The sequence below is a fragment of the Nycticebus coucang genome, chromosome 7 (genome assembly GCF_027406575.1).
Source record: "Nycticebus coucang isolate mNycCou1 chromosome 7, mNycCou1.pri, whole genome shotgun sequence".
In the NCBI taxonomy this organism is placed as follows: Eukaryota; Metazoa; Chordata; class Mammalia; order Primates; family Lorisidae; genus Nycticebus; species Nycticebus coucang.
In genome coordinates, this window is record NC_069786.1 from 61,427,280 (window position 1) to 61,715,637 (window position 288,358).

Here is a 288,358-nt window from a genome sequence, read left to right on the forward strand (position 1 = left end):
ATAACAAATACAATCCATAGGATTATGGAATATATATATTATGGAATATAATCCTATGGATTATATTTTAAATAAAAGAAACATACATCAGTGATTTGATAGTGTCACTTCTGAGGAGGGAAAAGGGACAGGAAAGTGAAATGTATGGAATGTTCAGAATCTGATCTGTGTATCTTTTGAGCCTTCTATAAGAGTCCTACAATTAAGTTCTGACAATTAAATTTGTGAACTTGCCACTATGTGCCTATGTTGGCAGCATTGTACAAACAACTTGGTAAGGTTTCATAACCTTGTTGATACATCAGTGTCTGACAGTTGTGTTTGTGTTGATGTGTGGCAGTGTTTTGCTAAGTGGCATTCATTATTGTTGTTGCATGTTTTTATATGCCATTGTGAGAACGTTAGAGCCCGAATTAAAGCAATGAACAAACATGTTTAAATTTCCTATTACACTTGGCAAGAATGGAAGTGAAATTAGGAATATATTATTTCAAGTTTATGGCAATAATACCATGAAGAAAATGGCAGTGTGCAAATGAATTAAATGTTTTTCTGAAGGGAGAGAAAATGTCACTGATGAAGAGAAGTCAGGGTGGCCAGTAAAGAGAACTGATGAAAACACTGCAGGGTGGCACCTGTGGCTCAGTGGGTAGGGTGCCAGTCCCATATACCTAGGGTGGTGGGCTCGAACCCGGCCCTAGCCAAACTGCAACAAAAAATAGATGGGCATTGTGGCGGGTAGTCCCAGCTATTTGGGAGGCTGAGGCAAGAGAATTGCCTAAGCCCAGGAGTTGGAGGTTGCTGTGAGCTATGATGCCACAGCACTCTACCGAGGGTAGAGGTTGACAAAGTGAGACTCTGTCTCTAAAAAAAAAAAAAAGAAAGAAAGAAAAAGAAAACAGTGCAAAAAATTGTTGAATTGTGTGTAAAAATCATCAGCTGATTGTGAGAAGCATCCCAGACCAAGTATACATTGGTAAAGAAATAGGAAAATCTTAACTGAAAATCTTGGCCCACAGCCATGGCTCTTGCATCACAACAATGCACCAGCTCAGATGGGACTGTCTGTGAGGGTGTTTTTAGCTAGTAAACAAATAACTGTATTGGAACACTGTCTCTACTCACCTTATCTGGCCTCAAGTGACTTTTTCCTTTACCCAAAAATAAAGGAAATAGTGAAAGGAAGACATTTTAATGACATTTAGGAACTCAAGGGTAATACGATGACTGCTTTGATGGTCATTCCAGAACAATAGTACCAAAGTAGTTCTGAAGGTTAGACTAGGTAATGGCATCAGTGGATAGGTTCCCAAGGGGAGTACTTTGAAGATAACCATGGTGATATTCAGTAATAACGTATGCAGCACTTTTTCTAGGATGAGTTCTCGAACTTAACTGTCAGACCTCATATTTGCATATGAGGTATTAGTGCAGTGTTGGCGTAATATTTAGAAGGTAAATTTAAGATATTAAAGTAAATTAAAGATGGAATCCCATAACCATACAATTTATCCTTATTATTCTTAAGTTGTTTTCTTTTTAAGTTGAGGCGAAAATGGATCTGACCTGTACTTTTAAGCTGAGTCTATTCTGAGATCCCTCTTCTTCCAGAGGCCTTATTCCAGCTGATACTCAATGTCCACGCTCTCTCTGTCTTCAGTCACCTAGATAACCTTCTACCGCTGTGCTTGCATTTATGTTCAACAAACATGAATTAATTTACATTATGTTGTCTGTACCTTTACACTTCTACAGTCTATTTTAGGTCGAATTCCTGGTGAATACTGAGACTAACCCACTTTTACTCAGTGCCTAATGTGCTATAAATTATAAAAAGAAACAAATTATTTTCTTCTGATAAAAGATAATGAAATACTTTTACATCTGTTAGATTTTTTTTTTCCATTAAAACATCTTGAAAAGTTGAGAAAGGTAGATGTTTTTCACATTTTTCAAGTGGAAAATTAGAACAGACATATGAAAATTACATGGTGGTAAAAATTGGCTCAAAAAAGAGGATAATTGCCAGTTTAAAATCTGCTCACTAGACAATATGATTTTCTATTAAAGGCTCAAATATTCCAGATATAATAACTGTCAAAATATTCTTTATTAGGTGTGCTTGAAATCAGTAACATTAAAATATTTTTAACCTTTATGATCAAAGAGCAACAGAGTAAAACAGACTCATAGATTACTTTCTATCTGCAGCCATATATCTATTAATTAGAATTTTGTGAAGATATCTTGGTCCACTATTCCTTCACCCAGACAACTGCTATTTATTCTTAAAGACTCCTTCAGGATAATGAACTTAATAGGATCCTGCTCCTCCCAAGTGCAAAGTATCAACTTAACTGATTACCTTTAATACTACTATATACAGTGATGGAAGTGAAAATAATTCATCCATTCAAATGATTGCATATTGTTAGGTGCTTGCACATGCCCATTATTTACCACAGTGTTTCATTAGGAAAAGACAGGTGTGAAGCAGATAAGGCCAGGTCCTGGGAAATGCACGTCTCTGCTTCTCTCAGGAGCGATCACTGGATAATCTGTTTACCCATATGCACTATACTTTCCACTCTAGGGCCTTGTGACTAAGCAACAGGTCTTTTTTTTTTCCTATACAAACTTAGTTAATGTGACACTGTCAGACTGTCAGATCATCTAAGCTAATGGTAAAAATACATGGTTGTTTTTTTCTGTGAGTCCATAGCATCTATTGCTCATTATAAGCAAACATTTTAAAAAATTCACTTGTGCAATCTCCCCTTCCAACTTCTAAAATTTGATGTATGCAAAATAACCTACTGTGTTCAAACATAACATAATTAGGTCAATACGAGAAGAATTAAAATTTAATTTAATACGCTATATTATTTTTTGAAAGTATTCAATTGCATTAGATTTGCAGTTTGTGTTATATTTTATTCTTTGTTTAGCATTATTTACTATTAAACCAATAAAATAGGAGAACATGTTTAGACCATGTATCTTCTAACTCTAGAGGGTATAACATTTTAAAAAGCTTTACTTGCTTTTTCCATGGCAACTCAAAGGTGACCAGCTGCTTCATGATGAAGCTGGATGTCTCTTTATGGCAACCACTGCTGCCAGAAACTCATTGAAAAGAATGATGAATGCAAACTTTGTACCTTCTATGAGAAATATATGCTGCTGATTCTCTGGGTGAAGAACAGAAGGGTTATGTGGTCCAAATTAGTGGTGGGAACAACAAACAAGGTTTCCCCAGGAAGCAGGATGTCTTGAGCTATGGCCATGTCCACCTGCAACTGAGTAAGGGGCATTCCTGTTATAGATGAAGGAGAACTGGCGAAAGGAAATGTAAGTCTGTTAGTGGTTGCACTGTGGATGCCAATCTGAGCGCTCTCAACTTGGTTATGGTATCTCATCATGTGGGGCCCAAAAGAGCTGGCAGAATCTAGAGACTTGTCAGTCTGTCTAAAGAAGATGATGCTAGAAAGTCCTTAAACAAAGGTAAGAAAGGACCAAAGGAAACAAAGGGCCAAAGCTCAAGATTCAGGGTCCTATAACTCTGTGTGTCTTGCAACATAAACTCTGGGGTATTGCTCTAAAGAAACAGAGTACAAAGAAAAATAAGGGAGAGGCTGCCAAATTTGCTCAACTTTTGGCCAAGAGAATGAAGGAAGCCAGAGAAAAGTGCCAGGAACAGCTTGCCAAGACTGTCCACTCTGAAGAGCTTCCACTTGTAAGTCTGAATCCAGTCAAAAATAAGATATTTTTAAGTAACAAATAAATGAGATCATATCTAAAAAAATAGAAAAATTAAAAAAAATCTTTGTTAGATGCATTTTCATTTAGTTTATCAAATTTTAAAGGCAAATGTAATGAAAAAACTCACAGTTTGTAAATTCACTTTATTAGAGGAGAAAATACATTAAATGAATTCTTATTTAATGAGATTAATTATAATGCAGGAAATACCACATTACTTTATATTCTACCACTGTACTTCATGTAGATTTCGATGCCACATCTCGCTGAAGTGGCAAGAAATCCAAACTATTATTTGCAGGATTATTGCTCTCCCCGCCACTGCCAGAAGCCAAGTTTCCAAAGTCTTACCTAACTATATTAGTCTTCTATCCAAACAACTTCTCCGTTTTTCATTGATGAGTCTGCCTTGTTCTTTCATTTCTCTGGTACTTTGGTACATAACATGCTATGATTTACTGTAAGTTGGAAACTGGTGACTTCCATCCACTTAGGAACATCAGGTATTATCTCAGTAAGATAATACTATCTCTCCAGAGAGTTTCTAGAGAACAGGGTTTCTGCTACTCAAGATTCCACAAACCTACTTCCTTTCCCATTATTCGGAATAATTTTCTGTATTGGGGCACCCTTTCCTGCCTCCTACCACTTCTCTGGGGTAAACAACATCTTCTCTCTCTCCAATCCTGTCTATTTGAAATAGACGTTGAGTGCTTGCTGTAGCAGCATGTACACTAAAATTGGAACAAGATAGAGAAGCTTAGTATGGCCCCTGCTCCAGGATGACATGCAAATTTGTGAAACATTCCATATTTTACAGCCATAAAAAAAGTGGCAATAGAGTATCTTTTTGGACAACTTGGAGTGAACTGGAAACCATTCTTATAAGTGAAACATCTCAAGAATGGAGGGAAAAACACATGTCCTCAGTTCCATATTGGAACTGTTCCATCACCACTGAAGGGCACACATGGAAATGCATTTCAGTGAAAGTTGAGCTGAGAGGAGGGCCGATGGGTAAATTCACAGCTATTGGGTAGAGTGCACACCGTCAGGGTGAAGGGCACACTTAAAAGATTTTGACTCAATCTGTACAAAAACAAAGTATATAAATAAAACATGTGTACCCCCTAAAATTCTTAAATAAAAAAAGTAGGAAAAAAAAAGGAAATAGAGTTCAAGAGTTCATTAACCAGTAGTTAAAATCTGTGGTAACTTGAAAACTACATCCCTTTCATCATAGGCATGGATACCTGTATCTTCACACCCTCATGCGAATGTGGGGGGATTATCTGTCTTCCGTTCTGCCAATACACCAAAGAATAGAAAAAAATAGTATTTTCCGAATAAAGTAGATTTTCATATTGAAAGAACAAAAATATAAATTTTGTCATAATATTGAGGAGAGAAATATAAACAACATAATTTTGAGACTGGATAAGAGAGTAAGAGAGAAGGAGGAAGAAAGATGACTCTTGGCTTTTTGACTTGGGGAGAAAGTGGTTCTTTATGCCTTTCCTGAATAAGTTGTTAGGCCGGGTTTGTGTCTTCAAAACTGAGGCATTTAATTTAGGACTTTATGTGTTTTAGGTGCTTGTGGGATAGTCAAGTAGAAATGTCCAATGACATTTAGACCAATATGGTCTAAAAGAGATCTAAAAGAGATCTCAGAAGAACTTGCATCAGAAAAGATAAAACCGCTTCTATTCCTGGCCTCCTCCACACTATATTCTATTTCCTCCAGTTTCTGCCCCCAAATTGTTCTTTATATGGTTGTACTTTCTTCTCACATTATTTCTTCAATGAATACTACAATTATGGCATAAATACCTTGGATTATAAGGAAGTCCCAGGATAAAAAAGAAAACAAGAAAAAGAAGGAAGGAGGGAAGAAGGAAGCCAGGAAGGAAAGGGAGGAAAAGGAGACAAAGGAAAACGTTTGCTCACCCTACCAGTGGTACAGTCACACTCTGTTTAGTCTTTTGCCTTCAGGAATGATTTATAATATATGACTCCCAAATCTCTTTCCAGAGTCAATTTTTATCTTCTGATTATCCGTAAAGAGTCTTCAAATTATACACGTCTATCATTCAGGCTGAGCAGCATTTCTGAAACTGAACTAGTTAGTTTGCTTGACAGATAATTGAAACATAACCCTGTCTTATTCTTTATAATAAATGTATTCTCATCGTTCAGATACAGTTTTATTCACTTCGTCTATCAACCATATTGGTTACTCACTGAGCCATAATTGTCCATTGCTTATTTCTGTCTTTGTTCCTTTCTTTATACTATTGCCTTTGCCCAGCCTGAACTCTGTTTTCATGGAGCAGATCAACTTTGACATCCTCCATCTCCTCTATTACCTAGAACCAATACTTTCTGAACAATGATATGTCTTAAAGCTAATGAAATTTTTTCACCATGAATTTCGCATGAACTACCTTCATTGATTTATTATCTATATTTTAATGTTTTGGGTGTTATCTTAACAATATACTTGTCAAGGTAAGACTCCAAACAAGTGGGACCTTGTTATGTGCCTGTTTATGTTAACACTGCTAGATCAAAATTTTTTCATTCATTAAAGTCTTGATACTGTGAAATGAACTAACGCATCATTTTTTCTTCAAGTCAATTCTTCCATCAAATCCCTTTCTCTAAGAAACTCAGTATAACCACTGATATTCCCATTTCAAATTAACCAGCTATGTGATCTTGGTCAAGTTTCTTGACCTCTCGAAGCCTTCATTTCTGTATCTTTAAGATGAAGACAACACTAATACTGAACTCATAGAGTTGTGAAGATTAAATTAAAAAAAAAATAATCCACTTAGTACCAACCATTGTGTCCAATAGATATTAGTAATTACCATTTTATGCTCATATTTTTATTTTAATTACAGCATCAAAATTACAAAACAATGGAAAACTCTGAGACTTTTTTCCCCTCTTTGAAAAAAAATGCTTCATATCTGATCAATTGTTGGTCACACTAATTTTCTGATCAGCAGCATACTAATGTCACTACCAAAATGAGGTCATTGTGATCTTGCACTAGAGACACTGTGATCATTTTCTGAGCCAAAATGATTCTCCACTTTTGCCAAGCATGCTTCTTAGGGAGCCATTTTCAACATTCCGTTCTTCTAAACAAATCTTTAAGAAGCTCCAGTCTTCTGCTTGACTTATGAGTCGATTTCAAATTCCTGAGACTAGTATTCATAACTTTCCACAAAAATACTCACCACCTAATTCTAATGAACCAACTACCAAAAGTCATTTTGGGGGCAAAAGAGGAATTCTGAACCCAGACTGGTTATCAAATGAAAATAAAGAATTATTTTTATTTTGCTATGAGTAATAATGGCATTATACTATTCTCTCTGCTTTTGAACTTTAAATTTTCTTTTTCTTTCTTTCTTTTTTTTGTGACAGAGTCTCATATGTAACCCTCAGTAGAGTGCAGTGGTGTCACAGCTCTCAGCAATCTCAAACTCTTGGGTTCAAGCCATTCTCTTGCCTCAGCCTCCCAAGTAGCTGGGACTACAGGATCCTGCCAGAATGCCTGGCTATTTTTGTTTGTTTGTTTGTTTGTTTGTTTGTTTAGCAGGCCCAAGTCGGGTTCAAACCTACCAGCCAGTGCATGTGGCCGGCGCCCTAACCACTGAGTATGGGCACTGAGCCAAAACTTAAAATTTTTGTAATACAATAAGTAATAAAAGATTAAAAATTACATAATCCATTGTATATGACTCCTATTTTCCATAATCCTAAAAGATATTTTCCCCTACTCTAAAGCTAGTCACATTCTTCTATTGCTCTTTTGTACCCTATATTGTGTGTAGACATATATTACAACTGTTAAGATCTTAGATCATCTAGTGAATTATAAATTTCAAGAAAATTTAAGTGTTTTACTTATCCTTGTAATCCCTAAATTTTATAATGCAATCTTTTGTACATAGCAGTTTTATGATAAATGATTATGGCAATGAATGGAACAAAGCTGTAAAATAAATTATAACCAAACATCTGCAGCAGAAAGGATTGTTTGATAACAAAAGAAGTAATGCATTTTATAATTCTATAGCATTTCTAACCTGAAATCAAATTAAGCAACTGGGAAAAATTGCTAAAATTAAGAGCCACTACCAGCAAGAGTACTCCCGCCAAAAATTTTTAATCACTATATACTCAGATGAATGATTATAATAAGGAGCCTACAGAGTTTATGAATAATGATTCTCCAGTTTTTCCCAATGTAAAGGTAGCAATGGCACAATTGCTAAGTGAGTAGAAATCCTATAGGGAAATATTAATTGTATTATAATGTTTCAAGCCTCGAGAACAGAAAGATTTAATGGTAATGTTAAACATATGAAGTTTGGTTTGGTGGACAGAACTATAATTTATCATAGAACTATTTAATTGTATGAACAAATCCAAACAATTCTTTTCCATCTCCTGATGACTAACACTAAATAACTTTTAAAATCTTTTAGAGGACAACTACATATTTATTTTTCTTCAATAGGTTATCTCTAGCAACATAAGCTTTGGAGTATTTAAAAAAACAAACAAACTCTATCTGCCAAAAAAAAATAGTACCTTTACTTCCCTTGCCAAATGCTTTCCTAGTTAAAGACATAATCTGCTTTAAATTGGCAGTGTGCAGTCTTCTGGATAAATCTTTCCCTCTACCACCCAGCAGGACAGGTGGCTCTGGCTTTGGTCTTCATTGCTCTGTGTCACCACACACCTGGACCCAATTGTTCAACCACATGAGGAGCAGGTGGGATGAGGGTGGGCTGCCATGCAGGAAATAAATCAATTTAGCACAGTGGTTTGTTCCTGTACCAGGCACTCTCATTGAGTGGGTGGGCAGGAGTGGGTGATGGGAGACTCAGGAGGGAGCCAAATGGAAGGACAAATAATGCAAACATAGACTTTAGATTCTAACATAATTCCTGGCATTAAGTTGGTAGTGGCAGCCTGCTTACACAGTAGTTAAATGCTGGTTAACACCAAGACAGGTGCTCTGCACTGACCGGACAATTGTAAGCACTTGGATAAATATTAGTTGTTGATTTATTCTGTTTTAAGAGTGTCAGTTTCCAAGCCTTCAGGTAGATTCTACTAATTTACTCCGTCTATCCCCCTATTTATTTATTTGTTCAGTTTTAAAAATACAGTAGAGGAAGTAGCAGTCATTTTTAAAAGATGATTGTACCGCTTGATCTGAGAACGTGTATAAACATAAATAAACATGTTTGGTCTGATTAGCTGAATTTCTTAGGGGTGGAAGCTATCAGGTAACAATCATGTCATTTATCTTTGCTATCTGATTATTATCACAGATCAAAGAGATGTGCTCAGTGTGCTTTATGTGAAAAAAATCATATGAAATCACCATATAAGGGAACATTGAGACAGGGATCTTCACCTTCAAACTCCAAGGAATAATCTGTAGCAGTAATTTTGATGTTTAGAAAATAGTGAAGCATGAGTTATTCATTTTAACAACAATGACCTTACACAGAATGATTTCTGTGAAGTGTATTAATGGAGGCATCTAGAAAACAATTTTAAAGGAAATCATATGGGTATATTGACATCTGTGGGTTGTAAGTAACAGCACTTCAAATAAAAAATACTCAAAACACTGGGGCAATAAGAGTTTCATGAAACTAAAAAATCATAGAAGCTGGAGATGTTTTGTGTCCACCTGAGTTCAAGTCCTCAAATGATAGCATGTAGAATCTATTTCTTTAATTTCTGACTCAGTTTTCTTCCATACCTCTTTCCTTGTTAGAAAGGCCATCTACACATTTTATGCTGCAAGTCCTGGCTTACATCAACAAGATTCAAGAATAGTCAGACTGAATACATTTTCTTATTAAATGCTTCAGCAACAATCTCAGGAAAATTTCTGATGGCCTCTGATTGGGTCAAGAGACTAATCACATGAGCCAGGACAATGTGAGGCTCCAAATGACCAAATCTGGGTCACATATCCATCTTTAGAGAAGGGAATAATGTCATCACCCAAATCAGGTACAGTGAGAGCACAAGGAGAGTTACCTGTGGGAAACTGGGGAGCCCTTACTAAAAGCGAGAATGGTCTCTGGACAGTTCAACTACCAAAACCCCATTTTTTAAATTAAATTTTTAATTTTAAGAGAATTATGGATCCTTGTGAGCTTTTAGGTGTTAAACATTTACCTCAGATTTTAAAAACATCACGTTAATTCAATCCAAACTTCCTAACATCCGCTCTCAAAATATGTTGTTTTTAATGTTATTAAATGAATGTTTCAGAGCATGGAAAGAGCCTATACTAGTCTGGAGTTTTATGACAGATAGAACCAACAGGATGGATAGATAGATAGATAGCAATATAGATAAAAAATATTGCAATAAAAACTAGGTTTTATAATTATGGAGGCTGAAAAATCCCAAAATCTCCAGTAAGCAAGCTAGAAACTCAGTAGAACCAATGAAAAAGTTTCAGTCAGTCTTATCTAAGGATGGGAGAAGCTCAATGTCCCAGCTGAGAGCCAGGAGAGTTAGGGGAAGAAAAAAGGCTTACTCAGACTTTTATTCTATTCAGGACTTCAATGAGTTGTATAAGCCCTACCTACTTGGGGAAGGGCAATCTGCTTTACTAAGCTTACAAATTCAAATGTTAGTCTCATCCAGATAGAGCCTCACAGATATAGCTAGAAATTGTATTTAACCAAATATCTGGGCACCCAAGGGCCCAGTCAAGTGAATACTTTAAATTCACTATCACAAAGTTCTAGGTTCTAGTCCTAGTTTTCCTACTAAAAAACTACGGAAATAACTTAAGTTCTCATATTTAAATGCAGTAATTTTTCTGACCTTACCTATCTCTTAGGATTGTTGGCTATCTTAATGAAAAAACAATATGGTTTTTGAAGAGGAAACTACTATTAAAATATCATTTTATAGCATGTCCTTTCAAATTTTATTTCTGAAACATATTTTATTTAAATATGTATATTTTTTTCCCACCATATTATTTCTACCTCTTATGTACACATTAAAAACCTGGGTTTAACATCTAATGTTGTAATTCATCCTCCTATACTTTTAAGAAAATGAAGATTTGGCTTTCCTGTACTCCGCTCACAGACACTTCCAATGGCTCTTTATTGCTTATTTTTTAGTCTTCTAGAAGTAACCTACAATTTCATTTTTTGAAAGCTCTTGAGATAAGCCAATAATTCTATTGATAGCAAGATGGCTACTAAATGTCTGAACAAATTTTATGCAACAACTCTCATTCAGCAACCTTAGGAATAATATCCCTACACATACAGTGACCATGTAAATGTGGGAACATTGATTTGTTTACAGAACAAAACATAGTCAAATAGTGCATTGAACAAGCAGGACTCACAGTGTATAATCCCCCAAACAACTGTTTTTTTATCTCTACTATTATTAGAGAGATACTCAATGGAAGAATTTGCTTCCCCTGCTCATAACTCAAAACTCAGTCATTCCTGATAATTTTTCTGGTCACTTTCAGGTAATATAAAGTCTTATAGGCTCATTTTGTCATAAGTATGTTCTCAGTTCTGTAGCTGTATATGTAAATAGACCCATCTAGACAATAAAACTCTGAAGATTTAAATTTAAAAATGTCCTTGCCTCTTGTGGAAATAGGACATAGACTTCCTCTCCTTAAAGTTTTACCTTTCCTCCTCCATCACCTCCCTCTTGATTTCTAACCTTGGAAGATTAAAGGTGGAAAGATATAGAAAATAGAAAAGAGGAAGTTCTTACTCTAGGGTAAAGTCATAAGATGGCTTTGTCATCTTAGGAATTACCAAATACTTAGAGGTGGTTCTTTCTCACATTAGTGAGGCTTTTGTGGGAATATCTGAGAATATTTGACTTCCCCTCCCTGGATAAGGAGCAATCATTTTTCTTCTGGAAAAGTTCTCCTGGTTTCCTTGTGATCTACTTCATGCAGATTATTTTTTTACATCTCATTGCCTTTCTTTTGGACGATTGAAAGTTTAAATCTGGTTCCAATCTGACTCTAACACATAAAAATTATTGAATATCTTCACCTAACAATCATTAGTGGATTTTTAGGTTTGGGCTCCAATATTAGTGAAGAAGATACCTCTCTTTTGTCTTGTAAGAGCAGTATTTTAGATTTCCCTGTGCCCTACAATTACTTAAATGCTAGAGACTTGTATCAGGATTCATGATTAATTGCACTGAAGACCTTACCACTACACTTGAGGTGAGAATGAGGATCCCTCCTTCATTGTATGTTGGTGAAAAACCAGGTTGGGACTGGTAGAAGTCTCAAAAACAAAAATGAACACAAAAATAAAAGAAAAAATGTAAAAATCCTCTTCATAAATCCCCTCTACTCCCCACATACAAAAGTTTGTGTCTTGGAAGAGATATAGAAGTGTTGACAGTCACACTTCGTTCAAATATGGATGACTAGAACCTTCATTGGAATACAGAATTACATTTTTGATTCTTGCTATGTTGGTTGGCATTTCCAGTTTGAACATTCGGATTCACCTACCCTATTTAATTCACACTCATTTCATCTCTCTGAAATTTTGTTGTGTGCTATTGCAACTGTATAAAATCTTAGGGAATAATAATTTTTTTTTTCTTTTTTGAGACGGTCTCAAGCTGCTGCCCGGGGTAAAATGCCATGGTGTCATATCTCACAGAAACCTCAAACTCTTGGGCTCAAGTGATCCTTTTGCCTCAGCTTTTCCATTTTTAGTAGAAACGGGGATCTCGCTCTTGCTCAGGCTGGTCTTAAACTTGTGAGCTCAAGCAATCCACCCACCTCAGTCTTCAAGAGTGGTAGGATTACAAGCATGAGCCACTGCGCCAGGCCTGAATAATTAACTTCTAACATGTTCAATATCTACAGAATTTTCTACCAACAAAACTGATCAGGAACTCCAATGATTTTGTCCTTGTTGTGCACCTGTGTTTGAATGATGTTCTTATAGATTAATTGGACTATCATTGTTTATATCTTCACTGACAAGAAGCATGATATAAATGATGACAACTATTTATAATTCAGTCCATTTTTTTTGTTTGTTTTTAAATTTCAGATTAATCTGAGGGCACAAATAATTAAGTTACACTAGTTGCATTTGTTAAGTAATGTTCAAGTTGCAGTTGAACGCTTTGTCCAGGGGGTGTGCTGGTGTTGTATACATTTACACTGTGCCCATTAGGTAAGAGATTACCAAGGCCCCTCCTCTTCCCTTCTCCCCTACTCTTTCCTCTTCTCCCCACTTGAATTTAATTCTCTCTTGTGTAGTTGTTTACCTATTGGTTTCATATTAGTATTGCATACATTAGATGCTTGCTTTTCCATTCTTGTGATACTTTACAAAGAGAGTTCACTGTTTTTTATCTAAAATTGAGTGACATGAACAATTTCTCTGTCTTAATTAGAAATTTGGTCTGCAAATTCTCAAACTAAGAACTCTCTTTTAGTAGTAATTTTAAGAGCAAATGAAAATAAATGAAGCCTCTTGTATTTCTTCAATTATTTCTTAAATTGTGCATGAGAGCCTTAAGCAACAAATGGACAACTTGGTGAGCAAGAAATAGCCATAATTATAAACCAGAGTTTACACCTCCTAAAGTACCACCCCACCAACCCCTATACTGTGAGATAACTAAACCACATAATCATTGAAATTCTTGTTTAACCCTAGTAATCTAGACAGAAAATATCTGATAGAAAAGAAATTTTATTTTGATTAAAATGAGTTATTGGCATGGAGAAAGATTAATGGTTCAGGTTGTAGACAAACTCAGTATACATGTTTACATTTATATAAAAAACTAAATAAATGATAGTTAAAATATCAAAAGAAATAGGAACATAGAGAGAAATGCTTAAATAACCACTGGAAACTTCAGCCCTACAATTCTTTGTGTCACTGCACAATAAATATCAAACTCTCTGTTGATGAAGAAAACATTGAAAGACCCCATTCTGGAGATCATAAACTTGAAAGAAATAAATGACAAGGCAAAGTTGTCTAACATGGATCTTTCATAGGTTGACAGCATTGCAGCATTGCATTTAGGTAACCTGTAATGTCTGTGATATAATCTTTACACTATTTTCAACATGAAACTTTACTGCAGGAAAGATTGAAGGCATTTGCCTAAAGGTTTAATTCACAGGGTATGTCCTAAGTATTAGCAAAAGCAAAGCCCATGGCTGATAGGAGCAAATAGTACAATGAGATTACTATTTAATAAGCCAAATTTATAATTAAATGCAGGAATTGCAAGTGCTAGAACTAAAACTGCTTTTTGAGAGCCATCACATATCTAATGTTTTCCCTTAGCACTGGCAAATAAAAAGGTTCTTTTAAAATATAGTGCCATTACATTTATGGGTTTTATGCAGAGTAGGATTGATCACATTAATATTCAAAATCATTTGGAAAGAAAAGATGTTTGTTAAGCCAGCCTCAGCCTGTGATTTATGTATTTTCACACAGGGGCTTTAGCTGGCTACGAAAAGGACTGCGGTTTTCTTCTGCCTGCCAAGAAGCACACATTTTAGAAATAGTGACGTAATAATCAGTCAGAATTATATTTGACTTCTAGTGACAGAACACCCCCCTATAACTGGCTTAAGCAAAACTAGAGTTGATTGGCTCAAAGAATTGTAAAGTTCTGAGAGTAGTGTAGCTTTAGATAAGCCTGTACCCAAGGAATCAAATACAATCATCTGGACCCCATCTCTTTCCAGCCTGCTCCCTTCCTTTTCTCACTGTTAGCTTTATTCACAGACATACTCTCTTGTGCCAAGGTGGTCCCCAGGAGCTCCTTATAGTTCTAGTTCAGTTGAAAAGAAAGTATACTTTTCTTTAAGCAGTTCAAAGCTTTATTTTTTGTTTGTTTGTTTTGAGATGGAGTCTCACTTTGTTGCCCTTGGTAGAGTACCATGGCATCACAGCAACCTCCCAAACTCTTGGGCTTAAGCAATTCTCTTGCCTCAGCCTCCCAAGTAGCTGGGACTATAGGGGCCTGCCACAACACCCAGCTATTTTTAGAGACTAGGTCTCGCTCTGTATTAGACTGGTCTCGAACTCGTGAGCTCAGGCAATACACCCGCCTTGGACTCCTAGAGTGCTAGGATTACAGGAGTGAACCACTACGCCTGGCTGCAAAGATTTGATATTCTGATCCATTGGCTCTGACTGGGCCTTTTATGTAATCTTGACCCAGACTTGGTAACTAGAAGAATACAGGGTCTTAACCAAGTCTAAGTTACACAACTGTGCCAGAAGCTGAAGGCAGTTTCAGTGTCAGCTGAGCTACAAGAACTGAGAGTTTGAGTTAGAAAGTTCTCTAGAGAGAATTTGAGGTGCAGGCATAAGAGCATATGTACAAGGTTGTAAATACATCAAGTGTCTATTATAGATTTTTATTCTCACTGGACAATCCCAGAAGAGGATAGTGAAATGAAAGGAGGTTGTCTTATGGTGACATCTACTAAAATGACATTCCCTGGAAATGGTTCCTTATAGTATTATGTCATGTAGGGAATATATTAGCTGAACACCCAAATAAGAAGTGGACAGCCCCTGGCCCTGGCCCGGATTCAGATACAATCTTAGCAAAGTCTCTATCACGATAATTCTCGCCCTTAGCCAATGTCTTCCCATGTCTTGGTATATTTCTAATTAAAAACAACGTTAAAAACTTAGCTACATGGAGAACTTAATAATTTAAGGGTGTTTTTCCATTTATTATTTCATCATCTGAAAAATTCCCCAGGTGTTTTCCATTTCATTATCTAAACTAAACTTGCTTTGAATAAATTTCAACATGATTCAGAGAGAGTCAAACAGAATAGCTTCTAAAATGTTTTAGTTTGAGATTTATTCTGCCTGATCACCATAAGTCTTTGTTTTTTCTGATTCAGACACAGTTTTATTAAACCTGACCTTCCTAAATTTAGATTTTTATAACCAAGGACAGAGGTTTATATTTAATTCTATTAACCATCCTGAACTGTGATTTATTTATTTATTTATTTATTTTGGATCAGATTTGGCTCATTTTTCTTGGCACATTGAAGTATTTTGAGTTTTAATTTGTTGTGAACTAAACTGCACTCCCCAGTTCTAAGTTAAGGGTGGTTAGAGTGAATTGGGAAAAGACACAAGAAGACAATCCTTTCAATTCTTGACATTTGGGTACAGCGTGGGGGAAGAAAGGGAACAAAGATATTAAATTTGGGTAAGAAGAAAAGAAGATTAAGGGTACTCTATGTGCTTGTCCTGTGAGTACTCTTCATCATATTGCCAAAGATAACAAAAGGAGTGATAAATCCACTCTTTAACCCTTGTCTACTGCAAGGGTTAAGGCTCCGCTCCTACTACTCCTCAGAAACAAATTTCCCTGGGATTACCAATGTCCTAAAATTACTAAATACAAGGATATATTCCTGTCTTTATGTTACTTGACTCCTTGACTCTTTTCTGTAGGCAATTCTATTCCCCCGAGGGCTTTGATGACACCATTCACCTTAATGAAATTCTCCTATTTCTGTTATCTTTTGCTTTTAGTCTCTCATCATTCAAGTTAGAAACCGAGAATCAGCCTAAGTATATCCCTCATATCTGTTCTTTCCTCAACACGTTCAATCCGATTTTAGCAACTTTATAAGATGTAATTTGCACACCATACAATTCACTCATTTAAAGTGTATAATGTAATGTTTTTTAATATATTTACAGAATTGTGTGACTATCACCACAAACAATTGTAGAACATTTTTATCATCCAACAAACCTATATTCATTAGAAGTTATTTTTCATTTCCCCCCAACTTTCCACACCAATATCCCAGCCACAGGCAACTGCTAAGCTATTGATTTACATATTCTGGTTGTTGCATAAAAATGGAATTATAGATGTGGTGGTTTTTCGTGACTGGCAGAGTAATTTCAATGTTCATCCATAATGTAGCATGTATCAGTATTTCATTCATTTTAATTGTCAAATGATATTTTGCATAGATATACCAGATTTCATTTATCCTTCATGAACTGATGGGCATTTGAGTTGTTCCTACTTTTTGGCTCCATGAATAATTGTGCTTTTGTCATTCATGTGCAAGTTTTTGTGTGAAGGCATGTTTTTATTTCTCTTGGGCATATACCTGAGAGAATTTCTGGGTCATCTGATTTCTCTAAAGCTAACTTTTTGAGATAATGCCAAATTTTTTTGCAATATGGTTAGACCATTTTTATAAGCAATGCTCCAATTTCTCCACATCATCACTAATAATTGCCATTTTTATCTTTTAAATTTTTGTAATTATAGTCGTATTAGTGGGTGTGAAGTTGTATTTTGTGATCTTGGTTTGCATTTTCTCTGATGATTAATGATGTGGATATTCTTGCTTTATAGCTATTTGTGTATTTTCTTTGGAGAAATGTCTATTCAAATCCTTTGTCCATTTTAAAATTGGAATATTTATTGTTGAATTATAAAATTTCCTTGAATATTTTGTATATAATTCCCTTATTAGCTATATGATCTGCAAATATTTTCTTTCATTCTGTGAGTTGTCTTTTTTATGATGTATTTTGAAGGATAAAAGTTTTTGATTTTGGACGATTCTACTTGGTTTATTTATTTGTTTTTTTGTCATTTATACTTTTCATATTATAGCTAAGAAGTCATTTCTAGCACAAGGCAATGAATAATTATTTCTGTTTTTCTCCAAATCTTTTATAATTTTAGCTCTTAAATTTAGGTCATAATCCACCTTCAGTTAATTCTTTGTATGATGTAAGAAAGGGGTTAAGCTTTATTTTTCTTATATGTAGATATCCAATAGACCCAGTATCATTTGTTAAAAAAAACAAAACAATGAATTTTCTTGGCATCCTTCTCTTAACTTATTTTAAATACTGTATGTCAAATGTTTTTTAACATCTCTCTTAGCCAGTTGTAGTCCATTCCGACTGCTATAACAGAATACTATAGACTGGATGGCCTATAAACAACAGAAATTCATTTCTCATTGTTCTAAAGACTAGAAATCCAAGATCAAGGCACCAGCAGCTTCTGTGTCTGGTGAGGACCCACATCTGAATTCATAGACAGCAACCTTATTGCTGTAACCTCACATGGCAGAAGGGGTATATAAATACCCCGAGGTATTTTTTATAAGGGCACTAATCCCATTCATGAGGGCTTCACCCACATGACCAAATTGCTTACCAGGGGCCCACCTACTACCATTCCTTCAGGGTTAGGATTCAACATACGTATATTGGGGTGACACAAACCTTCACTGTTTAACTAACCTACAATTCTTACAATTTTGTGACCTCTGCCTTACTGTATGTAGGACCTTATTATTTGTCACTGGGATTGGAGGATGTGTGTGTGTGTGTGTGTGTATGTGTGTACCTGTGTGTGTAAAGAAACAGTATGTGTGTTTGTATGTAAGTGTGTATGCTGTATGAAGTATGGGTATTTGTGTATGACCCCATCCATATATGTCCCTTTGTTTTCTGTGTGGTGCCTAAAATTCCTTTTGCAGGAAAAGAAGTATTTTTCAATGGAGATTTGAATGTTTTAAAGGAATATAATCTAAAGAGCAATTCCTTACTTCCTCACAAAATATGAGACTGAATTCTTAGAAACCATGCTTTGCTTTGTTCTTTAAGAAGTAAGTAATGATAGAAAAAGGACGCAGGAACTGAAATGGGGAAAGTTAACTCATTAAAGGGAGAGAGAGAGAAAGAAGCTGAGACATGAAAATGAAATTATCCAAAACAAGGTATAGTAAGGATATGGCAAACTTTTATTTCCTTGTATTTGGGGGGAGGGGGGAGGGTCAAGCATTAGACAGTCATTTAAAAAGGAAACCAGTAAACAAATTTGTTAGTAAAATCAGAAGGATTGATTGGGACTATTTAGGATATAGTCTTACTGGAAGTTGTATAGAAATTAACAGATCATGAATCCCAATTATACTTAAAGATGTATTTATTTCTCCGGCCAGAGGTAATCAACACACTAGTCCAGGTACTCTATGTTTACTGTTACTTAATCTTCTCAACCTTACAAGGAATTTACAGATGAGTGCCATAGAGGCATTAATTGATCATAAGATGCTGAGTAAAGTGCCCAAGTTCACAGACTAGTAAATATTTTAACTAAGATTTAAATCGAGGATTTTCTTGCTTCCTTTTCTACATTGTTTCCTAGCCCAAGCACACACCAAAGTATTATTTTATTATTTAAATGTTATAATCAGGGCAAAATAAGATATTGTTTGGAGGAGAAAAACTATGTGGGCTGAGATTATAAAAAACATGATCAGAAAGGGGTGGTCCTTAACCCTCAGCAGAAAATGAAGAAAGAAGGCCGAGATGTTTTACCATGATGAACAGCCGGGCATAAGGTAATAGTGTAACAGATCCCTCAGTCTGGCCTCATAAGAGATTGCTTTCTTCCTTTATCTCTTTAGGACAAATGTTCTTGCCTGATTTAATAGAAATGGTATTTTCTCTGCAAATACCTTTGAGCCATACTCTGAGATGCGGAGATATTTTGTGCTGGAACCAGCTCTGTCAACATGCCTGAATAAGCAGAATTATTCCTTTAAGCTATCTGAAATGGAGCTGAGTTACCAATAAGCAAATCATAACACACAAGAATGGAAAAGACAAACATTTATTCCATCCAACTAGTGCTTACATTAATCTGATTAATTAAAGCATGAATGAAAACTATTTACTTGTGCATGTTGTGAAAGGGTAGCATTAAATTAGCTCTCACCCTGGGAGACACTGTGATTGTTGGCTCTCATTTTGCTTTTAGCCTCATTGCCTTCTCGTTTTTCCCACTAGTTGAAGATGGGTCAGTGAAGAGGGTTTTGCTTGATTTGTGGGTGACTAGATTCAAACAAAAGCAGGGGTTTATAATGCAATTAATCAGGAACTTCGTCATCAGATAAGGTCATATACATGCCCACAGACCATTACCCAAAGGGTGACATTCCAAATGTCATACTTTACCTTTTGTGAGGACCTGGGTGGGGTGGTAGTTCCCACTTGAATTTATCTAATGACGTTTCCTCTGAAAATTTTTATCAGCACTGGTTTTATTTCCAATATCCTATCTTTGCGCTTATTAGGGATTTGATAATTTATTAAATTTACCAGTGGAGATAAATTACTTTTATTAAATCAAGTATTTAAAAGAATGACTCAAGCTTCTTTAAAATATATAAAAATTTTATGTATCTGACAAAAAAATGCTCATAAAGTTGCCTTTTGCTCGGGGTCTTATGCTTTAGTTATGGCTTTGACCTTGCACTGTCTGTCTGAAATGACCATATTAAATATGTTAGTGAGACTTAATATGTTCCTCCACTTTCATAAATGGGACTCAAATTTCTTCAAAGGACCACAAAGTATTGATGGCTTTATAAAATTGAAATCAACTAAAAATAAAATTTACCTTGTAAATAATTGATTATGACATTGAGTGCTTTAAAACTGAAAATATTTGACTGTAGAAATTTCTTGGTAAGAAAGGCAATATGCAGGGTCATAAGTTTAAATATAATGTCAAATTCGATTTAAATAAAAATCAAGTTTATTTAAAATTTAGACAGGACAGCAAGAGAAAGGGAAGCTTATTTTGTAATTCAAAATATAGTTATAGGCTTGGCGCCCATAGTGCAGTGCTAGGGCACTAGCCACATACACCGAGGCTGGAGGGTTTGAACCCAGTCTGGGCCAGCTAAACAACAATGGCAACTGCAACAACAACAACAAAAAATAGCCAGGTGTTGTAGTTCCAGCTGCTTGGTAGGCTGAGGCAAGAGAATCACTTAAGCCCAAGAGTTTGAGGTTGCTGTGAGCTGTGACACCACAGCACTCTACTGAGAGCAATACAGTGAGACTCTGTCTCAAAAAAAAAAATACACATACACATATGCATATAATATATGTTATAGCATTTTTTCCAATTCGGTCGGTATTTGACCAAATGATAAATTTATAAAACATATGCTCTCATGGGGTGGACAACAACAACCCCAAAACATGTTCGTGGTGGAAAGTCATATAAGTATATTAGTTATTTATATTTCTTCACGTGAGAAGCCTTTCTTGATCACCTTCCAACCTGGGGAGTTTTGCTAGTTCTGTTATCTGCCATACTTGCTGGTATCATGAACTATATCCCACTCAGGGGTAATCTTGGTTTCATCTTCTTTCGCATCTTTTAGAAGGTGAAGTGGAGGCTTTGCCTTCCCTGTCTTTGTGCCTCTAGCAACTAGTGTAGGGCTGCTAATAAATGGTTATCATATTGAATGGGTCTGCACACTGGTCTGCATAAGCTCACAGATTTGAGATTGCCTTTATTTAAAAAGACAGAATGGGTTAGAAATGTTTGCTCCTTTCTGTTTAAGTCTAACACCTAGAGGTACAAACTATTAAAGGTGGAGGACAGCCCGGAAGCTATTTCCGTGAAGAAAGCGTTTCTCTGCTCCTTTGCTTCTGCCCACAGTGTTAATGACATTTCGTTCAGCACCCACACTCTCAATTTCATTCCAGCTGGGACAATTCTGTTTAGCAGTCTGCTCTTTGCCTTCCCAGAGACAGAGTAAAAGGAGGAGGGGCTACAATGACAGAATTAACTGAATAATAATATTACGGAGTGATGGCATCTTACTTCAATGCCAAGGGAGAAAAGACAAACAAGCACAAAATGTCTCTCCGATTGCTAGCAAGCACTGCCTGCTGATAATTTCAGAATAACCCTGTAGTAGTTTATTGTTTCAGAAATATCTTGGCAAACACGTTCTTATGTGATGGATCCTTATGGCAGCCTTGCGAGTTTAGGTGAGGGAGGGAGCTATAATACTGGACTCACAGTAAGGAGGAAAGGGGGGTGAATCTGTTTTAGACAGTTGGTGAAGTCTTCATGGGGACTGGGATTTATAAGATTATTAGCTTGCTATGCAGGTCATATTGGAAAACAATGAAGTTTTCGATAGAGATAGCCATGTGAAGAATGAAGCAGAGGCATGAATGTATATGTTGTGATTGGGAAGATTCAACAATACAGAAGCTTGTGGTGCATGCTGAAGGGGAGATGGAGGTAAACTTGCAAAGATAAAGCCAGAAGGAGTCATACCTTAAAAAGATATGCTTGTCAACACAGGGACTTCGATTTTGTTCTCGGGCAGTGGTGAGTTACTGAATTGTTTTTTTGTTTTGTTTTGTTTTTGTTTTTGTTTTTGAGACAGAGTCTCCAGCTGTCCCCTTGGGTAGAGTGCTGTGGCATCACAGCTCACAGCAACCTCAAACTCTCTTGGGCTTAAGTGATCCTCTTGCTTCAGCCTCCCAAGTAGCTGGGACTACAGGCACCTGCCACAAGGCCCGGCTATTTTTTGGTTGTAGTTGTCAGTGTTGTTTGGCGGGCCCAGGATGGATTCAAATCCACCAGCTCCATTGTTCCAGTTCCAGCTCTGGCGGGCACCCTAGCCACTTGAGCCACAGGCGCCGAGCCGAGTTACTGAATTGTTTTAAAGCACGTGACAGCTATGATTAGTTCTGTGCTTAGTAAAAATTAATTCAGAAGCCACAGTTGCTCATGATTCAGACAGAAGCATGCAATTTTTTTCAGCTTCAAAATATATGCTGTTCACACTGGAGATCTAATTTCAAGAGAAATCAGATCCTACCCGAGGTGAAGTGCAATTCCCAACCTGCTATTTGTTATCTAACTCCCTTCCCCTCTCAAGAAATCTTTTCTGGATGAAAGTAAGAGGGGACTTGTGGGATGAGTGGGATCATCTCAGATACACGTTAAATCATGTGAAAAATTCATCATTTACAACCGTAAACCCATTATCATTATTAAGAAATTAAATGTGATACTCTTTATATTTAAAACACCGTGTCTGATCCAACAGCAATAATGGCAGATGCAGGAAGGCAGAAAAAGAGTAATGAGAGCACTAGGTAAGTAGTCAGGAGAGACCTGGGCTTCCTGGTGTGCGGCAGCAAACCTGTGCTTTGCTGCTGTAACCACAACTGCCATTGAATTTGCCCCAAAAGCAAAACTCCCACTCTTATATTTTAAGCCTTCTGTGCTGGTACTCGGTTCTAAACTTATAAGGCTGGATGACTCCTAACTAAGAAGTGTTAAAAATACTGATTGTAGCCTAGGGATATTTTTTAAAAATGTGTGGGTAAAGAATTTTTCTTCTTTAAAAATTCAAAGGTGGAAAACATTTTATGCTTATTTCAAAACTTATACACAAATTCAGGAGCCGTGGGGATTAGTCTTCTATAGTTATTTTTAATTGTGTTGTTTCCCTTATTAATTGACAGACACTGTTTTATTAGGTTCCACATCACTAATTATATTCCACTTTGAAACTGGGAAGTGCAGCTGAGGGTTTGAGGAGGCGGTTACCTTCTAAACCCTTTGATCCTTTCAGGGGTAGGTGAGGTAGTGAGTCCCTGCCTTTATAACTAAAGAAACTTCATATGCTAATGGTTCTGATAGTATGTTGCATAGAAAGCTAACATTAGATAGGTTTCAAAAAATAAAAATTAAATAAAGAGTTCTGTACTCCAATAATTATGGCAAATTCTTCTTATAAAAAGCTCTCTGATAAAGCTTCATGATGCACATTAGTGCTTTAAATATCTTGAGAAATGTTTCAGTAACAAAATAAATCTGCTTAACGTTGCATCGGTGGCTCTATTCTGCCTCCTCTTCTCATGCGCCACAATGTGGACACGAGTGTCCACCAACCCCAAACATGAGGTGGCGGACAATACCCAGGAGGGAGCAGAACAGCAGAACGGTTCCCAGGTTTTTTGTCCCATTTGAGCCAGGACATGTTTCAGTTTCCTTTGCTGTGATGTCTTAGCTCATACATTGTTATACTCAACTTTCCTAAGGTATTTTGACCATAGAACCTACCGTAACCATTGTAATGGAAAATCTATTAACATCTTAAAAACTACACTTCTAAGAAATATACTTTAGGCAACACTGCACATACCAAAGAATTCTTTAATTTTGATTTTTTAGTCAACAATGCATGCTCTGAGGCACGACTTGCTCCATAATTTCCCTCACTAGTCTCTGTCTCCCGACTCACACTACAGTTAATTGCCACGCTAGGACCCAGATTCCATCTAGTTAGTGACTCTTCAGAATCCTTCACTGGTTTGCTTGGACCTGGCCAGGATACAAAGGATGAAAGAGATTGTCAAAAATTACATGAGGCGCGTGGGGGACCAGCTCTGCAGGAGGAGAACATCACTTTTGTTTTAACATCGTATTGGTTGTAAGTCAGTCATATGGTTCTATTAACCGCCAAGGAATTGGGAAATGTAGTTTAGGAAGCAAGAAGGTGTATGTTAAAGAAGAAAATAAAATGGTTTGGTGAACACAAGAGAATTATCTCTGCTATCCTAGAGACTGAAAAATGTCAGAGATTCACATCTTTAATTCAACACTTTCTAATTGTGCTCTCTCTTTGCAAATACATGACTACTTCCATACAGAGCAAGGCAGAGCAATGAGATCACTCCTATAATTTTCATGAGGAATTATCCACCCTTTCCATTGTGAGGGTTGCTTCATGCCCCGTCATTCTAGGGTTTTCTTTGAGTTTAGTTTTTTCATTTGCCATGCTGAAATTTTCTCATATGGCCATTGTCTTTGTACCTTGTTGCAGTGCAATAAATCCAATAAGGGTGGGGGCTGCTTCTGATAATTAAGACTTCAGCTTGGCCTTCCATGTTCAGCCTTCGTATTTCCTATAGGTGGGCAGCAGGGTTCTCTGTTCAATGCAGCGCCCCCAGATTCCAATCACCCGCACTGTCTGCACTCTATAACTCAGCCCAGGGAGCACCTCCTAAAGTTCTCTGTTGGGCTGAATTAAGAACAGGAAGGAAAGTGGTGCCTATGGCTCAAAGGAGTGGGGCGCTGGCCCCATGTACCGGGGGTGGTGGGTTCAAACTCAGCCCTGGCCAGAGACTGCAAAAAAAAAAAAATAATAAGAAGAACAGGAAGGATTGTCATTCTCTATCTCATGTTTTCTACCCTACAGAGAGGTGGAAATTTTCAGAAAGTAAAATGAGGAATTTGTCAAATGCAATTTTTTGATCAAAGCTTTTTTGCTGATAATCACTATTATTAGCAATAGTGATGATGATAAGCCTGAGAAAATTAAACACTATAAAATGGATATCATAAGAATCATTAAAAAGGGTTTAGAGTTTATGATCAACCCTCCACCTGTTGGGGGGATTTTTATGGAAGCCTAGTGACCACATTTTGGCATAGGGCTCAGAAAATGTCAATTTGTCTGACTGGTTCTTTGTCATGCTGGACTCAGTTATTAACTCCAGGATAAAGGCACATCTCTTGATTAGCAATGTCAAGACATCCTTCTGTTACTCTCAATGGGGACCCATCATCCAGAATTAGTGTATTTCTGGTATCAGTAACAGAATACTGTGAGGCTTGGGGCAAGTATAAGAACTCCTCTTTGCTTAGTGGATCATGGAATTACTCTTTCCTTAGAGAGTCATTTGGAAAGGGAAGGGCCCCTGGCAGTGTTCTAGGGGTCCTGTGATTCTCTTTTCACTACTTTGCCCTCTTCTTCCACATTAGGAGAAGAGGGTGTTAATTAATATCTTGACATTAATCTCTTGACAACTTATCTTCCTAATCACTCTAGCTCCTCCTGTTTCTTTTCCTGTGTTAATCCTTCCATACATTGCAAACACATCAGCTGCTCTGAAATGCCACAGCAAACGGAGATATGTTTAAGGATCATCCTTCCCTTCGTCTTCCATCTTACCCTTTTGAGTCACATAATTGGTGAATAACTGGAGTTGAAAACAAAAAGCACATAAATTCTAAATGTCACTGGAATAATTTCCTCAGAGTTTGTATCTCCTGGATCTCAAGTAGAGCTCAAATAGAACTTGAGCATTGAGAACAGCAGTCTCAGTTCAAATTCAAGATATATTTTACTAGCTGAGGAAACAAGATATATTTTACTAGCTTTATTTTCCTCACCTCTAAGAAAGAAAAAATTAAAACCTACTGCTTCCTAATCCTGTTGGGAATTCAATGATATTGTTGATGCCAAGTGCTTATCACACTGCTTGGCACATCAGAAGTGTTCAATAAATGTTATCTATTGCTAACATTATTTGTAACACTTCTCCTATCAAAGAATTATAGAAAATAATCTGTATTTCACACTTTGTTTATGGAAATCAGTTTTTCAAGTGTAATTTTTACTTATCCTTTGTTTCTCCATCAATCTTTTATAACATCCTATTAAATATCAATAATTCATACTCATTGGAACTATTGGGATAAGCTATCCTTTTCATCGGTATTGGCAATTTTTTAACATGACATAAAAATATCTGCCTCTTCTAGATTAAAGGTCTTTGATGCTATAATGATAATGTTGCATGAAAAACATTAGATATGGAGTTCAACTTTTTGACATTGTCCTGATCAGTGATTTAAAAGAATTTAGTATATTTTAAGGTGACTAAAACTGTAGAAATAAAATTGTCCTCTTAAAATGTCTGTTCATTTGCATAGAGAGATATTCTACATAGAGGGAAAGAATGCAAGGAAATACAAACAAATATTAGTAATAAACCACATTCTTAGTCTTCCTTTATTTCCTGAATCAGAAGGATGATAAAGAGATTGGTTGAAAATTAAGTCATGATCAATGTCTGAGACTTAATGGAGGTGAAATAATGCTTACTTGCTTTATCCCTAAAAAATAAAATAATCATGAAATTCAAGCTGCCAAAACAAATTTATAGATTTTATGATTAAAACATTGCCAGAGACATACATCAGTGAGAAATTATGCATCATTGATTTGTTGCTGCTAAAGCAAATGAATGCCTAAGTCAGGTTAATTTCAGAAAAAGTCCTACAATTGTTTCAAAGCACATTATAAATTGTAGGTGAGAATAAACAGTTTTTCATAAAACAAAATGACCATAATTACCTTAAAATCTATTTACCCTAGTAAACAGTACTAACATGAAAAGAGTTGATTGTAATATTTCACTAAAATTTTATTAGAACACCATTAAAAACAACTCAAGTGCTCTAATTTTAACATTGACACACTTAATCCGACATACTTACTGGATACTCACCACATGTCCAGATTTTTGCTTACATATGAGTTTTATTTTGAGGGAGATGAAGAGCCAGTGGAAATTTCTGAGACCCAAATATGACAAGGTTTAATAGGGTTACTTGGTTGCTGTGCCACATAACCTAATGGTTCTCAAACTGGGATATTATATCCCAAGGAGCATAAGATGGCATGCCTAGTGATACAAAAAATGCCAGGATAAGTTAGGGACATCTTCCTAAAAGGTAAAATGTACCCTCAAGATTATGAATAAAATAATTACTATGTTAATAAAAATTTTATACGTTACATAAATTATTGTAAAATTCCCATAATTTTAAATATAAAGTGAAGCTTCCATGACATTTAATGTTTGTGACTTCTCAGGACTTAATCTTATGAGTTCAAAGTTCTTGGCCTTCAAGAGTGAATTGATGAAAAATTTGGGGGAAAATTGTCATAATTTATATGCCCTGATGCCCTGAGGGTTTATAACAGTGTCTTTATGCTAGTGCAAAAGCTTATGAGATGAGATAGTCTAGTGTACACATTAAGTTGTCTTAATTATTTATTTATGCAGTATTAGTAGAATTTATCAAGTAGGAAATGAAATATTATATAAAGGAGTCAAAGAAAATGTGGCTTGTAATTGTATTTTTATTAAATAATTTCATCACACTACTACCCTTTCTGGTTGACATGTATATACACACTTCTTGGGTATTAAAAATATTATTTAACTATTTATATATTACATGTTATTACTTAGTATGTCTTACGTAGGTCTTCTGTAAGTCAAATTTAAATCAAATCTTACAAAGCCAATATTTTAGGCCAGTTTGAGACCTAGAACACTCCTTGAGTTTTGGAATTGGTTTTCAGCACCATGGACAGCATTACTGTCATGGGGAATGGAAGACTTGACTATCAAAAATTTCAGTAAGATATGGGAGTTAGATGGTATCTCAAGGTAGTTTTGATTTGCATTTCTCTGATGATTAAAGATGATGAGCGTTTTTTTCTTATGTCTGCAATCCATGCACCTTGAGATGCCATCTAACTCCAGTAAGATTAGCCCATATCACAAAATCCCAAGACCAGAGATGTTGGCATGGATGTGGAGAAAAGGGAACACTTCTACACTGCTGGTGGGAATGCAAATTAATACATTCCTTTTGGAAAGATGTTTGGATAACACTTAGAGATCTAAAAATAGATCTACCATTCAATCCTATAATTCCTCTACTAGGTATATACTCAGAAGACCAAAAATCACATTATAACAAAGATATTTGTACCAGAATGTTTATTGCAGCCCAATTCACAATTGCTAAGTCATGGAAAAAGCCCAAGTGCCCATCAATCCACGAATGGATAAATAAATTGTGGTATATGTACACCCTGGAATATTATGCAGCTCTAAAGAAAGATGGAGACTTTACCTTTTTCATGTTTACATGGATGGAGCTGGAACATATTCTTCTTAGTAAAGTATCTCAAGCATGGAAGAAAAGGTATCCAATGTACTCAGCCCTACTATGAAACTAATTTATGGCTTTCATAGGAAAGCTAAAACACAGTTATAACCTAAGAATATGGGGAAGGGGGAGGTGGGGAGGTTGGGCAGAGGGAGGGTGATTGGTGGGATTACACCTGCGGTGCATCTTACAAGGGTACATGTGAAACTTAGTGAATGCAGAATATGATTGTCTTGACACAATAACTAAGAAAATGCCAGGAATGCTATGTTAACCAGTGTGATGAAAATGTGTCGAACTGTTTATAAAACCAGTGCCCCATGATCGTATTACTGTACACAGCTATGACCTAATACTAATAAAAATAATAAATAAAAAAAATTTTCAGTAAGAATTTAAGTTCGCATACCTGCCTCCAAATTTAAATAGTATTATAAAAACATAAGAGAAAAATTTGTCTATTTAGCACTTCAAAATTGAAAAAGTAAGTCTGGGCTTCAAACTGGCCATAAAAAATTATCAAACAAATATACAGAGGGTGTCAAAAAATGTACATACATTTTAAGAAAGAAAAAACTATTGAAATGGTAATACTCAAGTCACATTTGACTTCTGTAATTACAAAAGATATGAAATACAATTTACATGGTAACGTGTTATTGATGTGTATTAAGTATTACAATTTTAATACAGTTTTTTCCTTTCTTAAAATGTGTATACATTTTTTGCTGCCTTCTGTATATTGAGAACATCATATGCTCAGTAAAACTTTGGGCTTATCAATAGTGCTATTTACTGAATGGATTCTTTTAACAATTTAATTTATCTATTTTTCTCTTATTCTCCTAATAATATATACTTACACTACAGCATAATTATCAAATTTTATATGACATGTAAGTTGGCATCTGTATTTTTGAAATGGTTTATATAGCTTGAATTGACTATAGATCTTCAAGTATGTCATTTATCATTTTATCATCATTCATTAATGCCCTATAGCATTCCCCCAAACAGCAACAATAACAACAGTGTTGTATGTTAACTTCTCAAGTAATAAAAGTTAGCACTTTTCCACAGAGAAGCATCCATTAACAATAAGCTGGACATCTAAAATTATTTTGTGGGAGGTACTTATTACTTTTTCAGATTGTATAAGAAAAATAAATCATAAGGAAAGAACAATTTAAATAATATAATTACAACTTTTAAAATTTATGTAATAATGGTTCTTAGATGTTTAACTTATAATTAATTAAGGTGGTTAACTTGAAATACAGTGGAATTATGTGCTGTACACCCTTTAGTCATACTTGCTAAATGCTGCATTACCAAAGGAACTTGAATTAAAATGGTTCCACTTATGGCCAGGAGGTGGAGCTGTCATGTCAGAAGCGGCCTTGAATTTATTTATTTATTTATTCCATTTAGCATGCTGTTTTCTAACAGACCGTGGGCACCATCGAGTGAGTGTCAGAACAGAAAGCTAAGGCAGAAGCAGACAGGATGCTGCGGTCATCCTTTCTTGTTTTTGTTTTTCTTTAATGAGGACAGAACATATTGTGAGATTTTATTTTCTCCTTCAGCAAATGTTCTGAAGAATTGCGTTGGAGACTGTTACATTCAACACCGCATGGATTCTGTGCTATGATTTACAATTCTCTTTATTTCAGGTAAGCCAGCATGATTCTACCTTTGATCAAGGAGGGAATTGTTGTCTATGTTAATTGTGACGTTTAAAACGGGATATGTGCTTTGAAAGCTCGGGTTCGGATCTAAAAGATTGGAAAGCTCTAATTTTATCTGTTGTGCATTTAAAAATCTTCCTAGGCCAAAACGAGCTCTGACTATGACACGGTGTATTTTAATATTGCTTTGGCTTTCCAGCTATTAGAGTCCATCTGTGGCTATATTTGTTTACCTTTTAAAAGTAAAGCTTTCCAAGTGAAGGATGGTTCTTGCTCTCTCAAGGGAAATATTGCTCCTTAATGCGGTGAGCAAATTGTGGAGATGTAATGAAGCAGATTAACATGGCAGTAGCTCTGCCAAAAGCCAGGGCTGAACCTTCTGATAGCAGCCTCAGAGGCTCGCCAACATGCTAAGCCCGAAGGCCTTTTGAACAATTTCTTCTGTCTATGGTGATATAAATTCTTTATACTTATGTTTGTACCTTTTAGAATAATATGTAAGTCATTTCTCATACATGAATTAGATGGATGTAATGTGTTTAACAGACTTAAAATGATAGTATAGAACCTCCCCCACCCCCAGGAAGAACGTGAGGAGTTACCTGAAAAAAAAAATTAATTGCTGTGAAATGGAGTTTTTTTTTTTTTTTTTAGGTGTTATTGGGTTTGTGATAATAGCACTACAGCCATTTAAAATAGTTGATGTTATAGAAGGTGCTCACATTTTCAATTATTTTAGGTCATGTGATATTAGCTCTTGCTAAAGAGTGGAATGACTCAGTAGGTGGAAATTGCATGCAACAGCCTACCTCCCCTCTCTGCTGCTTCTCCTGGTTTCCACTAAACCCTCCTTTTATTTTTATCAGAGTAATAGGAATAAAGAAATATGCAAATGCTGTGTATAAAAGACAATGATGTTTGTTTAGATAAATTTGAATAAGTTTTAAAAATATTCAAAAATGATTTTTGCAAGGTTGTTTTTAAATACCTCACTCCCTTCTCTTGTGGGAAGGAAGAGCTGTGTGTGTGTGTGGGTGTGGGTGTGTGTGATGGTGACGTGAGAGGTGGCAGGTGTAGGGGTGTATCCAGATGGTTCTATCTCAGTCATTGTTTTCCTATAAAGAGTTGTGCCATGTCACAGGTCATGAACGCTATGGGGAATGATTTTATTAGATCTTTTGGACAAACTGAGAAAAAAATCTGTTCTTTCAACATGTAGAATAAATAAAGAGTTTTCAGTTCCACATGGTTCTGTATACATGGGGATTTTTAGAACCACAGATTTTATTTAGCATTTATCTATTTTATCATTTAAACAAAAGCAAATGTGGTTGAGAGATAAAGAGGCTTTCCTTAGAATAATATACGAAGTTAGAATCAGGCAAGGCTAGAACACTGATTGACAGTTTCCAGTGTCTTCCTACCAATAACACAATAACACGTTACCTCTCGTGCGAACATATCCAGATGGCTTATGCCAGATGTGTTGATATTAACTTGTGCACATGTGTGTGGGTGTGTCTGGGTAAATTCTGTAAAATAAAGTTTCTTTCAGGGTATAGGTTGCTCAATGGCATATTATATGCTGTGCTCGATTTTCACAGGATTCTTGCCAGAGCAACAAAAAAATTCAATTAATAACTATGGAGACTCTCTGTTTCTTGGAATGCTGTTTTCACTATTAGATAAGGTATACTTTTTTACCCTATCCCATAAATTACGTGGATGGTCACGTGCCAGCACACAACTCTAATAAACTCTACTCCTCCTACCTAATAAACAGACGCACATAGGAATTACTCTGTTAATTAATCTCGTGCCCCGGTTTTCCCTCCTTTTCTTTTTTCCTTACTAGGCACAGGCTACACCCTACTTCTTTAATATTTTGAGAAAATAAAGGGATTGAATGAGTCACTTTTAAACATGACAGTTACAGAGTACCACGTATCTACCAGAAAACGTCCATGGTAGAAATTGAGAAATAAGTAGTCATGGAGGTGACCTCGAAGACTTGAACATGGAAATATACATGTCACATCACTAGCACAGCTCAAAATATTGTAAACACCAATATCACGAATGAAACAAGGGGAGAAAGCAAGTGTAACAGAATATGATAACCAGTCTTGTTCCAGGCACTGAGTTACATTTTGGGATTCAGCATAAAACAATTGTAATTTACATCCCTGGAGAGCTCAAGGCTCAAAGAAAAATATTTTAGGAAGATGTGACAGTTAAGTTAGATCTGTATGAGTATATGGATAAAAATAAATAAAAACAGAAAGACGATTATTCTGGGAAGAGAGATGAGGCGAGCAAACATAAGGAAATGGAGAACTATCGGGCATCCTATGGAAGAACTCTAAAGAACATAAATAATACGGCTGAGTGAAACCTTTGCTGTTGTTGTTGCTGTTGTTTTACCACTGGGGCAGCAAAAAGAGAGATAATGAATGTTAGTCATTTGATGTACTGATACGTAGTCACATATAGAGATGTTATGTAAAGAGCCAAAATTTTTCTGTCCATAATCAGATTAGAAGTTAAGGCTGAATATATGATATTCCGATCCATATGGTTTGCATGAAATTGTGGGCAAGCATTAGATCACTGGTAAATAAACATTAGGAGGAAATAAGAGTGGAGTGAGGATGACTGAGGGCATAATTTTAAGATTAAGGGAGTAAAAGGAATCTGGAAAGATTCATTAAATGATTGTGGAAAAATAATTGGAGAAGTTGAGGGAATAACAACATCCCAGGAGCCAAAGCAGGTAAATTGAATATCGAAGCAGAGATCAGCAAGCGTATAAAACCCATAAAGGGGCTTTTTAGTAAGAGAATAGGATATAGCTGATGAATTTTATTATTATTATTGGGTCATAAATAAATTTTTTTAAAAAGAGGTCCCCTGGCGAGACAGGGACTCTGACAGAAGAGTAAATGAGAATAGAGAAATCTGAGGAATATATTTAAGTTCTAAGAAGTTTGCCAGATAAGAGAGAGAATATTTTCTAGCTTGAGGAAGAAAGGACTATTAAAATAAATTTGGGCGGCGCCTGTGGCTCAGTGGGTAGGGCGCCGGCCCCATATACCAAGTGTGGTGGGTTCAAACAAGGCCCCGGCGAAACTGCAACAAAAAATAGCCGGGCCTTGTGGTGGGTGCCTGTAGTCACAGCTACTCAGGAGGCTGAGGCAAGAGAATCACCTGAGCCCAGGAATTGGAGGTTGCTGTGAGCTGTGATGCCACAGCACTCTACTGAGGGGACAAAGTAAGACTCTGTCTCAAAAAATAATAAAAAAATAAAATAAATTTGATTGTAGTTAGGGTTAGAGAAACCTAAGCCTATCTGTAGATCAAAGATATGAAGTGAGTAGAGACAGACTGAGACAAGAAGAAACAAAAAATGTATGACAATCCTAGAAGAGAAAGGAGAAAGAAGGTTCGAGAATGTTATTTCTTTGAGACAGGAAGAAATGGTGTGTGGTGATACAGAGAAAAGCTGGTGAAACTCACTTTGGGTGGCCTGTTCTTGGAAATCAAATCCTTGTCTGTAAGATAAAATATCCCTTCTATTTAAATCAGTTGGTTCCTCTGAAAAGGTATTTGTGGCATATGGACTTTCTGGAAGAAATAATTAATCCTCAGTAGCAAAACACTTTCCTGTAGAACACATTTAGTCACATTCTTCCTTGAATTACAGACTAATAACACTGTTTCACGTTAAGCTTATTGTATATACTTCAGTTATTTATTTCTTACTCAGAATGACCTCTTTAAAAACTTGTACTAGATTAGACCAACACACATCTATTATATATACCTAGTTTGATTACTAAGAGTTGGTTTGCCAGCTTCTAAGTACCTTCCTTCTTGAACTCCCTCCGTTTCATTAACTTTCACTAGGATTTTCCAAGAGAGAAAAAAAAAGTTGATGTAATAAGGTGACGCCTGTGGCTCACAGGAGTGGGGTGTTGGCCCCATATGCCAGAGGTGGTGGGTTCAAACCCAGCCCCAGCCAAAAACTGCAAAAAAAAAAGTTGATACAATCCAAGTTTCCTTCCCTCAAGGAAACTGCCCTTCTTTATGAGGCTTCCCACCATAATTTTTTCCTCCCCCTCCCTTTCTATTGCCAGTCTCAGAATTTCCTTGCATCTTTCCTGGAGCCAAAATCTTCTAGGCACTGTCTTACACTCACTTGTCATGAAATGGCAGTGGGAAGCCTTGAAGAAGGCATAGGTGTCGATGAATTTTATACACATTCTGACAGTGATAATGAATGCGATTAGTACTAGTCCTTATTGAAATATTATTTCTATATAGGAAAAGATAACCTACATCAAGAACATAGCATGCTATCCTGTCAAAAATGAAAAATAAAATGTTTGCTAATCTCTTGTAATATTCATATGTTAGTGTCATCTCTCTTTTATGAAATTTGGGTTTAATAAAATCAGAGGTGAGTGGAAGAAGTGGAAATGTGCTGTGCAAAATCAAGCATGTAAATTTCTTCCAGTAATATTCAATTACACTTTTCAATCAGGACCTTTATTTGAAGGTATAATTACTAACCATATTAATACTACAGAAAAATTTCTATCATGTAATATTTTTGTGTACTTGTGAAAAGTTTTAGAGAAATGGTTTAATAATCAAAAGTACTTAAATATATCTTATCTATCAGAATGTGTAAAAATATTCTCAAGGGTAAGACCATAATAATTCGAGTTAATTTTTTTTAACTTTCTCTTTTACCATAAAGAAACGATCACAATATGCTTCTGAAGTGAGCATGTCTTAGTGGTATTAGCAAATAAAAATGTCTTTATGTGATTGTGTAATCATTCCCGGCTACCCCTTGTGTCAGGCGCTATGTGTGGGAGAGTGAGAAAATAATAACAAAATTCTTCCTAAACATGTATGAAGGATAATGGATTTGTCACAATAAAAGAGAGGGAATGTGTGATAAGATTAGAATGAGAGAAAACTGACATTATCTCCTTTCAGTAAATAATTGACTTTAAGAAGTGAAATAGCTAAGGCTTGAAATAAGCCAGTCGGGGGCAATGGTGGTGATATTCCTTTTCAGCCCAGCATGACCAACTAGGAACTTTGCTCCTTTTCTGTTTCTCCCCTGGAGTGAACAATGAAGGGAGCTCAACAACTGTCAGGCAGCTAGGATCCGCCACAGGAGTGCTTAGACCTTTCCTGCTGTCTCTTTCATCAATGGTCCTGGAAGTCAGGAACCCAGTTATATAGACAGGGTGCTCACAAAATGTATCATCTAAGTCAGTGTGTGCTTGTTCATAATTTCTTTAGAACAACAGATGTGAATCAGGATTGTCCTAGGCAAACCTAGATGCATAGTTGCCCAGTTTCAAAGGATAAAAAGAGATGAAAGTCAGAAGAAGACTCTGCCATGTTCTGCATTTAAGCAGTCTACCCAAATAGTCAATTATTTTGGTGCTTCGGTGTTATAAGGTTAAAACGTATGGCTGGGTGTGGTGGCTCACGCTTGTAATCCTAGCACTCTGGGAGGCTGAGCAGGTGGATTGCCTGAGCTCACAGGATGGAGACCAGCCTTAGCCACAGTGAAACCTTGTCTCTAAAAATAGCCAGGCATTGTATTGGGCGCCTGTAATCCCAGCTAATCGGGAGATTGAGGCACGAGAATTCCTCGAGCCCAAGAGTTGGAGGTTGCTGTGAGCTATGATGCCACGGTCTACCAAGGGTGACAAAGTGAGACTCTATCTCCAAAAAAAAGTAAAATGGCCCACCAGTTAGATAAAGAGCATTCAGATAAACTGCTTCAATTATTGGCCTTGATAAATCCAGTGACTGAAATCTCTAATGACACTTCCTGAACCTTTAGTTATGTCACCAGGAATTTTGAGCCTGACTTCCTAGGAAAGTCAATTGTATGGAGAAAAACAAAACTGTCGGTAAATTATATGCTATTGTTGCCAACCTGGACTCATAGCATCATAAATCTATTCAAATATAAAACCAAAATGGGATTAAATATGGATTCAAATTATTTCCACATGTAGGTGTACATCCTCTAAGGAGTTCACATGAATGTGTAATTCTTTGAATACAGGAAATTAGCTCCAAGAATGCAGGCACTTTCTCCAGCATGACACCTAACACAATGCTTGGTAATTTCAGTAGGCATGTTGATGGCCTTTCAACAGACTATCATCTACGTTTCTTAAATTCCCCTCCTCCAATGGTCATGTTCTTTACCCATCCTTAGACACTCCCTCCCGAAATTTTATCTTAGAGTTCGTTATGGTCAGTCTCTGTGATCTGCCTATAATCTCTACCTTACGACTCTGGCTCCACTTTTCTAGCTCATTTCATCTAGAAACCCTTCTCAAACAATTCTTTAACCCAATCATGATTCTAAATCAGTGATTTTATTACACTTTGAGGGCCACTCACTTAATCTCCTCTTTCTTTTCATTAAACAAATCCCATGATCATAAGTCATAATCACTTCTATATACATACAGATTTAACAAACCTCCCCCTCTCTTAATGTTTTTTTTTTTTGTTTAGTTTTATTTTGGTTTGGTAACTGTCTGGCTAAATTCTTATCCTGGTTATATCCAACTCCATACCTGCACCCATATAGCTGGACACAAGCACAGGATGTCTTTTGTTATATCTGAGAATCATGCCACAGTTCCCTAGACCATTCACGCTTCTAGCTTCCTGGACACAGATACCACACCCTTTCTTCTTTCTGTAAACCACCAATACCTCCTACCTGATCTTCACTCTTGGTTGACAACTTTGTTTCAATTTGGAAGCAGAAGATTTTTTCATAGACTTCCATCACTACATGCACCTCCCCACCAAGTTCTGCACCCACATGACCTGACCTTCCACCTGTTACCTTAAATCAACCATCCCTGCCTCTGTCTAAAATAATCCCTGCCTCTGTGCACTACATTCTTTCCTACACAAGGGTAACGCTGCCTGATCTTCTCGTCTTCTACATCATTAATTTTACCTCTTTATTGACAGATAAACATTTTATTATTGCTCCTATATTTAAAATTTTTATTTCCTTCATCAACCACTTCTTCATTTCTTTTCTCTTTTTTTGCAAAAATACATTTCAAAAGTGTTTGCTGGATTCTCAGTATCTATTTATCTCCTTCCATGCTCTTTTATATCCACCTTAGTCAGGTTTTCACTCTGTCATTTTACCAAATCAGCTCTTGATAAGGATCTGATGACCACCGTATTGCCAAATCTGGTGGTTCATCTTCAGTTTTCACCTCACATGACCACCCAGCGGTGTTGGACGGTGTGCACTTGGTATGCTGCCTTCCCTTGGGTTTGGGGAAGGCACACGATGTTGGCTCTTCTCCTCCCTTGTTGGTCGCTGCTTCACAGTCACTTTTCTCTTTTGTTCCCTATCTACATCTACTTTCTTGTGATCCCACTGAGCCACCAGTGGGATGGTTTGAACCTCTAGTAGGTATCTTAAAGCTAGCATCCCTAAACTAACTTTCTGATCTTGCCTCACCCCAGCCAGCGTGTTCCCACTCCAGCCTTCCCCATTTTACTTGCTAGGGAGGAACTCCAGTCTGAAAACCCTGGTGTCAGCTAGGATGATTCTCTTTCTTTTATATCCCACATCCAGTCTCTTAGGAATTCCTCTTGATTTCAGCTTCAGAGCATGTCCGGAATCTTTGTCATGCCACCTTTGTGCTGCCCCCTTGCTCAGACCACCATCAAGTCTCTTCTGAATTTCTGCCTTAAATTTTTTAACTAGACTTCATTCTTCTATTACTTGCCTCAAAATCTATTCTTAGTACACATTGTTGCTCAAAATCTTGTAAGTAATGCCAAAGTTTCTCAAACAAAAGCCACCTCAAAATTGCCATTAAGATACTATCTAATCTGGTCTCCATCCCATTACATAGTGTTTCTTTGAACTAATCTCCTATTTTTTCTTCTTATGCACTTTAACTAATTTCTCAAATATTCCAGAAACACTTCAATCTTTTAGACTCTTTCCTCTGCCTAGAAGGTTTTTCCTCAGGTATTTGCATGACTTAACTCCCTCAGCTGCTTCAAATCTGTGCTCAAATGTCATTTCTAAATAATGCCTTCTCTGACTATCCTATTTAATACTTTAGTCTCTTTCCTTTAACCCTACTGCTCTGATTTCCCATTGTCTGCGGCTCTTTTTTTTTGTTTTGTTATTATTTGCTTTGTTCTTTCCTTTCATTTCCTTCCTTTTTTGTTCCTTCCCCTCTTAGAATCTTATCACTCCGTAGCATACTGTAAGCTTTCCATTTCCCTGGCTGGTACTGTAAGCTCTAAACGGGCAGAGATTACTATCTGTATGACGTACTGATGTTTTGCAGGTGCTTAGAATGATTCCTACTGTAAAGACAGACTAAAAAATGTTTGTTAAATAACTGAATGAATTTTGGACACTTAAATTTATTCCTTTTAGCCTGCCATGCTTTCTGTTTACTGTACTGATTCACAAATGCCCAATTGGCCTGATATTTTAAACAGTACTTATGCCAATAGAAATGAAATGCATATTAATGTTATATAAACGAGCTTAACAGGAAGGCAACCGTATCATTAATACTAACTGACGATCCACCCCTGGTTTATACAATATTTAATGTTAATACATTTCTTATATGATTTTGCTTTCTCATTATTCTTTACTTTCTTGTCCACGTTAAGCTCCTCAAAGTCAGGAACTTGGGCATCAGACTTGTCTCCCACACCCAGTGTCTGGAAAAGAAGTTGGTTTAGTCATAGGATGAGCATACACTTAAAATTTAATATTGTACCAGCATATGCTAAATGTCCTGAACTTTCTCTTGTGGGGTGCCTTAATTCTTACAACTACCCTATGGATAGAAATATCAGTCTCATTTCTATAGATGTGAGAAAGCTGATATTTCATCCAAGACTCCATTCTTTATCAGTCATTGTAGGATCCTCACTGTCTAATCTCCAGTGACCTTCTCACAGAAAGTTAATTCTACTCCCTTGTTTAGTTATGAATAGGAGTAATGCTGACAAGGCCAAGTTTCTTAGAAATGTTTTGTTTTTGTTCTCATTTGGAAGTAAACCTTTTGCTTTGTGAATGAGATGCAATGAATGTTATTTTGTTGCTCAATCCTATGGTGAAATTGACCTCATCTTTTTGTGACTTCAATTCCTTAACTATAATAAAATTATTTACTACCTTAGTTTAAATAAACCACTATATGACTTACTGAAATCCTTTCAATAGTTTGCCTTAATACATCTGCCTATAATAGCTTTCAAATTAGGTGTTTGTTTGAGTTGACTATCTAGTGATTTTTAATGGATGTAGTATATGTAAAATTTTCATAGGAAACTTAATAATTACAATTTATAATTTGAGAAGAAGGTCTTGTCCTCTCTCTTTCTATTTTTCTTTCTCTCTCTCATACACATGCACACATACACATGCACAGAATCTCTATTTCCAAATCTTGTTCATAAGGAATTGCCTTACTCCATAAATAATTTTTATAACCAATAACAAAATTAATAAATAGTAGTCTTACACATTCTCACTCTCACATAATATATGAAGGTCAGAAAATTAAGTTCATGAACTCATCCTAACAAAAGTGCGACATACCTCATTGCTGAGTATCACTACAGTCACTTTCAAAGTACTCCCCTGGGAAGCTAGGCACTGTTTCCAGGGTCTAGTCCAACTTTCAAAGCACTTTTTTAGAATGAGTTCACAGACTTAATTGTCAAACCTCATCATACATAGTCTACCTCTTTCCATCATTATTATCTCTCTCCAAAAATACAACTTACAAAATATAATGACTGGCTTCCATAGGAGGGAGTGAAATATAGATTGCAATACTCTTTTAATATTGTACTGGTAAAGACTATGTATTTCTCTGGTATTTCAAACCTTTAATTGCAGACTTGTATGAGACCATGCCATACTCAGCCAAAAAATTGGATCTCATCTTCTTCATCATTTTCTCCTGAGATGCTTGTTTCTCAAATTCCTGACCTTTTTTCTTTGACTCAATTGACTCAAACAAAATACTCTGTTCATTATTAAAGACAATAAAGAGTGATATGATTTAATAAATCTATGTAAGACATTTTATAATTCAAACCATTCTAAAACATGTGAGTGTATTTTGACTAAATCTCAGGAAATAGTATCTTACTTTCTTTTTTTTTTTGGAGTTCTTTTGGGCCAGGCCTGGGTTTGAACCCGCTACCTGCTACCTCCAGGTATATGAGGCCAATGCCCTACTTGTTGAGCCACAGCGGCCACCCAATATATTATCTTATTTTTAATGACAATGTTTCTAGTAAACAGAGAGAAATGATGTTTCAGGACCCAGTGTTCTTTACAACTAACGAGCACTCAGGAAAATGCAAGCAAAACCAAACCAAAACAAAATAAATGTATTGACTGGGTAAAGGCAGCTTATAGACAGGACAAGCATCTGGAATATTCTAATATATAGGCAGAAAGAAGTAATGTAACATTAGTGATGTGGCCTGGGGAAGGGATGGCAGAAAGCAAACAAAAGAAATTGCAACAACTAAAGCAATAATAACAGGAAAAAGTCAAAGTGGTGCTCTTACAAGAACAGCATGACATTACTTTGTTGCAGAAATTTGGAGCAAAGGGCTGCATGTGTTGATATGCTGGGTCTCTCCCTGCCCTGTAAAGATTCCTGTTACCTGTTAGGGTACAAAGCTCTTTCTTCCTTGAGCGGGGTTAGGGGATTTATTCCCAGGATCCCTCCCTACCAGAATGCAATGGTTGAACATACAGGTCACAGCTCCTGTGATGTGTGGCCCTCCTTCCTCCAGATTCCAGTAATTACTTTCTCCTGCTTCCCGCTGCCTGCTGCTGCTAGCCCTGCGGTGTTCCCTGCTTTGTTGGTTTTCCTTAAGCTGAACACACTATTGTGAATAGTTTTTTTGTTTGTTTTACTCGCATCAGTTAAATTCTCCTTTTTGGTGGTGTGGTCTGTTTTCTGCCAAGACTCTGTCATTTATGGAATATTTGCTACAATACAGGCACTATTGAAACAAGTCCCATTGAATCTGATTATTTGATCCTCACAATGACTCTGTTAACTTGGGACTGTTATGACAACATATAAAATTTGAGGGTAATGAAGCATATACAGAATTTTGAGACTTGATGACCACATAGCTAAAAGCTATCTAAGACAAAATAAAATCCAGGGAGTCTTGACTCTAGATCGGAGCTTAGATGTGGTAGCAAATTAATTAATTTTTTTAAAAGATAATCTCATCTTTTTAAAACATTTGTACAGTAGCCTTTCATTTTTTACACCTGTTATGCCATGAATTCATAGGGAAGAGGTTCCAGCATCTCGGGATCTTTTCCATCTGTTTTCACAAAGTGTGCCTCTCCGGGTGGAGCAGGCTGGCATTTCAGGTGAACCCAGGCACCTTTCTCTTCAGCTTCTTTCTTTTTCTGAACATTTTCCTTTATGTGTTTTAGGAAGCTATCTCTGCTCTTAGAGTGCTTACTATGCTCAGTATGCACATTAATCCTCTTAGCAAGAATCTTGCCCTTGGTTGTTTACATCCATGTTAACAGCATGCTGGGTAACACTGCAGACTCTTCTAGTCCTGCCATGGTACCACTAGTAGGGCATGCCTTTTTGAACAGTGCCCATTCCCTTGAAGTCTATAATATCATCTTTCTTGTAGATTCACATGTATGTGGCCAAAGGAACAACTCCATATTTTCTAAAAAGCCTAGAGAACATATATCGGAGACCTCTCCTCTTTCCCTCTGTGTTCATCATTTTGGTCAATTACCGGAAGATAGCAGCTTTGTCTGAAAGGACAGCTCACCTTGTTTGATATCTACATAAATCTCACAGACGAAATCTTAAGTACAGAAAAAAGAGAGAGAGAGAGGTAGAAGCAAGTCAGGAAAATGTAGCTCACAGGTAATAAGCCTAGACACAGATCTAAATTTGGAAATAGACTATACACAGATTCTGCATATCTGAACGCTTCAAGAGACAATATTATCTTCATTTTAGAAAAAAATGGAAAGGAGAGGGGCAGGATTTTGTTCAACATATAAAGAAAAGCTTTTAGTAACATAAATGTATTATACATTTAACTAAAATTTTCTAATAATTCATTGAAGTAAAATCAGAAAATGCGTTTTCAATTATCTCCCTAATCTTTTTAATGAATTTTTTAATGCTTAAAAAAGCATCATTCTTTACTGAGAATTTCTTGCTGATTTTTACGTAGGGGTGTGACGCATATACATCAATGTTCGTTGGTATTTTATGTACAGAAACTGGAAAAGGTGTCTTCTATTTGCCTTTTCTAACATTTACATTCAAAACCCTCTTCCTGCCTGTATATCAGATTGTCTAATCTTTCTTCCGTGAAGTTTGAATCTGCCTAATACTTACTAGATTAACTTGTGATAATATCCCTGGGCAGCCACTTCTGGCCTAGTAGCAGTCAGCAAACTCTGGTCTTTTACAAGATCTTTTGTTTCGAATGGCTGGGAAATAAGGAAGGATATTTTATGAATATGTTAAAATGATATTAAATTTGAAGTTTAGTACCTATAAATAAAATTTTAATGGAACATAGCTATGCTTATTTTTGTACACATTTTCCATGGCTATTTTCATCCTATACGGTGAGAATGGTGTAGTTGCGAGAGAGAACATATGGCCCACAAAGCCTAAAACATCTACTAAACGGCCCCACTAGAAATCACTGTGGACTCGGGACTACATAGTCACCTTACACTACAGGTGTGAAGTGTTTCACAGTACTTAAACTTCTGGATGAATGATCTTAACTAATGAAATGTGTAAGAATATCTACATTGTAGATACAGCTCTCATTTTTTCAATGGATTCTTTTAGCTGTTCTAGGTACATAATTTTGTCTGTAAATAATTATGGTAATTATGTCCATTCTTTTCCAGTACTTCCAAGCAATATTATTTGCTTATTGCTAATCAATGTATTTCTCCTAATTACACTGACATATTTTCCAATAGTGAAAATGTTTAGCTCTTTTCTAACTTTGACATAAATATTTATAGAGTTTTCTAACTAAAATATATTTACATTAATTTCTTTAGTGACATAATGTATTGATATCAATTTGATATGAGACATATACACTTTATCATGATTTCTCTTTTACATACAATGTGAATTCATCAAATCAGGGTAACTGGGGTATTCATTACCTCAGGCATTTATCACTTCTTTGCATTAGGAGCATTCCATTTCCACTCTTTCAGATATTTTAAAGGGTACCCTAACTTGCTGTCAATTATAGTCACATTGTTTTGCTATGAAATATTGTTCATTCTATCTAACTATATTTTTGCACCCATTAATAATCTCTGCTTAATATCGCACTCCTTGTTAACCTTCCCATTCTCTGGTAACCATTGTTCTATGCTCTGTCTGCATGAGATAAATTGTTTTTAGTATTTAGTTCCCACATACATGAGAGAACATGTGAGATTTGTCTTTCCGTGCTTGGCTTGTTGTACTTAATGTTCTCCAGTTCCATCCATATTGTTGCAAATGGCAGAATTTCATTCTTTTTTATAACATTTCATTGTGTATATTTAGCACAATTTCTTTATTCATTCATTAGCTGATGGACACTTAGGTTGAGTCTAAATCTTGGCTATTGTGAAGTTTATTGCAATAAACATGGGACACAGTTTTTTTTTTTTTTGATATACTGTCTTCTCCTCCTTTGGATATATACCCAGGAGTGGGTTGCTGTGTCATACGGCAGTTTTACGTTTAATTTTCTGAGGAAATGCCATACTGTTCTCCATAATGAGTGCACTAATTTACATTCCCACCAACACTGTACAACAAGCATTCCCCTTTCTCCACATCTTTTCCAGCATTTGTTATTGCCTGTCTTTTTGATAAAAGCCACTTAACTAGAATAAGACAATACTTCACTGTAGTTTTGATTTCCAGTTCTCTGATGACTAATGATTTTGAGCATATTTTCACATGCCTGTTGGCCACTTGTTTGTCTTCCTTTAAAAAATGTCTATTCAGTTCATTTGCCCATTTTTTAATTGGATTTTTTGTGTTTTTTCCTATTGAATTGTTGGAGCTCCTTATAAATTATAGTTGTTAGCCCTTTGTCAAATGGTTAGTTGGCAAATGATTTTTCCCATCCTGTGGATTTTCTATTTCTTTTGTTGATTGTTTCCTTTTGCTGTGCAGAAATTTTTTTAGCTTGATATGATCTCATTTGTCCAAATTTGCATTGCTTCCCTGTGCTTTTACTCAAGCAATTACTGCCCAGAGACCAGACCAAAGTCCTAAAGCTTTTCCCAATGTTTCTTTTAATAGTTTCATAGTTCAGGTCTTAGATTTAAGTCTTTAATGATTAAAGTTTGAATTTATTTTTGTATAGTATGTGAGATAAGGGTCTAGTTTTATTCTTCTGCCTGTGAATATCCAGTTTTTCCATTTATTGGAGAGACTATTCTTTCCTCACTGGATGTTGCTGGCAGTTTTGTCAAAGATAAGTTCTCTATGGATGTGTGGGTTGATTTCTGTGTTCTCTAGTCTGTTCCATTGGCCCATAAGTATGTTTTTATGCTAGTACCATGCTATTTTGGTTGTAATATCCCTGTAGTATGTGTATAATTTGAAGTCAGGCAATGTGATTCTTCCAGTTTTGTTCTTTTTGTTCAGGATGGTTTTGGCTATCCTATTTTGTGGTTCCATATAAATTTTAGAATTATTTCTTTTCTATTTCTGTGGAAATATCATTGGTATTTTGATGGAAATTGCATTGGATCTGTAGACTACTTTGAATCATATGGATACTTTACATTGATATTCCAATCCATGAGCATGGAATATATTTCCATGTTTTTTGTGTCCTCTTCAATTTCTCATATCAATGTTTTCTGGTTTTCATTACAGAGATTTTTCAATTCTATGGTTAAAATCATTCCCAGGTATTTGATTTTATTTGTAGCTATTGTAATGGGACTACTTTCTTAGTTTCTTTTTCAGATTGTTCACTGTTGTCATATAGAAATGCTACTGATTTTTGTATTTTGATTTTGTATCCTGTGACCTTACTGAATTTATCTGTTCTAATAGTTTGTGTGTGTTTGTGTGTGTATGTGTGTGTGTGTGTGTAGTCTTTAGGTTTCTCTAGCTATATGATCATATCTTCTGCAAAGAAGGATTATTTGACTTCTTGCTTTCCAATTTTTATGCATTTTATTTCTGTCTCTGGTCTGACTGTTTTAACTAGAACTACCAGTACTATGTTGAATAATCAGTGGTGAAAGTGGGCGTCCTTGTCTTCTCCAGGTTTTAGAGGAAAGGTTTTCAGTTTCGTCCCCATTGAATATGATACTACTGTCTATCATGTATGACTTTTGTCATGCCTGGGTAAGTTTCTACCGTACCAAAGTTTTTGAGAGTTTTTATTATGAAGGTATATTGAATTTCATCAACTGATTTTTCCATATCAATTGAAACGATCATTTGGTTTGCTGAGATGTTTCACCATCCTTGTATCCTTGGAATAAATCCTGCTTGATCATGAAGAATAATCTTTTCAATGCGTTGTGCACTTATGTTTGCTAGTATTTTGTCAAGGATTTTTGCATCTATGATCATTAGAAATATTAGCGTATAGAATCTTTCTTTCTTTCTTTCTTTTGTTGTTGTGTCTTTGTCTTCTTTGGGTATCAGGAAGATACAGGCCTCATAGAATGGGTTAGGAGTTCAAATTTTTGGAATAGTTTAAGTAGGACTGTTATCATCCTTCTTTGAATGTATGTTAGAATGTAGCAGTGAAACCATCGGGTCCTGAGTTTTTCTTTGATGGGAGATAATTATTATTGCTTGTCTCTTATTACTTGTTAGTTTATCAATTTTAGTTTTCTTTCTGGATCAATCTTGGTAATGTGTTATGTATCTAGAAGTTTATCCATTTATTCTAGGCTTTCCAATGTTTTGGCATATAGTTGGTCATAGTAGTTTCTACTGATTCTTTAGATTTCTGCAGTGTTAGCTTCCTTGTTCGTCTCTGATTTTACGTGAGTCTTCTGTCTTTTTTCTTAGTCTGGCTAAAGGTGTGTCTTTGTTTATCCCTTTCAAATTCCCACTTCTTATTTAATTGAATATTTATATTTTTGTTTCAAGTGCATTTATTTCTGTCCTGAAATCAATTATTTACTCTTTTTTACTAACTTTGGGTTTAGTTTGCTCTTGTTTTCTAGTTCTTTGAAATGTATCATTAGGTTGTTTATTTGAAGCTTTTCTACTTTTTTGATGGAGGCAGTTGCTGCTATAAACTTCCCTCTTATTATTGCTTTTTCTGTATCCCATATGTTGTATTTTCACTTTTATTTGTTTGAGAGATTAAAAAATGTCTTAATTATTCTCTTCATTGACTCACTGGTCATTCAGGAGGATATTTTTACATTTTTGTATATATTCTGGTATTTCTCTTACTACTAACACCTAGATTTCTTCCATTGGAGTCAGTAAAAACACTTGCTATGATTTCAATTTTTTTTTAATTTTTTAAGACTTGTTTTGTGACCTAACATATGGTCTTTCCTTGAGCATGATCCATGAGCTGAGTGGAAGAGAATGTATTCTACAACTGTTGGATGAAATAGACTATAAATTTCTATCAGGTCCATTTGGTCCATACTGCAGATTAAGTCTACTGTTTCTTTGTTGGTTTTCTGTCAGGATGATCTGTTCAGTGCTTAAAGTAGTGCGTTGACATCTCTATAAATTGTTGTTTTGGAGTTTGTCTCTTTCTTTAGCCCTGACAAATTTACTTTATATATCTGGGTGCTCTAGTGTTAAGTGCATATATATTTAGAATTGTTATATCCTCTTGCTGAGTTGACTCCTTGTCATTTCGTAGTAACCTTCTTTGTCTCTTTTAATGTTTTTTTCTTACTGTCTATTGCATTTTATCTGATAGAAGTATAACTATTCATGTTCTTTTTGAGTATCCATTTGCACAAAATATCCTTTTCCTTCTCTTTGTGTGTCTTTATAGATGAAATGTGTTTCTTCCAGACAATGTATATTTAGCTCTAGTTTTTTCATTCAACTCTACGTCTTTTGTTTGGAGAGTTAGTTCATTCACATTCAATTTTATCATTGATAGATAAGGACTGACTACTGCCATATTCTTCTTTGATTTCTGGTTGTCTTGTCATCTTCTCATTCTTTCTTACTTTCTCCTGTCTCCCTTCATCAAAAGTGATTTTCTCTGATAGTGTTTTTTAATTTCTTGTTTATTTTTTTTGTGTGTATGTGTTTCTGTGTAGGTTTTTTTGATATGAGGCTTGCAAGAAACATTTTAAAACCAATTACTTTTAACATGTGACAAACAAATAAGCAAAGAGAAATCTAAAGAAATTCTACCCTGTAACCTATCCCCATCTCACTTTTTAACTTTTACTTGTTTCCATTCATATTTTTATACTATCTATCTCCAATAAGTTGTAATTGTTTCTGATAGGGTTGATTTTAGTCTTCCTATTCAAGATGCAAGTGGTTTATATACTGCAATTACAACAATGGAATGTTCTGTATTTGTGTACTTACTTTTAACTATTAGTTCTATGCCTTCAGATGATTGCTTATTCATTAGTGTCCTTTTCTTTCAGAGTAAAGAACTATTTTCAGTATTTCTTGTAAGATAGGTCTGGTGTTGATGAAATCCCTTAGTTTTGGTTTATCTGGGAAAGACTTTATCTCTCTTTCACGTTTGAAGGATACTTTTTCAGGAAATAATATTATAGGGTAAAAGTTTTTACCTTCAGCACTTTGAATATGTCATGCTACTTTCTCCTAACCTATAAAGTTTCCACTGAGATGTTATTTGCCAGGTGTATCAGAGCTCTTTTGTATGATTTCTTATTCCTTTCTTCCCATAGGACCTTTTTTTATCCATGACCCTTGGGAGCCTGATTATCAAATGCCTTGAGGTATTTTGGTTACATTTGCTTAGTGTTCTGTGACTTTCTGGTACTGAAGGTTGATACCTTTCTCTAAGTTTGGAAAATTCTCTGTTATTATTTCTTTGAATAAATTTCCTACCTTAATCTCTTTTTCCACCTCCTCTTTAAGGCCAATAACTCTAGATATGTCCCTTTGAAGCTATTTCTAGATCCTGTAGGTGTACTTTCTTTTTTTTGTTTTGTTTTGTTTTGTTTTGTTTTCCTTTTTCTTTTCTGAATGTGCTTTTCAAATAACCTGTCTTCAAGCTCAATAATTCTTTCTTTTGCATGGTCATTTCTGCTATTGAGAGATTCTGATTCATTTCTCAGTTTGTGGGTTGAATTCTTCAGCTCCAGAATTTCTGTGTATTTCTTTTACTATTTCAATTTCTTTGTTAAATTTCCCTGATAGGTTTCTAAGTTTTTTCTTTGTGTTGTCTTGCAGTTCATTGAGCTATTTTAAGAAAGCTATTTTGAATTCTCTGTCTGAGAGGGCACATATCTTCATCATTGGTGCTGGGATTAGACACTTATTTATTTATTTATTTGTAAGGTCATGTCCTCCTGCTTGTTCTTGATGCTTGTGGATGTTTGTTGACATCAAGGCATTTAAGAGTTAGGTATTTATTTAACCTTACCATCTGGGATTGTTTGAACTTGTTCTTGAGAAAGAATTCTATATACCTTAAAGAATTGAGTTTTGTGAGTTTAGACAATCTTTGGTAACTACAGCTGTATGAGCAATGGGGGTACCCAACCCCAATAATGCTATTATTCTTGCAGACTCATGGTGGTACCACATTTATGGACTTTCTCCTATCAGAAAATACAGGGTAAGATACAGGAGATTTCCTTGGTTACCAAGGAATTTCTTTGAATAATTTTTTTATTTTCTATGCTTTGAGCCAGTTTACAAAACGTGAAAATAAATTGCTTCTAGATAATTTTAATATTTTTCTAAAAGATTTTAATAATACTTATAAATAATCTTATTGCTATTTTAAAGTAGTTTTACACATATTTTCAATTCATTCCCTGGTTATTCAATTCATTCCCATATTTTCTACTTCTTGCCTTATTTAAACAACTTTATTATCATTGACATATCCATTTCATAGAGAATTCCAGAGATTTTAATGTAGCTAATAATTTTATTTTTTTTACTTTTTTTATTGTTTGGGATCCATTGAGGCAACAAATAATTATGTTACACTGATAGCATTTGTTAGATAAAGTCCCTCTTACAATTGTGTCCTACCCCCAAGATGTGTGACATACACCAATAATTTTATTTTGTTTGTATACTTGATCTCTCAAAGACCAAGAAAAAAGAATGCATGCTTTCTATACCTGTGTTGGACTTCTAATAGTTTTGCATAATAATACATTACTACTAATTTTATAAATTTATGACTAATATATATTTGGTGGAAAATTTGCCTTTATAAGTATAAAATTACTTTACCTGTCCATTAAAGTTGTTTTTGCTTTGAGATATATTTTGTCTCAAAATAACACTGCAAAACTTACATTTTTGTTTGTATTTTCCTGATATATTTTTGCTCATTTTTTATTTTTAATTTTGGCAATTTGTTCCATCCTTCTTTTAGAAAAACAGCATCTGTTCGACTTTCTCTTTGTGATCTAATTTGGTACTTTTTGTTAGTTATTATGAATCAACTAATTCATAATTTATTATCCTAAAGGTTAGGTACATTTTGTTTTTCTTCTGATAACTTATATTGTGGTTTCTTTTAATTCTTCTAATTTTTTCTGATTTTCTTATTTGGGTATTGCAATTACAGTTTTTTCCTTCAATTTTTTTCTGCTATTTTGTCTAGTTATTTATTTATAATGCACATATTGCCTGTTCTAATCTATTGTTTTAAAGGAATTATCAACATCATAAATGAAACAACATTTATTAACTACCCTGACATGAGATAAGAAATACTATTTTTTTCTTTCCCAGTTTTAAAAATGTATACATGATTGAGTATTCATAGGGGTTTTTTGAAATATTCTTCATAAGTATGTTATTTTATAACTTTGTTGACAATAATGATTTCAATTGGGCTCTATGGTTTAACATCAAATCGTGAAAGTTCTTTTATATTACAATTTTCTACATTATTTCTATCATCTTCCGTAGAGCTAAAGTGTAATCACCACTCAGAATCACCACTTCAGGCAGCACATGCTGATGATATATTTTATCAGCTGTTGCTATGTGAAAATGTTTCTCTACTGCACTCATATACGAATAAATATTTCAGTTGATACACAAATGTTTTTCTCTAAAATATCTTGTTCTTTTGTTGTCCTACGTCTAATACGGGGAAGACCAGATAAAGGAAGGTTTTGCTTATTTGTTTGCTCTCTTTAGAAACTAATTATTCTTCCCCTCCAGAAATTTGATGGATTTTTAAAATTTTTATTTTATCCTTTAGCCTCTGTAGCTCAAGAGGGAATGCATATGTTTGGGGTTATTTTCATTGCTATCCATGTCATTCAAAGATACTGTTTGATTTATGGACTCTTTGATTAAAGAATTTGTTTCTTGTCTGAAATTAGAAATTACTGCAACTATCATGTTTGCTTCAGTTTCTCCTTTTCAATTTACTATTTCTAAGGATAGCATTCTCTGGGCTTTTGCACCATATAGGTTCTTACATTATTCATAATCATTCTCATCTCATTATTTTGTTACTTGGGGATCTTGGGAAGCTTCCTGAGTTTGTTGAAATATTCTACATATTATTTTCAGAACTGCTGGTTACTGTTTGATTGTACGTATAAAGTTAACTATTTTTAAACTATTTTTAAAGTGTCCTTGTATTCTCCCATTGGATTCCGTTGCTATCAGCTTTCCTCCCGTAATAAAAGTGTACTCTTTAATCTCCATCAGAATATATTCCAATATTAAAATGTCTTTGCTTGTTGCTGTAGTTCTGTTTCATGGGAAGGTATCTTCTGTGATGATTAAGAACACTCTCCTTATTTTGAATGATGGTATCTTTTCATTTGGTGATTCTTTTCCTGCTTTACTAATCCTTACAGAAGGTATTCTATTCTGTCTAACATCAGTTTTTTTGTGCAGATCTCACTTCCCTAGGTTCCAGCAATGGGACATGTTTTCCTCTTTAGCTTTTCTCCAATCATGGGATACACTTTTCATTCCCATCTATCAGATATGTGAGTGCTAAATTAAATGTCTGTTACCCAGCGACTGTTTTGCCCAAAAGTAAATGCCTTAAAATGCTGAGTGTACTCATAAATGAAGATGTATAACAGAAGTATTTGACTTTAGTTAATATATATTTTTATTTACTTAATAGAAAATAATTTCTATGTTTATTACCTCTTGGATCAAATAAATTCTCTTTCATTTTTACAAACAAATCTCATAGCTTTTTCTTTCTTTTCTCTTTTGAGTTAAGCCAGTAGAAAGAATTTTTAAGAGAATTACTGACAATTTATTGTCAGTAAAAAGAATATTGGATGGGGGGTCAGACAAATGGTTTGGACACTAATACCTCTAGATTTGTCCCTCAGTATTGGTGGGGGATGTGTTCCAGGGTCCCCCAATGATTAAAAGACTAAGTCCGTAGTGTAAAATGGCATAGGTTTTGCATATAACCTATGCTTATTCTCTGTGTACTGGCAATCATCAGTACATACTCATCATACTTATCATATAGTATGTTTTAGAGAATAATGACAAGAAAAAAATTGTACATGTTTGGTACAGATGCACAATTTTCATTGTTTTGATCTGAGTTTAGTTGAATCCACAGATACAGAACCTATGGATGCAGAGAGCCAACCGTGCTCTTAATTTCTATAATCCCAAATTTTATTTTCCCCTTAAAAGGAAAGAAATGGAAAATAGTCTCTTTACAATGCAATCCAGCTATTTATTTCTTCCAGTTCATGTTCACAGATCTATTGCTAGACCAATCCACATTTTTATTAAAGAACTACAGATCAAATCAACAAGGAAGGGCAAAGTTGTTTGGTTATTTAGAAGGCAAGAAATTGCTCAGTACTCCAGTTCTGAATTAAAAGTGGAAAGAGAAGTTACATACTAGGTAATTATTGTGCTGTTCAGTGGTTTAACCATGGCTTTGCTCTATTAACTTTCTCTGTCCTATTTATTTTCTGTCATTTGAGGAAATAAAATAAGGTGAACTATCTCACATGGAGTAAACCAGTGAGGTGAGATTGATTTGGGGAATCCTCCACGTGGACCTTTGTTGCAGCAAATTATCCCTCACACAAGATGTTCCCGTGGTTTATGTACTCTCAGACTTGCCTGAGCATCCCATCGTCTTAGTCACTCTACATCACTGTGCACCATGTCGAATGTTCTTTAAGTGTTTAAGAATGAGAAAAGGGATATTGCAGTCATACTAAAATGTTGACATAATAAATTGTATTGTTTATTATGCCCCTGGGTATTGCTTAATATGTACAATGAATATTGCTTTTGAGTGCTTTGGCTATCTCTCCATTGAAATGATCTCTATTTTTTCAAAAACTGGTAATTACAGAAAAATGCCTCAAATGAGAAAAAAGTTTCGATACAAACCAGTGTTTTATCCCAATACCTACTCTGCCTGGGAAAAGTGAAATAATGCACATTATGGCTGTAATAAGGTCGTGGTGTTCCGCTTCTGTGTTTGCATATTTCTTATCCATCCTAATAAGCAGTGAGCCTTACTTAACATCCTTTTCTACTTTATTCCTTAATTTAATGTTTTTTTTTTAAATTTTTAAATATTAATGCCTTTCCCCCCCCCATTACTCACCTGTTTGGTGAAGCTATAATTTGACTTTCCTTTAAATTAAAATTCCAATCATTTTTTTATTTTGCTTGACTATTTGAAGTAACAATATTTTTTCTTTATGCTATTTTCATGCTCAGCCAGAAGAACAAAATTTTAATAAAGGAAAAGGTTATTTAAAAACTGTGCTTTTTTTTACCATAACATTTTCTCTTTTATATTTCATTTTAGTTAATGAACTTCCTTAAGATAATTTTACTTTTTGTTATTAATAAAAGACTCTGTGGTCTAATCAACTTGGAAATATTCACCTACTTTTTAAAAACAGACACATTTTTTATTACCAAAAGCTAGGTTTATTAGTTATTCAAACTTCACCCTAATTTTTCTTTTGTGAAGTCATCAGAAGTATTCATTCTCCAGCATCACCACCACCCCCTTTGTCATTCAATTTCAAGCTGACTTGGGTTTCTTCCTGCAAAAGATTCCACAGTGGCATCCTTGATTTTAGATTTCTTATTGCTCTAATATTTTAGAGCACAATAGTTTTTCTTCAATACAACTTTCATTGTGTTTTTCTCCATAAATTTGAGATGACTTCACAGGCAATTTGACTTAAAAGTAGATGATTAGTGAGGGCTGGGAAAGCTAAAGAAGGTTTATGTTTCCTCCGTATCAAGTTCCTCACAAAAGAATCTTGGAGTCATCTCAGCTTCTGCAACTGTTTCTCCTTCGACACACAGTCAAATTTCAAATTTTACTGGAAGACTTTCAGAAATATTCAGATCAACTTCAACTTATCCATATCGTTTCTGCCTGGATTTAGAAATTCAGTGTTTTTTGCCTGGTCAGTTACAATAGGCTTTTATCTTAACTCTTGTTTTAAAGGGCTTCACACTCCAGACCTTCTCCATATTATCAGAGTAATAGATACAAAGTCAATCTGATTGTGCTGATCTTCTGAATAATGCTCCTCAAGGACTCCCTGTGCCTTTAGTATAAATCAATATTGTTTAGCTTGCTTAAGAGGCCACTCCCTTCAGGGATCTTATGCTCCAGCATAAGATTATTCTAAATATAAAGCCTAGGGAAGAGAAAGCAGTGATCAAAATTGGACATAATATTAATAGACCTAAAATATAATTTTGAATTAGAAATAAGACAAGGATAACCATGCTTGTCATTACTATTTGACATAGTACTAGAAGCCCTAATTAGAGCCATTAGTTAAGAAAAAAGAAATAAAAGGCATTAAAAATAGAAAAAAAACCCCAATAAAATTGGCTCTCTTTGCAAATGACATGATCTTATTTATAGAAAACTTTGACGACTCTACCAAAAAAGTGTTACCACTAATAACGAATTCAAAAGAGTTGTAGGATTCAAAATCAACATACAAAATTTAATAGTGTTCCTAAATACTAAGAACAAAGTATTTGAAAAAGAAGTTGGGGGAAAATGCTACTTTTAATAACACCAAAAAAAAAAATACTTACAAATAAACTAAAACAAGGAGGGGAAAGATGTGTATGCCAACAACTATTAAACAACCAAACACTGATTAAAGAAATTAAAGAAGGCACATAAATAGGAAAATATTCTATGTCAATGAAGGGAAGACTTAATATTCTTAAAATTTCTGGACTGTTACTGAAGAATAGAAATTTAAGCATAAGTCTCGGCACCTGTTACTCAGGGGTTAGCTCTTGACCCCAGCCTAGCCTTTTTATTTAAAGAGAAAGTCCCCTCAAACAAGTTTCTCTTCATATGCTTACTTTTTCTTTTGAGACAGAGTCTTATTATGTTGCCCTCAGTAGAGTGCTATGGCATCACAACTCACAGCAACCTCAAACTCCTGGGCTTAAACGATTCTCTTGTCTCAACCTTCCAAGTAGCTGGGACTACAGGCACCTGCCACAACGCCCAGCTATTTTTTTTTTTATTGTTGCAGTTGTTATTGTTGTTTAGCAGATCTGGGCCGGGTTCGAACCTGCCTGCCTTGGTGTATGTGGCAGGTGTCCTAACCACTGAGCAATGGGCGCTGAGACTTATGCTTAATTTCTTATTCTTCAATAACTCATTCTTTTCTGCCTTCGAGCAAGTATGACTCTTTTATACACTGAAAAAATGTGTTCTTTGGTTCTATTTTGCTCCTTTTTTCTTCCCTTAAAATAAATTTCATAAACAAGTTTGTTCACCTAAATCCTTCATTTCTTTATAAACCACTTGATGCATATTTAGTATTACCCTTATAACTAAAATGGTAATTCTAAATATATATAAAATCAACATTTTCCTATTACTATTGTAGAATATTTAATAGGTTTTGGAATACACTTTTCTTCTTAAGTTTTTGCTTTCCTTCTTAAAAGCTTCAGCAAGTGACCATTCTTCCTTTTTTTTTTAGGACAGAGTCTCACTATGTTGCCCTGGGTAGAGTGCTGTGGCGTCACAGCTCACAGCAACCTCCAACTCTTGGGCTTAAGCAATTTTCTTGCCTCAGCCTCCCAAGTAGCTGGGACTATAGGTGCCTGCCACAATGTCCGGCTATTTTTTGTTGCAGTTGTCAATGTTGTTTAGCTGCCCCAGGCCGGGTTCGAACCTGCCAGCCTTGGTGCATGTGGCTGGTGCTGTAACCACTGTGCTACAGGCACCAAGCTGACTTTCTGCATTTTATTTGATACCTTCTGAACTTGGGCCATGACCATCCCTTGTTAACTATGTCTGCAACTTAAAGCAAGAACCTCTGCTACAGTACAACTTATTTTCTCATCTGCTATTATCTCAACCTGCCCTGTTTTCTCTCTTAGGTCAGAACAGGGGGTTGTGCTTGGGGTTGGGCCTTCACTCCTGATTCTTCTTTCCACTTAGAATGTTTTTTCACTCTCAGTCAGCCTTGAGCCCAATCTAAGTACCATCACTTGCAAAAAACCATTGTATATCACTTTAGCCCTCAATACCTTTAACTTTTTATAACCAGAGTGCAACATAGAATAGATCCTTTTGGGAGGAGGAATAGTGTAAGTGCATGAATTGCAGTCTGGTCCCTGTCACTTATTTGCTGTGGTTAATGACATATTCCTAAGAACTCAGTTTCTTCACCCAAAAGCTAAAGATATTTATGCGTCCCTGATCTACTTTTTAAAGTTGTTGTTAAGCGATATATAAAATAAGGTGTCTAAAAACATTTTGTACAATTAAAAAAAACTATTCAAGGCAGTCATTGTTATAAATAAATGACAGACTGCCTTATTGTCTTATCTTACTTTAGCACATCATTGTCTTATATTGTTACTGGACTTGGTGTTGTTATTTAAATTTCTGTGTGTTTATTTCGACTACCTGGTTAGGTTTTGAATTCTTTGGGAGTAGAGAATATAGCAGGTATAATGATCAATGACCCAGAAGGAGTCAACTCCTAATTATTTAAGAGTGAATTCTCTTTGTGGTATAATTGGGCTTGCACTTCCCATTATAGTATGAATTCATCAGAGAAGCTTACAATATTCTTCCAGGCCACATGGAGATAGAAATTTGAAGATGTCTCAGAGGAACACTGTGTCAGCTGAAAGTGGGTCAGCTAGAGAGTGAAAAAAGATGATTGGCCTGTCTCAGACTATCCAGGCCTGGTTTGGTGTAGCCACACAGCCTTATATCAAATAGGAAGTAAAAGACAGGTAGTGGAACTTGGGCACATGTCATTTTCCTTAATTGAAATACAATTTCTGTGAAGATGTAGACATTTTTAGTATGCATTAGTTTGAATGTTAACAAATGAGTCCCCCTTTTTGGTGACTACCCCAGTTTAAGATACAGAATATTTCTATCATCCCACAGCCCTTTCCCTATCAATCCTTCCTACCTGAGAGACAAGCAGTGGTCTAATTTCTATCACTATACCTTAGTTTTACCTGCTTAAAACTTTACCTGAATGGAATCATAAAATACATCCCTTTTTCTCTTAGCTTCTTTCACTCCACATAGTATTTTAACATTTAACCACTTTGTTGATATGTAAGTAGATCCTAACTCTTGGTGTTCTTCTATATAAGAAGAATTGTTATAATTGTTTTCATTCACCTGTTGATGAACATTTGAGTTGTTTTTGGTTTTAGCTACTATAAAAAGGCTGCAATGAACATTTTTGTGTAGGTCTCTGTGTGGATGTATATTTTCATTACTCTGGAGACAGATTTAATAAAAGGCAAAGTCCAAAGGTATGCTTTTTTCAAGACAAATATTTTAAATATAATACAGACAGGTTGAAATTAAAAGACTAGCAAAAGATATAGCATGCAAACATTAAGCAAAAGAAAGATGATATGGCTATGTTAATATCAAGGTCAAGTTGATTTCAAGACAAAGGATACCACACAGAAAAATGATGATGTCATAGGAATAAAGGGGCCAGTTTGTAACAAGACCCAACAATATTAAAAGCGTATGACACAATAGAGTTTCAAAATTCAAAAAGAAAAAAATGGCAGAACCAACGTGAGTAGGCAAATCTACAATTACTGTTTAAAGTTTTTAATAATATTCTTTCAGTAGTTGATAAAGGAAGAAGACCAATATTAGTGAAGATTTGGAAAACTTTGATGACATTTTCAGTTATCAAACATGTATCTAATTGATACTTACAGATTCTTATACTCAGTAACTGCTGCATATACATTCTTGTTCAAGAGTCCATGGTACTTGAAAAGAATAATAATCTAAGTTATAAAATAAGTGTCAGTCGTTTCAAAGAGTATTTGACTACAGTGGAATTAAATTAAAAAATTTAATAATAAGGTAACTAGAAAAAACTCATCTGGGGAAAGTTAAACAGCATGCTTATAAATAATCAGTCCATTGTTCAAAGAGTAAATCACAAGGAAAATGAGAAAATGGGCTATGCTGAATGATAATTAGAATATGTATGTTCATGCCTTTAACCATTTTGTTGTCTCAGGAACTGATTAAGCAAATAAACATTTCATTCTTTTGAGTGGAAATGAGGAAGGGATGTGCAGAAAAGCAGACAAGAGTCTGAGAATTATAGGAATTATTCCCACCACCAGCCAATGTTTTCACTTTACTATTATTGAAATGAAGTCATTGGACCTTGGTTAAACCAATAGATAAATGTCCTTTCCATATACCAATAAACAGAATGGTAACTTAACATTTTGGCAATTTTTCCCTTTCAAGTCCCATATATTGATATCCATGATGCTTTCATTTTATCCAATGAAATACTAGTGGAGATAGTCTGGATAGTGTTACTATTGATAACGATTATAATTAAATAATAAGTTGGATGGGGATTAAAGAGTCAAATAGGCACCCCAAAGAAAGTTGTGAAAACTCTGTTATGAGATACAAGACAAAACCATCTGTCTCTGATTTTAGTTTGGTCCTTAATGAATATAAGAAGCCTGACTAAAAGATCTCTTCAGAGGCCCCCTTCCAAATGCAAAACCCATTATTTTAATTAGCACTGGTTATGGTGCCAACACAAAAAACTTGCTCAAGATCATGAAGAAGAGTAGACATCTAATTCTAAATATAATTATCTCTTCTAATTTGTAAATATTTTTACTTGGAAAAAAATATTTTCCTTATAAAAAAAGTCTGTCTCTCTCATTTTATGAGAGACCAAAAGAAAATTCAGTTTGCAATTTATGATCATGATTTGAACTTTTCAAAAAACGTGTGAGTCATTTCTTGCCCTTTGAGAATTTTCAAATGACAAGGTTTTGCTTTTATAGATTGGTCTTTTAATTATTCCAATGTATTTTGTTTGGTTGGGAATGAAACCGACAAATGGAAAATGTCATTTATGAGCGTGAATCTGGTAGGGAATGTATAGAAAGCAATGGTCACTTTACTGGGGGAGTTGGTATGTTTTTCTGAGCCTTTTGCCCTTTGCTCTCCTCCAGACTGCCCTTCTTTATGCTTTAATTTGCAGATGAAACTGGTGCAGCAAGTGGTGGAGGGAGAAATCACATAAATACAGCATATGTGGGCTCCTGCGTCTGTGCACATGGAGAAAGATGCTGTTCAAAATCCAATCATCTTATGATTTCTAACGATCCCTTTAAATTCATGTACAGGGAGTTATGTAGGGACATTATAAAATACAGGATACAATACAATTCCTTTTTGCTTAAAGTCCTGTTTTTTTATTCATTCCTACAGGCAAAACTTGATATTTAATTATATTAAGAAAACGAATAAAATATATTAGTAATGTTTTATTGTTTTGCAATTCAAAAACGATTTATTATTATTAATAATCCAAGTCAACTCCAACAGCAACATTTAGATTTAACAAGGAAACAAATTGCTTTGTTCGAAAGAGGGGAGAAAAGTTAAAACAAAACAAAACAAAAATCAAACAATCAAAAAAGGGGGAAAAGCTCCCAATGGTGAAAAGGTTGAATGAACTGAGGAGCAGAGTATCTCCTTCTCTTGTTGTCTCTTTAATGTATTAGAAGTGATTAGAAGTGAAAAAATACACTAGGGAATTTAACTGTCAACATAGTGAATAGAAATAAACATTGTCATGATACTTTTTACACATGAAAACAAAGTTTCATAGCAATACTTATTTTGTAGCTATGCCATTTTTTTTTTTAATTTGGGGATTCCTTGAGGGTACAAGAAACCAGGTTACACTGATTGCATTTGTTAGATAAAGTCCCTCTTACAATCGTGTCTTGCCCCCCAAACGCTATACCTTGTGGCTATTATCTGTTCTAAAAAAAAAAAAGAAAAGAAAACGTAGCACAGTTAAAAAGAATATCCCTTTTCTAATCTTTTTAGATTTCAATAAATATTTTCAGGCACAAAGGATAGGCAACATTTTGCCTTGCCTAATTTTCTGATGTTGAGCCATTTCTAGTTGCTAAATTTGGCTGCTGTTCTCTCCATATCCGTAAAGCTGTTCTTGAGTCCACCCCGCAGGCAGCCGCCCAGGTTTGGATTTTTCCGGGCAGCCCAGGCCTGGCTATCTCGCTTTCCACATCCTCCTTCTGTGCTCAGGGAAGGGCACTGACTGGCAGTAAGATTTCCTTCATTTCTGGTGTGATTGTTGCTTCTTGGGGTCTGGCTTGGGTACTGATCTTGACATTTATGTCACAGGTGTCACTGGTGAAACTGCTGGGAAACCAGATGGCAGCCCTAACTGAAGTTGGCAGCATCTGCTGTTGTCCTCGCTGCCACTGCTACCTGCTCTGCTCTCTTCTTCCTCTTGTTGTGCTAACGCCTTGTGTTGTCATTTTTTCCCTCAGTGCTATTTGCTTTCCTGCAGGCCTTTCCGAATGTGAATACCATTCTGCAACTCTTGCTGCATTCTCTTCTTGGAACCCTCTCCTGTAGGAAGGCTCTTGACTTGGCTAACTTCCTCTGTTCCTTCGGGGCTTTGCTGAAATCTCATTCCTCAGCAAGACTCTCCATGACCATTCTATTTAAAGTTGCAAGGCATCTTTTTCCTATCCTACCCTGATATTTTTTTCTCTGCATTATTTAATTTCGTGGCAATTAGCACCACCTGTCATAGTCTATATTTGCCTTACTTGCACATTACCTATATCCCTTTGTTAGGTTACATGGAATATAAGCTCTACAAAGGCCGGATTTTGTTTGTTTTCGTCTGCTCTGTTCGTTAACGTATCCCACACATCTGGAAAAATATGAGCCCTTAGCAGGCATTTAAGATTTTTTGTTAAGTAATTAACTGGAATAAATTATCAGCAAATGGTGAAAAATTGGTGTTCAGGTTTTGTGATTTGTGCTTAGTACAATGCTACGTGTAAGAGCTTGAAAGACATAGGGGAAAAAAAGAGTAAGTCTCTCTTACAAGTACAGGATATTTTACTTCAGTTATCTTCTTCAATCCTCACAATAAACCAGATACTTTGCTCAAAGAACCAGAGCTATAAAGTAGCAGAGTAAGGATGCAAACTATTAATAGTTTTGTCTGGCTCCAAAGTTATTGCCTTTTCCCAAATACATGGTCCTAGTAAATAGTAATAAGGAAATGAGATTCCTTTGAAATAAACGATGCTGCATAAATAAGATGTAGCTACAATCTGAGTGGCACAAACACAAAAAATACTTGGCTAAAAGAAAAAAGGAGAGAACAAAAAATAAAACCTAAACCTGTAAATTAGCTTCCTAAAAACCATTATCAACAACTCAAAAAAATAATTCCAAGTCCCCCATTATTCTCTCAGTACCCCACGAAGACCCCACATTATGCAAGAAGCATTGGAAAGTGGAAAGACCTCAGTGTGCCAGCGGGTTCACACAGCTAAGTGGCACCAATCACTGATTGGGAACAATCATGTTCTGTGACCATCTTCTGGCTGTTGAGTTTTCTCCAATCTGGGGTTTATATAAATTTTCCTAAAAATGTATTTAATTCTTGGCTGGAAGTGGTGGCTCATGCCTGTAATCCTAGCACTCTGGGTGGCCAAAACAGTTGGATTGCTTGATCTCAGGATTTTGAGCCCAGCCTGAGCTAAAATGAGATCCCATCTCTACTAAAAATAGAAAAACTAGCTGGGCACTGTGGTGGGTGCCTGTAGTCCTAGCTACTTGAGAACCTGAGGCAAGAGGGTTGTTCAAGCCCAAGAGTTTGAGGTTGCTGTGTGTTATGATGATACCATGGCACTCTACCCAGGGTGACAGAGTGAGACTCTGTCTCCAAAAAATAATTGATTTAATTCTTTCTTCACTTTTCTTATTCAGTAAAAGATAAATTTGATGCTCTGTATTTTTTTTTTTTTTTTAAGACAGAGTCTCACTTTTTCGCCCAGGGTAGAGTGCTGTAGTGTCACAGCTCACAGCAACCTCCAACTCCTGGGCTTAGGCGATTCTCTTGCCTCCGCCCTCTGGGAAGCTGGGACTACAGGCACCCGCCACAGTGCCTGGCTATTTTTTGTTGCAGTTTGGCTGGGGTTGGGTTCAAACCTGCCATCCTCAGTATATGGGGCCTGTCTCCTACCCACTGGGCCACAGGCGCCGCCCAATGCTCTGTATTTTTTAAGGCAATCATAGAATCTGGAGTATGGAAATATTTTAGGAATTATGCACACTAATTATATAAATTATTTGTCCAGACAACTACAGTATCTGCTTACTGCATATTTTAAGATATTCATTTTGTTTTGTGACAAATCTCATAATTTGAACTCTATTACTTAAAAAATAGACTGAGAAACAGTATGATTTTAGAGTTCATTTGAGCAAATACCAATTCTTGGATCAGACAGGTCTACTCAGGAAGTGGTTCAGGGGCTCCAAAAGAGAACTCAAAGGAAAAACTTTTATAAGGCTAACATGGAAATAAAGCAAAGAAATATTTAATTGGATGCAGTTAGACAGTTGCCTTATTTGCTCTATCCTGCTGGAAAGTCCCTAGTTACGTAACTGTGTTAGGTGATGACTTCTAATTGGTTAACCTTACATTTGACTTTTTTCTTTAATATATAGGCATTTTTAAGAAATACCTTAAGTTAAGGTTTGCTTCTGTTTGCAAATCAAGCAAGGTTAAAGTTAATTGTAAGTCCTATCTGGCTTTTTTCAGGGATTCTTCAGGCCTTATCTCTGTATTAATTTTCTTTAAAATATTGAATCAAAATTTCCTTCCAATATGATCTGTATCAGTCTTAGATCTGCCCTCGAGAATCACAAGAGCTTGTGGTACATCTGAGCTTTCTTCAACCCGGCTACTTATTCAATGCTTTTCTCTTTGAAAATCTTCTATTATTTATTTTACTGAGTATCTATTTTGTGCAAGGTACTGTTTTGCTTTATGCACATCAAGAGTTACAATGAGGAGTACATCATACCCTTACCTCAAAGCAATTTCTTAAGAAAAAATAATGTATGAAAAACAAGTGCTGTTAAGCTTGAAAAAAATGAAAGGAATCCAGCTGGAGGGATGTAAAATTATGCATGGAATATGTTGCATGTGAGATTTAAGCTGCTGTCTCTTTAGATTGAATTGGTTACCTACTGAATTTCAGGTATGAGAACAGCATAAACAATGGCTTGGGAGAAGAAATATAGATTATAGTAAAAGTTTGGAAAACTGTGAGCAAATTATTTTGTCTGTGTTATAAAGTAGACACTGGTAGGAGAGAAGACTGGGAAGGAAAGTTAGAGTGCTCTTTAAATGCTTAGGAGAGGAATTTGTACTTTATATGGATTGTAAGAGAGAATGGATGAGAATTCCTGGGTGAGGATAACAAATGCATGGTAATATTCTCATTAAAACTGACCTAAAAGGAGCTTTTGGAATGAATTAAAGCAAATAAAATTGTGCACGAAGAAGGCTTAAGAAGGTGTACTAAGCTACTACTTTAAGTGTAATGGAAATTTAGTAAATGAAGGAGAGATTTTTTAAAGAAAATTTTTCAGACTGATTGGCCCTGAAGATTGATATGACTGGAAAAGGCAAATGAGAGAATGTTGAACTTGCTGGACTGGTGGGTGAGATAAGATGTAGAGGAGAAGCTAACATAAGATTTTTTGTGCGTGTGCGTGTGTGCGTGGGTGTGCACGCGCATGCATGCGAGTGTGCATAATGGCTGTGTGATGGAGAGGAGGAGCAGGGGAGAGACCAGTCTGACTTCAGGTTAAGGGCCATCTATGAGGGCAGATGAGCTGTGTTCAAAATATGGAGATTCTAAAACACATACCGTCACTCATATGGGGTGTCCAGGAAGTTGTCTATTTTAAACTGCACACAGAACTTAATGGACACCTGTACAGTTGTGTACACTCATCTCCATGGTACATTCTAAACCCCCCAGTGGGTGCCTGAAACCAGGATACTACCAAACCCTGTATATGCTGGTTCTTAATATACGGATTGAACATTCAAAATCCCAAAATTCAAAATCTGTAAATGCCCCCAAATTGGAAATCTTCTAAGCAAAATGATGCTCTTAGGATCATTTTGGATTTTGGATTTTCAGATGGGAGATACTCAACCTGTACATACAAACCCATGATAAAGTTTGATTTATAACTTAGGCATAGCAATTAACAACAACAATAATAAAATAGAACAATTGTGCAATATGTCAGCTTCACTGCGCTTGCTCTTTGGGGTCATTATGAAGTAAAATAATGGTTACTTGAACACAGGTGCTGTGATACTTTGACAGTTGATGTGATAATCAAGATAGTTACTAAGTGACTAATGGAGGCAATAGCCATGATACAAGGAGTGTGGATACACTGGACCCAGGGGTGATTTATGTCCTGGTCTGCAGGGAGTGGAATAGCATGAAATTTCATCAAGCTACTCAGAATGACACACAATTAAAATGTATGAATTGTTTATTTCTGGAATTTTCCATTTAATATTTTAGAGTCTGGTTGACCATAGGTAACTGAAACAACAGTGAGCAAAACTGTGGCTATGGGAGGACTACGATATAAGTAAAACACACAAAAATAAGAACCCTAGGATATTAATTTGAGATGTAAACAATATAGGAGGGAAAAAGAGTACACTTGGTGAAAATAACAAGAAAGTCGCTGAATGAATATATGATTGAAGCTGCTAATCCATCAGTGATTTACTGGATGTTTTATCTCAGGCGAGGTACTATGCTGGACATTGTGAAAATCGCAGATAAAGATGGAATAAGATAAGGAAGAGGAGATAATGAGGGACATAAGGTTTTATATAAAGAACTTCAATACAATCTAGAAATGACAAACACCACTAAGATACCTTGCATAAAAGAAGAAACCAGCATGTATTAAGTGTCCATCAGGTGCCTGCCTCAGTGCTTAGCATTTTCTGATCAATTTAGCTCATAAAACTCAAAATGAGCCTTCATTTCTTACTGATGAGAAAACTGAGGCTTCAAGAGTTTAAGTCTTATTCAAGGTCGCTGAATCCCTAAACAACAGAATCAGGTTTTGATTCAAAGCCCACAATCCTTGCAGTGTACTCCATCACTTACTATGTGTCCCTAGGAATCAGAAGGGGGAGATTAGCTTTTGGCCCAGGAGATGAGAAGAGAAAATGGTATGTGAATTTAAAAATTTTGATAAGTTAATTTTGGATTAATTGGCTGGGACAGAGAATACATTTCATTTCATTTCATTTCATTGCAAAACCAAGCAAAGGTACAAAAGTAAGAAAATAGACTGAGAGGAGTGAATAGTTTGCCTTTGCTTGAACATGACCTCAGAGGTGTAAGATGCAGAGGAAAGGTTAGATCAGAGGACATGTATTTGTAATTTTATTTAGACTTTGATATTAAAGTTTTTAGACTGATTATCACAACTAAAGTAGAGGTTTTTTCACATGCCATGCTAGTATTTGTATATAAAATGGGTGGGTGAGAAACGGACCATTCTTTTACAGTTAATTGGTAATAAAGTCCTGAACCTGGATGTTGGTAATGGAAAGAGAAGGAGACAGCTGTGAGTAATTTCAGAAGCACAGCTGATAGAACTTTATGAAGAGCAGTGCAAAAAGGAGGGAGACAGATGATGCTGATCTGTGAACCTGCAGGCCGGAGATGGTACCTTTAAAAGAAACAGAGAAGAGAAGTTGGCTTAGTGGGAGGTTCTACACCCACATCTACCATGTACTCAAAGTAGTATAGAGGCCTGGATCACGAAAGGCTTCACTACAATCATTTATGTATACGTACTCAATCCCTACTCTATGCCCGGGACTGTCCTGAGCACTGCAGATATACAAGTAACAAGGAAAGAGAAATCCAAACATTCTTGTTCCCATTTGTGTAGTGGACATCATGTTGATCTGCCCAAACCAGACCACCTGGGTCTCTTATTGTTTCTGTGTGACCCTCCCTTAGCAGTTGAGTATTTCTGCTTCTGAAAATCTGTACATCTCTGTCTTTCCTTAGGGGAGTAGTCCCCTTGGCACCAGGTTTCATGAAAGACAGTTTTTCAATGGAGGATCGGGGGACATTAGCGTTTCATCAGGAGTGCACGACTAGATCCCTCAAATGTGCAGTTTGCAGTAGGGTTCTCACTTCTATGAGAATCTAACGTTCCCAGCGATCTAACAGGAAGCAGAGCTCAGGCAATGATGTGAGCAATGGGGAGCAGCTGTAAGTACAGATGAACCTCCCCTTGCATGCCTGCTGTTCACCTCCAGCTGGGTGGGCAGGAGGAAGGGGTTGGGGGGATGGGGGGTTGGGGACTGCAGCTTTAGAGGACTGTCTTAGGTTACTTGAGTCATCGTATCCACTTCAGCACAAAATCTGCAATTATCTTGCATCTTAATAGAATCTGGCTGCTCTATTGGAATTAATGGAAGGAAATCAAATAGTAAAGCAGGGAGACTAATTTAGAAATTATTACCAGGGTTGGCTTCATGGGAAGTCATGTGGGGAATCAGCAAAAAGGGGCCCTACACATGGAGTCTAATGCTCTGCTGTCACCATCTTGATATTTTTTTTTAACAATTTATCTTTGAGCTTGGATTTTGTAACTTAAGTCCATGAGACTACAGTTCATGTTCTGGGTGCTTGGCATTTGGAACTTCTTAGCTGAGGGTGCAGAAGTCAAGGACTACACATTCAAGTGTCATCAGTTGAGTCAACGAATAAGTCCTTTATAAATGTGTTAGCTAATTCTCTGTGCCTGGGACCAGCACGCTCCCGTTGGGGAATATGAAGATATTGAGGAGATAATTTCTGCTTTCCAATAGAGGTCAAGACAGCCCTATAATAGCAAAGGCAAGGTTATAAGGAGAAACTAAGCTATTCCCAGGGAGTCACCCGTTGTCTAATAGGAGAGGGCCTATGCAGTTCTACAAATATCTTAGTTATAGATAAGGATCCAGTGATGTTTTTAAAAAAAATCAGACATATTTCTCAACTTGTGTTTCAATGGCACATTTATCACTCTGAGGGAAAAATGAAGCAATGAAGTATAGTCAGGATTTGAAATTAAACACATGTGAATTGAAGCTCTGGCTCACTATGGCAATGCAAGTTACCCGCCATCCATAAACTCTAATCTCCTACACATTTGGAAAGTGACAATACTACTACTTCCTTCACAAATTTCACACATGTGGCGAGGTTTAAATGAGATAATAAATTAAGAACCTAGTAGCATGATGTTTGCCAGAATTCAGGTTTTGTTGATAAGATGTGAGGAGACAATCCCCTGGTCTCTTACGCTCTCATTCTCTCTTCCTCTGTGTCTCTGACATACACATGCACGCAGAAGCAAATTGTGTATCTAGGGTACTTTGGAATGTGGCTATTTTTTGAGCATTGTTTTTAATTTCAAAGACCTTCTCCTCCTTACTTTGTCTGCTTGTTCCGACATGGAGAAGATGCTCAGACATTCAGATCTACTATCCCACTGAGGAATTTAGAGGCTGATTTTTTTCTTACATATGGAAGAAGATGGATGAGGGCTGAAGGGAAAAAATTTAGGTAGAAGTCTTTGAAAAAAGAGATGGTATGAGGAAATGTGAATTGTAAATATATATGTATATAAAACAAATTGAAGGGCTTTACCCTCATGGAGGGAACTATACCATAGAAAATTTTCTTTCTTACGTGGTCATTAAAATCAGAAGTGGAATTCTGTGATCCCAACATAATCAATCCATTGAAAATAAACTAATATGTGATGTAATCAGATTGGAAGGCTTTCTAACTGATAAGCCATTTAAAGAAGGTTGAAATAATTTACAGAAATTTATTAATACTGTGGTCCCCAACCCTCAGGTCATAGACCAGTCCATGCCTTATTAGGAACTGGGCCACACAGCAGGAGATGCACAGTGGGCGAGTGAGCTAAGCTTCATCTGTATTAATAGCTGCTCTCTATCACTTACATCGCTGCTTGAGCTCCGCCCCCTGTCACATCCCGTCCCCCAGCTGCCACCCTGTCTATGGAAAAAATTTTCTTCCATGAAACCAGTTCTTGCTGCCAAAAAGGTAGGGACCACTGTACTAACACACATATAATACATCTGAAGATTTTAAAAGTTTGTAGAAATGTATCTTCAGTCTACCTGCAATAAAATAAAAATGTTTCTATAAAGACATAGGTATAACTTATTTTAGTTATCTCATTCCCTCCCACCCCCAAGGAAAGTTAGATACAAAGTCATTATCTATATACTGAATTATATTTCCTAGAGATCATGATAAAATTGGTGTGCATTTCTGTTAAAGAAAAACAAAATGTGTCTTGAAAGACAACAGTCATTTAAAGGAATGCCTATACTTTTAAAAAGAATATTCATCCAGCAGTTTGAGTAAGATAAAGATGGAACCAGAGCTGGATGTGGACAATGCACAAGCTTCTTCAAGGAGCCTAAGTTGGCAGTGAATGTACACTTGAAGTCTACATAATAGGGTGGCCTGGATCAATGAGTCTGTGAAGATGAATCTGACAAAGATGGAGCAGTTGTGCTCAGGGTCTGCCTATTGGTCAGTTAGACAATAGGCAGAGCATGTTTGTCATGCTATTCCCTGACCCCATTTCCTTAAAGGAAGTGAAATTCAAGCTAAACTAGTACAGTACTACTCCAGAACTTCAAAATGCTATATATAAGTAGGTTTTCAAAGGGTGGGTTTGACTAAATAATTTCTGTGAATAAACTATGAAAAGGAAAATTTGGGGGCAATTTTGAATTCATCTAGGGGTTCAGGGTGTGTTTTGATGCAAACTGTGATGGAAATGGCTATGGCCCTGTTAGTCATAGACAAGGTCAAGAAACTGCAATGGCTCGCTCCTTTGGTGCTCCATCTTTGAATAAATGGAAGAAACCTTTCAGCTTGAGTAGTGCAGCTTCATAGAAACCCATTCCAACACTGAAAATTACTGCAACTCCTGAGGCTACCTTGGGGTGGTGTGAAAAAATCTGATGTGGCCAATAGGAGTGATGAGACAGAGAGTTGAGGTCAATATACTGAAATTTTCCATCAAAGACTTGGAGACAGAGAGAGATTTTTATTTTGAAAAGCTAAGAAGCATTGAATTGATTTTCCAGGAGAACAAGGAGAAAAAATGACCATGTTTCTCAGAGGCCTGTAGACATTCTCTATGCCTTAAGTCAGATATATATACCTGATGAGGGATGACCACAGGAAGTACAAGAATATTAACAGCCTGGACCAGCAGAGCAACATCCAAATTCTTCACACAAGTTGTGTGTTTAACTGTAGAATACTAATATTTATTATTCTTAGAGGACTCACTGGTTTCTTTGTATAAGCAAAAAGTACCTCTTTTGAAAATGGACTTTGCAGAGGCTCACTCCTTTTCCAATAAGTTTAAGTTTGGAGGTTTTTCTTGTAGCACAGCAGTATTAACTTCTAGTTGGTTCACCTGGGGAACAAAGAGGCTGCCATGGGACTCATTGTGTGGATGTGGGTCACACTGATCACAGGAGAAGCCTTCATGTAATACGCTGAGGTGCTGATCTGAGTGGAGCAACATAAAGACTGTATTTTAAGCTAAAGTGAAATTTTGGCAGAGAACATTGTAATAAATGCCTCAAGATTATGGAAAATATGGTTCCATATTTCAAAATATAAAATGTAACATGACAGAAGATTTTATGCATTTGACATTGTGTCTGGGAAGGGAGGGCCAAACCTCAGAACCTTTGATATCTGCTGTCACAGGCCTGCTTGGATCCTTACAGGCCCAGGCTTTGACCCAAAAGGAGCATTTTAAAGGTTGCCCTGTAAAGCTATGTGGTGTCTGTTGGGGGTCCAGGGGTCCCAGTTCCTCAAACCCAGTTGGCCTGGTTCTATCAACTGAGGCACAGACAGATTGATAGCAAAAATGTGTAGAAATCTAAAGTAAAACTGGGGCAGCACAGGCAGTGTGAATAGAAAGTAAAAGTAACTTTGCACAGGCTTTAGTATAACAAAGAAATTTTATTTAAGAACACAGAGAAAGCTTAGAGCACTTCCGCAAAGAGTTGGAAGTGGGCCCCTCTCACGAGTGAGAAGAGAGAGAGAACGACGGAGACACAAAGGCAGCATAGCGGTATAAGCATTCTCTTTCTCTCCATTTGAAATTGTTAGTACCTCTGTCATGGGTCTTTCTGTGCCTCTGGGCACCTTGACCTTTTTATTGGTCCTTGATTATTGTCTTTTTTTATTGGTCATTGATTGGTCATTTTATTGGTCATTATCATCCTTTTCTATTGGTCATTGATTTTCTAGGTTACCTCATATCCACATTATTTTCCCCTTTTTGTCTAGAATGCTGAATGCTGGTCACAATTTTCCCATGATATTTCTATGGCCAGTCCAGACTTCCTTATTAAGCAGACCAGTCTGTGCTCTTGCCCCCCTTCAAGCCTCTTTCTCTGTCCCTTCTCAGTGTCATCGACCAATTACATCCCTGCTAAAAAGCAAGAGGCATTGTTGCCTGGATGAATAGAGGGTATGGTTGAGCTCTGAGGGGTTTACTTTGAAAAGCTGCGTTTTCCCTGAGCATTTCTCTGCTGATTTTTTTAATTTTTATCAAACTTTGTATGTATTGTGTTTTTAAAGAAATGAGGGGTATCCAGTTTTTTAATCTAACAAATGCTTTTATGGATTGGCCAACATAGGGATTTAAATTGGGGTTGTGTCCCATTTTATTCTTTTCTACTCCCCTTGCCCACTGGGACTCCTCTTTGGTTCCTTAAAGTTTGCTGCTTATAGTTGGGAGCACAGCCAGCAGGTGATCATCTTGCAACTAATTTCCTTCCTTCCTTCCTTCCTTCCTTCCTTCCTTCCTTCCTTCCTTCCTTCCTTCCTTCCTTCCTTCCTTCCTTCCTTCCTTTCTTCCTTCCTTCCTTCCTTCCAAGACTCCTCTTTGTGAACCTCTGGCAAAAAGGAGTGATCAGGGAAGGCCATCCTTACCTTGGGATCTGCAAAGCTAGGATGTTTTGGGGTATTTGCTCTCCAGAGCTGTCCAGTTATTTGAATACTTTGCCAGTGCACTAAACTCTCTGAAGACAAAATTCATTACTGTGTTACTAAATGTTAATTTTCTTTTGAGGAAAATAAAGTGCCATGTCTGAATTAATTTTTAATATTTTAAATATTCATTCCTTAACTTACCCTCATTTGCTCTGCCCAGAGCCTATTGAGTCCTTTTGTTTGGCAAAATGTGTATCGCCCACTACCAGGTTTGTTCAGCCCCTGATGTATTTATTTATTTCTGGTGACAGTTTGTCCCCAAATGGGTGTAGAAAGCAAGTATTTTATGATAAAATTGTTTTGTAGTGCATGTTTTGTGCGGGCTTCAGAAGAAACCCAGATTCACTGATTTACAACAGCAAAAATACAAATAACTAGCCATTGTTCAAATTATAATGGTCCTATTTCTTTTTGTGAATTTTTAGACTTGTGTTACTTTAAAATTCCATTTTGTTGAGAACCTTTTTTCCCACCTGATGTTTCTTGACAAGGTTTTACTTTCAACAATTTACATTAAATAGTTTCTAAATAAGATTCAGTATTTGGAGAGAGAGAGAAAAGAATATTGCTTAATGTATCTAATATGAACATAAAGTATGAAAAATAAGTTTGTGTCTTATTAGAACTAAACCTAGCATTTAAGGAAAAAAATGAGATTTTCTTACCAGTACATGCTGAACTTGAGTTTTTCATAATCCACTGTGCTGGGCTCCAAATCTACTGCAGGAAAACATGTAAGTCTGGTTGTTCAGAACTTTCTCCCTTTATGGAAATTGTTAGATGAAGAAAGAAACTAGTAGATTCAGGCTAAAGACAAAGGATATATAAAAACACAGTGAGTAATAATAAAAAAGTGCATGAGAAAATATACTCCAGCTGAGAAATTCAGAAAATCCAAAAAATAAATCCTCTAATAATATTTAGCAAATCTTTTCTTGGTTTATATTTTTGAACATTACCCTGACTAATGAACACCAAAAATTATAATTGCGATAAAAAATTTTAAAGGATCACTTTCAGGAAAAGACATTCCATAGTCTTTCTCAGCCTTCTTAACTCTTGAATACAGAATTCTCTTAAGTTTTTTAGCACTGATCCAAAACCGTTAATTATAAACTATAAGAAGATTATGTCCCCATCTAGGAGATTTAATAAGCCAATCATTTTCTTAGAATGCATTTATCTTTCAAGCAATTAAATGTGGATCTTTGTAGAGAAAAATTGGAGTCCTATTCTACAAATGTCATCAGAACTTAAATACTCAATTCTTAATATTTTTTTTTCTTTTTGGACTACTTCAAATAATATTTGTTTGCCTTTCCCATTACTCATGGATCTTCCAAACATTGTGTCTGGTCTTAAAAGTTGTCACACAAAATTGTCTGTCTGAAAAGTAAACTAAATGAAATTTAAAATCTTCAAATAATTTATGTCATATTTAGTTCTCATAAGATATCAGCATGATGTTAACAAGGTTCACAGCTAGTGGAATAAAAATATAAAGTATACAATTCCTGAAAATCTCATCCCAAGAAATTAGAAGCAAAAGACAATAATTTCTTTTTCAAATCTACACTACACAAAAGTTTTTTGAGATGGAAAAAATATTCATATGTTGCTCATTTGATATCTTGGACTTTTTGGTAAAACATTTTGTGTTCACTCTTAAATATTTTGAGACATGGTCAGTGGCTAGAATCAACGAGAAAGATAGAAGTGACCCTAAAACTAATGAATGTCAAAGAATCTGCACATATCTTGATGTGTTCCTGATAGTGAATGATTCTGAAAAATGTTTGAAGCATTGCATAATTTTTAGAAACATGGAATTTGCAGCCATTTGAGTTAATTTGAGTTAAATCATATTCCTCTCAGTTGTAAGAACTTAAGCATGTTGCAAATTATTTAGCCTCTGGTTGCCTCAGTTTCCTCATTTAAAAATTTTTTTTAAATTGACAAATAACAATTCTATATATTGATGGGGCACGTAGGGACTATACATAAGATATATAGTGATCCGACCTGGGAAATTAGCATATTCTTTACCTCAAACATGTATCATTTTTTTGTGTTGAAAACAACATTCAATATCCTCCTTCTAGCTATTCGAAACTATATATTATTGTTAACTATATTCTCCCTACAATGGTATAGAACACTAGAACTTACTTAGGCTGTCTGGCTTAATTGTGTATCCTTTAACAAATCTCTCCCTATTCTTCCCTTCTTCCTACCCTTCCCAGCCTCTAATATCCTATGTTCTTTTAAATTCTTCTTCATGTTTTAAATGGGGATGACCACAGTATCTATTACATCAGGTTGTTATAAGGATTAAATGGTCTTATAGCTCTTAAAATAGTGCTTAACAAAAAGTAGATATTGTGTTATTATTACAGTTAATCTCCCCCAAATATGATTTTTGGTAAAAACCTTGTACATTTTTATTTTGTGAATTAAAATAATTTGTATAACAAGTTGGTCTGTTGCTGAACACATTTGTAAAGTGAGATTGGAATATTCATTAGATAATTGAAGCTGATGCTCACCATAGAAATTTGTGAAGCATTTGTGTGCTTGATTACAATAGGACAGCTTCCTTTGGGGCAAGTAATCTTCCAAATATCTTGCCTGGTTGGTATACATGGAAGTTGTTATACATGGAAGACATACCATATGTATATATTTGCAATGTTACTTTTCAAATATTGAGGCAGTGCAAACATAACTAGTATGTGACTAGAATATGTACTTGTTTGTTTTTGCTATCCCCCATTAATTCCCCTCTTATTCACTTGTAGTTTCAAGCTCTGCATTGGGGGAATGCTTCTGTCCCACAACTATGAGCCTGTTCATAGATTTCAAGTGAGGTTTCTTCTTTCTTCCAAGGGTGGGGCATGAGGTATAAGGGAGGCCATCAAGGAGCAGCCTTGACCAGAACGCTGATTACTTTGGGATCACTGCACCTGGAGCCAGTGAGATGCAATGAGACTTTTCCTGGTTCTTCGATCCCATTAAACTTAGGTATAGAAGGTTGAGAGGCTAGAGATGTTATAGCATCTCACTACAACAAGGAGAGAATCTTTAGAAAAGTTGTCGCTATAGAAGTCAGAGCCAAAGGATAAAGCATAACAATGCGCTGGCAACATCAGTTATGCTTCTGAATCATTACCCTGCCTTAAACTCGCCCCTAGACAGCCTAGACAGTAAAGCATGAATCAATGCACTCTCTTCTTTCTTCCTCTTTTCCTTTTATCATTTAGAGTCATTTTTCTTTCTCTTGCAACCAAAAATAGATACCTGCTAGAGCTGTGGTTCCCAACCCTGGGGGTTACCGACACTCCATGGCCTGTTAGGAACTGGGCTGCAGAGCTGCACAGCAGGAGGTGAGCAGCAGGCAGGCAAGGAAAGCTGCTCCCCACCAGTTCACCACTGTCTGAGCTCCACCTCCTGTCTGATCAGTGGCAGCATTCCATTCTCCTACCATGAACCTTACTGTAAACTGCACAGCCAAGGATCTAGGTTGTGAGCTCTTTATGGGAATCTAATGCCTGATGATCTGAGGTGGAACTGCAGTGGTGATGGTAGGTAGCAGAGAGGTTTGACTCACAGAGACCATAATAAATCAGTTCCTTGCAAACTCATATCAAAACCACTCCCTTCTCTCGACAACCCCCTGGGTTATGGAAAAATTTTCTTCCATAAAACTGGTTCCTGTTGACTAAAAGGCTGGGAACCACTGTGCTAGAGTGACTAAAATATTCTTTCTGTCTATTTCTTCTCCTTGCCATTTCCAACAAATGAATTTTTAAATGAAAATGATGAAGCTAGAAAATATAAACAATGCTGTATATGGATGTAATAGTTAGAACTGTTTCTGATTATGATTGGTGCAAGTGCCTTATTTTTATTTTATCCTAATTTAGGTTTTAGTTGCATGAACAGGTGTCTGTTTTTATGACTAATGATCACAGATTTTTGATGTCATACTTTGAGTTTGAATCCTGCCTGGATGATTTTAGGAGTCTTTCCCTAATCTCAGTATACTTTCTCTCCTCAGTTTTCGAAATAAAGATAACAAAAGCATTTATCTTATCGAGTTGTGGGGAGAATGAAACAGTATAGTGCATGCAGACATCTTAGTCCAGTAACTAGCACTTAGTAAGTCCTCAAATCCTAAGGCAAATAGTGGCTGAAAGACTTGTATTTAGGGTCTCCCTGGCTATCGGTTCTATTTTTCTCATTGCTTTTCAGTGACTTCAGTCAGAGATAAAATTGGTCTCTCATTGGGTCAATTTTACTTTTTCTAGAAAAAGTTGACTTGTGTGACATGAGTCATCTCCTTATTGAATTAGCAAAGAACTTTATTGGATTTCAGATACTCTAGACCTGAGGCTGTATGCAAGACTCTTATTAATATAATTGCTATTTTTTTTTTTTTTTTTTGTAGAGACAGAGTCTCAGTAGAGTGCCATGGCGTCACATGGCGCACAGCAACCTCCAGCTCTTGGGCTTATGTGATTCTCTTGCCTCAGCCTCCCGAGCAGCTGGGACTACAGGCGCCCGCCACAACACCCGGCTATTTTTCTGTTGCAGTTTGGCCAGGGCTGGGTTTGAACCCACCACCCTCAGCATATGGGGCCAGCGCCCTACTCACTGAGCCACAGGCGCCGCCCTATAATTGCTATTTTATAGGAGTTCTTATTTTTGATCTTCTTCTATTTACAGTCCTGTGGTGCTTAATGATGCATTCTGAGAAATGTGTCCTTGGGCAATTAATCGCGTGGGAACATCATCGAGTGTGGCTACAGAAACCTAGGTGGTACAGCCTGCTACACTCCTAGACTATAGATAAGGTGTAAACTATTCTTCCTAGGTCACGAACCTGTATGACATGTTGTTGTCCTGAATACTGCAAACACAGGAAACCTACGGTAAAAATACAGTATTATAATTTTTCAGGACCCCGGTCACATATGGAGTCCTTCATTGACTGAAAAAGACATTATGCATCAGTGCATTTTCATTTTACTTGCAATTTGAATTATTTACATTGAGTGAATGACTTTCTGGCTTAGTAAATAAAGAATTTAAGGGAAACATCATTGGTTAACACAATTAATACGTGAAATCAGTAAAGTTTTAACGGTCAGTTCCAAGAAAAGCCTGTCAAAAATGAAAACTCCATTGCTGGAAGCTTTGCGCTGCTTCAGACGCCTGTCTCTGGGTGTACGTTGGGAAGGTGTTTCTGCTCACAGCTTCTCCGCCCTCTAGTGGTAGTTACAAAAACGTCACTTTGTAGTCCCTGTACAGGAAATGCCGGTTCTTACTTCAGTTACCAGAATCCTTTTACAGGAAGTTAGGTGTGGTCTTTGAAGAAGAATTAAAAAAATTTTTTTTTTTTTTTTTTTTTTTAAAGCATGATGGAATTTTAACTGCAGTCTTCTTGATGCCAGCTTATCAATCCCAAACTCTGGGTGTAAAAGATTCTGCAGGGGTAATGTTCTGATATTCTTATTATGCTTATTCTCTGTGATGCTTCTCTACCTTTACAGTAGAATCCTTGGGGAAATCTGCAGGGGGACCACTTTCATTTTGAAGCTGCTGGCTGCATGTTTTAGCATGTCTCTTCTATTAGAGCATCCAGGCACGGCAGTTTCCTCCCCCCAGTGTGCAAGGACTATGTCCACGCCTATGCCTTTCGCTTGCCATGAGGGTCTCTGGGGACGGGTGAAAAAATGGGGGATGTTTTGGAGGTCCTGTGATACTGGGAGGGTAGTCTGCTAGCTGGAGGCTGAAAGGTCCTGGTCTACTTCAAAAAACAATTTTTAATGAAGCTGTACAATAGATGTGCTGTCTTAGATCTCCCTCTGTTTTATCTGGTATATGCTGCAGAAACGAACTGCATAGCAACACATTTTACTCTTAGAAAATGCATTTCATATATTTAACTGGCAACTCTCATGCCTATGGTGTGGGAGTTAAATGGATTCTTTTAACAAGAAAAGAAAAAGAAGAAAAAAATAGATTAAGCGATTTTGTACAGATGGCATCCAGTAGTCAAAATTTTGGTTGTATTGTTTCAAATAGCATAGAAACTCCTGCCACCGGTTTAGATGGATTTTAAATGATTGAGTGCTCTGTTGAGTTATCTACTTTAGTTTGGTAAAATATGGTTTGAGTACCAGTAAAGCTCCATTATTTTTGTTACTGCAAAAACCTATATAATAAGAGTTTGCTTAAAAGATCAACTATCTCAAGCCCAAATTCTGAAATGGACACTCAGACTGCTATGCCAGATTTTTGTGAAATGGGTACATTTTCAGAAAGTGGGCTATCTCCACAGTGTTTCCTAAGGTACTGCAAATGTGTTAGTTTCAGAAGCAATTACACTATGTAGCAGCAGGTTGCTATGCCAGGGGGTCCAAGTTACAGACCTCTGACGTGGATGACTTCCTGCCCGGTTTGGCAGGAGCTGAGTCCCTTCCTGTGCAGCTTCCAAGCAGTAGCAAACACAGACAGGCATATTGTGCTCCTTCCTTTCCCCAGCTTTCAAGCAGTACCTATCTATGTTCCCACAGGCTGGCATTTTAGGATTTCAGAGCGCTTTATCAGGTGTATTGCTTTTGAATAAACTAGTAAAGTGAGCCAAAAGGTATGTGGGAAAAAATGGAGACATCCATGCAAGAGCCCCACACAGCCAAGCTTCTACAAATTGTGTGATGTTTCATCTCTTGTTTTGGATCTCTGGTATTTTTTTAGAAAGATGCTGAGAAAGATGGCTGCCAAAATATTCATAGAAGTGAAACAGCAAGCATAAACCAGTATCCTCCATCTCTGAGCTCTGAATTATATATCTTCCCCCAACTACCATGATTACTAAAACATTTTGGGAGTGGGAGATTAGATTACCTCATAGACACCTACTGAATGTGAAAGACAGAGCTCCATGCAAGCAAATGAATGCATGGATGAGATTTCCTGAATGCCACACTCAGCTTCCTTTGTGAAATAATATAGCTCTCTTGGTTTATGTCCTTTAGCTCAGTGCTCAGTGTCTCATAATTGCCACTTTTGTCCTAATGGTCATTGCTTTTTCTCCCCCTCTCTTTCTGTAGAACTTTCTTATGCAAAGAGCTAAACAGTGATTAAAAGATCAGGATGAAAAGATGGCACAGTCAGTGCTGGTACCGCCAGGACCTGACAGCTTCCGGTTCTTTACCAGGGAATCCCTTGCTGCTATTGAACAACGCATTGCAGAAGAGAAAGCTCAGAGACCCAAACAGGAGCGCAAGGATGAGGACGATGAAAATGGCCCGAAGCCAAATAGTGACTTGGAAGCAGGAAAGTCTCTTCCATTTATTTATGGAGACATTCCTCCAGGGATGGTATCAGTGCCCCTGGAGGACCTGGACCCCTATTATATCAATAAGAAAGTGAGTTCTTAGTCAAGTTGCCTTTCGTTCTGCCGTTTACTAATTGAATTGGTTCTGGCTAGTCCCAGGGGTGATGGTGAAGAATGTGTGCCTCCTCCCTCTGTGCAAAGTATCAGTAGAAAGGCTGAGTGGGCCTGACTATGCAACCGACCAATGATCCTTTTGGAAGCACAAATTTGAACCTGCATTTTTGGGACAGGGAGAGAACTGATGAGGCATCCTCCAGTGTGGGGATTGAGAAGGGCAAAAGCCTATTCAGCTTTTTGAATACAAATTTTTAAATAAATGCAAATTGACCCTGATTGTCTTACAATGCTGAGAATTCAAAAGTGTTAACTAGGAGTGTATTTTTATTTTGTTATAGATATAATATATATATATTTGCAAGAGCAGCATGTAAATTACTCTTTACAGTCTCTAGCTTTTTATAAGGGAATTTGATCTTCAGCAGGTTTTATTAAGCCTTCATAACATAGATTTTCTCCTTTCCATTGCTCTCCAAAGAAGATATAATAGCAGGTGACCTGTATGTCACCCCAAAAAGAGTTTGAGCCAAGAACACACTTGGAAAGCCCTAAAGTTCTCATGAGAAAAATCATTTAGCTGAAAATGTAATCAAAGCCTCCTTTTTATGTTTCATGTGAATTATAAATCCCATCTAAAAATACATACATTAGCATTTGATAAGGACGCTAAGATTTCCTGTGACCTTGACCACACATTTTCTTTATACTCTCCTTTAAATCCACATGTGAGTTACCAAATTTAAGAAAGTTTATAGTGCTCAGAAAGAAAAAGCATCTATCATCATGTCATGTATTGATAATTTTTTATAGGGCAATATTTCTAAGTAACGGTCTCACTTTTCTCTTAAAATGTCTTCAATGTATATTCTAAATTCTGTTTTATGTGTTTTGTTTTCTCTTTCAGACATTTATAGTATTGAATAAAGGGAAAGCAATCTCTCGATTCAGTGCCACCCCTGCCCTGTACATTTTAACTCCCTTCAACCCTATTAGAAAAATAGCTATTAAGATTTTGGTACATTCATATCCTTTTAAAAATAGTCAATATGATTTTCTTCTTTGACTAAATTATTGATCTGTGCATTTTTCAAAATATACGGTTGGCGATGTTCTGTGCTTTCTTTTTCTTTCCTTTTGTTCAACAGTCAGCATATCATAAAATGGGATTGTAGGTAAGTGAACCAGTTTTCCCCATTTTCTAAGTATTTCTCCTCTACCTGACTCAGTATTTCTTTCTCCTGTTACCCTCGGCTCCCCTCTGAATTACAAGTTACATTCAAGGCTTTTTCATAGAGTTCGATGCTATTAGCAGGCTCTCTTTTTATAAATCTTTAAATTTTACAATGTTATATAATGGAGTAAACGCCATGAGCTAATTTTCTTTTCTGCTTCTACATTTGGCACATAAACATACATATTCTGAATTGTGCTTCTATATATTTTGGTTTGAATTTTACCATTCTCTGCTTTTGAAACCTTTGTGTTAATAAAGGCTTACAATTGTGTCTGTGTCTGTACTAGCCTTTCAAATATTTTTCCAAATTTCTTTCCCAGCAGCTTTCCTGTTGACTTTCTATTTTTTGTTTTTTCTTGTCCCTTGTTAAGTTTTATTTAAGTTACAGCTCTTGCTACAATTCTATCTCCAGAGGCTCAATATCTGTCTATCCATGTGCACCCTCATTTAATTCTTTATTCTCTCCTTATTGAAGTGTCTGCTTTCCAGAAAGGGAAGTGTTAACATCTTGGTAGTAGATAGCAATTTGAGTTACTCTTTGAAGTTAAATAGAATAGCTGGGAATGACAGGTTTTATTGCAGGCCAGAAACTATGTTTTGGCTGACAGCCAATCCTGGGAATGCCAAGGAAGGAAAGGCTTAGAAGACTGAGGCTGGGCTGGGCAGGGGCACTTACAGGAAGGACACAGAAGTCTTGGGATAAGGAGTGATATGCATTGGGAACTAGAGGTAAGACAAAGGAAACTGAAATTTAAACAAAGCCTCAGATAGGACAGAATGTTTGCCTTCTTTAAGAAGAGCCATTGCTTGGAATTCCGTTGCATGGTCAGCCTAGGGCTTGGTTTTAAGGCTTGCAGTATAAAAGCTTACCACCTATAGCAGGCCCAGAAAATATTTGAATTGGGTGGAGTAGGAATTAGATGTGGTAGGGAATTCAGGAAATGGGATAAGCTGGTGCAGGGTATTCGTCTTACTTCTAGATGAAGATGTAAAGCATGTCCCCAGGCTTTCCTGGCAATATGCCAAGGGATGTCCTTAGAAGCATGGCATGGCATAAATCTCCTCTTACCTCTAGTGTTAACCCTCCCTGCAAGGTTTGTATATATGTGTGTGTGTGTGTGTGTGTGTGTGTGTGTGTGTGTGTATGTATATACATAAAAGGTTGATATATATATCAACCTATATATATACATATATATGTATATATTTATATATCTCAACCTATTTTTATTTGATATTAATGTCTTAATATTTAATAATTTTTTATGCATTTACCTTAAGTAATACTCTTTCCTTTACCTCCATTTTTTTTTTTCCTTTACCTCCATTTTTTAAAAAAGAGAATTTAGTTGCATGGAGAAAAAAAATTGTCTCTGAGTTACCATCAGAAAGAATACTAAAGTGGTAATTTATATTTGGTCTCCTGAGTTATAAATTATAATCTACTACTATGTTTCAAGTATTTATAATTTGTGCACTGACTAAATCCTTCCATAAAATGTTTATTATATTTTCAGCTAATTACATAAACATAGTTTATAAAATTATAGAAAAAATTCAGATGTATGCTTTGTTCATAGTAGATACTGGGAGAATTTGTATTGAATAAATAAGTAAGTGATAAATAAGAGTTAGAAAATCAGATACAAAACAAGTGAAAAAAGAATGGATCAGAAATATTTATTTCTGCATCTCAATGAGATGAAATGGAGAAAACTCAATATTTGGAAAACTAGAATATTTTTTATTTAAAACTTTGTGAGAATATCGTGTATTTCTTTGAAAATCTCATAATGCTATTGTTCCCTCACAAAAAATCCTGGGAGATTATGAATCTCAACTTAAGACCCATGGAAAAAAGACTCCTAGTGGTAGACAGAAAGGGCAGTTTTAGAAATTCTGATCAGAGAATCTGAGCATTGAAGACATTGTTTATGCTGGGAGCCTCTTAGACATCCAGATATTACTTGAACTTGGGGGCTTTTTTCAGCTTCCCAAAAGAAAGAACTCACTCTCCAAAGGCCAAAGTTGCTAGGAGACCTATGCAAATTGATATGTGAAGCCAATGCCAAGTTGAACTATTTAGGCCAACCAGGTAAATCTATTATGTCATGCCAAGTTGAACTATTGGCTCTCCTAGAAGCTTACAAGGCTTACAACCACAATTTATTGCAGTGTAGAAAATTAGATTTTTTAAAATCTCTTATTTCTCAAATTAAAATATATTTCAGATGTCTCTTCATGGAGTAGAGCTATAAGAAAAGAAAAGGCAGATAGGCTGATATTCCAAGACAGATAAATCTTTCAGTTTTTGATGAGGCTGGCACAATTGATCACTGATCCTAGGAGACTTGGATGCATGTAATCCTGTGATTTGTAATCGATTTACATAATGATTAATGCAAAACCTAAACTGAAATCCTGATTTTTTGACTTTAAGTGTAATGTCATTTACTGTAATGCTTAGAGATGGCATGGTAAGTTTAGGCACAATTGGGAGGTCATTGTGTATTTATTTTCTTTAATTTATGAACAGAAAAAGGCCATTCACAATTAAGAAACAGGTGTTTTAAAACTGGACTTATACCTCTATTTCTGTTCTCTTTCTTAGGAGCAGTGTATCAAATTAGATTGTTTTTTGATTTTGGCAATATCAGAAGTTATGCTTATGATATTTTTACCTGGGCATATATTGAAAGCTGAAAATTCTTTAAAGGTGCCCTTATCATGTTTGATATTTAAATAAAACATGATTGTATTTTTTGGATAGGAAATAAGTTAAAAATAATCCACGTTCCTAAATTCCCTACCAGAATTTTAAATGTGTTTCATCTCGGGTTTTATTACTTAAACTTAATATATCCATACCCTTCCTCTTTATTTTCCATTTGTTTTCATTCATTTGCAAATTCTTACTGAGTGCTTACCAAGCGGCAGATATTCTTATAAGCATTGAGGTGCAACATTGAACAAAACAATGTCTCTGCTCTCAGGTAGTTACATTCATGCATGTGTGTGTTAAGGAGGAGAAAGGCATTAAACAAATAAATCATATGGAAGTATAGTGATAAAAGCTACTAAGAAAAATAAATTAGTGTAAAGAAGAAGAGTAACAAGGTGTCTTTTGGATGCTGTGGCCAGGGAAGTCCTCTCTGAAAAGAATCCATTTGAGCAGAGATCTGAAGGAAGTGAGTGAGTGAGACACAGAAATCTAGGGGAAGTCAGTTGGGGGGCAACAGCAAGTATGAAGGTGCAGTCTGAAGGTGGAAGTGCCCCTCGTATGTTTAAGAATCAGCCACGGAAGAGTGGGAAAGGCAGGGATCAGGGGAGATGAGGTCAATGAGAGTGGAAGTTGGAAAGTTGCAGGTGAGTTATAGTGAGGGCACCAGATTTACTCTGAATGAGGTGAGGAGAGATAATGGGTGGGTTTTCGGCAGAAGAATGTCATGACCTGACTCACATTTTAAAAAGATCACTCTGGTTGCTTTGTGGAGAATAGACCCTAAGTGGGGAAAGAATGGTGGCAAGGAGGTAGCCTGAGGCCAACTGTCAGGCAGGCCCAAGACAACTGCAGCTTGCACTATGGTGGAAACAAGGAGGGCTGTGAAATGTCATCAAATTTCAAAGCATTCTGTGGGTAGGATTTGCTGAGCAATTGGATGTGGGGCATAAGGGAATGAGAGGTACCATGATGACTGCATGTGCTTTCAGTCTGGTCAAGAGCTTGGGAGAACTGGAGTGGAGCAACTTTGATGGGTAAAATCAAGAGCCTGGCTGTGAACATGTTCTGTTTGAGAAGCCTATTGGACATCCAGTGGAGGAGTTGAGGAGTTGGCTGTGCAAATCTGTACTTCGGGACAGTGTTGGGCTAGAGGTGTCCAACTTTGGGAGGTGTCAGCAGATGGTATTTAAAGTCATGGCACTGGATTAGGCTGCCAAAGAGCTGAGACACTCCAAAGTCCACAATGAATGCTGAGCCCCCTGCCATTCACAAAGGGTAGGAAAATGAAAAACATAGGTTTTGGTATCAGAAAGCTTAATTGAAACCTCTGAAATTTACTTTCTAGCTATGTGACCTTGAATCTTAGTTTCTCCATCTGTCACATTGTATTCATAGTTTAGACACACATAATATTAAAATGTGTGATAAATACCTGGTACCAGGACCCATGACTAGTACTTTATAGATACTTGTTAAAAGTACCTATGACAGCTGTTCTTGGTAGTAGCCACAATTCCAGCAAAAACTGTTGCAAGCAAAAAGACATTCCTCATATTTCGTAAGGAAGTGAATAAAGAATTCTGTACACACCACTACTCTGTTCTGGCTTGACGTTGCAAACAGAAGGTTTATATAGCACCGGAGTTTGGGGCAGTAGGTAATCCAAACATAATGTGGTCAGTCTCAACCGGCTCATTGTCCAGATGAGTTGAGGTCCAGAGGTCTTTAGTCCCTTTTAAAGCTATGTGTTATATTAGTGGCAGATGAGATCTAAAACTGCACACTGGATCTTCTGATCAGTTTAGTGTTCTTTGCATTTTCCATTAGAGAAGAAAACAGTGGGGTTTTTGACATACTCTCACTCTGTTGCCCCAGGCTAGAGGGCTGTGGCATCATAGCTCACAGCAACCTGAGATCCCTGGGATCAAGTGATCCTCTTGCCTCACCCTCCTGATTAGCTGGGACTACATGAAGAAAATAGATTTTTAGACTTTCAGATATAATGCACTGGGGCATCATCCATGTCCCTGTATCATGTACTTCAAATATTCTTTTCAGGGCTCCAACTTACTAATTCATTAAATAAGAAATAGATTTCTTAGCTTATCCCAAATTTATATGCTATCCATATACAAATTTAAAAATCATGCTTTTCCATGGAAAGAGCGCCACAGGCCTAAAGGAGGTAACCCAGCTTAACAATCTCACTTTGTTCTGCTTTCGGTGTTCAGGAATTATCACTTAGTTGTCTACTGGCAAATGGAGTATTTTTGGCATTAAAATTAAATAATTTAAAAGTTAATACTACATAATGTGACATTTACCCAATATTTCTGCTGGCTCTGAAATTTGTACTGATGTGTAGAGAGACCTATCCTACTCTGTTTTGAATGCTCCAATTTTATATTACAACACCTTAAACATAAATCTATCTTCTACTACCGGTTTATATATCAGTTAAAAATTCTTTGGCAGTTTCTCTGAGTATTACGTCATTACAAAATCCCTGAACAGGGAAAAACAAATAACCTACTACTGGTAATAAAAAACTGATTATTATCTTCATGGATAATGATTATATATTATTATCCACATTTATGTCAGAGAACTGAGGTTTAAATAATTAAACAACTTGCTGAAGCCCTTGTGGTCGGCCAAGGGTGTATCTGACCCATGTTTCATTCATTCATTAAAGCTCATGCTGCTTTATCCTAAATCCATGGACACAAGGGCAGGCATGTCAGTGCTTTAGCGATCCAGGTTTCACATAAAGGGCTACTTAAACCATTTCCTTTTCTTTTTCCTTTTTTTAATTTGTTTGTTTGGAGACAGAGTCTCACCCCTAGTCTCCTGGGGTAGAGTGCTGTGGTGTCACAGCTCACAGCAACCTCAAACTTTTGGGCTTAAGCGATTCTCTTGCCTCAGCCTCCCAAGTAGCTGGGACTACAGGCCCCCGCCACAATGCTGGGCTATTTTTTTGGTTGCAGTTGTCATTGTTGTTTGGCAGGCCTGGACCCAGCTCGAGCCCTCCAGCTTTGGTGTATGTGGCTGGCACCCTACTCACTGAGCTATGGGCATTGAGCCAATTTAAACCATTTTCAATATAAACTTGAAGACATTTTTCCACAGCATATATAGACACAGGAAATATTTCACATTTGCCAACTGGCAAGTTAGTGGCAATCAATAGGTTAATCTATTTTTATTAATTTGTACCTGGTATAACAAAATTAATGGATTTTAATAGATCAAAAGATCATGTTGCCCCTGATACTATATAAAGTTGGGTTTATTTTATATAAAAAAACTCTTGAGGAAGTGTTGTTCCAGAATACGTTGTTCTTTTGGAAAATGTATTTTAATTTATGTTTTGGTATATATATTTAGAAAACAATATAGGATGCATGCATCTTGCTAGTATTTTAGCCCCTTGAGATCTGCCTTGATGTGGAGTTTTGTACTTTTTCAATGGATGGCATCACCAAAGCAAAATTAGTACCTAATTATATTTTTTCATATTTGAGTATTTCTTAGATTATCTGAAACCCTAGCATTTTAGTCACTCACAAAAATGCAGGAATTTAAAAACTGTGGGACTGATGAAATAAATGAATAATTATTAATAAAGTAAATGGATTTTGAAACTTTTTATTTAGCGATAACTATTTTATACCCCAAGCATGAAAACCTGATTTTAGTTATCCACTATTTTGTCTTAAGAATGAAATGGTTTTAATTGTTCTTAAGTGTCTGTCGGAATTTTAACTTAACTGTATATTTTATTTTTTTTGTATACTTTATTTTTAAAATAATAGTCATACAACGTGGAAAACACCCATTTTTGAGCATAATGCTTTGTGACTTAGTAGAAAGCTATCATCATTTCTATTTTTAGTTAATTTTGAAAAAATACTTTTATATATGATTACATTCTATAATTATAATGAATGAATATTTTTTAAGTGTCATAAAACCATGGCTGAATTCATTATATGGCTTCTATCTCACATGGCTATTAATTTCCCCCTTATATTTATCTTATGCTTTAACCTTCCAAAAAATTATGTATATTATGTAAATTATGTATAACCTTCCATAATATATATGTAAAACAAATTTCATTCTGTATTTTGTTCGAAATCACTGAACATATTATCCAAAATTATTAAAAGGAAAGATATAATTACATTTAGTAATAAACTAAATTGTAAAATTGACTTAATTCAATAGTCAACTGATAGTATGTGAAATAGTAGATATAATGGTAAATAATATCCCATGAAGAATGGTATACCCTTATGAAGTTCATAGACTGGTAGAAAAGACCTATATTAAAATTTATCACTGGAAGTATAGTGTAAGGTGCTCCTGAACTCATAGACCTAAAACATTCAATGTGTATATTAAAGGAAAAGTATGAGCTGGCTACAAAGGCCAAGGAGAAGAACTGGCTTTTACAAAACCTTGACTTAAGGAAGAGTACACAAAACACATATGGCATTCAATGACCTAAAATAATCACAATATTATCAGGATGGGGATAATGCAATGAGGAGAAAAATGGGATGAAAATGGAGATGTAGACAGGGATCAGATCCACAATTTTGACTATCTGTTCAGATGTTTGATCATTACTCTGAGGGAAGTAAAACAGTAGCAAACTAATTCTAATTACATTTACAAAGGTCATTTTGGTGCAGTGTGCAGAATGGATTGAAAGGAGTCAAACAGGAATTCAGAAAGACTAGTCAAGAGGAAACTACAATAAGCTGGATGGGCAATTAGACTTGATGTTAGTCTTGAAGGACACTTGGACCATGCAGTGATATGGTGATGGAAAAGGGTGGACTGAGTGCAGACATAGCAGGCAGAATTGACAATATTTGGTGACAAATTTGAATGTGAAGGCTTAGGGAGAGAGAGAAATTGAAGATTCCTCCTAGGACCCTGGCGAGATCAGGGAGCATTTTACAAGGTATAGAGCTGTTGAAGGAGCAATATTTAGCAGAAGGAGTAGAAGGTAGGATGAAGAGATATTTAGCTGCATTTTAGAACTAATTTTTTAAAAATAATTCTGAAGTGTCAATAAGATGTAAATGCAGATATCTTACAAACAAGTGTGTGTGTGTGGAATTCAGAACAGAGGGCTCACCTGAGCGACATATTTGGCATTGGTGGTACATAGCAGGTGGTGCTTCTTGAACTATGTTTGTTGATGACCTCTACTAGGAGGAGGAGAGCAGATGAAGGGAAGATGGTTTAGATATCCATGGTTTTCTCCTCAAAAAGTGAAATGCAACATTTCAAAGGATGCAGAGAAATTGGTGCCCCAAGACATGTAGAAGCTAGGGAATTGGGACATCATTAAAGCAAAGGGAAGAGAACTTAACGCAAAAGGGAGGAATTGGCTCTGCGCCCATTGCTCAGTAGTTAGGGTGCTGGCCACATACACTGAGGCTGGCGGGTTCAAACCCCGCCTGGGCCTACTAAACAATAATGACAACTGCAACAATAAAAAATAGCTGTGTGGTGTGGTGGGTGCCTATGAGTCCCAGCTACTTGGGAGGCTGAGGCAAGAGAATGACGTAAGCCTAAGAGTTTGAGGTTGCTGTGAGCTGTGATGCCACAGCACTCTACTGAGGGTAACATAGTAAGACTCTGTCTCCAAAAAAAAAAAGGAATTGTCTTTGTTGAATGCTGCTCAGAAAGCAAATCAAATGAGAATTGAAATTGTTCTTTTGTTTTCATGACCAACGGTGAAGATGTTTTTCATTTTTAGAAAGAAAAGCTTGTATGCTGAGGATATGATAGAGGCAAAGAAAGATAAACAACTCTTCAAGAGGTTTGGTTGTGAAAGAAGAAAAGCAGGGCTGTAAGTAGTCAAAGAGGTTGTGAGTTACCAGAGAGAATTGTCCACCCCCACCGCATACCGCAAGATTGGAGAGACTGAAGCAAGTTTGTATTGACAGGAGGAGGCCATTGAAGATGACAGAAGGAAGAGGCAGGGGATTGCAGAGTATTGTGGAAGGGTGGACAGTGTCCCCAGTACAGGTGGAGGGATTGAAAACTTTCCTACTGGGATAGGCGGGAGGAAAGGTGCCGAGAGGTTTGTCGCTCTGGGGCTGGGGAGTGGAGATGCCCTTGTATTATGTTACTTCTTTTCTCTGTGAAGCGGAAAATGAGGTCATCAGCTTGAAATGGAGAGGGAAGGAAGACCAAAGTTGGAGGTTAAAGGAAAGTGGAGAATATTTGAAATTGTGTTTGCAGGGATCAAGAGGGTGAGTAAGGTGGAAAAATACAGGACTGTGTGGAGGGACATTGAGGGTGGTGACCACAATTTACAGGGGTGCCAATCTGCCAAGGGGTGTTCTTTCCCAGTCGGGCCTAAGCCAGTAGGCACAGAGGATCATTTGGTTTTATACCAATAACTAATATAATGTGCTGTAACTAGTAGCATGTCATCTTTAATTTTAACTTATTTTTCGTTTGTTTTTAGTAATAAAGGAAAAACCTTGTGTTTCTTCTTTGAACCGGTGTTTTTCCTGTGTTCTGTAGATTGTAGTGCCCCCACGTGGCTGATCCATATCATTTACTTATACCTGTTTTCATGTCGATGTATTTGAACAAGCTGAGAATTAAGCATGAGCCTTATGGTACTGCTGCTAAAAATAAAAAAATCAATGTTTGCTTTGACTGAAACCAGTCTTAGATGCAAAAAACCTTCCTTTGTAGATCAACACAATATTGGTTACTCGCTGTCCTGTTGTACTGCTCTTGAAATTGTGTTTATATTTTGTTATGTGTAAGTAGTGAGATGACTCACAATAAAAAATAAAGAGTAAGAAAGATTCTGAATAGTATTTATTCCATTACTAGGATTTTGATAATTGTGTATAAATTTGCTGCTTTACATAATTGCAACGGAATCTTTTTTTATATTTTTATATTTTTATAATTTTTATTTTATTTTTTATATAATTTTATTTTGTTATTGTCTTTTATACATAGATCATAAATACATTTATGCCCATTCCAGTTTGTTGATTATTTGTACAAATTGGAGTGCTTACATCAGCAATTGAATCTTTATTTTGATTTTTTTTTTTTTTTTTTGAGACAGGGTCTCACTTTGTTTCCCAGCCTGGAGTGCAGTGGTGTGATCACAGCTGACTGCAACCTCTAACTCCTGGGCTCATGCAGTCCTCTTGATTCAGCCTCCCAAGGAGCTGAGACTATAGGCATGCACCACAACACTCAACTAACTTTTCATTTTTTATGTCAAGACGAGGTCTTGCTTTTTGTCCAGTCTGATCTCAAACTCCTGATCTCAAGTGATCCCCCTACCTTGGCCCCTCACAGTCCTAGGATTATAGGCATGGGACTGTGCCTGGCCTGAATCTTTACTGTGTTTTTTATTAACTATGAAAGAAAATCATCTCAATTGACTACTGAATATTTTCTTAAATAGGTATTACTTACTATTTATTCGATGTAAAGGAAAGGGAAAGGCATTGTCTATACCAACATAGGCAAAGTGGTAAAGGATCAAATAGACTAGATATTTGTTATAAGCAGTAATCTCTATGATTAGGGAGTAAGGAACAAGATTTATCAAACATCTATATGTACCAGGCCAATTAAATTGTGGAAAATGTAACGTATTTTAACTAATTTGATCCTCATATCAATCTTGTAAAATTGCTATTTTTTCTTGCTTTGATAGCCAAGTCAACTGAGATTCAAAGAAGGTGCCCTCAGTTATAAATCAAAAAAATGCCAATGCAAACACCTGCATCTTCCCTCACAATTCAAATCTTATGAGCAATTACAGTACATTATATAGCGTATGTAGAAAGGACCTTCTTGGAAGACATTTTGAAGTCATAATGCTTTTAATTAATTGTTTAAGTTCTCCTGTTGAATTTTATCCGGGATTTGCATACATGCTGAACTTGCCATTCTGTTGTTCAGTTGAGTCTGTCATTAAGAAAACTTACATTCATAAATTATTCACCAATGAACTTATTTCTTTGCATTTTATCCTTTTAATCACTAAAAGTACCTAAATAGCCTGAAAATAGTTGACGGTTTTCTGGTTAAGCATGATTCAGATATGGGAATGTTGTTAAGTTACAGAAATGAAAAAAAGTCAATGTTAAAGTACTAAGTAGCATAAAATAATAATAAGCATGAAACTTTTGAGCTTCATGGTGGTGACCCCCTGGTAGTGTGTGATAGTGAGATTTCTCCATTGAACTTTGTCTTCCTTGACGATATTCTACTTTATTCAATGTGCTCATTATGTGCACTATTCTCACCAACTGTGTATTTATGACCATGAGTAACCCTCCAGACTGGACAAAGAATGTGGAGTAAGTAGACAATTTAGAAATATCTCTCAATATTGACATACTTTTATGTTTCAAATTGTCCTTTGTATATGTCTTCAGACCCCATCACTTCCTTTAATACATCATGCTAGCTACTCTAAACCAAACACTGATTCAAGTTTATTTTAACCCCTAATTTTCTCCAGAACTAAACTTGCAGTGGCTCATTCAGTTGCTCAAATTAATGGTTTGACTGCCAGCATTTTAGCCCTTGATTTTCCTTGTGAATCTTATACTCAAGTAATCACCAGTGGTTTACTAATATCTGCTGATAAAAATTGTGTCCCGTTTGTGTGTTCGTTTTCTATTGGCTATCACAGTTCTGTGTTTTATTAGTACATATTTCATGGCTCTTGATGGTGCATTCTTTATGAAACATTGATGCTTCATTCATTTTGGGATGGATGCCTATTTGTTTAAATCAGGTTGAAAGCCAATGTGTTTCAGATAATATCATCATATAGGTAAGCATCACCGCATTTTGCTGTGTATAATGTGTTCCTGTGTGTAATGCATACCCATGTTTTTGGCCCAAACTTTCAGAAAATAAATCTTTTGTTTTAATTTTTCAATGCAAATGTTTATGTGTTTATACTAGGTCCTTTTTTGGTAATATGACATAAATTTAGTATTTATTTTTTAGCATATTATGGTACAAGAAATTTTGTGTAACAAATAATTACAAAATACAAGAACAGATACAGTGTACTAGAAATTTAATGCACTGGTAGCAAATTTATGATATTTATGCATCATACATGTAGAAGGCCAAGAGCTCTTCGTCACTGTGAATGTCAGATGTATCATCTTCGATTTCTAAATTTCTGATTTCTTTTGAAGTGTACTTTCCTCACACCTGTAAATTTCATAGTCCCCAGTTCCATCTATAGCATTGCTGATGACACATTTTTACAATGTCACAACCACTACCTTCCTGACTGCATTCCATGATCTTAGGATCCAATCACAAGTCTGGATGATGTATGCTTTCTTAATTCTGCCTGTAAGTGTTAAATCATTACCAGGTGGCTGATCCACGGCATGCATCTTTCTTCATTAGGGCCTGAAAGGGCTTGTTTACTAACACATTGAAAGGTTGCAGTTGGTTGGTTAGTCCACCGGGTATCACAGCCAGTAGAGTTTTCAAGTTTGTTGCAATTGTTTTTGACATTTTCCAAGGGATTTTTCATTAATTGTTAATAAAAATATCAGCTAGATTGCTAGCTCTTCCCTAAAGGGGATGGACAGAAATACGTTGCTCTTCATTTGTCAAAAATGCTTTTGTTGCGAGTTCATCACAAATGCAACAAAACTAATTATCATATTACAGGATATTAGTCTGCATATGGATATCATTATTGCTTTCTAGTGTTATACTTGTAATGCATAAGCATAAATAAAAGAATGAAAGCATTTACATAGATACAGAATTAGTATTAATCATGTATAATGTGCATCCTTATTTTTCCCTCAAAAATTGGTGCAAAAAAGTACTCATTATATACAGCAGAAGATGGTGTTTGTATCCTTTAAATTAATTAATGTGGAAAGTCCAATATTCATTTATTTACAGTCAGTAAGAATCTCTTTCGGAATGTAATGCTTCTTTTTGCCTTAAGCTCCACCTAAGCTCTATAACATAGGAAGACCAATATGGAGGCCTCTAGTTTTTGTTTATTGTTTAAATCACCTTTAAGATTTGTACATGTAAATTACCCACTAGATTTTTAATGTGAACTTGGGTATTTTCTCTCAGGTACACCTTTACAGGAATTTATACTTTTGAATCACTTATTAAAATACTTGCAAGGGGCTTTTGTTTAGAAGATTTCACATTTCTTCGGGATCCATGGAATTGGCTGGATTTCACAGTCATTACATTTGCGTAAGTATCTTAATACATTTTCTGTCCTGAAAGAGCAAATCATTGGTGGGAGCCTATACTGTACTTCTCCATGGTGGCATCCCCTGAAAAAGCAAGCATTTTTCTTATTTAGCATGTAAGTTTAGCATATTTTTCTTCCAATCAAATCATTCAGTTTGGAGAAATTAGGAATTATTATTATAAATTACACAGCTTTGTTTTCAACTAGCACTGTAAAGTATTACAATGAAGTTTCTCAAATCATAGGGATTATGATTGATGGCAATGCCATTTTTCTCTTGATTGGGAAATTGGATGGCAACACTCACTGAAGTTGAAAAGGTCTTGTTGAAAGACCAACATAGACTTAGATTTCGCTAAATTCTGAATAACTCTGATTTAATTCTACAGGTATGTAACAGAATTTGTAAACCTAGGCAATGTTTCAGCTCTTCGAACTTTCAGAGTCTTGAGAGCTTTGAAAACTATTTCTGTAATTCCAGGTAAGAAGAAAGTGGTATAAGGTGGTAGGCCCCTTATATCTCCAACTGTTTCTTGTGTTCTGTCATTGTGTTTGTGTGTGAACTCCCTATTACAGATATGTGACAGAGTTTGTGGACCTGGGCAATGTCTCAGCGTTGAGAACATTCAGAGTTCTCCGAGCATTGAAAACTATTTCAGTCATTCCAGGTGAGAGCTAGGTTAAACACCGAGGCTGACTTTAGCTGCATTGGTGCTATAATCACAGCTTTTGTGCAGAAGCCTTGTTGCTTGACGCATATTGCAAATAAATATGTAAAAAAGCAAGAATTGGTACATCATATTTTGGATGGATTTGATTCTTTGCTTTTTACCACTTGCTTTCTTTAAAACTAATCTAAATCAGCCTTTGAGTTTAACAAGTTTTGCATGAGGCATTTGCAGTAACAGGCTACATGGTTTGCATCCTGTAACATCAAGCTTTTCGCATAGAAGCCAAATTATGAAACATTCAGATTAATGCAAATTTGACCATTTAGGCCTAAAATTGGCAATCTTTTAAACAGAAGTCAAATAAAATGAAACAGTAAGGGATAGCATGAGTGCTGCATGAGGCTCAGTTTTCAGATGTCTTCCTTTTTTAACCCATATATACAATTGCAGATTCACAAATATATAACCTCGTAATCCAGTGACTCCTAGATTTCTGACTACTCTATCCATGCAGACTTTTCTAAAACCAATAAGGGGTTAGGGAGTAAGACATCTGCAAAGAAAGGCAAAATATTTACACAAGGTTGATGTTTAAGCATGAATAACAAATCATTTCTTTTGCTCTAAGGAGTGTTTGGAAATACACATTTGGTCCGTTTCCATTCACAGTTTTCTAATGAACATACAAGTTCTGCTTTCATTCATTTTCACCAGCAAGCAGGCTTTTCATGAAAATGTTATTCAACCACAACCATTAAACTAATAGTGTTGGCATTCTGCATGACACGTTTATTTTCCAGGACAAGCTCATGATATTTTTGCGGGTAAAGAAGCTGTCAAATAGTATGTTTAAATTTCTCCTTCTCATTTTATCTGTAGGCCTGAAGACCATTGTGGGGGCCCTCATCCAGTCGGTGAAGAAGCTCTCTGACGTCATGATCCTGACTGTGTTCTGTCTGAGCGTGTTTGCGCTGATAGGACTGCAGCTGTTCATGGGCAACCTGAGGAATAAATGTCTGCAGTGGCCCCCAGATAATTCTTCCTTTGAAATAAATATCACTTCCTTCTTTAATAACTCATTGGATGGGAACGGTACCATGTTCAATAGGACAATGACCATATTTAACTGGGATGAATATATTGAAGATAAAAGTAAGATATGTTCTTTTAATAAACCATTAAATCATTTAGTTCTTTAAATATTAAAAACTGTATGTGGTGAAAATTGTCTCAATTTTGATGTGAACCAAATGATCTAGACTAACTTAAGATGACTCAATGCATGTAATGAAGAAATTAAACGATACCTTACTCCTTTGTTTCTTCTGTTAATTGTATGATAAAAGTTACCATTTGAAAATATATTATCTTTTCCAAAACTAGAGTGGAAAGTAATTCCATATGCTGTATAAACAAAAATATTCGTTTGGTAGGCATTGATCAGTCACTTACAAACATTTTAATAAATAAATCAATGGTTTGAACTGTTGAGTATATTCTGCTGAAACGTGTTAAGATGGGGGAAAGATAATTTGGCCCTTTTTGGTTCACTCAGAATATGTACTGAATACTTATAATGTATCTGCAAATAGAGATGAAGGTGAAATTAACATGAAATCAGAACTCATAAGAATGTTAAGCAACCTCAATTCACTCATTCACTGATATTCCAACCTGTATGTCTGGTTTCAGTCAGTTGTTTATCAATATAGTTTGATTTTATTTTAGGCACAGGCATTAGAATAAGCTTATTGATGTCATATAATAAACCTCACCCTGATTTCCTATCATTGAACCCAGCTCCACTGTCATATGTGTTATGTAAGTGGAATATATATGTTTATATGCAAATATATAAATATGTATATGTGTGTATGTTTCCTGAGATCATCTTTGCAATATATTAAAGTTATATGTAAATTATATCCTGAAAATAAAAACCAGGTATACTTAGACTCTAGCATACATCGCCAAAGAAACAAGTTTATCTTGTTCATTTGAAAGGGAGAAATCAAGCGAAAGCCCCAAACAAAATAGTTATTTACAATGTCATGAGAGGGAACAAACACTTAAGCCTACTTCTCACAGGAAATAAAGTTAGAATTGTCAGGAAAAAATGTGTGAATCTATTCTGAGTCCAGGCAAAAAGTATTTGCAAAGTAAACTTTTATTTGCATGGAAACATTAGGAAACAACAAGGCTTCCCTCTCTCTCACTTTTATGCCAAGCAAGCAACCTTACTTCACAGCTCTTTCTTGAAGTATCCCAAGCAATTTGAGTTGATATTTGCAATAAATACTGTTTTGAGAATGCGGTAATAGTTGCTCCTTCTGAAAATTTTCTTTTAAGAGTAGAATTTCTAAACATCTATGTAATCAGAACTGTTATGTTTTGGTATTTATTTGATATTATTTAATTCTTTTCGTTTAATGATGTATATCATTATTTTATCCATTTCATTATGAATATCTGTAAGCTTTGCTACCTGAACACACTGGCTGAAATGTTTCATAGGATTTTTAATGATTCTTTCTATTCCTTGCTCTTTAAATAGGTCACTTTTATTTTTTGGAAGGACAAAATGATGCTCTGCTTTGTGGCAACAGCTCCGATGCCGGGTGAGTAATGCTTCCTTCTGAGTTTCAGGGGTACTTCTCCAGCAGCCTCAATATCCTGCTACCTCTCACCCTCCCAGTCCATGCTCACTGTTCATTCAAAGCCCTCCATAAATTCCCCTCATACTGACTCTTAGAATAGCTGGGGTGTGGATTCTCACCTCCTTCACACACTCAATATGCAGTAATTATTTTCCCATAATAGGTCACATCTAATCCTCCAAATTAGCTCAATGGAAAGTAGAGAGAAAAGTGGCTCATATGTTAGAAGATTAAGTTAAGGAGTTAAGGATTTCTGTAAGGAGTACGTGAATTAATCAATGTATATTTATTAAAGCACTCAATAAATTGATTTTAATTATTATGGACATCATACAAATATTCATTATTAGGAAGCATTGCACATGGAGCATACACTTCATAAGCATACACTTTTACAAGTGTGATATTTTAGATATACTAATGTGATCTCCATGGCTTAACATGTGAAGTCGCCAGAGACAATGTCAGTGTCTGAGACATGGTAAATACACGTGTTTGGTAAATTTCAGCAAAGTGAGAAGGAGCATAGACCGGAGGGTCTGCATATATTCAAACTGTGACCCCGTCATATAAAGCTACTTCTCCTTCCCTCAGTCTGTTCATATGACAAAAGGGTATAATACATATACTAGTAGGGTTTCTGTAAGGAGTACGTGAATTAATCAATGTATATTTATTAAAGCACTCAATAAATTGATTTTAATTATTATGGACATCATACAAATATTCATTATTAGGAAGCATTGCACATGGAGCTAACACCTAGGAAAATTCAGAGAAATAGTTATATTTCCTTAATTGTCAAGGTTTTAGAATCATAGGCAAAAATCTAAAACTCTTTCTATGGAAGATGATATTGTAGACACTAGTAACTAATACCTGTAGCAAAATTCCCAACAACCACATTTGAATTTGATTCTTCCCTTTAACCTAATTACAGCCAGTGTCCTGAAGGCTACATCTGTGTAAAGGCCGGTAGAAACCCCAACTATGGCTACACCAGCTTTGACACCTTTAGCTGGGCCTTTTTGTCCTTATTTCGTCTCATGACTCAAGACTTCTGGGAAAACCTCTACCAACTGGTGAGAATAGATTAAATGATTTTTTAGGAATGCATAAAAATGCTGAGATCAAGAGAACTGTTATAGAATACTTTATAACTTCTAGTATGAATTTGTGACTTTCTATGTAAAATGTATTAAAATATCTCTTCCAATTTGCAGACGCTACGTGCTGCTGGGAAAACATACATGATATTTTTTGTGCTGGTCATTTTCTTGGGCTCATTCTACCTAATAAATCTGATCCTGGCTGTGGTGGCCATGGCTTATGAGGAGCAGAACCAGGCAACACTAGAAGAGGCTGAACAGAAAGAAGCTGAATTTCAGCAGATGCTTGAACAGTTAAAAAAGCAACAAGAAGAAGCTCAGGTATAGTTGGCAAGCAGAGGACCCTTTTGGTTTTCTTTTTCTCAATTCTCTGATGGAAACATTGAGGTCAGTGGCATGGTAGTTGACAGAATCACGTCACGTGTTTGGTAAGTGTTGGAACGCTGTCAGGATATTAGAGGATTATTACTTTATTTTGGTGATCATTATCAATGCTAATGACATCAAAACATGAAAAATAATAATTGCTTTAATAACTTATTTTTCTCCCTCATGACTTCTTGAGGAAATTAACTATTAGTACCCTCATTTGCTCACATTCACAAAGCAGGCAGACCTACATGCCCTCAACTGAAGTATTTTCTTAGAGGAAGAGGAATTCAGTTATAGCTGGTTCTTCATGAGAAGTGGGAAAGGTCAGAAAGCCAGAGTTGAACTAAGAAGCTTATTTCACAGAGTCTGGAAAGGCAGAGATCTATTCAATATTTTAAATGCAGGCTTCTGGGGCTCATAAGGAAATCATTAGTGTATAGATGTTCTAAAACACACATTCTCTGCCTCCTACCCTATAAAACCTTTATTTTTTATTTTATTTTATTTTTTTAATGTGTGGGTACCTAAAGCCTTTAATTTGGACTTGAAGAGCCTTCAAAATAAAGCAAGAATTATATTTGCTTGATTTAATGGCATTATCTAATCCAATTGCCTATGCCTATTTTTGTCCTTTGCTGGAGGAGGGATATTGAATACAATTTCCTTTTATCACTAAGTAGTCTTAAATATATAAAAAAAAGCTAGACAAATAAAATACACTGAGGTAAGTAAAAGCAACAACATTGATCACTGTATTTTTTCAAAACTATACTATTACAATTTATAAACTTATAAACTTATACAGATGCCATGATCTAGGATTTCCTAATATATAATCTGTAATATGTCCTTGTTGTACCTTTCTTTCTTTCTTTTTTTTTTTTTTTTTTTGAGACAGAGTCTCACTATGTCACCCTGGGTAGAGTGCTGTGGTGTCACAGCTCACAGCAACCTCAAACTCTTGGACTTAAGCGATTCTCTTGCCTCAGCCTCCCAAGTTGCTCAGCCTCCCAAGTTGCGCCCATCACAACGCCCGCCTGTTTTTTGGTTGCAGTTGTCATGTTGTTTGGCAGCCCCGGGCTGGATTCGAACCTGCCAGCTCCAGTGTTTGTGGCTGGCACGCTAGCCGCTGAGCTATAGGCACCAACCCTGTTGTACATTTCATAGAGAAATACTCATTTTACATCAAAGAGAAAAGAAGTTCATTAAAATAAAATATTTGACTAAATTAAATGCATTAATTCAAACTAGCACTAAAATTCATTGTGAAATGGGAGTGTGATGGAAGGCAAATACCTATTTAAACAAAAAACTTTAATTCTTGAATTTTTTTCTTCCTAAGATATTACTCAAATCATAGAAAAAATTGTTATGATCTCTGAGTGTCCTATTCATATTATTAGATGATTAGAAAGCATAGTGCGAGGTCAGACCTTGAAGCTTTTCATCCACGTCACATGGACACGTGTATCTTCCCCATGCCTGTTGGTCTTTATTCTTTGATTGGTCTGATAACAATGTACTATTTTCTAAAATATTTTTGACAGAATGGAGAATCGTTTTTCAAGATTATCTTCATAATATCAAAGGTAAATTGAGCAATAACACAGACGATTTTTGAGGGAGACATGTAACTACCACTTACTTTGTGCCCTTCCAGGCAGCAGCCGCAGCAGCCTCTGCGGAATCCAGAGACTTCAGCGGTGCAGGTGGAATCGGAGTGTTCTCAGAGAGTTCTTCAGTAGCATCGAAATTGAGCTCCAAGAGTGAAAAAGAGCTGAAAAACAGAAAAAAGAAAAAGAAACAGAAAGAACAGTCTGGTGAGGAAGAGAAGGATGAGAAAGTCAGAAAATCGGAGTCTGAAGACAGCATACGGAGAAAAGGCTTCCGCTTTTCCTTAGAGGGAAGCAGGCTGACGTATGAAAAGAGATTTTCTTCTCCACACCAGGTAACAATATTAGGCTACATGAAATGTGCTTCCGTAAGAGTTTTTCTTAAGAATAAGCCCGAATTTGATGGATTTAAAACCGCCTTTTACATGCATGGCACAGAGCTTTCAGAGTGGCAACGATCATCCAGGGCCTTGGCCACTGCTTCAGGATTTGTGGGTTTTACAACTTTTTGGAATCCTAGAAAGGAAATTTTAGATCTCACTGGACTTTGGAAGATTTGTGGTTTTGAGGTTTTCTTAAAGACTCAAGCATCTTGGGGAAATTTTCCCCGTGAGGCATTGCCAGCAGATGGTTCCCATTGCTTCTTAGCTACTGTACATAAATCCAGGGAGCTGTGGGTTTTCTGAGGGCAGATTCTCGGAAGTAGACTGGGGTCTCTTTCAGACCATCTGTGCAATTGTTCCCATCCCCATGCAAATTACACATGCCCTTGTTTCAAAGGAGACTGAAGCATTTTTTCCTAAAAATGTAGCTGAAATTCGTAAGTAAACATGCCCTGAAGATTTATGACACTAAATAAACAGTGGTGTTCAGTCAAATTTAATTATACCTGTCTCATGTTAAACATGGCACTTGCATTCAAAAAATACCCTCGTTTATATACTGCAGAAAAAGTTCACTGGATGCCTCTGGCTTAAGTACCCATATAAGTTGCCAAACTTTAAAATTTAGGATCCTTAATTATCTTTGAATTTACCAAGCGAATTCCCAGGAATATGCCTCTCCTACTCCCTCAGAAGGCAGTTTTACCGGGAGTGAAACCTTAATATCTACATAGTAACAATAACAACGACAACATAGGTGGCAATGGCCATGGCTATTATTTACACATTGCATTGCTACTTGCAATATTAATTCACTTTAGCCTTTCACTAAAATCCTAGGTAAGTGATAATTTCATTATAATTTCCACTGTTTAGATGTGAAGAGGAGAGAGCTGTATTTTTTTTTCTAGTGCCTCTTCTATTCGTGGCATTCTTTTTACACTATCATAATTAATGCTAGCAGCTCTGCTGAGTAGTATTATTTTCACTATAGTTTTGGCTCAGTGACATTGAATAATTGCCCAAGGTCATAAAGTTCTTTAGGGCTGAAATGGTATACAAATTTGGCCTATCACTGAAACCCTTGAACTTTCTACTTTAGTAAGCTGCTTATAAAGAATGCCTTTTACAACAATGAAAAATTTTATAATATGATTTCATGTAAAAAATATATGTCCCTAGGATTACACATCTGCTTTGGAGCTTCTGTAGTATAGTCTCATGTAACTTTATGTTCAATATGCACATATTTTTGTAGGTCAGCCTAATTCATTCCTAGTTCAAAGGACATGAGAATAAATTGAAGCTGAATTAAAAATTAAAATAGAATATTTTTAACAAAACATCAACATTTGGTCATTTGCTCTCATTTTGTGTCTTAGTCATGACTCTACCAGTAGAAACATTCATCTCTTAAAAATAAAAATTATGTTTACGGGATTGGTCATCTTAAAAGGGAAGGAAGAAAGGGAAGGAGGGAAAAAGAAATGATAGGATTAGTTGGTATTTTTGGTACCTTTTTGCTGAATTTGTCTAAGATTTTGCCTAATTTTTTTGCTTAAATTTAAAACTTTGCATCAACAAGTACCAGAGATTCTCTTTAAGTTGCTTTATTTCAAACCCAATAGATCAAATTCTAGGTAAATTCTAAAGTCTGAAAAGATTAGGTTCTGTCCCTGTTTTCCAGTTGTCAATTTAACTCATGGATATAATAACCTTTTTCAATAGTCTCTTCTTCACACCTCTACAAATATTTGTTTCCTAGCTAGTTAAGCATTATAAGTGATCACTGATTTGTAAGACATGGAATCTCTGGCTCAAACTGATATTTGTTTCCTAATCAGTCTCTCTATAAACATAAAGACTTTTCTTTTTCCTGGTAAAGAAATAGTCCAAAAGTGGGTAAGAGGCTAGAAAGGGAGAAAGGAAGAGAAAGAGGAGAAGAAAGAGAGAAAGGGAGGAGAGGGAAAAGGGGGTGGGGAGGAGAGAAACCCTGAAGTCACATTGACTCCACTTTAAAAGCCCTGAAAGTAATGCTAAAAATGTCAAATCAGATAGAGGTTAACCTGGGTTACAGGGTGGAGGGTGCATAGTTTCTGTTAGATTATTCAAGAACTGAAGTCCTCCAAATATTACGAACAATTGTCTTGTGAACAATTGTTCACACGATGGAACGGAGATTGGATTGGCAACCATTTCTGCATTTATGTTGCAAAAATGTATAATGTAATCCTGTACTCCAAGAATCTAATTGCCTCAGTAGAATAGGATGAAATATGAAATATTTCTTACACTCCAACTTAATTCGTTACACTGGGACAGGGTAGAGAAGAAAGTCAAGAATGCAATTTCTAAGTTTTAAGACAATTGAATAATTTTTGAAACCTTCTTAAGTTATTATTTTCCTTCCTATTTGTGATAAACCAGGACTTTTGGCTTTTAGAAATTCATCTGGGGGCGGCACCTGTGGCTCAAAGGAGTAGGGCGCTGGCCCCATATGAACCCAGGTGGCGGGTTCAAACCCAGCCCTGGCAGAAAACTGCAAAAAGAAAGAAAGAAATTAATCTGGTAGGGAGGATTTTTTTCTTACCAGCCATCTTGAATTTCTGGCACAGCATTTGCTTACTATGCGTTCATGTGATTAATGTAAGCAGTAGAAGTTGATGCTAACAGATGGGGCACAATCATTTTCATATAGTGGTCACATATAAACTATACTCTTGTATGGCTTAACTCACCTTTGAACCTTGACAAACATATGCAATTTTATAACATTTCTTTCTAACCCCTCCATGGCTCTAGTTGAATGAAGTACTTATAGTTAAAGTAGTAACTCCTATTAAAAATGATACATAAAATAATTTGGCAAACATTTCCTCTTAGTAAATGTAGAATGTAAATGTCTTAACACAATACCTAAGAAAATGTCAGGAAGGCTATGTTAACCAGTGTGACGAAAATGTGTCAAACGGTCTATAAAACCAGTGTATGGTGCCCCGTGATCACATGAATGTACACAGCTATGATTTAATAAAAAACAAAAACAAACAAAAAAACCCATTTCCTGTCTGCCATTCACTTTGCACTGAGATAAGCAATAAGTCACCAGTCCTGTAAATCCTTAACTATTATGTTCTCATAGCTAATTCAAGAGAAAAAAGAAACATGAAAAGAGTTATGTTTTATGGACATTATTGAGAAGAAATAAACCTTCAGCTGAACAGAAAATTAAAAATGTATTTGTTGGTCAGAGATATACAGATTATATAAGATGAGGGTTGGTTGCTGTGACTCATGCCCGTGATCTCAATATTCTGAGAGGCCAAGGTAGGAGGATTGCTTGAGGCCAGAAGTTTGAGATAAGCCTAACCAAGAGTGATATTTTCATCTCTACAAAAATAGAAAAATTAGCCAGCTGTTGTGGCATGTGCTTATAATTCCAGCTACTCAGGAGGCTGAGGTAGGAGGATCACTTGAGGCCAGGAGTTTGAGACTAGCCTAAACAACATGTTGAGACACCTTTCTCTACAGAAAATTCATAATGAAAAAAATCTGTGTACATATAATATAATAATTTTAGTTGATTTTAAATTCTTTGGAAAGAAAAATTCAAACTAATAATATTCAGTGATGAAATATTGATATTCTTTCCATTAATAATCATAAAAATGCAACTCAAGCTCACTTAAATCAAAAAAGAGAATCCATTATATCATGTAAATAATATCTGTGAGTAGCTTATGGCAGGGATGAATGCAGCAGCTCAAAATATGTTATCATGACCAGGTCTTTCTCCTTATTTCAAGTCCAGATTCCTTCCATATGGTGGTGAGATGCTCACTGTAGCCCCAAACTTATTATCAGTATTTTCAGAAGCCCCAACTGAGAAAGCAGTTTCTTGGGAGGCCAATTTGGGAGGATCCCTTGAGCTCAGAAGTTCAAGACTAGCCTGAACAGAAGTGAGACCCCATCTCTACTAAAAATAAGAAATGTTATCCAGTTGTTGTGGCAGGCACCTGTCGTGTTAGCTACATAGGAGGCTGTGGCAGGAGGGCCACTTCAGCCCAGGAGGTTGAGGTTATCATGAGCCAGGCTGACACCATGGCACTCCAACCTGAGTGACAGAGTGTGACTCTTATCTGAAAAGAGAGAGAGAGAGAATTCTCTAAAATTGTAAAGGACCATGAAAGATTCATGCCCCCCCCCCTTTAAGTTATTTTCTATGCTAAAAACATGAAATACACTAATTGTCCAGGCCTGGGACTTTGTCTCATGGATGGATCCAGGAATTGGCATGAGTATCTCCCAAATTACCTGGTCTGAGAATTGGGGCACATTTCTCAAAAAAAAAAAAAAATTAGAATACTGTCAACAGAAAAAGAAATGGGTATTGTACATGGGAAAAAAATATGCGCTAGAGTGAGATAATAAAAGTAAACTAGTAACATATAGAAGATGATTCAGTCTTCTCAGTGCTGCTATGGTTAAGAAACAAGGTAGGGTGGCACCTGTGGCTCAGTGAGTAGGGCAACGGCCCCATATACTGTGGGTGGCAGGTTCAAACAGCCCCAGCTGAACTGCAACCAAAAAATAGCCAGGCGTTGTGCTGGCGCCTGTAGTCCCAGCTGCTCCGGAGGCTGAGGCAGGAGAATCGTGAGAGCCCAAGAGCTGGAGGTTGCTGTGAGTCCTGTGATGTCATGACACTCTACCGAGGGTGGTAAAGTGAGACTTTGTCTCTATAAAAAAAAAAAAAAAGAAACAAGGTAAACCGCGTGTTGGCAGAGCCTAGGTCACCACCTGGAAAACTGTAAATGAGTGTGATCGGATTCTTCATGGAAACCAGGTTTCTGTGAATACAGTGCTCTTCAGATTTCCTGATACAAAAAAGTGAAAATCAAGAAATAAATGATACAGTTATTTCAGCTTGATTTATTTAATTTATTCATGAAGAACACTATAAAATATGCAAAGGAAGGAAAGAAGCTGCTCCTTGTACTATAATTAAACAGACCTACTAATAAGATTAATTTTATTTTCCTCTGTGGTGAGACTTCATCAGAGCATGGTTACTAGTGAGGTCTCTTGGCAATACTTTTGGCTTCAAAGGACATAAATGTAGATGTGTGTTTGTTCCCCCATTGGATTGTTAAGAGAAATTAGCTTCTAGAGAAGGATCCAGCAAAAATTTCAGTTCCAAGAGCCAGAAACAGGACAAAACAATGTACAATGTTAAGTCATGGGTCGAACAGAAGAAAATAAGAGAGAAGGTAATGAACAATGAGGAGGTGGGGAATGAAAAGCAAAACAAAAGAGGTCAACCAAAATGCCACCAGCGATCACCTCGGGAGCCCTTGGTTCCACCTGTCCAGCGACTTTCCCTTAACTAAGTCAACAGCTATGAGAACCAGGAGTCAGGTCATGTTTCCCGTAATGCCGTCTATTCATGCTATTCACTGGTTTGTTTGTTTTTCTTTTTTCTTGTTATCCATAGTCTTTACTGAGCATCCGTGGCTCCCTTTTCTCACCAAGACGCAACAGTAGGGCCAGCCTTTTCAGCTTCAGGGGCCGAACAAAGGATATTGGCTCGGAGAATGACTTTGCAGATGATGAGCACAGCACCTTTGAGGACAATGACAGTCGAAGAGACTCTCTGTTTGTGCCGCACAGGCACGGAGAACGGCGCCACAGCAACGTCAGCCAGGCCAGCCGAGCCTCCCGGGTGCTTCCCATTCTGCCCATGAACGGGAAGATGCACAGTGCCGTGGACTGCAACGGCGTGGTCTCCCTGGTCGGGGGCCCTTCGGCCCTCACCTCACCTGCTGGACAGCTCTTGCCAGAGGTAAGGCCAACTAAAACCTCAGCTGATGGAAGGGAAGCTGTGGCTAGTGCAGGCTTTTCGATTTACACATTCCAGAATTTTGCCGAGTCTGTTGTTCCAAGGCCTGAAGTTGATTCAATCAAGGGATAACTTATCTTGTCAAGTTGTTCAATCTAGACTTTTCTACTAGTTAATTAAAAACCTAGAGTTTTTAGAAGTATTCCTTCATCATTATGTCTACAGCGTGAAACTTGCCAAAAAGCAAAGCAACAATTTTTCAATCATAATACTTAATTAACATAATTAAATTAAATGCAAGAACATCAGTGTTCACAAATAAATATGCATCTTAAGGATTTTGTTATTCATTTAAAAGAAGAATGAAATATTTCTAGTGGTAAGAGTTACTCTTACTAAATATCTCTAAATGCTATAGTGACCATCGTCTATGTTTTCAGGTCAGAGTGCTGTGTAATATTTTAAGCCTCCACTCAAATGATCCTGACTCCTGTATCTCAGACAGTCTCTGATACAGAGTCATATGTTGTAATTTTTAGAGTAGATTTTAATTTTTATATTAGTGTCAGAAATTCTTCTTGTAAAAAAAGTGGCCCCCAAATGAAGCATATGGAAAAGGATTGCAAATACTGGACATCTACAGAGATACATTACTGACATTTATTTCATAAAATATAAGACTATTTTAATATCAGTATTAAGTAAAATTTCATTTGTTAGTATAAAAATATTCCAGCAATGTCATTTGATTGTATTTTATAGTTTTCTGAATTATAATAAAATCTCTTTTTATAGTTTTCTGTTTATGTAACTTCATTTTTTATAGTTGGCCAAGCCTTTTAGGCCACGTTAAAATGGCACGGAGTTATTTTTCAGTCACCTGGTAGAGCAGCTTCTTACCTTGGACTATGAAACTAGCCATTGACCTTTTTCACTTTTTTTTCCCCACACATTTCTGCCAGACACATGTTCAAGTATTGTAGAGTTAGAGTAGAACTTTCTAGTGAAGGAACCAGGAAGAATGAAAAGGAATGCCAACTTTTCTTAAAAAAAAATAGTCATGGCTAGTTAAGTTCCAGAACCTGTCCAGAACACTTACACATGTTTTAATTCATTTAACCCTCACAACAATCCTTTATGATAGATTCTAATATTATCCCCATTTTACAGAGGAGGAAACTGAGGCCTGTTTTGGGTGAAGCTAATATTTGACCCCAGGTATGCTGGCTACTGAACTTATGGTCTATCCATATTAAAATATTTCTGTTCATTGAATTATTTTGAACTTTCTTAAATGGAGAAGAAGAAATGGTTAAGGGAACAAACATACATTAAACTGTAGTTTCTCAGAATGCTTACATCAGAATTTCTTGGGATGCTTCTTAACACTGAAGATTTCTGTGCCTATCCAGACGTAATCCGTCTGAAATGCTGGGGGAATGTTCTTCTTTTAGCAAGCATCCCACGTAATTCTTATACATGATCAAGTATGTCAGTCATTGATGTTCATAAATGTTAATTAAGCAAACAAAAAACAAATTCACAATTACTTTGGACAAAGAACACCGGTCTGTCAGAAACTATTTAATATTTCAGTAGTTATCTGAATCTCCCGTCCTATCAGGAAGGACGGGATAAACCTCTGAAGGCAAAGTTGGGACCAGTTTAAAGCAAAGACTAAAGTGATTCCCCATCTCCATTCTTCAGTCTTACCATAGGTGCTTTGAAGCAGGACATTACACTGTAGTAAAGATGAGTTGAAGGTGCAGATAAAAAGTAGGCGCTTAGAGACTGCAGAGGGGAGATGAAAATAGAAAATAAACAGTGATGGGGAAATGACACCTCCAAAGTGCACAGTTTCTGTATTTTACACATAAGTTCAATTGAGGCAATTTAACTTAAGAAAGAATTTCCTCAGTAATATCATTAGCAGTTTTGGAATCTATCATTAGAAATTAGACAGATCTAGAATTGTACATAACGGTTCTGTATAGAGCAGAGAGGACTAGATGACCTTTACAGAACCTTATCTTTTTCTTAAAACATTGCCCCTTTCTGACAAAAGGAAATACTTTAAATTTTTAGAGACACACTTTGACTTAAAGAGTTTTATTTTCAGAGATGGGATCTTGCTTTCCTCATTAATTTTATTTCTTTTTACCTTAAAATTAATTTTAGAGTGACTTATATGTGTATTTATCACTATTAGTGACAGTCATGTAGATTGAATGGAAAGTTTGATTTTGATTGCCAATGCATTAAAAGTATTCAGATTAAGAAAGAAAGTAATATTATGAATAGTAGTTCCCATCACAAGAGGTCAAAACAGATGAACAGCACTCAGATGGCCCTTTCAGAAATAAGCAAAATTCTAAGAGCTGAAAATGACTTATCATTAGACCTGCATCTGAAATACTCCAGTTTTACACCTTTTTCCTGTAATAACGTTTGATTTCCTGAAGTAGAAATACTGTTTGATTTCCTGAAGTAGAAATACGTATCTGTCTATGTTGAAGTCCTGGTGAGTTTATTTGGAAATAGGTGAGTACCAAATCATAGTATTATTGCCAAAAAATCAAAGTCCCTGAAATTGGTGTTCTCTCCTTAGAGTTTCAATGTCAATTATGGATCATTTAATGGATACATTTGTTTTACAAGTGTAAGAAAAAGTTATATATTAGTTCAAAATTTTAGTTTTATTGTTAGGGGTGATGGGAAATCTTATCTGTCCCTAATGAAGAAAAGCATTTTACAATTGGAATTCACATTTTAGGAGAACTATTACTGATGCATATTAAGGAAACTTTAAATGTTTTTGTATTTTAAACCACATAAATATATATCTATAAAGATCTAATAACTTGAGAGTAAATTGAGAAATATGTTTCATTCTGAAGTCCTTGGTAGGACTAGTTGAAATGCTAAAAGATTATCTACCCAATTTCAACAGTAGACATGGTCCCTCTAACCCAAAACTCCAGGATGGAGGAATAGGAAAGCCCATCTAGGAAGACCCAGGCATCCTCAAAAGCTTGGAATTTGGTGGGCTTTCAAATGCTCCCAAGAATGATAATTCAGGCAATGTCTTTTTTTTTTTTTTAAGAGACAGGATCTTTTTTGTTGCCCAGGCTGGAGTACAGTGGCCTGATCATACCCCATTGTAACTTCTGGCTAAAGTGATCCTTCCACCTCAGCCTTTCTCTCCAGTAGCTGGGATTGCAGGTGCATGCCACCATGCCTGCTTAATTTTTTTAAATTACTTTTTTTGCAAAAAAGGGTTCTCACTGTGTTGCCCAGGCTGCATCAAGCTCTTGGCCTTAAGCAATCCTCCTGCCTGGGCCTCCAAAGTGCTGGGACTATCAGAACAAACCCCACCACTTCCAGATTAGTTCCAGCAATATCTTAGTAAGTTGTTTATATCTGAGAAAACATAGTGAACATATAGTTAAGTAACACTTGTTATAGGAATGCTTTAAGTTTTGTTGCCCTCAAAAATACTGGTTATTAATAGACAATCTAATATATACCCTCACAAGAGAAAAACGCAAATCAATTCAGGGTGGGGACAGGGGAATGAGGGAGCAGGGATGGGAGGTAATGGTGTATGGCTCACCTCTTGGGGGCGAGACACAATTAAAAGAGGTACTTTACCTAACAAATGCAATCCGTGCAACCTACTTCTTTGTACCCTCAATGAACCTGAAACAATTAAAAAAAGAAAAAGAAAAAAAACCCCAGAATATTGGTTATTTCATTTAAAATGTTATTTTCAGGGCACCACTACTGAAACAGAAATAAGAAAGAGACGGTCCAGTTCTTATCATGTTTCCATGGATTTGCTAGAGGATCCTACATCAAGACAAAGAGCAATAAGTATGGCCAGTATTTTGACCAACACCATGGAAGGTATGTCATAGGGCTGGCACCAGAGCCACTGGGGGGTGCTTTAGTAATGATAGAAGGAAGGAAAAAAACCTCCAGTAATTCCAAGAAAAAACTTCCCAACTTGATAACATGTATAACATCATTATGTATTTTATTCAGTAAAAGCAAAATCCATGTACAATCTGTAGATTCTGCCTAGAATTTTTACATTTAGCCTACAGGAAACTGCTGGAATTTAAGGTATATTTCAGATGCTTTCATAGATTACATTCTATACATTAAAATTTTTGTGTGTGGTGTTAAAAAGAGCTTATATGATGACAATGTTAATGGGTTTGGATTGTATTAACTACTTGAGACGGTTATAAAATTCTATAATTTAACCAGAAATATAAACGAAAAATGTAAGTTAGGATATGATTTAGCATTAACCTCACTGAAGCAAAATGTTCAAAATTTTATAGTCCTAACCTTTGCCTTTTCCCGACCAGATTATGACATTATATCAGATTTCTCTTTAGCTGCAGCTCCTACTGCATAGGGAACATAATGTTTAGAAGTCTGGATCTCGTAAATCCAAAATGAAGACTTTGGGGACTGCTTAATCTGTAATCAATTTCTAGGTCTGCCACTTGTTAAACGTGTTAAGTTGTTGTGACTTGGAATGTATTTTCTCATGAGTAAAATGTGGATAAGGATGCTTAGAGATAAGGTTGTCAGGATTAAATAAAGTATCATAGATAAAGCACCTGTGTACTTGGTAAGCATGAGACAGTCAATAAATATTATCATTTTTAGTAGTTTCATTATTATTTTTTTTAATTCACATGCTTTTGCCTTTCCGCACTGTAAGTGGATTCGAACAACTAGCAACTTCAACTACTTGGGAAAAAAGTTTCATGTAACATGTATTTTATCCCCTCCCTCGACCTCTGATTCTATTCTCTCCCCGCTCTCTCTTTACAACCCATTCTTCCTGGGTGTGTGAGAATGTGTGTGTGTAGGTATGTCAAAGGAGAAGGAGAAAGGAGAATGAAAATGAGAGAGAAAGGCTGCACACATGCATTTCTCGATGATTATAGTTTCTCTTGAGATTGGGTAGATAACTAGAAAAGTTCTTTTCTTGCACGAATGCAAAGATCCCATAATATTAATATCAATGCTAAACGTCGAAAAGTCGCAGTCAAAAAGAATTCACAGGGCAGATGACCATATACATCCCAGTCAAATCAGTATTCCAAGACCCGATCTTCATGAAATGTCCAAATGCAGTATCAGAAATATTTTCACTGATTTCAATGGAATATTAAACTCTAGTACGTTCTTCCCCAACCTTGCCTGCGTTAGCTTGCACCCCTTCTCCCCCCCCCGGCTGCCAGTAGCTTGCTCCTCCCTGTCCCTCCAGGTAAATCTTTTGAAGATTCTATGGTCTTCAGCTCCTTGCCATAGCAAAACCACTGAGAGGAAGCTGCCAGTGGTTCTGCTACCGATGTCAGCAGCATGCCTGCTCCCCAAAGCAGGAAGTAGAGAAGGAGACAGGGTAAGTCTAAATCCACGGTCACGCTTTGCACTTCTGATAGAATTAAGTTTGAGCTAACATAAGAAATTACTTTAAAAAATATCAAACTGCCATGAGGTTGGACTTGTCCACTAAATGTGATTTGGAGTTCAAAATGAATGCCCCACCTCTTCCGCAGTGGAAATACATCTCATTGAGATGCTTAGGATGAAAAAGATGCCCTAGATATAAATATAATTTAGAAAGCAGCAGATGGGGAATGTTTCCGTTTTAATATCTGTAGAGCTTTGGACTATGTATTTTTGTGAGAGACAATGGCTAAGTTTTGATTCTATTTTTCACCAGTTATGCATAATGAAAAGGTGATGTTTCTCTACTCAATTTTATCTAAACACTTAGGGTTACACTGGTCGAGAGTGGTTATGAGCAATAATAGCACATACGTGCATATCCAGCTGATTCTAATATAGTCCTTTAGTTCCTCATGATGGTACAAAGATTTCCTGGTTGACATAATGTATCTGGGAATTCTTTCTTCAAAGTTTGATTGTGGTTTAGTTCACCTTCTCTTTTCACGAACCAGGTTTGTTGATCCTGTTGGCAATTTTTGTTTTTCTTCTTTTTAACTACAGCCAAATCTCCATTGTCCAGAGTACTAAATGCTTCATGTTTAATGAGTAATAATAGGGGAGCAAACATGGATTGCTTGCATTCAAATATCGTTTAGAAAGGTTTCCTGGCCACATCTTTGTGAAGGATGGGGGGAGGATCTGAGAGATCAAGGTGAGCCAGCCAATGATACATGGTTACCTGCAAATGATTCTCAGTGTGGAAAACCCACAGAGGAATAATGGAGAGGTGGCTGTGGTTCTCTCCTGAGTGCTTTGCTTTGTTTCAAAGTGTGAGATTCTCTCTCTCTTTTTGCAATGAATAATTGAATAATTTTACTTTAGATCTTAAACGAATTTGCTCTGGTTTTTCCTAGTGTCAAGACGAGCGACACCTGCTGAATTTCCCCCCTTCAACTTTTCTACGATTTATTTTTTTCTGTGCTTGCTTCTCTCTACTAGATGACAGCTAGCACTAAGAGAAAAACAAAGTTTTCTGACTGTGTACAGGCAAAGTGAGATACTGTAGCTTCTCTTCCGCTATTTACTGCAAAAATGATATCTTCTTTTTATCTTCATTGTAAATATGAGGCTATGGGGGAGTTTAAAAATAGCTACAGAATAACTAGTGTGTGAAAATGATATTTTTATCTGACTTTCAACTCAAATACGTTTTATTGTTTACAAAATTACACACAAGAGGACATAAACTGTGCAGCTGAAAAATTTCCATGTCCAGGGGCAGCTCTGGAGTCCTGTGGCTCAAAGGAGTAGGGCGCCAGCCCCATATGCCGGAGGTAGTGGGTTCAAACCCAGCCCCGGCCAAAAACTGCAAAAAAAAAAAATTTCCATGTCCAAAGAGACAATTGAAGACCCTGCCTTTTGTGAAATTTTGTTTAAGAAAATAAGCAGTGAAATACCTTAGGGAAATGTAAACTTTATATCATTAACTGAGACAGATGTGGAGGGATGTTCCAGTTGCCACATGGTATTAGAGTGATTGACTTGAGTCAATTATGCTATGGATGAAAAAAGGACTCTTCCCTCTATTTCAGTGCTAAGATGTTGTTGTTACAGGTTTGGCGGAGTAGCTAAAAAAGTGTGCAGCAATGACATTGGCACAAAGCAACAAATTCTGCATCTTCTCCCCATTCATGAGTTAACTGAGAGATCATCTTGCCAAAGAAAAATAGTAGATAATTTTCCACTTCCTAATTACCGAAAATACTTTGCCAGTAATTACCAAATACCACTCCACTATTTGGGGTATCACCTTAACGATCTGTGCATTTCTGTCTTCTCTCTCCTATTATTTAGTTGCAATTCTTCTTAAAATCTTTGTACCATTTGCTGAAATAAATGTATTTTAATATGACATTTCCTGTCTTCAGTTTGGTGTGATAGTTACAGATTTTAGCACATTAAAATAAATGCATACCATCAAATTTTATGAATTCTATGTATTTTCCTCCTAAAATCCTGTTGTATTTTAACCTTAGTTGATGAGTCTCATTTGGTGAAATGTTGATTTAGGTTAAGAGGAGCACCAGTTTCTTAGGTTGAGGATTTCCTCTTGTGCTCTCTAGTGAAATTGAGAAATAGAGAGAGATGGAACTTTGTTGAGTTTAATAACAAACGTATAATCTAATGTAACTTATTTGACATTTTTAACTTAGACTGGTGATAACAACAAATTATCTCATAAGAAGACTCCTCAAAATATATCTAATCCAAGAAAGCGAGATTCAGTTGTGCCTAATTAAGCATTTTAGGACATCTCCTGAGAAGTCTTTGACAACACTTGTCTCTTGCTGTATCTAGAACGTGGATGAGCTTTAAGTGTCCTTAATGCAAGTTTTGCCCATCAGTTTCTGGTGGCCTGGAAGATACTTACCAGACAGTTAAATATTGCAGATAGAATATTGGAAACTAGCTCAGCTAAAATAAATTTGGTAAGCAAACTAGCTTCTCTGTGCCTACCCTTTCTGTGATAGCAAGCCCATTAAAAGTTTTCTCTGCTCCACCATGCAATTTAAAAATTAATTTTAATTTAGACCAAAGAGTACTTAATAGAAAGTAAGCAGTTTTCATGAGAATGTAACTTTTTTTCTTCCAGAACTTGAAGAATCCAGACAGAAATGCCCACCCTGCTGGTATAAATTTGCTAACATGTGTTTGATCTGGGACTGTTGTAAACCATGGTTAAAGGTGAAACACCTGGTCAACCTGGTTGTGATGGACCCCTTTGTGGACCTGGCCATCACCATCTGCATCGTCCTAAATACACTCTTCATGGCCATGGAGCATTATCCCATGACGGAGCAGTTCAGTAACGTGTTGTCTGTTGGAAACCTGGTAAGGCTCGCTGAGGGCTTCTATCCCCATTCAAAGGGTTCATGACTGCTTTTTTGAATTTCACATATCACTCTCAAGTTAAATATAAACTAGTTGGCCATGTATACCTAGATAGCGAAAGCTTAGCATCCTTTTTTTAATATTAAAAATATATTGCTACTATTAAGCATTGTACAGAAGACTCATATTTGGTGTAAAATTTGATTTAGAATTAAATCTAAATTTCTCATTTATTAGAAAGACGATTACGAATTATGAAGAAGATTGGTCTATGATAACAAAGTCCCGATATATTTCTTAGGTATTTAGAATAGATTCTTTAGAATATGTCTACAATTACCAGAGTATAAAATATTCCAAGTCAGATAATTTTGAAATATCATTTGAAAATACCTAAAGATGGAATATTTGGGGGAGGAAACCTCATGTGGGTGATTATTATTATTGTGTGTTTTTCCTGTATAGTTTTAGGAATTAGTAAATGATGAGCTTATTTTCATATAAATTATATATTAACGTTCACCGGACACATGATGAAGTAATAGAAATGAAAGCAGAGTGGTCTTATGAAAAATGAATACAACCGTAAAACAAAGATATACTAAAACCAACATAAAATGCTTATAAATTTCTCTTGCACTTCCCAGCTGAAAAGTTATATAAATAGCTTGTATATCTATTAAAAATAATCTATTCTAATGTACTCATATAACCTGCAATATTTTAAGCTTTGAAGTAGCTGCTATATTTTTTGTTATATTTTAAATAGGTCATAACCAAATCAAATGATAAAGTTAACATAGATTGATTACTTATTTTGTATCAGGTACTGGACTAAATGGTTTGTATGAAATCTCTTTCTCTAGGTTCCCAAATAATCCAATCCTTAGGTAGAAAATGTCATTATCTATATTTCACAATCAAGGAAAATGTATCCATGAGAAATTGACAGAGCAATAGAAGGTCTGAAACCGATCTAAGAGTCTATTGTAAGCTGTGGTCAAAAATCACAGAAATTTATAATAAAAAAGAACAATAATGTTGCCTACTCCAAATTTTCACCTATCTAAGAATCTCTAACATTATTTCTCAAAAATGGGCAAGTGAAGCAAGAAAGCTTTGTGGAGGTGGATGCAAGTTAAATGAACTTCAGCAAAATTGAAAGTAGTTAGTTACCTCAAGTAACTAAAGCCTATTTGGAACTAGCTCTAGTTTCTAACCTGTTTAGATTCCAGTTCTTTTTTTTGCAATTTTTGGCCAGTGCTGGGTTTGAACCTGCCACCTGGAGTATATGGGGCCAGCACCCTACTCCTTTGAGCCACAGATGCCACCCTGGATTCCAGTTCTTAATCAATGTCACTGGGAATCACCTTCTTACCCTACTTCTTCCTATCATGTTTCCTTTATCGCTAGCTGGATATTCTCCTATTGCTGGCAAGATTCTGCCGACTGTTATTCTGCCAGTGTGGCTCCCTGAACAGAAAGAATGTGCTTCCCACATAATAGGTCCAAGATTTAAATACTATTGATGTGGTTGGAATTACATGACCAGTGCTAAGTTAGTCAGTCACTGTAGTTCTAGGGTTAAAATGGGAATCATACTTTGTGACTGGAGTCAGAGTAAATGAGTGGAACTATGAAGAAAAAATAGGACGCCATTACCAGAAGAAAGAAGAGTAAACACTGGAAATATGTAAACAATAGGATGATAGTTCAGATTGCTATTTGTTTTATGTTAAGAAAGGTAAGATTTGTATTTGAGATGAATCATAGAATAAATGAAAATATCTAGGCAAGACACATATTCTTCTAAAATGCATGTGGAAGGTTCTTCTGGATAAGCTACATGTTAGGTCATCAAACAAAACCTCAGTAAACTTAAAGAGATTAAACTCACACAAATTATTTTTCTGATAAGAATAAAATGAAATTAGAAATTAATAACAGAAGCAAATGAAGAAAATTTACAAATGTGTGAAAATTAAACAACTTATAATTTAACCTCCCCTCTTAAGAAACTAGAAGAAGAATAAAATAGACCCAAAATTAGCAGAAAAAAAATAACCAAAAAGATAGAATACAATAGAGAAAGTTAATTAACCCCAAAATTGGTTCTTTTAAAAGATCAACACAACTGACAAATCTTTAGATAGACTAAGCAAGAACAAAAGAGAGCAGATTCAGATTACTAAAATCAGGCATGAAGATTACTAAAATCACCATAGGTCTCACAAGAATTAAGAGGAGGATAATTAATACCATACACAATTATATACCAACAAATTAGATAAAATTAGAAAAAAAATTAGAATGTAATAAATAACTGAAAGAAGACTCAAGAAGAAATAGAAAATTTGAATAGAAATATTACATGTAAAAATTGAATTAGTAATGAAAACTTTCCCAGAAAACTTTCCACAAAGCAAATCCTGAGCCCATGTAGTTCCACTGGTAAATTTTACCAAATGTTTAATGGAGAGTTAGTATTAATCATTAACAAACTGTTACAAAAAATAGAATAAAAGGAATATGTCCAAACTCATTTCATGAAGCCAGAATTAGAGTAACATCAAAACCATTCAAAAACATTACAAGGATACAAAACAATAGACCACCCATGTTGCATACAAACATAGATTTTAAAAAATCCTACACAAAATAGTAGCAAACCAAGTCACATAACATACCTGGATTGTTGGATTATATACCCTGAAAAAGCAGAATTTATCTCAAAAATGCAAGGTTGAGACAACACAGAACATTTTTTAATATACCATATTAATTTAAAAACTGTACATAATAATCTCAACAGTTACAGAAATTACATTTGAAAAATACTATATGTTTTACTACAAAGATAAAGTAAGCAAGATAATTTGGTACTGCCATAAGGATAGCTATATAGATCAATAAAATAGAATTGGAAGTTCAATAGCAAACCTCTACGTTTATGTTCAATTGATTTTCAACAGGAACACCAGGACAATTCAGATGAGGAAAAGTCTTTTCAACAAATGGTGCTTATATTAGTGACTATCCACATGCAAAGCAATGTAACTGAGCTCTTATCTATCAATATGTATGAAAATTAACTTAAGATAGAGCATAGGCCTAAATGGAAGAGCTACAACTATATACTATTAGAAAGAAATTTTGGAATAAACCTTTATAACCCAGGATTAAGCAATTATTTCTTTGACATAACACCAGAAACACAAACAAAAGAAGGAAAATAGATTCACTGAACTTCATCAAAATTAAAAATGTTTGTGCTGCAAACAATTCCATCAAATGAACAGACAGAATAGAAGACATTTGTAAACCACATATCTGATAATGATTTGTATCCAGTATATGTAAAGGATTCTTACAACTTAACAACAAGAGATTGATAACTCACATTAAAAATGATCAAAGGATTTGAATTAGGTATTTTGACAAAGAAGATGAAAGAAGTACATAAAAGATGGTCAACATGCCTGGTTCTTAGAGGAAAGGCAAATCAAAATTACAGTGTGATTCATATCTTCTGGGATACCTATAATTAGAAAGACAAACAACAACAATTTTTGGTAAGGATGTGGAGAAATTAGAATGCTTATTCTTTGCTACTGGGAATATAAAATGATGTAGCCACCTCAGATAACAATTTAACAATAAAATGTGAGGGATAAAGTTAGCTTATGACACTGCAGTTTTACTAATTTCTTAAGGTATAATATGTACCTAAGAGAATTGAGAATGTTTCCACATAAATGTTCACAGCAGATTATTCACAATACTAAAAATCAAGCAATCCAATGTCTATCAAATGATAAATGGATAAACAAAGCATAGTAAATCCATATAGTAAAATATTATTTATCCATGAGAAAGGATGACGTACTGCTTCATGCTACAACATGGGTAAACCTTGAAAAATCATGCTAAGCAAATCTTCTGTGGCTTCAGTCACAAAAGATTGCATATTGTTCCATTTATAGAAAATGTTCTGAGTAGGCAAGTACATAGAGACAGAAAGTGGATTAGTTATTGCCAGGCAGTGAGGATTAGAGTAAATGGGGATGACTGCTAACGGGTATGAAGTTTCTTTTTGAAGTGATAAAAAAGCTGTAAAATTAAATACACATAGAGGTGATAGCTGTATAACCTTGTGACTATACTACTGAATTATATACTAACTATAATAATATTTCATGGTATGAATGTATCACAACTTTTTCATCCAATCACTAACTGATGGACATTCAACTTGGTTCTAGATTCTTTGCTCCCATGATGTAGTGAATGTTCTTGTATACAGAGGGTGCCAAAAGAGGGTATACACATTAAAAGAAAGGAAAAACTGTAATAAATTTACAAGTACTCAAGTCACATTTGACTTCTGCAATTACAAAAGGTCCTCAAAATTACTTATATTCATTTTTTGGTAATTGTATATAGTGATTATTACAATTTTAATGCAGCGTTTTCAATTCTTAAAGGAAAAAAATGTATACTTTTTTTTTTAATGCTCTGTATATCACCTTTCACAAATTGCATTAAGTTTTGTTTTTTTTTTTTTAAGACAGAGTCTTACTTCATTGCCCTCAGTAGAGTGCTGTGGCACCATAGCTCACAGTAACCTCAAACTTTTGGGCTCAAGAGATCCTCTTGCCTCAGCGTCCTGAGTAGCAGGGACAACAGACACCCACCACAAGGCCCAGCTATTTGTTTTTAGAGATGGGGTCTCACTCTTGCTCAGTCTGGCTTTGAACTTCTGAGCTTAAGTGATCCACCCATCTCATCCTTCTAGATCAGGTGCTAGGATTATAGGCATGACCCAGCGCACCCAGCCTGCATTAATTTTTGTAGGTTAGGTTCCCAGGATTGAACATACCAATGCCACCTAAAAAAATATGTGATATATGAAGAAACATGAAAATGTTTCCTGACTATCTCATAGTCAGGAGATAAATGCAGTCAATATAAATAGATCTAGAGATGACCACATTGTTAGAATAAACAAAAAAGACTTTGGAGGAGCTATTATAAATATGTTGAATAATTTTAAGGAAAAATTGTCACAAGGAATAAACAATATGAGAAGAAAAATAAGGAGACAACAACCAAAGCAAACATGTAATCTACACAGTGGGAAAGCATATTTGCATATTTTGAATCAGACAAAAGCTTGATAACTAGGATCTATGGAGAACTCAAAGTAATCCACATGAAAAAAACCAACAATCCCATATATTAATGGGCAAAAGACATGAATAGAACCTTTTCTAAAGATGACAGATGAATGACTAGCAAACATATGAAAAAATGCCCACCGTCCCTAATTATTAGAGAAATGCAAATAAAAACCACCCTGAGATATCATCTAACCCCAGTGAGAATGGCTCACATCACAAAATCTCAAAACTGCAGATGTTGGTGTGGATATGGAGAGAAAGGAATATACCTAACAAAAGAGGTGAAAGATTTTTTCAATAGAACTGTGAAACTCTAATTGCAGAAGACACTAACAAATGGAAGAATGTACCATGCTTTTGTCTGGGAAGAATCAACATTGTCAAAATGCCTATTCTATCCAAAGCAATCTACAGATTCAATGCAATCCCTATTAAAATACCAGTATCATATTTCAAAGAACTCAAAAATAGTACGTTGTATTGTATGGAACCTGAAAAAACTCTGTATAGCTGACGCTGTTCTTAGTAATAAAAACAATGTTGGGGGTATCACCATACCCAACTTCAGGCTATATTACAAGTCCATTGTAATTAAAACAGGATGGTATTGGCACAAAAATAAAGACATAGACATATGGAATAGAATAGAAAACCAAGAGATGAAACCAGTCTCCACTTGCCATCTGATTTTTGATAAACAAAACAAAAACACATTGGGGAAAAGAATCCCTGTTCAACAAATGGTGCTGGGAGAACAGGATAAGCACATGTAAAAGACTGAAACTCGACCCACACCTTTCACCCCTTACTAAAATTGACACAAAATGGATAAGAGACTAAATCTAAGACATCAAACGATAAAAATGTTAGAACAAAGTGTAGGAAAACTCTTGATGATGTTGGACTGGAGAAAGATTTTATGACTTTAGTGGCCATTGCAGCAACAACAACAAAAAAATTAACAAATGGAACTTAATTAAGCTGAAAAGCTTCTGCACAGCTAAGGACACAACAAGTAAAGCAAAAGGACAACCTTCAGAATGAGAAAAGATATTTTCAGGGTATCAGTCTGACAAAGGTTGGATAACTACAATCTACAAAGAACTCAAATTAATCAACAGAAAAAGAGTAAACAATCCCATGTACCTCTGGACAAGAAATATGAACAGAACCTTCCCTGACCAAGACAGACGGATGGCTAACAAACATTTGAAAAAGTGCTCATTGTCCCTGATCATCAGAGAAATGCAAATCAAAACTACCCTGAGATATCCCCTAACCCCAGTGAGAATAGCCCACATCACAAAGTCTCAAAGCTACAGATGCTGGTGTGGATGTGGAGAGAAAGGAACACTTTTACACTGCTGGTGGGACTGCAAACTAATATAACCTTTTTGGAAGGAAGTATGGAGAATCCTTGAAGAACTCAAATTAGACATCCCATTCCATCCTTTAATCCCATTACTAGGCATCACCTAAGAAAAAATCATTTTATCTTAAGGACATTTGCACTGGATTGTTTATCACAGCTCAATTTACAGTCACCAAAATGTGGAAACAACATAAAAGCCCACCAACCCAGGAATGGATTACTCAGCTGTGGTATTATACATACCATGGAATACTCTTCAGTCATTAAAAAGATGGAGACTTTACATCTTTTGTATTACCTGGATGGAGGTGGAACACATTCTTTTTACTAAAGCATCACAAGAATGGAGAAGCAAGAATCCAAAGTACTTAATTCTAATATGAAGGCAGTAGATGATGTAATATAAGGCATGGGGTAAGGGAATGAGGGATCAGGGAGAGGGGAGGGGGGAGGAGGATGAGGGTTACAATGTATGACATACCTCTTGGAAATGGGATACAGTTGTAAGAGGGACTTTACCTAACAACCACCATCAGTGTAACCTAATTCTTTATACCCTCAATGAATCCTAGAGAATACAAAAAAAAAAAAAAAAAATTTACAAAATACAATGGAGCAGAACCTCCATTGTTGACCACCTCCCTACATTGACCACCTCCTTAAGTTGGCCTAATTTTCATAGACTGGACATGCACCACATGTATGAATCAGTACAGTAGACCTAGGTCCTTATATTGACCACTTCCACGACTGGTTTGTTATAGTTCCTTGGGTAGTCAACTTACAGAGGTTCTACTGTATTCTCTATAAGTCAACCATTTCTTTGTTAAAAAGAAAAAAAAAAAAGAACAAAAAATCCAAAATGAAAAACTTATTGGACAAGTTTAAAAAAAATTGCAGATGTCAGAAAAAAATTGTTAGACTTGAAGAAAATTCATAGAAATTACCCAATTCAAATACCAGAGAACAAATTGAAAAGAAAAATGAGTGTACTGTGGAATAATATCAAGTAAATGTAATACATTATGAAAGAACCTAAAAGAGAAAAGAGTGAGAATACAACAAAACAAATATTTGAAGAAATAAAGGCCAAAAATTTCCTGAAGTTGGTAAAAATATTAACTTACAGACCTTGATCTTACCTTATAAAATGTTAATGAATATCAACATAGACAGATGGATGCATTTTAGTCATGCTGCTGAAAACTAACAAACAAAAACTTTGGAAGCAACCAGAAGAAACATACTGATTGATGTATGGGACTAACAAGACCTTATTGGAAACACTTCAGGCCAGAAGAAAGTGGCATGATAAAAGAAAGAAAGAAAGGCCCATTATTCTACAGACAGTGAAACTACCCATCAAAAGCTACTGTGAAATAAAGAATTTTAAGATAAACAAAGACCTAGAGAAGTTATTGTCACCAGAACTATGCTATGAGAAATGCTAGAAGTTCTTTAGGCTGAATGGAAAAAAATATCACATGGAATTTTAGGTCTAGGAATGATGGTCACTAGAACTAAATAAATGTGAGTACATACAAAACACTGTTATTTATTTTTCCTTAATTTCTTTAAAAGATCCTCGATTGTTTAAAGCAATGGTTTACAACATATGTAAGTGTAAAATATTTAAAAGGATAAGAACATTTTATATGAATGTGGCATTTATATAAAGTGGCACAATGGATATGGAGCAGTGTACAGTGAAGCGGAGGCAGAGCGGCTCCAGAAGCTCCTCTCCACTTTCCCACAGAAAAACCCTGACTGGCCGCAGAGGGCAAGCCACACACATGCCCTCACGCCCGGGAAGTCACTATCATACGACAAAGGCTTTGCCGCATTTCATTGTCCTCCCTGTGTACTTTCCATTTGCCTTCCTGGTTTTACTGTAGAGGTCTAAGAAGAAAGAGACATTAACTGGACAAAATTGCAAGTTGGGGGGGAGAGACAAGATGGCAGACTGAAGCCAGCTTTCCACAGAGGCTCCCATCCAGAAGGAGAGTTAAGGGACAGGAATTTAGTAAGTATCCTGGTGGATTTGAGCTGCACCAAGAGAGAAGGTTGAAGAACACACATCAACACCGCTGAGGCAAGCTGTGATCACAAGGACGCAAACAAAAGCAAAACGGCTCACTTCTGGATATTCTGAAGCCACACCCCCGTCTCTCTGGGCAACCAGAGGAGGCCACCAGTGAGCAAAGGATTTGCCGAGGCTGCTCACAAACCCGGGAAGCTTCCAGAGCAGGGCCGACTCAGAGAGGTAATCGGACACAAACCTCCAGCAGCAAAGACGTTTGAACTCAGAACAGCCCGTCTTCTGTAGGCGATTTTAGCAGAAACAGAGACAGAACCCCACAAAGTTGTCTGTTCTGTTAGCAACATCAATCAGGGACGGGGCTAAGCCTGAGTGAACACCTCCCTCCCACCACCTGCATCAAGCACTCAAAGATGTCAGGCCCCATCTCCTCCTGCTAGATAGCGGCAGACTGCAGGGGCCTGGCAGACTTCCTTGCAATTCAGGCAGGTGCAAACCCCTGGAGCATCTGTTCACTACAGGCAACTGGGTTAGCCATCTGCAGAGATACCAGTGACTGGGTCCGACGGAGGGGCAAAGTGGGGAAGGAGACATCAACCTTCCCAGACTGATCTATTTGCTAGGTGGCTCCTCCTGACTCCACGCAGCACTGTTGTAAGCCATATCAGAGGAGTCACCAGACCCCTCTGATCCAGTTCCCAGAGACCTCTTGAACTCTCCCACTCGAGACAGGTGCCGATTGAGACAATCGATTTGGACCTTTTGAACTGAACTAATAGACTGAGGACTTTTCAGGCGGTGCCCTGGGTATGCGGTTGTAGGAAGGTTTGATTTTCCTTTTCCTTTTCAAATTGGTGCCAGAGGTGGGCGGGCGGGGTGACTTAATTGCTGGTTTTTCCACACAGCTGAGACTTCAAGCCAGAGTAAATGTTACAATAGGATCGAACAGAAACCAGCTGAAAACAAGACAGAACCACTTCTCCCCACCACATAAGACAGGGCCCCAGTTTCTCAGGCCACAACACTGTACGGGCCCTCGATAAAGCCCCAAGGGAAAAATCAAAGGGAGTAAAATAACCATGGGGCGGAATCAGCGGAAAAACTCTGGTAACATGAATAACCAGAATAGATCAACCCCCCCAAGAAAAGATATGGCAGATGTAATTGAAGATCCCATTCATAAACAACTGGCTGAGATGTCAGAAATCGAATTCAGAATTTGGATTGCAGACAAGATTAATAAAATGGAATTAGGAATTTGCGGAGAAATTCAAAAGTTGTCTCAAGAATTTAAAGACAAAACCACCAAAGACTTAGACACACTGAAGCAAGAATTTACAGCCCTCAAAGATATGAAAAATACAGTAGAATCCCTCAGCAAAAGAATGGAGCAAGCAGAAGAAAGGATTTCTGACATTGAAGATAAAGTCTTCAAATGCTCCCAATCTCTCAAAGAGGAAGAGAAATGGAGAGAAAAAAGGGATCATTCACTCAAAGAACTCTGGGATAATTAGAAGAAAATCAATATATGAATAATTGGGATTTCTCAGAACAATTAAGTGGCCTCGATGGGCACAGAGGCCCTTCTGCATGAAATTATGAAAGAAAATTTTCCAGACATGCCTAGAGAATCTGAAATTCAGATAGCAGACAGCTTCAGAACCCCAGCACGACTCAACCCCAATAAGTCATCCCCCAGGCATATCATAATTAGCTTCACTAAAGTTAATATGAAGGAGAAGATTCTCAAAGCAGCCCGGTGAAAGAAAACCATTATGTACAAAGGAAAGAATATTAGAATAACTGCAGATCTCTCTGCTGAAACTTTTCAAGCCAGAGGAGGGTGGTCATCAACTTTTAATCTCCTAAAGCAAAATAACTTTCAACCCAGGATCTTGTATCTAGCTAAACTGAGTTTCATTTATGATGGAGAAATTAAATACTTGAATGACATTCATACATTGAAAAAATTTGCCATAAGTAAACCAGCTCTTCAGGATATTCTCAGACCTATCCTCCACAATGACCAACCCAATCCTATACCACAAAAGTAAACTCACTCAGAAACTTCGGATCAAACTCCAACTTCCACACTGGTGAAAGGATTAAAAATGTCCACTGGACCTTTGAAAAACTCGATACCCAAAATTCCACCAGACTTATCAATACTCTCCATTAATGTGAATGGCTTAAACTGTCCTCCAAAGAGGCATAGGTTAGCTGACTGGATACAAAAACTCAAGCCAGATATTTGTTGCATACAAGAGTCACATCTTAACTTAAAAGACAAATACAGACTCAGGGTGAAAGGATGGTCATCCATATTTCAGGCAAATGGTAATCAGAAAAAAGCAGGTGTTACAATTTTATTTGCAGATACAGTAGGCTTTAAACCATCAAAAGTAAGGAAGGACAAGAATGGTCACTTCATATTTGTTAAGGGTAATACTCAATATGATGAGATCTCAATTATTAATATCTATGCACCCAACCAGAATGCACCTCAATTTATAAGAGAAACTCTAACAGACATGAGTAACTTGATTTCCTCCAGCTCCATAATCGTCGGAGATTTCAACACTCCTTTGGCAGTATTGGATCGATCCTCCAGCAAGAAGCTGAGCAAAGAAATCTTAGATTTAAACCTAACCATCCAATATTTAGATTTAGCAGACATCTACAGAACATTTCATCCCAACAAAACTGAATACACATACTTCTCATCAGCCCATGGAACTTACTCCAAAACTGACCACATTTTAGGTCACAAGTCTAACCTCAGTAAATTTAAAGGAATAGAAATTATTCCTTGCATCTTCTTGGACCATCATGGAATAAAACTTGAATTGAGTAACAACAGGAATCTGCATACTCATACAAAAACATGGAAGTTAAATAACCTTATGCTGAATGATAGCTGGGTCAGAGATGAGATTAAGAAAGAAATCGCCAATTTTTTTGGAACAAAACGACAATGAAGACACAAACTATTAGAACCTCTGGGACACCGCAAAGGCAATTCTAAGAGGGAAATTTATAGCACCGCAAGCTTTCCTCAAGAGAACAGAAAGAGAGGAAGTTAACAACTTAATGGGACATCTCAAGCAACTGGAAAAGGAAGAACATTCCAACCTCAAACCCACTAGAAGAAAAGAAATAACCAAAATTAGAGCAGAATTAAATGAAATTGAAAACAAAAGAATAATACAACAGATCAATAAATCAAAAAGCTGGTTTTTTGAAAAGGTCAATAAAATAGATAAACCTCTGGCCAACCTAATCAGAAAAAAAAGAGTAAAATCCCTAATATCATCAATCAGAAACTACAAAGAAGAAATAACAACAGACTCGTCAGAAATCCAAAAAATCCTTAATGAATACTACAAGAAACTTTATTCTCAGAAATATGAAAATCTGAAGGAAATTGACCAATACTTGGAAGCGTGCCACCTTCCAAGACTTAGCCAGAATCAAGTGGAAATGTTGAACAGACCCATATCAAGTTCAGAAATAGCATCAACTATACAAAACCTCCCTAAAAAGAAAAGCCCAGGACCAGATGGTTTCATGTCAGAATTCTATCAAACCTTTAAAGAGGAATTAGTACCTATATTACTCAACCTGTTCCAAAAGGTAGAAAAAGAAGGAAGACTACCCAACATGTTCTATGAAGCAAACATCACCCTGATCCCCAAACCAGGAAAAGACCCAACAAGAAAAGAAAATTACAGACCAATATCACTAATGAATATAGATGCAAAAATATTCAACAAGATCCAGCATCCCTTTATGATCAGAACACTCAAGAAAATTGGTCTAGAAGGGACTTTTCTTAAACTGATAGAGGCCATCTACAGCAAACCCACAGCCAATATCACATTGAATGGAGTTAAATTGGAATCATTTCCACTCAGATCAGGAACCAGACAAGGCTGTCCATTGTCTCCATTGCTTTTCAACATTGTAATGGAAGTTTTAGCCACTGCAATTAGGGAAGAAAAGGCGATCAGGGGTATCCATATAGGGTCAGAAGAGATCAAACTTTCGCTCTTCGCAGATGATATGATTGTGTATCTGGAAAACACTAGGGACTCTACTACAAAACTCCTAGAAGTGATCAAGGAATACAGCAGCGTCTCAGGTTACAAAATCAACATCCATAAATCCGTAGCCTTTATATACACCAACAACAGGCAAGTTGAAAAAGCAGTTAAGGGCTCTATCCCATTCACAGTAGTGCCAAAGAAGATGAAATATTTTCGGATTTACCTAACAAAAGACGTGAAAGATCTCTATAAAGAGAACTATGAAACTCTAAGAAAAGAAATAGCTGAAAATGTTAACAAATGGAAAAACATACCATGCTCATGGCTGGGAAGAATCAACATTATTAAAATGTCCATACTACCCAAAGCAATATATAATTTCAACGCACTCCCTATTAAAGCTCCGTTGTCATATTTTAAAGATCTTGAAAAAAACAATACTTCATTTTATGTGGAATCAGAAAAAACCTCGAATAGCCAAGACATTACTCAGAAATAACAACAAAACAGGAGGAATCACACTACCAGACCTCAGACTTTACTACAAATCGATAGTGATCAAAACAACATGGTATTGGCACAAAAACAGAGAAGTAGATATCTGGAACAGAATAGAGAACCAAGAGATGAATCCAGCTACTTACCGTTATTTGATCTTTGACAAGCCAATTAAAAACATTCAGTAGGCCTGGCTTATTGTACCCTCAATGAATCCCCAACAATAAAAAAACAAAACAAAACAAAAAAAACATTCAGTGGGGAAAAACATTCTCTATTTAACAAATGGTGCTGGGTGAACTGGCTGGCAACCTGTAGAAGACTGAAATTGGACCCACACCTTTCACCATTAACTAAGATAGACTCTCATTGGATTAAAGATTTAAACTTAGGACATGAAACTATAAAAATACTAGAGAAGAGTGCAGGGAAAACCCTTGAAGAAATTGGTCTGGGTGAGTATTTTGTGAGGAGGACCCCCCCGGGCAATTGAAGCAGCTTCAAAAATACACCACTGGGACTTGATCAAACTAAAAAGCTTCTGCACAGCCAAGAACACAGTAAGTAAAGCAAGCAAACAGCCCTCAGAATGAGAGAAGATATTTGCAGGGTATATCTCTGACAAAGGTTTAATAACCAGAATCCACAGAGAACTCAAACGCATCAGCAAGAAAAAAACAAGGGATCCCATCACAGGCTGGGCAAGGGATTTGAAGAGAAACTTCTCTGAAGAAGACAGGTGCACGGCCTTCAGACATATGAAAAAATGCTCATCATCTTTAATCATCAGAGAAATGCAAATCAAAACTACTTTGAGATATCATCTAACTCCAGGGAGACTAGCCTATATCACAAAATCTCAAGACCAGAGATGTTGGCGTGGATGTGGAGAAAAGGGAACACTTCTGCACTGCTGGTGGGAATGCAAATTAATACATTCCTTTTGGAAAGAGATATGGAGAACACTCAGAGATCTAAAAATAGATCTGCCATTCAATCCTGTAATTCCTCTGCTGGGCATATACCCAGAAGACCAAAAATCACAACATAACAAAGATATTTGTACCAGAATGTTTATTGCAGCCCAATTCATAATTGCTAAGTCATGGAAAAAGCCCAAGTGCCCATCGATCCACTAATGGAGTAATAAATTGTGGTATATGTACACCATGGAATATTATGCAGCCTTAAAGAAAGATGGAGACTTAACCTCTTTCATGTTTACGTGGATGGATACTTTGCTACTTCTTAGTAAAGTATCTCAAGAATGGAAGAAAAAGTACCCAATGTACTCAGCCCTACTATGAAACTAATTTGGGGCTCTCACATGAAAGCTATAAGCCAGTTACAACCTAACAATAGGGGGAAGTGGGAAAGGGAGGGGAAGGAGGGGGATTGGTGGGATCATACCTGTGGTGCATCTTACAGGGGTATTTGTGAAACTTGGTAAATGTAGAATGTAAATGTTTTGGCAGAGTAACTGAGATAATGCCAGGAAGGCTATGTTAACCATTGTGATGAAAATGCGTCAAATGGTCTATGAAGTGAGTGTATGATGCCCCATGATCATATCAATGTATACAGTTATGATTTAATAAAAAAAATATTAAAAAAATAAATAAAGTGGCATAATGTTGAAATTTATGTAGAAATTAGAGGGGTGCATCTCATAAACATAGAAATAAAAAATCATTAGCAAATATTATTAATAAAATCCAGCAATAGAAATAAAGGTACATCTTGAGTGAGCAGGGTTTATCTCAGAAAAGCAAGATTCATTTTATATTTGAAAAGGGTTCAATTAATTTACTATCCTAACTGTAAAGGAATAAAGGAGATTAAAGCACATAAGATCATTTCAACAATCGCAAAAAAGCACTTGACAAACCTCAGCAGTGATTTACGATAAAAACTCTAAGCTAGGACTAGTTTCTCACATTGATTAAGGACATCTAAGAAATAACTTTCTCACATTGATTAAGGACATCTAAGAAAACCTACAGCTAATATCTTACTTAACAGTGAAATATTGAAATACTGATTGCTAACCTGTAGAAGACTGAAACTGGACCCACACATTTCACCATTAACTAAGATAGACTCTCACTGGATTAAAGATTTAAACTTAAGACATGCGACTATAAAAATACTAGAAGAGAGTGCAGGGAAAACCCTTGAAGAAATTGGTCTGGGTGAGTATTTTATGAAGAGGACCCCCCAGGCAATTGAAGCAGCTTCAAAAATACAGTACTGGGACCTGATCAAACTAAAAAGCTTCTGCACAGCCAAGAACACAGTAAGTAAAGCAAGCAGACAGCCCTCAGAATGGGAGAAGATATTTGCAGGTTATGTCTCCAACAAAGTTTTAATAACCAGAATCCACAGAGAACTCAAACGTATAAGCAAGAGAAGAACAAGTGATCCCATTGCAGGCTGGGCAAGGGACTTGAAGAGAAACTTCTCTGAAGAAGACAGGTGTACGGCCTACAGACATATGAAAAAATGCTCATCATCTTTAGTCATCAGAGAAATGCAAATCAAAACTACCTTGAGATAACATCCAATTCACAATTGCTAAGTCATGGAAAAAGCCCAAGTGCCCATCGATCCATGAATGGATTAATAAATTGTGGTATATGTACACCATGGAATATTATGCAGCCTTAAAGAAAGATGGAGACTTTACCTCTTTCATGTTTACATGGATGGAGCTGGAACATATTCTTCTTAGTAAAGTATCTCAAGAATGGAAGAAAAAGTATCCAATGTACTCAGCCCTACTATGAAACTAATTTATGGCTTTCATATGAAAGCTATAACCCAGTTATAACCTAAGAATTTGGGGAATGGGGAGAGGGAGGGGAGGGAGGGGGAAGGATGGGCGGAGGGAAGGTGATAGGTGGGATTACACCAGCGATGCATCTTACAAAGGTACATGTGAAACTTAGTAAATGTAGAATGTAACTGTCTTAACACAATAACTAAGAAAATGCCAGGAAGGCTATATTAACCAGTGTGATGTAAATGTGTCAAACTGTTTATAAAACCAATGTATGGTGCCCCATGATCGCGTTAATGTACACAGCTATGATTTAAAATTAATAAAAAAAAGAAAAGAAAAAAGAAATACTGATTTCTTAAACCTAAAAAAAATTGAATCTTTGTCCCTAAAAATTAACAAAATTTTTTTTTTTTTGCCATTTCCGTTCAATTTGCCACTGGATGTTTTATCAAGTGTAATAGAGATAATAACAAAAATAAAATGCATAAAAGTTAAAATGTGATAAAAATGTCTATTTTACCAACATTCATACAAGTTCTGACAATTAAATTTTGTGAACTCATTCTAGAAAAAGTGCTACGTACTTCATGCTGAAAAAACAGTATGGTCATCTTCGAGGTACTCCCCTGGGAAGCTATGCACTAACACCAGTGGCTAGTGTACTCTCTAAAGCAATTTTGGCCCTCTTTTTCTGGAATGGCCATCAGAACTGTTGTTGTATGTCACACAAAAAGAGGCAGCAACAATAATGAACACCATTCAGCAAGACACCACTACACCAACAGGAACACTGCTATGAGACATGGATAATACCAAGGTTATAAAACGTTACTGAGTTGTCTGCACAGTGACGACAGTGTAAGCATATGGTGGCCAGTTCACACACTTCATTGGCAGACCTCACACGATGTCTGTGCATAGCTTCCCAGGGGGAATACTTGAAATGTGGTCATGATATTCAGCAATAAGGTGTGTAGCACTTCTTCTAGGATGAGTTCATGAACTTAATTGTGAGAACTTTTGTATTTCTAGAAAATTCTAGTATATCTGCAAAACAAATATTAGAACTAAACAATGAATTTATATATTTTATTTACCGTAATATCAAATCTTTAGAATTCAACATTTAATTTTTACTTTTTGGGAATAAATTAAATTGCTCAACGATTATTCATGCTGCAAAAGTATTCACTCATGTAATGAACTCCCTTTCTCACTTAGGTTTTCACTGGGATCTTCACAGCAGAAATGTTTCTCAAGATAATTGCCATGGATCCATATTATTACTTTCAAGAAGGCTGGAATATTTTTGATGGTTTTATTGTGAGCCTCAGTTTAATGGAACTTGGTTTGGCAAACGTGGAAGGATTGTCAGTTCTTCGATCATTCCGGCTGGTAAATTAACTGGGAGTGTCCATAACATTTAATTTTATAATTAATTAGTCATCATTCTTATCTAATCACAATTATATGATTTCTCATAATTATATTATTATTAGAATTCATTTCTAAAACAACTGGATTTCCCTATCACCAATTGGTAGTTTCTTCATCATCATATCTTTAATGGATAGATTCAGTTCATTCAAATGAACAGTCAACATTTCTCTCCTTAGTGTTTGAATAGCAGAGATATGGAGAGAGAAGAATAAGGAATCCTGGATGACTCAAATTACAACTAAACAACACCACAGTCAAGTATCACTTATCTAGAGTTTGCAAAACTATTTATTAGGCTTCCTTGGGACTTGGATGGACCCCCTTTCTACTGGGCACTCTGGAATTGTAGAATTACTCACTGTCCAGCCTGTCCCCTTAAGAGTCAAGACTTGGAACAGGGGAGAGTGTATGAGTGAGGAAAATAAGTAACAGAGCTCCCCATACATTTCCTTCAGCCAAATCAGAAAGTCACCAGCTTTGCTCTTTGAAAGAGTTGCTGGTATCATATTTTGTTAATTTTAAAGAAAATGCCATTCATTTGATCATTATATTTCATGAATTTTTGAATTTTAAAATTAAGAGACAAAATATTACTTAATACATTTCCACTGAAAGTTTGGTATGTTTAAATATGCTATTACCTGAGTTGATTCTAACTTTCTGTGATTTATTTTCAAATGGTAGAAGTTGTACATAGTTACCAAAGACAGATTCCTGTAGGTGATTTATATTAGTGGTGATTTGTCTGATAACTGTGGAGGATTTCCTTGCCACTTCCAAAGTTCACACTGGAGTGGAGAGCCTTAGAATTATAGCTTCTCTCCCTGGTCCTCAAGGATATTTATGGATCTAATTTGAAGCTAGACGTATACAAAAAAAGAAACACAAAAATTAGAAACGATAAAATAAGTAATGTGTGTAGCTACTTTAAAATAATATTCAGTAAACCTTTGTGATAAGGTGATATTCAATTTAGGGAAATAGGAAGCACAATATCATTACTATCTTGCTTAGTATGTCAGGCTATTTTGCATAAATGATTTTGTGGGACTAAATTAAACATTTTGGTGCATGTATTTGTTCCTTTGGGTCACTTTGATGCCATTAAATGTCACGCTCTCAGCCTGACATTTATTGAAGCATCAGAAATAAAATGCTGCTGCTATTTAACTGTAAATGATACTTTAGTGTGCTCCGTTAGCTAATCCGAGCAACATGTCAAACACAGTGCAGAGAGTCATTTACATACTATTAGTTAAGTCACTGAAGACACAAAGTTTGAAAAGGATTTTGCTTCAAGACCAAGTATTTTTTTACTATCATAGGTCTTTAAAATATAGCCTAATGTTACAGCAAGCTAAAGATATAGCTAGATTAAAACAATCTAAAGACTGAAAGAAATTAGCTCATTTTTTGCTTATACTGTACTTTATGTAATTTAAGTGTATTGTTTTTACCTGTTCATTTCAGCATACTATTTTAAGTACACTGAAAAACATCCACTTTGGGATTTTAAATAATGAGAGCCTCTACTTCTCTGAAACAATGTCTGCTAATTAGCCACTATTCATCTTAGATATCTTAGTTCCTTAAAGAAAAACAAAGACATATTATATGTGCTTAAGTAGAATTCTGGAAACTTTGGTGTACTTTATTATTTAAATGCCAGTTAAAGACCTGTATAATAATTATTTCATTTACTCTGTGAGCCATTTCAAAATTAAAAAAAATACCCCATGGCATCAAGTAACTGCTACATTTGCTAGAAAATCGTTTGACACATAAGTAATTCATCACTCCGCCACTGAGAGTTACATTATAGATTTTCCCTATACATAAAATGACTGATTCTTCACAAATGCAGGCGATTAACTGCCTTCTTGCTTTTGTTTCCAGCTCCGAGTTTTCAAGTTGGCAAAATCTTGGCCAACTCTGAATATGTTAATAAAGATCATCGGCAATTCTGTGGGGGCTTTGGGTAATCTCACGCTGGTGTTGGCCATCATTGTCTTTATTTTTGCCGTGGTCGGCATGCAGCTCTTTGGTAAGAGCTACAAAGAATGTGTCTGCAAGATCTCCAGTGACTGTGAGCTCCCGCGCTGGCACATGCACGACTTCTTCCACTCCTTCCTGATTGTGTTCCGCGTGCTGTGTGGAGAGTGGATAGAGACCATGTGGGACTGCATGGAGGTCGCTGGCCAAACCATGTGCCTTACTGTCTTCATGATGGTCATGGTCATTGGAAACCTAGTGGTAGGTAGTAAAAACATTCTCCTCACTTTCAGCAAAAGATAATGTAACTGTAAAAAACGATGTTTATGTTCAGCTGAAGAATGTGTTGTATGTTTTCTTTTTATGTCCCAAGGTGGTTTCCTATTCTCTATTATTACTAACTTCAAGAGCCAGATGTCATTTAGACTATTGAAATCCACACGAAATGTTAAAATACCTTATGAACTGAAATTGTTCTTTCTCATTATCCCTTTTTCTTTTCCATGGAGAGTAACGTTTCTGGCTTTTATTTTTCAGTTCTTATAGTAAAGTATGGGAAGTGTTACCAAGCATAGTCACTCATTCTATTTATAGGAACTAACAGTAGTATCAGTTGAAAATGTTTCAAGTTTGAATTTACTATAATTTGATTTTTAAAAAATTAATAATAATCTCAGTCCATTGAAAACACATGGGTTTTGGTGCCCAGAAACTACAGTATTAGCCAGTTACATTGATTCAAGAAACATTAATTTTCATCTCTTAGTAGAATTAACCATGCCCACGATGACTTTCCTGAGTTGTGGGGGCATGGGAAAGATGAAAGGAAGATAAATATGACACAGTGAGATGACTTGTACTCAAATAGGATTAAACATGGAAAGTATCGAAAACATGTCAAAAAATATGAAAACCAATGAGCGGCGCCTGTGGCTCAGTCGGTAGGGCGCCGGCCCCATATACCGAGGGTGGCGGGTTCAAACCCAGCCCCGGCTGAATTGCAACCAAAAAAAATAGCCGGGCGTTGTGGCTGGCGCCTATAGTCCCAGCTACTCGGGTGACTGAGGCAAGAGAATCACTTAAGCCCAGGAGTTGGAGGTTGCTGTGAGCTGTGTGATGCCACGGCACTCTACCCAGGGCCATAAAGTGAGACTCTGTCTCTACAAAAAAAAAAAAAAAAAAAGAATAAAATATGAAAACCAAGTGCCAAGTTCAGAAAACGGGGAAATTGCTTTACAATAGTAGGGTTGCTCAGGAAAGTCTGTCAGAGTTTGGACTTAAAATATCTTTGAGATGTAAGATTTAGCTTGGTAGAAAGAAAAGCAGACCATCCCCAACCAGGGAACAGTAAAATTTGCTCCCCAGTGGTTGAGGAGCAAAGGGCAGTAGACTTTGTAGAGGGATCAGGCTCTTATACTTTATATGTATAAGTAGTTGTACTGAGCTGTTTCATTAGGACCCAAACCAGTGGAATAGAAAGAAAATTAGAGTAACATGAATGTAACCCTCAATTCCCCAATGGAAAAGAAAGGAGAAGGAAAAAAAGGCAAAATATTATCATTTTATTTCTATTCATTGCTAGATTTCAGCCTCCCATGCATTACCTTAGATCAGTGGTTCTCAAGCTTCCTAATGCCACGATCCTTTAATATAGTTCCTCATGTTGTGGTAACCCCCAATCGCTACTGGCAATGAAAATAATTTTATGGTTGGAGGTCACCACAACATGAGGAACTGTATTAAAGGGTCACGGCATTAGGAAGGTTGAGAACCACGGCCTTAGATAGTTCTGATTGATTTTTGAAATAGCAAGAAATATGAGTAGTGTACAATCCAAAAATATGGACAATAGCTTAAAACCACAGGCACTGATCATTTTGTAGTTTCTGTGGGTTGAGAATTTGGGAGTAACTAGGTGGTCCTGGTTCAGAGTCAGTCATGAAGTTCCTGTCAAGATGTTGGCTGAGCTATAGTTATCTTGACTATAGGGCTGGAGGACCAGCTTCTAGAAGGCTCAATCTCAGGATTATTGGCAAGAGGTCTCAGTTATTTTGGCGGTTGGTTGAACATCTCAGTTTTTCTCTACTGTGCCTCTTCTCAGGGCTGTTGAATATCCTCACGCTATGGCAGCTGGCTCCTTCATGATATAAGAGAACACATGATATAAGAGAGAAGGCAAGAACAAAGTCTTCTTTATACTCTAATCTTACTCCATCATCTCTGCCATATTCTTTTTTTTTTTTTTTAATTGTTGGGGATTCATTGAGGGTACAATAAGCCAGGTTACACTGATTGCATTTGTTAGGTAAAGTCCCTCTTGCAATCATGTCTTGCCCTCAGAAGGTGTGGCATGCACCAAGGCCCTGCCCCCCTACCTCCTTCCCTCTCTCTGCCATATTCTATTTATTAGAAGCTAGACACTAAGCAAAGTTTAGGTTCTACTTTCTAAAAGGAAGAGTATTATTTATGTTTATTTATTACTATTATTGTTATTTTAGACGGAGTCTCACTCTGTCACCCTGGATAGAGTGCCATGGCATAATCATAGCTCACAGTAACAACCTTAAACTCTTAGGCTTAAGTGATCCTCCTGCCTTAGCCTCCGAAGTAGTTAGGACTACGGGTGTCTGCTATGTAACCTGGCTAATTTTTATATTTTTAGTAGTGACAGCTTCTCACTCTTGCTTAGACTGATCTTGAACTCCTGAGCTCAAGCAATCCAGCTACTTCAGCCTCCAAGAGGGCTAGGATTACAGGCATGAGCTTCTACATGTAGTCTATTTTATCTGATTTTGAGACAAGGTCTCACTCTTTCACTTGGGCTACAGTGCAATGATGTGACTATAGCTCACTGCAACCTCAAATTCCAGGGCTTGAGCAACCTTCTACCTCAGCCTCTTGAGTAGCTGGACTACAGGTGTGGGCCACATTGCCCAGGTAATTTTTCTATTTTTTTTTTTTTTAATAGGGACAGGGTCTTGTTTTTGGTCAGGCTGGTCTCAAACTCCTGGCCCCAAGTGATCCTCCTGCTTTGGCCTCTGAAAGTTCTAGGATTATAGGCATAAGCCATGTAGACATATAGTTAGAACCTCTGTAAGTTGATCACCCAAGGGATTGTAACAAACTGGTCAATATAGAGAGGAGGCCAATATAAGGAACTGAGCCTACTGTACTGATATGCACACGTGATGCATGTCTAATTTGTGAAAATTAGGTCAACTTAAGGAGGTGGTCAATCTAGGGGGGTTGTCAGCTGTGAAAATTCTACTGTATTTTAGAGCCACCAGACTCCCCAATACAATTTTAAAATATTTGTTTTCAGAAAATTATGAAATTACATAGAAAAGAAGGGTCATAAGATTACAATAAACAGAAACAAAGAATGATTATAGATTGGGTTATAGATTTGATTTCATTTCTGATATATATTGGCAAACATTGGAAGAAAAGAAGAAAAAGCAGAGAACATAATCCTTTATGACAACAGTGAATGGTCAGACTATAACAGAGAATTCAGAATGGGAGTAGTCAAAAGTAAGTTTGGGACTAGATTATGTAGAGTTTAATTTATGAAAAATCTGTGCATAATAAAATGGATTTTTCTTTCAGCAATTCAAAGCTACAGATGGATTTTTATCAGGAAAGTAACAATCAGTAAGTGACATTTTGGTAAAATTTATATATTAGGAGAATGCAGAGGAAATTTAAAGAGGAAGAAACTCAGCCTAATATGTATCATCTATTAGCTTACTGAAATAAATACATTGCAGTAATAATATATAATTTTACAGAGAATTCATGTTGAAAAAAGAATGTCAGGAAGTACCAAGTAGTACCTGCACCTATGGATGGCATTCACTATTAATTTAGATAACTTCACATGCATAAAAAGATATTGATCATAAAATAATCATTTCTATCTATTGGCATACATGTATATTCTGAAACTTTAAGAGAAAAACATAAAAGTTCTTCTTTTTTTTGACTATAACTATGAGTTAAAAACATTCTCCTCTTTGTGAGGATCTGAGTATATCTCCTGAGTGGCTAAAGTAGTAATAACTACCACTATTAAGACACCGTATTAATATTGCATTTGCTTAAGTAAGACTGAATAAACTTGATTTCACTGTCTTCTACAATGCTTGTTTCCCATTCTCTCTGGAAGAAGGGAAAAGTATCCCCAAAGCAAGCCAGTATAACTTCCTCCCAACACACATAGGCTACCATCTGGGGCTCCACCACAATCCATGTAATAGTCACAATAGATGTGACTGCCTGACCAATCCCACAGGCAAGACAGAGGCAGAGCCACAGACTGCTCTTCCCCAAGCCAGGATTTTTATGAGCCATTCTCGGTTTCCTCACATTGTGGCTAGGGATTCTTTGACAGGCTTGAGGCAGGTGCAACTTTCTTCTGCAGAAAAAGAATACAACTTTTTGAAGTCAGCTAGATCTAGAAGTAGCAGACACAGTCTTCTCTTTCTCCAAGTAGGGGTCAGACAATAGCACACAGGAAGGATGTGAGGGGTTCCTCCCATGACTGGGGAATCAGGATGGAGAAACTATTAATATATACAATATATTTTAATCTTGAGCCCAATGTGAAAACTATGGTAACATTTCCATTCCAAGAGACTAATTTGAGAGATAAGAGTTGATGAACTAGCACATTTATGAAACAGGATTTAAGAGTTCTGTCCCTAAGTGAACTGGCTCTACTCTTTTTCTTCAAGTTGCCTTTGATTATGCCAACATCATGGGCTGGCTGTTGTGTCCATACCTTTTGGCAGCAGAGAAGGTCCAGCCAAAGACATTAATTTGACTCACATTAGTATTTTTAGGGAAATAAGGTAAATAGAAGAATCATGTTGTGAAGGGTAGGTTGAATAATGGTAACAGTGATAACAATAACAGCTAAATTTTCTCAAGTGTTCAGGTTGTGCCAGGGCCTGTGCTGAGAGCCACATGGATTCTTTGATTGAGTCCTTGTGAGCTAGGCACCGGAAAGCACCAGAAAATTATGTTTATTTTATAGACAAGGAAACTGAGGTTATGCTACTTATCTAGAATCATACAGTTAGTAAGTGCCAGGAGCTCAATCGTACTCAGCTCTCTAATTCGAAAAGTTGTGCTACTCTGTTATGTCAAGTAATTTGTGGAACAAAGGGAAACAAGTATTTGTAAGAAAAATTTTAGCACAGCACCACCACATGGAGATTGGCTGCTTAAAAAAATTCACTGAATTTATGAGAAAGAAAAGTAACATGTTCAGAGAATATTTTTCTTTGTGATAATAGAATAACATTGATTTAAGTTATCAATTCATGAAATATCATATAAACAACTAGAAAATAATGGTAAACTTTATGACACTGACTCTAAGTATGGTAGGAGTTCCAAGAAAGGAAATATCAGTAAGAGTGAACATGGAATACTATTTTCTTATCCATTCTGCAAACATAGCACTTTAGAGTAAAGACATTAGAATTAGACTTTCAAAATACAAACAACTGTGATCTGGGACAAGGAACTTAAGCGACATAGAAGCCTGCTTTCTCATCTATAAAACAGTAATAGTAATAACTCCTGCCTTACGTAATTATGAGGAACTATGTGAACCAGCCAGGTGTGGTGCTAGTTAATAATGCCTATAATTCTAACCCTTTGGGAGGCTGAAGCAGGTGGATCGCTTGAGCTCAGGAGTTGGAGACCAGCCTGAACAAAAGCGAGACCCCGTCTCTACTAAAAACAAAAAACTAGCCAGACATCATGGCATCTGCCTTTAGTTCCAGGTACTGAGGAGGCTAAGGCAAGAGGATCGCTTGAACCCAGGAGTCTGAGGTTGATGTAAGCTGTGATGCCATGACACTCTACCCGGGACAACATAGTGAGCCTCTGTCTCAACAACAACAAAAATTTTTAAATTAAAAAAGTATATAAAATTTTAAAAAAACAATGATATGAACCTTGTAAAATGCTTAGCCCAAGGACTGCTACTTACTGAACGTTGAAGAAAAAAAGCTCGTTTTACCATTACAATTGTTATCTGGTATCACTACTGATATAGGACCTGGCTGTAAGGCATGTTTTTGACCTAAAAGAGCTCCCAATCTACTAACGAAGAATAATCCAGTACAAGGTGATAGAGATGCGGGTAAGAAATTCACAAGGACAGAATGGCAAAGGGTAGCAGGCCGTGTAAACATGAGGGTAAATGACATTTACAAACAGAGGACTTGCCAAATGTGTGGAAGAGGCACGATAGACTAGCTCTTACTCTAGGAGGCTGCACTGATGTTTATCAAGGAAAATTTCCCAACAGACTAGGAAAATACATCAATAAGCCTTGGAAAATAAATGTGGAAAAAATTGGGCACCAAAATTCAGCTTTTTGTGGATAAAAAAAAAAAATTAGCATTCAATTTTATTTTTCATCGCATATCATTTTTTTCTTCAAAATAAATTCAAAGACAAATCACAGCAAAACATAATTATACTGGTACATGTCAGAGGTAAAAGAGCAGGTCATGCGATGATTATCAGGAGCTGAGATAGAGGGATTGGCAGTTGTGGCAGTGGATTCCTTCAAAGTTACACATAGTCCGCATTGGATCTTGCATATTTTTCCCTTGGTTTTTTGCACTAACGTACAATAGTTAGACAAAAGTGTCTAAGCCTTATTAACATGATAGAAAGATAAGAATCGAGCAAGAATGCAGCATCCTTTTCAAAGAAGTTTTACTTTAAAAAAATTCTCCAGGATTTCTTTTTTGTACTGTAGCTTGAGCATCCCTAATGTCAAAATCTAAAATCTAAAATGCTTCAAAATCCAAACCTTTCCAAGTGCTGACAAGACACAAGTGGAAAATTTCATCCTGACTTCTTGTAATGGATCACAGTCACAACTTTGTTTTATGCACAAAATTATTCAAAATGTTGTGTAAAATTACCCTCAAGCTACATGTGTAAGATATATATGATAGATAAATACATTTCATGTGTAGGCTTGGGTTCCATCTCTGAGATATCTCTTTTTGTATATGTAAATATTTTTAAATCCTAAATCTGAAACATTTCTTATCCTAAACATCTTTGAAAAGGGAGCGTCAACCTGTATTTCCTTTTTGCATTTGTCTCCCTCCACTGCTAAATTCTTCGTTTGTTCTGTATGCTTAAATGATAAGGAACTCATGGACATTATCAATCAAACCCTGAAAAGAATTATGTGACTCAGTCGCATGCTCCTCGGAATTCCTGATTTCTTAGTACATTATTTTTTTTGAGTGCACACAGCGGAGTTAGCATCACTTATCTTTTCACTCATTCATACCAGTGGAGACTATTTTTGAAGACCCAAGTTATAGAAAAATTAAATTGGTGACCTTATTCATGGCAACACAACACCACAACTCTTAATTTAATATTAACATCATTTTATTGTATAATAACAGTTTCTTTATAGTATTCCCAACCATTGTATAATTATAGTGACCATGATTTTCTGAATCAAAAACTGGGACTTCTGATCTGGGGATAAATAAATTTTTCTCTAATTTCCAAGTTATCTAAGAGCAAAGGCACAAAAGTCAAATCATATTTAAATATATTCAAATCATCTTTCATCTAGGAAAGAATCATAATAAATTATTAATGTCTTAGGAAATTTAGATTACACGATCAAAATAAAACGTAGGATCCCAAAATAAAATTTTAGCAAATCAAAATAAAACTTTTTTTTTTCACTTTTTTTCCCCCAAATATAGTTGTCTATATATCTCTTTGGGACTTGAGTTTAATATAAAAGTTTCCTGTAACAATGATTTCAATGTTTTTGCAATGACTAAAAAGGAAATAGTGTTAATAATATTATTTGACCTTGGTCAGGTATTTATTTCATTCACCTTGTTTTCAGAATAGTTTATTGTGAACTAACAAAATTGTTAGCTAAAATGAGGTAGACAACAGAATATTTCCATCACCTGTTTTCCTGCTATGTTGTAGGTTCTGAATCTCTTCTTGGCCTTGCTTTTGAGTTCCTTCAGTTCCGACAATCTCGCTGCCACTGATGATGATAATGAAATGAACAATCTCCAGATTGCTGTGGGAAGGATGCAGAAGGGAATCGATTTCGTTAAAAGAAAAATACGTGCATTTATTCAGAAAGCCTTTGTTCGAAAACAGAAAGCTTTAGATGAAATTAAACCTCTTGAAGATCTAAATAACAAGAAGGACAGCTGTATTTCCAACCACACCACCATAGAAATTGGCAAAGACCTCAATTATCTCAAGGATGGAAATGGAACTACTAGTGGCATAGGCAGCAGTGTAGAAAAGTACGTAGTGGATGAAAGTGATTACATGTCCTTTATAAACAACCCCAGTCTCACGGTGACGGTACCGATTGCTGTTGGAGAATCTGACTTTGAAAACTTAAATACTGAGGAGTTCAGCAGTGAGTCAGATATGGAAGAAAGCAAAGAGGTAAACATATTTTACTAAGGAGATGTTTTGGTAATACGTATTTCTGTTGCTTTAAAATCATCAGATTTTTAAAAATTATGTTTCCTTCTTATAAGAAAATCGAAAATGCTGATCAATATATTTTCTATGGCAAAATTGGTGATACTAAATTAATGACAAATTAGAATATAGCTAGACAAATGATAGGCTGACTTATTTTGATATTAATATGCAGGTTAATATGAATTATTTGAAGCGTTTTATGAAATAATTTTAGATTTTTGAAAATGCCTCAGTTTATCTGCTTTCTGCCTTGTTATTTGCCTGCAATGGTGGATTTTGTATGTCCTGGGAAAATAACTGATGGGCAAGTAGTTCCAATTCTCTTGTATATTCTTGGTTATTATGAAATACTTCATGAAAGGTGATATTATCTTTTTTTTTTTGCCTTTTGGTTAAGATCAAGTGCATAAGCTCTTACTTAGTTTACACAGGCTTATTTACTAATGCAAAATCTGATTGGCTTGATATTTCCATGTAGTTTCAGTTTACATTAAGTGATTATTTTAAGGAAGAAAAGGTATTGAGGAATCACACTAAAAATATGTTTAATCCTACCAAGCTCAGGGCTTGATGTTTAAATGAACAAAAAGCCTTAATATAGTATAGAATGCAAAATTCTAAATTTACCAACTCGGTAAGTCTTGGCAGTTTAATGTATTCTTTTATAAGAAAAGTAGGAATACCACAGTATGTTTCTGGTTTCTTTTGCTATTAACTATAGATTAATAAGTGCAGAGTTGAGGGGAAAGTGGGGAAGGAATTTAAAACCATCCTGTTTTACTGTTCAACTATACAAAAGTGAAGATAAACTTCCCAGTAGTTTAAGCATGCATAAACAAATAAAAATTACAATCAAAACCAAAAACATGTCCCTTTTTCATTTTCATTTGAATTGTTGGATAGGGAAGATAAAGGCCTCTGTTATCATTCTTATTTTAAGAAAGAAAAATGATACGGATAAGTTTGGGGCACTGACAGAATTTAAGTAGTATAACATTGTTTTGATAATTAGGGATCAGTCAAAATTATGAGGAAAAATTCAGATATGAAAAGAAAACTAGATATTTCAGTCAGCATTCCTGCACAGGGTGTCCATAAAGTTTGTGTGCAGTTCAAAATACACAAATTGCACATGAACTTTATGGACACCCTGTATTTATTATAATTTATTTTGATAAAATTACTAAAGAATATGCTATTTTCCATTCTTCCTTCTTTGTAAGGTAGATAGTAGTGCTAGTACAGTGATTAGGTAGAAACAGAGGTTAGATATGAAATGGACACAATGTTTAAATATAGTTACTAAATACTAAGGTATAAATAACAGGTCATAGCTACCAGTTTCACGAAATAACTGAGGAGACTCCAGGACAAAGTAGGAAAACCTTATAGCTCAGGGCAAAGCATCCTCCTGTGAATGAAATTTTGGATGAGCGGAGTTAGTTGGGTTATACTGAAAGGATGGGGCCCAATTTCTCATGTTATATGCTAATCGAAGCTGAAGTCAGTGTTTAGAAAATAGAATTGGGTCATTACAATTTTAATGTACAGTCTCTTGTCATTATTTTGGCATTATGCTTCATAGTGGATATTTTTCTCATAGTAAGGAAAATCAATTTTTATTTTCAAACATACTTAGTTCTAGGGTATGAGGATGAATGATAAAGAATCAAATGTCAAAGCCATCAGCTGGTTTAAGCTCTTAACTAAGTTTGAGTATTTTTGGAGGTGTGCTTAATTTAACAACCAATCTTCATAACTTTCAGAAATTTTAAAGCCTTAGACTTTCCAAAAGACCATGCATTTTGCCTCACCTCAAGCCCTTCTGTTTGACATGAGAGGAATGGATGTCCAGGAAGGTGGAGTTTACTGCAGGGAAAATCTAAACTCCCTTCCTAGTTTCTCTTGTTACCATTAAGCTTTTTTGTTGCTAGTTAACACTGAGTTAAGTCCTCCAAAATAATGTTTGTGAACTCAGTATTTTGGAATCAGAGGCAGAGAACTGTTTTTCACAAAATTGTTTTATTGTGTAGAAGCCGTTCAATACCTTCCCATCGCAGAGATCGTTGCCTTAGTGTTAAAGTTATTTGGAGGAATTTTTAATTATGGTATTATATTCAACTTTCCAGATATAGATTCATAAGTAAAAAAGGACTAAGATAATAGTTTAGGAAGGGAAAATGTGTGGGCTTTAATCTTTCAGCATTTTATCTGGTAGCACTACACTAGAATATTGAAGAAAATTTAAGCGATTACTCAAGAATTTCAAACACTGTCACTTGAAATATCTCTTTAGTATTTGTCTTCTAGTCATTTTTGTTCATTTTTTAAAACTGGGGAGATGAAACTGTAGTAAGAAATGGCATGAGGCTTTTGCTATTCCTTTCTTAGTTTTATTTTTTTAATTAAAAAAGGAAACATTTTTCTTGTTTTGGAATGTCTAGTAAATTTCTTTTGATACAGCGAATGAGTGAACTTATAGGTTATTTAGGTGTTTGAACTAAGTGCTATGTCTTTGCCAAATTGTGTAATTCTTTGGTAATTTTCTGTAGATTATCTAGAAGGTATCATTTAAAATTCATGTCACAATCATGTACGCTTTAACTTTGATGTTATTTTGATTATATTTCATGTGATTCCTTTTGTGATTTTGAATAACTGATTTTTCTTTTGGAGATTTTAATAATGTTGAATCCATGCTTGAATGATTGTTTTTTTGAAGTGAAATTTAGTAGTATGTATGGTGACCTTCACTGCTTACCATTCTTACTTCTCACAGGGGTAAAATCAAGCTGGAGCCATCAAGAATGCAGCTCTGGTGTTTTTTAACCAGCCAAAAGCTCGTGTCACCACTTTTATCCAGGTTACCCAAGCAAGTTGTACATATATAAATATAATCAGTGACTTTTGACTGGCCTGCATGTTACTCAGCTACGTTCCTTGCCCATCCATTGGCAGTAAAATAAAAACACGCATAGCTGCTATTATGCTGAGTCATACAAAGCATGGTCAGGCGAGTCTGACAACCCTAACTTTTTTTTTTTTTAAGATTTAGTTGCTAATTTTCTTACAGATTTTAACAGAAATGATATTCAATAAAAAGTAAAAGTGCATGCCTTTATGGATTATTTAATTTCCATTTAATGTTACAGAGTTTTAAACATTCTTAGGGCCTGTAGGAGAAATGTAGGTGCTCTTTGAAAAACTTTTGCAGAAAAGTTTTCTATTCTCTGCCTTTTTAAAAAATATAGCCCCAGTGAGGATACTTTGCTGGTAATTTTTTGTTTAGTGTCATAGTAAGTTTTTCTGAAGGGTAATCTGCAAATTAAAGCAATCCCTTATTCATGTGCAAACTTCCTAAAGGATGTTTTAATGTGATAATAATGTAAATGAATTGGAATGTTTCTATTTTGGCTGCTGGCAGCATGGGTATAATTTTTATCTGCTTCATCTTAGGGAAAATGGCATCGCTTTTTTTAGCAACGGAAACAAGTATTTTGCATTTAGAATACAATTCTCTCGGTGATTCTGTTTATATTTACCCTAAAAACCCTTAGACTGAAAGAAAAGAAAATAAATGTCTTTGTATAGCAATTAATAACAATAATAATATTAACAAAGGACTTACAGGTGGTATGCTCATTATGAAAACAGACCTGGGGCCCTCCTTTGTCATCCTCCGGGCTCCTGTGTGCTTTTTGATTTTTTCTCCCTCCTCTATTTCATCTACACCTGCTGGGAAACTTTCTCCCGAAGAATATTGTTTGAATATATCATGATCTACAAACTATATAGGAAAGGAACTATGGGCTCTTTTTCCTTTGGAGTTTTTAAAATGAAGGGACAGCCCTTGTCATGTGACCATGACATAGGTGTACGCTGCAGTTAGAGGAACATTCATTTCCTGATGTATAGACCACGGTTTTGTGCACAAATATGTTACGCATATTGTTCAATCCAATTTAGTCATTTTTTTTTAAAAAGGTAATTAAATACTTTGTCTCCTGATGCAGTTTCCTCTCCTTCTGCTATTAAAACTGTAAAACAACCCTATTATAAGATATTCCAGTTTTTGAAAGAAACAATAATCCGGCCATTTCTGAAGCATTCTTTTATACTTTGGAGCAAAATATTTGGTTACTGATATTCTGTATTTCTGAAAGAAAGTACCTTACATGTTGGAGGCAAGATGGACAGTTGCTAATTGCTCACACTTAAGCACAGATACACATGTACAGAAGGAGTGGAGAATAATTTTTTCCTATTATTCATTAATTGTTCAGAAAGCATGAGATTTGGGTTTATTATGATAATGGGTTGTTTTCTTCAGTTTTTGGCTGGGGCTGGATTTGAATCTGCCACCTCTGGTATATGGGGCTGGACCCTACTCCTGGAGCCACAGATGCCGACCTAATGGGTTGTTTTCTTTAGTTTCTTGGAAAGGCAAGCTTACTTTTCTTATTCTCCGAATATTCTATTCAGAAAGACATTTGGGGGAAGGTGGGACCATGAGGTGAAACATCTCCCAGAGTATCTAGGGCGGTTAGCTGGAGTAAGTGTTGTGGAACACAGACTCAGCAGGAACTGATGGATTTATTCTCAACCCTCACATAACATTGCAATTTCTCATTTCCTTGAAGAAGTCTTTTTCTTCCTTCTGTGAACATTTACCAGTCCCCTAAAGAATATAATAAATTCCAATACAGAAAGAGGAAGGGGGATAAACATGTGTAGGGAAGGTTTGAGTAAGCAATGGTGGAATGGGTTTAATGGGAGCCCGTCTATGGCTTCATCCCGGAGAACGTGCAGTCCTCATAAGGAAGTTTTCTGGCGGGATAGTGACGAGGGGGAGAAAAGGCTTTTCTAAATATCTTTAATGTAAGAACAAAATGGGTCAAACATACGTGTCTTTGGAGCATTATTAATCTGTTGAGGGCCCGGACATGATGATATAGAGTTCCTCTTGCCATTCCAAGAAAGATATTAAAGATTATGCTATTTATGATTTCAAAAATGTTTTAATGTACACATTATAAGCACTAAAATGACTTTCTGGATAATATACTATAAAGAGCATGATTATTTTTATTTTTCCATATTTCTTATTTAAAGAGTAACACCAATAATTTCTTCTATATTAATGTGTCACTTTGGTCTTGAGTCCCATCCCAAAACAAAGCAAAAACACCATCACTTCCATTGTTCCAGGATGAATATTTTGTTGTAAAATGGTCCTGAGCGCTTAAGGACAGGTTAGCAAAAAAATTGCCATTCTTAGAGACCAAAATAGCCATATATGGAATATTTGATTTAACCTATATTTAAAGTTGTTTTTTTTAATTCCAATTCTTTTATTAAGTCACATTAGTGTGTTTCTTAGACTTTTGCTTAAAATCACATTAGAATGTACCTCTCTTTTTCCAAATTATATATAATATCTACTGATTACATTTTCTTAAAAATGTATCTTAGGTTTATAATGAGAAACAAATGTTGCTATAAAAAACTTAACAGGAAATGATTTTTTCTCTTCCTTTTTCTGTTGTGATTATTTTTTAAAAATAATTCACTTTAATTTACTTTATGAAAGAAGATCATTAGTTTGCACATGATATTTAATTTATCATTGATGTGGAAAGTAAAAGTTTGACCTATTGTGTTTAAAAATACAAAATGAAATATTGCTTCTTAACATCTATTAGATAATTAAGCAAAGTCTGAGTCTTCCCTGCTAAACTCATATGAGTGTAATTGCCCAGAATTTAAGAGGATCCCAGAAGATTTTCAATGAGAGCCCTACAGTAGGAGATATCCACAAAAAGTCATTTAATTAATATTTCCATCTGAAAGTACATAATTGCCAATGCTCTTCAGAGCAAATAAAATTGGCTTTTTGGGGGCTTTACCATCCTGAGGTTGGAGGACATTCATATTTTGTTAAAGTTTGACGAGGCAAGAGCTCCTCTAACAATATCATTCAGTCCACTTGCCTCCTGACATATAAATAAAGATTGTAAAAACAGAATCGAAATAACCATAGTTACCAAAGGAAAGTATACAACTTGTCAAACTGTTCTACTTTTAACTAGTTTCTATTTTAGTCTCTTATGTAGTATTTTTCAGTGAATGATGCCTAAGTGGGAACAATTGCAGGCAACCTTTAACTGAAAATGTTCCTTTAAAAGTGTCCGAGTTGTAACAGTTCCATATAATGATACACATTTTAAAGTTCTAATAGGTGAATTCGCACTGCATTTAGGATGATTATAATTATAACCTTACCTGGAGCTGAAGATTTTTATATTCTTAATTTGATTCATTTGATTTTTATGGGCTTCTTATACATTTTAACAACATATTTTCTAATATTGTAACATTTGTCTGGAATGCAATTTCAAGGTCATTGAATTGATGTCTTTCAGAAAAGTTTTATAAATCATAATTGCTTGCCTACATTTCAGGATCATCTCTTAGAGTACATTTTTTGCTTATGGAATATTCTAATGTGTATTTAGCCCAACATTAATAAATACCAAGATTATGAATATGTGAATTAATACTAAAGTTCATGATGAAAAAATAGGAAATCAACAATCTCACAAGTATTACCTTGAAAATACAAGATTTAATTAAATGTCTAGGCTACTAGATGCTTTAATTTGATAAAGGAAAGATTTGCTTATGAATCATCAAGGCAATTCTCTAGAAAATTCTGGCAGAATGGGGTAGGGAAGACCTAGAATCCAAACACTGGTTCAGTATGACTTTAGACAAGATGATTAAACCCACATTTATTTCTTTAAATACGTACTAGTTTGGTTGAGGGGAAGGGATGATATGTACCTTACGTTCTGTGTACCAGAAATACAAAAGTATTCGAGTAATACATGTGACAGTTCCTGTGCTCTAGATCAGGGGAAGGTGGGGCAGGATGAGACTGTCTCAGAAGGAGGTTCCATACCCCACTGTGACTAGAGGCTCATGTCCATACTTGTTGAGTGAGAAGAGGAAAAACACCTTCAAAATGATTCTCTACTAGTTTTCCTGACTCCAGAGTTAAACTACAATTTACTTCATAGACTCATCTTTGGTCTGGACAATTGGCAGCTTGTTTTTGAAACAGCACCCATAATCCTAAGCGTTATTAATCATTACTTATACAACTCAGGATCTTGAAGGATTTGTGTTACTCTGAAATTAAGAAAGAATATTATTTATATTCTTTTGAAAGTAAAAGTAAGTTTCAGGAGATTTTAGGAGCAGTGGTTGTTTAAAAAGTCAATGTACTGGTCGTTCAAATCATTTACTCAACAATCGTTTATTACATACAAACATTGGAATAGGATTCAAAGATGGCAGAAATGTGATCTTTGCTAAAAGTAATAAATCTAGAAGCACGATACCTTCCAATTGCACTTTTAGAAAAGTAATAACCTGACATTTAGACAGGTAAATATTTGGCTTTAGGTAAAAAGGTATCTATTAATTCTATACCAGAACTAAAGCACTGCACTAAAAGGAAAAGGAAAATCAATGTTCATTTTTCTGTTTTTAAATGTCACTTAAATAAGAGAAGAATATAGGAATGATGCCTTTTATTATTAGAGTTTCCAGAGATAATGAATAAAAAGCAATTAGAAAAAACTAAATGGTTCTCATTTTCAACCAAGTATGACAAACTGATTAATAGTCTCTAATTAAACTAGTTGGTGAACTGTTAATTTGAACAAGCTATTGAAAACAGACAATTTATTCAATATTTAATGAAAATCATGTTGACAATTTGGAGTCTGTTCTTGTACTTGGTGTATTATTCCTAGGTCCTGGAGTGTGTTGTTCTGCTCCTAAATGTCTTACAAGCAGGTTAGGGAGATCAAAATCCACGTATCTGAAACTATTTGACCCACACCTTACCAAAAGTCAAACAAAATGTATGGTAAACTGTAGAAAGAATTATGAACAGTCTAGGGCACACATTGTAAGTGATATTGGATGGCAGGAGTTAGGAGTCCAGACTTGTTGGAGAGCCTATGAAAGCAAGAAAGCAGCGTGATGCAAAATCGATGGTGAAGAGAGAAATGGGTGTGGTGACACAAATCTTCCCAAAGGCATCTGAAGTGGTAACAACCCAGCTACTTGGCAGTAGGAGTGATCATTGATGTTACAGGGATCCTGTGGAAAATATACACATTTTAAACCAAGATTTTCTGAAATACTTTCTCCAGTGACATCTCTCAAGCTCTACCAAGGACTAGCTTTCATTCTGTTACGAGTTTTTCCTTCATTTATTCACTCATGCATTCATTTTTTTTTTTTTTTGTGGCCGGGGCTGGGTTTGAACCCACCACCTCCAGTATATGGGATTGGTGCCTTACTCCTTTGAGCCATAGGCGCCACCCCATGCATTCATTTTCTTAACCAAATCTATTGAGCATCTGCAAATCACATAGCACTGATGTAGACTCTGAAACAGTTGTTCCCCATTGCCAGCACGCACAGTGGAGGTCTCTGAAAACAGGTGCTCATTTTCCCCATGGCCCCCCTGACGTCTTACTTGGTTCTGTGTTTGCAGTGTGATCTGTGAAAGGAGTATTTTTCATTTCGTATTGTGAACTGTGAACAGTTAGATTAGGAGTGACTAAGTTTCAGTTTTTCCAATTATCTGTTTTATTTTTTAACATCCTGGAAATGACAAGATCAGTCTTATCAGGTGCCTGATATGTAACATATTTATTAGCTAGATTAAAACTAGAAAATATTTTAGTCATTTCTTAGTCAACTATCCATATATAATCATAGATAAGTATAACAACCCAGAAACAAAAGTTAGGAAATCAGAAAAAGTCTAAAAAAATTAAAACATTGCAAAACATCTTCTCACTTTGGTTTTTCATCTTAGAACAAAATCTATCCCAATTTTAATAACAAATATATTACTATTATTTATCTTCTCTAATGATATACCTAATAAGTAAAAAAAGAAATCAAAAACCTTTAAACACCTTATAATATATGTTTTTTGATTTAACTATTTTGGACAAATTAAAAAATAACCTCCAGACTAATTCTAAGAAGGCATGAGATTTTATTCTATCATTGATGTTGTTAAATTACCTGTGATAAAAACATTTTTAATCTCATATGTATGTTATACATCAATGTTTTTACTTCATCAGCAACACCATGCTAAGTGAATACTTTACATAAAGAAAATTATTATTAAAAAAAAAGAAAATTATTATTATAAAATAAAGAAACCATCTTCCTAGGGAAAATTCATATAATCCTCAGACCAAATATGAGTATAGTATTTCTAGTCTGACTCCAGCATCCATTTGATTCTAGTTCAATGTAGTTCAGTGTGCATTTTATCATGTGCTTACCCCATCCCTTTGTAAACTAGCTCTGACCAGCTCAACCATTAACTAATGTTATGCACTAATGGTAATAACATTGTCACAGGTTCGAGAATGCTGTGGCCCAAACTACTCTGATTCCGCGTGGCACTCACACCTGGCCCTGCATCATTCCTGCCACATTTTGAGACCAGGTTAAAGAATGGGATCCCTTCATTTATGCTGATCCCAAGCATGGCCTGATATGGCTAAAGTTTATTGCATTTCACGAATTAAGAGAACTTCTTTCTATTACATTTTCCTTTTGGTGATATCTGATTTAACATAAAGGAAAACAAAACAACCACCAAAGATTTATTTCAGCCTGTACTAACAGGACAGGTAAGAGTGCCAAAGTAACAAGTAGTTTCCAAATGCACAATGAAACACAGGAGTGCATTGGCCAAAGAGAATGCAAAATATCGGCTCTTGCTATATAGCTAACAATGTGCTGCTCTTTTTGGAATTAGAAAATTATAGAATCTGTTTAATAACAACCAGTAGTATATGTTTTCATGTCAATGAAAAGTGGATGAATTTAGACTGTTGCTGTTTATGTGCACTTGATCGAATCTTTTCTGAATTTGACATGAAAATACACTTGTGCAGCTTTTGTTGGTTGGGTCACAATTTTAGAATAAAACAAACTGTCCCATTTAACAACTAATTGACAAAAGCAAGATCACAGATGACCATCAGACTCTGGCAGCTTACATAAGCTTTTTGCAGGATTTTATTTCAGAATCTCCATACGTGGGTTCAAACAAAAAGTTATTTCAGTTGTTAACACCGTATTTTAAAAATACTGTGGTGCTGTGTCTAATCTTGTGACCCCATACCTTTACCAAAGCAGATTGGCATTATGTTTAAGTTATTCTTAAATTACAGATCAAGAAAATGCATACAGAAGACTAAGGGGTACACCTAATGAATATTTATATTGAGATGAAAGAAAATCATTAAGAGCTTTTTTGTGCGATTGATTTTCAGAAGCTAAATGCAACTAGTTCATCTGAAGGCAGCACAGTTGATATAGGAGCTCCCGCTGAGGGAGAGCAACCCGAGGTTGAACCTGAAGAATCCCTGGAACCTGAAGCCTGTTTTACGGAAGGTAAAAAGCAAAATGGTGACATTTGTGGTCACTAGTTGCCTCTTCTCTACTAACCTTTCCTATCTACCGGTCTATATATCAGCTATCTATCTGTACAGTAATTACCTATACCTGTCTACCAACTGCATTTGCTACTATTTTTACATTTTTTAATAACAAAACAGAGGCCATTATTGAAAAAGCAAACTTTAATTTACATAATTAAATATTCTTATTTTTAGAGATCCTGCTCAAATCTGAGAAATGCTACTAACTGGCTTTTCTGTGGCCTTCCGTGATATCTTACAACCGAGAAAGCGAAATCACACGTATCTGTAATAGGTTTTTAAAAATAAAAGAAAAAATAAGGAAGTGAAAGAAGTAATTTGCTGTTGACTTTGTTGTCGTTGTATGATGAGTAGTAGTTCTGAAATGTTCATTTAAATCTGTCCTTGAAAAATAAATAAATAAATAAATAAATAAATCTGTCCTTGAAAACAGTCTTCTGTATTAGTTAAGGTCAAATTTTTTTATTGTTTCTGAACAAAAATAAGTCATAAAAATATCAAAATATGTTCTGAGTTGAATAATATGGGGCAATATCTCACTGGGTAACCTCAAAAGGATTTTCTGAGGTAAGCTAAAGTTTTCTTAGCTGAAGTATGGCGCAATTATCTATTAATAATAATGCTGTGTATGAAACCACCCAAAACCTTGGGCTCTAAACTACAATGGCAGTCTTTTTTTTTTTTTATTGAGACAGAGTCTCACTCTGTTGCCCAAGCTAGAGTGGCATGGCCTCAGTTTACCTCACAGCAACCTCAGACTCCTAGGCTCAGACATCCTCTGCTTTAGCCCCCTGAGTGGCTGCGACTATAGGGCCCATCATGATGCCTGGCTAGGGTCTTGCTCCTGCTCAAGCTGGTCTCGAACTCCTGACGTCAAGTGATTTTTTTGCCTCTGCATCTCAGAATGCTAGGATTACAGGCATGGGCCACTGTGCCTGGGCTACTTTTCCATTCTGGACTCCTAATTCTTAATGTTCCAGTCATCGTTTCTCCATCCTCACAGATTCAAGTTCTGTTCCTAGATAGGATTCTTATATGTCCTTCAAGATCTAGCCCCAAATTCATCTCCTCCATAAAGCTCAGAAATTAGCTTTACCAAAAAACTCTAATAGTATAATACTTTGTCTTGTGATGCTTCTTGCTTTCTATAACTGTAGTATTTTGTAAACAAATCATCCCTACTTAAAATGCACATTCTGTGGAGATAAAGCTATATCTTACAATGTAATTCTTTAGCTCTACCAGGTATTCAATAAAGATTTGTTGAAAAGCCTTTGATATAATAGTTGACAAATTATACAAAGGTGTTTATTGCATTGCTGTCATTAATGGCCAGAATTAAAGCAACTGAACTATCAAATAATAGCAGAATATTTATATAAATTCTAGTAACTTATTTAGAGAAATATTATGAAATACTTCATAAATTATTTACTTAAAATAGATGGGAATTGTTAATATTATCATTTAGTGAACTAATCAGAGTTTGCATATATATAGAATGCCCATAGAGAAGTGGAATTACACTCATAAGATAAGGACAGGATGGGAATATCAACTTTTTGGTAGTTGTATTTTTTCCTTTAATTTTTCCATTTTTGGCCACTTTTTACAATGTAATATAATCCATTAGACAATCCTATAAACATAAAAATAAAATTTTTGAACAAGTGATTAAAAAGCCATATAGATGATTTTGATTTCTTTTTAAGTGGAAGCCATCTTATAAAATAAAAGTTGGTTATTGGGTGGTGCCTGTGCCTCAAAGGAGTAAGGTGCCGGCCCCACATAACAGAGGTGGCGGATTCCAACCCAGCCCCAGCCAAAAAACTGCAAAGAAAAAAATAAATAAATAATAAAAGTTATTTACAATGTATCATCAGGTAATAATATTGACAAATCTCTCACCAACACAAATACACATCATCAAAAGGTAATTATTTTCTCTTCATTTACTCCCACATATTTTAGACTGTGTACGGAAGTTCAAGTGTTGTCAGATCAGCATAGAAGAAGGCAAAGGGAAACTCTGGTGGAATCTGAGGAAAACTTGCTATAAAATAGTGGAGCACAACTGGTTTGAAACCTTCATCGTTTTCATGATTCTGCTGAGCAGCGGTGCTCTGGTAGGTGATGCGTTGTCCACTCTTCACCTTTTCAGTTAAATCCTTTACCTTCAATTAACCTCATATTGCTCACTTTTTAAGTAAAATGTTTGTGAGAATGAAAGAAAATATGTGTGGTATGTTTAGCACAGTGTGAGAGGTTCAGTAAATAGCAACTTTCTTACTGTGTAGTCCTGGGATGAAATCAAACTCAACTCATTATGATTTCTTGAAATGTTTAAAGAAGGATCTTTCTGACTTTTCATCATCAGAGGCAGTTCTTATTAAGAGTTATTCTTAGTAAAGCATCACAAGAATGGAGAAGCATGAATCCTATGTACTCAATTTTGATATGAGGACAATTAATGACAATTATGGTTATGGGGGGGAAGCAGAAAGAGGGACGGAGGGAGGGGGGTGGGGCCTTAGTGTGTGTCACACTTTATGGGGGCAAGACATGATTGCAAGAGGGACTTTACCTAACAATTGCAATCAGTGTAACCTGGCTTATTGTACCCTCAATGAATCCCCAACAATAAAAAAAAAAGAGATAATAGAGAAAAGTTAGAGGCAGAAATTGGAGTTGTATGGCCAAGGAAGACCACTAATGCCGACAGCCTCCAGAAACTAGAAGGGGCAAGGAAGATTCTCCCTAGAGCCTTTTGAGAAAGCACAGCCTGGCTGACACCTTGAGTTTGGACCTCTGGTCTCCAGAACAGTGAGAGAATAAAATTCTGTTGTTGTAAACTAAAAAAAAAAAAAAGAGTGGCTCTGTAGATATGATGTAGGATTATCAACTAAATATCAAACTGCTTCATCTCAGCTCCACGCTGCAGGGAGCTCATGTGTCTGGTACAGAGTGATTTGCTACAGCCAACCACAGTGAATGGCAAATAGCAGACTAAACTAATTACTGACTTTTAGCAAAGTGAAAGCTTTGCAAACTTAATTTATGTCTAGTTTTATTCAATGGCACAATCAATGTAGTCAAAATATTGATTAATATAATGAAAATGATGTGACCCATTTTCCCAGTCGGTGACACAAACATGGTCGCATTCCTTTTATTTTTTCCACTAGTTAATGGAGAATTTGGTGAGTTAATTTCATTAGGAGGATTATTGCATTGTATCTGGAGGCTTCTAGACCCACTTCTGATTTAATGAGGAATCCTGTGTCCTGTCATGTACTCAATACAATGGAGGGTGAGCCTAGCTTTTTAATCCCAAGTGGAAAGAAAACTATGAAGTCTCATCAGTGAGAAGATTGAGTTGGATAGATAGGTCTTTTCATTCCAGAAGGTTCAGGGGTTTCTGCAAGCTGAGTTCTCTACCCTTTATCAAGGGCTCTGCTCAATTATGTAAGAAGCAACTTTCAGACATGCACTCACACACATGGAAGAAAGAGAGAGAAAGACAGAGAAAGAAAGAAGGAAAGAAAGAATGAGAGAGAGGAGAAAGAGACAGAGAGAAAAGAAAGAAGGAAGGAAGGAAAAAAGAAAGAAAGAGGGAGGGAGGGAGGGAGGAAAGAAGGAAGGAAGGAAGGAAGGAGGAAGGAAGGAAGGAAGGAAGGAAGGAAGGAAGGAAGGAAGGAAGGAAGGAAGGAAGGAAGGAAGGAAGGAAGGAAGGAAGGAGAGAGAAAATGAGAGATGGAAATCCTTTCCCTTTTCCCTAGGCTGAAGGGCCTCCTTGCCTTACTCCTACATTACTGGGAGAGTACATTCCCGTTAGCCTGTACTTAACAAGACAGAGCTACTCCCAGGTGACTTTCCACCTCCGGGTCTAGACAAAAGCATGTGGCAAGCTCTCAAAAATTTCAAGTTCTTGTTATCAAGTACATTGATAGCAAAATATAAAAGTTATTTAAATTCTCGATTGACTGAAATGTCCAGCCAATAGTTACCCGTGTATAAATAATTATAAAGTAAAATGCAGCCTCAGGCACCTGTTAAGAGGCTTGCATCATTTTCTTCTCTAAAAAAACATCATTTAGAGACTGTTCATGACAATAAAACTTAATAGAGTTCTTTCACTTACAGGCATTTGAAGATATATATATTGAGCAGAGAAAAACCATTAAGACCATGTTAGAGTATGCTGACAAGGTTTTCACTTACATATTCATCCTGGAGATGCTGCTCAAGTGGGTTGCGTATGGTTTTCAGATGTATTTTACTAATGCTTGGTGCTGGTTAGACTTCCTGATTGTTGATGTGAGTATTTTGCAGTTTCTATTTCATTTTTTGACTTGTGATGATACTTACTAGTCTAGCCACGGTGCTTGGCACATAGTAGGCACTCAGTAAATATTGCATCCGAACAAATATAAGTAATGTTTCCTGCTCCCAGTGAGAAGATGCCTCCAAACAATTTCTGCTAATTTAAATAATACATGATTTAATAGATGAAACAGCCACATATCATCATATTATACCTAATGATTTAGTTTCAAATTAATATTTAAAATTCCAACGTATACAAAATATATTAATTTAGAAATTTTGCTTTATTCACTCTTATATTTCACAAATCAGCTGTATTTTCATTCTTCACAGGCATCTGTGACATTAATGTTTTTGCATCACTAGAGCCTTTTGAGAAGTTTTGGTCACACAGATAAGATTATTAACCATAAAGAATTTTGAAAGTCAAAAAAACAAGAGACATCAATGGATTTTTACAAAATAGTAGAAAAAAATTGACTATTTACCAATTATTTAAAAGTTTTATTAAACTATATTGGTGTTGAAACTGAGTAAGAATAGAAAAGGACTTTAAAATAATTGAATAGGAGATGAATCTGCTATTAAATGTAACACATAAAGGCTACATGCAGAATTACATTAAAAGCAAAGTAATGAGACAATAAATACATATGTCTAGACATTACAAATGATGGGAAAAATGCACTAAGCTATAAACATTTCTTTATTTGTAAAATAGATTTATGTATGATACCATTTTTATCTATGTTCTATATGTAGTTGCGTTAGATTGGCAAATTTATAATAAAATATCTGACATTTACTCTATGTAAGTATAAGGCATTACATAAATACTACTTGTCAAGAAAGAAAAGCTTAAGATTTATCTCATCCTACAGCTCATCCTCATTTACCTATGATACTCTGGAATTTACCTCTTTAGAGTTAAGGAAACTACTATGCTAGTATATTAAATTGATCAATACTTTGTCCTAAATCAAATGTCTTTATTACTCCTGTGTTTTGTTATGAAAGATAACAAATATAAATAAGCCATTTTCCTGGTTGTACAGGAGCTTACTGTCAAATAATGAGGACAGAAATGTAATAAGGTCAAGTTGATCCTTGCATTAGAAGTGCAGTCCCCTTCCCTTGAGGGAGGAGGAAAGGCTTGGTGAGGGAAGTGGTGTGTGAGCTGGAGTTTGAGGGATGACAATGTCAGCAGGCACAGATCAGAGAGTGACACTGATGTGTTAACACATTGATGAGTGACATCCAGGGCCAGCTCTAGGAACAAATGGTCCTTTGGGGTAAGAACAGAGCATTAGAAGGTGAGGGGGAAGGTTTGTAATCGGATGATGAAGTAAAAGATGTAAGTTACAGAACAGTTTGAAGAACCTGAGATGCCATCCAAGGAAATTTGGACTCATGATTTCGTAAAGAGAAAGCCATTGAAGAATGACGTACACGGAAGTGATGAGACCAATTTAGTCTTTAGGGAGAGAAGTTTGGTAGGATTGTGATGGTGGAATAGAAACAGGACTATTTAGAGATAAGAGACCAAGTAAGAGTTCACTGAAATGTTGCAGAAGATGGACCTAGATGGAGTTCCCTTTCACAGTTAGCTACACAATTCACATAAAACTGGATATTTTACTACCTCTTCTAATCTGCCAATCAGCGCTACCCTGTCAGAACACTTTTCGTATGTCTAACCTTTATCTTTCATCCTTTAACTAATGCCTGTCTCTTTTTGGTTCTGTCTTCAGAGAAGGTAAAGTACTACAGGTCCTCCTATCTTATATGCAGAAAATCTTCACAATTCATGATAATTCAGTAACTGTTTTTCAATTATCTGTGAAGAGGGGACTTAACAAAGATTAAAAGTTTAGCTTTTATAAACTAAGTAAACCACGTAAGATAAAATTTTATTTTTTTCTGTATTCAAGAAGTTTTATTTTAAAATTGCATGTGCAAAATTAGTTTGAGTAAGTCCACTTAGACTGCAACAGTTTTGTATGTGCTTCACTTCTTTTTATTAAAAAATATATTTTTCAAGTTATCTATTGACACCAGGCTCTTAAAAGTATATTGCATATTTACTTTTGTTTATATGCTTTTGATATTCAGGTGCACGAGGATAAGACATCTCTGCTTAGCTTATATAATTTTAATAAATTTTCTACATATTTTCAAAGAAAATTAGACTTTTATGGGCCCCCATGACAGTCTTTCTTTTACTTTTAGCTGAGATTTTAGCTAAAAACCACATTGTTCTCACAGTGTGTTCATAGGCCAGCATCATTAGTCTCTTGTGGGAACTTGTAGAAATGCAAATTCTCAGGCCCCACCCCAAACCTACTAAATCTGACTATCAGCTATCCGTATTTTTAAAAAGCCCCTGGGTGATTTTGAAACTCACTAAAATTTAAGAACTACTGGTTCATTGCCTAGAGCCAGGTTGAACTATATAGACGTTTTTGACTATAAATAAGACAATTGTGTTGATTTTTCTGTATAGGTTTCATTGGTTAGCTTAACTGCAAATGCCTTGGGTTACTCGGAACTTGGTGCCATCAAATCCCTCAGAACACTAAGGGCTCTGAGGCCCCTGAGAGCCTTATCCAGGTTTGAAGGAATGAGGGTAAGACCAAATGCTTGAAATTTGTTGGAATTATAATTGAGAATATACTGCCACTTTGTACCTTAGAAGTGACAAATCTAAGGAGAATTTGTGTCTTCTACTTTCATACTGACACCACCTATCAATCCATAATAATATTTATCAGATGTCCATAATACTTGGCATAGTAGATATCACAGAATATAATGGTTCAGTACCTGTTTCTAATGAACCAGATTTCCACTTGGCGGGAAATCTCTATCAGGTTGCATAGGCTGTAGATATGAATCTATAAATGTGTGGGAAACCCTACTCACTGGAATTAACTACCAAATCATTACTCATCATTTTTTCACTGCTCTATAGAATGTACTTTGAGTTCCTTGTAGAATTTGGCTTTCACGCATAGTATTCAAACACAGGCTGAGACAGCTAAAAAGTAGGTCAGCTGTGGAAAACTAACACTCATTTAGAAAGGTGGTACAAAGGAATTGGGAGGAATTTGTACTGACACTGGTCATCCCCAGGAACACAAAACCTGAGGCCACGTGCCCTTACCACTAGAAAGCTGTCAAAACTCTCTCAATGGCTTTAACTGTCCAAAAGGACCTCTTAGAAAATGATGCTTTTGGGCGGCGCCTGTGGCTCAGTCAGTAGGGCGCCGGCACCATATACCAAGGGTGACGGGTTCAAACCCGGCCCCGGCCAAACTGCAACCAAAAAATAGCCGGGCGTTGTGGCGGGCGCCTGTAGTCCCAGCTGCTCGGGAGGCTGAGGCAAGAGAATCGCGTAAGCCCAGGAGTTGGAGGTTGCTGTGAGCTGTGTGAGGCCACAGCACTCTACCGAGGGCCATAAAGTGAGACTCTGTCTCTACAAAAAAAAAATAAAAAGAAAATGATGCTTTTTGTGATATTTGAAAAAAGTTACTTAGACTTCATCTGAATGCTGTAAATACAACCAAAGATGGGCAGTGTGTGCAGGGGAGCGTCTGTGTGTGTTTGTATATGAATGGTTACATAGAAATAGTTGTTAGATGTTAAATTCTTTTCACTTTACCAATTTGAAATCAGTTTTTGCAGTAATAGGCTTAATAAACTAAGGGTGTCAATTTTTCAGCACTAGAATAATTTTTATATTTTCTATATAGAATTTGGCCTTTAAGTATTCCTCTTAAATATTACTCTCAAAATTTGCGTATAAAATTGTATAGTTTGGGGCAGCACCTGTGGCTCAAGGAGTAGGGCGCCAGTCCCATATGCCAGAGGTGGTGGGTTCAAACCCAGCCCTGGCCAAAAAAAAAAAAAAAAAAAAAAAAATTGTATAGTTTGCATGATTTTAAAACAATTGAGATGTTTACAAGACAAGCTTATTTCAATAGTCATGTTATTATTTTTACTCTAAATTATTCTTTGCATTTATTATTTTCATTCTTTGAAAAAAAATTTCTACATGCATACCTTTGCCTCACGAGAAAACATTCTACAATGCCAAACTTATTTTATACTCTCCTGAACTATAATTTTAAAATTCTTAGTTGGAGCTACCAGACTCTAGTAAACCCAGTATGCAACTTTGAAACGGATGTATTCTATCAGTTATCTATTACATTTTTTTAATAATGTTTAGAAATAAGTAAAAGTAAGTAATTATTTGTCTTGGCTTTTCACTCATTTTTTCTTCTCATTCTGTGCCAGGTTGTTGTAAATGCTCTTTTAGGAGCCATCCCATCCATAATGAATGTACTTCTGGTTTGTCTGATCTTTTGGCTTATATTCAGTATCATGGGAGTGAATCTCTTTGCTGGCAAGTTTTACCATTGTATTAACTATACTACTGGAGAGATGTTTGATGTAAGCGTGGTCAACAACTATAGTGAATGTAAAGCCCTCATAGAGAGCAATCAGACTGCCAGGTGGAAAAATGTGAAAGTAAACTTTGATAATGTGGGACTTGGATATCTTTCTCTGCTTCAAGTAGTAAGTAACCACCTTATTATTCTCTAAGCTGTATAATTTAAATCTAAAGTTCTTCTTCCCTATGAGATAGAATGAATGACTATTATCAAAAAGACCAAAAAAGAGAGTGGGTGAAGATGTGGAGGAAAGGGAACATTGTTGGTTGGAATGTCAATTAATATAACCATTATGGAAAACGGTATAGAAGTTGCTCAAAAATTAAAAATAGAACCATCATATGACCCAGCAATCCTACTGCTGGGTATATATCCGAAGGAGATGAAATCAGTACACCAAAGAGATACCTGCACGCCCATGTCCATTGCAGTATTATTCACAATATCTCAAATAAAAAACAACCCGAGTGTCCATCAAAGGAAAATGAATAAAGAAAATGTGAGACACACACCCACAACAGAATAATATAGAGACATAAAAAAGAAGGAAATTCTGCCATTTTCAACATTGTGGATGCACCTGGAAGACATTATGTTAAGTAAAATAAGCCAGGCACAGAGAGACAAATACCATATAATCTCACTTATATGTGGAATCTTAAAAAGCCAAACTCATAGAAGAAGGTAGGTCAGTGATCACCTGGGTCTGAGGGTAGGAGAATGGGAATCTTGGTCAAAGGATACAAAATTTCAGTTACACAGAATGAATAAATTGTGAATGTCTATTGCACAGCATGGTGACTATCATTAATAACAATGTACCCTATACTTAAACATCACTAAGGAAGTAGATTTTATGTTTTCTCATCACAAAAAATGATAAGTATGTGAGGTAACATAAATGTTACTAAGAATTAGCTTGTGTTAGCCTCTCCACAGTGTATATATGTTTTAAAACATCGTTTTGTACACATAGATGTTGTTAATTAAAAGTACTAGTTTTTAAAAAGACAAACACCTTTAGCTATTTCTTGTCGCAGAGTTTCATAATTCTCTTTATAGAGATCTTTTACATCTTTTGTTAGGTAAATTCCCAGATATTTCATCTTCTTTGGTGCTACTGTAAAAGGAATAGAGTCCTTGACTGTATTTTCAGCTTGACTATTATTGGTATATGTAAAGGCTACTGATCTGTAGGTATTGATTTTGTATCCTGAGACACTGCTGTATTCCTCCATCACTTCTAAGCATTGTGTAGTTGTGTCCCTGGGATTTTCCAGGTATAAGATCAGATCATCCATGAAGCATGACAGTTTTATCTCCTCTGACCCCATTTGTATACCCTTGATCGCCTTCTCCTGCCTGATTGCGATGGCTAAGACTTCCATTACTATGTTGAATAGCAATGGAGACAGTGGGCATCCTTGTCTAGTCCCGATCTAAGTGGAAATGATTTCAATTTTATTCCATTCAATATGATATTGGCTATGGGTGCTGTAGATGGCCTTTATCAGTTTAAGAAATGACCCATTTTAAGCCTATTTTCTTAAGTGTTCTGATCATGAAAGGATGCTGGATATTATTGCAGCTCAATTGATAATTGCCAAGTCATTGAAGCAGCCCAAGTGCCCTTCGACCCATGAATGGATTAACAAATTGTGGTATATGTATACCACGGAATACTATGCAGCCATGAAAAGATGGAGACTTTACATCTTTTATGTTTATTTGAATGGAACTGGAACATAATCTTCTTAGTAAAGTATCTCAAGGATGGAAAAAAAAGTATCCAATGTACTTAATACTATTACGAAACCAATATATAATCACCTACACTTTCATAAGCATGATAAGAAAGAAGGAGGAAAGAAGAGGGCTGAGGCTTAGAGGAGGGAGGGTGTTTCATGGGACCTCCCCTAATGTGCACAATGCAAGGGTCCATGTCAAAACTGTTCAGAGTACAGTATAAATGTCTTAACACATCAAATAAGTAAGCAAGGTGATGGTTATGTTAACCAGTTTGATGTAAGCATTCCAAATTGTATATACAATTAGCACATTGTACCCTATAAATGCATTAATGATTTACTTTAAAAAGTTATGATTTAATAAAAAAGTAAAAAGTCACAAAAATGATTTTTAGGAACCTTATGTAGATGTAATGAATTATATAAAAAGAATAAAATAAAATAATAAAATAAAATTCTTCTTCCTTAGTGACTGAAAATATTTCCTTATGCCCATCTTCCTCATGATTTCTGAACTACCTTTTATGCACCATGCTGGAAACAGGATGGCTCTACCAAGTTTAAAGTCTTTCAGACAATGCATTAGGTAGCCCAGAACAAGTCCTTTGTTAATGGAATTCCCATCAAGTTTCTCATAGTTTTCTTCTGTCTCTAATCTGAGAGAAGTAGAGATGCTGGTTCAAGGGATGTTGGAAAAGTGTGCATGTGTTGGAAGCACACTTGGCCGATATCTGCATTCCTGCTCAAGTGCCGGATCATCTCTAAACCCTTGTCAGGTCTCTACACACCCAAACTTTACCCTTAGCACAATCAGACGCCTCGCCTTCACATTCTCACCCAGACTCCCATCCCATTCCTCTTTCTGGCTCCTGGTTGGACACTTTCAGATAGAAAAATTGCTCTCTTACAAATGAAAATCAAGACTATTACGTCTGCTATAAATTCTTAAGAAGTTCAGCTCCTCAAGTGACACAGTGTGTCCTGTCCACTGGTTCCCAGAGATGATGTATCCATGGGACCTTCAGTACTGTAGGAATAGTTAGGGAGGGGCAGAGCCTATGGCATCAGGGAATTAAAACCATGTACACTTTTGTTTTCAGGATTACTATATCCACACAACAGAAAAATATGTTTAAAAAGAGTAAATGCAGTTGAATATATTTGTTTTCAGATAAGGAAACTGCTGCTTCTTATGGAATAATTACCTCAAAATAGTATGTTTAACAATATTAAAGATATTTCAAGAATAAATGCTCATGATTAATAATTTGTGATAATACCATTTAGAAAAGAATAAGTAGAAAATAAAATATTAAGATCAAATAATGCAGTATACTTTTGAACTTGTCTAATGCTGGTACTACAGATGTGAAATTCTTTCATCAAATTTCATGTAAATTTTTGTCATCACCTCAAAGATTGTTGATATTGCTTTTATGGTCACATATTGTTATATTAGATAGCAATTTAACATTGAAGTGTTTTCAATGCATGTCTCATAAAACATTGTCCAAAGAGTTTAAATATTAACTTTAAACTATTTTATATACTTATATTTGAATACAGTTCAAAATGAGTCTTAGTCAATTACTCTTATACTTACATTCTAAAATTTAAATTTTGGGGAAAAATTCAATGATATGACTTTTTTTACAGGCCACGTTTAAGGGATGGATGGATATCATGTATGCAGCTGTTGACTCACGAAATGTAAGTTTATTTAGAGGTAAATTGTTTAACTTGAAGTGAATATTTACACAGTATTGTAATTTAGTGATGTTGTCCATTAAATAAAGCTATGGATCATTTTATAAAGCACATCTGTATTATAAAAATAAAATATTTATCTTAAATTATTTCTTTAAAATTTTAATAATGATGTTTTTCTCTATTAATTTTAAACATTTTAAGATATTTTCTAGTATTTAGCATGGCACCTAACATGAAAACTTATTGACTGGATTTGCAAAATCAGAAATTTTATTTTTAAGTCTGATTGGGCTGGCCATTTTTGCATTTCGAGTTCTCACAGGCAGTTTTCTTCAGCTGTCACAGATTTCCTCCAGCGTTTTATCTTTTTTGTAGTAAAAGGGATATGACTAATGGTGAAGAAAAAAAATCAAGAAACAAAATAAACAAATTAATTAATAGTGTTTCTCTCTGGGCAATGAGATTATTTGGGAGAAGGGAGGGATTTTCATAATCTACCTTATACACATCAGTATTTTTGAAAATTCTTTTATACTTTCCATTAATTTCTCACTATTTAACATGGAAGGGAACCACATTTTGGAAGAAAGAGATTGATTTCTAGTAATGCCACCTCATGGAATGAAACTCAAAATGCCATTTCCCTAGCAACATTAACTAGCTTTCTGAATGAAGAATTAGATTAGTTCATAATCTCTTAAAAAGAGAGAGAGAGAAAAGAGAAGAGAAAGAGAGAACTATAAGTAATGCATTGTATTTCTGTGTTACCAGGAATCCCAATCATGAGCTTTGTATAAATAATAATAATAATTAATTATTTATTATTACTCACTATGCTAATGATTTTCTTACAACCTTATCATAAAGATCTGCAGTCCTGAATCTCTGGGTCGTGGACCAGGAGTGGTCCCTGGTCTGTTAGGAACTGGGCCACGCAGCAGGAGGTGAGCGGTGGGTGAGAGGGCAAAGTTTCATCTGCATTTGCAACTGCACCTGTCACTTGCATCACTGCTCGAGTTCCACCTTCTGTCAGATGAGCGGTGGCAAGTACATTATGAAGGGCAAAATACAGTCGGGCAGTAAAATTTTGAAAAGTTGCTGGCTCTTAACTTACATTAGTCATCAGAGAAATGCAAAATTAAAACCCAAACGAAATATGACGTACTCACTTCCCTGATGGGCAATACTAAAGTCTGACCAATGCCAAGTGTTACCAAGCAGCAAGAGCAATAAGAACACTCATAAAACGCTGGAAGGGAAAAAAATAGGCAAATATCCTTTTAAAAACAGTTAGGGACATTTTTACATCTTTTGATAAAGTTTAAGATATTCTTTAACCCTGAAATTCTACTTTAAGCAATGTGTATTTTAGAAACTTATGAACATGTGTAGGATAATCTATGGACAAGAATAAACTTAACCTTTTTTCACTAGTAAAAACTGGGAACGACTCAAATATAGTAGAATGGACAAATAATTGAGTATTATCTCGTGGGAGAAATGAATATACCCTTCTACACCATGTGGGTGAAATTTTAAATATACAACATTGAGTTAAAAAAGCTAGCCATATACTTTTATTTTGTTTATGTATAATTTAAAAGCCAACAAATTAAGCTTACTGTTCAAGAAGGCATATTTAGGTGTTAATGCTAAAGAAAAAGCAAGGAAGTAATTATCTTAAAAGCAAGAATACACATTACCTCTAGCAGGGCTGTAGAGATTATGTTTGAGGACACTCTAGGGGTTTCTAGATTCTGACAATGTCCTAAGTTGTGGATTTCACTTTATAAAGACATATCACATTTTACATTTCTGTGCTGTGCACTTTCTCATATGTGTATTATCTTTAATTTAAAAAGGGTTAGAAATCTAATTTTATATCACTGTTGACTAAACACATACATACACAAGTAAAAGTGTCCTCAAACACTGTATAGTTTTATAATAGTTCTGATATTTTCTGTTTTACTTTATTTTATTAGAAAAAATTTCATATTGGTCTTATTTGATTTCACATGTATAGTACGAGGGGTCAGAACCTACATCCATTATCATCAGTGGTTAACGAGTTGATTAGAACAAATGTGCTCTGAAACCTGAATTATAGATTACAGCCAAAGCTCAAAGTTCAAGCTAGCTATTGCACCTTTTAATAATCAAAATGGGCTGGATAAGAAAGGATACCCTTGTTATGGAAACGGTGCCTACTGAATAGAATGAATCAATAGACTCATTTTTTAAAAGGGAACATTCTACTAATATACTTGCGTGCAGACATGATGATTCTATCCTATCTGAAGAAATGTGCAGTATACCCCATATAACTCCTACACTTAGCAAGGACTACTGGCTAGGCACTATTCTAAGAATATTTTATATGTGAATATGTTTTTCACAACTACCCTATTAGGTGTAGGTTCTATTAGTTCCACTTTACGAAAGTAAAACCTGATGCAAAGAAAATGAATCTTAAAGCATTTAAGGTTGAATAGTGTGACTCTAACATCTCTTTTGTAGGAAGAGGAAATCCTTAATTTGCATGTCGTGTTGAAGATCTTGCTTACAAGGGAAAAGTGCATTCATAATCTAGGTAGTTATTGTGTGAAATTTTCTATAATTATTCAGACTCTTTTTTATTAGTGATTTCATTTTCCTAAGTCAGTGATTAGTCTTTCAAGCTTGCCAGATTTGAAAGTTCATCAAGTCTGTTTAATGTTTGGTTTCTTTTCATTTCCAGGATTGAGACATACTTAGAAAATTGAAAATTCACATATATGCTTTGTATGAAACAAGTAGTAGATCTAATCACTCTTCATATTTTGTAGGTCGAATTACAACCCAAGTATGAAGACAATCTGTACATGTATCTTTATTTTGTCATCTTTATTATTTTTGGTTCATTTTTTACTTTGAATCTTTTCATTGGTGTCATCATAGATAACTTCAACCAACAGAAAAAGAAGATAAGTATACTAAAACTTCATCTTTTTTCTGACATGTGAACTAAATCTGTCACACTCTTTCCTTTAGGCTACAAATGCAATCAGCAATAGAAAAGATGATCAAATTCAGAAATTACTTTGAGACATTTAATAAGCTATAAGTTTTAAAGTAATTGGTAATTCAGATAGCATGTTGCAATATTTCTAGTCTAGAAATATGACTTTGTAATATGGCATAATTTATGTTTCATATATATATATACATATATCCCTAAATTCAAGTATTAGCAGCATTAACATGAAACGTGGGAGCCAGTTTTCACATGATTATGAAGGTGGGTTTTATAGCTGACAAAGAATATGATTTTAACAAGTTTTGCTTTCATTTCTTTACTTTGGAGGTCAAGACATTTTTATGACAGAAGAACAGAAGAAATACTACAATGCAATGAAAAAACTGGGTTCAAAGAAACCACAAAAACCCATACCTCGACCTGCCGTAAGATCAGCATACTTACTTTTTTTTTTTTTTATTGTTGGGGATTCATTGAGGGTACAATAAGCCAGGTTACACTGATTGCAATTGTTAGATAAAGTCCCTCTTGCAATCATGTCTTGCCCCCATAAAGTGTGACACACACCAAGGCCCCACCCCCTTCACTCCGTCCCTCTTTCTGCTTTTCCTCCCCCCCATAACCTTAATTGTCATTAATTGTCCTCATATCAAAATTGAGTACATAGGATTCATGCTTCTCCATTCTTGTGATGCTTTACTAAGAATAATGTCTTCCACTTCCATCCAGGTTAATACGAAGGATGTAAAGTCCCCATTTTTTTTTAATAGCTGAATAGTATTCCATCGTGTACATATACCACAGCTTGTTAATCCATTCCTGGGTTGGTGGGCATTTAGGCTGTTTCCACTTTTTGGCGATTGTAAATTGAGCTGCAATAAACAGTCTAGTACAAGTGTCCTTATGATAAAAGGATTTTTTCCCTTCTGGGTAGATGCCCAGTAATGGCATTGCAGGATCAAATGGGAGGTCTAGCTTGAGTGCTTTGAGGTTTCTCCATACTTCCTTCCAGAAAGGTTGTACTAGTTTGCAGTCCCACCAGCAGTGTCAAAGTGTTCCCTTCTCTCCACATCCACGCCAGCATCGAGCAGTTTTGAGATTTTGTGATGTGGGCCATTCTCACTGGGGTTAGATGGTATCTCAGGGTTGTTTTGATTTGCATTTCTCTAATATATAGAGATGATGAACATTTTTTCATGTGTTTGTTAGCCATTCATCTGTCATCATTAGAGAAGGTTCTATTCATGTCTCGTGCCCATTAGTATATGGGATTGTTGACTTTCTTCATGTGGATTAATTTGAGTTCTCTATAGATCCTAGTTATCAAGCTTTTGTCTGATTGAAAATATGCAAATATCCTTTCCCATTGTGTAGGTTGTCTCTTTGCTTTGGTTATTGTCTCCTTAGCTGTACAGAAGCTGTTCAGTTTAATGAAGTCACATTTGTCTATTTTTGTTGTTGTTGCAATTGCCATGGCAGTCTTCTTCATGAAGTCTTTCCCCAGGCCAATATATTCCAGTGTTTTTCCTATGCCTTCTTTGAGGATTTTTATTGTTTCATGCCTTAAATTTAAGTCCTTTGTCCATTTTGAATCAATTTTTGTGAGTGAAGAAAAGTGTGGGTCCAGTTTCAGTCTTTTACATGTAGACATGCAGTTCTTCCAACACAATTTATTGAATAGGGAGTCTTTCCCCCAAGGTATGTTCTTGTTTGGTTTATGGAAGATTAGGTGGCTGTAAGATGTTAGTTTCATTTCTTGGTTTTCAATTCAATTCCAAGGGTCTATGTCTCTGTTTTTGTGCCAGTACCATGCGGTCTTGACCACTATGGCTTTGTAGTACAGACTAAAATCTGGTATGCTGATGTCCCCAGCTTTATTTTTATTACTAGGAACTGCCTTAGCTATACGGGTTTTTTTCCAGTTCCATACAAAACGCAGAATCATTTTCTCCAAATCTTGAAAGTACAATGTTGGTATTTTGATAGGAATGGCCTTGAATAGGTAGATTGCTTTGGGAAGTATAGACATTTTAACGATGTTGATTCTTCCCATCCAAGAGCATGGTATGTTCTTCCATTTGTTAATATCCTCTGCTATTTCCTTTCTGAGGATTTCATAGTTTTCTTTATAGAGGTCCTTCACCTCCTTCATTAGGTATATTCCTAGGTATTTCATTTTCTTTGAAACTATGGTGAAGGGAGTTGTGTCCTTAATTAGCTTCTCATTTTGACTGTTATTGGTGTACACAAAGGTTACTGACTTGTAGACATTGATTTTATATCCTGAAACATTACTGTATTTTTTGATGACTTCTAGGAGTCTTGTGGTTGAGTCTTTGGGGTTCTCTAAGTATAAGATCATGTCATTAGCAAAGAGGGAGAGTTTGACCTCCTCTGCTCCCATTTGGATTCCCTTTATTTCCTTGTCTTGCCGAATTGTATTGGCTAGAACTTCCAGCACTATGTTGAATAGTAAAGGTGACAGAGGACAACCTTGTCTGGTTCCAGTTCTAAGAGGAAAAGCTTTCAGTTTTACTCCATTCAGTAAAATATTGGCTGTGGGTTTGTCATAGATAGCTTCAATCAGTTTTAGAAATGTGCCACCTATGCCTATACTCTTCAGTGTTCTAATTAGAAAAGGATGCTGGATTTTATCAAATGCTTTTTCTGCATCTATTGAGAGGATCATGTGATCTTTATTTTTGCCTCTGTTAATATGGTGGATAACGTTTATGGACTTGCGTATGTTAAACCGGCCTTGCATCCCTGGGAAGAAGCCTACTTGATCATGATGGATGACTTTTTTAATGATAAGCTGCAATGTATTGGCTAGGATTTTGTTGAGAATTTTGCATCTATATTCATGAGTGAGATTGGTCTGAAATTCTCCTTTTTGTTTGGGTCTTTTCCTGGTTTTGGTATCAGGGTGATGTTTACTTCATAGAATGTGTTGGGAAAGATTCCTTCTTCCTCAATTTTTTGGAATAATTTCTGCAGTACAGGAATAAGCTCTTCCTTGAAGGTTTAAAAGAATTCTGGTGTGAAGCCATCTGGACCAGGGCATTTTTTGGTTGGAAGATTTTTTATTGTTTCTTTGATCTCAGTGCTTGAAATTGGTCTGTTCAGGAGCTCTATTTCTTCCTGGCTAAGTCTAGGGAGAGGGTGTGGTTCCAAATATTGATCCATTTCCTTCACATTGTCAAATTTCTGGGTATAGAGTTTCTGGTAGTATTCAGAGATGATCTCTTGTATCTCTGTCGGATCAGTTGTTATTTCCCCTTTATCATTTCTGATTGAGGTTACTAGAGATTTTACTTTTCTATTTCTCATTAGTCTGGCCAATGGTTTATCTATTTTATTTATTTTTTCAAAAAACCAACTCCTTGTTTCATTAATTTTCTGAATGATTATTTTGTTTTCAATTTCATTGATCTCTGATTTGATTTTGGAGATTTCTTTTCTTCTACTGAGTTTAGGCTTAGATTGTTCTTCTTTTTCTAAATCCATAAATCCATAAATTTAGATTGTTGATGCGCTCTCTTTCTGTTTTTCGAATGTAGGCATCTAAAGCGATGAATTTTCCTCTCAAAACTGCTTTTGCAGTATCCCGCAGGTTTTGGTAGCTTGTGTCTTCATTGTTGTTATGCTCAAGGAAGTTAATGATTTCCTGTTTTATTTCTTCCTTCACCCATCTGTTATTCAACAGAAGATTGTTTAATTTCCATGCCTTTGTGTGGGGTTGAACATTTTTGTTAGAGTTGAGTTCCACCTTTAGTCCGTTATGGTCTGAGAAGATACAAGGTAAAATTTCAATTCTTTTGATTCTGTTGATATTTGTTTTGTGTCCCAGGATATGATCAATTTTGGAGAATGTTCCATGGGGTGATGAGAAGAATGTATATTCTTTATCTTTGGGATGGAGCATTCTATATGCGTCTATCAAGCACAATTGTTCTAGGGTCTCATTTAAGTCTCTTATATCTTTGTTTAATTTCTGGTTAGAGGATCTGTCCAGCTCTGTAAGAGGAGTGTTAAAGTCCCCTGTTATTATGGTATTATTAGATATCATATTGCTCAGACTGAGTAAGGTCTGTTTCAAGAATCTGGGAGCATTTAAATTGGGTGCATAGATATTTAGAATTGAAATGTCTTCTTGTTGTATTTTTCCCTTGACCAATATAAAGTGACCATCTTTGTCTTTTTTGACTTTAATTGCTTTATATCCACATGAATCTGAAAATAAGATTGCAACTCCTCTTTTCTTCTGAATTCCATTTGCCTGAAAAATTGTCTTCCAACCCTTGACTCGGAGCTTTAATTTGTCTTTTGAAGCCAGGTGTGTTTCTTGCAGACAGCAAATGGATGGCTTGTGTTTTTTAATCCAGTCAACCAATCTATGTCTCTTCAGTGGGGAATTCAAGCCATTAACATTTATTGAGATAATTGATAAGTGTGGTAGTATTCTATTTGTCTTATTTGGTGAGAGTCCATTGCTTAGTTTTATCTTTTGCATCAGTGTGGAGGTTAGGTTCTGTCCTTTAATTTCTGAGTCCTTACTTTGCTGCTGATCCATTGTGGTGGTCAGTGTGCAGAACAGGTTGAAGTATTTCCTGTAGAGCTGGTCTTGTTGTGGCGAATTTCCTCAATGTTTGTATATCCGTAAATGATTTGATTTCTCCGTCAATTTTTAAGCATAGCTTAGCAGGGTACAGAATTCTGGGCTGGAAATTGTTCTGTTTAAATAGATTAAAGGTAGATGACCATTGTCTTCTTGCTTGGAAAGTTTCATTAGAGAAGTCTGCGGTCACTCTGATGGATTTGCCCCTGTAGGTCAACTGGCGCTTACTCCTGGCAGCTTGCAGAACCTTTTCTTTTGTCTTGACTTTGGACAGGTACATCACAATGTGTCTTGGAGAAGCTCGGTTAGAGTTGAGGCGACCTGGGGTCCGGTATCCCACTGAAAGCAGTGTGTCAGAATCTTTGGTGATATTTGGGAAATTTTCTTTTATAATATTCTCTAGTATGGCTTCCATTCCTCTGGGGCATTCTTCTTCCCCTTCTGGAATTCCTATAACTCGTATGTTGGAACGCTTCATAAAGTCCCATAATTCTGACAGTGAACGTTCTGCTTTCTCTCTCTTCTTTTCTGCCTCTTTTACTATCTGAGTTATCTCAAGAACTTTGCTTCTACCTCTGAAATTCTTTCTTCTTCATGGTCTAACCTGTTGCTGATACTTTCCATTGCATCTTTAAGTTCCCTAATTGACTGTTTCAGTTCCTTTAGCTCTGCTATATCCTTTTTATATTCTTCATATAGTTCATCTCTTATTTGATTCTGTTTTTGGATTTCCTTTAGGTTATTTTCCACTTTATTAGCAGTTTCCTTCATTGTTTCCATCATTTCTTTCATTGTTTTAATCATGTGTATTCTATATTCCCTTTCTGTCATTCCTAACATTTCTTTATAGGTGGAATGCTCTGCAGTAGCTACTTTATGTTCCCTTGGTGGGGTTGTTCTGGACTGGTTCTTCATGTTGCCTGGAGTTTTCTCCTGATTCTTCCTCATGAGTGATTTCTTTTATCTGTTTCCTTGCCCTAATTTTCCTTTCACTTCCTCTTGCTCTTTTAGTTCTCGTGCCTGTGAACTAAGGGTTCGATGAGTCCTTTTGGTACAGGACCAGAAGAGGTGAAAGGGTTGAAGAGTAAGAAAGGGATGAAAGAAAGGAGGTCCGAGTGAAAAGAAAAAAAAAATAGAGAAAGGAGAGGGGGTGGGTAAAATTAATATTGACCAAAAGAAGAGAGGCACAGAAAGAGGGAGACAGAGCAATATAGGTGTACAGTAGGGTACTTTGACACAACCTTTAAAAAAACCACCTCTGGGTGTGCCCAGTTGGGTAGGTCCATTGAGGTCAGCATTTCTTTGCTAACCTGATCAGGCACAGTACCCCACCTCCACCAAGTAGAGAGGAAAGACAAAAATGCTATAAATCAAACCAAAACAAGCAAACAGAAACTTTACGGGATAAAATTGGGTGAAAAACCAAATAATAGTGGTAGAACCACTAGCAAAAATGAAGTTGTAGTTATTGAAAAAGGCAGCAATGAGAAATTATAATTAAACTAGAAAAATTGAGAAAGAAAAAAGATCTGTACGGAAAAGGTTGAAATTAAAAAACAAAACATCAATAACATCAAAATAAACAAAAAAAACAATCAAACGAACAAACAAACAAAAAAAAACAAAACACAACCAAAAACAAAGAAGTATGTACATGTTGTTGAATATTGTCTGGGCAACACGTGGTCTTCTGGGGTATGAGATGTTAATCATAGTTCTGATACGACTGGAGGCTGCTGATTTCTCAAACCCCAGAAGGTTGACACCCTAAATCTCTCTTCAGCCCACTTAAAAGGCACCTTGAACTTGTAAACTTGCTGAGCAGAAGCTTTCCCAGGAAAGTGCTTGTTGCTGGAATCACTGCTGAAGTGGCTATCCACTTACCCAGTGTGCCAAAACCAGTCTCAATCTGCCCCTGACGGTTAGGGCTGCAAGGTGGCTCAGACCCCACCCTTAGGCTACTCAGTCACTAGGTTACCAGCTCCCACCCGATTCTAGCTCTGCGACCCTGAGGGCGGAGCTTGCCGGGGCAGATCACTCACAATGGCTCCCTGTGGCCCATAGCCAAACACTATTAGCTCCGTCTGGCTCAGCGGCTCAGACTGGGGCCCTAGACAACAGCCAAAGTTCTCCTCACTCCCACTCAGGCTCTCCCCAAGGCAGTTCAACTGAGTGCCAAGTCCAAAGACACCAAAACAGTTCACAGGTAAGGCCTTTTCGGTTTGCAGTCTCGCTGCTACTGAACTTACAGTTGCAGGCAGGTTTAGACCGATTGAACACACGTGACCATTTGCCGGTTTTCCACTGTTTTAATCCTCCTTTTGGGGTCCAGAAGTCTCTCACTGACTCCCTTTATCCTCGCAGGGGTGATGATAGGCAGATCCCACCAGCCAGAGATGCCTGGAGTCCTATATCCCCAGACTCACGGTGCCCAGATGCAAGGAAACTGTTATTCGGCCGCCATCTTGCTCTCCTGTCAAGATCAGCATACTTTTGTTCTCAATTAAGGCTATGTTATCTATCACTTATAGTGCCAAAATTGCTAGATTAAATTTGCAACATAAAATTTTTACCTTAACAATGTGACAAGCTAGCCTAAATAGCTTGAAGAAATATATATATATGTATTTTATATATACATAAGATGTATAATTATTTAACACATAGAATATCAATAAAATTTTTCAGACTTCAGATAGTGCCAGAACTATCACACAAATTGATATTATCAAGGAGCTCCTAATAATGCAGAGAAGAAGATACATACATAGGTGTGCAGTATGTGGAAATATCCAAGTTCTCAGTGTGCAGTGAGGACTGGAATCATTGGTGTATCTCAGAGAGATCCCATTTTCTGTCCATATTGCATATTTTTCTGCATATTGAATGTAAACATTAATGAAACAAGTGAAAAAATTTGTTTTTTCCTGCTAAAAAAATAGCCAAACCTCATAATCTCTGGTTCTCTCTTGCCCTTAAGTGACATGCTATCATGCTTTTTGTATAGTTTTATGGCTCTTCCACTTATATATATGACAGTGACTGATGGTTCTGTTTAGATGCTGCAGGAAATTATTGCCAGGAAAGGCCCTGAGTTTTTCCCTCACTCCTGAAGGAGTAGCTCACATATTAAGTCTCAGACTACCCCCAAGGTATACATAGTATAAGGCAAAGTGGTGTTCGCAAAGAATCTTGACTCTGTGAATCCATTGGTGACCATATAAAACTTGCCATGATCAATGTTCAATTTTTAATTCAGCCAGTAGCTTTGAGAAAGTACAGCGTTATATTGGAAAAAAAAATAATAAAAAATAAACGTGCAATTCATATATAGTCTTTGGGAAACAATAGTTTGAATGGATGGGAAGAAAAGCATATTTTCTAAATGAGGAAATGCATAATTCAGTTCTGTGGAAATAAATATATCAGTGGAGAATAGTGATGTATTTGTATTAGTGAGCAGTAGACACCGATTTTTGAGTTTAGATGAGTCAAGTATACCATATGAGTCTGAAGAAAATGGTCTTAATTATGCAATAAAAATGCAATATAGTTAAGAGAAAAGCATAGGAATTTGAAGAAAACTAGATTTGAGAGTTTAACCCAGATATTGGAATGAGGAGATGTGAGAGAAGAGAACTCTGGGCCATAGACAAGAAGAAGAGACCGTAATCTGAGGTCATGCCAACAGGATGGGAACACAGGAGCTGAGCCAATAAGAAGACTGAATAAGATAGGGCAACTGTGGGATGCTGTAAAGGGGGGACACCATGTAGATGATGGAAAATCTAAAGCAGTGATGTCTTGTGAAATTACTGGTTCCACTAATATAAATTGAAGTCTTGTAAATGCATTTGAAAATACACCCTTAGGTCCTATGAGATGTCTAGACTGATATAAGGATGTTGAAGTTGTTAAAACAGAATTCTGTTGAGCTCTGAAGCACAAATTTATTTTTCAAAAATAAGCAGAATGCAGACAAAAACAAAAGTCCTGAACATGGACCCCTGTGCACTTCACCAAGTTATAGGGAGAGGTAAATCAGTGAAAAAATGAGATTAATCATTAAGATTGTGTGTGTGTGTGTGTGTGTTTGTGTGTTTGAGAAATTTTCAATAAGGAGGCTATTGAATTACATCAGATAACACATATGTATAATTTACTTAGTAGGGGTAGGAATACATCTAAAAAGATCTATACATTTATATAGAGTATTATTGGGGACAATTTGGCAAAATTAGGAAGTTATCTGGTAAAATCCGTTCATTCATTTATTAACAATATTACCATTACTATGCTTGCATTTGAGATTAAAATACTGGACAATGTAAAGTCTAGTTAATGCAATGGACAGGAATCAAATAGTCATAAATAGTCACACCAACAAATGGAAATTTCCAAGAAGGAACTGTGAAAGCCAATAAGGGGGGGGGTGCTGATTAATTTGTGAAGTTAGGAAAGGTTTTATTAAAGTAGTACATTAACTGAGGATTAAAGAACAAGAAAATATCAATTGCCAGAGTGAAATGAGAAGAGCCCTCTGGAAGAAAAATGCATGTGTAAAGTTCCTTAGGTAGGAGGGCCAGTGCAACTGAGGTGTAGAGAGTGGGGTTTCATTTTAGACATGTTGAAAATGATGAGAGTAGGATGTGCCAGTCTTTTCTGGGCCTCCTAAACCATTTTAAGTAGTTTTTACTGAAGGAGCATGGGAAACCATGGGAGGGAAACCAGCCAGTTTGGGTTTTGTGATGTTTAGACAACTGGCTTAACAGAGGCAGTGTGCAAGCACTGTAGACATTTTTAGAGCTCAGAGATGATACTTAGGTAGCCTAAACCAGGGTGATATAGAGATGAATAAAAGTGGATGGATTCGTGAACTATAACTGGGGTGAAATTTAAAATTTTGTCTATTAATCATTTTGAGAACTGAAGAAGGAACTACCAAGAATGACTGAGGACTGTCTTGTATAATTATTGATAGATGAGTAATGGTGTCCTGCAGGATAAGAAGAAAGAACACAAGTGGTGAGAAAATGGAAGGTTCTAATTTGTAGAATTTGGTAACCACAATAGAGTGGGGGAGGACGAGAAAGAAAGGGGTGAAATGATAAATATTTAGAAGTAGCAAAATAGAAGTCTCTTACGATTGAGAGGTTTAAAGCAAAGTGAAAGAAGTTCTGTAAAGGAAGAGATTGGAGAGAGAGGAAATAAATACGAAATAAAGTTGCACAGGATGTGGAGCAAGGATAGTTAGAATTAGAGAGGAAAGAGACTGGCTCTACTGATGAATTTACTGTACTGTATGAAAAGAATGCAGAAATCAAGATAATGTGAAATGCAAAAGGAAGTAGAGTTTTTCTACACTGGTTGACTTTGACATTCTCAAAATATAAGCAAGAATAAAGGGCAAGAGAATAGAATTTCTGAAGAGTTTGGAATTATACTAGGAACAAATGAGGGACCAAAAACTGCTAATTGGTCATCAGAAAGACCAAGATAAGGTTAGAGAACATGAATCGTTGAACAAAACCTTCAGGGTTAAACAGCTTCTTCCTCCACATTCTACAACCAAAGGTTTAAATTGGGGGCAGCAATTGGTGATGTGGGATTGGAGTTGTGCACTGAGGTCTCCCACTGAAAAACGAGATGGAGTTTAGGGAAACTAAACAGATTTTTATTGGTTGGGCAGATAAGAAAAACATAAGAGCAAATTTCTGCTTTTAAGGTATATTGAACATACCACACCCTAGAGGGTGTACCTATGAGCAAAATGACACTGCCCTTAGCTAGAGGAGCCTCCAAAAGAGTGGAAGAGGAAGACAACCAAAATTAAATCGAAGAATATCATCATATCTTGATGATATTTGCAATACCATGTCCTAATATAATTATGGGTGAAAGAGCAGTGTTTTCTGAGTGCGCAGAGTGCTTAAAACTTAAAATTGAGTTAGAATCTCCAGAGAAAGAAAAAATAGGGGAAGTTTGTTTTAAACAGAGGGGACAAGACATGGTAGAACCTGCATATTTCACTAAGAGCGTGAGGTAGGAACTACCAGCGAGGAGCACACCAGGCTTGGAAAGGTAAACTACAGCGAATAAGAACTACGAAGAAAAGGTCTGAACTGGAAAGAGATGCATTTCTTGTCTTGAAGAAGGCCCTGGAGGGCAGGTCCTGCTGAAGAAATAGAAATAGTCCAGCAGGACAAACACGTGTTCAGAGATAAGCACCAAACAAATCGAACAGGTCGTGTCTGATGTCCAAACATTTCAGTTGGAAGCAATGAAAGTCTCATACAGGGAGAGGAAAGAGAGTTAGTGTGGAGAATCCAGATACCAGAACCTGGGAGAATAGCCATTAAGTGCATAGCAGAGAGGCAGTTGCTCTAGCTGCAAGTAGATAAGGATCAACAGACGTAAGTCAAGACCCAAGACCCAAGCCCCAGAGCGTCTGAAATACGAAGTAGATACGGACAAGATGGAAGCAAAGAGGAGCCAGTGATCAGAACTGGTTTATAAGCTGGAGATTTAATTTCATAAACAAGACACAAGGCCAATTAGTACTTGGAAGTAAAGTCCAAATTGACTAGGCCAATGGTTGAATATCTACCTTGTGAACTATAACTCACAGTAGAGTTATCCATATAATTTCTACACAGCTTTCTCTTATTTTAACATCATATGTCGCCATAGATCACTTATTGAAACTAAAAAAACTCACCTAGGTACAATATTATTGAATAACACGTCAAAGTTAATCATCTGTTACCGGTTTTTCTACTATTGTCTCTTTTTTTCTTAACTATAATTTTATACATCTTCTTAGCTGGATATGAAGAAGGAATTTAAGAAGGTACAGCTTTAATGAGAGGGTAAAAATGAGGAAACCAGGGGGGAAAATATGAGAGAAAAACCCGGAGAAGTATTTATTTATTAGCTCTTTAGAGTTAAATTTAATACCCCCACCACACACACACACACACACACACACAATATGAAGATTTACTATGGTGGCAAATATTCGCTAACTGTCCATCATACCTTAATAATATTCTGGACACTGAGAACATAATAGGGGGTACTGAACTTACAGTTATTTCATAAAAGTGGATATTATGAATAGTATAAATAAAATAAATATATTTGCAAGGAGTAGGAAATTACAGTATAAAAATGTTTCTTCCAAGTGTAAAATAAACATCTTTTTATAAAAACTATCTACTGTATTTTCCTGGTGCTTTGTTAAAAATCAGGTAAATTGAATTCAATTTTTTTTAATTTCTAAGGAAACTTTTACATATGATTTATTCTAGAACAAATTCCAAGGAATGGTCTTTGATTTTGTAACCAAACAAGTCTTTGATATCAGCATCATGATCCTCATCTGTCTCAACATGGTCACCATGATGGTGGAAACCGATGACCAGAGCCAAGAAATGACGAACATTCTGTACTGGATTAACCTGGTGTTCATCGTCCTCTTTACTGGAGAATGTGTGCTGAAGCTGATCTCTCTGCGTTACTACTATTTTACCATTGGATGGAATATTTTTGATTTTGTAGTGGTCATTCTCTCCATTGTGGGTAAGAAGTGTTTTTACTCAATTAAGGAATTTGGTAGCAAAGATATGTGTTTTAATATTTTACAGGTGATTTTCACTCATCTTTCTTATTTATCCAGAACATCCAAGTAGAAATCTAAAGTTCATGGTTTAGTTTGTCCTTTCTATACTGCCTGCTGTGCATAAAATGATGTGTTAAAAAAGAATTTATGTTTGTCACCTTTCACATATCATCTCAGAAGACTGAAGCATTTCCCTAATACTCCTGCACTTAGTCATAGTCCAAGATGTCTCTGAATAAATAATTCACACACACATATGTCATCAGAAGCTTCCAGTAACCTATACATGTGATCTCTTTTATAATTGGAAGAGTGTGTATGTGCTTTTATATATGTACATAATCATACCTATATAAGCTTCATGTGTTATCTTTGGTTTCTGATAGTTTTCTAGGGTTTGTAATATTTCTTTTTAGAAATCAAAATTCTGTTTAAACATCCAAAATCAATTCATTATAATCAGTATATATTAAATGTTTATGTACAGACATTAAAGGAGGTATTAGAAGTAAATTTAAGAAGATTTAAGACAAGGTTCTATTTGAGGTAAGGGAACATTTATACAGAGAGAAAAATGGGATATCACTTTCAATACTACTTTCTCTGGCAGGAGAGATTATTGTAACAATGTACCATTCCTCACTAAGTGCTGTGAAATAGTAATAATGGTCATCAAGAGATGAGACTTCAGGCCCATACAGGTCTGACTTTGAATTTTTCTATTTCCACTATTTACCTGCTCTAACCTAGGGCAAATTACCTCAGCTCTCCAATCCCTGTTTTTTTAAGGAGTGAGGATTAAATCATATTATGTAAGTAAATGCATCTAACACAGTGCTTAGCATGAAGAAAAGACTCATGTAAGTTTAACAACAAAACATTTGTATTATTGCCATTTAGTGGTGCATGAAATTAAGACTAATGAAGGGCCAGGATTCATCTTAAGGACGTCTGTCTCCAAAGCTTGTGTTTTATTCTGTTTATCATTCTGCCTCCTTCCAAATAAAAGAGGGAGGGTTGCAACCACCTCAGAAGCATAAAAACTCTCATATTCCTGATTCAAAATCACATGCCTTATCTTTTTGTTCTTATACAAATACTAAGACTAATATTTTGGAAATATAAATTTATTTCTGTGCTTGGTTGCTAGGTACTATGACATTGCTAGACCTTCAGTGGTTGAGTCATTCTTTTGAAAGATGCTTTTTGTTTTGAACAAGGAAAAATGACCAATTAGTATTTTTTTCCAGTATAGAGGTGTTAATGTTATAACACTTAACATACAAGTTTTATTTTGCTGAATAAATACTGCAAATTATTTGCATATAATTTTCATGTTCACATTTTGTAAAACTAGGTAGCACTTACGATGTACAATTTCATTTGCTGTTATTAAATATAACAATTATTTTTGTTATCTGTTGCTTTTCCACAGGTATGTTTTTGGCTGAGCTGATAGAAAAATACTTTGTGTCCCCCACCCTGTTCCGTGTGATCCGTCTTGCCAGGATTGGCCGCATCCTGCGTCTGATCAAAGGAGCAAAGGGGATCCGCACGCTGCTCTTTGCTTTGATGATGTCCCTCCCTGCGCTGTTCAACATCGGCCTCCTGCTGTTCCTGGTCATGTTCATCTACGCCATCTTTGGAATGTCCAACTTCGCCTATGTTAAGAGGGAGGTTGGAATTGATGACATGTTCAACTTTGAGACCTTTGGCAACAGCATGATCTGTCTTTTCCAAATTACCACCTCTGCTGGCTGGGATGGATTGCTAGCACCTATTCTCAACAGTGGACCTCCAGACTGTGACCCTGAAAAAGATCACCCTGGAAGCTCAGTGAAGGGGGACTGCGGGAACCCATCTGTGGGGATTTTCTTTTTTGTCAGTTACATCATCATATCATTTCTGGTTGTGGTAAACATGTACATCGCGGTCATCCTGGAGAACTTCAGTGTCGCTACTGAGGAAAGTGCAGAGCCCCTGAGTGAGGATGACTTTGAGATGTTCTATGAGGTCTGGGAGAAGTTCGATCCTGATGCGACCCAGTTTATAGAATTCTCCAAGCTCTCTGATTTTGCAGATGCCCTGGACCCTCCTCTTCTCATAGCAAAACCAAACAAAGTCCAGCTCATTGCCATGGATCTGCCCATGGTCAGTGGCGACCGGATCCACTGCCTCGACATTTTATTTGCTTTCACAAAGCGTGTTTTGGGTGAGAGTGGAGAGATGGATGCCCTTCGAATACAGATGGAAGAGCGATTCATGGCATCGAACCCCTCCAAAGTCTCTTATGAGCCCATTACAACCACGTTGAAACGCAAACAAGAGGAAGTGTCTGCTATCATTATCCAGAGGGCTTACCGACGCTACCTCTTGAAGCAAAAAGTTAAAAAAGTTTCAAGCATATATAAGAAAGACAAAGGCAAAGAATGTGATGGGACACCTATCAAAGAAGATCCCCTCATTGATAAACTAAATGAAAATTCAACTCCAGAGAAAACCGATATGACACCTTCCACCACTTCTCCACCTTCGTATGATAGCGTGACCAAACCAGAAAAAGAAAAATTTGAAAAAGACAAATCAGAAAAGGAAGACAAAGGGAAAGATATCAGGGAAAGTAAAAAGTAGAAAGAAACAAAGAATATTCCATTCCGTGATAAATTGTTTACAGCCTGTGATGGTGGTGTATTTGTGTCAACAGGACTCCCACAGGAGGTTTATGCCAAACTGACTGTTTTTACAAATGTATACTTAAGGTCAGTGCCTATAACAAGACAGAGGCCTCTGGTCAGCAAACTGGGACTCAATAAACTAGAGAAACAGTATTGACAGGAGGTTTCTATTTTCACAACCAGCTGACACTGCTGAAGAGCAGAGACATAATGGCTACTCAGACTATAGGAACCAATTTAAATGCGGGAGGGAAGTTAAATTTTTATGTGAATTCAACATGTGACACTTGATAGTAATTGTCACCACTGTTTATGTTTTAACTACCACACCTGCCATATTTTTACGAAATGTGTGCTGTGAATTTATCACTTTTCTTTTTAATTCACAGATTGTTTACTATTATATGTGACTATTTTTGTAAATGGGTTTATGTTTGGGGAGAGGGATTACAGGGAGGGAATTCTACATTTCTCTATTGTGTAACTGGATCTATTTTAAATGAAGGCATGCTGCAATTCTCATTCACACATGAAAAAATATCACATCACAAAAGGAAAGAGTTTACTTCTTGTTTCAGGATGTTTTTAGATTTTTGAGGTGCTTAAATAGCTATTCATATTTTTAAGATGTCTCATCCAGAAAAATTTTAATGTGCCTGTAAATGTTCCATACGATCACAAACATTAAAGAGTTGTTTTATTTTTACATAACTCATTATATGTACATGTATATATGTATATATGTATATGTGTGTGTATATACATATATATGTATACACACATGCACACACACGGATATACGCATACCATTACAGAGTCATTCAGAGTCCCAGCAGCATGACTATAACATTTTGATAAGTGTCCTTTGGCATAAAATAAAAATATTCTATCAGTCCTTTCTGAAAATCCTGAATTGACCAAAAAACATCCCCACCACCACTTTATAAAGTTGATTCTGCTTTTTTTCCTGCAGTATTGTTTAGCCATCTTCTGCTCTTGGTATGGTTGACATAATATATGTCAATTTAAAAAATAAAAGTCTGCTTTGTAAATAGTAATTTTACCCAGTGGTGCATGTTTGAGCAAACACAAATGATGATGTAAGCACAGTATTTATTGCATCAAATATGTACCACGGTAAGTATAGTTTGCAAGCTTTCAACAGGTAATATGATATAATTGGTTCCATTATAGTTTGAAGCTGTCACGGCTGCATGTTTCTCTTGCCTATGCTGCTGTATCTTATTCCTTCCACTGCTCAGAAGTCTAATATGGGAAGCCATACGTCAGTGGTAAAGTGAAACAAATTGTTCTACCAAGACCTCATTCTTCATGTCATTAAGCAATAGGTTGCAGCAAACAGTGAAGAGCTTCTTGCTTTTTATTCTTCCGATCTCAATTGAACACTCTGTGGTGAAAAGCCTGACTGTACAAACTTTGCAAGCTGCTTAACTCTGTTTAAAATCTATGGTTAGAGTTTTCTAAGAAAATATAAATACTGTAAAAAGTTCATTTTATTTTATTTTTCAGCCTTTTGTACATAAAATGAGAAATTAAAAGTATCTTGAGATCGATGTCACAGTCACTATTGTTAGTTTCTGTTCCTAGCACTTTTAAATTAAAGCACTTCACAAAATAAGAAAACAAGGACTGAGTAATGCAGTGTAGGTTTCTGCTTTTTTATTAGTACTGTAAACTTGCACACATTTCAATGTGAAACGAATCTCAAACTGAATTCAACGTTTATTTCCTTTCAAATAGTAATGCCTTATCATCGAAAGAGGCTTAAGGAAAAATCAGTTGATATTCTTGGCACTGCTTGAATCAGATGTTTCCACCTAGCATTTTTATTCAGCAATCATCATTCTTTTCAGATGTTTGTTTACACAGATAGATCTTATTCTTATTTACCCATAAGGCACTAGAACTCTATTCGATGTAATATGGGATCCAAGCTCCCCCTGCCACAAAACCAGGTAGTGAAGTTATTATTACCAGTTACAACAAAATATTTTGTGTTTCACAAGCAACAATAAATGTAGATTCTTTATACTAAAGCTATTGACTTGTAGTGTGCTGGTGAAATGCATGCAGGAAAATGCTATTACCATAAAGAACGGTAAACCACCTTACAATCAAGCCAAAAGAATAAAAGTTTTGCTTTTGTTTCGTATTTAATTGTTCTGTCTTTGTTTCTATCTTTGAAATGCCATTTAAAGTTAAATTTCTATCATGTAAAAATAATCTATTGGAAAAAAATGTAAAAAGTGCACATTAAATACAATAATTCATCTTTAAATTTTTTCATGGAATGGAAATTAATTTAGAAGAATGTGTTGGATAACTACTTTAACATTGGCCCAAAACCTGGATATGGTATCAGGTAGAGTAGTGGAAAGTTACAACAATTAATAAAAAAATTGACTAACATTTTAAGTTGTGCATCCTTTCTCTTTCCTGTCTGCCTATTGTTCTGCTCTGTTTTTCACTTTTCTGTTTCAGTCCCTTCCCTATGGATTCCTGATCTACTTTTCTATGTACTCTTCCATTTCTTCCTTGAGCTCCTAGTATTTTTCATTCAGAATATTCTCCTTTTTTCTTTACTACTTAAAAAAAAAGTCTTGCATATTACAGTCTGTAGACAATGATTCTGTGCCCTTGGACCCTCTAATAATTTGCTATCACTCTGTCAAGTTCATATAACATCTCTGTATCCATTTCTACAATTTCCTTGACAAAAATTACTAGAAAGCTTGGAACTCTTCATAAGATATAAACGAAATTACCAAACAGCACCTTTGTGGTTTTCCCATTTAATTCTGAACAGTTTGAGAAATGTTTCTTAGCTCTGTGTTTTAGAATTCCCTGAGAAACGGGGGGAAAATGAAGAAAAGAAAAGGAAAGAAAGAAAGAAAGAAAGAAAGGAAGGAAGGAAGGAAGGAAGGAAGGAAGGAAGGAAGGAAGGAAGGAAGGAAGGAAGGAAGGAAGGAAGGAAGGAAGGAAGGAAGGAGGAGGGGGAGGGGAAAGGATGGGGGAGGGAGGAAGGAAAGGAGAGGAGAGGAGAGGAGAGAAGGACGTAAAGAAAAGATAACCGTGATTGAACAGGACCAGACCAATTGACCTCGTATCTTTGGTGGTGAGACTGAAGTATCTAAATTTTTTTCTGAGTCTCACAACTGGTGCTGATTCGATGAGCTAAAATCTCTTTACCCAATAGGAAACAAAAAATTCTGTGTAAAATGCAATTGTCCTCTTCAGAGCTTCATTACAGAACTCATCCTGTACAGAATGGGGATCCTAATTGGATGGCTTTTGGAAGATTTATCCTTTAGTGTGAGAAATTTACCTTGATCCATTTATTTTTTATTTTATTTATTTATTTTTTATTGTTGGGGATTCATTGAGGGTACAATAAGCCAGGTTACACTGATTGCAATCAGTGTAAAGTCCTTCTTGCAATCATGTCTTGCCCCCAGAAGGTGTGGCATGCACTTTATATGAGAGGTTCTCTTTTAGGACAGTAGTGGATGGAAAGGGAACTCTATTAGAATAATTTTAGGGGTTTCTTCAAATTACACATCTATATAGGCATACGATATGGTACTCCAATAATTCTCATTGTATACAAGGTGGGATGACTATGGGAGTAGCCTAAAAAACAATATAACTTCATAAAACAGCCCCGTGGGTGAATCCTACATGCCCTGTTACAAAGCATTAATCTGAACTCATGCTGGCCAGCCATCAAACATACATCCTATTTGTCATTATCAGATCAGCTCTAGAGAGGAAAATCTTCCATTCTCAATTTCCCCATTCTCAGGGCACCTTTCACCATCACTTGTTTTCCTGAACTCTGTATAATACAGACCAATGTACAATAAGAAGGGATGAATAAGAAATGATGAGGGGAAGAAAGGGAAGATGAGTGGGGAGGAGAGAAGGAAAAGGATAAGGTAGGGAAGAAAGGAAAGTCTCAGAAATGGGATAGGAAGCATCATAACTTGTCTTCTGAACAATGTTAATACCTGTAGCAATGATGAGTGAAAAGGGAAGGAAAAAGATGCGAGAGAAAGAATTTTTTCTTGTTGATATGTTAGACCTGCAACATAAATATGCTTCTCCTATCATTTTTTTAAACAAAAGATACCTATGAGAAAGGTGAAGTAAACATTGTGAAGTAAATAAAAGGATTCCATGGATCCATCCGTGTTTTTTTAATTTTTAACTAAATTAAGTATTTGAGTGTCTAGTGTATATCAGCTTTGTGATAGAGCTCAGAGATCACAGATGAACATAACTATGCAAAGGAAGGTTGTAGCCAGTAGTAAAAAACCTTGAAAGTCATGCCATAGAGTCTGGGATTGATTCCAGGGACAAAGAGGAGTGATTGATGATTCTCAAGTGGTAGAATGAACAGTGAAATCAGATATATCTGTACCTTTTAATCTGGTAGTACTGTGGCCATACTGCACATTGCTTGCTATTATTTTACAGATATCTGCTTATTTATTTAAAGATTTCTTTGAGTATAGTATATATATATTTTAAAATACCATAGGTTTTAAAAAACAAATCTCATCTGAAATTTGATATTAGTAGCTCATCTTAATTTATCTGACATTTATTATATAGGAAGATGTATTTGATTTTATTTCTATCACCTTATTTTGGGCTTTCTACTTTTCAAGTTTTTCCCTTATTTTTCCTTTCCCTTCTTGTTCTCTTTCGCACTAATTATCATTTCTTTTTCTTTCCTCCATTTCTTGCTGGAAGTTACACATCATCTCCCTTCTTTTGTCCTTCTGTCCCTCTCTCCATTCTCTCCAGCTTTCATCCTTTCCTTCATTTTTTTCATAAGTGGTTATTCTTAAATTTTACCCTGCTTAATCAAGGTAAACTATAATCATTACTTGTACCCTGATCTGGAAAAATAAAGTTTCTTAGACCAATTACATATCATCACTCACCTCTTCTGTGTTATTTTTGTTGACTGTTGATTGAGACCCCCAAAATTAAAAATAGTAATATCTTTGTGGATTTATAGACAGTGCTTATTTAAACATACATATTAATTAGTTTCTTTCCCCAGTTTGCTGCTTCTGCAACTTCTTCATTTTGTGTTCTATTTGTTTTTTAAAATATATCCCTTATGGATGCTATTTGTAAGATCTGCTGGTTGCAAAATGACTTCATTTTTCTTTTTCTAAGAATGACTTTATTTTAGGCCCAATTAAAAACTATTTAGCTTAGATTATAATTATTTTGGTGTTTTTCAATTTCATGAGTCTACTTATGAAATTATTTTTATTAATTTGACTCAAAATATATGCTAGTGCAATTTGAAGATTCATACATTTATTAATATATTTCATTTAAAAATTCCAGAAAAATTATTAGCTAATTTAGCCCTATACAAATCATCTCTTTCCATATTTTTTAATACTCTTCATCTAGAACTCCTTAGGGTTGTATGTTAAACTTCTAATTGTTTTTCCATGTCTCTTAACATTGATTTCCTATTTTTTAAGGGCTCTTCCTAGGTAATTTATCTGATTTGGGTATCAGGACAATACTGGCTGCACAAAACAAGTTGGGAAGTATTTATTCTGAAAGAGTGTAAGAGTAAAATTATTTCTTCCCAAAATATTGATAAAATTCACCGTAAAGCCATCTAAAGCTTCTTTGTGGAAAAGATTTTAATTAAAGATATAATTTTGTTTTAAAACCGATATAGGACTACTAAAGTTCTTTAATTTTTATAAAATTGACAAGTTGCGTTTTTTCAAGTATTTTTTCATCTAAGATATTATTATGGAATCCACTTTATAATTTGTCTACAATCTTCCCTCATTGTGCTTTTAAAATTTGTGGCATATATTTTCATTCATTTTTGGTACTGAAAATTTGTGCTTTATCTCTTTTTCTTGATTAGGCTATTTAGAAGCTCTATAATTTTATAAATGCATTAAAAATCAATTTTTGGTTTCTTGATATTCTCTATAATTTTTCAGCTTTCTATTTTATTAATTTATGCTCTTTCTATCCCTCCTACCATGATTTTAATTTTCTCTTCTTACTGAACATTCTTTATATTATAACATTGAAGAGGTATAGTATAATGGTTAGCTTTGTTTTATTTCTCATCTGAGCGTGTGGAAGGTTTTAATAATTCACTATTAAATATGGCACTGTGATTTATTAAATTGCAAAATAAATTCGTATTTTACCCTCTTCTTGACATTGCTCTGACATAAGAACACATTTATTCCATTTCTTTCCTGTCATCTTTTATGCTATCATTGTGTATTTTCATTTTACATATAGTTTAAACTCTGGACATTGCTAGTATTACTTGTATATAGTCAACACACACTTAAATTTCCAAAAATATTTAGCTTTTTATCCCTTTCTGCATTTCCTACTTAAAAATATAAATTATTTCCCTTCTGCCTAACATCTCTCTTTAATATTTCCTTTATTATGGGTCTGCTCTTATTGAGTCTCTCATATTTAATTTGCTCCAAATGTTTGGCTTTTATTTCACTAAATATAGAATTGTCAGGTAATATCTTTTCCATTTTAGCATTTTGAGGGTAATATTGTCTTCTGCAAAAATTATAATTTAAAAAAGCACCTAATTTATATGTACATATTATGCAGCCTTAAAGAAAGATGGAGACTTTACCTTTTTCATGTTTACATGGATGGAGCTGGAACATATTCTTCTTAGTAAAGTATCTCAAGAATGGAAGAAAAAGTACCCAATGTACTCAGCCCTACTATGAAACTAATTTAGGGTTTTCACATGAAAGCTATAACCCAGTTACAACTAAGAATAGGAGGAAGGGGGAAAGGGAGGGGAGGGAGGGGGGAGGCGGGTAGAGGGAAGGGGATTGGTGGGATTACACCAGGGGTGCATCTTACAAGGGTATATGTGAAACTTGGTAAACGGTCTGTGAAGTTAGTGAATGATGCCCCATGATCATATCAATGTACACAGCTATGATTTAATAAAAAAAAAAGAAAGAAAAAAATAAAAATAAAATAAAAATAAAAAAGCACCTAAAACCATGATTCTCCCACAAATAAAAAATGAACAAATGTCAAAGATTTTATTTAGCTCATTTAGGAATGAGAAAATATTTAAGGAACAAACGACAGAATTAAATGAGAATTTGATTTACAGAGATCCGTGTTCCCTATCTGACATTTATTTGCTTTGCCATGAACAGGAATCCCTTGCTAGCCATGGGTGGCTTTCACAGGAACAGAAGCCCTGTGGTGTCTTGGTGGGAATTCCTTCTGCAAATGTTGCTTCCAGATATCTCTGCCCCACTAATCTTTCTGGTACTTTCACGCTCCACTCTCCACCCATCTTCATTGCAGAACTCCCAAACAATTCTGGATCCTCTGTTGCTGGAAGCACACCATGTGGCACTGTAAAAACTGCCTCAGGCTCTGACTGCCTCAGGCTCTGACTGCCTCAGGCTCTGACCGCACCAAGGAGCTAAGTGTAGGTCTTCCCTCAGCACCTTGAAATTGTCTTTGTTGTGTTCTGTGAAGGGAAGGACGTGATCTCTGCTTGTGAATGTCCACCTCCACTGGCACCACCAGTTCTAGTTTTGACTCTGAGGGAGAGAGAAGGGGTCGCTCACATCTTACCTTTTCTGTTAATTTTTCTCCTTCACAGAATAGGTAGGAACTTCCTATTCTGGAGTCTATATTTTGTTCAATTCTCTAAACTTTGGGTTTTAATATGCAAAAATCCAACATTTCTATAGACTTATAAATACCAAATTTGAAGGTGAGTGATTTTTTTCCATTGTCGATGTAGTTGTTTTCTGAATACCCTTTGTTTGAAATAAAAGGCCTCATGGTCCTTACGATGGAAAGGGTTCAAAAAAGGAGAGAATCTTAACGAAATAGTAAAATGCAGGACGGGACAACTCAAACACTATGTTGATATACGTCAGTTCACACATGCATGTTTTTAACTAGATAAATCTTATTGTGTATATATAACTGCTACATCCTGAGAGTGACAATCCCTAGGGTACTGAGAGGGATTATCACTCCATGTCCAATTCTAGAAAGGCTTTACACCAAGGGTTAACATTATTAAAAGAAAGTGTGATGGGTAGCTATTCCCATTGTTTTTACATACTAACAAGCATCTCTTGACAAAAACATGTTAATATTTTAGAAAAGTTTATTCAGGTGTACCTTAGTTGGCCATTTTGGGTAATTCCTCAAAAAGTTAATCACAGGATTGCCATACAACCTAGCAATTGCACTCCTGGGTAGATAATGAGAAATGGAAACATATGTGCAGATGTTATGAAATTAGCACAACAATATTTATAACAGCATTACTCATAATAATAGAAAAAAGTGGCAAGAGCTCAAATGTCCATCAATGGATGAATAGATAAATTGTGGCATATACATACAATGGTTTGTTATTCAGCTGTAAAAAGGAATAAAATATTGATACATGCCCTGAACCTCAAAAACATTATGATAGGTGAAAAAGAAACACAAAAAGTTACATATTATATTATCCCTTTTATATTATATGCCCAGAATAAGCAAATCAGTAGAGATAGAAAGTAGATTAAAGTTACCCAGGTTGGAGAGAGGGCACAATATGAAGGGATTATATAATGGTCATGGGATGCTTTTATGGGATGGTCTTGGGATGATTTTGAAAAATTTTTGAAACTAGAGAGAGCTTATGGATGCACAACATGTGAACACTAGACATACCACAGAATTGTACAGTTTAAAATGATGATGTTTGTGAATTTCAGAAAAGCCATGTGTGTGCTGGATTAGTTAACGTTATTGCAACCCTATCCACTAGGGGGCACTACTTCCATTAGGAAACTTGACTAGTATTTTTGGGAGGTGATAGAAGGGCAAGCAGCCTTGCAAATACATTTTCATTTATTTACATCTTATTTTAAAGGTAAGACAATGGAAAGAAATATACCTTTTGGAAATATTACTTGAAAAACAATGTTTTACATTTTAATGCAACTCTTAAGAAAAAGCAGTATGTGAAGCATCTGTATTTAGAAAAGCTTTCTTTTCTTGTGCATAGCAGGCCTGACAATTAAGTTCACAAACTCATCCTTGAAAAAGTGCTGCATACCTCTATGCTGATTATCACTACTGCCATCTTTGAAGTACTCCCCTTGGGAAGCTATGCACCGATGCCAGATCCTAGTCCACCCTTCAAAGCAAGTTTGGGATTTATTTTTTGGAATGACCATCAGAGCTGTCACCATATGGCACACAAAAGTACACAACAACAGTGATGAACGGCACTCACCAAGACACCTCCACACAAGCCCAATTGTGAGATGCTGATATATCAAGGTTGTGAAGCCTTACCAAGGTGTTTGTACAGTGCTGCCAATGTAACAGTCCTGTGGCAAGTTCATGAACTTAATTGTGAGATCTTTGTACAATGATAGCTCTGATGGCCATTCCAGGAAAAAAAAAATTCCAAAATCACTTTGAAGGACGGACACAGCGTTGGCTTCAGCACATAGCTTCCTAAGGGGAGTATTTCAAAGGTGATCAAGAAGGTATGTAGCAATTTTTCTAGGATAATTTCATGAACTTAATTGTCAGACCTCCTTAGATCCTATAGTTCAAAAATTAAACCAACAGGATCATATTATGAAACTAAAGAAATGGTTAACAAAAAGCATGTCAAATTCTAATATAAAACTGAGCAAAGTGTCTGAGTACTCATATCTGTAGGGAGTTTCAAGTAGTTTTTTATTGTCACTGTAAGTGCTTGAGAGTTTTGAAAGTGTTTATCCATATTTTTATGAGCACAGTAAAATTTGGTTGCCCAAGTCAGTTTGTGTACTAAATTCTTTTTCTGATTATGTCATCATTTAGTAAAGCTCTGTTTGTTGAAGTTGTATCAGGAATAAAATAATTAGACCGTTATATTTCTGAGTTAGTGTGGTCAGAGGTTTTAAGATAGTAATGCAGGAAATATCATGCATCCACATGTGTGAACTATTTATTTTTGGCTCCTAATGTATGTAATGAGTTACTTTCCTGCAAAGGGAATGTCCTTCCTCTGCCTCTGTCAACATACAACAAAATATTAAATGTGGCAGAGAAAAATTAGCTAAAAGAAGCGTAGTCCTCAAAGTAAGTCTGATGCAAAGCAATCTGATTACAGCTGTATAATTATAGCATTGCAACATCATTCCTGGGTTATTTATAAAGTCAGCAGTCAGCATTTTCAGAGACACACAAGTAGGAAGCAGAGCCTTCCTTAGGGACCAACTGCTGAAGACTATAAAGACAGCATTCTAAGCAAAACCTCTACGAAACAAGAAGTAGACATTTCAGTATAGGTAGTTTGGAACAAGTTATCACTGGGAGGCCAAACAGTCACAAAATCCAGAAACATAAGCTTAATCCTAGGCTTTACCTAGAAATATCTGGATATATACCAAAACCGACTTTGTAGTCAATAAACCATGTAATGAATAAGATTTTCCTGAAGTTCTTCAGTTTAGTCATTTAAAAAACAAACAAATATATATCCTTTTGTCATCACCATGAAGTAATCTTCAGATAGTGTTACTATGGCATTCTGGTTTTCGACTGCTGAATAGCAAATAACCACAAATATAATCCTCAAACAACACATCTCATATTTGTTATCCCACAGTTTCTGTGGTTCAGGAGGCTGGGTTCTGCTCACCTGTGTCCTCTGCTCCGTCTCACCAGGGTATAATCATGGTGTTGGCCAGGACCAGTGGCTCATCTTCAAGACCAGCAATAGGGAACCTTTGCTTCTTTAAGTCTCTGAGCTCAGGGAGATCTATATCCTCTTTTAAAATATGTACTTGATTCGGTCAGGCTATTGGGATAATATTTTGATTAACTCAAAAACAAACTGATTAGGGACCTTAACTACATTTGCAAAATCCTTTCACTTTCGTCATTTGTTATTGGTTAAAAGCAAGTGGTAGTTTGCGCCCACATTCACCCAGAGGGGATTACACTAGGGTGATGTGACTTACTGGGGGCAGGAGGTAGTCTGAGTCTGCCACATATGGAGATAACAGGATTAGATGAATTCTGAATGTCTTAATCAAGGTTATATAGGTATAAGGAGAAGCCAGAAAGAAATTATCTTCCCCAGTACTCCTCTTATCATTACAGGGTAACAAGGCATATTTCTGTCTGGATGGCTACAAATAACACACAAGTAACCAGTATCTGTACAACTGGTCATCACACTTTATACCTTCACACTAGCACACCCATTTATTGGCACTACAAATAAACTTATCTTTTCCCATCAGACAATGCCCTGAGCATTGACAGTTATTGGAGGTATTCAGCCTAAATTTTAAAAATTGAAAAGGACTTTCTTAGGAAAGTCAAGTAGAATTTATCTAGTCGTAGTTTTGACTTGATCTTTCAATTAGGATGGTTTTGTTTGGTTTGTTTGTGTTTCCAGTTTATCCTATTAAGAAAAAACAGGATGAGTTCATTTCCACATCATTTAGCTTTCACACAACCATTTTCTCAAGAAGGAATAAAATAAGCTACTTACCAGATATTGGTTACTGTATTAGTAAAGAGAAGTAGCTACTTCATACAACTCCAAGACTGAGAAATCAGAACCTTGGGAGGGAAATATAAACAAATAGAGAGATTCCTTAAATTTAAACCATCAAGTAACAAGGAAAAGTAACAAGTAAAAGAATGTTCTTAAAAATAATGTTAAGTTTGAGGAGTTTTTTTGTGTTTTTTTTTTTTTTGAGACAGAGTCTTACTCTGTCACCCTGGGTAGAGTGTCGTGGCATCACAGCTCACAGCAACCTCAAACCCTTGGGTTTAAATGATTCTCTTGCCTCAGCCTCCCAAGTAGCTGGGACTTTCACCTGCTGCAACATCGGGCTGTAATTTTGAAAAGAGTCTTATACGAGTTAGTAAACATCTTGGATAGGTAGACATTAAAGAAAATTTGCAAGGGTAGCATGGTTGCAAGTCTGTTTTAAATCCTGCCTGCATGATCTTGCATAATATGTTATTCCTGGGAATGATGCGTGCCATTTGCAATAATTACCTGAAACTGAAATCAAACTCTTACTTGAGGACCAATCGTGTAAGGCTAGATTTAATTAGTTGCTAGAAACAATAAAGTATCAAGTCCATCAGTCAGAAAGTGTGTGCTTAAGGCCTGATACACGTCTAGTCTAGTGCTAGACTTCCTGGCAGAATCGAATTGGGTAACAAATTATCATTTAATTTTCCCATGATACAATGATTTGCAACAAATGCCTTGTCACAGATTAAAATTTGTCCTTTTGCCTTTGCACAGGTAGTTTAGCTTCTAGGAATCCAAGTTAGTCACTTTGGGTGGGGTTAGTACTAACCTTGGAGATGTCATTGAACCTTGCGCCCTTGGCAACCTTTAATGTCAGTTATTCAGGAATAATCAGCCATTTGTGTCAACATTATAGAAGGTGCTGGGTTGTTGTGCCACCATTCCCATGTGCAGAATAGTGCCAGCTATATAGTAAATGTTGCCAAATATTGCAAATTTGAATTGCAAATTCTGTTTACAGGTTTTCAAAAGTGTTCGAGAAAACTTGGGCCTTGTAGCAGTCAGTGCAGCCCTAGCACTTTTCTCAGTAGAACTTCTTCCCAACTCCAAACCCCATAGAGTGCACAAACAGCAGACATTCTTCCACCAGGAGATCTTACCTTACTGGCTACAACTTGCCGGGCCAGGGATGAAGACATGCCCCAAGCTGATCATTCCCTCCTTCAACAGTTCGAACTGAAGACACAAGGCCTGGGAATTGCAATTTGAACTACTGAATGGCACAGCTGCAGAGATCTCTGTTCTACCTGAACTCTGCAACTTCAACATCACTTTGGATTCTGTGAAGTGCCTTTTTAATAAATCCCTTTTCATTCATTCATTTTTGTCTGCATGAGCTACTTTAAAGATTTTATTATTTTCTACCAAAGAAGTCTTAGACCATCAATATGCTTTTGGAAAGTGCTGGAGACCAAGGAAAGGAATGTGGGAGAATTAGGGGTGAATCACCTGATTTCCTCACTTTCCTCACTTAAGGAATGAAATTTATTACAATCAAAGTTTTTAAGACTTTACAGTTTCTCAGGGGCAAAGCATGCTTAAAACCAGATAACCACAAGAACAAAAAGACAGCAACATATACTTCTTTGTAGAATTAGTTTAAGAAAGCAATGCCTGAATTTTAAGAATTATGAAGAAATTCAGTATCACTAAATGATTTTGTTGCTCATTCAATATAGGTTTCCTATTCATAAGCCTCGGTTTATAAATAAACAATAAACTCAAGTTTTTGTTCAGAGATACTCATAACATTAAATGAACATATTCATAGATTTAATAAACTATGAGAACATTTTCTCTTTTATATTCTATCTTTTGATTATTTTTCACAAGCAAAGGACCCCAAAGACCATGAAGAAGGAAGGATTACACAATATTATTTTAACAACTTTGTATTAAACAGCATTATTTCTACATTCTATAATACTCTTTTTAAAAGATAGCTGAGGCCAATTTAGTAGGGGGGTGTTTTTGATTATACTTTTAAATATGCTTAAAACATTTTAAGACATATTTTAAAGTATAAAGTATAACCTATGAGTTCCACCTGCTTTAGGGAGTATGTAACTGAGTTGATCATGTTTTGCTAATTTGTTCTTCATGCTAAGATTTGTAACTCCAAACAGGCTACAGAGAATAATTAAAAACTATATATTAGTACTCTGAATAGCATCTTTTGTATTTGGTCAGTGGAATGACAGTTACCAATGTAGCAGAGCGCATGGCTCCTAGCCTGCGGCATGGCGGTGGGCCCTGTGGCTCTGCCTCACTTGCAGCTTCGCCCTCAGTGTTAGCAGCACCGCCTGTGGTTACTGCTCAGTCTAACCCCACAATTCTTTTTTCTGACCACACATGTTAGGTTAGCTCCATCAGAGCAGTGATCCAGCTCCTGTTGCCACACTCATCACTTATGCTAAACTTGGTAGTGAAAAGTGCAGCATATACATCTAGCAATGCAAATTGGCCAAGAGCCCAAACCTCGGAGCCTGGGATCTGGTCACTGTCAGGCAACCATCCTGGGTAGACAGATGGTGCTCACCCAGCTGCTTAGAGGCTGAGTAGGCAGGATCCTGTGGTGACACTGGCTTCCTGCTATGAAGGAAGGTTGCTCTTTCAGTTGGGTACTAAGAAACGTGATAAAAATACACTGTTCCCTACATCGTCTAGCTCTGACGTCGCGCTCTCTTAAGGAGTCTTCCTGGAGTCTCATTTCCCCAAAGACCAATCCTGAAATCCACTCCTGATGCTGTCCATCAGCCAGAAAGTTTAGACTGCCTGGTCCCCTGCCATACACATTTTAATTCAGTCGTGCAGAAAAAAATCTGTGGATGCTGCTTGTGGGTAGATCAAAAACAGACAGAGAGAAAGAGAGAGAGAGAGAGACACACACACACACACACACACACACACACACACACACACACGGAAGGAGGAAAGGGGGGGAGAGAGAGAGAGAGAGAAATGGATGGGGTCCTGTGATGGGTAAGCTTAAGCTAATTAAATTGACTTTACCGTAAAGCTGCCTCCTTACATATTCAAGTTCAGCCTGAAAGTTTCTCTGTACACAATGAGCGGAAACCTAACTGGAATATAAACAGGCCATGACATACTCTTGTGCCAATCATTGAGTTTCAGCCAATCATACACAACAACTGTTCAAACCAGGTTTGAATCAGGCAAACACCAACCTATAACCAATCCAACTGTTTCTGTGCCTTACTTCCATTTTTCTTTACAGCACTTTCCTTTTTCTATCCATAAGTCTTCTTTGACGACAGCAGCGATGGAGTCTCTCTGAACCTATTCGGGTCCTGGGGCTATTTGGTTTGTGAATTGTTCTTTGCTCAGTTAAACTCTGTTAAATTTAATTTGTTTAAGATCTTTCTCCTAACAAGCTGGTGAGAAGACAAAGAGAAGAGAGAGAAATATAGAGTGATTTTTTACCACTAAAGGAGAAGAAGCTGGAATGTCAGTCTATAAGGCTTTGATCTTCCTCAAGAAAATCACTAGTTACTGCTATAAGCTCTTTTAAGCGTCTCCATGAGCCATTTTTGTATCACACTCTTTGAGATTCTTCTTTCACAATCATCTCCACCCCTCATCTAGATATGATAGCAATATTAATTTGATATTATTATATATTGAATTCCATTATATATAAAATATTTTTGTTGTATTTATTATTATTATCATCATCAATAGTAATTTCGTAAACCTCAGTGTAGTCTCTCTCTCAGACACTCTCCCAAGCAATGTATATAAACTATCTCATTCACCTCCCTCATCAAAAAAACAAGTATATTCTTTCCTTGAGGATTTGTATTGTTTCATGCCTTAAATTTAAGTCCTTTATCCATCTTGAATCAATTTTTGTGAGTGAAGAAAAGTGTGGGTCCAGTTTCAGTATTTTACATGTGGATATCCAATTCTCCCAGCATCATTTGTTGAATAGGGAATCTTTCCCCCAGTGGACGCTCTTGTTTGGTTTATCGACAATTAGGTGGCTGTAAGCTGTTGATTTTGTTTCCTGGTTTTCTATTTGATTCCAAATGTCTATGCCTCTATTTTTGTGCCAGTACCATGCTGTCTTGACCACTATGGCCTTGTAACACAGCCTAAAATCTGGTATGGTGATACTCCGGCTTTGTTTTTATTACTAAGAACTGCCTTAGCTATACGGGCTTTTTTCTGGTTCCATAAAATGCAGAATCATTTTTTGCAAGTCTTGAAAATAGGATGTTGCTATTTTAATAGGGATGGCATTGAATCCGTAAATTGCTCTGGGAAGTATAGACATTTAAACAACGTTGATTCTTCCAAGACATGAGCATGGTATGTTCTTCCTTTCGTTAAAGTCCTCTGCTATTTCCTTTCTTAAGATTACATAATTTTCTTTATAGAGGTCCTTCACCTCTTTTGTTAAGTATATTCCTAAGTATTTCATTTTCTTTGGGGCTATGGTAGAAGGAGTTGTGTCTTTAATTAACATCTCATCTTGGCTGTTGTTGGCATATACAAAAGCAACTGACTTGTGGACATTGATTTTATGTCCTAAAACATTACTGTATTTTTTAATGACTTCCAAGAGTCTTGTGGTTGAGTCTTTAGGGTTCTCTAAGTATAAGATCATGTCATCAGCAAAGAGGGAGAGTTTGACCTCCTCTGCTCCAATTTGGACGCCCTTTCTTTTCTTTTCTTGTCTAATCGTATTGGTTAGAACTTCCAGCACTATGTTGAATAGTAATGGTGACAGAGGGACAACCTTGTCTTGTTCCAGTTCTAAGAGGAAAAACTTTCAGTTTGACTCCATTCAGTAAAATATTAGCTGTGGGTTTGTCATAGTTAGCTTCAATCAGGCTTCAGAAATGTGCCACCTATGCCTATACTCCTCAGTGTTCTAATTAGAAAAGGATGCTGGATTTTATCGAATGCTTTTTCTGCATCTATTGAGAGGATCATATAGTTTTTCGTTTTACTTCTGTCGATATGGTGAATAACATTTATAGACTTGTGTATGTTAAACCAGCTTTGCATCCCTGGGATGAAACCTACTTGATCATGATGTATGACTTTTTTGATGATAAGCTGTAATCCATTGGCTAATATTTTGTTGAGAATTTTTGCATCTATATTCATTAGTGAAATTGGTCTGAAATTCTCCTTTTTAGTTGGGTCTTTTCCTGGTTTTGTTATCAGGGTGATGTTTGCTTGGGGAAGATTCCTTCCTCCTCAATTTTTTGGAATAATTTCTGCCGTATAGGAATAAGCTCTTCTTTGAAGGTTGTTCCTCAAAGACAGAATAGGAAAACACTAGAAGATATCAACCTGGGGAAAGATTTTATGAGGAAGACTGCCATGGCAATAGCAGCAACAGCAATAATAAACAAATGGGATTTAATTAAACTGAAAGTTTTTGTACAGCCAAGGAGACAATAATCAAAGCAAATAGACATCCTATCCAATGGGAAAGGATATTTGTGTATTTTTGATCTGGTAAACACTTAATAACAAGGATCTATACAGAACTTTCAATTAATTCACAAGAAAAAAGCTAACAATCCCATACATCGATGGGGAAGAGAGATAAATAGAATCTTCTCTAAAGACAACAGACAAATGGCCAGCAATCAGATGAAAAAATGCTCATCATCCCTAATTATTAGAGAAATGCAGATTAAAACCACCCTCAGATATCACCTAACCCCAGTGAGAATGGCCTATATCACAAAATCTCAAAACTTCAGATGCTGGCACGGATGTGGAGAGAAAGGAACACTTTTACACTGCTTGTGGGACTGCAAACTAATGCAACCTTTTTGGAAGGAAGTATGGAGAAACCTCAAAGAACTCAACCTAGATCTCCCGTTTGATCCTATAATACCATTACTGGGCATCTATCCAGAAGGAAAAAAAGCCTTTTATTATGAAGACACTTGTACTAAGATGTTTATTGCAGCCCAATTTACAATTGCCAAAATGTGGAAACAACCCAAATTTCCTTCAACCCAGGAATGCATTGGTAAGCTGTGGTATATGTACACCATGGAATATTATTCAGCCATAAAAAATGGAGATTTTGTGGCATTTGTACTAACCTGGATGGAGGTGGAACACATTATTCTTAGTGAAGCATCACAGGAGTAGAGAAGTATGAATCCTATGTATTCAATTTTGATTTGAAGACAATTAATGACAATTAATGACATGGTGGGGCATGGGGGAAGAGGAGAGCAGACAGACAAGGAGGAAAGGGGTGAGGGAAAGGAAAAGAAGAAAAAAAAAACAAGAAAAGAAAAGAAAATAGTGACTAATTTTTACATTAGTTGGTTTTAATTTTGACCAGAGTATATTACTTGAACATTAATTTTTAACTCAACTTGTTAATATGTTGTTTAGGATATTGTATCCTCATTTATAAGTGAGTTATGTTTGTAATTTCTCCCTTATAATAATACATTTTTTCCAATTTTAATATCAGGTGTACCCAGATCAAGTAGAATGATTTTGATGTGTTTCTTCTTTTTCTATTGTCTATAAGATTTGGCATGATCTGTTTTTTGAAATGATCTTTTACTTTTATTTATTAATATTAGTTGTGTATTTTTTGTTACTTAAAAAAAATAAGAAGTTAACTGATGACTCTATACTGAATCTCAGAGTCAAAGCATTCTATAATAGATATACTCTTTTTTGACAATGTGAATGTTATTTTCTTTGCATTATTATTATTATCACTTAATATTTTGATGTAGCAATTGTCTGATTCCTTTTCTGAATGTATTTATGTTCGTTCGTTCTTTACAAGGTTTTTGTTTCTAGTCCTTATCTTAAACATTGTTATTTTTATTAAATTTCAAGTCTTTTTAATTTTGTGAAGGCAAAAAAAATTGGAAACCTAATTAACACATGTATATGTAAAAAATAAATAATAAAAATATAAAAAAACAAACAGAATGTTTCTACCTTTCAGATGGAGACACCGAGCCACCATGAGATTGAGTAACTTGCCTAACTTGGCAGAGCTCAGGGACAGAGCCGGAGTATGAACGTAGCCTGTCTAACTCAAGCTCTTATTCCCTGGCATGGTACAAATGTGAGTTTGACTTTTATCCAAATAATTTTTATCCAAAAATTATTATCCAAATAATTTTTTAACTTACTCAATGGCTTCAACCAACCAGGTTGGTTTTAGCAGGACAAAGTACTCTAGCTAAAGATGTAGTGCTCTCTAACAATGGTAATAGCCGACGTTCCCCTTCAGCTTGAACTAAGCCGACGTTCCCCTTCAGCTTGAACTATCCTGGGGAAAAAATAATTGTTACTTTGTCACGTGTCTTTATAACTGTTTGAGCTTCTTAAGGACTTAAGAATGAAAAGTAGGATGGATTGAAAGAATGTGACAACAGAAGCATGCTTTTGGATTTACTCCTTGATTCATTCAGCAAATATTTGATTGAGCATTTGCTTTGTATCCCATGGACAGAGGATTACCAACGAACCATTCGCTTCTTTGTTTAGGCTTGTCGGCCCCTAACCTCAGACAGCTTCCTGGAGACTGTCTACTAAAAGTGATTTATGAGGCACGTCTAACATGTATGGCCACCTAAGAACGTAAACGCAAGAAATGCTTTACGACAGACAGGATTAAGGGCATTTAATACTTACGGGGAAAAAAACATCCAATTAATACAGGTAACCAGTCAAAATAAGGGCACATAGTTTCAATATCTCATGATGCCAGCCAGCCTAAAAAAATTCTGTTTGTGTAAGGCATGGAATTTAAGCCATTTCTCCGCAGGAGATTAAGTGTTTCTAGCCATGCCTGTATATTGAATGAACTGGTCACATGGTAATCTAATTGCAGGGAGTGTGAGGTAACTCCTCAAAGGCAATTATGGGATAAAAGAGTCAGCAGGATTAGCTCGGCCCTTAATAAAAGCCTCAGAACCAGCAATACAGCCTTAGGGGGAAAGACTGATTTTGTCTGCTTCAGCAGCTTTCCTAAAGTCTCCACTGAATGGGGGCCCCTGGAATATATTTCTGATCCATGAAAGAGCAAATTGTAAACAAAAACTATGGCATCCATATCTCTAAATTCTGTGAACCATGGGATATAAAAAATAGTGCTTTACAATTTCTTTAACGTATTATCCCTCCACTTTACCATCCAGCCACTTCAGCGCTTCACTATTGCCTGATGCTGGGTCCATGAGGCTATCTCTGAGCCACACAGTGGTGCACGTCCCTGGGAGCACCTGTGGAGCCTCTGGCCCCTGCAGGAACAGCTCGGAGCAGAGACAGTGCCCGCAGAGCCCTGGAGAGAGGTGCACCATCAGGTATGCTAAACTTGACTGCCAGATCCCCCAGCTGCTTTCCTGTCCCTGTCTCTAAAAAGCAGCATCTATTGGGAGCTCCACGAAGGTGACATAGTAGCAGTATCAGCAGGAATTGAGATGAACACAGGCGTGTGCGGATATGAAACATGGACGTGTGAGCACACGCGGACCTGGGACCTCCCAGAAATATTTATGGAGAGGAACATTTCTGAGGCTACAGACCATGTACGAACGGGAGGAATAAAACCCAGAAATATCTGGGTATTTGGGTAGGTGGGCAGTGGGAGAGACCAATCATCTGGTTTAACTTGATTTCCTGATGTCAGCACCTACAGTCCCATATCCTAGGAAACTCTTCCTTCTCAAACCAGTGGCTGGCCACCCCAGTATAACTCTTACTGTGAGCCAATTTGTACTACATTATGATTGGATCTTGGGAAAATTAATTTATAGACCTTTGAATCATATTTACTTTTAAATTTTTCTTAAAAATTCAAGAAATGGAATTGGTGGGTCAAAGATTGTATTTAATTTTATAATTTTTACACACTTTCAAATTGCCCTGTAAAAAACAGATAACTGTTACCAGATATTAAGACACTTCTCAAAGCTATAGAAAGTTAAATAGCTTGTATTGGCACAGATATAGATAACAAAGCAATTATATCTATTCAAATTCAGAAATATATCAAAATATGCAGGGATCCAAGATATGAAAGATATGATATTTCATACTGCTTAAAAATGATAGTTTATGTGCATATTGAAATCTGTATAGTTTTTTCCTGGAAAAACGGTGGACCCCAATTTCCCATCTTAGAATAAATTCCAGATATGCCAAAATTTAAATATTGAAAATAAAACCAATGAAGTATTGAAGAACACACAAACTATGATTTTTTTTGTATTATTTTTGAGTGGGAAATGACTTTCTAAGTAAACAAAAATCTCAGGAGTCCAAGGCAAATGGGTAGTACTCTTGAATATATACAAATATTTTTGAAAGATATTTATATACAAGAAAACATACTGTCAATAAATCACAAGAAAAATAATCATTTTTGACACAAATGATAGGAAATTAATTTTCTTTAAAGAACAGACAGTTCACACAAAATATACATAATCAATAAATATAAAATGTTTGGCGTCATTAATGCTTACAAGCAAATTTAAACAACACAGTAGTTTTCAAACTCATAATATTGGCAAAGATTAAAAGATTTGATAACATGCAGTCTAGAACCGGTGTGGGAAAAGTCTTTTTTTTTTTTTTTTACGTAGTTCCTATAAATTGAAACAACATGTTGGGATGGCAATTTCACAATATTTATGACATTTCAAATCAATATATCCCCTTTATGCAGCAAGTACATTTCTAGGAGTTTAGCCAATGAATATATTTGTGCAAATACACAAAATAGATGTAGAAGAATGTTCTCTACTGCATTAATTATAAGAGCAGGGAACAGGAAATAACCTGTATGCTCATCAGTAGAGTTCTGGTTAAATAAATGATGTGAGAACTACCTAATATAACAGTGCAGTTGTTAAGAGAATGAGGCAAATTTGAGTTGCCATAATGAGAAAAGAAAGAGAAGAACATTTTTAGTATGAGTTAATTTGTTTAACAAAATGTCTATAGAAAATATTCTAGAAGGTTTATACCTGAAACTTAAGAATTATTATCTCTTTCAAGAACAAAATTAACTCTAAAAGTTGGAGCTGAAAACTTCAAATGTTTTATTTTATTCCCTGTTGTATAATTTTGATTTTGCCTCAATTGTGAATTGTTGAAAAATAATAATGTTGAATAGTTATTTTTTTAAAGGATGTACCAATCTGTTCTTCTATGTGTTTGTGTATTTTCAAGCGACATTTACCACAGTGGTTTCATTCAGCTATATCAAAGTTGAACTTCAGGGGCAGGAGGAAGACTACCAGCCCACTGGTGGCTGAAATGTTCATTCTGTTGAATTTTCTCGGACATCACATATTACTCCTGTGAATTTTCTCTACACTGGTGCAAACACAAAGGCACTGAGTATATCCCCTAACCTTCATTGTGGAACAAATGTCATAAACTTGCAGAAAACAAAACGACTCCTCCATCCTCACCATCTCTATCATGACTATTTGGTGATCAACTCTTCAGGAAGTGGCCCTGGAGGGTGGTGGGGGCTGTTTTTTGGAGAGAGAAAGATTTCTTTCAGGCTACCTCACTTCTTAGAATTTACTGAAGAGACACATGCGGCAAATAAAGGAGGTGAGAACTCACAAGAACTCCCAGGAAATCAGGAACTGCTGAATGGCAGAGGCTCTGGGAAAAGGAACCCAGCCAGGGAGTAGAATTCTGCACACAGTATCAGAGTGACATTGACGCTGACCTTGTCACTGAGCACATCTTTCTCGTGCAATAATGAGAAATCATCTCTGGTTCTGCATTGCCCAGTCAGCTCCCTCTTTCCACTTGCAGCTGCTGCTTCTTCACATCCTCACCTCCCTTACCACTCCCGGGCCTTGCTACTGGCTGACCTCCACTCCCACAGAGTCTGTTTCCAAGTTTATATTCCAGAGTTTCACATAGCTAGCTGGCCTCACTGCATACCTGCGCTTGTAACATCTCCTGTCAGACCACATTGGATGGTTGCCCTTGAGATAAGAACATACCTTGCATGCATAAGGGACCAGGGAATACAGAACTTAGTCTAGCTTGCAAACAATGTCCTAAAGACATTAAAATGAGAGAACTATTATGGATCATTTACCTATGTGGCTTAAACAGGTCCCTGCCAGGAACTATAGAATTTACTTAACAGCAAGAAAATGGCACTTTCCCATCACTAGCCAGATTTCTCTTTTAGCCATACAATAAGGTAAAAGCAATGAAAATCTCATTATGTCTGCTAAATTGGCCCCAAACCTTAGAGATTATAAAAAAGATTAGAAATATATTATTTACTTTATCCTTTTGATTTTCTGATTTATATATATTTTGTAAGGTAGACAACTAGTACATAAATAGATTGTAATTATTAAATACATATGTGATAGGAATGTGTTTAATAACTAAAAATGTTTAAAATGAAACAAGTTATCAGATACCCTCTAGACTGTAAACTCTGGGAGGTCAGGGATTCTTTCATATTTGTTCACATTTTGCTTGTCATCTAGCACTTACATAAGAGAATATGGAATCTCTTGTGAGTCAGACTGGGTCCCGTTTCTCGATTGTATAACAGAACTCCAAGATCCATGTTTTGTTTTCGGAATGGAGTAGACTGGTAAAATAGCCAACTCGTTCAGCACAAATCATAAGTATGGAGACACGGTGACAGAATTAGTGTGCCCATCCTATACGATGTGTCACGCCATGCCCACACAGTGTGTGAGGGCAGAAATCACAGCACGTTCCTGAGAGGGAGAACTGAGAGCCGAAATGGAAGGAAAAGGCCTACATAGAAAGGAAAGCAAGTGCCACAGGGAAGGGACGCAATGCTGGACCGCTGGGGGTCTCTTGTCCTGGCAGGGCCAAGTTGATAACAGGAATGTATAATTAGGAGTCTTAGTAACACAAAGCTCAGGTGAGGGCACTGGTTGGCAACACCCTATCCATTGTCACACGTCAGCGTGATGAGAGGGAGGCTCACCCCCCCACATGGGAGGAGGGGAAACTTTGCTTTTCAGACCCTCACAGATTTCATCCCATAGATCACCCCCTTTGGCTATATCTATTTCTATCTTTTTGCTATAATAAAACTGTAGTCATAAGTATAGCACATTCCTGAGTTCTGTGAGTTGAGTGACTAGAGGGGTTCATAGGAACTACCAGGAATGAGAGCCAGTGGGGCAGAGGACAAGTGGCCCAGAGACCCTGAATGTGCAGCCATGATCTAGAGAGGGTGCGGTCTTGTGAAATTTGGCTCTACTATGATTTGTTGGTATCAAAAGTCATTTCAGTCTCTCTGCAAATAGCTCTTCCCTCATTTATTTACACAACGTAGTGGGTCTCAAAGTGCAGTTCCTGGACCAGTGACATCAGCATTTACTGGAATCTAGCTGGAAATACAGTTCTCTGACTATCTTACATCTATAGAATCAGAAACTAGTTCTGTGTTTTATCAAGCCTTCCAGGTAACTCTCATGCACTTTAGAATTTGAAACCACTAAACTAAAAAAGCTTTGCTCTCTCTTCCGTGCCCAATCACATTCCTTTTTGTCTGATGAGACTTCCTAGACTTATAGACCTGACACCCATTCTGTGAGCTCCCAGATCTAATAAATGTATTCTAACACAAGAGCTTTCCCTTTTTTTTCCAGGATAGTCTAAAAATTCTGAAAAAACCTGAAGAGTTTTCTGTACATAGGCTATATTTACTATATTATGAATTAAAACCAAAATAATTTTGAAACATTTATTGTGAAGTCTATTAAAGGTAGCAACAATAAATGGAATACCTGTTGGTGTAAATAATTTTATGTGTGTAAAAAGTTACTATGTTCCAAAAGTAAGAAGAATGGCACTTGTTTATATTTTTGCAAATTTCTTTTTTATTTGCTTAATAGAAGCCGTGTGGATTCCTACATCTGTTTCTGGATTTTAAGTGTTAAAATATGTTGTTTTGGTTGAAATATATAGAGAAGAATTGGCTTCACATACACTTATAATTGCAAAAGGGGAGATTATGTTAATAGCCTTTGTAGATTATTATGTATATTATTGTAGCTATATCACAAAATTGATAAGGGTGGTTTTTAAAGATTAGCTGCAACATGGAATTTGAAATGATATTAATGAATCCTTTGTATTTTGCTACATGAAACCTATTATTCTTACACTTTCAATGTATATTTCACCAATGCATTTTTATAACATCATGCATTAATCATTTAGAAATATTCACTCATTGAATTACCTAGATCTCCTAGATATTGACACATTTCATTAAACAGTCTCAAAATCACATTTGCTAATGTAAATATTTATCTCAGAAAGATCTTTAGGTGTTGAGAAGTTTGCAAGTTAATGGTGGCAGAAAAAATTTTCGAAATTCTAATTTTTGCTTGAAAGCTAAAATTTTATCATTGGCATCAACACTCAGTTTTCTTGAAATGACAGACTCACTTCCTTTATATTCAAGAAACTGCCTGCCAAATACTGAAATCTGAAAAACCAGTTTGTCTGCCAGTCATACTTCCAAACAAAAATGGCTTTCCATGAAAAAAAACCCAGCTTTTTTAGCTCCTGACTCAAACAATCACACATGTACTTTTTCTTGAGACAACTATTGCATTCTGGTTTGAACCAGAAGTTGTTTATTTATACTTACTACTTAATCACACTGAACATTGAAAAGATATGTCCTCAAGATTTAATAAAACTCATTTTTATTACTTGATCAAGGACATTTTTAAGTGAAATTGGCCTCTCTCTTTCATCTTTCTTCACAAGTGTCTGGCAGTAAGAATATAATGATCAAAAGTACAGAGCAATTTGGTGCTACCGAGGGTGTTCATGCTAAAGCACCAGCAGTTCCACCCACCATGGCTTCTGTGCCATCTATGCAAATCTCAATACAATACTCAGAGGCAAAATGCTCCTCGTAATTACATCTTAGTATAATTATAAAAGGCATTTGATCTTATGGAACCTCTTCAAGGGTCCCAGAGGTTGCCAAGGGTCGGTTTGCTACACTTTGATTACCCCTACTAAAATCCAGCTCCCTGCTGCTTGGTGGCGCTCACGTTAGCATGTGAGCACCTGGAGGTCAGGGGTCTCGCTTACTTGTCTTGTTTGTCACTTTACTTCTTAAGCGTAGAAATGTGCTCAGCCCAAAAAAGTGCAAAATGAGTATGTATGTAACAAACAAGGGAATTTAATGTTTACTGCATTTGAAGTTTTTATTGCACTATTTTATCGTTTGTGCATAACACATGCCATTTTGACTAATAGGAAAAACAAAAAAGAACAAACAAAAAAGCCAGACTACCTAACAGCTTGTCTCTTTGAATACTTCCCTCTGCATGTGGAGATATCTTAAAAAATACACAGTGATAGGAGATTGTCTCTAATTCCATAGAATAAGTGGTCTTGGGCCTAAAAGCATAGACGTTTCTGATACTTCACTGGTGAACCCTGCATCTAGGTTCAGCTTTTCCATGGCAACTTCCCTAACAAATAATGTAAAGCACATTCTTTCCTGTTTTCTTTCTTTAAAAAAAAAAAAAAAAAGGCAACATAGAGAGTAATCATAAAACACTTAATGTCCACTTACATTTTCAAGTACTGCTTTTAAAAAAAAAATCTGCTTCTCATTTCAAAATTAATCACTGTAATTAACATCAGAGTATTTCTCATAGTGACTCTACCTTTTTCCTGTAATGAATTTGTCAAATGAATAGTGTAACACCCACACCCAAAGCCAAGGTCAAGGGTAAGTCCTTTCACAGCTGTGCACGTGCAGTTTTATCTGCCTGGGAGGTTTCTCCCCCATTCCTGACAGGTCTCTGCCGTGGAAGCTCTGGCTCAACATTTACCTTTTCTCTATGGTCTTTCACTCTTCCCATATACAAGCTAAATTACACTTTTATGTTCTTATTATTTATACATACTCTACTTAAGCGCTTAGCACAATAAACTAAATCTTTATCAGCACGGATCATATCACTTTCAACTTTAGATCTCTGGGATCTGATAGAGTGTGGAGCAGGGCAGACGTTTAGAAATTAGTCTTTGGGGTTACTGGTTTAGAAAAAGTCTATCACAGTAATTTCTTTTTATTTTTTCCGTATTTATTTATTATTATTATTTTTGAGACAAGGTCTCACTCTGGAATGCAGTGTCACAATTATATCTCATTGCAGCCTGTGACTCCTGGGCTCAAGGGATCCTCCTTCCCTCCTGCTTCAGCCTCCCTGAATAGCTGGGACTCAAGGTATGCACTACCTTACCCATCTAATTTTGTATTTTTTATGGACGAGAATCTTGCTATGTTTCTCAGACTGGTCTGCAACTTCTGGGCTTAGGTGGTCCTCCTACCTCAGTCTCCCAAATCATTAGGATTACAAGTATGAGCCACTATACCCTGATATCTTCTGATAATCAACAATACATCATAACTCATAAATTGTCAAATGTGAAGCAATCCAAATTGGTATTCAAATGGCCTATATACCCAGATAAGAATTAGAAAGATTGGGTGGCATCTGTGGCTCAAAGGAGTAGGGTGCTGGCCCCATATACCAGAGGTGGCAGGTTCAAACACAGCCCCGGCCAAAAACTGCAAAAAAAAAAAAAAATTTAGAATGATTAACCATCATACAATTGTTTATTCAGTAAAACTTACTGAAATCACTCTGCATAATCAGTAAAACCGTATGAATGATGTGTTGGTGCCATGGACGCTGTCTTAGTAAACTTTCAGCTTCTATAACAGAATATCATAGAGCAGATAGCTAAAACCACATTTATGGTATCTATTTCTCAGTTCTGGAGACTGGAAAGTCCAAGATCAAAAGCTGGGCAGATCTAGTATCAAGCTCTGTTGGAATTATGGGAAGTTCCAATCTTGCCTAATGTCCATCAACTTTTCTTTTAAATAAATCAGGTATCAATTACCTTTAAACAAGGGTTCAGAACCCAATCAAATGTGTATGAAAATTCTTCATCAAGGAATAAAATTTGTTTTTTTGTTTTTTAGTCTGCAGACTTTCAGCAGCAGCACTATATAATAATGGCAACATCCATTTTTAAAATGCTTTCTTCAGAGCCCCTTGTTTCTTTCTTGAAAGAGTTATTTTCTTTGTATTGATCAACTTTAAGGTCATAGTAGATTATACTCGGAATTGTTTTGAGGAAAAGTTTGCACCAGGAGCAGGAAAGGTGTCAGGTGGCTTTCTTGTAGTCACATTGCTTGTTCTGTCTTCACTCACTGGCAATTCTATTTAAACCACTAGTCCATTTGTGAAGGTCCAGGTCAGGGAAAATTAGAAAAATAATCCACAAACTCACCTAAATAAGTCTGTCCGGTAGCGATGCTAGAATGAGAGCTGTTTTATCAACTCTTTCTTCTTCTCCAAGGTGAAGGCACATTTTTCCCTCCCACAGAAGGCATGTGACTGTCCCAATTAGAGGCTCATTGTGAAAGCCAGTGTATGAGTAAACTTAATGCCTTTCTTGGTTTTCAGCTAAGAGTTTAAAGAGAGTTCTAGTATTTTCTTCCACCTTCCATACATGTCCTTAATATTTCACTTTGAAGACTGTGGTCACTTTCACCAAATATTGATAGTGCTTGATAAAATTCCTAATTCTGAAGTCTGTTCAGACCAGCTGCACTGAACAGCTAGGACGATGATTAAGATTAAAACCACAGGTGGTTGCTGCACACCACAGAATGACAAAAGCCCTGAAATCAGTGGTTCCTAAGAGTGGAGGAACAGGCTAGTATCTGAATCAACTTGGGATGTTTGTTAAAAATACCTAGGCTCTGAGTTTCCTCCCAAACCAACTAAAACCATATCTCTAGGGGTAGAACCTAAAATTTGGTATTTTAGAGGTGGTTTCTTAAGCAGGGCCAAATATAGAAGTGTCTGCAGTCTGTATCACTGGCATGACCAGTGTAATAAGAACTGACATTTTCCTTAATCCTTTCAAATTCTACTGCTAATAAACTCCTAGAATTCTTTGAAGTTTTTATGCAGATCTCTGGCTCTCAAGATGTGGATAAGGGGCCAGCAGCATTGGTATTACCTGACGGCTTTAGAAATACAAATTCTCAGACCCCACGGAACCTACTAAATCAGAAACTTTGGCAGTGGGGCCCAGTAATCTGTGTTTTAACAAACCGTGCCTGTAATTCTGATGCAAACTTCAGTTTCAGACAGCTGGTTTGAGTCAAATAATGAAAATTCCTTCTTCTCTACTTTTTGGGTTTTTTTTGGAGGAGAGAGATTTTATAATAAACAATTTCATATTTAAGAATTTAATTCTCTAATAGATGCAATATTAACAAAAATGAAACATCAGGTTTTCTTTGTGTTTTGCTTTCTGTTGTGTGCTGCAGATGTTGGCAAGCATAGCAACATTTTAAACATTTGCAGGGGGAGACGCTGAGATTAGAATCGAGGAAATCTTTTAAGGTTAAATTCCCTCAAATACTTCCTCCCAAAGACCTTGTGCCAGTTCGTGATTTTCAGGCAGATGTTTTCCATTATACTGCTACTGGGTCATGACAGAATCTCTAAGGTTTGCAGTTGCCATGACAACCACTTTTTTTTAGTCTGCAGAGAATAGTATACAGCTCAGAGGTATATGCTTTCTCTTCATAATGGAAATGTTGATCCATCAAAGGAATTGATTAGGTTGACAACTGTACCTTTGATAAATCAGTAGTACATTTAAAGAATTACATTTATCATACATGCTTTATCCAGTCGACAGTATCCTGTTTCGACTAAGTTTTCTAGACAAATAAAGATTTTGTGGTAAGCATACCAGTCTTTAAAACTATAAAAAGCTGGGGAAATGTTTTATGATTATTATAAGCCATATTTTGAAATAGAAAAAAAAGAGATTCTAGGGGAAAACAACCACAGATTTTAGTGATTTGTATTTACTATTTTACATTCATTTGAGCCTATTTTCCCCTTGGTCACTTACTAGAAAAATGAAAACAAAAACTAATTCGCAAGGCAATGATAATTTAATAACATTGTGGACTTGAAAACCATGTATGTAACATCTAATTGTTTATAATTTCATTTGGGAACTTGTTGTCTAGGGCATCATTAGGTTTTACATATATAAAAATGCTATGGCAAAACATTTTCAGAATTCAGGTCCTTTGAAAAATGAACCAATTATCATTTTAAACTAAATCGAGAGGTTATTTTGGGCTCAGTGCCTGTAGCATAGTGGTTACGGCTCTAGCCACGTGCTCGGATGCTGGCAGGTTCAAGCCCAGGAGGTTGAGGCAGGAGAATTGCTTGAGCCCCAGAATTTGAGGTTGCTGTGAGCTGTCATGCCATGGCACTCTACCAAGGGCAACCTGGTGAGACTCTGTCTCAAAAAAAAAAAAAAAAAGAAAAGAAAAAAAGAGGTTATTTTGATTTCCTTCTCTACCAGTACATGTTTGAACATGATAATTTTCCTTTGAAGCAGTATCCATAACATACTGAAATCATGTTCTGGTTGATTAGTGAACTATGTGAGAACAAAAATCTTTCAGACAGGTATTTTAAATTACGGTAATTACTTTCAGTCCTAGGTCCCCTGAAGTCTGGGTCAAAGTGCAGTAATGTTTATCTAGCAATCTGTGAATCTACCTTCATTTTTTTTACTACAACAGGGAGTAAGAATGGGCTTTATTTTTTTTACTCATTTTCATAATACTTTAAGAATTTTTATTTTGGAATAATTTTTGATTAAGTATAATTATGTACATACCTCACTGATAGGCAATTTTTACATTTTAGTAAATTATTTTTTTAAATTGCATGATGTGTTATAACTTGGCGAAAATTCGAAAAATTTTTTTCTTTTATATTATGTTGAAAAATAAGATTTTTTTTTTTACATTCCTTCACTGGCAAATTTCTCTGAGTGATGAGAGGTGCAGATCATTCTTTAGTCTTCTATTTGTGGCTATCCAATTTTCCCAGCACCGTTTATTGAATAGGGATTCTTTCCCCCAATGTATGTCAGTGGATGTTCATGTTTGCTTTGGCAAAGATCAGATGGCAACATGAGGATGAGTTTATACCTGGGTTTTCTGCTCTAATCCGTTGGTTTGTATCTCTGTTCTTGTGCCAGTACTATGCTGTTTTGGTTACTACACCCTGTTAGTGCAGTTTGAAGTCTGGTCAAGTTATACCTCCTGATTTGTCCTTTTTGCTTAGGAACCCCTTGGCTGTTCAGCCTTTTTTTCTAGTTTCATACAAAATGTAGAACTATTTTTTCTAGATCTGTGAAAAATGACATTGGTATTTTAATGGGGATTGCATTGACTCTGTAGATCAACTTGGATAGTGTAGATATTTTCACAATGTTTATTTTGCCAATCCATGAATATGATATTTTTTTATTTTTTCCATCCTCTGTGATTTTCTTCCTCCATAATTTGTACTTTACCCCTGTGAGCTTTTATGTAAACATTTCAGTTTTTTAAAGTTGACAACTAATATACACAGAAAAGCACTATTAGTCAAGTAAAACATGTCTTCAGGCCATAATTGGCCTGTGAGCTGCCAGTTTAATTCTCATTCCACAGATGAGGAAAATAAAGTCCAAATTGATATAAAAGCTTACCTAAGACCACCTCAGATATCAGACAAACATGCCAGTGCTCTTCAACCATAGATCTCGGTGACTTCGTATAGCTATTTCATAACAAGTCAGTGGGGGAGTTTGAAAGCATGCCCTTGGTGCAAATGGGGCATCTGGGAACTGTTTCACATCTTTGATTATGAAATGAATAAGGCATTTGTGTTTGTGGGATATGGAGGGTGAGAAGGCTTTGTCTGAGTAGGTGATATGGTCCAACACCTGAAAAGCAGGTAGGGTAAAAAGGTCTAATTTAAGGTCATTGCATTTTTTTATAGAACTATAAGCTTTTTATGCAGATAAGATATAATAATCTCCGACTTTAATCTAGGATTTTTCTACTGGAAGGGAATCCATATATTCCATATAACTTCTAATAGATTATAATTTTTAAAATTTTTTTGCAGTTTTTGGCCAGGGCTGGGTTTGAACCTGCCACCTCCAGCATATGGGGCTGGCGCCCTACTCCTTTGAGCCACAGGCACCACCCTAGATTATAATTTTTGATGAATGTCTTAGCTAATACTCATAATTCAGAGAGAGAAAAATTTTTATGAAAATTGCAAAAACTAATCTCTTTCTTTGTGTCTATATTATTACATTGCATTTTATTTTCTGCCTTTAAAGCATCCTCTCTAATGTCTCATGAAACTTTCAGTCAATTTTTGTTAGTATAAATTGGACCATATAGATAGGAAGTAAAGATTCTATAGGTATAGTTCCTATTATTGTACTTTGCCTTATTGCCTTTCACAGAAACTGTGTTTTTTATAAATTGAAGATTTGTGGCAACATTTTGTCAAGTAAGTCCATTGGCACCACCTTTCCCAACAGCTTGTATTCACTTTGGGTCTCCATGTGGCAGTTTGCAATTCTTGCAATATCTCAAACTTTTTCACTATTATTATATATGTGGTGATGATTGGTGATCGGTGATCAGTGATCGTTGAAATTACTATTGTAATTGTTTTGGGGCAACAACACCACACCCATATGAAATAACAAACTTAATTAAGAAATATTATGTATTCTCACTGCTCCACCAACAGGCTATTCCCTGTCTCTCTCCCTGTGCTTGGCCTTTCTATTGCCTGAGGCACAGCAATATTGAAATGAGGCCAGTTTACAACTCCACCAGGGTCTTTTAGGTTTCAAGTAAAAGGGAGAGTTGCATGTCTCTCACTTTAAATCAAAAGCTAGAAATGATTATGTTATGAGATTGGCCAAAAGCTAGGCCTCTTGTGCCAAAGAGTTACTCAAATTGTGAATGCAAAGTGAAAGTTCTTGAACAAAATTAAAAGTGCTACTCCAGCGAATACACAGATGGTAGGAAAATGAAACAACTATTGCCTCATACAGACAAAGTTGTATTGATCTGGATAGAAGACAAACCAGCCTTCATTCCCTTGAGCTGAAGCCTAATCCAAAGGACACCCCTAACTCTCCTCAATTCTATGAAGATTGAGAGAGGTGAGGAAGGTGCTGGAAAGTCTGAAGCTAGAGTAGGTTGGTTCATGAAGTTGAAGAAAAGGAAACATAACGTAAAAGTTCAAGGTGAAGCAGCAAGTGTTGATGTAGAAGCTGTAGCAAGTTATCTAAAGAATCTAGCTAAGACAAATAGTATAAATACCAGATTTTCAAGGTAGAGGAGGAAATAGCCTTCTTTTGGAAAAAGATGCCATTGAGAACTTCCATAAGAGGAAAGAAATGCATGCCTAGCTTCAAAACTTCAAAGGAAAGGTTGACTTTTTTTTTTTGAGACAGTCTCATTCTGTCACCCTGGATAAAATGCTATGGCATCACAGCTCACAGCAACCTCAAACTCTTGGGCTTAAGCAATTCTCTTGCCTCTGCCTCCCAAGTAGCTGAGACTATAGGTGCCCACCACAACTCAGGCTAGTTCTTCTGCTTTTAGATAGATACTGTTCTCCTCTTGGTCAGACTGGTCTTGAACTTCTGGATTACAGAATTCACCCACCTCAGTCTCCCACTGCACTAGAATTAAGACATGAGCCACCCTGCCTGGTAAGCTGACTTTTTTTTTTTTTTGTGGTTTTTGGCCGGGGCTGGGTTTGAACCCACCATCTCTGGCATTTGGGACCGGCGCCCTACTCACTGAGCCACAGGCGCCATCCAGCTGACTTTTTTATTAGTAGCTAATGCTGCTGGTGACTGTCTGTTGAGTCAATATTCATTTACCATTTTGAAAATTCTAAGGCCTTTATGAATTATACTAAATCTATTCTATAAAAGAGACAAAAATGCCTGGATGACAGTACATCTGTGTATAGCATGGTTTACTGAACATTGTAAATCCACTGTTGAGACCCACTACGCAGAAAAAGAATTTCCTTTAAACTATTACTGCTCATTGACAAGTCACCTGGTCGCCCAAGAAATCTAATGTAGATGGACAAGATTAATGTTGTTTTCATGTCTAATAAGACATCCATTCTACAGCCCATTGATCGAGGAATAATTATGAGATTTAAGTCTTATTATTTAAGAAATATATTTGTAGGTCTATGAATGCCATAGAAAAGGATTCCATGAATGGATCTTGGAAAAGTAAATTGCAGGCCTTTTGAAAAGATTCATTATTCTAGATGTCCTTAAGGATTATTGTGCTTCATGGGAGGAGGTCAAAATATGAATATTAACAGAGATTTAGAAGAAAATGATTCCGAAGCTTGTGGATGAATCCTTGTAGATTCCAAACCAGTAGAGGAAGTAACTCAGATTTATTGGAAACTGCAAGATTACTAAAATTAAAGGAAAGTTAGAAGATGAGTTTGAATTACCTTAATCTCATGATAACCTTGAATGGATCAGGAGTTGTTTTTCAGGGAGAAGAAGAATGAGCATACAAAGTGTTCTTTTTGTTTGTTTGTTTGTTTTTGAGATGGAATCTACTCCTGCTGAAGATACAGTGAACATTGTTGAAATGACAATAAAGGATTTAGAGTATTCTGAAAATTACGTAAACTTGGTTGATAAAGCAGCAGCACCTTTTGAACAGATGGCTCCAATTTCAAAAGAAGTTCTACAGTGGGTGAAATGCTAAGAAACAGCATCACATGCTACAGAGAAAGGAAAATCCAATCAATGTGGCGAACTTTATGATTGTCTTATGCTAAGAAATTGCTTTTGCAATACCAGCCTTCAATAATCACCACCCTGATCGGTCAGCAGCCATCAACATTGAAGCAAAGCCCTCCACCAGCAAAAAAGATCTTGAAGGCTCAGATGATCATAAGCATGTTTTAGTAATTAAGTCTCTTTAAAAATTAAAGCATGTACATTGTTTTTTAAGACGCGTTACTGCACACTTAATAAACTACAATATAATATAAGCACAACTTTTATATGCACTAAGAAACCAATAAATTCATGTGACTAACCCTCTTGTGATATTTGCTATATTGCAATGGTCTGGAACAGAACCCACAGTACCTCTGTGGTATGCCTGTACTTTCTTAGTTAAAGTTTTGATTACTGAAAAGCTTTTATATTTCAATGACCCAGCATACAATGCTCACTGTTTCACAAACTACCCAAAATTAGAAACACGATCAACCAGACAAGAGTTAAAATCGGCAGATCAGAATATGGCTACAAAGATGAGGGAAGATCTAAATAACAAAATATGTTATAGGGCACACTTCAAGTGTATAATACATGTGACTCTCTACATAAGTTATTTTCAGCCCGTATCATCTAGGAAACTTAAAAAATAATACCCAGTCCCAAGGGGTTCCTATTTAATTGATCTGAGAGGTGGGCACAGAGTTGCCTTATCTCAGGCCATCTTCATAGTGGTAATAGCACTTGGTGGAAACAGCAATAGGTCAAGAAATGGCATACACCCCCTCTAATTCCCCGGGCCCTGTAATGCATCCCAAAATACCCAGTAACAACATCTAAAGAAGAACAACAAATATGTCCCAGTCCTAGGTTGGTTGATCTTCTGGCCACTGAAGAGGAAAACTAGAGTCTTTGTTATTTGCATCTCACATGCCAAAGGACTTTGAGTTTATGATTATCATTCTGGTGTAAACATTCCCTATTCAGTAGCAAGACTCCCAGATAAAGTGGCCTGTGTCTATAAGACTAATGATTCTTCAATTCTCTGGAAGTTCAAAGAGAACGGATGGAGCTCACTGTATATATATGAAGCACCACTAGCTGGACATGCTCGAGGAGCTGGTCATAGCAGAGCCCATGTAACGGAGGATTTAAAATCATTCATTCCTGGGAAAATACCACAGTTACTACATGGCAGGGAAGGCAATAACCCATTGAAACCTGCCTTAAAGTTACATTTGTATAGCAAAATCACTAGTTTTACCTAATTGAAATGCTTATTTTTAAAAACAAAATAAAAATAGAGAAATAAAAGGAGAGAAAAATTAATTAATTAATTAATTAATTATGGGTCCAGGAGAGGATTATGACAATTTTGTGGTTAAACAGCACACATCCCAGACATCTATTTGTGATGCTTTGTGATGGCCTCAGAAGAGGCTGGCTGTCAAAACCATGCTTGAACCCAAAGGTTACAGAGAGAATGGATCCTCTAGTATGGCCACTACCATAGACCTTGAAGTTGTGTTTTTGGGAAAACATTGGTCCTCTAAATCATGCACAGTCATGAGGTTTCCCCTATGACTAAACTCCAAAGGGTGACAGTTTTGGTGTTTGTGTCTTCAAGTTCACCAACACAATCAGCCCACTAAGATGCTAGGTTAGTTATTGGTTCCAGAAGCTGCCACCTCATGGACTCATCCACACTTCTTCCTCATGTCTACTTTGATGGCTAATTTGTTGACTCTCAAAACATCAAAATTCTTATTATCCTTATCTATAGAGTAACTTGCCGTGCACTTGCTCCTGCGAGGGAGATTAACCTCAGAGATCCCATGGTAATTTTCTATCCTCATATTTAAAGAGTTGCCACTCATCACTTTAAGGAAGAGAGAAAATATGGATATGGTATATTTAATAGATTTATTTGTATGTAAACTGTGAGCAATTCCATAATTTACATTTAATCCTCTGTGCCTCTTCAGACAGAGGTTTGCACACACGATAGAGATAACCTTTGTAAATGTAAGTATTTTGATACTCTGGAAAGAATATGTCTACTGATCACAAAACTTTAAATAAATATTTCTCAAATTCTTTTGCGGAACTGAGTTCTATGGCTTGTTAACAGTTGCCACATCCACTTATGTACATATGTTAACACACATATAGGATTTACTGGTGTGGGAAATGGTGTCTCAAACAAATGTAAGCTGGATTTTTAATGCTAAAACTGCAAAAGTTTGTGCCAATTAACATTAGAAGGATATATTTTAACATGTTTTTGAAATGTATTCAACCAATAAATCCATTTTGAATGATCCATTTTGAACTCTATAAGACTAGAGTTGTTTTTTTTTTTTAAAGAACTTCAGAAAATGAGTTCACTACGATGAACAGGGACGTCATGGACTTGGGATACCCGACAGGGTTTGAACTCCAGCTCTGTCACTTACCCAGATTTATGACCACGGACAAGGTCCTTGACCTCTTTCGTAGAAATTGGATAAACAATATCTGTCTCTCAAGGTTGGTCTGAGATTAAAAGAAATACATTATGTAAAGACCATGGAACTCAGTGGTCTTCAATATATCAATAAATCTGAATTCACTCCCTCCCTTGCCCTCATGGTCTGTCCTGGTAACTCTTCATGTATGTGGTTATTTGTGTGACTTCAATCAGGTTTTACACATGAGTGTTCTTACTTCACTTCATTATTTAGAACTGCGAATCTGTTTTGATACAGTTCATACAACTTAATAAGCCAGACAGTAGTTCATATCAAACACCAATTTCACTGGATGATTGCTTATTATCAGCGATTTGAGTTACTTTTAAATTTCCCCTGATATAAACAGCTTTGTATGAACAACTTGGAACAAATTAATTGTTTGCTTTTAGATTATTTTCTAGGATTATATTCCCCAAAGTGAAATTACTAGGTCAAGGGAAAAGAAACCATTAAATGGCATTACAATAGTTCTGCAGAAAATTTGAACCTTTTTACAGTGACTTTTAAAACATACAAGCCTGGCCTGTCATGGTGGCTCATGCCGGAGCAGGTGGATTGCTTCAGCTCTGGAGTTGGAGACCAGCATAAGCAAAACAGAGACCTGTCTTTAAAAATAGCCTGGAGTTAGATGATGTCTCAAAGTAGTTTTGATTTGCATTTCTCTGATGATTAAGGATGATGAGCATTTTTTTGTTAAGATTAGCCCATATCGCAAAATCCCAAGACCAGAGATGTTGGCGTGGATGTGGAGAAAAGAGAACGCTTCTACACTGCTGGTGGGAATGCACACTAATACATTCCTTTTGGAATGATGTTTGGAGAACACTTAGAGATCTAAAAATAGACCTGCCATTCGATCCTATAATTTCTCTACTAGGTATACACCCAGAAGACCAAAAATCACATTATAACAAAGATATTTGTACCAGAATGTTTATTGCAGCCCAATTCATAATTGCTAAGTCATGGAAAAATTCCAAGTGCCCATTGATCCATGAATGGATTAATAAATTGTGGTATATTTACGCCATGGAATATTATGTAGCCTTAAAGAAAGAAGGAGACTTTACCTCTTTCATGTTTACATGGATGGAGCTGGAACATATTTTTCTTTTTTTTTTTTTTTTTTTTTTGTAGAATTTTTTTTTTTTTTTATTGTTGGGGATTCATTGAGGGTACAATAAGCCAGTTACACTGATTGCAATTGTTAGGTAAAGTCCCTCTTGCAATCATGTCTTGCCCCCATAAAGTGTGACACACACTAAGGCCCCACCCTCCTCCCTCCATCCCTCTTTCTGCTTCCCCCCCCCATAAACTTAATTGTCATTAATTGTCCTCATATCAAGATTGAGTACATAGGATTCATGCTTCTCCATTCTTGTGATGCTTTACTAAGAATAATGTCTTCCACTTCCATCCAGGTTAATACGAAGGATGTAAAGTCTCCATTTTTTTTAATAGCTGAATAGTATTCCATGGTATACATATACCACAGCTTGTTAATCCATTCCTGGGTTGGTGGGCATTTAGGCTGTTTCCACATTTTGGCAATGGTAAATTGAGCTGCCATAAACAGTCTAGTACAAGTGTCCTTATGATAAAAGGATTTTTTTCCTTCTGGGTAGATGCCCAGTAATGGGATTGCAGGATCGAATGGGAGGTCTAGGTTGAGTGCTTTGAGGTTTCTCCATACTTCCTTCCAGAAAGGTTGTACTAGTTTGCAGTCCCACCAGCAGTGTAAAAGTGTTCCCTTCTCTCCACATCCACGCCAGCATCTGCAGTTTTGAGATTTTGAGATGTGGGCCATTCTCACTGGGGTTAGATGATATCTCAGGGTTGTTTTGATTTGCATTTCTCTAATATATAGAGATGATGAACATTTTTTCATATGTTTGTTAGCCATTCGTCTGTCATCTTTAGAGAAAGTTCTATTCATGTCTCTTGCCCATTGATATAAGGGATTGTTGACTTTTTTCATGTGGATTAATTTGAGTTCTCTATAGATCCTGGTTATCAAGCTTTTGTCTGATTGAAAATATGCAAATATCCTTTCCCATTGTGTAGGTTGTCTCTTTGCTTTGGTTATTGTGTCCTTAGCTGTACAGAAGCTTTTCAGTTTAATGAAGTCCCATTTGTTTATTTTTGATGTTGTTGCAATTGCCATGGCAGTCTTCTTCATGAAGTCTTCCCCCAGGCCAATATCTTCCAGTGTTTTTCCTATGCTTTCTTTGAGGATTTTTATTGTTTCATGCCTTAAATTTAAGTCCTTTATCCATCTTGAATCAATTTTTGTGAGTGGGGAAAGGTGTGGGTCCAGTTTCAGTCTTTTACATGTAGACATCCAGTTCTCCCAACACCATTTATTGAATAGGGAGTCTTTCCCCCAAGGTAAGTTCTTGTTTGGTTTATCAAAGATTAGGTGGTTGTAAGATGTTAGTTTCATTTCTTGGTGTTCAATTCGATTCCAAGTGTCTATGTCTCTGTTTTTGTGCCAGTACCATGCTGTCTTGAGCACTATGGCTTTGTAGTACAGACTAAAATCTGGTATGCTGACGCCCCCAGCTTTATTTTTGTTACTAAGAACTGCCTTAGCTATACGGGGTTTTTTCCGGTTCCATACAAAACGCAGAATCATTTTTTCCAAATCTTGAAAGTACGATGTAGATACTTTGATAGGAATGGCATTGAATAGGTAGATAGCTTTGGGAAGTATAGACATTTTAACAATGTTGATTCTTCCCATCCATGAGCATGGTATGTTCTTCCATTTGTTAATATCCTCTGCTATTTCCTTTCTGAGGATTTCATAGTTTTCTTTATAGAGGTCCTTCACCTCCTTCGTTAGGTATATTCCTAGGTATTTCATTTTCTTTGAAACTATGGTGAAGGGAGTTGTGTCCTTAATTAGCTTCTCATCTTGACTGTTATTGGTGTATACAAAAGCTACTGACTTGTGGACATTGATTTTATATCCTGAAACATTACTGTATTTTTTGATGACTTCTAGGAGTCTTGTGGTTGAGTCTTTGGGGTTCTCTAAGTATAAGATCATGTCGTCAGCAAAGAGGGAGAGTTTGACCTCCTCTGCTCCCATTTGGATTCCCTTTATTTCCTTGTCTTGCCTAATTGTATTGGCTAGAACTTCCAGCACTACGTTGAATAGTAAAGGTGACAGAGGACAACCTTGTCTGGTTCCAGTTCTAAGAGGAAAAGCTTTCAGTTTTACTCCATTCAGTAAAATATTGGCTGTGGGTTTGTCATAGATAGCTTCAATCAGTTTTAGAAATGTGCCACCTATGCCTATACTCTTCAGTGTTCTAATTAGAAAAGGATGCTGGATTTTATCAAATGCTTTTTCTGCATCTATTGAGAGGATCATGTGATCTTTATTTTTGCCTCTGTTAATATGGTGGATAACGTTTATAGACTTGCGTATGTTAAACCAGCCTTGCATCCCTGGGATGAAGCCTACTTGATCATGATGAATGACTTTTTTGATGATAAGCTGTAATCTATTGGCTAGGATTTTGTTGAGAATTTTTGCGTCTATGTTCATGAGTGAGATTGGTCTGAAATTCTCCTTTTTGTTTGGGTCTTTTCCTGGTTTTGGTATCAGGGTGATGTTTGCTTCATAGAATGTGTTGGGGAAGATTCCTTCTTCCTCAGTTTTTTGGAATAATTTCTGCAGTACAGGAATAAGCTCTTCCTTGAAGGTTTGATAGAATTCTGGAGTGAAGCCATCTGGACCAGGGCATTTTTTAGTTGGAAGCTTTTTTATTGTTTCTTTGATCTCAGTGCTTGAAATTGGTCTGTTCAGGAGGTCTATTTCTTCCTGGCTAAGTCTAGGGAGAGGGTGTGATTCCAAATATTGATCCATTTCCTTCACATTGTCAAATTTCTGGGCATAGAGTTTCTGGTAGTATTCAGAGATGATCTCTTGTATCTCTGTGGGATCAGTTGTTATTTCCCCTTTATCGTTTCTGATTGAGGTTATTAGAGATTTTACTTTTCTATTTCTAGTTAGTCTGGCTAATGGTTTATCTATTTTATTTATTTTTTCAAAAAACCAACTCCTTGTTTCATTAATTTTCTGAATGATTCTTTTGTTTTCAATTTCATTGATCTCTGATTTGATTTTGGATATTTCTTTTCTTCTACTGAGTTTAGGCTTAGATTGTTCTTCTTTTTCCAATTCCATAAGATCTCTTGTGAGATTGTTGATGTGCTCTCTTTCTGTTTTTCGAATGTAGGCATCTAAAGCGATGAATTTTCCTCTCAAAACTGCTTTTGCAGTATCCCACAGGTTTTGGTAGCTTGTGTCTTCATTGTTGTTATGCTCAAGGAAGTTAATGATTTCCTGTTTTATTTCTTCCTTCACCCATCTGTTATTCAACAGAAGATTGTTTAATTTCCATGCCTTTGGGTGGGCTTGAGCATTTTTGTTAGAGTTGAGTTCCACCTTTAGTGCCTTATGGTCTGAAAAGATACAAGGTAAAATTTCAATTCTTCTGATTCTGTTGATATTTGTTTTGTGTCCCAGGATATGATCAATTTTGGAGAATGTTCCATGGGGTGGTGAGAAGAATGTATATTCTTTATCTTTGGGGTGGAGTGTTCTATATGCATCTATCAAGCATAGTTGTTCTAGGGTCTCATTTAAATCTCTTACATCTTTGTTTAATTTCTGTTTAGAGGATCTGTCCAGCTCTGTAAGAGGTGTGTTAAAGTCCCCTGTTATGATGGTATTATCAGATATCATATTGCTCAGACTGAGTAAGGTCTGCTTCAAGAATCTGGGAGCATTTAAATTGGGTGCATAAATATTTAGAATGGAAATGTCTTCTTGTTGTAGTTTTCCCTTGACCAATATAAAGTGACCATCTTTGTCTTTTTTGACTTTAGTTGCTTTAAATCCACATGTATCTGAAAATAAGATTGCAACTCCTCTTTTCTTCTGAATTCCGTTTGCCTGAAAAATTGTCTTCCAACCCTTGACTCGGAGCTTTAATTTGTCTTTTGAGGCCAGGTGTGTTTCTTGCAGACAGCAAATGGATGGCTTGTGTTTTTTAATCCAGTCAGCCAATCTATGTCTCTTCAGTGGGGAATTCAGGCCATTAACATTTATTGAGATAATTGATAAGTGTGGTAGTATTCTATTCGTCTTATTTGGTGAGAGTCCATTGCTTAATTTTATCTTTTGCATCAGTGTGGAGGTTAGGTTTTGTCCTTTGATTTCTGAGTTCTTACTTTGCTGCTGATCCATTGTGGTGGTCAGTGTGCAGAACAGGTTGAAGTATTTCCTGTAGAGCTGGTCTTGTTGTGGCGAATTTCCTCAATGTTTGTATATCCGTAAATGATTTGATTTCTCCGTCAATTCTGAAGCTTAGCTTAGCAGGGTACAGAATTCTGGGCTGAAAATTGTTCTGTTTAAGTAGATTAAAGGTAGATGACCATTGTCTTCTTGCTTGGAAAGTTTCATTAGAGAAGTCTGCGGTCACTCTGATGGATTTGCCCCTGTAGGTCAACTGACGCTTACTCCTGGCAGCTTGCAGAATCTTTTCTTTTGTCTTGACTTTGGACAGGTTCATCACAATGTGTCTTGGAGAAGCTCGGTTAGAGTTGAGGCGACCCGGGGTCCGATAGCCCTCTGAAAGCAGTGTGTCAGACTCTTTGGTGATGTTTGGGAAATTTTCTTTTATAATATTCTCTAGTATGGCTTCCATTCCTCTGGGGCATTCTTCTTCCCCTTCTGGAATTCCTATAACTCGTATGTTGGAACGCTTCATAAAGTCCCATAATTCTGACAGTGAACGTTCTGCTTTCTCTCTCTTCTTTTCTGCCTCTTTTACTGTCTGAGTTATCTCAAGAACTTTGTCTTCTACCTCTGAAATTCTTTCTTCTGCATGGTCTAACCTGTTGCTGATACTTTCCATTGTATCTTTAAGTTCCCTAATTGACTGTTTCAGTTCCTTCAGGTCTGCTATATCCTTTTTATATTCTTCATATCGTTCATCTCTTATTTGATTCTGTTTTTGGATTTCCTTTTGGTTATTTTCCACTTTATTAGCAATTTCCTTCATTGTTTCCATCATTTCTTTCATTGTTTTCAACATGTGTATTCTAAATTCCCTTTCTGTCATTCCTAACATTTCTATACTGGTGGAATCATCTGCAGTAGCTACCTCATGGTCCCTTGGTGGGGTTGTTCTAGACTGGTTCTTCATGTTGCCTGGAGTTTTCTGCTGATTCTTCCTCATGAGTGATTTCTTTTATCTGTTTCCTTGCCCTAATTTTCCTTTCACTTCCTCTTGCTCTTTAAGTTCTTGTGCCTGTGGACTAAGGGTTATAGGACCAGAAGGGTGAGAAGGTTGAAGAGCAAAAAAAGGGGATGAAAGAAAGGAGGACCGAGTGATAAGAAAAAAAGAAAGATAGAGAAAGGAGAGGGGGTGGGTATAAGGAATATTGACAAAAAGAAGAGAGGCACAGAAAGAGGGAGACAGGGCAATATAGGTGTACAGTAGGGTACTTTGACACAACCTTAAAAAACCCCACCTTCTGGGGGTGCCCAGTTGCGTGGTTCCCTTGAGGTCAGCAGCTCTTTGCTAACCTGATCAGACACAGTACCCCACCTCCACCAAGTAGAGAGGAAAGACAAAAATGCTTTAAATCAAACCAAAAGAAGCAAACAGAAAACTTTACGGGGATAAAATTGGGTGAAAAACCAAATTATATCGGTAGAAACACTAGCAAAAATAAAGTTGAAGTTATTAAAAAAGGCAGCAATGGGAAATTATAATTAAACTAGGAAAATTGAGAAAGAAAAAGGGATCTGTGTGGAAAAGATTGAAATTAAAAAAACAAAAGAACATCAGCAACGTCAAAATAAACAAACAAAAAAAACAACCAAACCAAAAACAAAAAGAAGAAAAAAATACACAACCAAAAACAAAGCAGTTTGTATATGTTATTGAATATTGTCTGGGCAACACGTGGTCTTCTGGGGTATGAGATGTTAGTCACAGTTCTGATACGACTGGAGGCTGCTTATTTCTCAAACCCCAGCAGGTAGACACCCTAAATCTCTCTTCAGCCTACTTAAAAGGCACTTTGAACTTGTAAACTTGCTGAGCAGAAGCTTTCCCAGCTTTCTCGCTGGAATCGCTGCTGAAGTGGCTATGCACTTACTCAGTGTGCCAAAACCGATCTCACTCTGCCCCTGAGGGTTAGGGCTGCAAGGCGGCTCAGACCCCACCCTTAGGCTACTTGGTTGCTGGGTTACCAGCTCCCACCCGTTTCTAGCTCTGCGACCCTGAGGGCAGAGCTTGCCGGGGCAGATCACTGACAATGGATCCGTGTGACCCACCGCCAAACACTATCAGCTCCGTCTGGCTCAGCGGCTCAGACTGGGGCCCTAGACAACGGCCAAAGTTCTCCGCACTCCCGCTCAGGCCTTCCCCAAGGCAGTTCAACTCAGTGCCAAGTCCAAGGACATCAAAACAGTTCACAGGTAAGGCCTTTCTGGTTTGCAGTCTCGCTGCTACTGAACTTACAGTTGTGGGCGGGTTTAGACGGATTGAACACACGCGACCACTTGCCGGCTTTCCACTGTTTTAGTCCTCCTCTTGGGGTCCAGAAGTCTCTCGCTGACTCCCTGTATTTTCATAGGAGTGATGATAGGCAGTTCCCACCAGCCAGAGATGCCTGGAGTCCTATCTCCCCAGACTCACTGTGCCCAGATGCAAGGAAGCTGTTACTCGGCTGCCATCTTGCTCCGCCCGGAACATATTTTTCTTAGTAAAGTATCTCAAGAATGGAAGAAAAAGTATCCAATGTACTCAGCCCTGCTATGAAACGAATTTATAGCTTTCATATGAAAGCTATAACCCAATTATAACCTAAGAATATAGGAAAGGGGGAGAGAGAAGGGAGAGAAGGGAGGAAGATGGACAGAGGGAGGGTGATTGGTGGGATCACAGCTATGATGCATCTTACAAGGATACATGTGAAACTTACTAAATGTAGAATATAAATGCCTCAACACAATAACTAAGAAAATGCCAGGAAGGCTATGTTAACCAGTGTGATGAAAATATGTCAAATGGTCTATAAAACCAGTGTATGGTGCCCCATGATTGCCTTAATGTACACAGCTATGATTTAATAGTAAATAAAAAAAAATAAGTCTTCCTGGAAAAAAATAAAAATAACCAGGCACTGTGGCAGGTACCTGTAGTCCCAGCTACTCAGAGAATTCATATGAGCCCAAGAGTTTGAGCTATGACACCATGCCACTCTGCCAGCAAGGGTGACGTGATGAAACTCTGTCTCAAAAGAAAAAAAATAAATAAGTAGAATAAATAAATAAAATAGGTAAGCCTACCTTTTTACCCTAAACTGTCACTAATGAATTTTTAGAGCTTTTGCTAGTTTAATGGGTACATGCTGGTATGTTAACTTTGCTTTAAGCCAATTTTATTTAATTTCCAGAATGCTATGGACTGTTTACAATACCAGTTTGCTGCCTTTATTTTTGTGTGAAAGTTCTTTATTCTCTGTTTTGATATTTATTGACTAGAATCTGAATTTTGAGTTTGTGAGATCTCTAGCCAACCTTATGTTTTAGGATAAATGTTGTAATGCATAGTAACTGCTGCTTTAGGAGGACTAGCCAACTTTGTCATCGGATGAATGTTGTGATGGGTAATAACTGCTGCTTTAGGAGGACTAGCCAACTTTGTCATCGGATGAATGTTGTGATGGGTAATAACTGCTGCTTTAGGAGGACTAGCAAGGTTTGTCTTGTCACTCTCATCTTTTTCCTTCCACCGCCTCCCTCACCCACTTCACTCTCCGAAGTTGATACAACTTAGTGGATCTTAACATTTTTAGCATAAGGATGACACTATAAAATATCCAGGGCTGAAGTTTGTGTTGTGGCCGGCCAATCCATGAGCCATTCTTTAAATGGAATGCTGATAATTTTAAAATTAATATGGAAAATGACTAGACTAAATTATGTAAAATCATTCTGAAGGACCATCTCCACATATTGTCAAGCTCTGCTTACAGGATTTTTTTTTCTCCATTTCCGAGGCCACTTGTCTGCTATGTATTCTATGCTTTAGGAGCAGTCCTAACTTTAGACAACAGGTTCTATCTCAGCCACCTGAGGGTTAGTATTTAATTGCTCGTCCCGCTAGTCAAGTCTTGGCGTTGAGCTTCAGTACTGATAGGAAAACTACCTTATCTGTCTGGAACCCAAAGATTAAGAATCTTCCTTGATTTTGCCCTCCATTGGATCTGCACAGAGATAGTTGACTATTTCCTAAAACTGAAGTGCACTGGTGGAGGAAGTAGTCATATTTGACCTTTTTAAGACCCTAAACACTGGTCCTAAGCCTTAGTAACTATGAAGGCACTTTATTAATTACTAGCAGAAGAAAAACGAGGTAAGTCATAATCTAACATTCCATTCTCTGCTGTTGTTTTCCAGAGGAAGAAGTGTGTTATTTACATGGCACCCTGAAAAACTGTCTCTTGCCAAGGTGCTCAAAATCAGGACTGTCTTACGTGTATACATATGACTGAAATCCACCTTCTCCATCCTGGGGAAACATACATGATTTGTAAAGAAATCACACATGTCAAGAACAGTGTACTAAAAGATTAAATAAATAAAAAGGCAGGAGAGAGAACCATGAAGGAAAAAAGTGGCAATTATCTGCAGAAACAGTTCACCAGATGTCATCCCCCACTGAAGTCAGCATTAATGTTTGTCTGACAGGACACACTCGTAGGAAAGGTGCTGTCTTTTTTCTGCCAAAGAGCTCTTACTTCCCTCTGAGCTTAAATTGGCAGAATATCTGTGTAGAAAGTGATTCCAAGTCATAAAACTAACTTTGGCTTTAAGCCAAGGATTTTATTGTTCTTGAAGTTTTGACATTTTAACAATGATGTAGTATGCTAAACTATTAAGTAATTGTATGTAGTACATACTTATTATATAAAAATTTGAAAACATAAATAAGCAAATGAAAAGAAATAAATCACCTTATCTCCAGAAATAAAATTATAAACACTTTGATACAATTCTCCTAGAATTCTTTCTGTACACATGCCCACGCACACACACACAAACTAAAAGTTAGGTCATAAAGTACATGTTGTATACGCTCCCATGTACATAACATAGGATTTAAGTGGGGCCAATTATTATTCTCTTGTTTATTAACTAGTGTCAAGCATTGCTGCCACGTGCTTGACAGCCAACTGTGCTGAAAAAAAAGATGCGAGGTTTTTTTGTTTGCTTGTTTGTTTGTTTTTAAGACAGAGTCTTACTTGGTCACCCTGGGTAGAATGCCATGGTGGCATCATAACCCACAGCAACCTGAGACTCTTGGGCTTCAGGAGATCTCCTTGCTTCAGCTGCCCAGGTAGCTGGGACTACAGGTGGCCACCACAACACCCACCTATTTTTAGAGACCAGGTCTCAGTCTTGCTCAGGTTGGCCTTGAACTTCTGATCTCAGGGGATCCATCTGCTGAGCCTCCCAGAGTGCTAGGATTACAGGTGTGAGCCACTGTGCCTGGCAAGATGTGAGTCTTAATGTACTTACTTACATGTTTCATATTAATGTGTATGACATCATCAAGTCTTACTTAAAGCTTTAACATTTTCTTTGAAGTAATTGTGCAGACTTAAAAAAAATTCTGATAGTAAGCTATCTTAAATCAAGTACTTAGTTTCAAAATCTGTGTTTACTGATAAAGATTTCAATTCCGGGGAGGGGTGGGGAATGATGATTTGCTTGAGTTATTTACTCTGAGGAAGCCTGATATGGCTCTGGTTCCTATCTGATTACAAATAGGATGAGTTTTGTGTGCAATATATTGTGTATATGTCTTTTACCAGGAAGAGCCTCCTTCATGATTTTTCAAAGTGATTAGTGATGTATCTTTGATAGCCAGATTTTTCTGTGTTCAAATTCCTAATGGGTGAGTTCAGGCAATTTATTTAATTTCTCTGATGTCATTTTTTTGGAAGTCATGATACCTACTTTAAGTGTCATTGAAATAAAATGAGATCATGCTTTTAAAGCTCTTAGTTTTGTGAAAACATTAAGAGTATTTCAAATTTTGTAAATGGGTTATTCCCTTTTTTAGAAATATAATCTATTATTCTCCGTATCAGTTGAGTATATGAATACACAAAAAATTAGAAAATGCTTAAACACATTTTATTTTACTGCACAATGGTAAGTAAGCAATATTTGCTGCTGTTTTTCCATGTAGTTTTATCAAGATTTTTTTTTTTAATTGTTGAGGATTCATTGAGAGTACAAGAAACCAGGTTACACTGATTGCATTTGTTAAGTAAAGTCCCTCTTACAATTGTGTCTTGCTCCCAATGGTGTGGCACACACCAAGGCTCCACCCCCTAGCTCCTTCCTTCTCTCTGCTCTTCCTTTCCCCACCCCTCCCTCCTTCTTTCTCTCTCTGCTCTCCCCTTCCCCGACCCCCCCCCACCATGTCATTAATTGTCCTTATATCAAAATTGAGTACATAGGATTCATGCTTCTCCATTCTTGTGATGCTTTACTAAGAATAATGTGTTTCACTTCCATCCAAGTTAATATGAAGGATGTAAAGTCTCCATTTTTTTAATGACTGAATAGTATTCCATGTGTACATATACCACAGTTTGTTAATGCATTCCTGGGTTGGTGGCCATTTAGGCTGTTTCCACATTTTGGCGATTGTAAATTGAGCTGCAATAAACAGTCTAGTACAAGTGTCCTTATGATAAAAGGATTTTTTCCTTTTTGGTAGATGCCCAGTAATGGGATTGCAGGATCAAATGTGAGGACTAGACTGAGTTCTTTGAGGGTTCTCCATACTTCCTTCCAAAAAGGTTGTACTAGTTTGCAGTCCCACCAGCAGTGTAAAAGTGTTCCCTTCTCTCCACATCCATGCCAGCACCTGCAGTTTTGAGATTTTTTGATGTGGGCCATTCTCACTGGGGTTAGATGGTATCTCAGGGTGGTTTTGATTTGCATTTCTCTAATAATTAGGGATGATGAGCATTTTTTCATATATTTGTTAGCCATTCGTCTGTCTTCTTTAGAGAAGGTTCTATTCATGTCTCTTGCCCATTGATCTATGGGACTGTTGGCTTTTTTCATGTGGATTAATTTGAGTTCTCTATAGATCCTAGTTATCAGCTTTTGTCTGATTGAAAATATGCAAATATCCTTTCCCATTGTGTAGGTTGTCTCTTTGCTTTGGTTGTTGTCTCCTTAGCTGTACAGAAGCTTTTCAGTTTAATGAAGTCCCATTTGTTTATTTTTGTTGTTGTTGCAATTCCCATGGCAGTCTTCTTCATGAAGTCTTTCCCCAGGCCAATATCTTCCAGTGTTTTTCCTATGCTTTCTTGGAGGATTTTTATTGTTTCATGCCTTAAAAGCAGAAGTGGGAAGTAGCAGAAGTAGTAGAGGATGTCCAATTTGCTCAGAACTCAGCTTCTGTTTCTCTCAGTTTGAAGACTACAAATATTATCTATCTAAGAGTATGAAACTTGAAGTCATTCTTACGTTTTTTTGTAGTTGTATATCTGGAGGGACCTAAATGGACATGAAAAGAAAAGGTAAAATAAATTTTTAGGAAATCTAAGCATTATTAAAGAACTTTACAAAATATTACAGAAAATACCTTGATGTACATGACCGGCACTAGTTAGCCAGTTTTGTATATGAGCCTTTCAAGCAAAAGAACGATATTTCAAAAGTTTAAATATATATGCTTAAAATTATCAAAGATGTAGGAAGGATTGACACTCATAAATTAAGTAGACAAAATCTTAAAAAAGTAAAACAAAGTATAATGAATTGTTAGAGGAAAAAAACCTACTATGATTAATCTTTGAACCATGTGGAGGACAGGGGTGCTGTCTCCCGCAGTTAAAAATCTGCATGTAACTTTTGACTCCCCAAAATTTTAGTTTTCACCTAAAGAACAGTAAATATTTCTCTTTCTGATGATTGCCTTAATATTTTATTTTTCTCTAGCTTATTTCATTGTAAAAATACAGTATATAAAACACATAACATACAAAATTTGTGTTAATCAACTATTTATGTTATCAGTAAGGCTTCCAGTCAATATAGGCTACTAAAAGTTAAATTCTGGGGTGCCAAGTATTTTAAAGGAAGGAAAGAGAGGAAAGCAAATGTATAAACACATGGTAGTGAGAAAGTATCACCTAGTTATGGAATTATGATAAGTTCAGAATTTCTGAAAGCAAAGGTATGGCAGTTGACAAGGCAGGGAAGAAATGCGATTTTTGAGGCATTCAGATAGAAGCGTCTAATTTGCCAAGGTTTAAGAAGAAATCTAATTTGGGCAGGGGTAGATCACATGACCCATAAAACCAAGAGAAGAGGCCAGGCACAATGGCTCAATGCCAGTCATCCCAGTCTGGGATGCTAAGGGGGGTGGATTGCTTGAGTTCATCAGTTCAAGAGCAGCCTGAGCAAGAGTGAAACCCCATCTCTACTAAAAATGAAAAACTGAGGCAAGAGCATCACTTGAATCCAAGACTTTAAGGTTGCCGTGAGCTATGATGCCACAGCATTCTACCCAGGGTGACAAAATGAGACAAAAAAAAAAAAAAATGTTGTGACTGATATTATTAAAAGTGAATACACATTGTTGAGACCACTCAAAATTTATATTTTTATGGAAATGAGTAGTCAAGAAAAACACACCAAAAAGGAGATTATCAATATGTATGTACAGAGATTTGACTTCTCATAAACACCCATACGATAACATCAGGTCTACTCAGCACATTAGTGAAACTTGGCAAGATTCATGATTTGTCTTAGCAACCTCCCCAGGAAATGAAGTTTGGCTGATGCAATGCCATTTTAGGAAATGCCAGATCTGCATATTATTAACATTTGTGTTGGTGGTTTCCCAAAAATGGCTCTAGTCTGACCCAAAATGTATGTTAGAATAAAAATCCCACTTGCTATAAGAGTGTGAAATGATTTGAGAGAAGCAAAAATTTAGACATTTCTTCAAGCACAAATGGCTGGTGTCAAAACTAGCTGCAACAGTGCTATGCTCAGCAGCTGTACCTGCGTGGTAACCAGGGAGCTAGCTATCTGGCAAGGAATGTTTATTTCCCACATTAGAATTTAAAGTAGAGTAGAACATGGCCAACACCTCCTGAAAATGAGGGGAGGGATTCTTCTTCCCTCCATCATTTGAGGCTGAAGCCTTAAAACAAGAGTAAATCATAATGTAATGGTGTTTATCTTCGGAAAAGTACATGTTTTTCTGTGCAAATGTCATTTAAAAGGGGAAGATGTCTGTATGGTAATCAATCACTCCTACATCATAGCTATCTTACAGTTTCCTTTTTAAGCAACCTTTCCTAGAGACCCAGTATTGGCCTGAGACCAATTTATTTACTCTTTGCCAAAAGGTATTTCCCAAGTGCAATTACCTAGAAATCTTATAAAATGTGCACCTTGGCAGGCTCAGGAAGATTTTTTTAAATCACACTTTCCTGAGGAACTCTCAGAATTTCCAATCTATGGTCCTTTTTTGGTTGAAGGAGAGTATAGAGAAAAAAATAATAATAAATAAAAATGAAGAGTGTCATCAGTTTTGCAACTATAGGCATATATCTTTTATCAAGTTCCTCCTTGTGCAAGTGAAGGGGGTGGTAAAAGGAAGGAATCTAGAAATAGAGAATCTCCTTCAATGGCCATACTCAATATGATTACAGTTATTTAGAAAAATGTTATGGAAAGGCCTAGAAGTTAGAGGTAAATAAAGGGCTCTTTTCTTTTCTTTCTTCTTTTTTTTTTTTTTTTTTTGCAGTTGTTGGCCAGGGCTGGCTTTGAACCCACCACTTTCAGTATATGGGGCCTGCACCCTACTCCTTTGAGCCACAGGTACCGCCCCAATAAAGGGCTCTTGTTTCAGATGTTTGGGCAAGATGAGTATGTCAAAGCAAAGAGGATCATAAGATGAGCCTGGGATCCTATGTGGGGGAGGGTCAGGAGACTGATAGTCACTGAAGATTTAGCTTATTTATACCCTCAGTGATCAGATGAGTTGCCAACCTTCCCCATGACTCCTGTTTTCTCACCTCTTCATGGAGCGCTTTCTCTTTCTAGGTATTTTCAAGTGGACTGGGCTTATATATAGGAAATAGCGCATAAGATTAACAATTTGGAAATTATCTCATATGGAAAAATTTGTCCTCTAGGTTCAGAAAGTACTTAAGACTTTGCTAGGCAGGTAAAGAAAACTATGTGTATGGGAAAAATACTATCAAAAGTCAGCTAAAACTAAATCACACAGAAAACCCTTACAAAGCATGAGTAAAAATGTTTGCCTTGGCAAAGTGTTTATTTGCCCGGGTATAAATGCCCACTGATGCAGCTGCATGCTTGGGCCTGGAGTTAAACCTTCTACATCTCTGAAGCTCTAGAGATAGGGCCATGAGGGAGATATCATGAACCTCCCCGTCAGTGATCATAACTGTGTTGCCAAAGAGAAAAAGAAAAAAAAAATTACAGGAAAATTATAGTATTTGCATTAGAAAGAAAGGGGAGAAGATAAAAAAATCAAATGTTATGTTGTACATTAAATATAAAAAAAAACATGATTCTTTTTTACATGCTAAAGGGGATGTGATCTTCAGGGATTGAATAATGTATCCTGCATATTATGTTTATAAACTGCTTCCGAACATGGTATATTTTCTCATCAGCGGCTTCAGAAACTGAATTTAAATTATATGTCAAGAAGCTGTAAATAAAGATAAAATACTTTGGAACATCTAGCATTTGGGGAAAAAGTTATTCAGATTCACTCTCAGTTCTATTAATGCATTTCTTACAATAAACGTATTTTTATACATTCAGCAATAGTTCTTGCTGTCAGTGGAAAGAGTCAGATTTGGGTTAAAACCTTGGCTTTTTCCTATTAAAAATGGAGGAACTAAGTGACTTTTTGGTGAAGATACTTTGCAGTTTCAATAAAATTCTATAAATGCTATAAATACTGAGACTAGCTAGCTACCTTTCCAGTAGATGCTTACTGCTCAATTAAAAATATTGCCAGTAATAAATTAAATAGATTGTATTAAGAATTAGGACATTGAGGGAGGCGCCTGTGGCTCAGTCGGTAAGGCGCCGGCCCCATATACCGAGGGTGGTGGGTTCAAACCCAGCCCTGGCCAAACTGCAATCAAAAAATAGCCGGGTGTTGTGGCGGGCGCCTGTTAGTCCCAGCCACTCGGGAGGCTGAGGCAAGAGAATCGCTTAAGCCCAGGAGTTGGAGGTTGCTGTGAGCTGTGTGAGGCCACGGCACTCTACCGAGGGCCATAAAGTGAGACTCTGTCTCTACAAAAAAAAAGAATTAGGACATTGAGAAATGACTACCATTTCATTACTCTCTGCAGCATAAGATATAAGGTAAAAGGCTTTTAATTTTAAAAGGGAAAAGGAGGAAAATAATATTTAATTACAGTATGGTCAGAAATATTTCTTATTATTGTTATATATTTTCATTAGTTTTGGATATAAAATTATGTCTCATATTGTTTCTTATATTGAAAAAGTTGAGCCAAACTTTCAGTTCCAGATATAATTAATGGAGTAGCTCATAGCAAATACTATTACTTGTGAAAATGACTAGGTAAAAAACAACAAGATATTTTTTGGATGTCTGAAGAAATTGGTGAGCTGTCAAGGCAGCCAGGACTTGAGGAATCAGATCCTGCACAGCAGGGGAGACTGAATTGGGCTGCAGTGGAGTTGAGCCTTGAGCATGGCTTTCTTCATATCACTTCTTCCCTTGGGACAGCTGCTGAATCTTGTCAGAGGATATGTATCTGTGAATCCTGGCAGGAAACATTCATTAACCAACAAACTGAAGTTGCCAGACATAAATTTTAAAGGCAACTATGATTAACATGTACCTCAAAATAAATAAAAAGATAAATAATTTCAAAAAATTTAGAATGTATCAAAGAGAAGCAAATTTAGAATCTATCTAGAATGAAAATTCTAGAATTGAAAAACACTCTACATTTGAAACAATAAGTGAGTTTAATAATAAACTGGTTTAGCTAAACAAAGAATTAGTGAGCTGGAGGAAAGAACAGAAGAAAACATTCAGACTAAAGTAATAATAAAAAAAAGGAACATACAGTGAGCATGTAATAATTATATAGGACATGGTGAAAAAAATCTAACATACAGGAAACTGAAGTTTCTGAAGAGGAAAAAAGAGAATATTCAAAGACAAACTGGTCAAGAACTTTCCAAAACTGATGAAAGAAATCACAGATTTTAGAAGCACTACTACCACAAAAATAAATAGTTAAATAAATAAATATCAATCAATCAATCACAGTAAAATTGCTTAAAATAAAAAATATACATTTTTAATGTAGCCTAAAAACATACACAGATACAAATACAATATGAACACAGGAACAACAATAAGATTGACATCTACTTAGCAGAAATAATGAAAGGATACTGAAAAATCAAGAGCTATAAATGAAGCTACAATGTTCAAAATAATAATAATGTCCTCAATAGAGAACTCAAATTAATCCATTTGAAAAAAGCCAACAATTCCATATATCAATGGGCAAGAGACATGAATAGAACCTTCTCTAAAGATGACAGACAAATGGCTAGCAAACATATGAAAAAATGCCCATTGTCCCTAATTATTTGAGAAATGCATATCAAAACCACACCAAGATATCATCTAACCCTAGCGAGAATGGCCCACATCACAAAATCTCAAAACTGCAGATGCTGGCATGGATGTGGAGAGAAAGGAACACTTTTACACTGCTGGTGGGACTGCAAACTAGTACAACCTTTCTGGAATGAAGTATGGAGAACTCTCAAAGAACTCAAGCTGTACCTCCCATTTGATCCTGCAATCCCATTACTGGGCATTTATCCAGAAGGAAAAGTCCTTTTACCATAAGGACACTTGCACTAGACTATTTATTGCAGCTCAGTTTACAATCACCAAAATGTAGAAACAGCCTAAACACCCCCCCATCCAGGAATGGATTGACAAGCTATGGTATATGTATACCATGGAATACTATTCAGCCATTAAAAAAGATGGAAACTTTACATCCTTTGTATTAACCTAGATGGAAGTGGAACACATTATTCTTAGTAAAGCATCACAAGAATAGAGAAGCAAGAATCCTATGCACTCAATTTTGATATGAGGACAATTAATGACCTAGTACATGGTGGAGGGTGGGGGAGGGGGAGCGCAGAGATAGTGAAGAAGGGAGGGGGTGGGGGTCTTGGTGTGTGACACACCTTTTGGGGGCAGGACACAATTATAAGAGGGACTTTACTTAACAAATGCAATCAATGTAGCCTAGTTTCTTGTACCCTCAATGAATCCCCAATAATAATAATAATAATAATAATAATATCCTGTGAGATTTAGATGTACTATAGTTAAAATGCATGACAACAACAGCACAAAAGCCAAGAGAGAGGTACTTAGTCTTAGTATTTTGGGGAAAGAAATGAGTGCTAATTTATTTTAGACTCTAATAAATGTTATTTGTAGAGTAACCACTATTTAAGTCATAAAATAATGCATGAAGAACAAACTAAGCATCACAAGAATGGAGAAGCATGAATCCTATGTACTGAATGTTGATATGAGGACAATTAATGACAATTAAGGTCACAGTGGGGGTGGGGGGAGGGGAGAGCAGAGAGGAAAAGAAGGAGGGAGGGGATGGGGCCTTGGTGTGTGCCACACCTTTTGGGGGCAAGACATGATTGCAAGAGGGACTTTGCCAAACAAATGCAATCAGTGTAACCTGGCTTATTGTACCCTCAATGAATCCCCAACAATAAAAAACAATATATATGAAGAAAAAAAAGAAAAAGCAATAATAAAAATGCTTAAGTAATCCAAATGATGAAAAAGAAGAGAAAAAGGAACACAAAACGGAGAATATACTTAGCAATAAGATGATGGATATAAATGCATAAGTGTATCTATATACCCATATATGTATATATATGTGTGTGACACACCTTTTGGTTGTCATATACATATGACATATACATATATATGTAATTACATTAAATGTGAATTGTTTAAATATCTAAAAGAAGGCATTTACCTCATTTGCAGCACACTGATTTCACACCCCTATGTTCTAGATTCACTTATTCTTAGGTTTTTATTAATAACAGAGATATTTTCCTAAGGTCCAGTTATAATACTAGATGTGCGGCTGAATCCAGAGGCTCCAAATATAATTTCAGCTACACCGGTTTCTTTTACCTGTGTTCCCTCAGTCCTGTAGCCTAGGAAAAAATTTCTTTTCACCCCTACACCTAGATCCACCCCTTCTCCATTTCTTCTCCCTAAAAGGAACAATATTCCTTTGGGGAGAAAAACCCCAGATAATATCAAAAAAATTGATTTGAGGTCTCTATATTTTGATAAGCTTATCTTTTTTCAATTCTTGCAATTAGCTTCTGCTTTCTTTGAAAATCTTTCTCAAACTTCATCACACAAAAACAAAAGGCATCCTACATCATATTTTACTTAAAATCTTTGCATGTATTTCACCTCTTTCATGAAAATATCTATGATTTACTACATCTAATCTTATATTATAAAATCTATATTTAAATTTTCTACATTTCATGTCTCACTTAAACGGATGACAAAAATTCAAAAGTTTGACAACATATTCTGCAGGCAAACCTGGGGAAAAAAGAAAAAAAACATTCTCAAACATGGCTGCTGGTGGTCATGCACAAATCCCAAATAAAGGGATTTGGTAAGATCTGACAAAATTGGACATGCATATGCTCTTTAGCCTATCATATCTCATTATTTTAACAGGTGGTTAAAAAGGGGGGGGGAAGGTAAAACAGAAAAGAGAAACGTGGTTTGGGTCAACCTATAGATTCCAAAAAATCACTTGCAATGTGCAATCCTATATGAATGGACCTTCTTTGGATGCTGATTTCAACAAAAAACAAGAAAATACTCATGAGACTCATGAGAATGTAAACACTAGCTGCATGTTAATTTTTAGGTGAGATAATGATAATTTTTAAAGTTTCCTAGTATTTCAGATAAGAAATATTTATGGATGAAGTAATATGATGCCCATATAGTGCTTTAATATAATAGGGGAGAAGTATATAGGGTCTGAATGAAATAGTAACATCATGACCTGGTTATTGTTGAATCTGAGGGAAAGACACATGAAAGTTACTTTCTATTTGTTATACATTTATATCAATTTGAAATAATCATTATAAAATAGTTAATGAATATACTTTGCTTTACCTTATAAAAATACAGATTTATAAGTCCAAATATCCATGATTTTGATTTTGCCAACATGAAGTGATACTAGGATTTTATTTTAACCTATTTTAATATATATGTTTCTCATATAGATTACCAAAAATATAAATTCTGTGACTCCTCAGAACTTAAATTATAGAATATAGCTATAACATTATAAAATAGTAATGTCATATAGATTTCCCATGATATTAATGTGTGTTTTTATCTTCACAACTAGATAACAAATAACCTTAATATTCTTGTTTTTTCTACAATATCACTAGTAGCAGTATTTTATCATGACAGAGGTTTGAATATTTACTCCTCTCAAAGAAGAATATATGCCTTAGTCCAGAAGAATTTTTCCTGAAATTCACAAAGGTAGGATGCTGAGACATCATAAAGCTAATCTTATATAACTTCATTAATCAATGACTATTTTGTTTTAAATACTTAGAATGAATGCATTCTTGTGTTTACTATAGCACATTATTCACAATAACTAAAAGAGGGAATTCTCCTAAGTGCCGGTCAATGGATGAATGAATAAAAAAAAAAAATGTGGCATTAATGCACAATGGAATATTATTCAGCCATGAAAAATAATGAAACTCTGTCATTTGCTGCAGCACGCATGGAACTAGAAGTTATTATATTAAGTGAAATGAACCAAGTAGAGAAAAACAAATATTGTATGTTCCCACCCATAGGTGAGAGATAAGACAGTAGAGCTCATGAAGATAGAGAGTAGATTGGTGCTTACCAGAGATCAGAAAAGGTGGGGGAGATAGGTGGATCTATTGTGTATCAACAATTAAAAAAAAAAAAAGAAGAAGAAACTATCATAAAACATACCATATTAGTTTTTGTTTATAAGTTGAGAGTTTATTATTCATCTTTTTCTTCAAGTATGTTTAGAGCTGCTAACTGATCATTATCAGAAAATAATTAACTACTACTAATGAGAATGAGCACCTCATAGCATCTGCTTTGGCAAGATCAAGACTGAAGATGAAAAGGCTTAAAAAATATGTGTGAGAGTGATAATGAAGGAACAACAACAACAAAAAATTGGTCCAGGTATTCCATTACTCGCCTGTGGAGTTCCTTAAGGAGCCAGTTTGGGGTCTGCTGCATATCAGAGCTGCACCATGAACCAGCTCCCTCTTTCTTTCTCTTTAGGAAAGAAGAAGTCCAAAAGGTAGTTATTGACATTCAACAAAACATAAAACTACCTTCGAACTGATCAAGAAACGTTCAAATGCTATATTTGAATTCTTAGCTTTTAAAAACATTTTGGTGGTTGTGAAGTAGAGAATTCACCTGAAAATGTTTTACAGGCTCAAGTCTATCAGGATGCCTGCTGCCATTTCAAATTTGAATTCCACAGGAAACTCTGGCCAAGCCCACATGGTTGTGCAAGCGTGGCATGGCAAGCTTTTCTTTGTTCTTTTAGCTGTTTCACAAATAAATCTCATTTGCAATGTGAAGCTGCAGATACCATTTATTTTTGTCTGCCAAGGATGGAGCAAAAGAAATAATCTTAAATATTTCATTTATAAAACAGCATTCTTAATTATGTTGCTACTTTTTTCTTTTACTTCCTGAATGTTCACATGTAATGATATATTTTTAGAAATTCTTAGAGGTAATGTGTTTACTCTTATTTTTGTCTTTGATATAATAGTTCAGAAGAGCAATTTCTTGCTAATATTGAAAATGTGTAACGATTATCAATTTACTGAGAAGGAAAGAGTGCCTACCCACAATACTATCTGGGAGCAATGCCTCCCTGAGGGCTATGGCTGAGATCAACCTGGAGATAATAAAAAGACAAAGCATCTTTCATTTCCATCATTCACTGTGAGATGAGTACAGAGCAGGATGTATAGTCCTGTAGTACCCATCATAAAGATTTACACCAATTGTTCCTTTCTCTCAGAGTGCTCTCCTTCCTCAGTGTTACATACCGTCATTAAATTCTCCACCCTCACTATTACAGCTTCCATTACCACCCACATGGCACTACAGCTTTATCCATGGGTGGCAGATGTTATCACCATATGTCATCCGATCAATTTTCCATTCAAGGGTAATGCAATGTTTGGGGGAAAGCCAACTCACACTTTAGTAAAGGCTGTCTCTGTAGTCCTCACCAGCTGTAAATGCAAGCATCCTTTCAACTTATTGGCTCTGATATCTAACCAAAAAATCAGCAGGGATCTTAGAGGCACTTTGCATGTTTCCGTGTTAGTTGGGCTCTCTCTCATAGTCATCTGCCAAATTATTCTCTATTAAGGAGTTTGGCATCATTTTGTTCTCCTCTACTTTTATTCATTGCAGGATATTCTGGACAGAGAATCATTAGATAGATGAACACCAAAGGAAACTGTCGGTCTCAAGTCTGGTTTATGAGGCTGGTACTGCTTGTTTGTTACTGGGATCTATTATCTATTTCCCCTCCTTGTTCAGAGGTTGGCATTACTCACAGAGTTTGGAATTTATATATTTTATATAATTCTAAGGGGGAGCTAAAGATAAGAAAAGATCGATTTATTTGTACAGTTCTGATTTGTGCCTTTCTCTCTTTCTCTCTCATGAGGTCTCCCTCTCTTTCCTTCTCAATTATTTTTGCTTTTTTCTTGCTTTTCTATTTCCTGTCAACTCAGCTGTTACCACTATGGTTTTCTTATTTTTCCACCTTTATTGAACATCTATTATTTGCCAGTCACCAAGCTATGCTCTGCATACTTAAATATTAAGTAAAATATAATTCTTCCATGATTTCCAAATCTTGAGACTAAACATTAAATTATTTTAAAACTAGTCCAGTCTAAATTATTACATTTTGCATCATGTGGGGTTATTAAGCTGTAGACTGTTTGTGAGGTGAGAAAGTAGAAACAAACACTTGTTTTATGATTCAGGAAATTATTTCCCTCTCAAGTACTCAAGTTGCCTAAAATTGGGTAAAGAAATTTCAATTTGCATTAACTACATGCATTAATATCTTAAAGATTTGAATTATGTGCTCTCATTTTGTCTTATCAGTTTTGAGTTATCAAATCTCATAGTTAAATTCATTGACACCTCCTTAATTCCAATGATCACTGGACTTGCCTTTCTACATGTATTTTTCAGTTATAATATGTCTTTCTTGAAAGGAAATAAACCACCCATGTATTGAGCAGTTCAGTGCACATAGGAGTCTTAGTGCTCAATTTGGATTTGACACTTCTGCATTCCACTTGTAAAAGCTACTCTAGGAGTTCTTTAATGAATTTCTCAGTGAAGACTGGAATGAAAAGTAACTTTCTCCGCCTTGCGAGAGAAAAGAAATTATGTTATATGCAAGATCCGAGAAATTAAATAGTTTCATTAGTCCTTATTTGAAGGTCTTTTATTTTTGATAGTTTCGTTCCTTTCCAGATATTTTGCAGTGTTTCCCTTGTCATGAATGATTTTTCAAGTCACTCTGACACCCTCTTAGAAGCTCTGTTACCTTTGCTTCAGGGCAAGCAAGGCAGTATACAGCTGAGCTCCCATGGACATCAAGGGTCCCATGGTCCTTGCTCCTTAGGAAAGTGTGTCTCTCTATCAACATCAGCTTCTGATATTTCCATCATGTCACATCATCAGCTGAGTGATCTAAGGTAAAGACCTGCAGCAGCAAGCAAGGCTCAATTTCCACCTCTGCTCTTATTCAGTTTCTTAGAATAGAAGAGATGCCTTAGTGATGGATGTGCTTGCTGGAAGACTCGGGTTCTGGGCGTGTACAAACATTAAACTTGTCTTCATTTCTTTATCTCCTATTCATTGTTACCTGCAGTGTCCAACCACTCCACTGACACTGTTCACTTTCATTTCACCAAGAACTAAAAGTCAAATTCCATAGGTGACTGCACTGTTTCTAAAACTTAAAGGTGCCTGTGACTCAACCTGGAGATCTTGTTACAATGCAGAATGTAATTCCATTTATTGGGGTGAAGCCTGGGATTTTGCATTAGAATTAGCTCCCCTGAGATGTCTAAGCTGACATCAGTGGACTGCACTTGGAATAGCGAGACAGGATACCTCCCCATAACCTTTGGTAGGGCATCTTTCTGAGACTTCCCCCCTTTGAGTTTTACTTCACCATTATCTCCTGCACTCCCTCTTTGATAACTGTTCCCCCTAAGCATCTTTTTTTATTCTACTTTCTGTTTGCTCTTAAAAGGTAAATAAATTCCCAGATTTCTTTCTCAATCTACTTTTCTTCCTAGAATGGTGATTCTCAAATTTTAGAATACAAAGAAAATTAGTTGGAAAACGTATTAAAAATCAAGTTCCCTAAACGTCACTCCAGTGATTCAGAGTTAGTAAGTACGGGATGAATTCTGTTAGTCTGCATTTTTAATTCTGATAAAAGTGTTTCTTTCTTTTTTGAAAAATAAATTTTATTCTCTGGGTTGGGCACAGTGGCTCATGCCTGTAATCTTCGCACTAAGGGAGGCTGAGGCAGGTGGATTGCTTGAGCTCACTGGTTCGGGACCAGCCTGAGCAAGAGCAAGATGTTGCCTCTAAAAATAGACGGGTGTTGTGGTGGGCAGCTGTAGTCCCAGCTCCTTGGTAGGCTGGGGCAAGAGAATCACTTGAACCCAAGAGTTTGAGGTTGCTCTGAGCTATGATACTACCAAGGGTGACACCCCACTACCAAGGGTGACAAGTGAGACTCTGTCTCAAAAAACAAACAAACAAACAAACAAAAACTGTCTGTAATTAATGTATACAATATGATGTTAGGAGATGCATATAGATAGTAAATACGGCTAAAGTGAAGCAAATTAACATATCTGTCATCTTACATAGCTACCCATTTTTTGTGCAGCAGGAGTAGCTGAAAGCTACTCATTAGGCCTGAATCCCGTATACAGTACAATTGTATTACATGTACTACTCATGCTGTACATCATATCTCTAGACTTGTTCACCCTACACAGCCATTTCTTTACATTCTCTAACCTATATCTCCCCATTTTCCACCTTCCCATGCCCAGGTCACCATCGCTATGTCTCTGTTGAGATATTTGATTTTTTAAAAGATTCTACATGTAAGTGAGATCATACGGTAATTTTCTTTCTGTGTCTGGGTTATTTCCCTTAGCATAATGACCTCCAGGCTTGTCCGTATTGTGGCAAATGGCAAGATTTTGCTCTTTTTTAGGGCAGAAGAATATTTCACTGTATGTATGTACCACCATTTCCTCATCCACTCATCCATTGATTGAACATTTATGTTGTTTCCATAGCTTGGCTATTTGTGAATAATGCTATAATGAGTATGGCAGTGCAAATAGTCTTTACAAGGTATTGATTTCGTTTCCGTCTAATCCATGCCCAGATGAGGGATGGCTGGGTCATATAGTAGTTCTATTTTAATGTCTTTAGAAACCTTACTACTCTTCCATGATGCAGCGGTCCAATGTGCATTCTCACCAAAAGTGTGCAAGAGTTTTCTCTTCTCCATACCCTCACTAGCATTTATCTTTTCACTTTTTGATACTACCCTGTTTCCCCGAAAATAAGACATCCTCTGAAAATAAGACCTACTTACAAGAAAAATAAGACGTCCCCTGAAAATAAGACCTAGCGCATCTTTGGGAGCACACCTTAAAATAAGACACTGTCTTATTTTCGGGGAAACAGGGTAGCCATCTGAACAGGGCATATGGGTTGGCATTTCATTGTTGTTTTGATTTGCATTTCCATAATGATCAATGAAATTAAGCATCTTTTTATATACCTGTTGGCATTTTTATGTATTCTTTGGAGAAATATCTATTCAGGTATTTCAGGTAGTTTTAATTGGTTTATTTGTTTTTACACTATTGAGTTGCATGAGGTTTTTTTTTGTTTGTTTGCTTTTTGATCTTGTTTTTGTTTTGTGAGACAGTCTGACTCTGTGCTACTCAGGTTAGAGTGCTGTGGCATCAGCCTAGCTCACAGCAACCTCAAACTCCTGGGCTGAAGGACTCCTGCCTCAGCCTCTGAGTAGCTGGGGTTCTTGCCATGACTCCTGGCTAATTTTTCTATTTTAATAGAGACAGGGTCTCACTTTCATTCAGGTTGGTCTCAAATTCCTGAGCTCAAGGGATACTTCTGCCTCAAAGTATCTATATAATTTATAAAGCTCTTTATAAATTTTGGATATGAACCCCCTAAAGTCTTTATCCATTCGCATTGCTTTAGGTATGCCTTAGATACCTAAGATTTCAACTTACACCCCAGATCCATTTGTGAGTTGGACAGACTACTTAATACTTTGACCTGGATATGCAAAAAAGAAAAAAAAACATTCCAAATGTCCAAGTTAAATTTGCTTTTTGCTCCCAAATCTCTTTTTCTTCCTCTGTCTGGGAAAATGGCAACCATCACTGAGAGTAGTTACAGTTTGTGTCCAGGAAACACTTATCTACAAGTCTCTGACTATAGCATAGTTGGCATAAAAATTACCTAGGGGAGCTTGCTAAAAATGCTGACTCTAGCTGGGGTGTGTTGGCTCACGCCTGTAATCCTAACCCTCTGGAAGGCCAAGCGGAGTGGATTGCCTGAGTTCCACAGGGTAAGACCCCGATCTAAAAATAGCCGGGCGTTGTGGTGGGCGCCTGCAGTCCCAGCTACTGGGGAGGCTGAGACAAGAAAATCGCTTAAGCCCAAGGGTTTGAAGTTGCTGTGAGGTATGATGCTATGACATGCTACTGAAGGTGACAAAGTGAGACTTTGTCTAAAAAAAAAAAAAAAAATGCTGATTCAAAAATCCTTCATAGGCTTACTTACTACATCTGGAGGGAGGCCTATTCACTTTTATAAGCCTTTCCCTAAAAATGTTAATGCAAATGACCCCACTAACCACTTTAAGAAATGTTGTCTGTCCTGGGGAAGCTTTCAGTTATTCCTAGCAGGAGGAACACGAGACTTTAAAAGTGTGTTCCCCACTAGAGGACTTGGGGGTGGGAATAAGATAGTTTAACCTTCCCCCATAATCTCTAGCAGAGCCTCCCAGAGGTACTCCAAATAGCAGTGCCAACTAAGCACCATCCAGGTGCTTCCATCTGAAGTTAGTTTCAGATTAAGTGACCTCCCACTCCTCTTTTAACAAGTTTGACACCACTATCCCCTTACTGTACAGTTTTTTCCTGGACTATCAGGGATTTTCCTTCATGGCAGTACTCTTAGAATTAAAGACTATTTGACACCTTTCGTTCCTTATTCCTCCTCTGGTCTTGTTTACTGCTTTAAGAAATTGAATAGAAAAGCTTATAAATATCCCTATAGCGGAGGTAACAGCCACTGTGAAATACTACATACCTCCTCAAGGAAGCTTTTTCAGAACACCTCTAGTAGAAGAGGCTCAATTAATAATATATATATATATATTTATTTATTTTCCTTATCATAAAGAGTTCTGATTTGTATTACAGTTTTTTAAAAACAATCTTGGGAGGCCAAGGCTGGTGAATTGCTTGAAATCAAGAGTTCCAGATCAGCCTGAGCAAGAGCTAGACCTCTGTCTGTACCAAAAATAGAAAAACCAGCTGGGCACCATGCTGGTTGCCTGTAGTCCCAGCTATTCTGGAGGCTGAGGCAGGAGGATATTTTGAGCCCAACAGTTTGAGGGTACTGTGAACTGTGATACCATGGCACTCTACCTAGGGCCAGACAGATTGAGATTCCATCTGAAAAACAAACACATAAACAAATACAATTAATGTCTTTGAAGCGGTGGATGAATTTGCTTTGTTGCCTTAAAGTAATCCTTAGGTGATGTTTTCCTCAATTGTCCTCTTATACACGTTAAACATCAGCTCAGAAGTAAAATGATTTTTCCCAAGAATAAAATTTGATTGGTATTAGTCACTTTGAAACATGGCAACCAAGTGGCTTATCCCTTTTTAATCTTTACCCATTTCTATTATTCACAAATTGAGCTTAGCATTTAAGCTAATCCAAAGTAATGTAAACCATGTAACTTGGAAATATTTGAATGTTCTAATACTTATGCTGAAATATATTTTTCATACTGATTAGATCCTGAAACTGGTAATGAATGGAAGCCCTGCCAAACACAGACTGTATTGGAAATAGTGTGCAACATCAGTGTAAAGCATTTTGATTCATTTTAATTTTCTCTCTGCAGAATGTTTGATATTCAGCCTTGCTCCTCTCCCCACATACCAAAATGTACAATGAGGAGATCATTTTATTTTTTCTGAGAAAAATCAATGGAAGCTGAAAAAATAGGTAATGTACCTGTGTTTTACTATGACTATTTTGCTTTAATTTCAGGTGGATGAGACATTGGTTAACCCTATTTTCCCAAATACAAAGCAAGACGTTTTACTTCAGCTGAAGTCACCTACGGACATCTTTCTTGGAGCTAGTCTTTGAAATATCCTGGATCTCTGCTTTCCTCTCCATATTTTTTTTTCTCCACGCTCTTCCTTTTTCCCAGCTGCAGGGATTTGTCCTCTAAAAGAGTGGGGGTGGGAGGGAACAAGGAATGGAAGCAAAGCACGGAGCATGAGCTAAAGAATGCCAGGATCTGGCTTTTGTTATTGGTTGGCTGCTGCCTGATGGATGGAGGAGGGAGGAGTGAACGCTTCAGTGTGTTCAGACGGAGCCGAAGTGCAGAAACCATATTTACAGGTAAGAGGAAAAAAAAAAAAAAAAAAAAAGAAAAACAAAATGAAAATTCTTTTTAGTTTTGAAAGAGAATGCTTCTCATTTTTTGTTGAGCAATTTTATATTATGAAAATCATTCTGACAATTTTCTGAAAGCATGACCCTTCCGTTACTTGAAGCTTTGCAATGAGCTGTTCTCTTTCCCTGCAGAACCCTTAACTGATACAAAAAAAAAAAAAAAAAAAAAAAACAGAAGCATGTCTTATTCTGGATAACTTTCCAAGCAAGTGTGATGGAAGCAAAATTAATAGACAAAATGAGTCAACGTGTGTCTTTTAATTTTTTTCTTTTTTTTAGTCAAGCTGATGTTGTTAAGAATCATAGGAGGGATGAGAAAAGCTCGGTAAATTCCACAGGTCTTGATAAAATGGAGCCTTCTCTGAATATACAGTATAAAATTTCATGGGTGTTCTTAAATATTTACAATACAGTGAATGGAGATTTTTCTGTAGGCTGCAGATTCTTTTAACACTATTTAGAGTGAATCGTTTGTGTATATTTAAGTCCTTTTTCTTAACTTACTCTTCTTGGTAAATCTCATGCTGTTACGTTGTTGCATCATTTTATTCAGTAAATTTTAAACTTACATGGTAATTAAACCTTCACCTCTCTGCGTTTTATAGCCTATATTGAGGGCTTTTTCTTACCTTTTTTGTAAAGCTCAGAAACCTAATTTTGAAGAATTGAACATTTGTGTAAAAAAATAGCATCTTAACAAGCATGTTTCATTGATGGTTTCATTTACCAAATAATTTAGGTTAGAATTCCATCAGAGCTTTTAAATTGTTGGTAGTATCCCCAAGGCAATATTTGGTAATAGTTTTAAAGTTAAGATTTTACTTTACTAGTAATATCTCCTGCTATTTTTATTTTCATTTTCCCTTTGGTAAAACAGGGAAGAGATCTAAAAACATAGAATAAATAGCAAACTTATAGTAAAAACATGTGGAAAATAATTTACTATAAGTCACTTTTTCTATAATTATTTTAATTCATAAACAGATCATTTAAGCGTGGGGAGACCTCATAAAAATTGAGTTTTTAAGAAATATTACTGACTTGGGTACATTGACAATCAATTAAACCTGTTGATAATAATAATAAAATAAAAGTATTTGAATTATGTAAATAATTTGTCATATTTTTTGAATGAATCATAAACTAATATAAATTAATATATGATTTCCAAGGTTTTATTGGTCTCCTTTTTGCTTTTGCTTTTTCAAATTTATTTATTTATCATAGTTTTGCCTTTATTTGAAAGATGACCTTTGTCTTTAAATAAAGACACAAACACAATTCCTGCACAATTAAAATAAGTGGAACAGAAAAACTACTGAATATTGGGTAAAATTTATCTAAATATATGGAAAATGACCCTAAATTTCCTAAATATACTAAATATAGTTAGTAACATGTTTACATACTTAGATCATATTTGACTCTAGCAAATAGTCTTGCACAGTTTATTTTCAACTATTTCTAAATTTCAAAAATTATTACAAAATACTGAAATTGTGCTGTTTCTAATTATTAATGGATTTTTCTGATTTTAGTATTTGAAACAAAATGATGGGTGTAATAAATACATCCCTCCATTAGAATTCAAGGGGATATATAAGATCAGGTATTCATCTCCTGAAATATGTTATAGGAAATAAGTCAATGCTACTATATATTTTTAGAAATTATAAAATCTGAGTAAAGCTACCTTCAGGAATGAAGGGGGATTGATGAAAATTAGAGAGCAGAGTTCCACATGGTTTTAAATTATTCTGTTTCCTTGGAAACCAGCTGCTGCAGATGCATTTTGCTTTCTTTGGCTAAAAATATCATCCTTTTAATAATCACTAAGGGAGAGATTCTGAATAAAACCAGAGTATGTTATTGCTGCTTTTTATAATTTCCTTAATGGCTCACATATTTTGGAAGAAAAGTAGATAAACCCTTTCTCAATCAGCATTTCCTATCAGCCACTGGCAGACATCTGCAAGTCTTATAAAAATAAGACAACTGTGGTAGCTTTTGCTGCAGAGTCTATAGGGATAAGAGAGACAGAGAGAGAGAGAGATGTAGGGGAGAGGGTCCGAGGGGGAGTGGGAGAGAGAAGGAAGGGGGAAGAGGGTAGAGGAGGAAAGGAGAGAGGTGGGGAGTAGGTGGAGGGCCGGGAGAGAAAGGGGGGGGAGGAAAAAGAAAGGGGGGAGAGGCCGGAAGGGAAAGGGAGGGAGAGGGGAAGAAGATGGAGGTGTGGGGAGGAGAGAAAGGGGGAGGGTGAGGATGGGGGGAGACGGAGGGAGAAAAAATGTTCTGCAGGGGAGGCAAGAGAGAGAAAAAAAATCATGAAAGAAAATAGTTAAGAGATTCCTGTCCAAATGAAGGATGAAAAGGACGAATGAAAGCCATGGAAGGCTGCTCAGTGAGAGATGGCAAGGCAACACCATTTGTTTCTCCTTGGTGGAAACATTGATAAGATTTAAATGTAGGTTTTTAATGGAATTTGTTACTTACAACTTTGTCCCCTTTTACAGGATACTTTTTTCCCTTTTTTCTCTTTATGTTGTAGTGGTTAGTAATTGTATTGAATAAGACAAGAAATTAAGAAATAATTTTTAGTATGCTGGTTACTTTAATCATAAAAGAAAAGCTTGAGATATATGTTTAGGTTTTGGATAGTGAAGAAGATTAAATACATTTTTTTGATGTATGGTAATAAGAATTTTTAAACTTAATGTCCAGACCACGCTTTACTAATGCAACCATTTCCTTTACTTTGTAATCTAACAAATGAAAAAAATTACACATTCTAACAGTTTAAAACAATTTGCTTTATTAAGGAAATTTATTAATTTATATATAATACCTGATAGTTTAGTATGGAATTTATGTAGAAACAGATAGGGGGTTGATTCAAAACAGCGTTATTATTCTTTAATTGCCATTGTATCAATCAAGGAGCAAGGAACAGATTTGACGATCAAGCCAGTGATGACACTTGGATATTTCACATATCTCAAGAAATCAGTTGGCAGATCATTCAATTTCTTGGTCAATTGTTAGATTTAAAATATATATTATAATGGACTAAACAGTGTGTTCAGAAAATATGCTCTGAGACTTTACATTTCATATGCTCTGAGACTTTACATTTCATATGAACTACTATAAACATACATATGTATTTTTTCTTTTATTAAAACATTTTGCTTGATTTGAAAATAAACATTTATTTTTTGTGATATTTTCTGTATAAAAAATCACAATTCTCATTATATTTTATGTTGAGTCAATTTCTTTTTTATGGTGATTTTATTTATTTATTTATTTTTATTTCAGGTTAATGTGGGGATACAAACAACCAGGTCACAATATTTGAATTTGGTTAGAGTCCCTCTTATAGTTGCGTCCCACACACAGAAGGTGTACCATACACCCCTCACTGTGTCCAGTAAGTGGGCCCAGGCAATTACATAATTTAAAACTTTTTTATGAAATTATATCCTTCAAAGACAGCACTAGCAGCCCACACACTATTTTTTTTTCCTCTGTCAGCTATTTGTTGAGAGGAGAAAATCATCATAAAGCTGTTACAACTTTTCTGTTATTTTTATTATAATTGAGGTGATAGACCTATTTTCCTTTACAACTCATTTAAATATTTTTTTTATTTTTTACTAGATCATAACAGTGTACATTTATGGGGTACAATGTACTGATTTTATATATAATTTGGAATGCTTACAACAAACTGGTTGACGTAGCCTTTGCCTCACTTATTTAATTATTGTGTTAAGACATTCATACTCTTAATATTTTTTGATGTATTATTCTTTATTTTCAAACTATTAACCTTAGTCTGTTGGTTTTTTGTGTCAGCCATGTAGCAAATAAAGTACTACGTACTTTATGTGTTAAAATATTTAATACATACCTAATATATTATTTAAAGTTAAATTAATTTGGTATATCAGTATTTATTTTTCGGAAAGGTTAGAACAGTGGGAAATATTTAGTTTTGGTCAATTAACATATACCTAGCACTCCAGTGACAGCACTTCCAGCCTAAACACTGACAACATTAAAGAATGAACTACAACAAATCAAATAGACTAGGAAATGGGTTATGTGACCTGCGCAAATAACTCCTACTTACGGCACAATCAAAGGCATCAAGTCTATGTCAAGTTTCTGAAAAGAATGCACTGCATAGCCTTAGTCTCACTGCAGGTTATTTAAAAATACAGTTTGTTGTAGTGTTTACTGCTTCATCCTTCTTTATTTGCTAAAAGTAGCTTGCAAGAACTGTGAGTTTACAGGGGCCTCGGAAAGTCTCACAAAATATACTAAAGAAAATGAAATTTAATAGTGTTCCTAAAATATGGGCAGACAACTTTATAGCTGTAATGTAAACCTGCTAGTTTGGCAAATAACCCCTCTATAAATGAGCAGGGTGGGATTAACAAGAAATAAACAGAATAACACCAGGAGAAGAAAGCTTAGATCAGATTTCACAATGTTCAAATTGTCCTATGTACTTAAGGTAATCCAGGCAAATTAAAAATTACATTAACATCTGTATTATGGTACTCTGTAACTCAAAAATATTATTAAATTAGATATTAGTTTGGACTTAATTTATATATAATACCTGATAGTTTAGTATGGAATTTATGTAGAAACAGATAGGGGGTTGATTCAAAACAGCGTTATTATTCTTTAATTGCCATTGTATCAATCAAGGAGCAAGGAACAGATTTGATGATCAAGCCAGTGATGACTCTTGGATATTTCACATATCTCAAGAAATCAGTTGGCAGATCATTCAATTTCTTGGTCAATTGTTAGATTTCAAATATATATTATAATGGACTAAACAGTGTGTTCAGAAAATTGCTCAATGTGTATGCTCTGAGTCTCAATATAACTTCTGAGGCATTTAATTCAAATTATGAGGATCTTGATTAATGTCCATCCTAATTCTAAGATCACACATTATCAAGAAAATCCTTTCTTGTGAAATCAACTACATGGTTTATTTTAGTCTCATGGCCTAACAGGTAGATACGAGCAATGCGATTTATTTCCAAAGAGCCCTTATAGTTTAGTTAAAGAGCTCAATAGATTATCTTTCAAAAGAACAGTAAAAGGTTGGGCACACAACGTGTTTCTCCATTGCTCCTGAATTGTGTAGACAGTCATAAGAATGACATTATTTTAAACAAAACCACTGCCTACCAACAAAAGAAGGTACTTAAAACTTTTCTTTACTTTTTAGTGATAGGGTCTTGCTATGTTGCCTAGGCTGGAGTGAATGACTATTCTCTAGAGCCCCTACTTCATAAGGCTTGGCTCCAATGAGCCTGGCTTCATAGGATCTTCTCACCTCAACCTCTCAAGAAGCTAGGATTACAAATGACCTCCACCATGCCCAGAAAAAGCAGTTGAGAGGCAATGTTTATGTCTTTAAACAATATTTACCATACTATGTAAAGCCCCTTTGGCAAACACTCATGTAACTTTCATGTATTAACTTTTCATATTTTCATCTTCCATTGCCTTGGAAACATGAGGCTGGTTCTTTGTTTTACCTTTGAAGAAATTAAGGCACACGGAAGGCGATTGTTTTTGGTGGGAAACCAAGTATTTGCTTTTGCAAAATTACAACAGACAAACACTATGTGTTTGCATTCAATATTGGACATAATGCATTAACTACTGGCTGAAAGAAATACAGAGCTTAGTGCTTTGGGTAAAGGTGAAAAAGCATAGCGTGGCCAGACAGGCTCCATTGTACCCTGCAGAGATTTCAGAGTTGCATAAAACCTTCCACTTCAGACCTGCTCCTGGTATTCAGTGAGCTGCATGGCTTTGACTTGCCATCACAGTCTGCCTGACTTTTTTATGAATTTGCTGTCATGGTTAAAACTGCACTTTCATTTTGTTTTTGAGTAAGTGTTGATACTGGGTTATGTCATGTTGTGGATATAATGCAATATATTTAATAAATGAAAAAATAATTGCCTAAACAGGAACCTTGAATGTATTTACAAAGATTTTCGTTTACTTTTTTCTCCACACATTAGGAAGAGAAAATCAATATTTGTCATAAAGCAACATGTAGGTAGTACTGGTTGGGATGGTCTTAGCATATTAAGGCAGAAAGGTTCTGAGAAAGGTTTTCGAAAATCATTTAAAAAATTCTTTTGGAAAGGTCAAATTTTTCTTTCTGTAGCATATAAAAGTCACATGTCAAATTTTAGATTGTTTACCCACTGGGATATCCGAATCAGTAAGGAGTCCCAAGTGGACCTCCTATGCTGTGCACTGAAGTCACGGAGGGCGGAATGCCAAAGGAAAAACTGAGCTTGTACACACGATTCTCACCTTCTGTCTTCAGAGCTCTTCACACAACATACAGGCAGGGCCGCTGGGAGAAGCCCCAAGCCTTTCTTAGGCTTCCTACCAGCCACTCTGACTTCTCTTTATGATTTAACTCACTGTGTAAATCATAATTCTTGGAAGCAGGGAGTTTCCACTGCCTAATACAGTGCCTGATCTACAGTACGTGCCTCAAATTGTTTCGCTGACTAATTCAGTAAATTATCTTGTCAGTCATCTAACCGCACTATTATCAGTGACAGAAATCATTACATTCTAAGACAGTCCCTTCCTTTCATGTACTTATCTGTTAATACTCTTCAGTGTGACAGCATCTATGTCACATCAATGTCACTAAGTCATGCAAAGTTTTGCATTGCAGACTGTTTATTTCCCAAAGTTCATTATGCTCTTCTGCATTAACAAGGGGCTCCATCTGCATCCAGGCCCCATTTCATGCTTCTCCGCTGTGTTCCTTCACTATACTACTGTGTTTCTGATGCACACACACGCACAGACACGCATTTCATCATATACTCAATCTATGGGCTATTAGTAAATTAATGTAATTAAACTCTAATTATATATGACACGTGATATCAATTTTAACATATGATATAAATGTGAAATACTGTTTGTGTAAGAAAATGTAGTAATATACATTTAACCAATCTCTGAGCCCTCTCATACCTATACTCTCAGTCAATGAGTCCCCACTCTCTTCAGTTGAAATTATTTGGCAACATTTTTATTCAGCTCTGGGCCAAACTTCTGCCATTTATGTTGTATTCTGGTGAACAATTCTAAGCCATCATGCCCACTAAGAGGAAAATTTTCAGCTACAAGGAAAACAAGAGCAGGCTTGTACTTTGAGAGTCAATGTGCCCATTTTACTGGGTCTTATTATGCCTCGGGGCAAAGGTAAACAGATAATAAAAGACTTGTACAAGTCCATTGATATAAGTTTTAACCAAGTAAAAATAACCAAGGAAAAAAAAGACACATGTCATACCCTGATGACTGGGAATTAGAATAGAAGGAGTGATTTCCAATGTACCATAAATCTGTTCATTTATTTGGGGGAGGTCCTGGGGCACACATGTACTCCTTAAATGAATAATTCAGGCAGGTAGCATGCCTGTGTCCAGAAATGCATCCTTTGAGCTAATAAAGTATTGTGACTTTTGCTTACTTAAATGATTCTTTAGGTGGTGCAAGATAATGATTGACGGGCTGCCTATTTGGGTTTGCAATCAAATGGACAGGCCATCTTACTGTCTGAGTAGATTGGACCAGTTAAGCCCCTGAGCCCCAGTTTGCTTATCTGTAAAATTAAGTTATCTGCTTGGGAGATATTGTGAAGAGTGGTAGATGTATGTAGAGCATTCTTCACTGCAGAATTTGGTGTATAGTAAACCATCGTGTACAATTCTAGTTAGTACTGCTGTCACAATTCTAGTTAGTACTGCTGTCATCCTTTTTGCTTGTAAGGCAAAAATGGAGGGAGCAGAATAATCCCCCAGGGTTGTTTTTTGTTTGGTACAGATTGTTAATAGATTCCTGGGTTGGTGGGCACTTAGGATGTTTCCACATTTTGGCAATTGTAAATTGAGCTGTGATAAACAGTCCAGTGTAAATGTCCTTATGATAAAATGATTATTTTTCTTCTGGGTAATGGGATTGCAGTCTCCAATGGGAAGTCTAATTTGGGTTCTTTAAGGATTCTCCATACTTCCTTCCAAAAAAACTGTATTAGTTTGCAGTTCCATCAGCAGTGTAAAAGTGTTCCTTTCTCCCCACATCTGCTCCAGCATCTGTAGCTTTGAGACTTTGTGATGTGGGGTATTCTCATTGGGGTTAGGGGATATCTCAGGGTGTTTTTGATTTGCATTGCTCTGATGATCAGGGACAATGAGCATTTTTTCAAATATTTGTTAGCCATTCATCTCTTTTGGTCAGGGAAGGTTCTGTTCATATCTCTTGCCCACAGGTAGGTGGGATTGTTTACACTTTTTCTGTTGATTGATTGTAGTTCTTTGTAGATTCTAGCTATCAACTCTTTGTCAGATATTTGCAAATATCTTTTCCCATTCTGAAGGTTGTCTTTTTGCTTTACTTGTGTCCTTAGCTGTGCAGAAGCTTTTCGGCTTAATTAAGTCCTATTTGTTAATTTTTGTTGTTGTTGTTTCAATGGTCACTGAAGTCTTTGTCATAAAATCTTTCCCCAGTCCAACTTCATCAAGAGTTTTTCTCACACTTTCTTCTAAGATTTTTATTGTTTCGTGTCTTAGATTTAAGTTTCTTATCCATCTTGAGTCAATTTTTGTGAGGGATCAAAGATGTGAGTCCAGCTTCAGTCTTTACATGTGGTTATTCAGTTGTCCCAATACCATTTGTTGAATAGGGATTCTTTTTCCCACAGTATGCTTTTGTTTGCTTTATCGAAGATCAGATGGCAAGTAGAGACTGGTTCATTCTTGGTTTTCTAATCTGTTCCATATGTATATGTCTCTATTTTTGTGTCAATACGATGCTGTTTTGATTACTGTGGACTTGTAATGCAGCCTGACATCTGGTAGGGTGGTTCTCTGACTTTGTTTTTGTTCCTAAGAATAGCCTTAGCTATACAGATTTTTTTCTGGTTCCATACAAAACCAAGTACTATTTCTCCAGTTCTTCAAAATATGATGTTGGTATTTTAATGGGGATTGCATTGAATCTGCAGATTACATTGGGTAGAATACACATTTTAACAATATTGATTCTTCTCAGCCAAGAGAATATGTTCTTCCATTTGTTAGTGTCTTCTGCAATTTCTTTTCTTAGGATCTCACAAGTCTTTTGAAAAGATCTTTCACCTCTTTTGTTAGGTATATTCATAAGTATTTCATTTTCTTTAAAGATATTGTGAAGGGAATTGTGTCTTTGATTTGCTTCTCAACTTGGCTGTTATTGGCATATACAAAGGCCTTTGATTTGTGGACATTGATTTTATACCCTGAAGCATTATTGTATTCCCTGATGAGTTCCAGGAGTTTTGTGGTTGGGTCTCTGAGGTTTTCTAAGTGTAAGATCGTATCATCAGCAAAGAGTGAGAGTTTGACCTCCTCTGCCCCCATTTAGATACCCTTTATAGCCTTCTTTTGCCTGATTGCATTGGCTAGAACTTCCAGAACTATGTTAAATAATAGTGGTGATAGTGGACATCCTTGTTTGGTTCCAGTTCTAAGTGGAAAAGCTTTCAGTATTACACCATTCAGTATGAGGTTAGCTGTGGGTTTGTCACAGATGGCTTCAATCAGCTCAAGAAATGTGCTACCTATACCTATTTTCTTAAGTGTTCTTATTAGAAAACTATGCTGAATTTTGTCAAATGCTTCAGTAGATGCTTGTCTGCATCTACTGAAAGGATCATATGGTCTTTATTTTTCTATTGATATGATGCATTACATTTATGGATTTGAGTTTTTTGTTTGTTTGTTTGTTTGTTTGTTTTTTAAGACAGAGTGTGATCATGTTGCTGTTGGTAGAGGGCCCTGGCATCATAGCTCACTGCCACCTCAAACTCTTGGGCTCAAGTGATTCTCTTGTCTTATCCTCTGAAGTATCTGGGACTGCAGGTGCTCACCAGAATGCCCAACTATTTTTAGAGATGGGATCTTGGTCTTGCTCAGGCTCTTCTTGAACCTGTGAGCTCAGCCAATCCACCTGCTTCAGTCTCCTAGAGAGCTAGGAAATTAGGATTTGCATATGTGAAACCAGCTTTGCATCCCTTGGATGAGTGATGTTTAATTTTTCTAATGAGTAGCCACAGTCTATTAGCTAAGATTTTGTTGGGTATTTTTTCATCAATATTCATTAGTTTAATTGGTCTGTAGTTCTCCTTTTTAGTTGTGCCCTTTCCTAGTTTTGGAATCAAGGTGATGTTTCCTTCATAGAACACGTTGGGGAAGGTTCCTTGCTTCTCAGTGTTTTGGAATACATTCTGCAGTATGGATCATTCTATGACATTTTCAAGACCATCCTTGAAGGTGTGATAGAATTCTGATGTGAAGCCATCTGATCCTCGGCTTTTTTTGTTGTTGTTGTTGGAAGTTTTTTTATTATTTGTGCAATCTCAGTGCTTGATATTGATCTGTTCAAAAGATCTATTTCTTTCTGTTTAAATCTAGGAAGATGGTATGATCCCAGGCGTTGGTCCATTTCTTCCATATTGTCAAATTTCTGTTTATGGTAGTAGTCAGAAATAATCTCTTGTATCTCTGTGGTATATGTTGTTATTTCCCCCTTTTCATTTCTGATTGAGGGTAAAGGTTTTACTTTTCTATTTCTGGTTAATCTGTCCAATGGTTTATTGATTTTATTTATCTTTTCAAAGAACCAACTTTTTATTTCATTAATTTTCTGAATAATTCTTTTATTTTCAGTTTCATTTATTTCTGATTTAATTTTGGTTATTTCTTTTCTACTGCTAGGTTTAGGATTGGATTGCTCTTCCTTTTCCATTTCTTTAAGATATTCATTAGATTACTGATGTGCTATCTTTCTGTTTGGGGGATGTAGGCATCTAATGTGATAAATTTCCCTCTGAGGACTGCTTTTGCAGTATCCCACAGGTTTTGGTAACCTGTGACTTCATTTTTGTCATGTTGAAGGAAGTTAATAATTTCCTTTTTTTTTTTATTGTTGGGGATTCATTGAGGGTACAATAAGCCAGGTTATACTGATTGCAATTGTTAGGTAAAGTCCCTCTTGGAATCATGTCTTGACCCCATAAAGTGTGACACACACCAAAGCCCCACCCCCTCCCTCCTTCCCTCTTTCTACTTCCCCCCCATAACCATAATTGTCATTAATTGTCCTCATATCAAAATTGAGTACATAGGATTCATGCTTCTCCATTCTTGTGATGCTTTACTAAGAATAATGACTTCCACGTCTATCCAGGTTAATACGAAGGATGTAAAGTCTCCATTTTTTTTAATGGCTGAATAGTATTCCATGGTATACATATACCACAGCTTGTTAATCCATTCCTGGGTTGGTGGGCATTTAGGCTGTTTCCACATTTTGGCGATTGTAAATTGAGCTGCAATAAACAGTCTAGTACAAGTGTCCTTATGATAAAAGGATTTTTTTCCTTCTGGGTAGCTGCCCAGTAATGGGATCGCAGGATGAAATGGGAGGTCTAGCTTGAGTGCTTTGAGGTTTCTCCATACTTCCTTCCAGAAAGGTTGTACTAGTTTGCAGTCCCACCAGCAGCGTAAAAGTGTTCCCTTCTCTCCACATCCACGCCAGCATCTGCAGTTTTGAGATTTTGTGATGTGGGCCATTCTCACTGCGGTTAGATGGTATCTCAGGGTTGTTTTGATTTGCATTTCTCTAATATATAGAGCTGATGAACATTTTTTCATGTGTTTGTTAGCCATTCGTCTGTCATCTTTAGAGAAAGTTCTATTCATGTCTCTTGCCCATTGATATATGGGATTGTTGGCTTTTTGCATGTGGATTAATTTGAGTTCTGTATAGATCCTAGTTATCAAGCTTTTGTCTGATTGAAAATATGCAAATATCCTTTCCCATTGTGTAGGTTGTTTCTTTGCTTTGGTTATTGTCTCCTTAGCTGTACAGAAGCTTCTCAGTTTAATGAAGTCCCATTTGTTTATTTTTGTTGTTGCAATTGCCATGGCAGTCTTCTTCATGAAGTCTTTCCCCAGGCCAATATCTTCCAGTGTTTTTCCTATGCTTTCTTGGAGGATTTTTATTGTTTCATGCCTTAAATTTAAGTCCTTTATCCATCTTGAATCAATTTTTGTGAGTGGGGAAAGGTGTGGGTCCAGTTTCAGTCTTTTACATGTAGACATCCAGTTCTCCCAACACCATTTATTGAATAGGGATTCTTTCCCCCAAGGTATGTTCTTGTTTGGTTTATCAAAGATTAGGTGGTTGTAAAATGTTAGTTTCATTTCTTGGTTTTCAATTCGATTCCAAGTGTCTATGTCTGTGTTTTTGTGCCAGTACCATGCTGTCTTGAGCACTATGGCTTTGTAGTACAGACTAAAATCTGGTATGCTGATGTCCCAGCTTTATTTTTGTTACAGAGAACTGCCTTAGTTATACGGGGTTTTTTCCGGTTCCATACAAAACACAGAATCATTTTTTCCAAATCTTGAAAGTACGATGTTGGTATTTTGATAGGAATGGCATTGAATAGGTAGATTGCTTTGGGAAGTATAGACATTTTAACAATGTTGATTCTTCCCATCCATGAGCATGGTATGTTCTTCCATTTGTTAATATCCTCTGCTATTTCCTTTCTGAGGATTTCATAGTTTTCTTTATAGAGGTCCTTCACCTCCTTCATTAGGTATATTCCTAGGTATTTCATTTTCTTTGAAACTATGGTGAAGGGAGTTGTGTCCTTAATTAGCTTCTCATCTTGACTGTTATTGGTGTACACAAAGGCTACTGACTTGTGGACATTGATTTTATATCCTGAAACATTACTGTATTTTTTGATGACTTCTAGGAGTCTTGTGGTTGAGTCTTTGGGGTTCTCCAAGTATAAGATCATGTCGTCAGCAAAGAGGGAGAGTTTGACCTCCTCTGCTCCCATTTGGATTCCCTTTATTTCCTTGTCTTGCCTAATTGTATTGGCTAGAACTTCCAGCACTATGTTGAATAGTAAAGGTGACAGAGGACAACCTTGTCTGGTTCCAGTTCTAAGAGGAAAAGCTTTCAGTTTTACTCCATTCAGTAAAATATTGGCTATGGGTTTGTCATAGATAGCTTCAATCAGTTTTAGAAATGTGCCACCTATGCCTATACTCTTCAGTGTTCTAATTAGAAAAGGATGCTGGATTTTTTCAAATGCTTTTTCTGCATCTATTGAGAGGATCATGTGATCTTTATTTTTGCCTCTGTTAATATGGTGGATAACGTTTATAGACTTGTGTATGTTAAATCAGCCTTGCATCCCTGGGATGAAGCCTACTTGATCATGATGAATGACTTTTTTGATGATAAGCTGTAATCTATTGGCTAGGATTTTGTTGAGAATTTTTGCATCTATATTCATGAGTGAAATTGGTCTGAAATTCTCCTTTTTGTTTGGGTCTTTTCCTGGTTTTGGTATCAGGGTGATGTTTACTTCATAGAATGTGTTGGGGAAGATTCCTTCTTCCTCAATTTTTTGGAATAATTTCTGCAGTACAGGAATAAGCTCTTCCTTGAAGGTTTAATATAATTCTGGAGTGAAGCCATCTGGACCAGGGCATTTTTTGGTTGGAAGATTTTTTATTGTTTCTTTGATCTCAGTGCTTGAAATTGGTCTGTTCAGGAGCTCTATTTCTTCCTGGCTGAGTCTAGGGAAAGGGTGTGATTCCAAATATTAATCCATTTCCTTCACATTGTCAAATTTCTGGGCATAGCGTTTCTGGTAGTATTCAGAGATGATCTCTTGTATCTCTGTGGGATCAGTTGTTATTTCCCCTTTATCATTTCTGATTGAGGTTACTAGAGATTTTACTTTTCTATTCCTCGTTAGTCTGGCCAATGATTTATCTATTTTATTTATTTTTTCGAAAAACCAACTCCTTGTTTCATTAATTTTCTGAATGATTCTTTTGTTTTCAATTTTATTGATCTCTGATTTGATTTTGGATATTTCTTTTCTTCTACTGAGTTTAGGCTTAGATTGTTCTTCTTTTTCCAATTCCATAAGATCTCTTGTGAGATTGTTGATGTGCTCTCTTTCTGTTTTTCGAATGTAGGCATCTAAAGCGATGAATTTTCCTCCCAAAACTGCTTTTGCAGTATCCCACAGGTTTTGGTAGCTTGTGTCTTCATTGTTGTTATGCTCAAGGAAGTTAATGATTTCCTGTTTTATTTGTTCCTTCACCCATCTGTTATTCAACAGAAGATTGTTTAGTTTCCATGCCTTTGGGTGGGGTCGAGCATTTTTGTTAGAGTTGAGTTCCACCTTTAGTCCCTTATGGTCTGAGAAGATACAAGGTAAAATTTCAGTTCTTTTGATTCTGTTGATATTTGTTTTGTGTCCCAGGATATGATCAATTTTGGAGAATGTTCATGGGGTGATGAGAAGAATTTATACTCTTTATCTTTGGGATGGAGTGTTCTATATGTGTCTATCAAGCACAGTTGTTCTAGGGTCTCATTTAAGTCTCTTATATCCTTGTTTAATTTCTGTTTAGAGGATCTGTCCAGCTCTGTAAGAGGAGTGTTAAGGTCCCCTGTTATTATGGTATTATCAGAAATCATATTGCTCAGACTGAGTAAGGTCTGTTTCAAGAATCTGGGAGCATTTAAATTGGGTGCATAAGTATTTAGAATTGAAATGTCTTCTTGTTGTATTTTTCCCTTGACCAATATAAAGTGTCCATCTTTGTCTTTTTTGACTTTAGTTGCTTTAAATCCACATGTATCTGAAAATAAGATTGCAACTCCTCTTTTCTTCTGAATTCCATTTGCCTGAAAAATTGTCTTCCAACCCTTGACTCGGAGCTTTAATTTGTCTTTTGAAGCCAGGTGTGTTTCTTGCAGACAGCAAATGGATGGCTTGTGTTTTTTAATACAGTCAGCCAATCTATGTCTCTTCAGTGGGGAATTCAAGCCATTAACATTTATTGAGATAATTGATAAGTGTGGTAGTATTCTATTCATCTTATTTGGTGAGAGTCCATTGCTCAGTTTTATCTTTTGCATGAGTGTGGTGGTTATGTTCTGTCCTTTAATTTCTGAGTTCTTACTTTGCTGCTGATCCATTGTGGTGGTCAGTGTGCAGAACAGGTTGAAGTATTTCCTGTAGAGTTGGTCTTGTTGTGGCGAATTTCCTCAATGTTTGTATATCCGTAAATGATTTCATTTCTCCATCAATTTTGAAGCTTAGCTTAGCAGGGTACAGAATTCTGAGCTGGAAATTGTTCTGTTTAAGTAGATTAAAGGTAGATGACCATTGTCTTCTTGCTTGGAAAGTTTCATTAGAGAAGTCTGCGGTCACTCTAATGGATTTGCCCCTGTAGATCAACTGGCGCTTACTCCTGGCAGCTTGCAGAATCTTTTCTTTTGTATTGACTTTGGACAGGTTCATCACAATGTGTCTTGGAGAAGCTCAGTTAGAGTTGAGGCGACCTGGGGTCCGATAGCCCTCTGAAAGCAGTGTGTCAGAATCTTTGGTGATATCTGGGAAATTTTCTTTTATAATATTCTCTAGTATGGCTTCCATTCCTCTGGGGCATTCTTCTTCCCCTTCTGGAATTCCTATAACTCGTATGTTGGAACGCTTCATAAAGTCCCATAATTCTGACAGTGAACGTTCTGCTTTCTCTCTCTTCTTTTCTGCCTCTTTTACTATCTGAGTTATCTCAAGAACTTTGTCTTCTACCTCTGAAATTCTTTCTTCTGCATGGTCTAACCTGTTGCTGATACTTTCCATTGCATCTTTAAGTTCCCTAATTGACTGTTTCAATTCCTTCAGCTCTGCTATGTCCTTTTTATATCCTTCATATCGTTCATCTCTTATTTGATTCTGTTTTTGAATTTCCTTTTGGTTATTTTCCACTTTATTAGCAGTTTCCTTCATTGTTTCCATCATTTCTTTCATTGTTTTCAACATGTGTATTCTAAATTCCCTTTCTGTCATTCCTAACATTCCTATATAGGTGTAATCCTCTGCAGTAGCTACCTCATGGTCCCTGGCGGGGATGTTCTGGACTGGTTCTTCATGTTTCCTGGAGTTTTCTGCTGATTCTTCCTCATGAGTGGTTTCTTTTATCCGTTTACTTGTCCTAATTTTCCTTGCACTTCCTCTTGCTCTTTAAGTTCTCGTGCCTGTGGACTAAGGGTTACAGGATCAGAAGGGTGAGAAGGTTGAAGTGCAAAAAAGGGATGAAAGAAAGGAGGACCGAGTAATAAGAAAAAAAAAGAAAAATAGAGAAAGGAGAGGGGGTGGGTAAAAGGAATATTGACAAAATAAGAGAGGCACAGAAAGAGGGAGACAGAGCAATATAGGTGTACAGTAGGGTACTTTGATAGAACCTTAAAAAAAACCACCTTCTGGGGGTGCCCAGTTGGGTGGTTCCCTTGAGGTCAGCAGCTCTTTGTTAACCTGATCAGACACAGTACCCCACCTCCACCAAGTAGAGAGGAAAGACAAAAATGCTATAAATCAAAGCAAAACAAGCAAACGGAAAACTTTACGGGATAAAATTGGGTGGAAAACCAAATATAGCGGTAGAAACACTAACAAAAATGAAGTTCTAATTATTGAAATAGGCAACAATGGGAAATTATAATTAAACTAGAAAAATTGAGAAAGAAAAAGGATCCGTATGGAAAAGGTTGAACTTAAAAAGCAAAACAACATCAACAACATCAAAATAAACAAAAAAAACAACCAAACCAAAAAAAAAAAAAAACACACACAACCAAAACCAAAGCAGTATGTATATGTTATCGAATATTGTCTGGGGAACACGTGGTCTTCTGGGGTATGAGATGTTAATCACAGTTCTGATACGACTGGAGGCTGCTAGTTTCTCAAACCCCAGCAGGTAGACACCCTAAATCTCTCTTCAGCCCACCTAAAAGGCACTTTGAACTTGTTCACTTGCTGAGCAGAAGCTTTCCCAGGGATGTGCTTGTCGCTGGAATCACTGCTGAAGTGGCTATCCACTTACCCTGTGTGCCAAAACTGGTCTCCCTCTGCCCCCGAGGGTTAGGGCTGTAAGGCGGCTCAGACCCCGCCCTTAGGCTACTTGGTCACTGGGTTACCAGCTCCCACCCAATTCTAGCTCTGTGAACCTGAGGGCAGAGCTTGCCGGGGCAGATCGCTCACAATGGCTGCCTGTGACCCAGAGCCAAACACTATTAGCTCCGTCTGGCTCAGTGGCTCAGACTGGGGCCCTAGACAAAGGCCAAAGTTCTCCGCACTCCCGCTCAGGCTCTCCCCAAGGCAGTTCAGCTGAGTGCCAAGTCCAAAGACACCAAAACAGTTCACAGGTAAGGCCTTTCTGGTTTGCAGTCTTGCTGCTACTGAACTTACAGTTGCGGGCGGGTTTAGACGGATTGAACACACGTGACCACTTGCCGGTTTTCCACTGTTTTAGTCCTCCTCTTGGGGTCCAGAAGTCTCTCGCTGACTCCCTGTATCCTCTCAGGGGTGATGATAGGCAGATCCCACCAGCCAGAGATGCCTGGAGTCCTATCTCCCCAGACTCACGGTGCCCAGATGCAAGGAAGCTGTTACTCGGCTGCCATCTTGCTCCGCCTCTCATAATTTCCTTTTGTATGTCTTCCTTGACCCACTGTCATTCAGCATAAGGTTGTTAAGTTTCCATGCCTTTGTGTGGGGATGACAATTTTTGTTGGAGTTGAGTTCCAGATTTACTGCCTTGTGCTCTGACAAGATACAAGGTATAATTTCAATTCTTTTGATTTTGTTTAGGTTTAATGTGTCCTAGGATATAACCTATTTTGGAGAATATTCCATGGGCCAATGAGAAGAATGTATATTCTTTAGCTTTGGAATGGAGTGTTCTATAATGTGTCTATCAAACACAGTTGTTCTAGGGTCACATTTAAGTCCTTTGTATTTTTGTTTAGTTTCTGTTTAGAGGATATTTTCAGCTCTGTAATAGGAGTGTTAAAGTCTCCTGCTATTATGGTGTTATGGGATATCATATTGCTCAGAGTAATGAAGGTCTGTTTCAAGAATTTTGGAGCATTGAAGTTGGGTGCATAAAATACAATTAAAATGTCTTCTTGTTGCATTGCTCCCTTGACCAATTTGAAGTGTCCATCTTTGGCTTTTTTGATTTTAGTTGCTTTAAACCCACTTGTATCTGAAAATAAAATTCCAATCCTTCTTTTCTTCAGATTTCTATTTGCCTGAGTAATTGTCTTCCATCCCTTAGCCCTGAGTTTTACTTTGTCTTTTAAGGCTAGGTGTGTTTCCTGCAGACAACTAATGGATGGCTTGTGCTTTTGTATTCAGTCTGTCAGACTATGTCTCTTCAGTGGGAAATTCAAGCCATTAACATTTGTTGAAATAATTGATAAGTGTGGTAGAGTTCTATTTATCTTATTTTGTGAAAATTCATTGCTTAGTTTTTTTTTTTTGCATCATTGTGGAAGCTAGATTTTGTCCTTTAGTCTCTGGGTGTTTACTTTGCTGGTGGCTCATTCTGATGGTCAGTGTGTAGAATAGGTCTAAGTATTTCCTGTAGAGCTGGTCTTGTGGCACGCTTTCTCAATGTTTGCATATCAGTAAATGATTTGATTTCTCAATCAATTTTATAGTAATTCTGGGCTGAAAAATTATTTTGTTTAAGTAGATTAAATGTAGATGACTATTCTCTTCTGGCTTGAAAAGTTTCATCTGAGAAGTCTGCAGTCCCCTGATGGATTTGCCCCTGCAGGTCAATTGGCCCTTACTCCTGGCAGCTTGCAGAATCTTCTCTTTTGTCTTAACTTTGAACAAGTTCATGACAATGTGTCTTGGACAAGGCCTATTTGAGTTGATTTGACCTGGAGTCCAAGATGCCTCTGAAAGGAGTGTTTCAGAATCTTCAGTGATATTTGAGAATTTTCATTTATGATATCCTCTTGTAGGGCGTCCAATCCTCTGGAGCATTCTTCTTCCCCTTCTGGGCTACCTATAACTTGTATGTTTGAACACTTCATGAAATCCCATAATTGTGTCAATGAATGTTCTGCTTTCTCTCTCTTTTTTTTTTTTTTGGTCTCTTTAACTGTCTTGAGTGAGCTCTAGAGCAGTGGTTCTCAACCTTCCTAATGTTGCAACCCATTAATACAGTTCCTGTGGGCCATGATCCACAGGTTGAGAACTGCTGCTGTAGAGCTTTATCTTCTACTACTCATATTCTTTCTTCTGCCTGGTCTCATCTATTATTGATACTTTCTACTGCATCTTTAAGTTCCCTGATTGCATCAAGTCCTTCTTCTCCTCTATATCCTTTCTATATTCTTCATATCATTCATCTCTTATTTGATTCTTTGAATTTCCTTTTGATTATTTTCCATTTTCTCAGAAATTTCCTTCATTTTCTTTACCATCCATATTTTAAATTCCCCTTCTATCATTTTTAACATTTCTTTATAGGTGGAATCCTCTGCAGTAGCTACCTCAGAGTTCCTTGGAGGAGGGGTTGCTCTGATCTGGTTTTTCATGTTGCCAGTATTTTTCTACTGTTTTTTCCTCATGAATTTTTTTTTGTATGCTTCTTTGCCCTACGTTTTCCTTTCAATTCCTCTTGCTCTTTATGTTACCATGCCTCTGATCTAAGGTGTTGAAGTGTTCTTTGGTAAAGGACTGAAAGGATGAGAAGAGTGAAGAACAGAAAGGGATAAAAGATAAAAAAAGAGAAAAGAAAAAGGAAAGGGGGTGAGTAAAAGGAAATTTTGACAAAAAGAAGAGAGGAATAGAAAGAAAGGGACAGGAGTATTAGTGGTGTTCAGTAGGATACTTTTACTCGTATCCATAAATCCCAACCTCTGGTGGGGCTGGGTTGGGTGGCTCCCTTGATTTCTGCAGCTCTTTGCCAGCCTAAGAAGACACAGGACTCCACCTCCAACAAACAGAGTAGAATAACAAAAATACTATAAATAAAATCAAAACAAACAAATAAAAAACCTTAATGAATAAAATTGGGGGAAAAAACAATAGGGACTGAAAAATTAGGAAAATTGAAGCCTTTATTATTAAAGAAGGTAGCAATGAAAAATTATATTTACATGAGAAAAATGAAGAAAAAAGAAAAAGAAAAATCTAAGGGGAAATAGTTGAAAAATATTTTTTAACAGAAAAAAACTATATGTATAGGTATATGTATACATACACACACATGTATCTTGCTCAATATTGCCTGGGCAACAGGTGATCTTCTGGAGTATGTGATGCTAATCACAATGCTAATACAGCTATATAAGATGGAGGCTGAAAGCCTCTGCTGAGTTCTTTGCCCTCAAACCCAGCAGTGTTGGTAGCCTAAATTTCTCCTCAGCCCTCCCGAAACTGTGTGCATTGGCTAAGCAGTGGCTTTCCCAGCAAAGGGTGTGTTGCTTGATCTCTCCAGAAATGGCTGCTCACTTCTCAGGCACACCAGAACCGGCCTCTGTCTAGGACTCTGAGAGCCAAGCCTGCATGGCACCTCTCCCACAATGGCTGTGCCCAGCATGCTGACGAGCAACGTAAGCTCCCTTCTGCTGTGGAGGTCCAGTCCTGGCTTCTGGGCTCTGTTCAAAGTTACTTGCTTACTCGCCCAAGTTTTCTCAAGGTAACTCAACCAAGGGTCCATGTCCAAAATAAAAGAAGAAAACAAAACAAAAAAAGTGTGTGTGTATGTATATAAAAGTGTGTATGTATATATATACATACATACATATATATATATATATGTATGTATGTATATATATATATATCCCACAGGGAAAGCCTTCCCTATCTACAAACTGTCCACTGCTGTTGTTGCTGCTGCCACCACATCAGCCATAACCATCAAGCCTCTGACATATCTCAAACACTTACCCCTTATCCACAGCTTTCATCCTCCTCATGGGGTCCTGAAGTCTCCTGCTGCCTCCCTGTACAAGTTTAAATTAAAGGGTCTTTCTTCTTGGATACAATACTTCTTAGAACAGTAAATATTTTGAAATTAAATGCACATGCTACTTTTGGGAGTTTGAAACATACCTGAAGGGATGTTTCTGGGTAGAGCCCAGAAGCCAGAGTTGCCTGGAGTCTTCTCTCTCTAATTTCGCTGTGCCAGGTTGCAAAGAAGCTATCTCTAGTCCACCATCTTGCTCCGCCTCCCCCCAAGGTTTTTAATGACTTTCTAAAGTATTATTCCTCATTAGTGAATAAAAAAAATCCTCTTGATTGACTAGTTTCCTATTTTTCTCTATTAGTCATTGGGTATCAGCCAGTAAAGTTAGTATTATATGAGAAAGGGAACGTGTGAAAACAAATGCTGGCATCATTAAAAAATAGCAATGGTAAAAAAAACCAAAAAAAAAAAAAAAAAGCTTGGGCGGCACCTGTGGCTTAAGGAGTAGGGCGCTGGTCCCATATGCTGGAGGTGGTGGGTTCAAACCTAGCCCCAGCCAAAAAAAAAAAAAAAAAAAAAAAAAAAAAAAAATAGCAATGGTAGTACCTTCAAAATATTAAACTGAAGGAGAATTTTCCAAACTGAAGCATAGTTCATTTTAATTAAAATTTTCACTGGAAAAAAATGGTCTATGACTGGGCACAGTGGCTCACTCCTATGGTACCAGCTCTGTGGGAGGCTGAGACAATAGGATTGGTTGAGCCCATGTGTTCAAGTCTATAATGAGCTATGAGCGCACCATTGTGCTTTGGTGTGGGCAATAAAGAAAGACCCTATCTCTTCTCTATGTTTTACTCTTAAACTCTCAAAAGTAGCATGTGCATTTATGTTTCAAAATATTTACTGTCCAAAGAAGTACTAAATCCAATAAGCAAGCCCCCTTAATTTAACCTTATACATAAAGAGAAATCCAGAAACTAATTCTCTGCTGCCATATTTGCCCTTAATTTATCCTAGTTTCCATTTCAAATGTCTTTGCTTATCTATCAAATATTTTTTGAATCTCTAAATAAGAAAAGATCCTATTGATGAGTTGTTTAGAATCCAGATAAACCTGTGCAATGTTTTTTACAGAGGGAATATAGCATGACCCCGAAGAGCACCGTCTATGGAGTCAGGCAAGTTGGGTGTTAATTCTGGCTCAATTATTTGTTTCTTTTGTCAAAGAACATAAATTGCTCAAATTTTAGGTTTCAGGTTGCTCCATGATAAAAAGGAAATCGCAATACTTAATTTAGAATCATTATAAAGGCAAAGGAGACATGTTCATAGAATTTAGTTTCTATCACCAATCAAGGAATCAGCAACTTTATTCTGATCAATTCATCAAAAAGCAAAGCAATTTATTAATTAAGAAAAAAACCCATCCAACATGATGGACAATGTGAAAATATCTTAAATTATTTTTTAAACTCTTTAATAGTACCTAGATATAAAAAGTGCTTGTTAATGACCTATTTCTTCTCTAAAAGTAATGTAAGAAGTAACAAAACTCACAAACCATATGTATGCCCTTTATAGCAATAATATCTGTAAATACAATATTTACGCATATTTTATCAGTAAAAAAGAAATTTAGTAACTTAGACAATCTTATCCTCCTCACTTGTTCAATCGGAAGAGAAACCAGAGTATAACCTCACTTCACCTGTGTTTGTGTCTCTGAATGCTATTAAGATTAATAGTTAATAACAATAATGCCTACCTCATACAGATGTGAAGAAGATTAAATGTATTGATGTATATTGCAATTATTTTCTATCGCTGTGTAACAAATTCCCACAAACTTGACAACTTAAAACCACATTTATTTATAACTGTAAGTTGAAAGTGCTATGCATTCTGGCTAGGGGCTTTGCTCAGTGCCTCAGAAGGCTGAAATGAAGGTATCAGCTCAGCCGAGCCCTTGTCTTGTTACTTCAGGGCAAAATCTACTTTGAAGCTCATTCTTATTGTTGGCAGAATTCAGCTCCTTAGAGCCATAGAACTTAGGTTGCTGTTTCTTCGCTGCTTCAGCTGGGGGCTGTTCTCAGTTTCTAGAGGCAGTGCACCATCCTTGTCATGTGAGCGCTTTCCATTTCAACATCCACCACAGAGAATCTTTCTCTCACTGAATCTCTCTGACCCTTAGTCTCCACTAGACCCTGATCTAAAGTGCTCATGTGATTAGGTCAGCGCCATCTGAATAATCTCTCTGTCAGGTTACTGGTGTGGGACGTTCACTCACATATTACACAAAATCTGTTTTGCCATATAGCAAAAACATAATCATAGGAGTGGCATCTCATATTCACATTCTTGCACAAGGTATGTATGCTAGGAGGTAAGGGCTCTAAGGGGGATCTTAGAATCCTACCTACTACATATAGCTCTATACATGGGAGAGAGCTAGAAAAGTGCCTGGCACACACTGTGTATTGACTGTAATTATTATCTTGAGTAGCTGACAAATTCACAAAATTTTTTTAAAAATAGCAAGGCCGAGTGGTGCCTGTAGCTCAAGCGGCTAAGGCGCCAGCCACATACACCAGAGCTGGCGGGTTCCAATCCAGCCCAGGCCTGCCAAACAATGACAACTACAACAAAAAAAAAAGCCTGACATTGTGGTGGGTGCCTGTAGTCCCAGCTACTCGGGAGGCTGAGGCAAGAGAATCGCTTAAGCCCAGAAGTTGGAGATTGCTCTGAGCTGTGATACCGCAGCACTTTACCCAGGGTGATAGCTTGAGGAACTGTCTCAAAAAAAAAAAAAAAAATAGCAAGGCCACAGTATTGGCAAAAGTTCAGTGAAAGAAATATAAATTGGCAGAACCTTTCTGGAAGACCAAATTGGCAGTGTGAATTGAAGTCCCAGTATGTCCACTTCTAGGAATTTCATTCTAAAGACCTAATCATAGATGTCCACAAAGATATAGAGAATGCTAATTACACTGTGATTTATAACAAATACTTAGAAAGAAGCCCAATGTGTCACTTAGACCAGTGATTTTCAACTGGTGGGTCGCAGCACACTGGTGTGCCATGAGAGGAACTCAGGTGTGCCACAAAAATTTTTAAGATCATTCATTAAATTATTTTCCAGAGAAGTTCAAAGCACAGTAAGTGTATCCTTGTTTTTTGCTTTTTTTTTTTTTTTGATCAACATAATTTAAGTTCAAGTTTACTGCGAGATAAAAAAAGGTTGAAAAGAACTGCTTGAGTCATTTGGGTAAATATTACGGCCTAACTATTCAATGAAATACTATGTAACATTAAACATAGAATTAAATATCAAATAAAATGAAAACACATGGTTTGGAGTTTGAATGAGAAGGGAGTGTGCTCATGTTATAAGTAGAAAGTGGTAGGTTATAAAATTGCACATACAGTGTTAATCAGATCATGCTTCTCGCTGGAGTGGGATGTAGACTTTTGGCAAAACCTGGGCACCTAACAAGTGGCAGGGATATACCCTGACAAGCCTTCTCAGATTGTTGTAAGACAAACTGGACTTCAGGAGACTTCTTAGGAAGGTCCAGTTGCTTTCCTGGAGTGTGAAGTGAGCTTTTGACAAGAAGAGGATCATTTGACAAGGGAGGGTGAATGCCCTGACACCAGTTGTAATGAGAGGACCCTGGAATACATAATATACACCAGCAGGGTTGGGGGGACAGTATAGAGAATGCAGAACACTGATAGTGCACATTCTTTTTTTTTTTCTTTTGGCCGGGGCTGGGTTTGAACCCACCACCTCCAGCATATGGGATGGGTGCCCTACTCCTTGAGCCACAGGCACCGCCCTGATAGTGCACATTCTAACAGTATAAGACAGCTGCTATGAGTTCCATTGGACAGGCGAGAGAACTCAGACTGACAGAAATGAAATAACTTGCTCAAGAAATCCTGTTTAAGAAATGGGGAAATAGGTTTTGAAGCAACTAAATTTTTGCCATACCAGTGATTTCTGGTGGTTCCCGAGACTCTGTGTATCCACTTTACAATGTCTCAGTGAAATTTAATAATGACCCTGGCCTGCACCTAGCACAGTGCACATAACTGTGTTCCTGTACGTGAAGGCAAATCACTCGTAACTGTGCAGTTGGGTTTTTCCTCCTAAGATTTTTCTAGCTTCAGCTCTCAGATCTTACATTCCAAATTAATTAATGCTTTTAATTCAGGGATCCAGGTATTTCCACAACTTCAAACTGAAGCAATTTTTCCTATTTACTTTTCAACAAAGGGAAATAAACCGAACATTGCAATCTTTGGAACTGTTATTTCTCAGCTGTCCCTACAGCCCAGCTTAGTTTTTTTCTACTTCTTACTCTTCCATGACTAAATTCCTGATAAAAATCAATGCCCATGCCTCTCAAGTCACCAAATTATTCTTTTCTCATCTGAGATTTTCCTCCATCCTTCTCAGAATCCTTCTCCCACGTCCTACTTTCCTCCATATTCCCAAGACTGTTCATTCCATTTACCTTTATTCTGCATTCATCTCTACTTCCAACGATCTGTCCTTATTTCTTGTTCTAGTTTTCACCAATTAGCCTCTGGTAATCAATCCAAGTCCTTGGTCATATCCAGCTGTACAAGTATCCCTGCAGTGGGAGTGCACAAATATATAACTATGTCTGTAGAGAGTTTCTAGTCAGTATGTTTGGGCTCTGGGAGGTGCATTCAGGTGTCCATAATCATAAAACCATCTCAACCATCGGTTGAGACAAGACTCTGCATCCAGGGAGAGATGCATTTGAGCTCTGAACTTTCTTATTTTTAGAAAAATAACTTCCATTTGTAGAAAGGTCACTGTACTCAACATTCATATGAGTTCCTCCCTCAAAATGGCAAATTGTATTTTTATCTTATATTCTTTGAGTGATCTACGCCCGGTCAGTAGCAATTCCAGTCATTTTTCTCATTACAACATCATAAATTGAACATAAAAATTAATGACTTACAATTTTCAGTGGCTTAAATGCTAAAAACCTCATTGTACACTTTTGAAGGTCTAGGTTTGTATAAAATTACTAAACTTTCTTTTTGAATATTTTAATTATTTAATTCATTCAGTTTCTGAGAGAGTCTGATTCTGCAGCACAGGCTAGAGTACTGTGGTGTTATAGCTCACAGCAATCTCAAACTATTGGGCTCAAGCGATCCTCTTGCCTCAGCCACCTGAGTATCTGGGACTATAGATGACAACCACAACACCTGGATAGTTTTTCTATTTTTAGTAGACATGGGGTCTCACTCTTGCTCAGGCTGGTCTTGAACTCCTGAGCTTAAGCAATCCACCCACCTTGGCCTCTCAAAGTGCTATTGCAGGTGTGAGCCACCACACCCAGTGAGTATTTTAATTTAAGATAGGATTATCCTATGTCTTAGTCCCTTGGGCTGCTATAACAAAATACTATAAACTGGGTGGCCTATGAAGAACAGAAACTTATTCCTCACACTGCTAAGGATAGAAGTCCAACATCAAGGCACTGACAGGGTCTGTGTCTGAAGAGGAGCTGTTTCTAGACAGCCATATTTTTACTATCACTTCACATGGCAGAAGGGCCAGGAATCTCTTACAATCAGCCTTCATAACTTTTTATCTCCCTCAACTTCTATCTCCTAATACTGTCACCTTTGGATTTTAGATTTCAACCTAAGAATTTTAAGGGTATATAGACATTCACACTATAGCATTCCATCTGATAAATACACAAATTCTAATGATTTTCATATTAGGAGTACTAGTAAGAAAATTATATTTTATATACTTCTCAAAAAAGAATTATTATATATAGGATCAGTTGCAATACTATATTCCCATTAGATAACTATTAAAAAGAAACCAGTAAAGCATCATCATTTTGGACCTAGGAAACAGATTTTGTTAGGAGACCTTATAGTAGGATTCAAAAAGTTCTGACTTCCAACACGTCTACAATGAATATCATATATTTTTAGGTGCTAGAAAAGAAAAATCAAGTCTTCTATATTTCCCTCCAGTGGCTAACATTTTCTTCCAGTTCTATACCCTAAATAAATGGTATTCTGTGGTATTAGGTGATCTTTAATATTGTTTAGGATTGCTTTCACTTGACTATGCAGTGAGAGGTGCTACAAGTATTGACCTCTCTACCCCTCCGCGTAGTCAGATTTTCTTATAGTAACTCCTCACGTGATCCTCTAAATCCTCGCTGGGTATTTTCCTTAGTTCTAGTCCTTTTTCCTCTCCCATCAAAGCTACCTTTCCTTTATTATAGACCCTCTGTTATAAGGGTTTCTTATGGATTACTTAATGAGTTGTCCTTTTAAAATATAAGGCAGATCTTGTCACTACATTAACTCTGTAGAGGCTTCTGTCTCACTTAGAGAAATAGCCAAAGTCCTCAAAGGCTCTGCATAATCTAGTCCCAAATCCCTTCTAGCCTCTTTGCCTACTTTGCCTCTCTTGGGTCTTGGAACACACCATTCCTTTGGCCTGGACTGCTCTTCCCCCAGAAGCCCAGACTGCCAACTCCCCCACCTCCTCCGCGTCTTACTTCTTCACTGTGACATTAAATCACCCATCAGTTAAAAGTGGCATGCTCTCTCGGCCAACCATATAGTCGCCAAATCTTTTGATGGCTCATTTTTTTCTCCATAACATTTATCTACATACAACATAATTATTTATTCATCTGTTTAGTATTTGCCTACTCCTTCCCCTAACAACACCAAGTAAGTAAGCATCATTCCAGTAAAAATGACTGATGTTTTTGCTGCTTGTTTATAATCTTCCACCATCTAAAGCGGTCACTGAAACATAATAAAAACTCAGTAGATGTCTATTGAATAAATAGTGGCCCCTAAACAAAGGGCAGACAAACAGATCTCTTTTCTATAGAATGATGTAAGTGACCAAAAGAGGTCACATGGTTTCCACCCTCCTTCAAAAAAAATATAACCCCATAAAAACCCAAGTCATTGGTGTTCAGGGTTAAACACCATTGACAATATACAGTGAAGCAGGGACAGATCTGTTCGTAGCCAAAGTCGTCTGCCAGCCAAAGACATTAGGAAGCAGGAAATACAGAAGCAGAGGGAGCCATGCAGTAGAAAGATGAAGGACAAATATACCCCTAGGAAGTACAGCTTCCAAAATCAAGCGAGAGCATGAGGTCAGTGATGGGCACAAGGAGTGTGTCCAGTTCCAAAGTTGCCACCTTTTAAGAAGTCAACTAACTCAAGTTAGTTTTGATCCTTACTACCAAAGAGGGTTGTGATGGCTTAAGACATCATTGTTCCTGGGTAGTAGACATTGGGCACGTGTCCGTTGCAAAACAAGTGTATTCCCCCAACTGATGCATCTCTAGTGAAGACCATTTTAGGTAGTGTGTTGAATTGATGGGGAAGAGAAAGTTTTGATTCTACCGTCTATTAATCTTTCCAAGTTAAAGATCCAAATCATTCTTTATCTATTTTGTTGAGCCAGTCCAGGTTGAGATTTAAATTACAATATAGTATAAAAGATGCTCCTTTGACTCTGTAAATAAATAAATGAGGGAAAGAAAATGGGGGGATATGAAACCTAATGGTGTGCATGACTGCTTCTGAATAGTAACGGGTATTTTCCAGAGTTAAAGTAGATTAAATTGGGAAAGCAGGGCCCCAGAATGGCATGGTATCTGATATGAGTAGCGTCTTCAATCTTCGGCCTGGCCATGAAGCTTTAGTTCTCCACAGTTCATACTTCTCATTACCTGCCCACTCCTTTACTCTGAGCCTGTATATTATTGAGTTTATATAGTATAATTTTCCTTCAGGTAATGAATTTTTTGATACCTTTCTGATAAATAACTGTGGACAAGAGGGAAAACTAAGATGACTTCATGATTTTATTACATTTGACCCAATGTGCTCATCAAAGTTACCTGCCACTGTAGAAATGTGTGTTTACAACCCCTAATCACCTTAACTGTTTCTCTATAAAAGTCTGTGGAAATTGTTACTCTCAGAGGTTTCATGACTCATATAAATTGACATTAATAAATTTTAGGAAAGCATTAGGCCACATCTGAGTGGCTTTCATTGACCATGTTGATATAGAGAGCAAAGAAACAAATTAATATTTTATCCAACCAAAGATTTAGAACTATGTTTTATTTTTGTATTTTGTATTTAAAAACCCTTTCTTTTAAAAAACAAAACAAAACTATGTTTTACCACATATAAAATCTATTCAGCTAACCACCTTGACATAGGACTTGAGTATTCCCTATGGCTCTGCTGAATTGACTAGAAACATGATAACACATCTAAATTCTGAAGGTATAACCATGCCTAGCAACCAATTTGATTTTTAATGGATGAAGAGCCCCAGGAAAGTAGATGCTTTTATACCTAAAAAAAAAAAAAAGAAAGAAATCCCAAGCAAGAATGACATACCCTAATCAGTATGCTCTGGGTTTGACAGCATGCAAGTGAGTGATCTATTTTCTTCTGAACTCTGGCTCTGTCAATGACAGTACACGATTTACTAGAACAAATGAAATAAATGTATTTGACTCCTGTTTTGACGTTCCACAACACGGAAACATATTTCCTTTGCAGTTTTCTTATGCCTTATTCTTAATTTTGACTTTTTCTGATAAGACACTGCTGTCAGAATGAGAATGAAAATAACCATGAATCCAGGTACAATTATTTTCAGTGCTTTCCAACATCATGGGAAGAATAACGTCTGCATGGATATGATAACGTGTATGTGTGCTTCAAAAAATTGCAGTCCCACCACGCCTGATGACTTTGAGACCTTGACTGCAGGTTCAGCGGTCAAATCTTTCAATGCTCTGTTGCTCCCGTTCCTGTTACAGGTACATGTGACAGCGCTGCAGCTATGAGTGGAATTTTAAAGGGGAACTTTCAAGCAATCACCAGCACCTCACCCTGCTCCTCTGTGCAGGAATCAGATGATGAAGTTTTTGGCTGTGACAGTGCTGAGAGTGTTGATAGTGTCAATTCATCCCCTTCTAATGATTCTACCAGTGAGTATCAGAGGCTGTATTTCAAGCTGTGCTCTAAATCGTGACTCTCAGTCCTGGGGGCTTTAGCTTTATGAACTGCCTTATATCTGCTCCCAAGTTCTTCATTATACCAAATATATTTGCAAAACATTGTATCATTTTGGCTAATTGAACCTCAGCAGCGTACTTCTGTTCATTTCTATGTGTGAGTATATAAGAAGCAGAAATGATTTCACTCAGAGGTAAGCAGATAGCAGCTGAAAATGATTCAATAAAACATGTCTTCAGCTTTCCGAGATTGATCCATCTTCTAATCAATCTAATCAATTGAACCATATTGACTTCTAATTTTGGTCGATGAGTTGTAGAATATTTGTGCTGCTGAGTGTAACAAATTTACGTCCTGGATGAGAAAATGATGTTTGTTTTAAAAAGAATGCTACTGTGAAATCAAGGCCTTGAAATGCTTGAGATTTTAGTAGTTCTTTGGACACAGGTGAAACTCAGTCATAACCAGATTCATGCACTAGAGTAAGGGCAGCTTGCCTTGTATATATATTTCAACATCATTTAACTCGTATGGTATGTTCTGACTTAAAACTGTACCCTTTTTCAGATTGCATTCCTATGTCATAAGAGAAGCACATAGGAAGGTTTGAAACAGGTGACCTTACCCAAGGTCTCTGTGCCCATTCAATTTCAATCACTAAAGGAAAGGACATCTCAAAATTATTTTTAGAAACGTCAACATGCACAGTACAACTAAACAATGTCAATAAAAACTTCATAATTTAACCTACCTCTTGTGAGATGATGGATATGAACTTCCTTTTAAAGTCGTATTCCATCAATAAAAGGAAAAATTATCCAACACAAAAGGATATCATTTAGAAGAGGTTATTTTCACAACCATTTTTTAAATATAGGATTTATTTTCTTTATATTCAGGGATTTCAAACTCACCAAAGCAGCCTTTTAAAATTTACACTAAGCTTCATATGGTATGGCTCTATGACCTTTTATCCTTCTTTCCACTTTCCCAGGAATTCAAATTTTTATTTGGTATTTATGAAATTTCCTTCACCATTGTTAGAATAATTTTGAATTAAAGATAAGTATAATTTCATCGTCCTTTTTAGCCTTTCTATCATTCGACTCTTGACTGAATGAGATAGAACATTTTTTATGAACTTGAAGAAAGTAAAAAAAAAAAAGGTAAGGAGGGGCTGAAGGAACGCGGGAGGAGGAGAAAGCTGTTTTGAGGATGAGATTCTCCAGTGACATGGAAAAATTGCTACTAGAGAGTAGATTTGGGGGAGGATAAGGTTTATAAAAAAATTTTTTGGCGGGAGGGGGGCAGGATTTATCTATAACCTTTTCCCACCTTCCTCCCGGAAACTGTAACCTTGAGAGGACACTAATTTGGCCTTTTACACTGTGCTGTCAACTATGATGTCTAGAAGAGTACTGATAATGCTTAGAATTCTTTACTGAGTAAAGGGATTAATTTCAGAGAATTCTTAAAGGATGAATGAATCCACTAGATATTCTTATCCATAGAAAAGCAACAGTATATACAGTATACTCAAGTCTATTCAAGACCCTCAGAGCATCTATTAACATCCTCTCTGTGTACTTGGCAGAGCTGTCCTTCTTCAAACCTTAGAGTGCTGCAGGGGGCACCACTATTTCCCTTCAGCCACTCTTGAAAAAATATCATCAATCTGAAATCCCATTTCTTAAGGTGCCACCTCATCCAGGGCTGTGGCACGGTGTTTTCCACACGACTGTGATTAAAAAAAAAAAAAATTCCCCAGCTTATAACCTCCTTGGTGTCTATGCCTCTCCTAAAGTTATAAATTGGCTCTCTCCTGGAAAAATCAATTGCAGGACTTCTCTATGCAAGACAGTTATTGATTTCTATAGCTTGTACCTATAATGCTCATTTAAACCCCATCAGGTCTTACAATTGTGGCTCAAGATGCTGTCCTGAAGAAAGTGATGTTTTGGTGATTTAGGGAGGTTTGAAAAATTATAGGTCAGGTAGTTGTTCTGAACACATGAACAGTTCCCTGAAAGGATAAAAGTTCCAGTGAAGAGTAGTTTTATTTTCTCATAACTATTTTGCTAGGTGGGCATACCTATTCCATTTCACCATCATTCTATCACTGCCATCTGTAGCAGAGAAAACACCTATCCACTGTAGTCAGAGGAGTCTTGGGTTATTAAAGGAGGCAGCTGCAAAGTTTGATTAGTTTTTTCCAGCAGTGCTGTTAATGTACTTTTCTTTGTGAATTTTCAAGGGTTTTAAGGGAAACATTTGCTAATACTCCTTTGTAAAGGAATGGTGATATGGATCATTGAACAACTGGCAATTGAGTGTGTGATCAGACCCATGATTTGGGATAAACAGCAGGGGTGAGGATAAAGAAGAATAGACAGCAACCTTCGTGGGGGTCTTCATGCGGCGGAGGACTCCTCATAGTCTGATCGCAAATAAAAACCTTATTGATTATTTTATACAGCTGGGAAATTGAAGAAGAACACCCATGTTAGTCTTTTTAAAAGGATCTAGTAACTGAGTAAGATAAAAACAACAGTACAGAGTCAAACCTCATTTTGCATTCAAAGACTGTTAGAACTATTAGGGCCTTTGAGAGCATCTAGGCTGACTCCCTTATTTTACAGATGCGGAAGTAAGGCCAGGAAGAGTAACTTGACAAGAATCAAAATGTGAGCTGGTAGCGGAGGACTTTGATGTAGATCCCGGGAGTCCACCTTTCCACTAGCCCGTGCAGCTCTCTGGTGGTTCAGTTACATGCCTGAATCATCCTGGATAGACCTGTCTGCAGCTGTCATGCTGGTTTCCCTTAGAAATAGAATGAGTCTGTCTTTTGGTAAAGGTAATTGGCATTTCATCTCTTGCTGTCTTTTCGTGTGTGTGCGTGTGTGTTTTCCAGTTGGTTTCTGATAAAAAATGCTAGCAGGCCTTGGCTGTAAGATAGTGCTTGTGATGAGTTTATGAACAAATTCAATGAGGTAAATGAAATAATGGGCGTAGAATTCAATTCAAATGTGAAAGAACATTTTACTTCCCCTTTCTGGAAGTGACAGGGCAGACAGTTGAGACTTGCCTTGTATGTCACTGACATTGATGGAAATATCTTACAGCAAACATGTTGTTTTACATTTACATGAAGGAAATTGGTTTGTCTTGGTGACATAATGCTACTTGTGATAAAGTGAAAATGTTACAATGAAAGTAGGTGAGATGAAGTATGCAGTGTGAATCTTTAACAGCAGCTAACAAATCAAGGAGTATTTCATTTACTTTAAAAGTAAAACCTTCATATATTTTGGGTTTTTTTTTTTTTTTTTTTTTTTTGCCAGAGGAGTGGAAAGTATTCTGGACTCCCTGAGAAAAAAGATAATAATATCTTTCTATTCCTTGAACTCTAGGACCTTGCATTACTTGTTCAATAATTCAAGACTTCAGAAATGCACTTACCTTGCATTTCAATCGAACTCACTTAGTCACAGCTTCCTGACTGAATGGTATAATTATATTCCATTTTGCTGGCTAGGTATAGAGTTGGCTTTGATATTTGCTTTTTTGTTTTAATCCCTAAAAATCTTCATTTCAATTTGGCTTTAAACTTAAAAGCACAATTGGACCAAATTTCAAATAAAATTTTATATATCAATAACAATGAATTTAGAAAAACAACAATCACTGCAATTTTGACTCTCAATTAGCTACCATGAAAAACTAAATATAAAGGACGTTCTGACAATGTTAATAATACTGTCTCTGTCATCATTTGAAGATATCTCTATTTGCATGAAATTGAAATACATCATAAAAAAATCACTCAATTTCCCACATCAATTATTTACTCAGGATGTGTATGGAAGGAATTGATATTGTAGCTGTATTCATAAAGAGCATAACAATTAAAGTTGCTATGAAATATTAAAGATACCATCTTCACATTAGTGATGAAAATATTTTCTTCTGACGGTATAATTTATTTACAAATAAATCTTAGAGTCTTTATATTTTATAAAGTTTTTGACAGAGAGTCATATCTCTACCTTTGGGTCTTCTAGGAGCGGTCACCGGCCATAAATAACTGATTGCCCAACTGCAAAATACCCGGGCTTGAGAAATGGACCCAAACAAATTTAGATGATTAAAATTCTACTAACCATCTTCAAAGTATCATCCTCTCCTGGCCCTTGGTTTGAACAGGAGACATTGACTGGCTTTATCCTTGGTGTTTATGATGGTGATGATGAAATCAGTGCCTGAAGCAAATGTCCTTGTGTTTCTCAAAAGATTTTAAAATTCACTGTGCAGATCAGCCTTTCTGATGCTTTCTGACAGCTCAGGGGAAGTCTATTTGTGTGCAAGAGAGTGCAGAAAAGAATTAAACCTGATCCTGCTTTAAAAAAAAAAAAGAGCCAGTTGGTGAGATTTTTTAACAGGCTGCATTATTTAACCCTTTACCTCTAGGAAATCCATGTTTGTATGTCAAAAATATACCTTCTTTTTTATCTGAGGAATTTAGAAATAAACTGGCAATGTTTTACAGCCATAGAATGATTGTACCATATGCTTTACATGTGCAGCTACAGAGATCTGGCAAGAACTGGAATAGTTCAAAAAGCCTCAATTGCTGAATTCTGTTGAGCGTTGGACTAAGGTTAAAAGTAGGGCTCAACCACAACTTGCACTTCACTCCAGAAATGCAAACAAGGTAACCTAATCATTTGTATCCACATCTTAATCTGAAATTTGAAAAAGGTACAGTTTTAAATGAAATGAAGATAAAACAGTCAGAATAAATTTAACAAAACTTAAATGTTTGTTTTTCAACAAAAGACCAAATACTTAAAACCTTGGGAAAACTTTTTTAAATGATACTTAATTTTCAGATAGAAAAGTTATTTGCAGTGAGTTAAAATTACACAGGACCCTCAGTTTGCTCTTAGGAATACAGCAAAAGAACAGTAAGATATAAAGATGAACTTATATAATTTTAACTATAAGACTTAAAATAACATTTTATGAAACTTGGCTTATATAATGAGCAACTAAATCATTTTGCAATCCTTAATGGACATCTACAATGATATTAACTCCATTACCAAAAACTCTCCCAAACCCTCCCCAAAACACCAAAATGTCACCAAACTCAGTGACAATTTTCAAAGCACCATGAACCAGTGAAGATTGCTAAACAGAGTGCTAAAAGCACTAGGCATTTCTATGTAGGCCCCGTTAGTGTAGTGGGGCTAGATATTCTGTGTGGGTCCCCTAAATTGTGACATGTGGAGACCTGAAACATTATGTATTTTTATGCCACGTTTAGACAATAACATTAGTGAAAATATCATGAGATAAAATGCATGCATTTTACTCTGAATCATAATAATAGAGTTACTTTTAAATACTTGCCACTACAAAATACTTATTTATACTTCATCTTGAAATTTGTACTAATGCCTAATTCCCAAATTTTTGAAAATGTACATACTTTATATATGAATGCCAGAGTTTAGGGTATTTCATTCCATCTATGAAGACCTGGGTGGGAAGAAATAATAGCAATTAATTTTAAATACAGTTAATTTTTCAGCATTTTTAATACAGTTTAAATACACTTTAAGGACAGTTAATTTTTCAGCATTTAATAAAAAAAAACCCCAAAAAAGAAAAATAAATGACAGACTGTGAAATGGTGAGTTTCCTGATTTTGAACTATTTAATTAAGTTGTAAAACAAAAAGGGAGCAATGAACTTTTTCCCCTTAGAAAGGGAGAAACAGCAGAAATCACTTTTGTGTTTATACTGAAACAAGTCCAGTGAGCATCCTCTATAAACATTAAATAATGATCATGTAATGTCAAAAATGAAAACCCCTCGTTATTTATTGAATTGTATCCCATGCTCCCAAGAAGTCTTTTAAATGAGATTCTCAAAAAAAAAAGAAAAAACCCAAAAAACAGAAAATAACATCTTGATGGATAAAGTGGTGAATAAAATCTTTTTATTGAATTAAAAAACATTTTTTTTCAGCATGTCCTGTCCTGTTTCCTGATTCTCCCAAAGATGCTGTCCATTCCCTTCTTGTTGTGTAGATCTGACTTTCTGCCATTTGCTGTTTCTATGACAACCATCACTTTGGCTTGGAGAGAGTAGTGCATTTTTCGGATATATACACATTTTCACATATGTATATATTTCAAGAGCTCTTTATTTACACAAAAAATTGATGACAGGCTGATGATCATGGTGGCTATTAATCAGTCTTATGATGTAAGGCTATGCTAAGATTATGGTTACATAAGACATGGATATCATACATTTGGCCTAAATTTTTTTTAAAAAATAGGCATAAAGCTAGAGAGGCTGGAAATGGAAACCTAGGGAGTGAATTTGACTAACTTATTAATGAGCACTAACGAGAAAACTTACACATTTAAAAATTTCCTTTGGCATGAAATTCAAAAAAGTATTTCATCGAAACATTAAACCATGAAGGGAATCCAAAAAGGATAAACACAGTCTATATGAACATTGTTATTTTCAATAGAATATTTCTTCTTCTTAGTATTCACTAGCTTTGTGGTGCAAATTTAGAAATAATTGAAATTTATAATTATAACTATTTTAAGCTCATGGATGACAGGGCCTGTGTCCTGTATTTCCCCCACATTGCTTAATGGGGATACTCATAATAGTCAGTGTACTGAGCATTTTATGATTTGCTGAGCATTGTACTAGATAATTTAAATAAAATATTTTATATAATTTGCCTGACTTTAGGTTCAAGTGAGTTTATTTTTGATTGGCATATGCATGGCTCTTTGCTATAAAAATATTTAACTGATTAAACAGTTTCTATCATCTTAAAGATGACACGAGTCAACAGAAACAGGCTAATTGCAAAGAAAGTAATCAAGATTGTTACATACAATTAGGGTCGTCTCCAACAGATATAGACACATAGAAAAGAATGTCTTCTTATTGGGTGTTCATGAAGCTTCTAATTTATGCATACAATATTGCCAGTATGAAGTAGGTCATTCTTCAAATTTTGTGTGTACTTTTATCAACTTTTAAAATCATTAGTAAGTCAGAACTCAGAATTTTAAGATTACAGTATTGACATATTTGAATCGATGTAATTATCATTTCTTTATATATAAAAAGTTGAAATGTATAAAAATGTTTTAGCTTTAGGAATTATTTCTGCAGTATTTTTTCGTACAGGGAAAATTTATACTGAACCTAGATACCGTGAGACTGGTTAAATGATCTCTGAAAAACCCATATGATAGATTACCACATAGCCAACAAGAATAGCTGAATAAATGTATCTATTGATTTAAAAATGTACCAAAGAAGTTTGTAAAACTGTTAGTTTTGTGCATTTTTACGAAGTCTTCTATATCAGTTTTATGCATTTTTATAAAATCTTATATAAGTATAATAATTTTCAAAAAGAAAAAGAGAAACATATTTTCTATACATGGTAGAATCCCATGTATGGTAGAATTATGAGGGATATTTGTTATCAATATATATTTTCATAATTTATTTTGATATATTTTAACCTAATAAGACTTATGAAATTTATAATAGCTTTCTAGAATTTTCCACTAATATGGTTATTTATATCATTAAATATATGGTTATTTATGTCATTAAATCTTAGGATAAATCTCTAAAGGTAAAAATCATAGTTCAAACGGTATAGCTTGAATACCTCTTGAGAAAGTCTTACCAACTATATACCTACTGTGGCATTTGTATGTCTATTTCCCCATCACCTTTACCAGCCTGGCTAGTAATTTTCTCTCTCTCTGTTTCTCTATGGGCTCTCCCCTCCATTTCCCATGTGTATGTGTGTTTGTGTATAAATACACGCATACATATGCTCACATATACAGACACACCCATACAGGCATTGGCCAATATAATAGGGGAGAACATATTCAATTGGTGTTCTAACTTTATTTTTTCTGAATCCTAAGAAGCTAATTTATATATTTATTTATTTGAAATAAATTTATGGGAAATAATTTATTTGTGGGAAATAAATATATCCAGGTTCTTTTTATTATGATAATGGCGATTTGCTTTCGTTGTTTTATAATTTTAAGCCTGAGCTATTTGATGAATGCATACATAATAATATCTTTTCTATTTTGGCATTTGTCTTTTAATTCTGTTTATGTATGTTTGCCGGAGAAATATATTTGTACAGTCTATTATATTATGGATTTAGCCTTTAAAATGCTTAGGTGAAGCTTCTCTGCTCTCAGAATTAATTGCATGTAAATAATTCGTCTAGAATATTTATAAATTTCTATAGATATATTCAAACTTTTACTCCATTTGAAAAGTATGTTGGCATATTGTGTGAAAGTTAAAGATAATTTTTCAGTTTTCTTTAAATCGTATAGTGACTAATTTAATATTTCCTATTGATTTGTAATACTGTTCTTATTCTATATTCATACGTACAGTGTGACAAAGCTTTGTGGTTTTCTGTGTCATGGTCTGGATGGTTATTCCTAAACCAACACCAGTGTTATTTCATGGCTGTGTAGTCAGGTTTACTATCTATCTCTCATGGGCCTTCCCAATTTTCCCTAACCTGCTGCTACCAACAGAAACACAATTTATTACCATACTCTTCATGTGATAATTATTTAAATTACAGAAGAATATTGTTACGTTACCAAAGAAATCATTGCTATGCAATTGGAATCACATTAAATTTATAGGTTAATTTCAATCAGGCATTATATATGTTTTGTATTTAACTGTTATTTTATGCAGAGCAAAATTTCGTCTTTTTCTTCTTGCAAAGCAGATTCCTTGTTGAGCCTTTACATTTTTAAAGATTAATGGGATCTTCTAATTCAGTGGTTCTCAACCTTCCTAATGCTGCTACAGTTCCTCGTGTTGTGGTGACCCCCAACCATAAAATTATTTTCCTTGCTACTTTGTAACTGTAATTTTGCTACTGTTGTGAATTGTAATGTAAATATCTGATATGCAGGATGTATTTACATGATCCCTGTGAAAAGGTCGTTCGACCCTCAAAGGGGTCACAACCCATAGGTTGAGAATCACAGTTCTATTACATGTTCTAACAGATTATTTTAGGTAGTAAGAAAGGCGTAGTATTTTTTTTTATTGAAATAGTATACTCATTCTAAATTAAGGATATATCCTTCCATTAGAAATTTTTAGGTGACAGTGAATATAAAGTTATACCAAATTATTTATCACTTATTTTATACCAAATCATTTAGCACTTATCAAGATAATTCTATTTTTGACTCATTAATATGATAAACTGAAAAATATTTCTCCTTATGTATAATTATTATTGCCTTTGACTCCATTTCATTCTAATTTCTTTAATCTCATGAGTACCTAGTTTAGTCTGGTAATGTATGGGATTAAGGGGCCTTTAAAATTCTTTCAAGATTGTTTTAAAATCCATTTAAAAGTATATTTGAAAGGGGGTGGCTCCTGTGGCTCAAAGGAGTAGGGCGCCAGTCCCATATGCCAGAGGTGGCAGGTTCAAATCCAGCCCCGGCCAAACACTGCAAAAAAAAAAAAAGTATATTTGAAAGGACATTTTAAATTCACACACAAAAATAATAATGTGGAAATGGTGCAGAAAAGCACTACCAAAAACCCTCATGGGTTTGATCGTTCATTTTAATTGTGAATGCCTTTGAATCATCATTTCATTTCATCCTTACAAAACAATATGTAAGATGAGTCATGGTAGGGATTATTCTTACGTTATAGTTGGGGAACCCAAGAAGCAAAAGGACATAACGGGCCTAAGTTCACATGGCTCGTAAGTGTTGGAGCTAGAATTTAAAACCAATTCAAACCCAGAGCTAACACTGTTAACCTCTATTGTATGACATACGATATAAATTCTATAAGAAAAAAAAATCTCTCACTGTGGCTTTCGTATGAAAGCTATAACCCAGTTATAATCT

General features: G+C 36.2%; 1 protein-coding gene and 1 non-coding gene across 4 annotated transcripts; both read left to right on the forward strand.

Annotated features, from left to right (window-relative positions):
* Positions 1–4,472: 4,472 nt before the first annotated feature.
* Positions 4,473–4,579, forward strand: LOC128590990 (U6 spliceosomal RNA). The gene has a single exon (XR_008381446.1). It is a non-coding gene; the product is annotated as a U6 spliceosomal RNA (small nuclear RNA).
* Positions 4,580–29,926: 25,347 nt separating this feature from the next.
* On the forward strand, positions 29,927–184,723 carry LOC128590433 (sodium channel protein type 2 subunit alpha). Of its 3 annotated transcripts, none has more exons than XM_053597749.1 (27): positions 29,927–30,167; positions 78,103–78,420; positions 79,351–79,468; positions 90,684–90,774; positions 92,549–92,677; positions 93,255–93,346; positions 94,229–94,501; positions 95,904–95,967; positions 96,947–97,088; positions 97,230–97,436; positions 99,148–99,435; positions 104,975–105,322; positions 109,093–109,225; positions 113,448–113,686; positions 130,824–130,997; positions 132,939–133,295; positions 141,039–141,518; positions 151,946–152,066; positions 154,085–154,239; positions 156,257–156,430; positions 158,943–159,065; positions 160,739–161,020; positions 164,301–164,354; positions 167,183–167,320; positions 167,694–167,798; positions 179,302–179,572; positions 181,048–184,723. In XM_053597749.1, the coding sequence occupies exons 2-27, from the start codon at positions 78,154–78,156 to the stop codon at positions 182,241–182,243; spliced, it is 6,021 nt and encodes a 2,006-aa protein (XP_053453724.1). In that variant the 5' UTR covers positions 29,927–30,167; positions 78,103–78,153; the 3' UTR covers positions 182,244–184,723. The 3 variants fall into 3 exon arrangements, with proteins under 3 accessions (XP_053453724.1, XP_053453723.1, XP_053453725.1); XM_053597748.1 differs by lacking the exon at positions 93,255–93,346 and adding an exon at positions 93,068–93,159 and having other exon boundaries at positions 29,938–30,167; XM_053597750.1 differs by lacking the exon at positions 29,927–30,167 and adding an exon at positions 76,387–76,481.
* The last annotated feature ends 103,635 nt before the right edge of the window (positions 184,724–288,358 follow it).

Coding starts and splice junctions, on each gene's coding strand:
- LOC128590433 (XM_053597749.1), top strand. CDS start 78,154: ATGGCACAGTCAGTGCTGGTACCGCCAGGACCTGACAGCTTCCGGTTC. Junction 90,775..92,548: donor GACTGGACAAAGAATGTGGA/GTAAGTAGACAA, acceptor ATTTTCTCTCAG/GTACACCTTTACAGGAATTT. Junction 141,519..151,945: donor ATATGGAAGAAAGCAAAGAG/GTAAACATATTT, acceptor ATTGATTTTCAG/AAGCTAAATGCAACTAGTTC.